Source organism: Lepus europaeus, chromosome 1 (genome assembly GCF_033115175.1).
Source record: "Lepus europaeus isolate LE1 chromosome 1, mLepTim1.pri, whole genome shotgun sequence".
Classification (NCBI taxonomy): Eukaryota; Metazoa; Chordata; class Mammalia; order Lagomorpha; family Leporidae; genus Lepus; species Lepus europaeus.
In genome coordinates, this window is record NC_084827.1 from 114,178,908 (window position 1) to 114,467,265 (window position 288,358).

Here is a 288,358-nt window from a genome sequence, read left to right on the forward strand (position 1 = left end):
ATTTTACTAATCAATTAATTTAAACATTTATGTTATTTATTTGAAAGATAGAGTTCCAGAGAGAGAGAGAATCTTCCATCTGCTGGTTCAGTCCTCAAATGGCCACAGGAACCAGGGCTGGGACAGGCCAAAGCCAGGAGCCAGGGGCTTCTTCTGGGTCTCCCACATGGGTGGCAGGGGCCCAAGTATTTGTTCCATCCCCTGCGGCTTTGCCAGGTGTGTTATCAAGGAGCTGGATTGCAAGCAGAGCAGCCAGGACTGGAACCAGCACTCATATGGGACATTGTCACTGCAGGCAGCAGCTTAACTCTCTCTGCCACAATGCTGGCCCCAATCTAATTATTTTTAATAATACCTTTTGTTCAACTCAACATACCTGAAATATTATCATTTTGATATATAATTATTATAAAATATATTAATGAGATATTTTATATTCTCTGATTCCTACTAGGACATCAAGATCTGATGTGCATCACATACTTGCAATGTATCTCTATTTAAGCTAGTCATAGTTCAAGTACTCCATAGCCACATGTTGTTGGCTACCTACCATATTGGACAAAGCAGTTTTAGATACTGTGTTAGGGCTGGAGATACAGAGATGAAAGACTATCCTTTACTGCTTGGAGTTGATGACCCAGTAAGAAACACAGACAGGCGAATCATTACAAAGCAAATCACAGTTAGTGCTATGCATAAGCTATGTGCATAGAACTTTTTCCAGTGGGGTTTAGGGACAGGATATAACAGCTACCACTTGAGTGAGTCCTGAACACGGCAGGATTCTGCCAAGAAAACAAGAGAAGAGAAGGCACAGTGCAAGCAACTGGGATCCCTCCCTTGACACCTGCCCTGGCTATGTCAGCTCTTCTCTGACTGCACACCTGATGGACATCCTGCCCACCAGGGGGACACTGGATCTTGGTTATTCTGATCTGGCTCTTGGCACCATGTTTTGGGAGAATAAGCTTTCAAAGGAAACTCAATTAGGAAATAAGGAAGAGATAATGGTGATGAAATGTGAGTACTTAAAATCATGGAAAAATGGAATTAAACGATGAGGGGTTTTCTGGTGTAAGTTTTCATAATATACTTGCATATTTTTTTCATAATACACATTTATATGATTTTTGAAGACTTTATCATATGCATGGAATTTTTTTTTATTTCCACCAAAACTCATCTTTTGATTCCATTTTCCATGAACTTTTTGAAGTATCCTCAAATGTATGTGGGGCGAATGCCAATAAACAGGCTTATGTTGAGACAATCTGGATCCATTTTCCTCAGCAATGTAACTCAGGCCATTGATTGGCTTAGTTGGCTCGGGTTCCTGGGCATGAAGCCCAGCCTTATTTCCTCATCTGTTTTCTCTGCTTTCCAATACGCATTGTCACTAGACAGGTATGAACACCCATTTTTCCTGTCCTTGGTGACACTTTTGTTGTTGTTTTTCATCTTTTGCTTCTTGTGAGCCCCATTTCTCTAGCGGTTGCAGCATGAATGTCCTTGGAGACTATCTCTCTCCTGTGAAAATCCTACTGCCTCCCACCAACTATGTGTGTCCTTCCCCTTTTCTTGCCTATAGGACAGCACAAGACGTTCTTGTTTCTGTCTGAGAGCCACTGCTCTCTGAAGGGAGGATGCAACTTAAGTGACCCAAGACCAAGAAATGGTCACATCTTTCCTGCCTCAATGTACCTACTCAATATACTTCATTAGATCATTTTGGAAGTCTCACCTGTTTCCTGAATCCTCTGAACTTCAATTTTCTAACATAAAAGTACTTCACACATATAAGAATAACAACAAAACAGAGCTGCCCACCTTTTAAGCCTAGAGCCTCCTGGAAGCTTCCTCTGAGCCTTTTTAGGAAGTAATCAGGTTCCTGAAGATCCCTTTGGGTAACTCCATAGTATTTAATAGCTGGTGAGGATTTTTAAGGATACACCAGCAGTAATGGGAGAGAAAAGGAGGATAACTATTCTTAGATGCTAGAAGAGAAGTATGCACTTAACTCACACAAACATTCTGGCGCCTCTCTGTATGAGCAGAATTCTGATTTCCAGGAGGTTGGAGAGCTGTGGCTGACTGTTTACATCCTTTGTCTGCAGCAGTCAGATGGTATACACTGTAGCCTTATTTTCCTTGTCTCCTTCTTAAATCAACCATAAATCATTTTCAATGCTGAGCTTTCCACAAAAATTCCCTGTGGTTTCTTTTAGTCTCTCACTCCAACTATCACATTGCGATTCCCAGTGGCAATAATGTCAGCATCTGTTCTCCATACCAGCACTATTTGCAAATACTCTGAGACCAAGTCCTTGATTACTACTCAAAAGTTCAAGTTCTGTTTTCTCAGAGCCAAAACACATACTGTATTATCCAGTTTAAATAGTTTCCAATCCTCAACTGGGCAGCGGGCTTCATCAGTTCCTCCCATTACTCATATTATATATTTTTGTATTGCTTTTTATCCCTTTCTTCCAATCCACTCACTGCATAGATGATTAACTTTGGTCATGAACATTGCTAACTTTGCCATTATGAGCAGTGCTTCACTCCCTCCCCAAAGATCTCTTCCATCCATGGTACTGTGGCCTCTAAGAGATTGTTTTACTCCCCAAAGCAATTTGTTGATGCCACCGTTTTGTTTTTCCTCCACGTGGTCTAAGTTAGATCTCAGTGTGCCAAGGTCCAGGCAACGATGAAGAATCAGATACTGTTAAAGAGAAATAGCTATGGATTATAATTTCTTTGTGTGTGTGTGTGTGTGTGGCTTTTGTTTGTTTGTTTTTTTTACAGGCAGAGTTAGACAGTGAGAGAGAGAAAGGTCCTCCTTTTCCATTGGTTCACCCCCAAAATAGCCACTATGGCTGGCACTGCGCCTATCTGAAGCTAGGAGCCAGGTGCTTCCTCCTGGTCTCCCATGGGGTGCAGGGCCCAAGCACCTATGCCATCCTCCACTGCACTCCCGGACCACAGCAGAGGGCTGGACTGGAAGAGGAACAACCGGGACAGAATCTGGTGCCCCAACCAGGACTAGAACCCAGGGTGCCGGCGCCGCAGGCGGAGGATTAGCCAAGTGAGCCGCGGTGCAGGCCTATGGCTTATAATTTCTTTCATCTCTCTGACTTAAAAACTGCAGGGTTTTGTTCATTTGTAATGTGCGCATGTGTACACAGTTTGGTATTGGTTTTGGTTGTGTAAGTGTGGGTATGAATGTGGTTTGCTTTTGCTTTAGCTGTGTTTATTTTTGTAAATGACTTGGTTCAGTAGTTCTTCAACATAATTGAGTGTGCTCTTCTGAGCACTGTCAGGCCATCAACATTTTTATGAGCTGCCCCTTTCTCGCAGACACTGTGTTTCTGGACTTGTTAGAGAATACATCCTCCTCTGCTTGCCTGTGTATGCCTGGACACACGGACAACACTAACATGGAAATGAAAACAGCAAGCTTGGTGGTGGTGGTGGTGGAGGTGGATCCAAAGGATCCATATTCATGTTTTACAAAAAGTTTTCTTTCTAAAGAAATTTTTATTAGAGATTTGTTCCTTTTAAACATTTTTAAATTATTTTCATTTTACTTGAGAGACAGGGACAGGCAGCGAGATCTTTTATCTACCAGATCCCCTTAACAGCCAGGGCTGGGCCAGCCTGAAACCAGGAGCAGGAAACTCAATCAGGGTCTCCCACATGGGTGGAAAGGACTCAAGCACTTGAGCCATCATTTGCTACCTTCCCAGTGTGCACATTAGCAGGAAGCTGGCTTCAGAAGCAGAGCTCGGAACTCAAACCCAGGCACTCTGATGTGGGATACGGGCATTCCAAGTGGCATCTTAACTGCTGCACCAAATGCCGGCCCCAAATTCTTACAAGTTAATCAAAGATATTTATGCATTGTACAAGAATAGAGGAAGCCATAAATTGAAATGAAAGTCACTGATAATCCTGTTACTACTTCTAGTGCTAACATTTTTTTTAGGTTCTCCGAATGTCAAAAACTGTCCTGTATGCTTTCCATTGAGAAATCCAACAACTCTATGAGGTAGGCACTGTAATTATCCTGTGGTAGGGAGGTTGAGTGACTCACTCATTGTTTCACAGCCAGATAAATGGAAAAGGGCACAACCAGACAATTCACATAAGATGAAATGCAATATCAAGTGGAAAAAAATGTTCAAGATTGCCAGTAATCAAAGAAATGTAAATTAAAACATCAAGTTTCCTTTCATACCACACCTCTGGGGAGGCTTGGTTAAACTGTCACTCTCAGACATAAAGGCAACAATGAAAATCAATCTAAGCTTTTAGGAAAGCCATTTGCTGATCCTCACAATGGTAAAGGGCTCCCTTTAACTAGATAATCCTACTCCTAGAAATGTTTTTTTTTTTTTTTTTTTTTTTTACCCTGACCCCGGGTTTTCACTTCGGTTCCGGGCTCCTGGGAGCCCGAGGCCTCCGGCCCCTCCCCGGGGTCGTCCACCTTAGTCACCGTGAAGTGCGGCATCCCGGCGGCGGGAAACGCAGTGCTCCGGAACCCCCTGCCTGCCTCGGGCTGCCCACAGAAATGTATTTTTTTTTTAAAAAAGATTTATTTGAAAGTCAGAGTTATAGAGACAGGGAGGGAGATATATCTATATCTATATCTATATATTTCTATATATATATATATATATAGATATATAGATATATGTATATATATAGTGAGATATCTTCCATCTACTGGTTTACTTCCCAAATGGCCACATCAATAGGGACTGGGCCAGGCTGAAGTCAGCAGCCAGGAGCTTTATCCATGTCTCCCAGTGGGTGCAGGGGCCCAAGAACTTGAAGCATCCTCCACTGCTTTCCAGAGCACATCAGCAGGGAGCTGGATCAGAAGTAGAGAAACTGGGACTCAAACCGTTGGCCATATGGGATGCCAGTGTTGCAGACGGCAGCTTAACATGTTGCACCACAGCTCCAGCCCCTAGCAATTTACCCTTAGAAAACAATTCAAAAGAAAGAGCCAAATTGTTTTAGAAAAACCTGGTATATGAGAACTGACCACCAAAGGCAGAAGGTACCATGACACTGAAGAAAGAGGCAGTCAGAAGCAGGCATTGTGGTGCAGCAGGTTAAGCCACTGCTGCGACAATGGCATCCCATATCTGAGTGCTGGTTTGAGTCCCAACTGCTCCGCTCCACTCCAGCTCCCTCGTAATGCACCTGGGAAGACAGTGAATAATGGCCCAAGTGCTAAGGCCCCTGCGACACATGTGGGAGACCAGGATGGAGTTCCTGGCTCTTGGCTTCAGTCTGGCCCAGACTTTGTGGCCAGTTTAGGAGTGAACAAGATGATGAAAGACCTCTTTCTTTCTCTCTGATTTTCTCTGTTGCTCTTTCAAATAAATAAACTAAATCTTATTTATTTATAAATCTTTTATGCTAGTAAACTGGAAGTCCTCAAAGAAATGGAAAAATTCCTGGATATATATAATATATATAATATTACATATAATATTATATAATGTTATAATTATATTATATGCACTTGATATATATAATATATATTTGATATATACTTTATATATCTTATATATCAATATATACTTGATATATAATTATATATAATATTATATATAACTATATAATATATTATATATAAAATATATATATTCTATCATGATTAAATCAATAAGATACAGAAGTGTAAATAGACCCACAACAAGCAATGAGATTGAAGCTATAATCAAATGTCTTCCATCAAGGAAAAGTCCAGGACCTGATGGCTTTACTACTGAATTCTGCAAAAACATTTAAAGAGGAACTAACTCCAATACTTTTCAAAGTATTCCAAAATCTTAAACAGAATGGAACTCTGCCAAACTCTTTTCTCTAAAGATTTGTTTATTTACTTGAAAACAAGAGTTATAGAGAGAGAGGGAAAGAACTGGTTCACTTCCCAAGTTGCCACAATGACCAGGGGCTGAGCCAGGCCAAAGCCAGGAGATTAATCCGGGTCACCCACATAAGCAGCAGGAGTACAGACACTTGGGCCATCTTCTGCTGCTTTTCCCAGGCCATTAGTAGGGAGCTGGATCAGAAGTAGAGTAGCAGAACACAAACTGGCACCCATTTGGGATGCTAGTATCGCAGGTAGTGGCTTTACCTGATACACCACAATTCCAGCTCCTGCCAAACACTTTTTATGAGGGCAGCATCACTGACATCAAAGCTAAATATATGGGACTGTATAAAATTCAGAAGCTTTTCTGCAAAGAAAGCAATCAATGGAGTAAAGAGACATCCAACAGAATGGGAAAAAATATTTGTGAGCTACCTATCCAACAAAAGACTAATGTTCCTAATGTATCAGCAATTTAAAAAACTCAGCAACAACAACAACAACAAAAACTCCACCAATCCTGTTAAGAAATGAGCAGAGGCCAGCGCTGTGGTGTAGCAGGTAAAGCCAACACCTGCAGTGCTGGCATCCCATATGGGTGCCAGTTTGAGTCCTGGCTGCTCCATTTCTGATCCAGCTCTCTGCTATGGCCTGGGAAAGCAGTAGAAGATAGGCCAAATGCCTGGGCCCCTGAACCCACGTGGGAGACCCGGAAGAAGCTCCTGGCTCCTAGCTTCGGATCGGTGCAGCTCTGGCCATTGCAGCCATCTGGGAAGTGAACCAACAGATAGAAGATCTCTCTTTTTGTGCCTCTGCCTCTCTGTAACTCTGCCTTTCAACTAAAATAAATAAATCTTAAAAAAAAAAAAAAAGAATTGGGCAAAGGACTTCAACAGATGTTCTCTAAGGAAGAAATACAAATGGTCAACAAATGATGAAAAAATGTTCAACATCACTAACAGTCAAGGAAATGCAAATCAAAACCACAATGAGGTATCACCTCACCTGTCAGAAGGACTGAAATCTAAAAGACAGAGAGTAACAAATGCTGACAAGGATGTGGAGAAAGGGGAACACTTAGAAACTCTTGGTGGGAATGTAAATCATTTCAGCCACTATAGAAAACAGCATGGAGATTTCTTGAAAAACTAGAAATAGACTTGCCATATTATCCAGCAATCCTACTTATGAGTATATACCAAAAACACATCAACACATTGTATCAAAGAGATACCTGCACCACCAAATTTACAGCCACACTGTTCATAATAGCCAAAATGTGGAATCAACCAAAGTGTCCATCATCAGATTAATGGATAAAGAAAACGTGGCAGATATATACAATGGAATATTATTCAGTTGTGAAAAGAATGAATTTCTACCATGTGCAGCAAAATGAATGTAACTGGAAGACATTTTGGGTGAAACAGACCAGAAAGAAAGACAAATATCCTGTGTTCTCTCTTTTACGTGGGAACTAAAATTAAAAATGGAAAAAAATTAGAAAACAAAGAAGGAAGTGCCTGTATCAGTATTGCTGCAAATACAGTTTTGTCAAAAATTTGTTTTACGGCCGGCGCTGCGGCTCACTAGGCTAATCCTCCGCCTTGCGGCGCCGTCACACCGGGTTCTAGTCCCGGTCGGGGCACCGATCCTGTCCCGGTTGCCCCTCTTCCAGGCCAGCTCTCTGCTGTGGCCAGGGAGTGCAGTGGAGGATGGCCCAAGTGCTTGGGCCCTGTACCCCATGGGAGACCAGGAGAAGCACCTGGCTCCTGCCTTCGGATCAGCACCGTGCGCTGGCCGCAGCGCGCCAGCCATTGGAGGGTGAACCAACGGCAAAAGGAAGACCTTTCTCTCTGTCTCTCTCTCTCTCTCACTGTCCACTCTGCCTGTCAAAAAAAAAAAAAAAGAAAAAGAAAAAAATTTGTTTTACACTTTTGTCAAATCAGTGGTTAAGAATGATATACTATTACAGTTTTAATGAACTAGATTACCTTGAAATTTGGTGTATGGGGCCAGCACCGTGGCACAGTAAGTTATTCCTCTGCCAGTGGAGCCGGCATCCCATATGGGCGCCAGTTCTATTCCCTGCTGCTCCACTTCCAATCCAGCTCTCTGCTATGGCTTGGGAAAGCAGTAGAACATGGCCCAAGTCCTTGGGCCACTGAACCCATGTGGGAGACCAGGAAGAAGCTCCTGGCTCCTGGCTTCGGATCGGTGTAGTTCAGGCCATTGTGGCCATTTGGGGAATGAACCAATGGAAGGAAGACCTTTCTCTCTGTCTCTCCCTCTCACTGTCTGTAACTCTACCTCTCAAATAAATAAATAAAATCTTTGAAAAAAAAATTTGGTGTATGTGGGTGAAATGGTCATGTTTCCATTCAGTTATTGTTTATAGTCCTATAGTCTATATTTATGCTAAACTAGTGTCTTTTTGCTTTTTACTTGCTGTGCTCTTTATTAAGTGGAGCATTAAGCCCTTGACTTTAATGCAAATTAAAAATGTTATCTCAGGGCTGCCGGCAGTGCTGGCATCCCATGTGGACGCTGGTTCCAGTCCTGGCTGTTTCACTTCCAATCCAGCTCTCTTCTATGGCCTGGGAAAGCAGTGGAAGATGGGCCAAGTACTTGGGCCCCTGCACCCACGCGGAAGACCAGGAAGAAGCTCCTGGCTCCTGGCTTCGGATCGGCACAGCTCTGCCCTTGCGGCCAACTGGGGAGTAAACCAGTGGACGGAAGAACCTCTTTCTCTCTGTATCTTATTCTCTCTGTGTGTAACTCTGGCTTTCAAATAAATAAATAAATCTTTAAAAAATGTTATCTCAAAAATGAAAGAAACAGAGAGATAATCACTTCAGTCTAAGAATTATATCTGTGAACTATATTGAATCTGTTAAGAACTAAAAACATAAAAATAATTTTATATTATTTTATTTATTTATATTATTTTATAATATAAATTAATTTTATACCTTTTTTTATTTTTTATTTTTTTATTTTTTTTATTTTTTTTTATTTTTTTTTTATTTTTGACAGGCAGAGTGGACAGTGAGAGAGAGAGAGAGACAGAGAGAAAGGTCTTCCTTTTGCCGTTGGTTCACCCTCCAATGGCCGCCGCGGTAGCGCGCTGCGGCCGGCGCACCGCGCTGATCCGATGGCAGGAGCCAGGGGCTTCTCCTGGTCTCCCATGGGGTGCAGGGCCCAAGCACTTGGGCCATCCTCCACTGCACTCCCAGGCCACAGCAGAGAGCTGGCCTGGAAGAGGGGCAACCGGGACAGGATCGGTGCCCTGACCGGGACTAGAACCCGGTGTGCCGGCGCCGCAAGGCGGAGGATTAGCCTAGTGAGCCGCGGCGCCGGCCAAATTAATTTTATACCTTTAAAAAGAAAGAGGCAAACAAATCCAGGATTACAGAGGGTTACTTATTGGGGACTTACGGATGGAAGCATAATTTTGGGTGGCTGCAAGACAGATGGATCCCCACACTGTGAGGCAAGAGAAAAAGGTGGCCGGAGGCTAACTAAGGTACACCTGGACTTATTCAAAGATTGTTAATGTGAGAACAATTAGAATTTAACAGACATCAAGAGAACATAATAGATTACTTTAACACATTGCTTTAACAGAGCATCAGAGTTTAATTCTATGTCAAAGAGAAGTTGAGCTTCCTGTGATCTTTTGCTGTGAGCTTTCCTTCCTTTACCTTCTTTCATATTGATGACCATGTTTCTGTGTTTCTGTGTGTAACACATCTTTAAGCATCTTTTGCAGGGCAGGACAAGTGGCAACAAATTCTTTCAATTTCTGTTTGCTATGAAAAGTCTTAATTTCACCTTCATTCACAAATGAGAGCTTTGCAGGATATAATATTCTGGGCTGGCAGTTTTTCTCTCTTAGTACCTGGGCTATGTCTCGCCATTCCCTTCTAGCGTGTAGGGTTTCTGATGAGAAGTCTGCTGTGAGTCTAATTGGAGATCCTCTGAGAGTAATCTGACGGTTGTCTCTTGCACATTTTAGAACCTTTTCTTTATGTTTCACTGTGGTGAGTTTGATTACAACATGTTGTGGTGAGGATCTCTTTTGGTCATGTTTACTAGGGGTTCTATGAGCTTCCTGTACTAGGATGTCTCTGTCCTTCTCCAGACCCGGGAAGTTCTCTGCAAGTATCTCACTAAAAAGGCCTTCTAATCCTTTCTCTCTCTCCATGCCTTCAGGAACTCCTAGAACCCGAATGTTGGGTTTTTTAATAGTATCCTGTAGATTCCCAACAATATTTTTTAGATTTCTAATTTCTTCTTCTTTTCTTTGGTTTGCCTGTTTCCTTTCCTGTTCTCTGTCTTCTAAGTCTGATATTCTCTCTTCTGCTTCGCCCATTCTGTTTTTAAGGCTCTCTAATCTAGGACTTGCTCCCTCATTTCTCTATTCTAAGCTCAACTTGTTCTTTCATTTCTCTATTCTCCTCAAGGTAGGAAACTAATTCTATTATGAAGGAATCTGTAGGACGCACAATTTAATCTTTAGACCTTATAAAAGAGATGGCTAACATTTTTCTGTAATAGCATAGCCAAAATAAGAGCTTAAATAATAATCTCATAGCTAGATTTACTTCGTCACCATCGAAGTAAACGGTAAGTAGAAAAAACCTCCCTTTCAGACCAAAGGGAAAGAAAGTTTTAAAGTGATAATATAATTTTCCTCATGGGCATTGTCTACCTTAGAAAAACTACTACAGAACATGACTGTGACTATAGACTTGTAGTTCAGGCCACCGAAGATTAGAGATGGGACTTGGGCACTCCCTTGACTTGCATCCTCTGGTCTGCCTTAACAAAAACCAGGAGGAAAAGGAAGCTAGGCATCAAAATCAATGGGTGGCAGGCCTATTAATGGCTGATCTGTACAGTGATCTGCCCTCAAGGAGACCCAACAGGCCAGTCTACTGCAGTGGCTTTCAATGTGGTAAGCCTGGGCTTCAGCAGAAGTCAGCTTGTGAAGAGCCCTGACAGCTCTGCCAAGAGTTGGATCACTGGAAATGGACCTGCCCTGGAGTCGAAGGATGCCCAGGTCAGAGCCACAGATCTTATTGGCTCTAAGCTGAAAAGCCCTTCACTCAGCCCAACTTCCTAAGTGACCACTGCAGCTGAGGGGACGGCCAAGTAGGGTCAGCAACATTGCAGGCAGAACTGTAGATTTCCTGTTAGAGATGCCACCTGCCTTTACCTGGCCAGCTCTCCTCCCAGCCCAGCCAAGTAATGAAAGTCAACAGAGTGCCTTCCCCTAGGAGATTCACACCTCCCTTAGGATGTACCCCGTGAAGAGATAGATAGGTCTGGGCCTCTTAACTTACAAGGCCTAAAGCCCAGCAGATTATTATCAAGCCCCTTCTATCAGGTTCTATTTGCCTCTCAATCAGAAAACTTAATTGTAGCTTAGACAGCACCTTTCTTAGCTCCTCTAATAATGACTCTGTCCTTTGTTCTAGACCATGTCTAGCACACTTGGGCCTCATTCCTTTGTAATCATAACCTCTACTCTACCACCAATGGCTCTATTCCCAACCTGTGTGTACTGATGGTCCTCTTCCCCACTTAATGCTGTATAATTGTCCAGACCTGGTTAATGCCACTCTTAGGAACATTGGTTACTATCCTCACCCTGTCTTTTATGACCTTGTCTAAATATGATCAGAGTCGGGGAACTTGGAAGGCTTCCATAGCATTGGCAACTCATGGCGAGAGCCTAGGGTGGTTACTGGCGCCATAAACTAGAGTGTCAATTTGTTGGGTCAACAACAGGAGTCACTGTGCACTTGCTCCTCATGTGGGATCTCTGTCCTTAATGTGGTGTTCATTGTGACTTAATGCTATAACTAGTACTCAAACAGTATGTTTCACTTTGTGTTTCTATGTGGGTGCAAACTGTTGAAATCTTTACTTAATATATACTAAATTGATCTTCTGTATATAAAGAGAATTGAAAATGAATCTTAATGTGAATGGAAGGGGAGAGGGAGCAGGAGAGGGGAGGGTTGGGGGTGGGAGGGAAGTTATGGGAGGGGGAAGCCATTGTAATCCATAAGCTGTACACTGGAAATTTATATTCATTAAATAAAAGTAAAAAAAAAAGTAAAAAAAAAAAAAAAAAGATTGTTAACATGAGAGACATCGTCCGCCTCAGGAGGTTATTCTGGTGACTTTGTTTATCCCATAGAGGTTGGAATTATTATTAGGGTCACAGAAAGGGCGAGATGGTAGTTATGATCAGGACAGATGTGATCATGCCAAGCTAGATCCCTAAGCACACGAATAAAAGTTTCCAGCATTCTGGGAGGCAGCCATTCAGTAATTGGGTTCCTACCACACATGTAGGAGACCTGGATGAAGTTCTAGGCTTCTGGTTTCAGCCTCGCCTGGCTCTAGCTGTTGTGGCCATTTGGGGAGTAAATCAGTGAATGGAAGATCTCTTTTACCCTCCATCTCAATCTAGCTGCGTGTATGTCTTTCTATGTCACTCTGCTTTTCAAGTAGATAAAAAAAAAAAGCAAACATTTCTTAAAAATTTGCTAAAGCATTCTTTGTTATCAAATATTGAAAATAATCCGAAGTTCCAAATATAAGGAATATTTAAATAAACTATGGTCCATCAATGAAATGGAATACAATGTAGCCATTTAAACTATTATTATGAGTGATAATGATAACATTAAAATGTTATATAAAGTCAGGGCCAGCATTGTGGCATAGCAGGGAAAGCCACTGCCTGCAATGCCAGCGTCCTATATGGGTGCTAGTTTGAGTCCTGGCTGCTCCACTTTTGATCCAGCTCCCGGCTAATGGTCTGGGGAAAGCAGCAGAGGATGGCTCAAGTGCTTGTGCCCCTGCACCTATGTGGGAGATCCAGAGGAAGCTCCAGGCTCCTGGCTTCAGCCTGGCACAGCCCTATTTGTAGCCATTTGGGAAGTAACCCAGTGGATGGAGGATTCATTTTCTCTCTCTCTCTCTCTCTCTCTCTCTCTTTCTGTAACTGCATTTCAAAAACATAAATAAATCTTTTTTTAAAAACTTTTATTTAACAAATATAAATTTCCAAAGTACAGCTTATGGATTACAGTGGCTTCCCTCCCCCACCCCCCCATAACTTCTCTCCCACTGGCAACCCTCCCATCTCCCGATCCCTCTCCCATTCCACTCACATCAAGATTCATTTTCTTTTTTTTTTTTTTTTTTTTTTGACGGGCAGAGTGGATAGTGAGAGAGAGAGACACAGAGAGAAAAGTCTTCCTTTTTGCCGTTGGTTCACCCTCCAATGGCCACTGCGGCCGGCGCATCGCGCTGATCTGAAGCCAGGAGCCAGGTGCTTCTCCTGGCCTCCCATGCGGGTGCAGGGCCCAAGCACTTGGGCCATCCTCCACTGCACTCCCTGGACATAGCAGAGAGCTGGCCTGGAAGAGGGGCAACCAAGATAGAATCCGGCGCCCCAACCGGGACTAGAACCCAGTGTGCTGGCGCCGCAAGGCGGAGGATTAGCCTGTTAAGCCATGGCGCCAGCCAAGATTCATTTTCAATTCTCTTTATATACAGAAGATCAATTTAGTATATATTAAGTAAAGATTTCAACAGTTTGCACCCACACAGAAACAAAGTGTAAAGTACTGTTTGAGTACTAGTTATAGCATTAATTCACATTGAACAACACATTAAGGACAGAGATCCTACATGAGAAGTAAGTGCACAGTGACTCCTGTTGTTAACAAATTGACACTCTTGTTTATGGCGTCAGTAATCACCCTAGGCTCTTGTCATGAGTTGCCAAGGCTATGGAAGCCTTTTGAGTTCACCGACTCCAATCTTATTTAGACAAGGTCATAGTCAAAGTGGAAGTTCTCTCCTCCCTTCAGAGAAAGGTACCTCCTTCTTTGATGGCCCATTCTTTCCACTGGGATCTCACTCACAGAGATCTTTCATTTAGGTATTTTGTTTGTTTGTTTGTTTGTTTGTTTTGCCAGAGTGTCTTGGCTTTCCATGCCTAAAATACTCTCATGGGCTCTTCAGCCAGATCTGAATGCCTTAAGGGCTGATTCTGAGGCCAGAGTGCTGTTTAGGACATCCGCCATTCTATGAGTCTGCTGTGTATCCCACTTCCCATGTTGGATGGTTCTTTCTTTTTTAATTCTATCAGTATTAGCAGACACTAGTCTTGTTTATGTGATCCCTTTGACTCTTAATCGTATCATTATGATCAATTGTGAACTGAAATTGATCACTTGGACTTCTCTGTTTCTGTGTGGGTGCATTATGATCAATTGTGAACTGAAATTGATCACTTGGACTTTTCTGTTTCTGTGTGGGTGCAAACTGTTGGCATTGGTACATGCCACCTTGATGGGATTGAATTGGAATCCCCTGGCACGTTTCTAACTCTACCATTTTTAAAAAGTATATAATGTCAAATGAGATAGACCAAATAAAAAGGTTACCTATTTTTTTATTGCAGCTATGTAACACTATGTATACATATGTTCAAGAAGCAGAATGGAACATAAAATGAAAACATCTGAAATGTCAGATGGTATAATGTTAAGTCCATTTTTTCAGATTTTTAATTATCTTTATTTTTGTTGATTTCCATATAATTCCAAAATCAGGAATTGGGAGAAAAATATAAGATCCTGTTCCTGCCTTTTGGTAATGCATTACTTAGCTGAGAATTCATAGAATCATTGACTTTAACAGCTGAGAAGTCTTTATCAGACTTGTAATGCAACTTCCTAATTTTACAGATTAAGTACTCTGAGGCAGAGAAAAATTGACTTGCTCAGTGACACATATTTAATTAGCATCCAGAACTTCCAACTCCAAAAATGACTTATGACCATTTAGGGTACATTTTTTGCAGAGAAATTAAATTATTAGAATCCTATCTTAAAATATATCACATCAATAAAAATGACTATTTTAGCCTAATTATACTTTTTGGTCTGCAATATCTCCTGCCTTCTTTCCCCACCTTAAGAAAGCTCTTTGTGAAAATACTCTTTGTTGGCTGGCGCCGTGCCTTAACAGGCTAATCCGCCGCCTTGCGGCGCCAGCACACTGGGTTCTAGTTCCGGTTGGGGCGCTGGATTCTATCCCGGTTGCCCCTCTTCCAGGCCAGCTCTCTGCTATGTCCAGGGAGTGCAGTGGAGGATGGCCCAAGTGCTTGGGCCCTGCACCCGCATGGGAGACCAGAAGAAGCACCTGGCTCCTGGCTTCGGATCAGCGAGATGTGCCGGCCGCGGTGGCCATTGGAGGGTGAACCAACGGCAAAAAGGAAGACCTTTCTCTCTGTCTCTTTCTCACTATCCACTCTGCCTGTCAAAAAAAAAAAAGAAAATATTCTTAGTGAAAATAAGAGCCCTAATTCTTGACTGTATGTACACATGATGTATATTTTGGCTCTTCAAAAACTGTCAAAATATTTATAAAGAAGATGAATATTTCAATAACAATGGGAAATCTGTTAGTCATTTTCTAGTGATGGAAACAGCAGGAATTCAATTAAGACTTGATAAATCAATTAAATTGAACTTCACTTTCAAATATTAAAAAATGTTTTCTAACACTGTCAGACTCAAAAATCTATTTAAATCTCTTAAAAACTAGTTTCTGGGACAGAAATGACGAATATGAGTGAACATATAAATGATTGCTCAGTCTTGCAGAGACAGTTTTTTTTTTTTTTTTTGACAGGCAGAGTGGACAGTGAGAGAGAGAGACAGAGAGAAAGGTCTTCCTTTACTGTTGGGTCACCCCTCAGTAGCCGCTGCGGCTGGCGCACCGCGCTGATCCGAAGGCAGGAGCCAGGTGCTTCTCCTGGTCTCCTATGCAGGCGCAGGGCCCAAGCACTTGGGCCATCCTCCACTGCACTCCCGGGCCACAGCAGAGAGATGGCCTGGAAGAGGGGCAACCGGGACAGAATCTGGCGCCCCAACCGGGACTAGAACCCAGGGTGCCAGCGCCGCAGGCGGAGGATTAGTCTATTGAGCCGCGGTGCTGGCCGCAGAGACAGTTTTATCTACTCACCTATGACCATTAAAAAGGGAAGAAGGCCTAGAGCAGGCATTTAGCCTGGCAGTTAAGACACTCCTGTCCCACACTGGAGTGCCTGGGTTCGAGTCTGCTCAGGCTCTTGACTCCAACTTTCTGCCAGTGCACATTTTGGGAGGCAGCGATGATGGCTCAAGTAGTTGAGTTCCTGCTCCCCATGTGGAAGACCTGGATTGCATCCCTGGCTCCTGGTTTTGGCCCAGGCCCAGCTCTGGATATTGCAGGCATTTGGGGAGTGATTGTTGGGATGGGAGCTCTCTCTCCCTCTTTGCCTCTCGAATAAGTAAAATTAAAGAATAATAAAAAGAAAAGTGTGTCCCCAGGAAAACTGAGACCTAGTTGGCAGGTGAGGCTCTCACTCTTAAACTCCCTTTAGATTATGGTAGATTATGGCTGGGTTCTCTGAAACAACAGCTAAAAATGAAAAAAAAAAAAAACACAAAAACAAACACAAACATGGGAAGACGCTAAAGAAACAACGGAGGTTGCAGATTGATGGGTGAGTCAGAGTTGTTCCATGGGGCTTGTCGGGGGCTGGGGAGGATATGAAGACCATAAGGCTAATTTGCAAGGAGCATATAAGAGCATGGTGTGCCAGTGTGGATTGCAGTCTGTAGCAGAGAGCACAGAGAGCCTCTGGGGGCGTCAACCAAAAACAGCACTACAGATGGCTGAGCCGGTCAGCAGGGAGCAGCACAGCTTGGGGCACTGGCACAGTGCATGAGCTTCTCACTGGGCTTGGTGGAAACCCCTGGACACCACCGAATAGAGGTTAAGAGAGCTGTTGAGATGCCACAGGAATAAAGGAAATAGAAAATAAAAGAAAAATAAAGAATAAGAGAGACTTGGGACCACTGCTGTGGCGGAGCGGGTAAAGCTGCTGCCTATAGTGCCAGCATCCATATGGGCACCAGTTCAAGTCTCAGCTGCTCCACTTCTGATCCAGCTCTCTGCTATAGCCTGGGAAAGCAGTAAAAAGATGGCCCAAGTGCTTGCGTCTTTGCACCCAAGTTGGAGACCTGGAAGAAGCTCCTGGCTCCTGGCTTCAGATAGGCTCAGCTCTGGCCGTTGCAGCCAATTGGAGAGTGAACCAGTGGATGGAAAACCTCTTTCTCTCTCTCTCTCTCTCTCTCTCTCTCTGCCTCTATGTAACTCTGCCTTTCAAATAAACAGATAAATCTTAAAAAAAAAAAAAAAAGAATAAGAGACTTGCAGGGGAGAAATCACTTCCACACACAACCTGTGCTTGCAGGTTAATCATCATCAGATTTCATAATCTGACTTTGCTTTTCACACCTCTAAACCAGGTGATAATCTGTGAATTCACCGTAATATTTTCCTTTAAGCCACAATTCATTGGTTCTCAACCCTGCCTAAACATCAAAATCTCCTAGAGAGTAAAAAACAAACACACACCAGTGCTTAGGTCTCCCAGTAGATGCATGAAATCAGAATGTGGCAGAAGAACCCAGGAATCAGGAGGTTTTCAACGCTGCCTGGGAACTGCTAATGTACAGCCACGGTAGAGATCCATTGTTCCAACAGGAGCAATTAGAAGCTTTCCAAACTAGCTTGAATTTTCACATGCATTTGGATCACAGGGGTGCAAATGTGTGTTGGGGGGGGCACCTTATTACAATGCAGGTGCTCAGTTGCTAGGTCTGAGCCAGGTCTGAGAGGTGGAATTGCTAACAGCTTCTCCAGTGACACTCATGCCAGCAGTCTGCAAACCACCCTTGAGAGTAGCTAGGATCCAGGAAAATTAAGGCAGATTGGTTAATTCCTGAATCGAGAAGGCAGAAATAAGCAACTAACAAAATACTAGAATTTTTAATAAAAAGGAGGGAAAAAAAAGCATTCGACCTCTTTTCAGATGACTACGATTTTTAACTTGGTTACTGCTGTGTTCTGAATGTTTGTGTCTACTCAGAATTCATATGCTATAATCCTAGCCCCAAAATGATAGTGTTAGGAGGAGGATCCTTTGGGAGGTGACCAGGTGATGGGGGCTAATGGGATGAGAGCACTTGAAAAAGGGCCCTGAGGAGGACTGGCCATCCCTTCTATTATGTGAGGATATGGCAAGAAGGTACTATCTGTGCCATCCTTAGATACCGAATCTGCATTTGTTGTGGACTTTCCAGCCTCTAGAATTCTAAGAATCAATCTGTTTATAAGCTGCACAGTTAATGGCATTAGCAACCCAGATGGACTATGACAGTCACCTAATCTAGATGTTCTTGAAAGTCAAGGACGTGCCAAAATTGGTAACATGAAAACTTCTCCATTGCCTCTTACCTCACAAGTTTGCCTGGAACTCCATCTGGATCTCCCACGTGGGTGGCAGGGACCCTACTACGCAGGGCATCTTCCGCTGCTTTCCCAGACACATCAGCAGGGAGTTAGATCAGAAGTGGAGCAGCTGAGACCCAAACCAGCACTCATATAAGATGCCAGCATTTCAGGTGGTGACTCAACCTGCAAGACAATAACGCCAACCCCTCTCATTAACTTTTTGAAGTACTCTCTTATTTAAATGTGATTCAATGTTTGCAAAATAATCCTGTGCCAAGGAAGAATTGATAGTTTTATTTTTAAATAAATCAAGATCTCATTATATTTTAAGCTCTTTGAAGCTTTATTTCTAGTGTCAAGCTTAAGATTTGGGAGATGGGACATAGAATTGGCATTTGATTTGAGATTCATCAATTTGATGTCTCAGGGAATATCAGCAAAAGGAAAAATACTGTGAGCTGGGCTATGTCAAAACTATAACTATGGAGCCAGCACTGTGGCACAGGTTAAGCCTTCAACACTAGCATGGTTTGAGTTCTGACTGCTTCTCTTCCAACCCAGCTCCCCATTAATGTGCCTGGGAAAGCAGAGGAAAATGGCCCAAGTGCTTGCGCCCTAGTCACTCATGTGCATGCGAGACCTGGATGGAGTTCTTAACTCCTGGCCTAAGGACTGGCCCGTGCAGCTGTTTAGGAGTGAACCAGGGGATGGAAGATTTCTCTCTCTCTCTCTCTCTCTGTAACTCTGCCTTTCAAACAAATAAAGCTTAAAAAAAAAAAAAAAAAAGGGTGCCGGCACTGTGACACAGCAGGTTAAAGCCCTGGCCTGAAGCACTGGCATCCCATATGGGCACCAGTTTGAGTCCCAGCTGCTCCTCTTCCGATCCAGCTCTCTGCTATGGAAAGCAGAAGACAGCCCAAGCCCTTGGGCCCCTGCACCCATATTGGAGACCCAGAAGAAGCTCCTGGCTCCTGACTTCGGATCGGCGCAGCTCCAGCCATTGTGGCCATCTGGGGAGTGAACCAGCAGATGGAAGACCTCTCTCTCTGTTTCTACTTCTTTCTATAACTCTGTCTTTCAAATAAATAAAATAAATATTAAAAAAAAAAAACTAAACTACATCAAAACCACATCTAAAGAACAGGGCCAAGTTTTAGTCATGTAAGTATTCACGATGTCAAACACAGTTTCTGGCACACAGTAGATGCTTAATAATATTGACCTCAATTGAACCGAAGTCAGGGAAATAGCAACAAACTTCTGGAGTAAGAAAACTCAACTTTTGGGGCTAGCTTTGTGACATAGTGGGTAAAGTGGCTGTCTGCAATGCCAGTACCCCACATGGATGCTGGTTCATGTCCAGCTGCTCCACTTCTGGTCCAACTCTTCCCTAATGGCCTGGGAAATTCAGTGGAAGATGACCCAAGTGTTGGGGCCTTTGCCACCCAGGTGGGAGATCTGGATCAAACTCCTGGTTCTTGACTTCATCCTGGCTCAGTCCTGACTGTTGAGGCCATCTGGGGAGTAAGCCAGCGGATACAAGATTGCTCTCTGCGTCTCTCCCTCTGTCTGTAACTCTGACTTTCAAATAAATAAATAAATCATTTTTTGTTAAAAAAAGAAAACTCAAATATTTACAGTCAGGAACAGTTTCTTCCGGCTAATTTAAATGATTTCTATAGCTGGAAGTCTCTAATTCTTTTCTCCTCAAAGAAATGGAGTCTTGATCATCATCCTGTGTAAAAGAAAAAAACCCATTAATAATTAATTAATTAATTACCACTGACGGAGCACCCATCCCCTCCAGGCTTCATGCAGTGTGGTTGGTCCTCGCAGCAGGCAGGCATTTTCATCTCCATTGAGCACGTGAGGATCCTGAGGCTCTGAGATGTTAAGTGTCTGGCTTCAGGTCCCACAGCCCACAACAGTGAAGCTAGGATTTATGTCCAAAGTGGCCCCATGTTTCCTCTCCGAGATTCCTTTTCACCTGTTTCCACCTGGGAGCTCTCCTTCTCGTCTCCTAGCATGCTTTCCTTTCAGGGCAAATAAGCACATTTTCCTTAGCCTCTCCTCATGGCCCTTATAAGCAAGCCATTAATAATCTTCTCTCTGTCTCTGGCCTTCCCCCACGTCCTCCATGCTCCCTGAGTCTGGCTTCAAGCCAGCATTTCAAATATCACAGCGAAACACACGACCCATACACGTTTCGACTTCAGGAAGAGCCGAGAGTGGCCTCTCCCTCCACTCTAAGTCCACCGAGACACGATGTTGCACCTTTTTTCCATTCTCACAAGCTGTCAGATTTTGATAAAGGAACAATCGCCATGAGGGGGCCTGGTGAGAGCCGGGACACGGTCAATCACGTGAAGAAAGAGGACACCAGGGAGAAGCGACTGGACACTGCGACCGAACATTTTCTAGAGCCCAGGGGCTGGCCCTGGGTGCACGGGTGAAGAGCAACAACAGAGTGGAGGCGACAAAGCGGGAGAGAGCAATGGCGGCGACTTTCCTCAACTGTGGGCCCCTGCTGGCCTGAGAACACTTCACCTCCCACGGGCGAGCGAGGACAGAAAGCGACACAAAAATGGCCGGCACCAGAGCACGCCCTTTGGTTTTGTATTTTCCAGTGGTTGGTCTCCACGGTGCCTTCCGGAAACCTTGACCGTGACAGACTGGACGTGAGGGAAGCAGAGCCCGAAGCAGCGCTTCTCTTCAGTCTGAGAAGCGCTGGGTGCAGTCAGCCGCTCCCAGGGGTCAGCGGGAGAGGGGGCGGGGCGTCGGTGCTGCCCTTCCGGTTGCTGGGATGGCACCGAGCAAAGCTTCCTGTCACAGGTCTCTGCCGCGGAGGGCGGCAACCTCTGCCCCGCCCATTCCGGCCTTCATGAAGACCAAGGCTCACAGACCACCAGCGCCGCCTCTGCTGTATGCGTACATGCTGAAGCCCCACCCACAGCGTAGCTCTGTAAGCACGCTGGTAAGCAATGCCGCAGGGCCAAAGTGGAGCCCAACACCCCACCTCCCACCTTCCTTGATACACGTGGGATGCTTCCCAGCGCTTGGGAAAGGTGTAGGCAAACCCTATTCCCCTTTGTTTGTTGCTACTTGGAGGAACGACAATGCAATCTGTGGAGTTGAGATCTCCCCATCCCTGGCACTCCAGGAGTGACTTATGTGACAAGTGGCTGTGGGAGATAAAGCAGCCCTTCCTCACTCTTCCTCCGGGAGGAAGGTTCTCTACAACACACCTAGAGCCAGGCCCCCGCGAGAGAGTCCAGTGGCTGTCTAGCTGCGGGTCCTAGTTCTGGAGGCAGGGTTGGGAGGGCAGTTGTTTCCACACACTCAAAGCCACTTTCCCCAGTATCAGCTGCATCAACAGTTCAGCTCATTTTACTCTTCATTTGTTGACACTGTAGTCTCTCTGGTTTAAAACATGGGCAGGGTATGTGGGGGAAAATATTTTTGAGGCCTCTCTCACACCTCATCAGAGGACACTGATTCTGTACTGTGTTCTTATCTGGTCTGCATTTTTCACCTGCCCTCTGCTCACTCTCTCCGAGGAGGATCATAGATCTTGCATCACTTGGTGACCCTATCATGCTGATATCTATCTGTGCCCTCTGGAAAGCAGGAGCAGGGCATTGTCCTTCACACTGGGAATGGAGACAATGGGCTGGCAGGCGTCTTCTTCCTCCTGCACCTCTTGGCACCTCACTGTTTCTCCCAACCGCTGGGCCCCATATCTGCAGGGTTACAATGAGATCAGCCGTCACGCCTGTGACACGTCATGTGGAAAACAAAGATCAAAGTCCAAGGGCTCTGGAATCAAAAGAATCAGGTAAAAGTGAACCTTTGCTCCTCTAACAAGTGTGAAGAACAAGATGTCTTACTAGCCACTTCTGTGGTAGTTCTGGAACTCAGGTAAGCAGGTTAAAAAAAAGTTCCTGGCCTCTGCAGCCTTCCCATTTTCCAGGCCCAGTCAGGTGCTTTCTCTGGCTCTTCCTCTGAGCTCAGGTAGGGGTATTTAACATACAGTCCAGTCCTATAAGATTCAGTTACAAGTCCCTCTTGCTACAATCTCCCCTGACAAGTGTCTTTGGGTCACTGGAGTGCTATCTGGCTAATCTGCCTATGAACACTGCATTCTGTTTCCAAGGCCACAGTACTGCTTGCTCTGCTGGTGGCCAGCCTTTCTTCAGGGTGCCTGCCTGTGCCTGCCTAAGCTTAGGGGAGTGATGAGCCCTGGGCCCCTAGCCATCATGCTGAGGTGATGCTTCCTCAACTGGACTGCATCTATGCCAATGGCTTTGTCTTTGTACTACTCTGAGTATGGTATTTTATTTGCCATATTATAAATGAAGTCCTTAAGAAAATCAGTATCCTCCCTTAAGTATTTAAGATCTTGGTCAGTATTTTCTACTTTCCTAACCAAACATCTACCCCCTGCCAAGGTTTATTTCATTTATTTAGAAAGCACAGATACAAAGAGAGAGGGAGACATAGAGAGATCTTCTTTTTTCTTTTTCAGGCTGTTGCTTTCCTTTAATTTTTTTTCGTTTTTTTAGAAAGCTTTTATTTAATAAATTACAAATCTCATAGGTACAGCTTTAGGAATATAGCATTTTCCCCCCCATACCAGCCCCCCACCTCCACACTCCCATCCCACCTCCTACTCCCTCTCCCATCCCATTCTTCATTAAGATTCATTTTTAATTATCTTTATATACAGAAGACCAACTCTATATTAAGTAAAGATCTCAACAGTTTGCACCCACACAGACACACAAAGTATAAAATACTGTTTGAAGACAAGTTTTACCATTAATTCTGAAAGTACAACTCATTAAGGACAGAGGTCCTACATGGAGAATAAGTACACAGTGACTCCTGTTGTTGATTTAACAATTAGCACTCTTATTTATGAGGCTCTTGCCATGAGCTGCCAAGGCCACGGAAGCCTTTTGAGTTCACAAACTCCATCAATATTTAGACAAGGCCATAAGTAAAGTGGAAGTTCTCTCCTTTCTTCAGAGAAAAGTACATCCTTCTTTGATGGCCTCTTCTTTCCACTGGGATCTCACTCACAGAGATCCTTCATGTAGATCATTTTTTGCCACAGTGTCTTGGCTTTTCATGTCTGAAATGCTTTCTTGGGCTTCTCAGCCAGATTAGAATGCTTTATGGCTGATTCTGAGGTCAGAGTGCTATTTAGGGTGTTTGTTATTCTGTGAGTCTGCTATGTGATATATCTACGGAAAATGGCCACAATGGCCAGGCCAAAGCCAGAAGCTTGGAACCCCATCCAAGTCTCCCATGCGTGTAGCAGGGGCCCAAGCACTTGGGCCATCTTCTACTATTTTCCCAGGCACATTAGTAAAGAGCTGGATTGGAAGTGGAGCCACTGGGAATCAAACCAGTGCCTCATAGCAGGAGGCAGTTTAACCTGCTATGCCACAACACCAGCCCTCCAAAACATCTTTTAATGTAAATGAAAATGCATTAGTATATAAAAGTATAGGCTCTGGGTTCACGAAGCTTTTCTCTTTGAAAATTTACTGATCTTATAATAAACTATGAATAAATTTGCCCAAGTAGGATGAAACAAGAGTAATCCATATTCACATATAAACATATGAGTGTACTTCAAACAGTTCGCAGAAAATGGAATTAAAAGATAAATCTATTTTGGTGCAAAAAATTCAAAATCCATGAATTGATTTTTCATAATATGCATTTCATAATAGGCATTTCCATGAACTTTTTGAAGACCCCCCTCTTAAATATAGTAGAGATACAGTTGCATAGAATAAAATTTAATGTAAATGTGCCAAAGAAGAGAGGAAGGCACAAATTGACAAGATGTATATGAAATAAGTAAGTGGTCCAAACCATGTTATAACCAAGGGTCCATTAACTCAGCAGTCTTGTGGACCTGGAAAGTGAGGCATCCCAAGCCAAATTCTTTTGGCCAAGCAATTGATATTGGAATTGGAGTAGGGATAAGCCCTGCATATATTATGTAGTATAGCATACAGCAGGTGAAAAGCAGTGAAGGAGAGATTTTTGATTCCTGAGACTTGACGTGGGCACATGATCACTTCTGCATGCACTTGGAGGTGAAACAATTCTATTAACATATCTTTTAACACATACTGCATGTTCTCACTTTATGTGGAAACCGAAAAGTTAACCTCATGGAAGTAGAGGATAGAAGGGAGGTTACCAGAGCCTGGCACAGATGGAGAGAGGACAGCTCACAGGTACAGGGCTGCAGCAGACCCTGTTCTATGGCTGACAGTGACTGATTATGTATTTCAAAATAGCTAGTAGAGGCGATTTTGAATGCTAACAATACAAATAAAAGATTAATGTTTGAGGTGATAGGCAGGCCAGTTACCCTGATCTGGTCATTAAATGCAGTAAACATGTATCAAAAGATCCAAGTGTATCCCATTAATATATATATAATTAATTATGTGTTGATTTAAAACGATACATATATATGAATATTTGAATTAAACAAAAAAGTCAAAGCTATTGACTATACATTTAAGCTTTGAGGAATGGAAAAATAACTTGAGGAGGAAAACATCAGCTTGCTTACCCAGGGAATGAGCATAACTCAGTTCTTGTTCCAGCATGGGGCTGCTGGCACCCAGCTCTTTTCACTCTGGGTAGAAAACAAATCCCCAAGTTGCTACTGAGCCAAACTTTAAAGGCCAGTCAGGAAATGAGCAGCACTCCCGAATGGGAAAGCCTGGATCGGTGGTTTTTTTCCTAAAGTAAACAAAAGATCTGCAAAAGTATTTCCTTGCACTATTTGGCAAGAGAAAGAAGCACCTGGAGAGTGAGTTAGGAAGAGAAAGCATACAAGAAATGGGAGCAAAACACGGGTGGTTATAATGAAGCTTTGTGTCTCTAATCTCCAGAGCCCACGTGTCCTGTTAGGAAACAAAGCTGCAAATGAAGACAGGCTGGGTGATTAGCAATACATTCATGGAAAGGATACATAGAATAAATACTTTTCTGGTTCCTGCATTTCATCTGTCATTTGGATTAAAAAAAAAAAACAATCTTGAAAGACATCTTCTAGAAAGTCTAAGTGGAACATCCATATTAAAATAAATGAGGGCTGTAAAGGAAGAGGTATGAGCAATGAGAAAACCAATTATCCTTAGAGGCAGAAATTTCTTTCCTGCTTCAGTGCAGTCTGTGATGCTGGCAATTTCAGCCATTCTCTTTCAGGTGATTTTCGGTGCGAGTTCCACATGCTGCTTAGGGGGAGGCTGTCTCAGCTCACCTGTGGGAGCAGGGGACAATTAGAGGTGTATGCAGAGCTATCACATTCTCCATGCCAGGCATTCTGTTCGGCAGGACAGCCTCAGGAGGAAGACAGGTTCCTCTTGGGAGGCAGGAGGGGAGAGAAATGAGGTGGCAATTGCATGGTGTTACTTGCACTAAGTACATAGCATTAAAAAAATAAATAAACGAACCCACTCGGGCGATGGACTCCACAGTGTCTCCATTAATTTGAGGCAGTCACACAGTTTCAGCACTTTTTCCCAGTGCAAAAGCCTTAAAGGCCTGATGGGCGACTGCCCTTCCTAGTGTTTTTGGAAACCACCAAAAATTGAGATAGAAAGATTAACTGAGGGAAAAATAATTGATGCATTTTCTGGAAGAACTAGGAAGTGTCACAAAAAGGAGCAAGGGGTTGAAAACATGGCCAAAGAATTTTTCTTAAGCATTAACAAAATGCACAACTTCCTTGCACCAAATCTTATCAGCCCAAGATGGAGATTTGAGGCTTGGGGCTTTTTAGGAGGCAATCAATGGCTCATTTTATTTGGTAGGCAACACTGGATAGAAACGTTTCTTCCTGGGGCCCAGGCTCTATACTTAGGGCCTACCTGCTGGAGAAGATCAAAGATAAAGATGCAGATCACTGGGATGCCAAGGACACAGCTACCTGGACACTATTTGAAGTCAATGTGCTCCTAAAGTGTTAATGTTTTTTCCTCTTTATGTGATGTTAACATTATTCATTCACTTGCCTCTAGCTGTTCCTTACTAAAGGATAAGTGGTTGTGAAACCACAGGCACTGTAGAATCCAAAGCTGTTGTTCTGAACCCGGGGCCGAGTAGCGAGGCCTTTTTTTTTTTTTTTTTTTAAGGTTTTTGTTGTTGTTGTTGTTGTTATTTATTCAAAAGAGTTAGAGAGAGGGAGAAACAGAGATCATCCACCTGCTGGTTCACTCCCCAAATGGCCACAACAACAGGGGCTGGGCTGGGCCAAAGCCAGGAGCCGGGAGCCAGGAGCCATCTCCCACATGGGTGCAGGGGCCCAGTGACTAGGGCCATCCTCCACTGCTTTCACAGGAGCATTAGCAGGGAGCTGGACTGGAAGTAGAGCAGCCAGCGCCCATATGGGATGCCAGCATTGCAGGCTGTAGCTTTATTCACCACGCCACAGCACCGACCCCTGTAGCAAGGCTTTGCAGCTTGCCCCTGATGAGCTCCTGGGGCAGCTGAGGGTGGGCTTTCTTGGGCCATCTTAACGTTTTCACGGGCTCTGCCCATCTCACACCAACCTGACTTGCCAGGCTTGGGGCCGACATACTCCAAGGCCCTTTGAACCGCTGCTCAGGGGAGCTGAGGTTTGTGGCCTCCTGGGCCCTTCCTGCAGGTGCACTTGCTTTTTCAGTATGGTGCTATTTTTCTTGCTCTCTGTAGGCACTCACACGCAGAACTATTATTACTTGCTTGTTACTGCATGCTGCTGATTCATACTCATAGGAAAAAGTAATTTTGTCTTCAACACCTCTTCCTTGTCATTTAAGGCATATGTTAATGAAAGACAGATTTTGGCATCTACTTTCCTCTGTAGCTTGGAGGCCACAATGTAGATTCATTATAAATGAAGATACAACTGTTATTTTACTTCTATTTATATTTATAACTGCACCAAAGTCATCTTGCAGGTAGCTTTGTGCTTCTGAAATCCCAAACCATATTCCAAGAAATGCTCAGCATTTCATGCTTGAATTGGCATTAATGTGGCATTAATGTACATACAATGTTTTAAATAAAGATGTTTTCACTCGTATTTTATTATCGACAATTCCTGATTTTATATTCAGATAGAGCTGAATCCCCGTGAAGACATTTTAAGGGCTTTTTTCCTCCTTGCAGTACAGAGTGCTGTCTTTTCTTTAAGTGAGGAGTATGCAAGTGATGAGTGCTCTGCTAGGAGGCATGCCAAGTGCAAGGCTGAAGCCTGGCGGGAGGAGGGGCGGGAGCAGAACTAACATATGCAGAATGCTGAAAAGAACTGATTGAAAGCTTTTTGCTTTGTCATTCCTCTCAGTTCCTTTCCTTCTCTTCCTTCCCAATTTGTAACTGTGGACAAGTACACCCTTCTTATTTTACAGAATGACTGGATATAGAATGAGCCATGACCTTGAAGGCCATCGGACCCAAACTCACACCCACTGCACTTCTCCACTGGATTCAGAAGCGCTCCTTCTTCTTCAGAGCCTTTCTGAGAGGATCAATAAAAACTGTGGCAGGGTGGGTGTTCAGCCTAGAGGATAAGACTTCTCTTAGGGTTGCCTGCTGGAGTGCCTGGCTTTGGTCCCAATTCCAGTTTCCTACTAATAATGTACGTTCTGGGAGGGAGCAGGTGATGGCTCAAGTAATTGGGTCCCTGTTCTCTTTGTGGGAGACCCAGATGGGGTTCTGGGCTCCTGGCTTTGGACTGGTCCAGCCCTGGTTGTTACAGGCATTTGGGGAAGTGAACCAACAGATGAGAGATAGTAGCTCTGCTTCTAAACACAGACACAGACACACAAAGGGAGGGGGGAGTAAAGGTGCCTCTGCCATTTACTGTGATATCCTGGGCAAGTACCTATCATCTTAGAGCCACCATTCTCTTCTGCTAAATGGTTATAAAAAATATAACTCACAGGAGTTTCATGATGAAATGAAGTAAGGTGTGGAGTGTGTACAAAACTTAGCACTCAGAGCTAAATTAAGAGTAGCTAAGTGGTTCAAAAGGAACCAGAACCCCATGCTTCCTGTGTGACCAGGAGGCAAGACTTTTTCCACGACACGATACTGTCCCACAATGTCTCATGAAAACATCAAAAAAGTACCTGTTGATACTGTGTGTGCTGCCTTGTCGGCTGCAAATGCCGTTATTAATAACAATACTTCACATACATTCAGTGCTCTAGAATTTATAATGCGCTTTCACAAGTGGGGAAAATACCCTCGCCACCATGTAGTCTACTGATGACTGGTAGAGGCAGAAGGAGCACAGAGGCTTTGAAAGAGGTCTATTAGCGATGCAGATGTGAAGTTATCTGCACTTGTGAGGAGCATAATAAACATCAAAACCAATTAGCAGTAACAATACATGATACATTCAGGCTCAGAACCAGGATGATCTGGAAAACCACAGGAACACAGCACAGGACTTTTAGGCCAAGAATGTGACTTTGCTGAAGCTTAACAATCCAGATGGTTCCGGGTGGCTTTAAGTTTTGCCCCAGGAGGGCCTCTATTTGCATCTGGGTGAATTTTCCCATACAAACCAGAGTACAGCAAAGATTTAGAATTGCATACTGGCGGAAGCTGAGATGTGTTCACATTTGGGAGACAAAGTATATGGAACTGAGACAAGCAAAGTAAGCAAGTCCTCAGAGCAATGTTAACTAGGTGTTTTGCTTGGACAAAATGTGTCAAACTGAATGCAAAGCTTTTAATACTAGAAACTGTTACCTTGACTTTTTCACAACCTCCTGAAACGGTTCTTCTTGTGTGTGTGTGTGTGTGAATTTTTACATTTGGACAGTGCTCAAAAGTGAGTTTTTACAAGTGGAGAAAAATAGAGGATGCATTTGAAATACATTTGTTTCTGTATTGTAAGAAGATGAAGGAAGATACCTTGTTCTATTAGAAAGAAAATGGTCCTTTTGAAATTCAGCTCCCTCAGAAGATGAATTTTTAAATATCCAGCTCTGCCTAACTGACTGCTCCTGGCTTTACCGATGTGATGGTGGAATTGCAATTATTTTCAACCAATACCCAGGCAGGTACAATTGCAACACTCCCAGATTTCCTAATATCTGTAGGAGAAATTCCGACTAGGCCTTTGCCTTTTCTTTTTCTCCCCCAAATCCACCTTTCTGTCTAACCTGGAGGAGGAGGTGGACTCAGGCAGGCCAGGGGGGAGCCAGGCCGGAGAGCAGCAGGCATGGGCAGGAAGGGCCCAGCTGTGCAGCCACGTGGACTAGGAGGCCGGTGCTGGCCCCAGCCCAGAGGAGCTCAGTGTGTGTCTTACAGTCCAAATTTGGTTGATGTATTTTTGAAACTTCTAAAGGTTAGCTCACATGCTGTAATACATTATAGAAAGACATGAAGCTGAATTTTACTGTGCCAGTCAAGAGGCTGGCTTGAGTCTGCTATTTAGAACTAAGAGAGACAGTACAATTTACATGTGTGAGAATGTGAGAATAATTTTACCTTCTGTTGTTTTTAAAAACCACCTTGGGCCATGATTTTTAAATCGAGACACAAGAAGATCTGCTGGGGTTCCCATAGCAACATTAACTTATCTAAACTGCCCTTGTTGTATGTAATACTTTCATTACTAGTTTGACTTTTAAATGTTTTAAATGTATACTTTAATTATGAAATACAAGTGAGTTAGGCATCTCAGGAAAATTCTAACATTTACATTGACTGACATACATGTGTCAACAGAAAACTTGCTACCTGTATTTCTGAGCACTGACACCAAGGCAAACATTGCACAAAAACCTTTACATGGTCTTCCTCTTCCTTGCCACTCACACTGTTTTGAAGACAACTTCTCAATCTCTCCAAATATTCTATTTATAACCAACGGTGGATAGGATAAAACAAACCAACCGACCAACCTCGGATGGCTCCGGTTCGGAGACTGGAGGTGAACACACCTGCTATTTTAGGCTGTCAGCTCCTTCCACATCTTTCCTCTGTTATTCCTCACAATTAATGTCCCATACAACCCAGACTTGTCTTCTTGCCATCTTCTGAAGTTCAAGGATGAACTTCTCCCAGAAGCCTGACTCTTCCCCATTCTTTTTCACGCTGTGTGCTTCTCTCTCTCTCTCTCTCTCTCTCTGTCTCTGGAACTATTATGACTAATGCTAATGCCACCATATTATGTGCTGCGACTACACGTTTCTCATCCCTTTTTTTTTTTTTTTTTTTGACAGGCAGAGTTACAGAGAGACAGAGAAAGGTATTCCTTTTCCGTTGGTTCACCTCCCCAAATGGCCGCTACGGCCAGCGCACTGTGGCTGGTGCGCTGCACCGATCCGAAGCCAGGAGCCAGGTGCTTCCTCCTGGTCTCCCATGGGGTGCAGGGCCCAAGCACTTGGGCCATCCTCCTCTGCACTCCCAGGCCACAGCAGAGAGCTGGACTGGAAGAGGAGCAACTGGGACAGAATTCGGCGCCCCAACCGGGTCTAGAACCCGGGGTGTCAGCACCGCAGGCGGAGGATTAGCCAAGTGAGCCGTGGAGCCGGCCTCTCATCCCTATCTTTTAAAAATAAAATAGTGGCTTAATTAGTTTTTTTTTTTCAATTTTATTTATTTATTTGGGAGGGAGGAGAGAGGAAGAGACAGGGAGAGAGGGAAAGAGAACTCTTCGATCCACTAGTTCACTTCCCAGATTCCAAATGCCTCCAACAGCCAAGACCGGGCAAGTCTTAAGGCAGGAGACAGAACTCAGTCCGGATCTCCCACATAGGTGACATGGGCTCAACAACTTGTGCCATCACCTGCTGCCTCCTGGGGTGTGAATGGGCAGGAAAACAGAATGCGGAGCAGGGCTGGGACTCAAACCCAGGCACTGAGATACGTGATGCAGGCATGTCAAGGACTATCGTAACGGCTGCGTCAAATGCACCCATTCCCCCTCTGTTTTTTTTTTTTTATTTTTAGTTTTTTTTTTATTTTTTTAATTTTTTTATTTTTTTTATTTTTGACAGGCAGAGTGGACAGTGAGAGAGAGACAGAGAGAAAGGTCTTCCTTTTGCCGTTGGTTCACCCTCCAATGGCCGCCGCGGTAGCGCGCTGCGGCCGGCGCACCGCGCTGATCCGATGGCAGGAGCCAGGTGCTTCTCCTGGTCTCCCATGGGGTGCAGAGCCCAAGCACTTGGGCCATCCTCCACTGCACTCCCTGGCCACAGCAGAGAGCTGGCCTGGAAGAGGGGCAACCGGGACAGGATCGGTGCCCCGACCGGGACTAGAACCCGGTGTGCCGGCGCCGCAAGGCGGAGGATTAGCCTGTTGAGCCACGGCGCCGGCCTCCCCCTCTTTTTTGATAAGCGTATTTTGACTTTCCTGTGAGAAACTTCCTTCCAGTCTATATGTAAATTCTGGTTGGCAGCAGCAATTAAGCTGCTCTGCCCCAGTCTGTCAAGAGATGAACCCACGGCCCAAGCTGGATGGATTACATTCTTCCAGGAACTTGAATTTTAAGTGACTTCAAAGGAAAAACAGTTGGAATTGAGTCATTCCATGGTGATCTTTTCAAGAGTCCAACCTTTTGTTCTAGATTTCTGTGGCTCATAATCAAAGTCCACTAGCTGGTATGGTTCCCTCTTTGAGTATTGTTAGGAAAAGAGGGGCAGAATAGAGAGGAGGCACTATAGTAATCTACAGCCAGACCAAATTTATTCAGAGAAAATAAATTCGTAGAGGTGGGTGACCAACTGCTGGCATGCACATTGATGGAACACCTGGCAGAAGGCCCCGACCCAACCCCAGGGGCTGGGCCTTTTTATATTTTAGGAGGGCTAGGGATGGAGGTGTGGGTAGGGGGCAGCAAGCAGAGGTGAATTCCTGGAATTGGTCTTTCAGGTGGCCTTGCGGGGCCTTGGGAACCTGGGAAAGAATGTGGGGGTGGGGTATGAAGGCAATATGGTGTCAGAACCAATTGAGATTCAAGGGTAAGGAATAATGTTTATTATTATCCAACGTTTATCTATCTTTTGGGCAATGAGTGAGAATGGCTGAGGCTTATGTCTTTGTTCCATCAAGTATTTGTTCATATGATCTTAGGTCACGATTTAGAGGTTTGAAATAAGCACATTTTGCTCTGCAGCTAGACCCTGTTTATGCTTGCTGAAGACATGGCTGGGTCTTTATTGACTGTGTTATCTCATATGACTCAGCACAATGTAAGTAGTCAGAAAATATTGCATAATGAAGGAAAGACCAATCTCAGAAACTCAGTTTTAAAGAGGTGTAATTTGCAAGCTGACGTGTATTCTTTTTGAATCAAAAGGGTGAATAAATTGTTTAACTGCTACAAGAGTTTGCATGGTTGGGTATGACAGTTGCCTTAAAAAGAGCGTAGAGCAACTTGTATGTCCAAGAATAGCCTGAAAGTATGTGAGCAAGGGCCACACTTCCCCAATTTTAGGAAAGAAAGAGAAACTAAAATTGTATTGCAGACATCAGTCTCTGAATTTAAGAGGAAAAAAAAAGCTTAGCAGAAAACAGACAACATACAACATGACAAAAAGCACTGCACCTTGATTTTGGGCTTGTTGAAGCTTTCCCTGGAAACAAGGCATGCTGTGTCCACTATCACCTGGTAATGGGAGAACGTTGACTGCTTTGGAAATGGTTTACTAAGCCCAATGGATAAAGTAGATGATTTTTCCTCTTTTTTAATTTTTATTTTTTTTATTTATTTATTTTGACAGGCAGAGTGGATAGTGAGAGAGAGAGACAGGGAGGAAGGTCTTCCTTTTTGCCGTTGGTTCACCCTCCAATGGCCACTGTGGACGGCGCATCTTGCTGATCCGAAGCCAGGAGCCAGGTGCTTCTCCTGGTCTCCCTTGCGGGTGCAGGGCCCAAGCACTTGGGCCATCCTCCACTGCCTTCCCGGGCCATAGCAGAGAGCTGGCCTGGAAGAGGGGCAACCAGGATAGAGTCCGGCGCCCCAACCGGGACTAGAACCCAGTGTGCCGGCGCCGCAAGGCGGAGGATTAGCCTGTTAAGCCACGGCGCCGGCCGATTTTTCCTCTTCTAAAAAAAGATAATTTTTTCAAAATTACTTGACTTATGTTATTAATTTATTAATGTTTATAAAATTCAATAAACAAACAATGGTCACATGCAGTACACCCAAGCAAGTGATGGCTTATCAAGTGTTGAAAACAAAGAAGATGATATATACTTTGAAATATGTGCTTGAGATGCACAAAAGGGCTCACCCATGATAAAATAGCAGGGCATACAAATTCTTTTCTTCTGATTATCTTTTGAGAAAGGAAATATTTGCAGGGGTATTGGAATAGTGTAGTACTCTGGTCTTGTACCTTAACATTGAACTCGGTTCAGTCAGGAGGAAGGAGTGAAAACATGACTTTAGAGATATTTTGAGTCCAGAGCAATGGTTTCTGGAATTTTCCTTGAACCCACACTCGGTGCATTTTCACTTGTTTTTTCCTATTAACTTGTAAGCGACGATCAACCAGATTTTGCTTTTCATCTAACCCAGCCTTGTAGAACATACTGTGGACTTCCCCTATGAGACAAGAACAGCAGTTAAAGATATGACATGTGACTGGGCGGGGAGGGGAGGTACGCAGATGGCATGGCTGACCATCTAAACTTCACGCACACCAAGAAAGATCATTTAGGACAACTTGCTGAAGGAAACCTGTGTAACCAAGCAGGTTTCTTGTACTTCACAAAAAACATACTGAGTGTGCACAAGCTAACACAGTGGGCACAGACATCGACACAAAACTATTGGTTACAGCTTTCAGGATTTTGAAAGGTGCCTCCTCCTGAGTTCATGTTGGTTCTACGACTCAACATGGCACATAATAAAGGTACACATGAAAGACCTGGGAAATCCTTGGAAGTAGGATTTATTTGATACTGTCAGAAATGTTTTCTTAAAATGAGAAACTGATAAGAGATAAGTCATTTTCTGGGGCTTACATCATAAAATTTCCTCTATTGGCTGTGGCCTATCAGGCACATTTTTCATCTCTGGGCTAACAATATCTCCAAAATGGAACAGTCTGTACATCCATGGGGGTATGGGTATGAAACAAGGGATTCCTTCAAGCAGTTTTAACTAGGAAAAGATGAAAAGACACAAAGGCCATTTTCAAGCTTTTATGTGGAACAGTGACAGGCACCAAAGTATGAAGACATTCAATGTTTAATCAACGATTGAAGCTTCATTCTTACAGCTTTTCAGCTTCTCCTTACAAATACTAACCAGAGATTTTATAGCTCATTATTTCCTCCTGAAGATTAGCATACCTTTTGTAAAGAAATATGCTCTGGTACCATCTCCTCGAACATAGAAATTTTCAGATAAACAATGCCCTAAAGAAAAATAGTGAAAAGAGAACTTAGCATTCCTCAGAATAAATAAACAAAACAATAAAAACCAAAATAATTTGACATGAAACATTAACAAGGCATTCATTAAAACACATGAAAATAATCCCAAACTGAATATACTGTTACCCTTTTTAAAACGAAGCTGGGTCTTGTCATATCTTCCATAGTCCCGAAATAATAGCATTCCCCCAGGTTTCAGTAACTTGGACAGTCGGTTGACAACACTTTGCATCCTTTGAAAACAAAGGAAGACACGCTGTTTGTGGAAACTTGTTTTCTATGTAGATTTAACATTCTTTGAGGCAAAATGAGAAAATCTCAGTAAAGACAAAGAAATATAAACCATACATGTAAGGGCCACAAAAATAAAGATATTTTGTAAAGCAGGAAAAAAGGACATCAACTTGCTCTGTGACCAGATTCAAAAGACCCAGATTATCAACAATCCACCCAAATGGCTACGGTGGCAACTGCACAGAGTTTGATCGGTGAGGTCAAAGCCGAAGTGCAGAACCACAGGTGTTTCCTGATACTCACAGCAAAGTACAGGAGTTTTGAAGTAGACAGTAAAGATGTGGTTTTCTCCCTGCAGTATTAAAAAAATATGCCAGAGCCATCTCAAATTGTACAAACCTAAACAGGGACTCCATCTTTCCTCCAAAATCAGTTCATTCTCCCTCTCTTTTTAGCTCAAAGGTACCCTCATTCATTTTATGAAAGAGCAATTGTTTTTCTCTTCTTCCCAATATCTTCTCCACATGGTCACCAAATTCTGTCTCTCTTTTTTAAAATGACATCTTTGATCTTTTTTTTCCCTCTCTTGTTTCCCATAGGTACTCCCTCAGTGCAAACCCCTATTTCCTCAGACCTGGAAACAGAATCACTTTCCAGCATGCCCCAAGATTCTCCCAGTTGACTCTCCTGCACATTACCAATGAGTTCTGCTGCTAACACTATGACTCGCTCAAAAAAATTCCAGATTTTAATCCACAGGATAACATTTTCTAAAAAATTATTTCTTTTCACTTTATTTGAAAGGCAGAGAGACAGACAGAGATGTTCCATCTGCTAATTCACTCTTAAATGCCCACAACAGCCAGGGCTGGGCCAGGCTGAAGCCAGGAGCCTGGAACTCCATCCCAGATTCCCACATGGGTGGCAGGGACCCAACCACTTGGATTGTCATTTGCCACCTTCCAGGGTATGTATTAGCAGGGAGCTGGAATTGGAGGCTGGATCCTGGACTTGAGCCAGATACTCCCATATAGGATATGGGAATCCCAAGTGGCATCTTACCCACTGTGCCAAATACCTGCTTCCACAGAATCAAATTTTAATTTCTTTTTTTTTTAAAGATTTATTTATTTATTTGTAAGTCAGAGTTACACAGAGAGAGGAGAGGCAGAGAGAGAGAGAGAGAGAGAGAGAGAGAGAGAGAGAAAGAGAGAGAGGCCTTCCATCTGATGGTTCACTTCCCAGATGGCCGCAACGGCCGGAGCTGTGCGATTCTGAAGCCAGGAGCCAGGAGCTTCCTCTGGATCTCCCACATGGGTGCAGGGACCCAAGGTCTTGGGCCATCTTCTACTGCTTTCCCAGGCCTTAGCAGAGAGCTGGATCAGAACTGGAGCAGCCGGGACTCGAACTAGTGCCCATATGGGATGCCAGCACTTCAGGCCAAGGCGTTAACCTGCTGCGCCACAGTGCTGGCCCCCAAATTTTAAATTTCTTAGTTGAGCTCTTACAAGCTCCTACTCACAACCCCCAATTTATCTTTCCAACATCTTTCCACTATTTCCCAATCTGAGACACCTCCTTTACCAAAATTGTATGCTTGGCTCTGAACAGCCTAAGCCTTTGCTCACAAAGAAATTTCCCCTCTAAGAATTCGCTTTTCTTTCCCTTCTGCTTATTTAAATTTTATTCACACTCCAAGTCACTGCTCAAAACTGGGAAGTCTTTGCTTTCTTGCCTTCACTATTCTACTTCTCTGGCTTCCCATCAAATATGACTCCTTATAACTGATCGTGATATAGTGTTTTTGTTTAAGTGTTCATGTCTATATGTGATTATTATGGGCTAGGGATGGCAAAGATTTAGGAATGTAGTATTGACATTGAATGACTGGCACTGGATGCCTACTGAGCTCTGTCAAGAAGGACTCGGGGAGCTTACACAGAAGGACAATCAGAATACAAAATCGACTACTAATTTCTGCCATGAGTAGAGAATGGTAAGTGACACTCTCTGGGCTAAGTCCTTGCTACCTCTGCTTTCTCCAAGCTACTTAAAGCTAATGAGGTTTTCTTATTTTAAAAATGAGGAGCTTGTATCAGATAATCTGTAAATTCCTTCCCATTAAAATACTGCTCAATGGAACAGTGGGGTGAAAACCAGATTATGTCATGCTGTGAAGGAAGTCAATAGTGAGAAAATGAAAGCAACTATGAAAACAAGAGAAAAATACAAGAGAGGGAGATGGTATGGTTAGGTGAAGAGCTCTTTTGAAAAACTGGAACATAAGTACAGGGAAGGAAAAAAGGAAAGTTTTTTTTTTTATTATTATTATTACAGGTTATTTTCATATTGTGCTTATACCCTGAGGCTTTAGCAATGAATGAAAGCCAATATCTAAACCTTAAAATACTCATTTTCAGGATAGATACTTTATGTACTAAGCAAAAATCTCCTTCTGTAATTATTAGTAAAACAAGAATGAAACTAAAATGTAGGAAAATAAAGAATCAGATTCTTCAAAATGTAGTCACGTCCTTCTGCAAACCCTTTCCTCCCAGCTCTCCTGTCGGGCTGAAGACAGAGGTGTGCAGGGGGTGCTGCTCCTCCTGTCCATCCCATCCTGGTTAGCAACATAACTGTAAGCCAGTTCCTGCAAACTGTGTCCTGGGGTCGGCTCAGGAGGGGATGAAGAGACAGGAAGGGAGAAAGTCCCTTTCTTTTCTCTGTCCTTTTTGGGTGGACTGCTGTCTTCACCTGTTTCTATACAGAGCAGAAGAAGGACAAGAAGAGATAATGAAGGAATATTTACAGTCTGACTGGCCTATGCTTAGGTTCATAGTCAATATCTTTTACTTTCTTTTATTTCTGTGAAAAAGAAGACGGCAATTCTTTTGTGGCCTCCTATAATTAATTCCTACTGAAGCAGGAACCCCCAGACTCAGCATCTAACTGAACTGCTTCCTGTTTATTTGTGCCTGGATTTTCCAGGCTGCGAAAAAGCTACTTTTCTAGAACTTTCCTGGAGTTGAATGCACTTAAATGCATTCTTTAAGTGACCTTAAAGACACTGCTTTGCCTTTCTACTTACTATCAGCTCCCTTCTATTCACTCACTTTATTTAAAAAAAAAAAAAAGATTTATTTATTTGAAAAGCAGAGTGACAGAGAAAAGGGAAAGACAGTGAGAGAAAGATATTCCATCTGCTGGTTTACTTTCCAAATGCTCTCAATAGCTGGGGCTGGGCCAGGTCAAGTCAGGAGCCAGGAACTCCATCTGGGTCTCCCACATGGGTGGATGAAACCCAAGAACTTGGGCCATCATCTCCTGCCTATCAGGATGCACATTAGCAGGAAACCAGATTGCAAGCAGAACTATACTTGATCCCAAGCACTCTGATATGGGATGTGGGCAACCCCAAGCAGCAGTTTAACCTGCTGTACCACAACACCTGCCCTAGATTTAAATAACTTCCAGGTTGGTAAAAAGTGGCTACTAATGTGACACATCTGAATTTATTTTATAATAAATAGAGTGAAATACTGTAGCATAAATCAGTCTTTCTAAGACATCTGCTTCCCCTTCTCTTTAACATTCAATCCAAATCATGAGAACATACATTATCTAAACTAATTTCAAATAGTCTTTTTGTGGTCTTATTTAGAATTTAAACATTTCCTGTTATGAATGTCAAATAGGAAATCTTGTTCTCTCTCCATCCACCCACTTACTCCATCCTTTTAACTATTCATATAAGGAAACAAAATACATTAGATGACATCTTTCTACTAGTACCTGAACAATGCCAATAGTCTAAATAGATCAGGAGAAAGAAATAGCTATAGAAACTGGGAGGAGAGAGCAGACATTTAGCTTAGTGATTAAAACACCCACATCCCACATGGGAGGTTCGATTCCTGCTTCTAGCTCCCCCGTCAAGCTTTCCATTAGGGCACACCCCAAAGACAGTGGTAATGGCTCAAGTACTTGGGTTCCTGCCACCCACATGGGAGACCTGGATTGTGTTCTCAGCTCCTGGCTTTAGCTCCAGCCCAGTCCCAGCCACTGCAGGCATTTGGGCAGTGAACCAGCAGGTGGGAGCTTTCTTTTTCTTTCTCTGCCTCTCAAGTAGATAACTTTTAAAAGAGAAAGAGAAACTGGAAAGAAAAAGTAGCTTCATGGGACTTGACATATCTAACCAGGTGCAAATGTATTTTTCTTTTGGATTTATTAAAAAATCTAATTTGTTCTTCCATGAGTTATCAAAGTGCTCATTCTGAATAGGAAGTTAAAGGACTGTGAAGGGTCCTAATGACTTCATAATTGCAAAGAGAGAAGCCCGTGTTAATTCAAATTTCTGTGGGAAAGAACTATACTCATCAAACAAAATATGGTTGAGGGGGCCGGTGCTGTGGTGTAGAGAGTAAAGCCTCGGCCTGCAGTGCCGGCATCCCATATGGGTGACGGTTCGAGTCCCGGCTGCTCCACTTCTGATCCAACCTTTTGCTATGGCCTGGGAAGGCAGTAGAAGATGGCCCAAGTCCTTGGGCCTCTGCACTCTCGTGGAAGACCCAGAAGAAGCTCCTGACTTCTGGCTTCAAGTGGGCACAGCTCCAGCCACTGAAGCCAATCAGCGGATGGAAGACTCTCTGTCTCTGTCTCTGTCTCTCTCTCTGTAACTCTGACTTTCATATAAATAAATAAATCTTAAAAAAAAATGTGGTTGAGGCCAAGTCTGTTTCTCCTACCAGGGGATTGTGAAAGCTCAAACTTACGGAGCCTTATGAAAGCTTTCCACACATGTGCTTTCATACACATAGGGGATCATCACCTTTTCTTTTTTTAAATAAAGATTTATTTATTTGAAAGACAGAATTAGAAAGAGAGGTAGAGACAGAGAAAGAGGTCTTCCATCCGCTGGTTCATTCCCCAGATGGCCGCAACGGCCAGAGTTGCGCTGATCTGAAGCCAGGAGCTTCTTCCTGGACTTGGAAGGACTTGGGCCTTCTTGTACTACTTTCTCAGGCCATGGCAGAGAGCTGGATTGGAAGAGGAGCCGCTGGGACTAGAACCGGTGCCCATATGGGATGCTGGTGCTTCAGGCCAGAGCTTTAACCCGCTGCACCACAGCGCTGGCCCTTTCGTCAGATTTTCAAGAAAGGTGATCATTAATGTTGTAGTATCTCTTTATGTTTCCTCTCTGGAACAAAGTTACTTTATAGTATTAAGTGCATATGCAAACTTAAAAAGTTATGTCATAAATATTTAAATGATGGAACTTGGCCAGTCTTAGATCATAAAGGTCCAAGGATAATCTGTCAAATCTCACTAATACTGGAGCCAGCATTATGGCACAGCAGGTTAAACTGCCGCCTGGAATGGCAACATTCCATATGAATGCTGGTTCAAGTCCTAGCTATCCTACTTCTGACTCAGCTCCTGCTAATGTGCCTGGGAAAGCAGTGGAAGATGGGCCAAGTACTTGGGCCCTGCCATGCACACGGAGACCTGGATGGAGTTCCAGGCTCCTGGTTTCAGCCTGGCCCAGCCTTTGCCCTTGCGCCCATTTAGGGAGTGAACCAGTGGATGGAAGATCTCTCTCTGTCACTCCCTCTGTTTCAGTAACTCTGTCTTTCAAATGACATAAAACCTTAAAAGAAAAAAATCTCAGTAACACCTAATTCCTTAGTGGGTTTCTTTAAAACAAATTTTTATTCTTAAAAATCAATATTAATTTATGTGTTTGAGAAGCACAGAGAGAAAGAGATTGAGAGAGATAAGAGACAGAGAGCTTCAATCTGCTGGTTCATTCCCCAAATGCCTGGGGTAGTTGAAACTGGGCCAGGGCAGCAGCTGGGAGCTGGGCACTCAATCTAGATCTCCTTATGTGAGTGACAGGAATCCAATTACTTGAGCCATCACCATGGCCTCCCAAGGTCTGCATGAGCAGGAAGGTGAAGTCAGGAGCCAGAGTTGGGTATCAAACCCAGGTTCTCAGGTGTGGGACATGGGCGTTCTAATCAGTGTCTTAACCACTAGGCTAAACATCTGCCTCCAAAACAAATGTTTAAGAGCTCATCAACAGACTTGTGTGAAGCCAATGGATCTTCAGCCCGCCTCTTCATGAACATTCCGGAAGATGCTACATCAAAGATGTTTGTTGCTGATCACCAAGTACAATTTCGCTCTTGGGAGTCTATTAGGCTGTTCTGAATTTGTAATCTCCTTGATGCACTGTCACTTTTAATAGGTATGTGTCTTGCCAGAAGATGCGCACTTCACTCTGACAGTGACAGAAAGCTCACTAATGAAGTAGTCTGACCAGTTTCTTTCTAAAGGTCTGAAGAAAGGAAGAGCTGCATTTAAAAGGCTGCATATTATACATAATGTAGTTCACTAAATAATAAATTCAGGAATTGTCATTTTCGCTTTGATAGGTCTGAAAACCACTCCTGAGAAAGGAGCTCTACATGCCGGCTGTGCCCCTTTGTCTTCATTTACCTGTCAGGATGAATAGAAGAGAGCACAAAGATGAGGAGAATGGCATCCAGGACCCCATCCGGGAAGGGGTAAGGTGAGCTCTCGTCACACACGTCGTGAACAAAGGCGCAGCACTGGGCAGCTCTGTAGGACGAGTGCGACTGTCACGACAAAGGCGTGAAGAGCAAAGTGAGGGGTGAGCACACTCCGGGGATTTCCTTTTTTTTTTTTTTTTTTTTCTTTCCCACCCTTCTTCCTCCTCCCTCTCACATTCCCACTCTTAATTTTTACCAAGATCGATTTTGAGCTTACTTACTGATCATATAGTTAACCCTACATTAAGTTCAATAAATAGTATGAAGGAAAAAAAAACCACTTTTCCTCAACAGAAGAGACAAGGGCTGTAAACAATCATCAAATCTCAAAATGTCCATTTTGCTCCAATGTCTTAAGTTTTAAGTACTCTATTAGTTACCAGGAAAACATATGATATGATATTTGTCTTTTGGGGACTGGATTATTTCTCTAAGTTTAGTGGTTTCCAGTTGCATCCATCTTGTTGCAAAACACAGATTTCTTTTTTTTTTTTTTTTTAACAGCTGAGTAGTACTCCATAGTACTAGTTGTTGGACATCTGGGTTGATTCCATATCTTAGCTATTATGAAATGTGCTGCAATGAACATGGGGGTACAGATAACTCATACACTGATTTCATTTCCTTTGGGTAAATTCCCAGGAATGGAATGGCTGGATCAAATGGTAGGTCTATATTTAGATTTCTGAGGTATCCCCCAGAATTAAGTCTAGTACTTGGACATGGCAACAAATAATAATAATCCCTCTCTAGACACAAATGTGGAGCAGGGCAGGCCTTAGAGTCAGTGGGAAACACAGTGAGAGACCCCGCCTGTGTCATTTAGAGACACCGGGATGGTCAACTCCTCCTTCACTTCCCACTGCTTTTCCTGGCCTTTTTTGGCTTAAAACACACATATCCCATACAGCATACACTCAAAGTTAGATAATGGCAGTGGTTGCACAACTCTGAAGATATACTACAAAACACTGAATTGAATACTTTTTTTTTTTCAACTTAAAATTTTTAAATTTATTCAAGAAGCAGACAGACACAGAGAGGAAGACAGACAGGCATGTAGATACAGTGCTCATCCACTGGTTTACTGCCCAGATGCTCACAATGACCAGGGCTGAGCCAGGCAGAAGCTGGTGCCAGGAACTCAATCCAGGTATCCACAGGTGACAAGAACCCATTCACCTGAGCCACTGCCACTGCCTCTCGGGATTTGCATGAACAGGAGGCTGCAGTCAGTAGCCAGAGGCAGGTATTAAATCCAGATACTCGGATATGGGATGTAGGCATCTGAGCCAGTGTCTTAACTACTAGGCCACGTGACCGACTGTGACACACTAAATGAGAGCAGGAGAGCAAGCATGTCCAAGTGAGCAGCCATCTACTGGTTCACTCCCCAAACACCCACAGCAGCCAGCGCAGGGAGGGGTGGGATTAGCTGAAGCCAGGAACTCTTATGTAGGTTTCTATGTGGGTGGGAGAAACCCAGTCACCTGAGCCAGCACCATGCCTCCCAACATCTTCGTGAGCAGGACCTGAGACAGGAGCTGGAGCCTGTATTGAACTCAGGCGCTCCAATAAGGGGTGCAGGCATTTTAACCAGGGTCTTAACCACTAGGCCAAATGGCCACTCCTGAATTGTAGTCTTCAAAATGGTGTACTTTAGAGTATGTGAACCATTTCCATAAAGCTGTTACTTTAAAAACTGCCTTAGAGTGACACACACAAAATTTGCCTACAGACACATCAGAAGGATATATATCAAAACATTCACAATAATCCACCCTAGATAGGGTAATTACAGGTTAATTAGTATCTTCCTCTTTAGCCTTGTTAGTGTTTCAGAAAAAAATATTACTTTTATGATCAGATATAAAGTTGTCACTTTTTCTAAAAAAAAGTTTTACTTAATTTATGTGTTTATACTATATAGTTTTGTTAGCAGAATTTCCTTTCCTTTTCCATTTCCTCTTCATTCTAAGGTAATGCTCACTTGCATTCAGGGATTCATCAATAAGTCTAAGTTCCCCACTGTTTTTCTTACAATGTAGGACATTGGCCTTCTCAGATTTTTTTTTTTAATTTCCACAGTTTTAATTTAATGATTTCCTCCTATGTGCAGACTATGTGAAAGGCTCCAGGGACACAGATATGAATAAAATCCCTTTGCAGGAGATAATTGAAAAAGTCAAGTATTTTTGTTTGTTTGTTTTGGTGGTAGTGGAGGTGGGTGCTTACCCATATGAAAACCTTGCCTAATTTTAAGAAGTTCTATTTGGAGCATGGCTATTCATGGACAGGTGTAAGCCTCTGAATTTTGTAGTCAGCCCTGCCTGGCCAGCTCTCTTTGCTGCACCAGTCCTTCAAGCTCTATCTTAAATTCAAAACAACTTCGATGGTTTTAGGGTGAGATCTTTGCCATCAGCTGATGGTATGATTTGTAGAAATCATAACATCTCAGTTAAAAATGGTCACAGATAACATTTGATCTGGAAACACTGTTCCAAAGAACCCTTTCAAAAGAAACTAGGGGCTGGCCCAGTGGTGTAGCGGGTAAAGCCACTGCCTTCTGTGCCAGCATCACATATGGGTGCTGGTTCAAGTCCCAGCTGCTCCACTTCTGATCCAGCTCTCTGCTATGGCCTGGGAAAGCAGTGGAAGATGGCCCAAGTTCTTGGGCCTCTGCACCTGCATGAGAGACCCGGAAGAAGCTCCTGGCTTCAGATCGGCACAGCTCTGGATGTTGCAGCCAATTGGAGAGTGAACCAGTGGATGGAAGACCTCTCTCTGTGTCTCTCCTTCCCTCTGACTTTCAAGTAAATAAATAAATCTTAAAAAAACAAAACAAAACAAACAAACAAAAAAACTAGACATGGGCACTCTGAAAGAGCGTGAGACATACCTTTATGAGCTCCACAGCTCCAGGAGCAAAGTCACAGCAGTAAAGAAAGGCCCCCGGAATATTCCTGTGAAATCAGAGGAAATGATTACATCTAGAATCTAGATCTGCCCACCTTGAGAAGAAAGGAAACTGTTAATAAGTGTTTCCTTAATAGGATTTTGGCCGATACTGGGCTCATTGTTCGTTCTTTGTGAATACTGTTTTCTATACTAGTGTGTGGGTGCCTTCCTGTTGCTTCTGAACTGGCACGTCCCAGGCACTCATTAATGACAGGGTAATTTTCCAACCACAGCCCAGTTTTAACGTTCTTCAGTACTTGGGCCAATCTGCCACTCCTCCCATCGTGGGCCAGCACCGCTCCAATCTCCTTTCTTCCCCTCTGCCTCCACTGGCAGATGGCGCAGCTCCTCTGAGCTCAGCCCCCTTCCACCTGCTTCGATTCTCCTGGAACCCCAATTCTCCCTGGCCTCTGAGTTCTGGTGCTTCACTCCTCTTCCTTCCAGTACAAGTCATTTGACTAGGCTCTGATGCCTTGATAAGGCAGAAACCACACAGATTTTTTTTTTTTAACAACATGTAAATAAAACTTCTAAAAAAGAATAAAACACTGACATATGAATTCTTGGTGTTCTTTTCAAGTTATTGTCAAACATTTATTGAGCATCATGCACTACCAAGCACTTGCGTACAAAGTAGTAAATGGAACTGTCTAATGCAATAGTAAGCAAATGGACTTCGGAACCAAATAAACTTGTGTTTGACTCCTGGATCACTAATTTTTACTTATTTATTTGAGAGGCAGAGAGTCAGACAGATGGACACACAAATGCCTGCAATGGCTGGGGCTGGGCAGGGCCACAGCCAGGAGCTAGAAGTCAATATAAGTCTCCCATGTAGGTGACAGGAACCCAACTACCTGAGCCTTCCAGGATCTGCATTAGTAGGAAGCTGACACTGGGAGCTAGAACTGGGGACTGAACCCTGGCCCTCCCCAGTAAGACATGGGCATGCTAGTCCTAACTGGTGTCTCAACCAAAGGGTCAAATGCCCGCTCCCTGACTAATTTACATTGGCTTTCTATTAAACACATTCTGTTTGGCCTGTTTGAAATTCAGTAATGATGGCTGGACTCTGCTTAATCAGGTACAGGCACACACCTTGAATTTTGTGGGCAGTACCCTTCCTGATCATCCTTTATATGCTGGTATCAAATAATCCTTGTACCATGTTACTTAGTATCATGGCTGAATCACAGAGGTCAGTATGTCATTAAACAGTAACTGTAAGTATGGTTCTGGCTCTTGTGGATTTTATAGTCCAGCTGAGGACATGATTGGTTTTACACAACTTCTATAGGGGTGTGGACAGGGCTGGCACTCTGAGGTGTAAGTCTTAAAAGCTCTGAAGAAGGAGGGTGACATTATGCTAAGTGAGGAAAGGGGCAACGGGATAAGCATTTACAGGTGGAAATCACACGCCAGGAATGAGAGCAGAGCTTTATATCCTGTGGCAGGATAAAGGACTTGAAGCACATATTTAGGCCTCCTAATTTGATTCAAGAGGCATTTCAAATAAGACAGTGTTACAGTTTGAACAGGGTATGGGTCCCCAAACTCAGGCAGATGTCTAAACCTCAAAGTCTTGTATTTATGGTCAATGGGATTAATGTTAATGATTGATAGATTAAGGGTGGAGACTTAAAAAAAGAAAGATTTATTTATCTGAAAGTCAGTTACAGAGAGACAGAGACAGAAAGTGATCTTTCATCTACTGGTTTCATTTCTCAAATGACTGCAATGGCTGGGGCTGGGCCAGGCCAAAGATAGGAGCCTGGAACTCCATCTGGGTCTCCCACGTGGGTGGCAGCAGTCCAAGCACTTAGGCCATCTTCCACTGCCTTTCCAGGCATATTAGCAGGGAGCTAGATGGAAAGTGGAGTAGCAGGGACTTGAACCGGCACCCATATGGGATGCCAGCACTGCAGGCAATGGCTTTAACCCACTGTGCCACACGCTGGCCTACATGGGTGGAGACTTCATCTAACTATGGTGTCTGGGAGGTGGGTTTAGTATGTGATCTTTAGGTCACTGGTGGTTTGCCCCTGGAAGCTAGTTCTTTGTGAGAGGGTTGGTTACATAAGCCAAGCATGCTTCCTGTCGTGCCAGGTTGTTGTGCCTTTGCCATCGTCCAGTCTCACCAGCCTCACCCGATGCCTGAACCACAGGGGCCAATCTTAGACTGTGAGTCTCCAAACTGTAAACTGAAATAAACTTTCTTCCTTCCTTAATGTAATGAAAGTGGATTAATAGAGGTGGACTTCTAAATAAATATGGGTTATAAACAAGTGTGTACTTAACAAAATCTCATCCAGATTCTAATGATACTTATTGGCTACTCATTGATGACTACTATGTTCATACAAAATTTATTCACTCTGTTGAATGAATGTAGGGGGTTGCATTCAGTTTAAGATCTGTCCAAGTAAGTTAAAGTGTGATGAACAGGACTTGGTTTTGAAAAGTTAACCAGTATTGAATCAAAGCTAAAGTTTGACTCCTTGGTCTTTTCTCACATGTCTCTTATAAAAACAGTATATTATTAAAGCATCTACCCCTGTTGTTTCTTATGTGGTTGAAATGTTCAGCTAACACTCAGATGCATATGTAGTGTAATGGCTAAGGATGAGAGCTCTGGAGTCAGACTGTCTATGCTTTGATTCCTGCCTCTCCCACTGAGTTGTGTGGCCTAGAGATGATTACTTAATCTCTCTGTAACTGTTTCCTCATCTTTTTTTTTTTTTTAAGATTTTATTTATTTGAGAGTAGAATTAAAGACAGAGAGAGGGGGAGACAGAGAGAAAGGTCTTCAATCTGCTGGTTCACTCCCCAAATGGCTGCAATGGCTGGAGATGAGCTGATCCAAAGCCAGGAGCCAGGAGCTTCTTCTGGGTCTCCCACGAGGGTGCAGGGGCCCAAGGACTTGGGCCATCCTCCACTGTTTTTCCAGGCCATCAGCAGGGAGCTAGATTGAAAGTGGAGCAGCTGGGACTCCAACTGGTACCCGTATGGGATGCCAGAACTGCAGGCTGGGGCTTTAACCCACTGCACTATAGCGCTGCCCCTCCCCGCCTTTAACTATTTATTTATTTCATTTGGAAGAGAGAGAGAGAGAGAGAGAGAGAGAGAGAATCTTCCATTTGCTGGTTCTCTCCCCAAATGGCCACAGTGCCCGGAGCTGGGCTGATCCGAAGCCAAGAGTCAGGAGCTTCTTCTGGGTCTCCAACATGGGTACAGGGGCCAAGGACCTGGGCCATCCTCCACTGCTTTCCCAGATGCATTAGCAGGGAGCTGGATTGGAAGTGGAGCAGCTGGGTCTTGAACCGGCACCCATAAGGGATGCTGGCACCACAGGTAGAAGTTTTACTCACTATGCCATGGTGCTGGCCCATTTCCTCATCTTTAAATCGGAGATGAATACAGTATTTAAGGTGGTTGTGAGGCCTGAATGGATTTATATAAGAAAAAGCTCTTGGAAAGGTGCCTGACTCAAAATAAGCACCCAATAGGTATTGGTAATTATTATTACTGTTATTTCTATTATTATTAAAGGAAATCTGTTTCCACCTTCTAGGAACTTAAAAAACTAGCATGGTGTTCTACAAAGTTCTATAAGCTCATTATGAAAAGTCTGCAGTCTACTTTGGGGCAGTAGTCTCTGAATGTCCACAACATTCAGAACAGTCTAGAGCTAGAGGAAAGCAGGTGCCCCTTGCCATGTGTCCTACCAGAGTGGCTGCGTGACCTCTGAGACTGAATTCCCACTGCATCAGCACCCCAAGCTGGAGTCTTATGACCACCCAATGACTTTCCAGAGCTGACTGACTGCCTTGGCTCTTGTCCCAGCTAACAGGTGTAAATATCACTACCACCACCACAACGCCAAGCATTCTCTTGGCAGGGGGTTTAAGAATTAAATGATCCTTGGAGAATGATATGACCTCTCAATTCCAGAGCTCTAATTATGGTAAAATATTCTGAAAATGTGAAACATTAATCCTTTACTCTCCAAAAGTAATAAAACATAATTTCATAGGTGGGGGTGGGGGAAGTCTAAGCCTCCTTTTGGAAGACTAATCACCAGCTGTCTTTTAAAGATGAATTCAGTATCTCAGGCTTTATATGATGATGTTGAAAACATGGGCAGTAGAAGCAGAAAGACAAAGTCAAGAAGAAAGAGTGAGGGAGGGAGGGGCTAAGAGCTTCCAATGACTAGCTGGAGAGAGAAGTAGAAAGGGAAAAATACAAACAACGAATTGGGGGCTCAGAGACACTAATCAGTCAGTATGTATTGATGCCTAACTATCTCCACTGCACAGTTAGGCAATCTGGAAAATCAAATTAAGATAAAGTACACTCTAAAGGAATATAAAAAGTGGTTGGATAGACAACGCATGAAGAAATAATGTGCTAAATAAGATCCAAGGATCAGTCACAGAGTGACACATAATCAACTGTCAATGTTGTATATTTATGCGTATTAGAAGTTCAGAGATTGCTGGGGTAAAGAAACCAGGCTATCAGGTTTTAGTTATCAGGGAACAGGAAACTGTTTGAGCCCAGAAAGTGGAAAAAGAAAAAACAAAGATAATAAATACAGAAAGAGAAAGACCATTCAGAACTGTAAATTCATAGCAGCATCTATGTCTGACTACCCTTAACTGGTCATTAGATGATATTAAGAAATTACTTAATATTCATTATGTTAGATTTATAAGAGTATTGGAGAATGTCCTGTTTTTTTTTTTTGTTTGTTTGTTTGCTTTTTGAGATACGTCCTGAATAATCAAAGATAAATTGTCATGATGTTGGCATTATGTTAATGATTGTTGAATTGAGGTGATGGGTGTAAGGAAATTTATTCTACATTGCTTTTCCAAAGGCTTTTACATTTTCATAAAGAAAAGTTGAAAAGATCACATCATTAAATTTAAAAATATGCATAGAGAAAAGACTGAAAGAAATTAAAACAAAAATTCTACCAGTGGTTACGTTATGATGATGGATGAACCCCACCTCTCTACTTTTTCCTCTGGTGAAAATGTTCTGCACTGTGCTTACACTGACTTCATAATGGAAAAATAATGTGAAAGCAATTGTGTAAGCTTTAAAAAATACATAAGAATATAACTTGGGGCCATTGTCAGGGTGCAGCTGCTTGGGACAGCTATATCCCCTGTTGGAGTGATGGTTCCTCTGCTTCCAACGCAACTTCCAGATAATATGACTTGGGAGGCAGCAGATAATGACTCAACTACTTGGGGCCCTCTACCCACATGTGAGGCCTGTAAGGAGTTCTGGGCTTCTGGGTTCAGCTTGGCCTAGTCCTGGCTGTTTGCAGGCATTTAGGGAAGGAACATCTTTCTCTCTTGCTTTACCTTACAAATAAAAATAAATAAAAAACATAAAAAAAGAATATAATGACATACTAGGCATAGCAAAGGGTTCTTTGGTAAGGTGTATCTGTTTCATCATGGAAATATTGGGACTTGCAGGTGAACCGGAAGGGTGCAGCAGAAGAGAGCCACTATCCCTTTGTCGACTTCTGCTTTGAGTCTTCAGGTTAGTTCTTCCTACCGCCAAATAATTTCAAGCCTAGACACAATCACTTGACATGTAAAGGCCTTGTACTGGGTGTTGTTCCAGGAGTGATGGTAAAACAAAATGAGGATTAAAGTCTAAGTTTTAGCTTCAGTTCTCTATGTGTAAAATGATATCCAAGTATCCAGGAAGAGCAAATAATCTCTGAAATTCAGCAATTTACAGTTGAGTGGAAGGATCAAATACCTTGTTCTTTTCTTATTTTCTCATTCACATAACAAGCTTACAACATTACTTCAAACCCATGATGGACAGCTCATGGCTGTGAAACACTATTTTTAGAGTAATTCCCAGTTCATGTGAAAACAGACACTAAGATTAAGACTCTTCTTTTGAAATTGCTTTAGTCATTGTTTACATGAGAAGTAAGAACACTACTGGCTGGCATATATCCATGATAACATTTTTCTAGAATTTCTTTACATCACATAAATATGTAAAATTCTGTAGGAGGAAATGCCAAGAACTTACCGCAAGGTGTTCAAAATTGGAAACACACTATTTCCAGCACCACAGCCAACCTAAAATCAAGAGAATAGACAAATATCATGAAAACAAGGTTAAATTTTCATCACCAAGGTCAAATTTCCTATTTAAAAAACAGGAATGAATTTATTGGATTTCTTGGTATGGTAAAATTTTCTAAACTCAAAACCAATAAGCCAAACCACAAGAATAACATTTAGAAATTTGACCATAGAAATATTTAGAATTTTTACACACACTCAAATAAACCAAAGTAAAAGGCAATCAACACACTGTGAACAAAAGGGCAGAAATCATTAAATAAAATCAGATAAAAAAGCAAAGGATGACTGGTGTTATGGTGTAATGGGTTAAAAACTGTGACTCTGGCATCCCATATGGGCACAGGTTCAAGTCTCAGTTGTTTCACTTCTGATCCAGCTCCCTGCTAATGTGCCCGGGAAAGCAGCAGAAGATGGCCCAAGTGCCTGGGCCCCTACATCCATGTGAGAGATCCGGATGAAACTCCAGGCTCCTGGCTTTGGCCTGGCCCAGCCCTGGCTGTTGTGGCTATTTTGGGAATGAATCAGCGGATGGAAAATCTCTCTCATTCTTTATTGCTCCCTTTCTTTCTCTGTAACTCTAATTTTCAAATAAATAAAATAAATCTTTTAAAAAAAGGAAATAGATGGAACACAAAGTAGAAATGGCTTCTAAACATTTGAAGAATGAAGTGACCCATTAATAATCAAAGAAATGCAAATTAAGACAAGGTACAATATTTGTCTAACAAGGTCAAAAACTCTAAAATAAGAATACTTTAACCAATGAAGATGTGATGAAACAGACACATTGTCATGGAATTAATATTATTGTATATTAGCATAATATTAGTAAAACTTCTTAAAAAAGATGAACTAGTAAATCTAACCTAAGACCAATAAAAGAAAAGTGTAGCTAAAGTTTATACCAAAAGACGCTTACTGAAGAAAACCTGAAAACAATTTAAGTGGCCAACAGTTGAAAACATGCAAGTAAAATTATAGAACTCCACAAAGCAAATTATTTGTAGCCTTCAAAGTGTTTACAGAGAATTTTTAAAGATAGGGAAAACTGCTCATGATATAATGTTAAATAGAAACAAGGCAAAACCCCAAAATACATGAACAGTATAATCAAAAGGAGAAAAAAGTCAGGAAAATGTTAACAGTGGTTAAATTCTTTGTAGGATTGTGGGTAATTTCATTTCTCTGATCTTTAGCAAGTTATTTGTAATCAACATATGAGAGTACTTCAAAAAGTATGTAAAACTGGAATTAAAAGATAAGTTTATTTTGGTACAAAAAATTGGGAATCCATGCAGTTTTTTTTTTCTTTTTAAAAAAATTATTTTATTTTTATTTTATTTTATTTATTATTTATTTGAAAGGCAAAGTTACACAGAGGCAGAGGCAGATATATATATATGTATATATATATACATATACATATATATATATATATATATATGAAGAGAGAGAGGTCGTCCATCCGCTGGTTCACTCCCCAACTGGCCACAATGGCTGGAGCTGCGCTGATCCAAAGCCAGGAGCTTCTTTCGGGTCTCCCACGTGGGTGCAGGGGCCCAAGAACTTGAGCCATCTTCTACTGCTTTCCCAGGCCATAGCAGAGAGCTGGATCGGAAGTGGAGCAACCAGGACTTGAACCGGCGCCCACATGGGATGCTGGTACTGCAGGCAGTGGCTTTACCCACTACACCACAGCGCTGGCCCTGTAGTTTTTCATAATATTTATTTTCCATAAGCATTTTGAAGACCCCTTATATGCTTAGATTTCAAAGCTTTTTGTACCCAAATTCACTGTTTAGTCCTGTATGTCTGTGAACATTCTGAAGTAACAAAGATAGGGTTTAGTTTCAAAAATAGAAAACCAGGCCGGCGCCGCGGCTCACTAGGCTAATCCTCCGCCTTGCGGCGCCGGCACACCGGGTTCTAGTCCCGGTCGGGGCACCGATCCTGTCCCGGTTGCCCCTCTTCCAGGCCAGCTCTCTGCTGTGGCCAGGGAGTGCAGTGGAGGATGGCCCAAGTGCTTGGGCCCTGCACCCCATGGGAGACCAGGAGAAGCACCTGGCTCCTGCCATCGGATCAGCGCGGTGCGCCGGCCGCAGCGCGCTACCGCGGCGGCCATTGGAGGGTGAACCAACGGCAAAAGGAAGACCTTTCTCTCTGTCTCTCTCTCACTGTCCACTCTGCCTGTCAAAAAAAAAAAAAAAAAAAAAAAAAAATAGAAAACCAGGGTCTGGTGCTGTGGCATAGCAGGTAGAGCCTGCAGTGCCAGCATCTCGTACAGGTACTGGTTCAGGTTCTAGTTGTTCCACTTCCAATCCAGCTCCCTGCTAATGCCCCAGGGAAAGCAGTGGAAGATGGCCCAGGTACTTAGGCCCCTGCACCCACATGGGGGACCTGGAGGAAGCTCCTGGCTCTGGCTTCAGATCAGCCCAGCTCCAGCCCTTTTGGCCATTTGGGGAGTGAAACAGTGGATGGAAAATCTCTATCTCTCTCTCTCTCTCCCCCTCTATAACTCTGCCTTTCAAATAAGTAAATAAATCTTAAAAAAAAAAAAAGAAAACCAAATTCTATGACAGATTATAGAAAATTATTTATTTCATATTTCCATTGCATTTAAAAAGATATAGAGAGTTAAATTAAGGCCAACACTTCACTGACTTAAAATTGCCCTCAATTTTGAAAAGAAAAGAATTAAAAAAAAAAAGCAATAAGAGCAAAATTATAACTATAAACTTATAACTTGACATTAAAGATGTGAGTTCCTTAAATATTAGTTTTGCACTCAAGAATACTGAGCACTTATTTAGATCTGATCATATTGCACCTAAGAACTGGACTTTTGATAAAATAATATGGAATGTACATTTTAAAATTGTCACTTCCTGTCTTTGTCCCCTGAGCACAGTACCTCCAGTATTCTGAAAGTGGCATTGCTACCAGGAAAAAATTCAGCTTTCAGACAGCTTTTTCTGTGTTCTTCAGAGTCTGGGTGGGAAAAATTAGACCCTACTTTGCTTTGACCATCTGATGAGCCAGAATTTTTCTTATAGTGAGTTCTTTCTTCGGACATAGTAGGATAGTGCATTTCTGAGGAACAATTTGCAGAATTAGTTTTCACGCAATCCCAAGATGATTCTTCCATCTTCTCTTTAAGTTTTTGATCAACTGGAAGAATTTCAGGAAATTCCCTCAACAGCCAATTACGGTCCTTGAAAAATTTATTCTTATGAATCTTGTAAAATGTGTTCCAATATTTACTAGCTTCACTCTCATATTTAACTGAAATAAAGAGAAAAGAGATTTATTTTACTATAAATTATATTTACTATTAACTACTACATCAATAATATACAAGGGGGAAATCTGTGGAAAAAAATGGAATTAAAAGACGGTTGGAAAAAAAAATTCATGCTTAATTTTTTTCATAATATGCATTTTCCATTAACTTTTTAAAAAAAACCCAGTACATTATTTATCATTTATAATAATTATGAGGGTACTTCAAAAACTTAATGGAAAATGGAACTAAAAGATAATGTGCATTTTTTGTGAATTTGTATATTTATTAGAACTTTAATATTCTCATAACTTTTTCTTATCTGATAAAAGGTTAAAACTACAAAGATTTATATAACTCTCTCAAAATGTGTTGAAGTGTGGGATAAGTTTCCTATCTCTATAAGTCTGCTTCTATCTTAATAGTTTGCGTGATAAATTGTCATGAGGAATATAATCATTATAAATTACTTCCTGTGGTCTAATATTGAAATGTTAACAATCATATTTTTCTAGATAACCTGTGTGTCTCTTTATTATCTTTGAGAAAGGCCACCTCGTTTTTTATGTGTCCATAAACGCAGTTTCAACATGACAAATGCGCAAATTGTTGATCAGCCAGGAAATTGTGGAATTGTAAGTGACACAACTTCAGAGCTAGAAGGACTCACTGAAATAATGCACTCTAACCTCCTTGTTTGCATTTGAAGAGCAGCCCTCAGAGGAGCCAACTCCATGTCCCCGACTCCTGGAATCTACAGTCTTCCCTACCTCCAGAGGTTATCTCTGCTCATTGATATCTCCCAACATAAAGAGTTAACGGGGCTCAACAGGCTAATCCTCTGCCTGCGGCGCCAGCACACCGGGTTCTAGTCCCAGTCGGGGCGCCGGATTCTGTCCCGGTTGCCCCTTTCCCAGGCCAGCTCTCTACTGTGGCCCGGGAATGCAGAGGAGGATGGCCCAAGTGCTTGGGCCCTGCACCCCTTGGGAGACCAGGATAAGCACCTGGCTCCTGGCTTCGGACTAGCGCGGTGCGCCAGCCGCGGCGGCCATTGGAGGGTGAACCAACGGCAAAAGAAGACCTTTCTCTCTGTCTCTCTCTCTCTCTCTCACTGTCCGCTCTGTCAAAAAAAAAAAAAAAAAAAAAAAAGAGTTAATGGAATTTTTAAAAACTTTATTTGAGAGGCAGAGAGACAGAGAAACACAGACAAAGAGCTCCCATCTGCCTGTTTACTCCCCACATGCCCACAATAGCTGTGGCTGGGCCAGGCAGAAGTCAGGAGCAGGGAACTCATTCCAGGTCACTGATGTGAGTGACAGGGACCGAAGTACTTGGGTTATCACTTGCTGCCCCCCAGGGTGTATGTTAGCTGGAAGCTGGATTGGACAGCAGAGCTGGGATCCAACCCAGGCACTCCCTTATGGGATGAGGGTGTCCCAAGTAGTGTCTTAACCACTAGACCAAATACCTGCTCCATTATAGGGAATTGCTGATACTTCCTTACAACAGATGTGAATTTTGTGATGATATCACTAGGTTCCAGGGTCAGGGCTGAGTCAACAGTTTCAGAATTTCAAGCAAATCTCAGCTTTCAGCCTCTTCCCATTTGTATCTTAAATTAGTAAAATAATTCACTCCCTTAAATTTCCTAAATACTATCATATCATAGGTCTAATTTCTGATGCCTAATCCATGGATGAAGTGTTACTTTCAACCAGTGTAGACACATGACATTTTAAAAGTGCTTTCAAAGAGTGCAAAAGCTTTCCATGGGTATAGAATCATTTCCAAGAGTTAGTGTTATGTGAAGAAGCAAGGCAGAGCACAATGTGCATATTATGCAACTACTCCTTAAAAAGAAGAAAAATACATATATGTTTATAGGAGGGGTTACAAAAGGTTCCTGGAAAAGTGGAATTGAAAGATAATGCACAATTCCCATGAGCTTTCTGAAGCTCCCTCATATACATACTACTTACTTACACTCATACAGGCACAACCCCCTTCTGGGAGCATAATCACACAATTAGTAACACCAGTTGCCTCTAAGAGAGGAATGGAGTCACTGGGGATCACAACTGAAGGAGAGTTTTCATTTGAGTTTTGCTCTATATGAATTTATGACCTCTTCTAAAAATAAACTAAAAATAAAGAAAGGACTCGTTTCTTTCACAATTTTAAAGAAGCCCCGGTTCCCAGAGAAGCAGCTGCATGTAGTCAGGCTCACCTTTATAACACAGCTCTGTCCCTTACACTTTTCCTTTTTTTCCTTCCATTTTTATCTCTGTGGCCTTGTACCACAGATCCCCACCCATTTGGCCATAAGACTTCCATGCCATCAGGACAGCTATAAAGACAGAAACTCCCTGTCTTAAGGTCTAAAAAATGAAAGTGGATCTCTGTAAGAAAAGAGTTATGTGATATTAAGTCTAAAACATGCTCACATCTGCACTAATTGAAGGAAGCCTATTTATGGTGAATCTAAAAATATGTATTTATCTTTTAAAATAGTGCTGTCTCTGTTTTAACAATTGGAGTGTACCTGGTGTACTCTGAAAGAGAGCAAAACAACATTCTGAAAATTTGGCTCAGGAGAAATCAGATTTCTACAGAATCTTCTCAAACTTTCTTGTTCCTGTACCTTAAAAACTCTCTTTGTAACTCAATCCATGTAGGTAAAAATTTTTCTTTTTCTTTTTTTTTTTTTTTTAAGATTTATTTATTTTACTTGAAAGTCACAGTTACACGGAGAGGAGAGGCAGAGAAAGAGAGAGAGGTCTTCCATCCATTGGTTCACTCCCCAGACGGCCGCAACTGCTGCAGCTGCGCTGATCTGCAGCCAGGAGCTTCTTCCGGGTCTCCCACGTGGGTGCAGGGGCCCAAGGACTTGAGCCATCTCCCACTGCTTTCCCAGGCCATAGCAGAGAGCTGGATCGAAAGTGGAGCAGCCGGGACTCTGCCCATTTGGGATGCTGGCACTGCAGGTGGTGACTTTACCCACTACGCTACAGCACTGGCCCCTAAAATTTTTTCTACCTAATAAAAAGCAGCCACATGGGACCAGCATTGTGGCACAGTGGGTTAAGCCACTGCCTGCAATGCTGGCATCACATAGGAGTGCCACACTTGGGTTTCAGCTGTCCTGCTTCCAATCTAGCTCCATGCTAATATGCCTGGGAAAGCAGCAGAAGATGGCTCAAGTGTTTGAGTCCCTGCAACCCATGTGGGAGAATCAAATGGAGTTCCTGGTTCTTGGCTTTGGCTTGACCCAGCCCCAGGCATTGCAGCCATTTGGGTCGTGAACTAACAGATGAAAGATCTCTCTCTCTCTCTCTCTCTCTCTCTCCCCCCTCTCCTTTTCACTCTCTGTAACTCTGTCTCTCAAGTAAACAAATATTTTTAAACATTTTTTAAGCAAATACCTAAGTAGACTTACTGTCAGTCAAATCTCTAATATTTGAGTTTTCAATAACCAATGACTTGTAAAATGAGCTTGGGCCTAATTACCACTAACTAGAATGTAATACTATTTCTTGATTAATTTGTGGGAATATTCTACAAATTAATCGATGTGTGTGTGAAGGGGATAAGCCAGGGGAGTGCAGGAGAGTAACCTGATAAAAAGTGTGCACAGCAGTTCTTTTATAATAGGAAAAAGTGAGAGATATCTCAATTGCTAACAACATAGGCATCAACAAGCAAATAGGGCAATCTTATTTGCAATTTAAAAATAAAGGATTATAATGTTAAGAGAAAAACATTCACACAGATATTATATACACCCTGGTAGCAATACTAAATTTTATTTTTAATAGATTTTAGTTTTTTAAAAAACAAACTTTATTTATTTAAGAAACCATGAGACAGAGATTAACAGAGAAGGAATGCTCCCATCCATTGGTTCATTCCCTAAATGACCATGATGGTTGAAGCCAGGAGCTGGGAACTCAATTGAGGTCTCCCACATGGATGGCAAAGGCTCAACCACAGGAGCCATCACTGTTACCTCCCACTCTGTACTAGCAGGAAGCTGGAATCAGGAGCAGAGCCAGGACTGGAACCCAGGTACTCTGATATGGGATGTGAGCATCCCAACTGCCATCTTAGTCACTAGTCCGAATGCCCATCCCATAAATTTTTATTTTCTGTTGATTCATAACAATCAGATGAAAACATAGAGCAACAATAACAATTTAATGATTATTCGGCAGTTCTTCCTTCTGTAAAGTTGCATCTATATCACATACAGAGTATTAGCTGTGGTTGGTGCTGTGGCATAGTAGGTTAAGCCTCCACCTGTTGTGCCTGTCTCCCAAATGGGTGCCGTTTGAGTCCTGGCTGCTCCACTTCCAACCTAGATCCTTGCTAATGGCCTGGGAAAGCAGTGGAGGATGGCCCAAGTCCTTGGGCCCCTGCACCCATGTGGGAGATTTGGAAGAAGCTCCTGGCTCCTGGCTTTGGATCAGCCCAGCTCTGGCTATCGCAGCCATTTGAGGAGTGAACCAGCAGCAGGAAGACTCCTGTCTCTGTAACTCTGCCTCACAAATATATAAATAAATATTTTTTCATAAAAAAAAAAGATTACTAGCTGGGCTTTTCATTCACTGTGCCTACACAATTTCTTTATTTGATGAACAGGTTGATTTATGGTATTCTCTAAAGTCCATTTGAGCTCTAAAAATTCTCTCTATATTCCTATTAAACCCTATACATTTATGGAGAACATTAAACAATATCAGTTCTAAAAACCACAAAATCTACAAAATACAAAAAATTGATTTAAACATGAGCCTAGACTACTATTTTAATTTTTATAATTTGTAAAGAAAATGAATCTGTGGTGACATGACTACAATCTGGCTCAGATACTAAACACATCAAGCATCTAAATTTAACCCTAGCCTATGCAATCTTTATAAAGAATTTGATTTCTATTAGAAGACAACAGTCAAGGCTTGCTAGTGTATGTTCTCTTAAGCTTCTTTTTCAGTATTTCCTACTCAAGATTTAGAAGAAAAAAGTCAAGCAATTACATAAATCATTATACCAATAACAGCAATAAAATAATAAGCATCACATATTTTGGATATTTATTATGAGCCAGGCACTACGGCAAATGCTTAATTTCTATTTTTCCCCCCACTTAGTCTTAACAATATCTCTCAGATAGACAATATTATTTCAATTTAAAGTTAAAGAAACTCAAGGTCAGAGGAAATAAAAAATTTCCCCAAGGCCAGTCAGCTTGAAAGTCTGTTTCAAGTCTATCAAATTCTATGGCTTTTTTTTTTTTTTTTGACTTATTTGTTTATTTGAAAGGCAGAGTTACAAAGAGACAAGGAGAGACAGAGAGAGAGGTCTTCAACCTGCTGGTTCACTCCTTAAATGACTGCAATAGCTGGAGCTGGGCCAGGCTGAAGCCAGGAACCAGGAGCTTCTGCTGGGTCTCCCACATGGATGGCAGGGGCAAAAGAACAAGGGCCAGCCATCTTCTGCTGCTTTTCCCAGGTGCATTAGCAGGGAGCTGGATTGGAAGTGGAACAGCCAGGACATAAATCTATACCCATATGGGATGCCTGTGTCACAGGCAGTAGCTTAACCTGCTACCCCTCAGTGCTAGCCCCTATGGCCTAACTCTTATCTATTACCCCACATTGCCTTCCTAACCTAAAGTCAAAATGAATCCCTTCCAAAAATATCTCTGAAAATAATCTCTGTTTTTCTGGTTCCTACTTTCCTTTCAATTACAAGGCATCAGGTTGAAATTAGAACCTCAGTGTGACTTAGAATAAGTTCTAAGTAAATTGTGAAAACAGTGCTGCCTATAGTTCACCTTCATTACAACAGATCAGAAATAAAGAATTATTAAACTTTATTCTTTGAGTTACATAAACTATAAACCAGGCAAGCTTATACGATGGAATCAATAGGAACAAAAAATGCTCTATGAGTCTAGACAGGTTTGGGGGACAGAAACAAAACCAAGAAGCAGCACCAACGGCTGGGAACTTGCTTGACTTTTACGGGTAGGCTTCCAGGGTTGGCATTTGGTGCAGCAGCTAAGTTACCACCTGCGATACCTGCATTCCATATCAGAGTGCCTGGTGCAGTCCCACTTCCCATCCAGCTTCCTGCTAATGTGCATCCTGGGAGGCAGCAGGTGATGGCTCAAGTACTTGGGTCCCGCTACCCACGTGGGAGAGCCAGATTGAGTTCCTAGTTCCTGGTTTAGGCCTGATCCATCCATGGCTGTTGTGGGCATTTGGGGGAATGAATCAGCAGATGGAAAATATCTCTCTGACTTTGTCTGTTAAAAAAAAAAAAAAACCACAAAAGTAAATAAAGAAAGATTTAAAAAATAAAGTTAGGCTCTCAGGAGTATCTTTAATGAATGCTGGCAGGCCCAGAACCAGAGTTCCCAGGAATTTGCGAGAGTTCCTGAGACCCCACAGAAGTTCAAACTCATCATAATGATGACTGTGCAACAACAAACACCATTGGCATCTGACCTAATTTCCTGAACCGAAAGCATATTTGTTATAACAGGCATATTGGAAGAGTGACTTCTCAGACCACAAGTGAGAAATGTAGTCTCAATCTGCTGTTAACCCACCACTGGTTTGGGTCAATAATGAGAAAAGAACATAGTGTGGAGAAATCGGCTCTGTCCTCCTCTTGACTGACCTAAACAGGTATATTAATGATCAATTTTCTTTCTTTTCTTTTTTTTTTTTAAAGATTCACTTATTTATTTATTTGAAAGAGTTACAGAGCGGCAGAGGCAGAGAGAGAGAGAGAGAGAGAGAGAAGTCTTCCATTGGCTGGTTCACTCCCCAAATGGCTGCAACAGCCAGAGCTGAGCCGACCCAAAGCCAGGAGCCAGGAGCTTCCTCCTTGTCTCCCATATGTGTGCAGGGGCCCAAGGAGTTGGGACATCCTCTGCTGCCTTCCCAGGTGCATTAGCAGATAACTGGATCAGAAGTGGAGTTGGCCAGGACTCGAACTGGCGCCCATATGGGATGTTGGCGCAGCAGGTGAAGGCTTAGGCCACAACTCCACAGCACTGGCCTCTCAAATTTTTTCTTGAAGGGACATTCTTGCTCTCAGGCTGCAGACACAGAGTTAATTGCTCTATGCTAGTGGCAGTAAAAAGGATGTCATGATTTGTTTAATCACAGCCAGATGAAGCAACTTCTCAATTATTCATTTATTAAATTCAACACTGTTGAGGGTAAGAAGGAATATGGTACACTAACCATACTGAAATAATTCAGAATTCACTCTGAATCACACTGAACATCAAACACAAAGAGTGAATTAAACCATTTGTGTATCTGACATACATGATATGATTAATATGAATTATGAAAATTTATTCTAAGTTGCCATGTAACAAAAGGCAATTTAAAGTTATTTTTGCACATCAATTACGCAAATACCTGAGCTCTCAGTTGAAAATTTCCACATGTCACTGATAAAGTTCTTTGTCTAATGAAAGAAAACTCATGAGTTATGAAATTAAAAGTGTATTTCTGAGAGCACTACATGAAATGTTACACAAACCGAAGCCAACATATAAACAAGAACCCTAAATTTATCAGCACAAAACTTATAGCTACCTTTATTTTCACATGGAGAATTCTCTCAGGGGCTGGTGTTGCAGTGTGGTGGGTTAAATCACTACTTGGGACACCTGGATCCTGTATCGGTTTGCTTGGCTAGAGTCCTGGCTACTTTGTGCTTCAAATTCAGCTTCCCGTTTATGTGTCTGGGAGGCAGTGGAAGATGGCCCAAGCACTTGGGTCCCTGTCACACTCATGGGAGATCTGGATGGAGCTCCTGGCTCCTAGCTTTGGCCTGGCCTTCCCTGGCTGTTGTGGACATTTGAGGAGTGAATCAGTAGATGAACATCTCTTTCCTGTCTCCCTGTCACTTCTGCCTTTCAAATAAAATAAATAAATCTTTAAAACAAACAACAAAAACCTCTCAAATGGTAAGGTATTCACAACATAAGGTATAGTGAAGCTCTTACTATTTTCCTTGACATAAAGAAGTCACCTTACATAGATATTTAAAGGATATTTTAAAGTAAAAATAGAAGCTTCTTTTGTTATTAAGTTTTAAAAACCCATTACATTTGCTAAATGGCCAGTTGAGATGTAACACACTGGAGATGTTTTTAGGAAATTATAAAATATAATCATGTTAAGTAAAAAACTGCCAAATGTATCTTTCTCATTTCTCTGAGTTAACTTGCTTTTAAAAGAAATATGAGCCATAATAAAATTGAAAAGAAGTTATGAAAAGGAAATGTGGAATTAAAAATCGTTAATCTGGGCAATCTATTTGAAAGAAATATTGCTAATGAGAGCCTGGATGTTATATATTTTAATCACAGAAATGAATGTCAACCTTCCTGCAGCAAGGACGACTATTTGTGATGGCAAACGTCCTTATTTTCAGATTGTTGAGGGTCTTTCCTGATGGTAGTTCTCAGCAATGGCTGAGGCAGTCGGTGAGAAATGGGAGCTAGGAGTGACAGGTGAATATGGCACACACAGAGACCAAAAGTAATGTTCCGGAGACTTGGCCAGCACGGGAGAACAACCGGTATTTCCTCCCTCTGGCATTACAATAAAGCGAGAAAAGGTCAATAAGCAGCATTCCTGCTGTTTAGTAATCTGCACGCAGCACACCTTGTGGGGTGAGAAAACAGGGGCTTTCCAAGACTTGGAGAAGATGGTAGCTAACAGTGGCACTGGCACAAAAGCCAGGCCAAGGATTCCTTCCGCTTCCTGCCAAGTTTGGGAGCAGAGCTTTTAAAGGACCTGTAATCACCTTGACCCACATTCATCAGAGACACTGAATATCATATCAGAAGCCCCACACAGGGTTTCTGCAGACTGGCCAATCCCGATCCTTAGCAGACACTGCACTGGGTGGCTGTCCCCGTAATGTCCTGTCACTCAACATAGGTCCCCAGAACAAAAGTTTCTTTCTTTGTTGCCTCCCCAGCAGCCTCAGCTTGTGCTTGGCATGACCTTCCTGTGCATGTGATCGTTTGGTCACCTCGTGATGCGTTCCCCTCCCTGCAGCGGTCCCTTGACCCATGTGAAGCCCACCACACTGGTTGGTGCTATGGGGGTGATGCCGAGGGGCCCAGCAGAGACTTCTACCTCTCTGAGCCAGTCTGAACTAGAATCCTTTGTTCTGTGTCTCCACAGCAGCCAGCACACTTGCTCGGAGAGAGACTGGACATCCTAATAAGCAAATCAAATGCTTCCACGCGGTATCATCAGCCCTCTTCCCCGCCTGCTTTTTCTGCCTCTATAGAGAAAGGCCAGTCACCACCTTTCTATTTCAGTCACACTACGGTTCTGTGGGAACTGTCATTTTCCTTTACTGCGGTTTCCAAGGCCCTAAAATAACCTTCTCATTAGCTTCACTCAAGTTCATTGTTAACATAAATAGGACAAAATAGGCAGCCGTGCACAGAGCACTTTACAGGAACATTATCAATGCTGCTCACCTACATTCTGAACTGAAATATTCAAAAGAGGGTACAAAAATTCCTTAGTTTTTGATATTATCAAAAATATGCTGTAGATAATTGTTAACTTCCCAGAAATGAATTTTAAACCGATTGATAACTGTTCTTTCAGTTTAGGCTTGACTGTCTCTGTCATATCCAGGTGGCCACTTGCAGAAGCTTGAGTGATGTGGAAAATATGCCCGTGCAGCTGCTGGCAAAGCTGCAGTTACACTTCCTCAGAAGCAGTGGGACAGAGCTCCTGCACAGGAACGCCATGCTGGCTGATCTGCAGGCCGGACTGCCACTGGTATGCACCCTCAACTCCAACCCCAACCGCTCCCTGGCCGTGGTCCACCCTGGGGCTGCATGGTTGGAGCTCATAAAAATAGAAAGGTTCCATTGTGGGTCAGGTGCTCCTCTTTCCGGTCCACCCTCCAGGACGCATCCATGCTCTAGATGAGCAGGGAGAACTAGCTGTAAGAAACTGAAAACAGCCGGTGCCGCGGCTCACTAGGCTAATCCTCTGCCTTGCGGCGCCGGCACACCGGGTTCTAGTCCCGGTCGGGGCGCCAGATTCTGTTCTGGTTGCCCCTCTTCCTGTCCAGCTCTCTGCTGTGGCCAGGGAGTGCAGTGGAGGATGGCCCAAGTGCTTGGGCCCTGCACCCCATGGGAGACCAGGAGAAGCACCTGGCTCCTGCCATCGGAGCGGCGCGGTGCGCCGGCCGAAGCGCACCTACCGCGGCGGCCATTGGAGGGTGAACCAACGGCAAAAGGAAGACCTTTCTCTCTGTCTCTCTCTCTCTCACTGTCCACTCTGCCTGTCAAAAAATAAAAAAATAAAAAATAAAAAATAAAAAATAAAAAGAAACTGAAAACAATCCAGAGGATAAGAAAGCTCAGCACCATCCCCTCTGCCCATTAAGGGCAGTGAATGATGGCTGTCTCATTAGCTCAGTTTCCCCAGCTACCTTTGCTTCAAACTTCAGTCTTAACTGTAGACTCAAGACCAACAGTTAACTATCTATCAGTGGGATTAGGGATTTCATTATGTGTGGGTTACACAGAGGGATGCAAACAGCTCTCCCCAGGAATTTCAGGACAGCTGATCAATTGATCTAGAAACAAATTCTATCTCAGAGGTTGGAAAACTTCCTCTGTAAAGGGCAAGGTAGTAAATGTTTAGTGTTTGTAGGCCTCATATAGTCTCTGTAGCAACTACTCAACTCTGTAGTTAGAGCTCAAAAGCACTCACAGACAATATGTCAACAAATCAGGGTTCCAATAAAACTTTATTTATTAAATCAGGCAGCAGGCTCAATTTGGTTCATAAGCTACAGTTTGCTGTCCCTTGCTCTACCTAATGGTGACAAGGATGTTGCTACAAAGTGACTGAGAAATGATAATCAAAATCAAATTGCTGAGGCAAAACTCATCTGCAGTATTAAAAGCCAGAACAGTGGTTGCTCCTGATGGGGTCAGAGGGAGTGGGGAGCAGTAATGTAATGGGGAAGGGGCATCAGGAAGCTTCTGGGTTCCTGTGATACTGTTTGTTGATGTAGGTACTGTTTAAATACGTGTATCCACTTTGTGAAAATTCATTTGTGAGTTATATAAGCTTTTGTGTCTATTTAGTACTTCAGTAAATTACTTTTTTAAAGGAAAAAAAATCAACATGGTCTAAAGGAGAAAGCATTTTAAGTAAAATAAATAGGAAAAATCCTAAATACAGGGCGTAGGAGTTGGACAAAGGGTTCCCAGCTCTGGTGAAAAAATGGCTCAAATTTCGTTTTAAAGTGTACACTTTTTAAATTATGGTTAAAAAATACACAATATAAAATTTAACATCTTAACCATGTTTAATTGTACAGTTCAGTAAAGTGACTTCACACTGTTGTGAAACAGATCTCCAGAGGGTTTTCATCTCGTCAACGATAACTTTGTATTCCGTTAACTCTCCCTGCCCCTCCCCCTTGCCCTTGACAACCACCATTGTACTTTTTGTTTCTAGGAATTTGACTACATTAGATATCTCCTAAGTAAAGTCATGGAGTATTTGTGACTAGCTTATTTCACTTAACAAAATGTCCTCAAAGTTCCTCTGGTTTTGCTTTTATGTTCCACTTTTTTTTTCTTATCTATTCATCCAATAATGGGTTTTTGGGTTGCTTCCATCTTTGGGTACAAATACCTCTTTGAAACCCTGTTTTCAATTCTCTTGAATATTAACCAGCGGTAGGGTTACTGGATCACTCAGTCATTCTACTTTTAACTTTTGACCTCCATTCTGTTTTTCATACTGGCTGTACCATTTGATAATCCCACCAAAGCACACAAGAATTTCAAGTTCTCCACATTTTCACCAACATTAACATTTTATGTATATATTTTTGATAGCAGCATAGGTCAATTCTTAAAACATAATTTATGGTGGTTGGCAAGGCCTTTCCTAAATTAAATTATAAATACAAAGGCTTCCAAACCTTATTGAAATTCTGTTTATCCTAAAAGACTAACAGCATTTTAATACAACTTTTACTTGCTTCACTCAAAGTTCCTAGCAAGTGAAAAAGCACAACAGCAAACTAAAAGCATCATAGCAAGAGAAAAATTTAAAGTTGTTTTCATGTCTAGTTTAAAATGAAACTCATATGTGTCTAGAGGGTCTTCAAAAAATTCATAGGAAAGGAGTATTATGCAAGAACCATGTATGGATTTAAAGTTATCTTTAAGTTCCATTTTCCATGAACTACCCTCACATCTCCCAGAAAGACTAGTAATACGATTACCAAAATACCAATTATGGGACAAATACATAATTTATTTCATTACCCGTTACATCGGAAGAAATGAGAAGGCTACCAGATGGAACAAGTGAATCAGCATGGGCAGAAGCTAGAACTCATATCTACTGACCCAAGGAAGAGGGAAAGCAAGCAGGCTGTGAAATGAACCACTGAAAGTTTAAACAGAAAAGCCTGGCTGCAGGGCTACCTTGTTCTTCTACCAGGACTCGCACTGCTGAGTTGTCCTCTACTCTTTTTCTGGCCGCTGCTTCTTCTTCTTTAGACCATTGCATGTGATCCCTATTTTTTAAAAAAATAAAAAACATTGTAGAACATGCTTTAAAATTGAACAAGGTAGAAAAAAGGTAAGGAGGGACTGCATCTTTCATTGTAGATTAGTCAAGCACAGATGATACACACTAATTCTGTGTCAAATGAATACCTGTTGTATCAGATGTTCCTGCTGATGGTGCTGGAGCTCCTACGCTTCTCCTGTTCAAATCCACTTGTGTTGCAAGCCTCGTAGCCACCTCTGGGAGATGGCTGCTGAAGAAACACCCTGACCACTGTGATGCATGATTATTTGAGTGCTGGTATGGTTTGCTGTTTTTCACTCTAAAACTAAATTTATTTGCATTTTTCTTAATTTATGAACAAAAATCCATCCTTAATTTATGAACAAAATCCTCTTTTTTTTTTTTTTTAATGAGAAAGAGAGAGAAAAATAAAGAGAGAGGGAGAGAGAATACTCCCATTTGCTGGTTCACTTCCTAAATGCCTACAACTACTGGGATTGGCTAGGTAAAAGCCAGATACTCAATCCAGGTCTCCCATATGGGTGACAGGAGCCCGATTATTTGAGCCATCATCATTATCTCCCAGGAGCCACGTTAGCAGGACACTGGAGTCAGGAGTTAACCTAGGTATTGAACCTAGGTACTTGAATATGAAATGCCAGTGTCTTAACCAACAGGCTAAATGCCCGCCCCTTGGCATTATTTGTTTAATGCTGTTTTCATAAGACTTGTATTCATTCTCTGCTGCCAGAGATGCAAGTTTTAAAGTATTCTGTTCTTACCCTACAATGTTAAAGTACTTTTATATTCATTTTTCTTATTAGCTACTTTACTTTCTAAAAATTTGATTTATTTACATTCTAGTGACAGACTACTTCATATATCATGTAAAAAAGACCACATTTTACAGATCTGGTACACTCTCTAAGTATTTTTAGGTTCACAACTTATTCTTCCTATTTGAGGAGATACTATTTTCCATTGCAAAAATATCTTTCTTGGAATAGAAGCAGCCTCTGTATACAGAAAAAAAAAAAAAAGATGATTTTGTTCAAACTATGCATTTCTTCTCTTTACCAGGTAAGACTATAAGCAAGTGGAGCAATTCCTTGAAATAAACCATTTTCCTAAAGAAACAAAAAAATCAGATACCCTACAATCAAGTTCCATAAACTATTGATAATTGTAAGAAAAACCCTTAGTATTAGTGTTATAATACACTTGTAGTTATTTGACTGATGAGACAGGGTAAATTATAAAAAATTCCTAGAGGTACATCATTTGGTGACTGACAAACATTTAGTGAGCTGTAAATATTGTAATTACTGTACTAACACTCATAATTACTGCCATTTATTATTTATTCTGTTAGGCATTGTGCTAATAAGCGTATTACACACATAATATGCCTTATTTAATTTTTAAAAGCCCTTTTTGAGAGGATTTTGCATATTTTGCATATGAGATAGAAATTTAGTAACTTCCTCAAGGTCACAGAAGCCAGGACATGGAAAAACCAGAATTCAAACTCAGGTTTGTGTCACTTCAAAGTCCATCTTAACCATTAGTCTGGTAATGTCTCCCAAGGCAGTGGAGGATACTGAGAGATGTAGGACTTAATCCTTGCCTATCATGGGTATGTTCTCCTAATGCTGGCAGCAACACGGAATGTCAATGATAACACGATGAAGCACACATGGTTAACGTCTGAGGCATAGGGATGAAGCCAATAATGGTGGCTGGGGCAAACAGGAAGGAATAAGAGAAAGGTGGGTTTGGGCTCAGGTTGGAGGGAACGCTGACAGGGCAATACTTGTGTCATCAAAAGCTGGCAATCCAGACACCATTTACGGGAAACAATGAAGAAAAATCCACTTTGATTGGTTCTCTTGTGTAACTTCAGAGAAAGTTGGAGCTAGGTGAGGGTTGGATTTCCAAGGGTCTTAACTGTGGGGCTGAGGATTCAAGTACTGTGCAGGACACAACGCTGGGGGTGAGACTCAAGCAAGATCAATTACGCTGCTGCAATGGCCAGGAGTAATGAGTCCCAGCACTAAAGTGGGGGCAATGGGAAGCACAGTGGAAGAGAGTGGTGGGGGAAATGCCAAAAAAGTTGTAGTTGTAGCCTGGGGAAAATGTTAGAGGAGGAGAAGTGTACGGGTCAGGATGTTCCAATGTCATCACACTAAGTAGAAAAGGGGGGATAACAATGACAGGAGGATGAGTTGTTTTAGGTGGAATGATGATAAACTTGGTACTATTTTAAACCATGTTTATACAATCAAACATGAGAGGGTACATTCCAGTGACTGGGCTATAAATACAATGAAAGGTGAGATACTGTTTTCTTTTTAAAAGGACTAAAACAGATATACTGAAGACTCCCAGAAATCAACTGAGAATGTAAAAATCAGAGTTTCAGGGGCTGCATTGTGGTATAGCATGTAAAGCCTCTGCCTGCGATGCTGGCATCCCACATGGGCACCATTTTGTGTCCCAGATGCTCCACTTCCAATCCAGCTCCCTGCTAATGGCCTCGGAAAAGCAGCAGAAGATGGCCTAACTGCTTGGGCCCTTGCACCCACGTGAAAGAGTCAACAGAAGCTCCTGGTTCCTGGCTTCAGCTTGGCCCAGCCCCAGCCATTGCAGTCATCTGGGGAACTCTCTCTCTCTGCCCTCACCACTCCCCCATAATTCTGACTTTCAAATAAATAAATCTTTCTTATTAAAAAAAAAAAATCAGAGTTTCAGCCAGATCCAAATGCCTTAAGGGCTGATTCTGAGGCCAGAGTGTTGTTTAGGATGTCTGCCATTCTATGAGTCTGCTGTGTATCCCACTTCCCATGTTGGATCTTTCTCTCCCTTTTTGATTCTATCAGTTAGTATTAGCAGACACTTGTCTTGTTTGTGTGATCCCTTTGATTCTTAGACCTATCAGAGCCATCGAATGTGAACTGAAATTGATCACTTGGACTAGTGAGATGGCATTGGTACATGCCACCTTGATGGGATTGTATTGGAATCCCCTGGCACATTTCTAACTCCATCATTTGGGGCAAGTCTGATTGTGCATGTCCCAAATTGTACATCTCCTCCCTCTCTTTTTCCACTCTTAAATTTAACAGGGATCACTTTTCAGTTAAAATTTAAACACCTAAGAATAATTGTGTGTTAATTACAGAGTTCAACCACTAGTACTAGAACAACAACAACAACAACAAATACTAAAAAGGATAAAGTATTACATTGTACATCTAGAGTCAGGACAAGAGCTGATCAGTTCATTGTAAGCCAAGATACCATGGAAAAGAAAAAAAAAAAAAAAAGAAGACCTAAATGAAAGATCTCTGCGAGTGAGATCCCAGTGGAAAGAACGGGACCATCAAAGAAGGAGGTGCCTTTCTCTGAAGGGAGGAGAGAACTTCCACTTTGACTATGACCCTATTGGAATAAGATCAAAGTCAGCGAACCCTAAAGGCTTCCATAGCCCTGGCAACTCATGACTAGAGCCTAGGGAGATTACTGACGCCATGAACAGGAGTGTCAAATTGTTAAGTCAGCAACAGAAGTCACTGTGTACTTACATCCCATGTGGGATCTGTCCTTAATGTGTTGTCTAATGTGCAGTGATGCTATAACTAGTACTGAAACAGTATTTTTACACTTTGTGTTTCTGCGTGGGTACAAACTGATGAGATCTTTACTAATTATATACTGAATCGATCTTCTGTATATAAAGATAATTGGAAATGAAAAAAAAAAACCTGGGTTAAATTGGAAATGGCATAGAAAATTAATTAATTTTAAAAAATATTATGTAGGATCTCTGTCTTTAATGTGCTGTACACTCTTATTTAATGCTATAACTAGTACTCTAACAGTATTTTTTTTCACTTTGTGTTGCTATATGGGGGCAAACTGTTGAAATCGTTACCTAATATATACTAAACTGATCTTCTGTATATAAAGAGAATTGAAAATGAATCATGATGTGATTGGAAGGGGAGAGGGAGCGGGAAAGGGGAGGGTTGTGGGTGGGAGGGAAGTTTTGGGAGGGGGAAGCCATTGTAACCCATAAGCTGTACTTTGGAAATTTATATTCATTAAATAAAAGTTTAATTATTAAAAAAAAATCAGAGTTTCACAGATGAAATTTTAGCCATCAATACCTAAATAAAATCTACTCATGTATAACCCGAATAATCCTTTTGTAGCTTTGTCACCTGCTGTAATGAATGAGATTAGATACATTTTTGTTTACCTTGTTTTATACAAACAATGACATAAAAATTTAAGCTAGTAACTCTATATTTTGTATATGTAAATATATTTTTAAAAACCATTATATGACAATTATGACATTAAGGGCAGTAAGTCATTTATTGAAAAAATAGTATTCCTAAGTCGGGGGAAGACCTACAACATGTAGGAAAGAAAACAGAACTACTCATTTCCTTGTAAAGAACTAAGTGTAAGATAATAACAGTATATGTGATCTGCAGCTTTAAGCATTTGTCTTAAACTGTTGGCTTTAATTTGCTATTTCTTAAGTATTTCATAGATTTAGCTATTTCTTAAATTGCTCTAACTTCTGGTACTCTTCTTTATGTTGCTTCATTTTCTTAACTGCTAAGTGAATATTATACCCTAAGCTCCTGCAGAACAGATTTTCCCACTGCATGGTTACAGAATCCCTACAGAAACCTATAAAATGTTTCTACTGTATTTATGGGGACTTCCTCCATACCTGCTGCTTTATAGCAGTTCTTTATTTTAGAAGAACCTGACTCACATACACCAAAACCGCTGCACCCGTGTGGGATACCTGGAAGAAGCTCCTGGCTTCTGGCTTCAGAGTGGTCCAGCTCCAGCCATGGGGCTATCTGGGGAGTGAACCAGCAGATGAAAGATCTCTCTGTCTCTCCCTCTCTCTCTCTGTAACTCTGACTTTCAAATGAATAAAAAAAATACTGAAAACTTTTCATGAGAATTTAAATTTGAGGAAAAAAACCTCAAAAATAAAATGTAGGCCTTTTGAAAAAGTCAAATTTTCACAGTAGAAAGTCATAATTTTGTAGTCACTCTCAGTCCTCTGGTCTCAGTTCATAATATTTTATAATATTATAATATATATTGTACATATATTATTTCTTTTAAAAATGTATTTATTTGTTTATTTGAAAGCCAGAGTTACAGAGAGGAGGAGAGAGACACAGAGAAAGAGAGATATTCCATCCACTGGTTCACTCTCCCAGATGGCCACAATGGTCAGGCTGGGCCAGGCCAAAGTCAGGAGCCCAGAATTCCATCCAGGTCTACCACATGGGTGGCAGGGGCCCAAGCACTACAGTCATCTTCTTCTGCCTTTCCAGGTGCATTAGCAGGGAGCTAGATGGGAAGAGGAGCAGCCAGGACTTGAACAGGTACTCATATGAGAAGCCCTCATCGCAGGAGGTAGCTTAATCCAATTTGCCACAACACTGGCTCCCCATATCCTACTATTTCTATAGCTGTAGTACAATTGAATGATGATTCCTTGTTTTAGCTTGGAGTTGATGGCAATATTAGTCCAAATAATTGAACATTTGATTAGGTTTGAAAAGTTAAAATACACACACCAATTGTTTAGCTTGGGATTAATGTTTTTGAGGATCCTATCTATACATGATTCTGTTGACTGTGATGCTGCTTCCTGTTACAATTTTTAATAGTCACATATAGACCAAAGCACCCAGTACAAACTACATGGATAGACTGCTTCCCTGTCTTTGTCATTTACTGTGTATATAAAAGTCTGACTGTGGAACACAATTTAAAGACAAAATTAACTAGCTGACCAAGGAATGAAAATATCAAATATTTACTCTTAGGTTAAAGGATAAAACAGTTTGTCAGTTTCAAACAAAAACTATTTCAATAATGCTTCATTCTATAACAAAGTCATATTTCTTACATACTTTACACATAAACATTATTCTATATAGCTATAAAATCTTCACCATAATTATGACTTAGAACTGCTCTCAGGATTTGTGATTTTAACCATTCCAAAGGACCTGCTAAAGGACTTACTCTCCTGCCAGACACTGCTATAAAACTGGGTAAAATGTATGAGGCAGCTGTTTTCAGGCACTGGACTATGCTACAGAGAGTGCAGGACAGTGACCCTGAGAAGAGAAATGCAGAAGCGCAGTCCCCATATTTCCTTGTCTCTGGGACACGTTCAAGACTGTGGTGCAGGGAGCCAGAACCCAGGCAGAGAGTGGCTGTCGCAGTGGCTGGCAGTTTCATGAGTGCAGGAGGCAGAGACCAGAGTTCAGAGTCACTGAGGTGCTGAGGGTTTGTACAAGAGAGAGCTGGACAGAGGGGTGAGTTCCTGAAGTCTGCCAGAGAACTTCTGCGTGGTTTTTTTTTTTTTTAAGATTTATTTTATTTATATGAAAGACAGAATTACAGAAAGAGGTAAAAAGAGAGAGAGAGAGGGAGACAGGGAGGGATGGAAGGATGGAAGGATGGAAGGATGGAGGAATGGAGGGATGGAGGGATGGAGGGAGAGGGAGAGAGAGAGAGAGAGGTCTTTTATCTGCTGGTTCATTCCCCAAATGGCCAAAATGGCTGGAGATGAGCAGATCTGAAGCCAGGAACCAGGGGCTTCTTCCAGGTCTCCCACGCGGGTGCAGGGGCCCAAGAACTTGGACTATTCTTTGCTGCTTTCTCAGGCACATTAGTAGGGAGCTGGATCAGAAGCTGAGCAGCTGGGACTCGAACTGGTGCCCATATGGGATGCCAGAGCTTCAGGCCAAGGCTTTAATCTGCTGCACCATAGAGCTGGCCCCTTCTCCTTTTATTTTTAAATATTTTATTTATTTATTTGAGAGGTAGAGCTATAGACAGTGAGAGGGAGAGACAGAGTGAAAGGTCTTCCATCCACTGGTTCACTCCCCGAATGGCTACAATGGCCAGAACTGGGCCAATCCAAAGCCAGGAGCCAGGAGCTTCTTCCAGGTCTCCCATGCGGGTGCAGGGTCCCAAGCACTTGGGCCATCTTCTATTGCTTTCCCAGGCCATAGCAGAGAGCTGGATGAGAAGAGGAGCAGCTGGGACTCAAATTAGTGCCCATATGGTCTGCCGGCACTGCAGGCAGAGGATTAGTCTACTGTACCACAGTATTGACCCCCCACCTTGGGTTTTTAGTGCTGCTGGTGGTCCACAGGGCAAGATTTTACAGGACCTAGTAGAGAGAGAGAATTCTAGAGATGGGGGTGCAGGAAAGGGAATTGAATGAAAAAAAAAAAAAAAAGAAATGCAATTGAATGGTGATAGTGCAGTGCCTAGAGACATTGCAGCTCTGGTTAAGTCAGAATGGAGCAATCTCTCTGAACACGTTGGGCATTCAGACCCTAGAAATGCCATGCCATTGGAATAAGAACCACTCTAGACTCAGGACAAATCAAAACAGACCCACCCTAGCAACACCTAAAATCAAACACGACCCAAGCAAGATATGGCTGTAATGTAAGAACTTGCCAGAAAAACTTCAACGACTTTAGAGGAACACAGCATAATCTAGACTCCACACAAGATTCATCCAAGATATCCAAGATATAATCAAAAACTCCTGGACACATGAATTGAGAGGAAAAACAGTCAGTAAGTATAGGCTTTGAGAAAATATTTGTGAATTAATATACAAGGTCTTGGGGCCAGCTCTGTGGCACAGCAGGTTAACGCCCTGGCCTGAAGTGCCGGCATCACATATGAGCGCTGGTTCAAGACCTGGCTGCTCCACTTCCAATCCAGCTCTCTGCTATGGCCTGGGAAAGCAGTAGAAGATGGCACAAGTCCTTGAGCCCCTGCACCTGCGTAGGAGACCTGGAAGGGGCTCCTGGCTCCTGATCGACACAGCTCTGGCCCTTGTGGTCAATTGGGGAGTGAACCATCGGATGGAAGACCTCCCTCTCTCTCTCTCTCTCTCTCTCTCTCTCTCTCTCTCTCTCTGCCTCTCCTCTCTCTGTGTAACTCTGACTTTCAAATAAATAAATCTTTAAAAATATATACAAGGTCTTTAAAACAGCTTTAAAAAAATACGTTCAGGGGGCTGGCGCCATGGTGCAGTGGGTTAATCTTCTGCCTTTGGTGCTGGCATCCCTATGGGCACCGGTTCTAGTCCCAGCTACTCCGCTCCTGATCCAGCTCTCTGCTGTGGCCTGAAGATGGCAGTGGCCCAAGTGGAAGATGGCCCAAGTCCTTGGCCCCTGTACCCGCATGGGAGACCTGGAAGAAGCTCCTGGCTCCTGGCTTCAGATCCGTGCAGCTCTGGCCATTGTGGCCATTTGGGGAGTGAACCAACAGAAGGAAGACCTTTCTCTCTGTCTCTCCCTCTCACTGTCTATAACTCTACCTCTCAAATAAATAAATAAAATCTTTAAAAAAATATGTTTAGGTATGGCTGTTTGGCCTAGTGATTAAGATGCCTGCATCCCATATCAAAGTGTCTGGCTTCAACAGCCACTTTCCAGTTTCTGACTCAGTTTCCCTGCTAATGCAGACCACAAGAAGCTGCAATGATGACTCAAGTAGATGGCAGGGTTCCTCCCACCCATGTAGGAGATCTGGAGTTTCTGGCTTTGGCCCAATCCAGCCCAGGCCATTTGGAGAGTGAACTAGCAGATGGGAGTGCTCTCATTCCCCCTCAAATAAACAAACAAACAATTTTTAAAGTGTTCAAAGATTTAAAGGAAAAGATGGGTAAAATGAATGAATATATAGAGGAAATCTCAGCAAAGAAATGGAAACTATATTTTAAAACAGGAAATTCTACACAATCTATATATAATATCTGAAATACAAAGTTTATTGAGTAGGCCTGACAGCTGATAGACACTGTAGAAGAGTTAGTAAATGGAAAGACAGATTTAGAAATTATTCAAGGAGAGGAGCCAAGATGGCGGTACAGCAACAAGACGTTCTGAGTCTTGGGGGGAAAACAGTTAATAAGGAATGGAGATACAGGCTGGCGATAGAGCCGCGAGAGTTTCAAGTGGAGAAACCTGGGAGTCCAGCAGACTGAGTAGGACCACACAAAAGAAGCAAAGAGTCACTGACACAGCAGAGGTGCAGTGGAGAAGCCAAATAGGGTGACTGACGCCATACCCTGCCCCTCCCTGGGTGGACCAGGTGAGACACAAGGTTGTGAGTCCATGGAGCTGAGGTTAGCAGCCAGCAGGAGAGCCGGGCAAACTGTTTGAAATTCGAAGAGGGAAGAATAGGGGAAAAGACGGAGAACTTGGATATACCCCTGCCCATCCATGTCTCCCCCTCTACCTAACCGGACCTATAGCCAGTTGGGAGAAGCCATATTGTCTGTTTACATCTCTAAATGTAAACACAGTGCTACTGTATTTGCCTTCTGTGCACATGCCCATTAATTGTGGGGCTACTTCACCACACACGCCCCACCCGGAAACAAGGATTGCAAGATTTCAGAGTAATTTCCCACCACCACTACACGAACTGTACAACAGGGAAAAGTTCTAAACATTGAAATCCTTAGCTTGTTTCATACACCAGAGCCCGGCCCAAGTAGGTGGGGCTTAGTGTACCAGAGCTCTCTTTTCTGGCCCTATCACCATCCGGAAGCGAGCAGGACTGACAGAGGTGGGACTACATATTTCCACTGGCAATGCACAAACACACAGCAGCTCACAGCAAAGGGAAATCTCACCATTAGCACCAAGACACATATTAAAGATAAAAGGAATCAGAAATGCTGAAAAACAAAGAGAAAATTATTAATAAGACTAAGGAAGATAGTATTAGCCCCAGAATGGAACATAACATCAGCTCTTCAATAATAGAAGCAGAAGAAGAAGGGATTAAAGATATGCCAGAATCAGTATTCAGAAAATTAATCGTCAGATTACTTAGAAGCAATCAGAAACACATTCATGACCTAAATGAAAAGTGTTCCCAAGAAATTGAGATAGTGAAGAGAAATCAAAATAAAATTCTAGATATGGTTATGGGGGGAAGAATCACTATAATCCAAAAGTTGTACTTTCGAAATTTATATTTATTAAATAAAAGTTTTCTATAAAAAAATTCTAGATATGAAGAATTCAATAGAGCAAATAAAAAATACAGTGGAGAATCTCAAAAACAGAATAAATGAGACAGAAGAATGAATATCCGAACTAGAAGACAAATTTCTGGAAATAACACAGACCAAACACAAGAAAAAGAAATCAGGAAATTGAAGAACACAGCTGGAGATCTCCAAGATTCTATCAAATGATGCAACATATGGATCCTAGGAATCCCAGAAGGCATTGAAACAGAGAAAGGATCAGAAGGCTTTCTTAATGAAATAATAGCAGAGAACTTTTCCCTTCTGGAGAAAGAAAGGGACATCCAAGTTCAGGAAGTACACAGAACTCCCAATAGACACAACCAGAAAAGATACTCACCTAGACACATAGTGGCAAAGCTCTTCTCAGTAACACATAAAGAAAAGATCCTAAAATGTGCCCAAGAGAAACACCAAATCACATTCAGTAGAAACCCAACTAAACTCACCCCAGACTTCTCATCACAAACCATAAAGGGAAGGAGAGAATGGCAAGACATACTCTAAGTTCCAAGAGAAAAAAACTGTCAACCCAGATTACTGTACCCTGTAAAGCTCTCATTTATGAATGAAGGAGAAACAAGGATCTTCCACAGCAAACAGAAATTGAAAGAATTTGCAAGAACACACCAAGCTCTAGGCAACATGCTCAAACATGTGCTACACACAAACACAGAAACAGGAACATCACTGGAAAAGTAGATAATTACCAAGCAAAAGAACAAATGAAATCCAAAGTACGTAAACAGAACTATTTACAGAAACATGACAGGGCAAAGTCGGTACTTAACAATAGTAACATTGAACATAAATGGTCTCAACTACCCAGTTAAAAGACACAGACTGGCTGAATGGATTAAAAAAGAAAACCCATCTATTTGCTGCCTACAAGAAAAACATCTTACCAACAAAGATGCACAGACTGAAAATGAAAGGATGGAAAAAGATAATCCATGCCAACAGAAACCAAAAAAGAGCTGGTTTGACCATCCTAATATCAGACAAAATAGACTTTAACATAAAAACCATCAAGAGAGACAAAGAATGGTACTATATAATGTTCAAAGGATCAATTCAACAGGAAGATGTGACCATTATAAATGCATATGCAACCAAACACAGGGCACCTGACTACTTAAAAGAAATGTTAAGGATTTAAAGGGAGATATAGATCCAAATACAATAGTGATGGGGGACTTCAATACCCCACTCCTCAGCAATGTTCAGATCAATGAAACAGAAAATCAGTAAGGAAATAAGAGTTAATCAAAACCATAGACCGAATAGACCTAGCAGATATCTACAGAACCTTCCACCCTACAGCTAAAGAGTACAAATATTTCTCTCTGTGCATGGAACTTTCTCTAGGATTGACCACATGGTAGGCCATAAAGCAAGTCTCAGCAAATTCAAAAAAATCAAAGTCATACCATGCATCTTCTCAGATCACAATGCAATGTAGCTGGAAATCAACAACTCAAGAATACCTACATCATATATAAACACATGGAGAACGAACAACATGCTACTGAATGAACAGTGGATCACAGAAGAAATCAAAAAAGAAATAAAAAAATTTCTGGAAACAAACAAAGATGACAATACAAGATACCAAAATTTGTGAGATACAGCAAAAGCAGTGTTAAGAGCAAAGTTTATAGCAATTGGTACCTGCATCAAGAAACTGGAAAGGCACCAAATAAATGAACTATTTATGTACCTCAAGGACCTAGGGGGAAAAAAAAAACCAAAACAAACAGCAAACTAAATCCAAAACTAGTAGAAGGAAAGAAATAATTAAAATTAGAGAAGAAATCAACAAAATTGAAACAAAAAATACAAAATATCAGTAAAACAAAGAGCTGGATTTTTGAAAAAATAAACAAAACTGACACATCATTGGCCCAACTAACCAAAAAAAAAAAAAAAAAAAAAAAAAAAAAAAAAGGAGAGAGAAGACCCAAATCAATACAATTAGAGATGAAAAAAGAAATGTAACAACAGACACCAAAGAAATAAAAAGAATCATCAGAAATTACTACAAAGAGCTGTTTGCCAACAAACTGGGAAACCTAGAAGAAATGGATAGATTCCTGGACACATACAACCTACCTAACCTGAGCCAGGAAGACACAGAAAACCTAAACAGACCCATAACCAAGTCAGAAATTGAATGAGTAATAAAGGCCCACCCAACAATGAAAAGCCCAGGACTAGATGGCTTCACTGCTGAATTCTACCAAACATTTAAGAAGAACTAACTCCAATTCTTCTCAAGCTATTTAAAATAATTGAAAGGGAGGGAATCCTCCCAAATTCCTTCTATGAAGCCAGCATCACCTTAATCCCTAAATCTGGAAAAGATGCAACAGAGAAAGAAAACTATAGACCGAATTCCCTGATGAACACAGATGCAAAAATCCGCAACAAAATCCTGGCCAATCAAATTCAACAACACATCAGGAAGATCATTCACCCAGACCAAGTGGGATTTATCCCTGGTATGCAGGGATGGTTCAACATTTGGAAATCCATCAATGTGATACATCACGTTAACAAATCGAAGAACAAAATCATATGATTATCACAATGAATGCAGAGAAAACATTTGATAAAATGTTTCATGATGAAAACTCTAAGCACATGTAGTCTAGAAGGAACATTCCTCAACATAATTAAGGCAATTTATGACAAACTCACGGCCAGCATCCTATTGAATGGGGAAAAATTGGAAGCATTCCCACTAGGTCTGAAACCAGTCAAGGATGCCCACTCTCTCCATTGGTATTCAAAATAGTACTGAAAGTTTAAGCCAGAGCCATCAGGCAAGTAAAATAAATCAAAGGGATTCAGATCAGTAAGGATGAAGTCAATCCTTATTTGCAGATGATATGATTATATATATAGGGGAAGCAAAAGACTTCACTAGGAGACTACTGGAACTCATAAAGTGTTTGGTAAAATAGCAGGATATAAAATCAACACACCAAAAACAATAGCTTTTGTATACACAGACAATGCCATGGCTGAGAAAGAACTTCTAAGATCAATCCCATTCACAGTATCTACAAAAAAAATACCTTGGAATAAATTTAACCAAAGAGGTCAAAGATATCTATGATGAGAATTATAAAACTCTAAAGAAAGAAATAGAAGAAGACATAAAAAAATGGAAAAAAAATTCCATGTTCATGGGTCGGAAGAATCAATATCATCAAAATGTCCATTCTTCCAAAAATAATTTACAGATTCAATGCCACACCAATCAAAATACCAAAGACGTTCTTCTCAGATCTAGAAAAAATTATGCTGAAATTCATTTGGAAACACAAAGGCCTCAGATAGCTAAAGCAATCTTATATAACAAAAACATAGCTAGAGGCATCACAATACCAGATTTCAAGAAATATTACAAGGCAGTTATAATCAAAACATTCTGGTACTGGTACAAAAACAGATGGATAGACCAATGGAACAGAATAGAAATGCCAGAAATCAATCCAACCAACTTATATTTGACCAAGGAGATAAAACCATTCCCTGGAGCAAGGACAGTCTCTTCAACAAATGATGCTAGGAAAACAGGATTTCCACATGCAGAACTATGAAGCAAGACCCCTACCTTACACCTTACACAAAAATCCATTCAAAATGGATTAAATACTTAAATCTACTACCAAATGCCATCAAATTACATGACAGAATTGAGGAAATTCTCAGAGTTTCTGGAAAAGACCCCAGAGGCACAAGCAATAAAAACTGAGATTAACAAGTGGGATTACATCAAATTGAGAAGCTTCGTACAGCAAAAGAAAAAAGAAACAGTCAAGAAAGTAAAGAGGCAACCAACAGAATGGGAGAAATTATTTGCAAACCATGCAACTGATAAAAGATTAATAACCAGAATTTATAAAGTGATAAAAAAATTAACAATAGCAAAGCAAAGTCAAGAAGTGGACAGGGGCCGGTGCCATGGCTCACTTGGCTAATCCTCTGCCTGCAGGGCTGGCATCCCATATGGGCGCCAGGTTCTAGTCCTGGCTGCTCTTTCTTCCAGTCCAGCTCTCTGTTGTGGCTCGGGAAGGCAGTGGTGCTTGGGCACCTGCATCCATGCGGGAAACCAGGAGGAAGCACCTGGCTCCTGGCTTTGGATCGGTGTAGCTCCAGCTGTAGCAGCCATTTTGGGGGTGAACCAATGGAAGGAAGAACTTTCTCTCTGTGTCTCTGTCTCACTGTCTAACTGCCTGTCCAAAAAAAAAAAAAAAAAAAGGAAGAAGAAGAAGTGGACAAAGGACTTAAGTAGACATTTCTCAAAAAAGGAAATCCAAATGGCCTACAGACACATGAAAAAATGCTCACGATCACTAACCATCAGGGAACTGCAAATCAAAACCATAATGAGGTTTCACCTCATCCCAGTTAGAATGACTTTCATACAGAAATCAATAAACAACAGATGCTGGCAAGGATGTGGTTAAAAAGTACCCTAATCTACTGTTGGTGGGAATGCAAACTGGTAAAGCCACTATGGAAGACAGTTGGAAATACCTCAGAAATCTGAATCTACCATATGACCCAGCCATCCCACTCCCTGGAATTTACCCAAAGGAAATGAAATCAGCAAATAAAAGAGTCATCTGCACCTCCATGTTTATTGCAGCTCAATTCACAATAGGTAAGACATGGAATCAACCTAAATGCCCACCAACAGAAGACTGGATAAAGAAACTATGGGATATGTACTCTATGGAATACTAGACAGCTGTTTAAAAAAAAATGAAATCCGTTCATTTACAGCTAAATGGATGAATCTAGACAATATCACACTTAATGAAATAAGCACCAAAGAGACAAATACCATATGTTCTCTCTGATCTGTGACAACTAACAGAGCACCTAAAAGGAAACCTGTAGAAGTGAAACTGACACTATGAGAAGCAATTACTTGAACAGCCTTTGTCTTGACTCTCGAGGAACAGTTTATTATTTCATTTTATTTATTTATCTTTATGCTTTTTTTCTCTACTTAATACCATTGGCTAAACTCCTTACTTAACATAGAATTACTCATATATGTATTAAATCAATTGAAAATAGATCCCAGTTAAAAATAAGCTGTACACATTCCCACAGCCTTATCCCTAAGGGTGAAGCTAAAAACTTGCCATGGGACTCCAAACCCCATTTAGCTGGGTGGCACTAATCCCATCTTATGTGATAAAATGATCATATTAAGTATGGAATTGATCATATAGATAGGACCATAAGTCACATAAATAAGACCAAGTGCCTGGTAATAACAATGGATAGAATTACAAAGGAGAGAAAGTTCCAACATGGGAAGCAGTCCACACAGCAGACTCATAGAATGACAAATGCCCTAAACAGCACTCTGACCTCAGAATCAGCCCCTACGGCATTCATATCTGACTGAAAATACCATGAGAGCATTTCAGGCATGGAAAGCCAAGACATAGTGGCAAAAATGGTTCTGTATGAACTGTCTTTGTGAGTGAGACCCTACTGGAAAGAAGGGACCATCAAAGAAGGATGTACTTTTCTCTGAAGGGAGGAGAACTTCCACTTTGCATACGGCCCTGTCCAAAAACCAATGGAGTTTGTGGACTCAAAACAGCTCACGTCAAGAGCCTAGGGTGATCACTGACATCATAAATAAGAGTGTCAGTTGTTAAATCAACCACAAGAGTCACTGTGCATTTGCTCCCCATGTTAGATCTCTGTCCTTAATGTGTTGTACTATGAGAATTAACAGTGAAACTTGTCTTCGAACTGTACTTTATACTTTGTGTGTCTGTGTGGGTGCAAATAGTTGAAATTTCTACTTAGTATAGAGTTGGTCTTTTGTGTATAAAGTCAATTAAAAATGAATCTTAATGGAAAATGGAATGGGAAAGGGAGTAGGAGGTGGGATGGGAGTGGGGGTGGAAGGGCAGGAATGGGAGGAAGAAACAGTATAACCCTAAAAGCTGTACTTAAGAAATTTGTATTCGTTAAATAAAAATCTTCAAAAAAAAAATAAATGAAATTATTCAAACTAAAGAGCAGAGAGAAAAAATACTGAAAAAGAGGATTAGTCTCAGTAGCATGTGGGATAGTACCAATTGGCCTAACAAATATAAATTGAAATCCCAGGAATAAACAGAGGAGAGAAAAAGAAGGGGCAAATAAAAAAATACTGAGGAAATGAAGGCTAAAAATTTTCTGAAGTTGATTAAAAAAAAGAAGCAACCAACAGATCCAGGAAGCACAGTAAATCTTAGGCAACATAAGAAAAAATTGATAAAAAACAAAGATGGAGAAGTGCTAAAAGTAGATATTATATATGGAAAAAAAAGATATGCAAACCATAGTGATACCAAATCACTGGAGAGCTACAAACAAAGCAATGGTATCCTGAAAGTGCTAGAGGAAAATCTGCCAACTTAGGATTCTATAAGCAGTGAAAAGACTTCAGCATTTTAAAATAAAGACATTTTCAAGTAAATACAATTTGAGATAATTTCTCACAGCAGAGCCTGCATTACAAGAAAAGTTAAAGCTCCATAGGTTAAAGGAAAAGGGTACAGGGCTGGCACTGTGGCATAAGTTAAGCCTCTGCCTGTGGTATCCCATATGGGCCCAGGTTCAAGTTCCAGCTGCTCCACTTCCAATCCAGCTCCCTGCTGATGGCCTGGGAAGGCAGTCGGAGAAGGCCTAAGTGCTTGGGCCCCTGCATCCACGTGGGAGACCCAGAAGAGGCTCCTGGTTTTGGATTGGCCGTTACAGACATTTGGGGAGTGAACCAGTGGATGGAAGACCTCTCTCTGTTTCTCCTTCTCTCTGTAACTCTGCCTCTTGGATAAATAAGTGAATCTTAAAAAAAAAAAAAAAAAAAAAAGGAAAAGGGTACTAGAGACTCAGATATATAGGGTAGAATAGAGATGCTGGAGAGATGACAAGCGGAATCACAAGTGAAGTTTTTAAAGTGTATGTTAAGTGGTACAATGTAATTCCAAGTAGATTATATTAACCTGAGTAAGCATATTGTAATTTCCAGAGCAGTGGTTCTCAAAGAAAGTGTGGTCTCATAACAATAATGGGTTTTGTCTCTTTCATTTTGTTGATATTTGCATTGATGACATAAAAACAATGATGGGTAAAACTGCAACTGCGTTAGCATAGCATACACACACAAGGCAGTGGATTAGCAGTCCTGTATTCTCCCATCCAAGTACTAACCAGGCCCGACCCTGCTTAGCTTCTGAGATCAGACGAGATCGGGCGCATTCAGGGTGGTATGGCCTTAGACAGTCCTTGTATTCTCTACCATGACCCAGGGAGTGATAAAGAATATACCAGTTTTTGTTTACAAAAAAAAAAATTGTTTTTCAATTTCAGTGGTTGAAGCAGTAACAACTATTAATTTTATAAAATACTAAACCTTGGGTACACATCTTTTTAATATTCTATGTGATACAATGGAAAGCATGTATAATGCACTTCTGTGGCATATCCAAGTGTGATGGGAAACACACTTGTACTATATGACTTGTGAACAGAAGGAGTCACTTTTCCTGTGTTAGAAATGGTGAGCTGAAACCAGCTGCCTTTCTTCATGGAATGCTATTTTCACTTGGAAGGGCAATTATAGACAAAACTATAGTTATTCTGTTACTTCAAGAAAAACAATTGACAGTAATTGTTGCTTCAGATAAATTCTGTGCTTTTAAGCAAAAAATGGGAGTTTTGAAACCTTGTGTCTACAACCATGAGTATGATAGTTTCTTAATACTTACAGATTTTCCTGATGAGGCTAGTGTTAATATTAATAAATGTGATTTTGGGGGGCAGGCATCTGGACTTTTGAGACATACCCACATCCTATATTGGAATGCTTGGGTTCAAGGAACAGCTCTGCTCTCTGGAGCACCATGGGAGGCAGCAGGTAATGGTGCCAGTACTTGGGTCACTACCACCTATGTAGGAGACTTAGTTTGAGCTCCTGTCTCCTGGCTTTGGCCTGGCCAAGCCTGGTCTGTAAAGGGCATTTGGGGAATGAATCAGTGGATGAGAAATTTCTCTCTTGTCTGTTTGCCTTTCAAATAAATAAAATAAGTAAATTTTAAAAATATGAAAATTGGTGATTTTATAATTTTTTATTTTTATTTTTTATTTTTTTTATTTTTTTGACAGGCAGAGTGGATAGTGAGAGAGAAACAGAGAGAAAGGTCTTCCTTTTTGCCGCTGGTTCACCCTCCAATGGCCGCTGCGGCCGGCGCATCGTGCTGATCCGAAGCCAGGAGCCAGGTGCTTCTCCTGGTCTCCCATGCGGGTGCAGGGCCCAAGCACTTGGGCCATCCTCCACTGCCTTCCTGGGCCATAGCAGAGAGCTGACCTGGAAGAGGGACAACCGGGATAGAATCCGGCGCTCCAACCGGGACTAGAACCCGGTGTGCTGGTGCCGCAAGGTGGAGGATTAGCCTATTAAGCCACGGCGCCGCCCTAAAAATATGAAAATTGGTGATTTTAAAATATTGTATAATGAAATGTGTCAACATTTGGAAGATCTATATTAAATAGGGAATCAATGTTTTCCAAATTATCGATGCATGATATTATAAAATGATACATAAAGGATAAAGGATCCTTCCAAAGTGCAAGGTATATCAATGGATTATAATAGAATACGGAAAATTCATTCATATAGTTTCATATTGCAATACAATATTACTACTATTGAGGTTTAGTGCAATATCAAGAAAAATATCCACAGTTATCTGAAAAGGCTATTAAAAACTTACAAGGACATATCTGTGTGAGGCCAAATTTTCTTTATATATAATTAAAACTAAATGATGTATAAAAATTGAATGCAGAATCAGATATGACAAACCAGTTTCCTCCATTAAGCCAGGCATTAAAGAGATTTGCAAACATTTAATATAATGCTATTATTTGTGCTACATTTGGGGGAACATATGTGTGTTCTCATTAAAATATATCATGTATATTAACACATAATGAACTTATTATTATCCAGAAATGAATTAATAAATGTAATGTCTCAGTTTTAACTTTTAGTATGGAAAATATCAACAGATATAATCCACCTAAGTAAGTTCTTTGGGGTCCTTAGCAATCTAACAGTGTAAAGAAGTCCTGAGACCAAAATGTTTAATTGTCACAGAATAACCCCTAAAATAATCATGCAAAGTTACATGGCTAAAAATCTAGGAAAAGAAATAAAATAGAAGACAAAAAAGTATTGTGTATTCAAAAAGAAAAAAGCAAGAAGAAAGGAACAGCAGAAAGAACAGATGAGACAAAAAAGTAAACAAGAGATAACCAAACTGTAATTTACATGTACTAGTACTGAGTATGGTCCTGAGTTTCTTTACTTCCTATTTCTCTCTTATATGTGTGTGATAATAGATTATTATTTTTTTTTTTTTTTGACAGGCAGAGTGGACAGTGAGAGAGAAACAGAGAGAAAGGTCTTCCTTTTTCCATTGGTTCATCCCCCAGTGGCCACTGAGGCTGGCGCGATGCGGCCGGCGCACAGCACTGATCCGAAGCCAGGAGCCTGGTGCTTCTCCTGGTCTCCCACGGGGGTGCAGGGCCCAAGGACTTGGGCCATCCTCCACTGTCTTCCTGGGCCATAGTGAAGAGCTGGCCTGAAAGAGGAGCAACCAGGACAGAATCTGGCCCCCCGACCAGGACCAGAACCTGGTGTGCCGGCGCCGCAAGGCGGAGGATTAGCCTAGTGAGCCGCAGCGCTGGCCGATAATAGATTTTTTTAAGATTTGTTTATTTATTTATTTGAAAGGCAAGAGTTACAGAGAGAGAGGCAGAGGTGGAGGGAGGGAAGGAGAGGGAGAGGGAGAGGGAGAGGGAGAGGGAGAGGGAGAGGGAGAGGGAGAGGGAGAGGGAGAGGGAGAGGGAGGGAGAGAGAAATACTGCAAAACACTAAAACACTGCAATGGGCTGATTCACTCCCAAAGCTTGCCTGGTCTGAGACTAGGCCAAGCCAAAGCTGGGAGCTAGGAACTCAATCCAGGTCTCCCATGTGGGTGGCAGGAAACTGAAGCTGAAAGCAAAGCCAGGACTTGAATCTATGATCAGAAAAGCACTTTACTGATTAAAAAAATTTTTTTTATTTGAAAGGCAGAGTTAAAGAGAGAGAGACAGAGACAGACAGATAGCAGAGAGAGATAGGTGCTAGTTTACCACTCTAATGGCTATACTGGTCAAGCCAAAGCCAGGAGGAGCCAGGATCCAGGAGCTTTTTTCTGGGTCTCTCGCATGGGTGTTGGGGCCCAAGTACTTTGGCCAGTCTCTGCTGCTTTCCCAGGTGCACTAGCAGGGAGCTGGATCAGAAGCGGAGCAGCAGGGACTCAAACTAGCACCCATACGGGATGCCAGCACTGCAGGCAGTGGCTTAACCTGCTACCTCACGGTACTGGCCCCTAAATTTTTAAAATTAACTAATAGTTAGTTTATTTATTTGAAAGTCAAAGAGAGAGAAACAAAATGTGAACATTTGAGGATTGAACCAGTGGATGGATAATCTTTCTCTGCCTTTCCTTTCTCTCTGTAGCTCTGCCTTTCCAATAAATAAATAAATCTTTTTAAAAAACCTATTATCATACATATAAGAGAAAGTAAACTTAATATTCTCTCTCTCTCTCTCTCTCTCCCTCTCTCTCTCTCTCTCTCTCTCTCTCTCACACACACACACACACACACAAAGAGAGAGAGAGAGAGAAGAGAATTTCCCATCTGCTGGGATTCACTCCCCAAATGTCCACAATAGCTAGAGCTGGTCTGGCCAAAGCCAAGAACTAGGAACTCAACCTGGTTTCCCATGTCAGTGGTAGGGAGCCAAATATCTGAGCCACTGCTGCCTCCAGGGTGAGCATTAGCAGAAGGCTGGAACTGGAAGCAGAGTCAGGACTTGAACCCAGACATTCCAATATGGTATGTAGGTGTCCCAAGAGACATTTTAACCATTTTGCCAAATGCCTGTTCCATGTTACTTTTGAAATTTCTATTTATTTTACTGTTGAATATTTTCCTATATCCTCACAGGTACTTCCTTGTGGATCAACTTCCTGTCTATCCCCACTACCCATTTATCCACAAAGCAAAAGGTTTTCATTCTTTTCTAACAACATAACAAGTATTCTATAGGTTAACCTCAATGTGTGTCTGTGGAAAATCGTTTAAATTTTTGTCTCTCGGTTTTTGTATTAGTAAAATAAGAATAATAGTTCTCAAAACAGTATACAAATTAGGATTAAGTACTCTGAAATTATAATTAGCCTATTTCATCAAATCTAAGATGCCATTATTTTCTGTACCAGCAAGAAAAAGAAAGAAACACTTGCAATTACAGTTTAAGATGTCATCAATTGTAAGAAGTGTCATGATTTCAAAGATGTTAATTGGTGAATGAATGTGAGCCTCAGAATGGATGAACTAGAGCTGTTACAGGCAGATCACCTAATAACTGAACTGACTTCAATTACATCTTCTTTTCTATGATTGATACTAATTTAAAGTTCTGACTCCTAACTGCCCACTTGTGTTTTTGGCTGTAATGAATATTTCAGTTGATTATTGTTATTAGTAAATCCATTTCTCACATAGGCATGAGATACTAACAAAAGATAGAACACAAAATCAGTGCCTTCCCACTTATGTACACAGTGGAATGGAGGTCACAGGTGCTCCCACATCCCTTATTAAACATTCGTTGGGAATCTATATCCAGCAGGCACTTGACTGTAACTGGGGACACGAAAATGATGAAGATTTTGTAAAACTCATAACTGCTGAGCAGCTGTAATCAGAATTAAAGAATACAGAATTTGTTATCAGGTAGATAGCAAGGTGGGAGTGGGTGAGTAAAGGGGGGCATTCTTTTTTAAAATTAAAAATCAAACAATACCAACGCATGTATAAAAATAGAAGGTTTCATCTCCACCCTATCTCTTATCCTTACTCCCATCCATGAGACAAACACCACTATCAGGATAATGTGGGCCTTTCCAGAATTTTCTCTCTATATATAAAGATAAAGCCATGTATACATGACTACATATAGCACAGGTACAAGAGCGCCTTAACAAAAATGACTGCTCTTTTCTTTAACAACATATCTTAGCCATGTGTTGATATCAGCATCCACAGATCTCTCATTTTTATTAATTGCTACATTATTTGGGAATGCATGGATATAAATACATTTTTAAAAATTTATTTATTTGAAAGGCAGAGTTACAGAGAGGGAGAGGGAGAGGGAGAGGGAGAGGGAGAATCTCCCATCTTCTGGTTCACTCCCTAAATAGCCACAATGAGCAGGGCTGGGCCAGACTAAAGCCAGGAGCCAGGAGTTTCATCTAGGTCTCCCACATGGGTGCAGGGGCCCAAGCACTTGGGCCATCTTCTGCTGCTTTCCCAGGCGCATTAATAGGGAGCTGGATCAGAAGTGGAACAGCTGGAACTTGAACCGGCACCCACATGGGATGTCAGCTTTACCAGTTGGACCACAGTGATGCCCCATATAACCACATTTTAAAAACAGCCTTATTATGATGTAACTGACATACAGCCAATTATAAATATTTAAAGTATACAATTTGATACATTTTAGTATATTTATATTAGACACTTGTGAAATCACCCCCTAAGTCAAGAAAGTAAATATATACCATATGTATCATCTTCTTTCAAAGTTTTTTTAAAAATTTTTAGATTATTTACTTATTTATTATTTATTTGAAAGGCAGAGAGACAGACAAAGAGACAGACAGAGGTCTCTCATACACTGGTTTACTCCCGAAATGACTGCAAATATCAGGCTGGACACGCCAAAGCCAGGAGCCTGGAATTCACTCCAAGTCTCTCATGTAGATGGTAGGGACCCAAGTACTTGAACCATCACTGCTGCCTCCCAAGGTGCGTTATTAGCAGGAAGCTAGAATGAGGAGCTGAGCTGGGATTTGAACCGAGGTGGGCTGAAATGGGATTCAGGTGTCCCAAGCAGCATCTTCACCACTAGACCAAACACCTGCCCCTCTATCACCTTCTAAAGTGTTCTTTTGCCCCCTTGAAGTCCCTCCTTCTCACTTCTCCCCCTTTCACTCATCGTCCACCCCCACCAATAACCACTGATCTGCCCTCTGTCTCTACAGTTTGCATTTTCCAGTTCAGCACAAGAAATTATACTGCATACAATAGTCTCCCCTTATACATGGAAGGGATGATCCAAGAACCTTCAGTGGGTTCCTAAAACCACACATGGTACTAAACCCTAGGTGTACTGTTTCTTCCTTTCTCACATACCTCTGGTAAGGTTTAATTTATAAATTATACACAGTAAGAGATTAACAACAACTAACAATGAGATAGAACAACTGAAATAATATATTGTAAGAAAACTTATTTAACTCATGAATTATTTATTTCTTGGATTTTCCATTTAATATTTTTGGACTGCAGTTGACCATGGGTTACTGAAATTACAGAGGGCACAACCGTGGCTCTTCTTTTTCTAGTCCCAGGCACTTCAGCAGCAGCAAGTATGGTGCAGACATGGCCAAGTCCAAGAACCACACCACATACAACCAGTCCTGAAAATGGCACAGAAATGGCATCAAGAAACTCTGATCACACAGATACAAATATCTTAAAGGGGTGGACCCCAAGTTCCTGCGGAACATGCATTTTTCCAAGAAGCATAACAAGAAGGACCTGAAGAAGCAGGCCAACAATGCCAAGGCTGTGAGTACACATGCAGAAGCTATCAAGGCTCTTGTCAAGACTAAGGAAGTTAAGCCCATAATCCCATGGGGTGTCAGCCAAAAGCTTGATCGACTTGATTACATCCCCCACCCCAAGCTTGGGAAGCATGCTAGTGCCCACATTGTTAGGGGTCTTAAGCTGTCCCAGCCAAAGACCAAGGCAAAGGCCAAGACCGAACCTCAAATCAAGGTCAAGGCCCAGGCTCAAGCTCAAATCAAGGGCAAGGGCAAGCCCAAGGCCAGGCCCCGGGCCCAGGCTGCACCTGCAGCCCCAGTTCTGGTTCAGGCTCCTCCCAAAGGTGCCCAGTCCCCCATGAAGGCTCCTTAGTAACAGGCTTTGCCTGTCAAATCAAGGGCAGAATAACTGGTGTGACCCCTGGGCTGCCGTCTGCATGGGAGTAGTGTCCTCCCGCACTGTTTATACAAATAAACCTGAGATGGGGAGAAAAAAAGAAAGAAGGCACAACAGTGAATAAAGGAGACTGTACTCTTTATTCCCAGCTCCTTTCACTCATAATTATTTTGAAATTCACTCAGGCTGTTGTGTATATCAATCGTAGGTATATGTTTAATATTGTAAGAAACTGACAAGCTGTATTCCAAAGTATTATATGATCTGATATTCTTGCTAGCACAGTGGGAAAGTTCTAGTTCTGGGCCAGTATTGTGGCGCAGTGAGTTACACTGCCACCTGCTACTCCGGCGTCTCAAATCAGAGTGCCACTTCAAGTTCCAGCTGCTCTTCTGATCCAGATCCCTGCTAACGTGCCTGGGAACATAGCAGAGGATGGCCCAAGTACTTGGGTCCCTGCCACCCATGTGGAAGACTGAGAAGAAGCTCGTGGCTCTTGGCTTTGGCCTGGAACAGGGTGTGAACCAGCGGATAGAAGATCTCTCTCTTTCCCTCCTTCTCTCCCTTTGCCTTTCAAATAAATAAATCCTTTTCTTAAAAAAGAAAATACTTTTATAGTTCCTCCATATCTTTGTAAATATTTTGAATTTTTTTGCTCTGTATTTTGAATATTTAGCTATTCTAATAAGTGTCAAGTGGTATTTCATTATGACTTTAATTTGCATTTCTCTAATAATTTAGGATGTTGAGCAACTTTCTGTGTGTTTATCATCTGTGTATCTTCTTTGGTGATGTGTCTGTTAAAACCCTTTGTTCATTTTTACCGGGTTATTTGTTTTCTCATTACTGCATTTTGAGAGCTTTTTCATATATTTTGATTATTAATCTTCTATCAGCAATAAAAGGGAACAAGCTACTGATACATGCAGCGACATGGATAAGTCTCAAAACAATTATGCTTGAGTGAAAGAGGCTAGACACAAAGAGAATACATATAGTATGATTGTCTTCCCATAAAATGTTGGAAAATGCAAATTAGTCCACAATGCAGTCTGTTCTTTCTCCATCCTTCCTTCTTTTCTGTTATTTTGCAGGTAAATTCTCCCTGACACCCCACCCTTCACCTTTTTCCTTCCCTGGAGGCTCCAGTTGAAGAAGAGGCATTGTACACTTTCTCCATGTTTCTGTAGTCTGGAGTACTCTGGAGTAGAGCTGGAAGGCACTGACAGACTGCCCTGGGGAGCAGGCGGCCCTTAGGTGGGGCTGGCTCTGCTCTTTGGTTTTGTTAAATGATGCTTTATTGAAATATTCTTCTTTGCTGTTCTCAACTAGCTGGACCTTCCACTACACCACTGGCGATGTCATCTGTGAAGGCGTGAGGGCGGCTCCAATTTGACGGGGTGGGTAGCGCTCAGGGAGCTCTACGTGACACAGCTGTCAGGCAATGTTAACAATCACATTGAAAGTGAAATTTCCCATGTGCTTAGTGTTTTTCTGTTTCTTTCCATCTGTGGTGGTTCCCTGAGGGCTTTGACGATCAGGGCAGAGGGAGAAGGTACCACTTCAACCTGGGCCAGCCTGTCCTGACAGGTCAGTTTCTCTATAATCTATAGATCTGTCCAGCCACCAGTTGCCTTGGTGATATCCTCATCAACTCTTTTGGAGACAGATCCAGGGGAAAATCGAGAAGCCAGGGCTTCCACCAGGGTGTACTTCAGGCATCTGATAACACTGGGTTGCACTTGCATGGCATACAGAGGCACTTTGTGTCAACTGAAACTTGGTGAAAGACAAATGAAGAAAAGTTGCACTTTGGCCTTCCCTGAGCTGAAAGTTGAAACACTGAGTCTGTCTTCGTTTTGAGATTTGTTAAGCCCTAGGCTAGGGTTTGCATGTCCCTTGCGTTTCAGATAGTTCTTTCGATTCAGCTTGGAACCCTGGACAATGGTGAGCCTCTGGTTTACCCAACTGCTGAGACCTCCACTGAGAACACTTATTTTTAATGGTCCTTTTGCAACCCCTGCCAGGGCGGCCTAATGCATATTAGTAATAAGTCTTACGATTTGGCAGCTGAGCTTCCCTCCCTGTACTGCTTCTGAGGGACAGAGGTTGGGTTAGGAGCCATTCTGAGGCACAACAGAAGCTGTAGTTCTTTCCTTGCTCACCAATCTTTTTCATGCTTATGGTTTTTGAGGGGTTGCTGTTGTTATAGTTTTACTTGCTTTTACAAATTCTTGTTCATTTTGTTGGAAGGAGAATCCTCTTTTCAGATCCATCCCATCTTCTTTTTTTAAAAAAAAAATATTTATTTATTTATTTGAGAGGAAGAGTTATAGACAGAGGGAGGGAGAGACACAGAGAGAGAGAGGAGTTCCATCCACTGGTTCACTCCCCAAATGGCTGCAACGGCTGGAGCTGAGCCGATCCGAAGCTAGGAGCCAGGAGCTTCTTCTGGGTCTCCGACATGGGTGTAGGGGCCCAAGCACTTGGGCCATCTTCCACCACTTTCCCAGGCTGTAAGGAAAGAGTCGGATCAAAAGAGGAGCAGCCAGGACATGAACCAGTGCCTATATGGCATGCTGGTGCTGTAGGCGGAGGCTTAACCTACTACACCACAGCACTGGCCCCCATCCTATCTTCTTTATCCAGAAGGTTCCAGCTTGCTTGTGAATCTAGAACTCCTTCATAGCAGTGATCACCTCCCAATCCTCACTTGAGTACTGCACAGAATCTAGCCAGTGATGGGCAAATATCAACATATAAAAATGCTGGGGATAAAAGACTCCATGTGCTATAATTCTAGATAATTCTCTTGTCACATTACCTATCCAATTTCTTTTTTTTTCCTTTTTTTTTTTTTAAGATTTATTTATTTATTTGAAAGTCAAAGTTACACAGAGAGGAGAGAGAGAGAGAGAGGCCTTCCATCTGCTGGTTCACTCCCCAATTGGTTGCAACAGCTAGAGCTGTGCCGATCCAAAGCCAAGAGCCAGGAGCTTCCTCCGGGTCTCCCACGTGGGTGCAGGGGCTGAAGGACTAGAGCCATCTTCTATTGCTTTCCCAGGCCATAACAGAGAGCTGGATTGGAAGTGGAGCAACCAGGACTCGAATCAGCGCCCATATGGGATGCTGGCACTGCAGGTGTCAGCTTTACCCACTACACCACAGCGCTGGCCCCGCCAGTTTCAAAATATGAAATCTCTATTCCAGTTGGACGGTCTACTTCATACACTTAAGAACATACTTTCTAGGGGCCGGTGCCTTGATGTACTAGGCTAATCCTCCGCCTGCGGCACCGGCATCCCATATGGGTGCTGGTTCTAGTCTCGGTTGCTCCTCTTCCAGTCCAGCTCTCTGCTGTGGCCTGGGAAAGCAGTGGAGGATGGCCTGGGTGCTTGGGCCCCTGCACCTGCATGGGAGACCAGGAAGAGGCACCTGGCTCCTGGTTTCAGATCAGCGCAGCGCCGGCCATAGCAGCCATTTGAGGGGTGAACCAACGGAAGGAAGACCTTTCTCTCTGTCTCTCTCTCACTCACTGTCTATAATTCTACCTGCCAAATAAATAAATGGAAAAAAATAAATGAATATACTTTCTGTATTTATTCCTAAATCAAGATCATTGTTTATGCTTCCATTTGTCTAAGACAAACAATCTTCACTATTCAAATACTCCTCATTCTTCAAAACTCAGGCTAAATCCTACCTGCTGTTCCCTCCTCGGCTTCTCATCGCAGGAACTTCTTATTCTGAATTCCTATGGTGTTCGCTGCCTTCACCACTTATTGTAACCTTGCATACTCTTCCATATTGTTAATTTATTCATGAGTATAGATCTCAATCTTCCATCTAATGATGATAATAAGAATGATGCCTTTTAGTGAGCACCTACTGCTATTGAGAGCCTTACTTGTGTCATCTTCTTTAATATTCACAAGAAACCCTTGAAGGAACTTGCTCAAGCTCACACAGTTGTAAAAGGATAAATATAGGATTTAAATTCAGACTTTTTGATTTTGAAGCTCACATTTAGCTACTATATTAACTTTTAGTCTAGTTGTAAACTTCTAGTAGATAGGAATTAGAGCTTATATTTCTCAATATGAACTTGCCTATTCAAAGATATTTATGGGATGCCCATTATATAGGAAATACAGCTATGAAACAGACATAAACTAAAGTCTTTACTGGAGAATCATACAGTCTAATAATGAAGACAAAACAGATATGTAAATAACTAAAGCATACATTAGAAAATGGTAATGATAAGATAGCAATTCTTATACAATATGTTGCTTTTCACCATGCATAAATATCTTATATCCTACATACATACTCATGTAATCCTCACAATACCCTATGAAGTCAATATTACTATTATCCAGTTTTACATAAGAGAAAGCTGAGCCACAGACAGATTAAGTAGCTTTCCAAGGTTAGCTCATTAAGTCTGTGCTTTCAGCATCCAGACCATACTGCTTCTCATGACAAATATCATCGTGGAGGTAGCCAAAGAAAATACTTATTGAGTAACTGTATTAAGGGACTGAGATTAAAGAAAGTGAGAATTCATGTACAGAACTTTGGACTTGAAGACGAACAGAACAAACCAGTTTTCAGTTTAACTTACAAGTATTCTAGGCAAAAAAAAAAAAAAAAAAAAAATCCCAGGCACCCCAACAAAAACAAGGTATGTGGGAGATGATGTGAAGCAACTACCTTCCTCGTCCTTTGGAGGAAATGAGTCTGTTACTCCAGCGGGCGTCTATCTTGGAAGAGAGTTCACTGCAGTATCCCACTGCAGGCTGAGTGCCCCCGTGGTAGGCATGCTGAGGAGGAGGACAGCTGTCTAGACTAGATCAGTTTTTCACAACTGCTAGGATATGCGAAGAGAGTGGGATAGGACAAGATGAGAAACTGTTGCTGTGCCGCTCTACGTCCACTCCGTTCAGATTCACTTTTGCCTTTTAAATATTGGGATTCTGGGGTGGCATTTGGCCTAGCAGTTGAGATGCTTGTTAGGACCTCAGCATCCCACACAATGTCTGAGTGTGAGTTCAATCCCAGGCTCTGGCTCCTGATTCCAACTTCCTGTTCACGCTGACCTTTGGAAGGCAGCAGTGATGGCTCAAGTGGTTGGGTTTCTGCCTCCCACTTGAGAAACCTGGATTGAGTTTCCAGCTCCTGGGGGTTCTCAGTTGCTATGAGCATTTGGCAAGTGAGCTAGAGGATAGGTGCTCTCTATCACTCTTTTTTTTTTTTTTTGACAGGCAGAGTAGATAGTGAGAGAGAGAGACAGAGAGAAAGGTCTTCCTTTTCGCCATCGGTTCACCCCCCAATGGCCACTGCGGCCGGCTCATCTTGCTGATCCGAAGCCAGGAGCCAGGTGCTTCTCCTGGTCTCCCATGCGGGTGCAGGGCCAAAGGACTTGTGCCATCCTCCACTGCCTTCCCGGGCCATAGCAGAGAGCTGGCCTGGAAGAGGGGCAACCGGGATAGAATCCGGCACCCCAGCCAGGACTAGAACCCGGTGTGGCGGCACCGCAAGGCGTAGGATTAGCCTGTTAAGCCACGGCGCCGGCCACTCTATCACTCTTTCTCTCTCTCTCTCTCAAATAAAGCCAAAGAAATTAATTAATAAAAATAAATAAATAAATATCGGGATTCCATGTAAAAATTTCATTTGAAAAAAAAGTTATGCTACCGAAGAAGAGTCTGAAAACCATTGAACTGGATCAAGGGTTCCCAGACCCAGCTGCTCAACAGGATTTACCCAAAGAACTCTTTCTAATTAAAAATCCCTGGAGGATACCTCATGCCCAGTGAAACAGTAACTCCTCAAGGCACTCTCATGCAGCCAGCCCAAAGCCAGCTCGCAGTGTCTGAGAAGCACTGGAGCAGATCACCCTTGCTTTCCTGGCAGACTGTGACAAAGTAGGCAAGAATCTCAGGCAGAAGAACAGTTGCAGCAAACAGAAAAAGAGAATGTCAACAACTAAATGAGTAGGGTCTAATAAAGAAAAAAACATTGGTAAATCGGGAGTAGGTCCAGGACCGGAAGTTTCTTTGGAGATTTAATTGCCTGGCAAAAGGCACATTTTATCTCACAGCTTATAATAATCATCTACATTTGTGACGGACTCAAAATAGTTTAATTCCACAGCTGTCCATAAAGTATAATATAAACCATGTATGAGCATATGACTTAAAAAATTTCTAATAGCCTCATTAAAAGAATTGAAAATAAAGACATGGAATTAATTTTATTAATACATTTTAACTCAACATATCCACAGTTTTGCTCAATTCAACATGCAATGCAATGTAAAAATTATTGAGATACTTGACTTTGTTTTGTACTAAGGCTGCAAAAACCTCCCAACATATTTGAATTCCAAGTAATCACATTTCAAGTGCTCAATAACCACATGTAGCTGGTGTCCACCTTCCTGCCCAGTGCAGGTCTAATTAGTAATAGATGAGGTATTTCTTTTTAAAACTGATATTTTGTTGCAATAAAAACAGAAAAAGGCCAAGAATCACTTTCCCAGCCTTAGAGATCTAGCTGCAGAGGCTCTTCTGATAGCCACTTTGCCTGCAGGCATCCCACCCAACTTTACATCTCTAGCCCTGACTGCTTTTCTCCCCCTTCTAGGTAGCAGTATCTGCGTTCTGCTCTCAAAGTCTACACAAAATGTCTAAAATGAAATTCACCATCTTTCTCCCAAAATCAAAAATAATTTGCCTCTTGACTTTCCAATTTCTATCAGTCACTTAAGGTCAAAACTCCAGAGTCAAGTTCTATTCATTCTTCCTTTCCAATCTCTTTCATACACTTGCCCTCTCCTGCCTCTAGATCTTCCAGGGTATGGGTACCAAATACATATACTGCATACACTGTCTGACGTCACTTCTCCCGGATGCCTCTATCATGCCTGCTCTTCAGCCATGACTTCAGAACCATGCACGGTCTGGCTCCCACCCCCATATCTGGCCTTTATCATTCCCACCTGAACTTTGACCAGTCTCCTAGGGGAGGTGTTTCTTTAGCTTGCTGTCTCCTAACCGGACCTTAAACTTTCTCATTTCTGTTTTATGACTTTCTACCCACCTAGAAAGCCTGCACTCTAGCCTTACCTATCCAAATCAAGATTCAACAAATATCTGAACAACAGACACTGTGCTAGGTCCTAGAGGCTGAATACGCAATACTTATCTCAGCCTCATCCACATTAAGAAATGTTCTTGCCTATGCCCTAGTGATTTTATATTACTGAGTTCTTCTTACAAGGCATGTGTAATTTATAACATGCACTGGGCCCTGCAAATTTGCTTTCTTTTAAAATTTCATTTATTTATTTTCATATTATTTGAAAGCCAGAGACACAGACAGATCCTTTCATCCACTGGTTCACTCCTCAACTATCTGTCATGGCCAGCGCTAGGCCAGGCTGAAGCCAAGAACCCAGAACTCAATCTGGTTTTCCTGTGTGGGGGCAAGGACCCAAGTACTTAAGCTCTCACCTGCAGCCTCTCAGGGTGTGCGTTAGCAAGAAGCTGGATTGGAAGCAGAGGAGCTTCAAACCAGGCACTCTACTATGGAATGCAGGCATCCCAAGTGGCATCTTAACTGCTGCACCAAACATGTCTCCCCCACCTCTCTACTGTTTTGTATTGCTACTTATCAACTCTTCCTATAAATACTTGTCTTCCCACACAGTGTGGATTTCCAGAAAGCATGAACACCACTGTGTTCTCCCTGGTGCTCAGAAACCAGGAGGTACTGCATACACATTTGCTGACAGACATGTATTCATAAACGAAGGGAGGAGAGCTCCACCTAGAAAAAGCTCCCCCAAGCCCGCATCCAGGAATACAATGGCAAATCAGGATCAGAGATAAGCAGAGAGGGCCTGCAAAAACCCCAAAGCTGCTAAAAACACTTGGGAAGTTCCACTCTTCCAATCCCATTTCCGAAGAAATGAAGAATCGGCAACACTTAAGTCAGCATTAGTTGTACTATAAGTTAGATTATCAGCTTTAAAAACTCTTTTCAGTACTAAATGAAAATAATACTACTGGTGATATTTAATAAACATACTTGTACATAATATCAGAGCTAAAAAGGAAACTCACCACATATTGTGTTCAAAAACTTTGGCTGGATCGGTTAAAATCCTTGACCCCAGAGGGGCTGTTGGGTGGGAACCACTTTGGCATCTGTGTGGCACTGTTCCTAGCTTCAGATAGAAGAGACGATTTCTCCAAATGACATTCATCCTAAACAATACCTGGAAAGTTACAATGATTAATTAGTCAACGTGGATTAAACAGTGTATTAGTTATCAAATGGTCAAAATTTGTTTCAAAAAGTTTAAAACCTGACAAAGGACACAAAAAATGAAAACATTTTAAAATGAAAGATGTGCACATGGCTTCTTTTCTGAAGTATTTCCAGGCCAACAGAAGAGAAAGGAACATTCAGGGTGGATGACATTGGCTGGCATTCTTTCTAAGCCACAGCCTTGACCAACTTTGCTGTGTGGATATTTGCTTATTTAATTTTTAGCACATGGTCAAAGCATGTAAGCCCAGAATGAGTTTCTTTTTTTCTTTTTTTCCTTTTTTTTTTTTTTGTAATTAAAGACAGTTTTTACAAAAGTAATCTTATTATTTTGTTTTCAGAATTCTAAGCAAACATATTTCTGGAGACTGTGACCACTATACCAAAAACTTATGTGTAACAGCAGAATAAAAAATTAAATCTATGAAATCTCATTCTTTATGATGAACTGAATAAGATAAGTAAGTCAAATACATACTATACCAGGATCCCAACAATTCTTAATTCTAGTATTCCTATGTATATATGGTTTTCTTTTCTTTCTCTTTTTCTTTTCTTTCTCTCTCTCTCTCTCTTCCTTCCTTCCTTCCTCTTTTTTTTTTTTTCTTCAAGATTTATTGGGGCCGGCACTGTGGCATAGCAGGTTAAACCTCTGCCTGCAGCAATGGCATCCCATATGGATGCCACGGTTCGAGTCCTAGCACCGCGGCTCAATAGGCTAATCCTCCGCCTGCAGCGCCGGCACACGGGGTTCTAGTCCCGGTCGGGGAGCCGTATTCTGTCCCGGTTGCCCCTCTTCCAGGCCAGCTCTCTGCTGTGGCCCGGGAGAGCAGTGGAGGATGGCCCAAGTTATTGGGCCCTGCACCCGCATGGGAGACCAGGAGAAGCACCTGGCTCCCGGCTTTGGATCAGCGCGGTGCGCCGGCTGCAGTGCGCCGGCTGCAGCGGCCATTGGAGGATGAACCAACGGTAAAGGAAGAACTTTCTGTCTCTCTCTCTCTGTCAAAAATAAAAAAAAAAAAAAAAGAAAAGAAAAAAGCTCCTGGCTCCTGGCTTCGGATCAGCCCAGCTCCAGCTATTGCAGTCATTTGGGGAGTGAACCAGTGAATGGAAGATCTCTCTTTCTATCTTTCCCTCTCTGTCTTAACGCTGTCTCTCAAATAAATAAATCTTATTAAAAAATGAAAAGGAAACAGCTGGAAAAATATTTATTTGAAAGTCACAGTTATAGACAGAGAGGGAAACACACAGAGAGGTATTCCATCTGCCTGGTTCACTCCCCAAATGGTCACAATGGCCAAGGCTAGGCTAGGCTGAAGCCAGGAGCTTCCTCTGTGTCTCCCACATGGCTGCAGGGCTCCAAACACTTGGGCCATCTTCTGTTGCTTTCCCTTGTGCATTAGCAGGGAGCTGGATTGGAAATGTAGCAGCAGGGACTCAAACCAGAGCCCATATGGGATGGTGGCACTGCAAGCAGGGGCTTTAACCCACTCTGATACAGTGCTGGCCCCTGTATATAGTTTTTTTATTTTATTTTAAAGAAAAGATTTATTTATTTATTTGAAAGTCAGAGTTACAGAGAGAGAAGTGGGGAGGGAGGGTGTCAATGGCAGGGGCTGGGCCAGGCCAAAGCCATGAGCCAGGAGCTTCATCCATATGTCCCATGTGGGTGGCAGGGGCCCAAGCACTTGTGACATCTTCTGCTGCTTTCTCAGGTGCATTAGCAGGGAGCTGGATCAAAGTAGAGCAGGTGGGGCCGGCGCCGCGGCTCACTAGGCTAATCCTCCGCCTTGCGGCGCCGGCACACCGGGTTCTAGTCCCGGTCGGGGCACCGATCCTGTCCCGGTTGCCCCTCTTCCAGGCCAGCTCTCTGCGTGGCCAGGGAGTGTAGTGGAGGATGGCCCAAGTCCTTGGGCCCTGCACCCCATGGGAGACCAGGAGAAGCACCTGGCTCCTGCCATCGGATCAGCGCGATGCGCAGGTCGCAGCGCACTACCGCGGCGGCCATTGGAGGGTGAACCAACGGCAAAAGGAAGACCTTTCTCTCTGTCTCTCTCTCTCACTGTCCACTCTGCCTGTCAAAAAAAAAAAAAAAAAGTAGAGCAGGTGGGATCTGAACCAGTGTTCATAGGGGATGCCAGTGTGCCAGGCAGTGACCTAACCTGCTCTGCCACAATGCCGGCCCATATATATATATGTTTTAAAGAATAGGCAGTAATAGGGTTGCACAATAGATTTCCCTATATAAAATGCAGGCCCTAATCCCAGCTCAAGAGAAGAATCACTAGCTGATTGGTCCAAATCCATCCCCATTTCTGGAAGAGTAATTTAAACCTATAAAGAGTATGACATCTTAATTATGTACTAGTAAATATGTCACTTTACATTCTTTATGGAAAGGTATTAAAAAGAAGCTCTACAGGGCTTACTTTTTCCAGTATGAATCCATTGTAATACTGCTTGGCATTTCAGTTGTTCTCGACAACGTTCAGCCTAATACCATAAGCTGTCAGGTAGAAAGGGATGCTAAAAGGTGTGTGTACATAATATGCATTAGGGACTATCAGAGGTGCTATTAGGCATAAAAACGCTATGTACTGTGTACCTTTACCACGTTACTGAAAATGAGCAGATTTTAAGACTGTCAACTCCAAAACGAACTGGAGAATGTGAAAAACATCTCATTGTGCTTTTGAACGTAAAATGCAAGATTTTCCTTTTGGAAATAAAAGGGGGTGGTGATGCTTAGTTGTACACACCCAAAACACTGCAATGGTTCCATCCCAATGTGACTAGCCGGGATGAGAAACGAAGCGTTCACTGGCTGGTGCAGATGCTCCTGCTTCTTGTTTGTTTTCTCTTCTCTACTAAATGCAAGCTCTTGGGTGGAGGCAAATGAAAGGAAGTGCTCCGCCTCCCCTTACCCTCACCCTGATGTGCCTTTGTTCCTCTGCCTGTCAGTGTTCCTCATACGATTCACAAAACCCTACCTGCAAAATTATTTTTAGAGCTCTTTCTGCATTGAATATTATTCATAAAATCTTCTATATGCTGAAGAGGAGAAACTGACTATACCTACAAATAAAGGCAATTCGTGTTCAAAAGTGTAAAATGATGTAAACGTTTCCCACCCAGGAAAGCCAAATCAAAGGGAAATTGCAATCCTTCGAATAATCATGTGACACTTACCTATATCTATCTATAGATAGAAAAGGAAGACAGAGAGGGGAAAAAGGCAGGGATTTTTCTCACTATAAATGACGGAGAACCTCTGCAGACAGAGACAAAAAGACATAACTAGACTGGATATTAGGCAATTCAGAAAAATGTCAGCAGCCTGTGCTGGCCTGAAGACGGCACACTGGGGGGCCAGGCCCTACACACACAGCAATCTCCTCGCATAGGCGGCAACTTCTCTGGCTACACAAACACCTTCATCTATTTCATTTATTTATTATCCGGAACAGTCATATGCAGCCTTGCACTGCTATTTATATTTTTTATTATATAAATATATAATGTTTATACACTAGACTATATCCATTATGTATAAATACATAGTAAATTTATATGACTGCCTTCTTAGCTGAATCGCAAGCTTCTAGAGGCAGTACTAAGATGCACATGAATTAATGGTTCCATTAATTACATAAAAATGACACTTATCTGACACAAATGGGAAGGGTCCTCCTAAGATCCTGAAGGTGAGGAAGAAGGAAGTGACGAACAGTGTGACAGTAGCCAGACAACTCTCCAGTTACAATAAAGACAATGCTTGACAAACATGTGCTTTTAAGATTTATTTATTTATTTGAAAGCCAGAGTTACAGACAGGCAGAGGTGGGGCGGGGGTGGGAGGGACTTCCATCCGCTGGCTCACTCCCCAAATGGCTGCAACTGCTGGAGCTGGGCCAACCTGAAGCCAGGATCCAGGAGCTCCTTCTTGGTCTCCCATGGAGGTACCGGGGCCCAGGACTTGGGCCATGTTCTACTGCTTTTCCCAGGCCACAGCAGAGAGCTGGATCAGAAGTGGAGCAGCCAGATCTTGACGCAGTACCCATATGGGATGCTGGCACTGCAGGCGGCATCTTTACCAGCTATACCACGTTGCCGGCCCCAAACATATGCTGTAGGTTATGATTACTCTGTCAGCACAGGGTTTATGCTACAATTCCACTTTGTGATGGAAAAAGAAGGCCAGGCCAGCCTCACATAGAATTTTGGTAGAGCAAGTGGGTTCCTGCCACCAGAGTGAACTACTCCCTTTTGTACTCTCTCTCAACTCTTTGGATATTCTCTGATTTGAACACAATTTTAACTAAGATATTCACATGATGAAACTGTGTGGAAAAGTGGCATTTTTAGCTTAATAATACAAAGAAGGATGGTTTTAAATATTTTACTTGGGGCCACTGTGGTGGCACAGATTAAGTCGTCCCTTGGAATGCCTGCATCCCATATGCGGGTACCTGGCATTGAGTCCCACCTTCAGTTCCAGTACAGTTTCCTGCTAATGCATCCTGGAAGTGGTAGATGATGGACCAAGTACTTGGATTCCCACCCAAGTGGGCAACCTGGATGGAGTTCTTGGTTCCTGGCTTTGGTCTGGCCCAGTCTTGGCTGTTGCAGCATTTGGGGAGTGAACCAGAATATGGATGATCTATTTATCTCCTTTTTGTTATTCTGCCTTTCAAATAAATAAATGAAAGTTTAAAAAAATTTCATTTGCCCCAAAGAAGGCAAGAAAAGGAGGACAATGGAATTAAAAACAGGATAAATAGAAAATAAATATCAAGATTTAAACCCAAGCACATAAATAATTAAATTACATATAAATGAATTCCAAAAAAATGCATAGGTTATCAACTTGGATAAAAAAGCAGGACTTAACAATATACTCATACTATCTTGAAGGACCCTTACGGGGGGAGGGACAAGAAACTAGGCCTGGGCAAATATCAGGGGCTTCTTAAGAGGTTAGATGTTCCCCAGAGTCTAGCGGGCAGGACATTCTCTGGGAAGGAAAAGTCAATCCCCTTCAGAGAATCTCTAGGCACCCCCAGAGCAGAACTGCCCCTCCCCTCCGGGAAACCTCTGGGCGCGCCCAGAGCAGAACCGCCCATTCCCTTTGGAGAGTCTCTAGGTGCGCACTTATGATGTCACTGCGACCAGCCAATCCTGGAACACCTCAGCACTCTCCCTCAGCACTCTCCCTCAGCATTCTCCGGTATGCTCATTGTCCCTCCGAACCAACCAATCCTGTAACACCTCTGTATTCTCCACCAGCACTCTCCACCAGCACTCTCCACCAGCATTCTCCCATATGCTAATGGTCCCTCTGAACTGACCAATCCTACGCAAGCGCATTAGGAATATGCTAATTCTTTGCCTATATAACCTGTGTGAAACTGCTGCGCAGGGCTCCTCACCGCCTGAGGTGGGGGCCCGTTTGCGCAAATGTTCAATAAAAACCTTGTGCTTTTTGCATCAACTGGTCTGGAGTCTGGATCTTTGGGCGTCCTCCCAAGCAAGTGGGCATCTCTGCAACTGAGAGGTCCAACAATCTAAAACAGAGTATTTTAAATATGCAGAAAAGGACATAAATAGATTAAAATGAAAAAATGATGTACCATGTAAACACTGCATGAGAATGCTATTGGAACTATATTAATAGACAAAGTACATGTCAAGAAAAAGACTCTTATAGTGATAAAGAGGAACATTTAATAATGATAAGAGCCAATTCATTAAGCAATCTTAAATATGCATGTACGTAACAACAAGACTTCAAAATAAATGAAGTAAAAATGAACAGAACATTCTGACAGGAAAAATTAACAAATTCACAGTAATACTTGGAGTTTTTAACAATACTCTCTCAGGACAAACAATCAAAAACATCAATAAGGATATTGAAAATTTGAACATCATCATCTTGACCTAAATGACACATAAAGAACATTATGCCTAACAACAGTAGAATACACATTCTTTTCAAGTGAATGTGGAACATTCACCAAGACAGACCATAAGGACTGGGCTATAAAGCAAATCCCAATAAATCCCAAAGTGCTGAAATCATAGAGTATGCTTCCTGAAATAATATCAAATGCTAATATTTTTGATGAACTGATTTATTAAATGTCCCTCCTTACATCTGGTAATAGACATTTTTTTGAAATCCACTCAAATATTAACATAGTTCCACCAGCAGTGTAATGCAATGCTGTGTATATCTTGTAAAAAAAATTAATCTTCTGTGGGTTCACATTTAAAGTGCTTCTCTTGGGGCAGGGGATTGATGTAGCAGTTGAAATGTCATTTGATGGATCTTAGTGGAGAATGGGACTGAGGATGGGAGAGAGAAGAGGAGGAAGGGTAGAAGTGTGGATGGGAGGGCAGGTATGGTGGCAAGAATCACTATATTCCTAAAGTTGTACTTATGAAATGCATGAAGTTTGTATTGTTAATAAAAGGTTTATTTGGGGAAAATATATTAAAGAAAATTAAAAAAAAATAAAGATATCATTTGAGGTACCTGTATCCCATATCAGAGAGCCTGGGTTTGAGTCTTAGCTCTGCTTCCAGTTCTGGCTTCCTACTAATGTGCACCCTGGGAGGCAGCAGGTGATGGATCAATGTGTAGGTTCCTGTAACCCACATAGGACTGAGTTTCAGGCTTCTGGCTTCTGCCTGGCCCTGGCTATTGTGAACATATGGGATGTGAACCAGTAAATGGGAGATCTCTTTTTTTTTTTCCTCTCTCTCTCTCTCTGCTTTTAAATAAAATGAAAGTAAATAAAAATTGAAACTGGAAAAAATTTTTAAATAATAAAATGCTTCTCTCTCAGGAAGCATGTTGTTGATGCTTACCGGTGTACCCAAACTTATAGTAAGATATCTAGAAAAATTCACAAATATTCAGAAATTAAGTAACAAAGTTCTAAATAATCTGGGTCAAAAACTAATTCTTAGGGGCTGCCATCGTGGCATAGCTTATTAAGCCACTGCCTACAAAGCAGGCATCCAATATGGGTGCTGGTTCAAGTCCTGGCTGCTCTATTTCCAATCCAGCTCCCTGCTAATGCATCTGGGAAAGCAGCAGAAGATGGCCCAAGTGTTTGGGCCCCTGCCACCCACATGGGAGATCTACATGGAGCTCCAGGCTCCTGGTTATTGTGGCCATTTGTGGAGATGACCAGTAGTGGAAGATCTGTCTCTCTTCTCTGTAACTCTGCCTTTTAAATAAATAAAATAAATCTCTGAAAAAAAAAATAACTAAATCCTAAGGGAAATCAGAAAACACATTAAGCATTTATAATGAAATCTTACAACTACAAAATTTGTGGGATGCAACAAAGCAATGTTTAGATAGGAATTTATAGTTCTGTATGCTATTAGAAAGGAGAAACTTCTCAAATCAATGAGGTCAGCTTTTATGTTAAAAAGTTAGAAAAACAAGAGTAAATTAAACCAAGTAAGTAGAAAGAATGAAATAATTCAAAAGTAAAAAGCTATAAAATAGAAAATGGACAAAACATGCAAAAGCAAAGTCAAAAGTTTTTTGTAAAAATTAATAAACAAACATTTGGCAAAGGTGAGCACAAACATTCATGCTTCAGAAAACACAAATTTCCCAGCAATAGGAAGAAAAGGAAAGATGCCACCACAGGCCTTACAGACACCGAGAAACTAAAAAAAGGATGTTATGGACAATCTTATTTCATTCATTAGGATAAATTTCTTGAAAAACAAAATTTACCAATAATAACTTAAAAAAACACAAGAGAAAACCTAAATAGCCCTAAATTTATTAAATAAGTTGTTTGTAATTAACATCAAAACAAATATCACATCCATTATGATGACTATTATTAAAAAACAAAACAAAGAAACCCCTCCCCCCCAAAAAAAAACACACACACAACACACACACACACACACAGAGAAAATAACAAGTGTTGGTAAGGATGTGCAGAAACTGTAACCCGTTACATGCCAGCTTCTGTGGAAAACACTAGGGCAAATCACCAAAAAATTATCATATAATCCATAAATTGGGTATAGAAGGAACATTCCTCAACATAATCAAGGCAATTTATGGCAAACCCATGGCCAGAGTCCTATTGAATGGGGAAAAGTTGGAAGCATTCCCACTGTGATCTGCAACCAGACAAAGATGCCCACTCTCACCATTTTTATTCGATATATTCCTGGAAGTTTTAGCCAGAGCCATTAGGAAAGAAAAAGAAATCAAAGGGAAGAGGGATGATCTGGGGGTGGGAGGGCGGGTATGAGGGGAAGAACCACTATAATCTAAAAGTTATACTTAGGAAATTTTTATTTATTAAATAAAAGCTTTCTGTAAAAAAAAAAAGATGACAGATAAACAAGTAAACAAGTGCAATATTTACATACAAAGGAATATTAATCAGCCTTAAAAGAGGAAGGACAGGCCGGTGCCATGGCTCACTGGGCTAATCCTCCGCCTTGTGGTGCCGGCACACTGGGTTCTAGTCCCGGTCAGGGCGCCAGATTCTGTCCCAGTTGCCCCTCTTCCAGGCCAGCTCTCTGCTGTGGCCAGGGAGAGCAGTGGAGGATGGCCCAAGTGCTTGGGCCCTGCACCCACATGGGAGACCAGGAGAAGCACCTGGCTCCCGGCTTCGGATCAGCGCGGTGCGCCGGCCACAGCACGCTGGCCGCGGCGGCCATTGGAGGATGAACCAACGGCAAAAGGAAGACCTTTCTCTCTGTCTCTCTCACTGTCCACCCTGCCTGTCAAAAAAAAAAAAAAAAAAAAAAAAAGAGGAAGGAAGGACATTTTGGCATGTATCTTAAAGTCATTGTACTAAGTAAAATCAGTCAGTCTCAGAAGGGCAAATATTGCATGATTCCTCTTACATGAAGTTCCTAAAGCAGTCAAATTCATAAAGACACAAAGTAGAGTGTTGGTTGCAGGGGTTGGCAGGAAGAGAGAATGGAGAGTTAGGTATTTAATGGATATGCAATTGAGAGTATGGAAATAGGGAGATGAAGATCAAAGTGCACAAAGTTGCAGATTTGTAGGATGAACAAGTCTGGAGATCTAACATACAACATAGTCTTTAATCAATAATATTGTATTGTCTTTGGGGTTTTGCTAAAAAGTAGACTTTAGGTGCTTTTAACACACACACACATACACACATACCCTTGTCACTATGTGATATGATGAATATATTAATTTGCTTGATTAAAATAACCATTTCCTTATGTATATGTGATATCAAAACAAATGATGGTGGAGCTAGTGTTGTGGCACAGTGGGTTAAATTGCCATTTATGATGCCAGTATCCCATATCAGAGTGCTTATTCATGTCCCAGCTGCTCTGTTTCCCATCCAGCTCCCTGCTAAAACGCCTGGGAAGGCACAGAAAATGGCCCAAATACTTGGGCCCCTGCTACACATGTGAGAGAACAGGATGGAGTTCCTGGCACCTGGCTTTGGCCTGACTCAGATCTGGCAGTTGCAGCTATTTGGGCAGTAAACCAGGGGATAGAAGATCGATCTCTCTCTGCCTCTTCCTCTGTAACTCTGCCTTTCAAATCAACAAGTAATCAAATAAACAAATAAATAAATCTTAAAAACAAATCTTGTACTCTATAAATACATGAAATGGGGCAAGGCAGGTGGCAGGGAGGGGGCGTGTGAGGTGCAGTGTCGTGGGGTGGGGTGGGGTGGGGTGGAGGGTATGACATAGATAAAAAAAGGAAATAGAAAAAATTGGTAGAATTTCAATTGTGAATGGTGGTCATGTTTGCATAACAAAGTAAAAGAATAAACATGGTAAATTTTAATTTATGTATATTTTACCACAACAAAAACCTTTCCGCAGAAAAACAGCAGGCCCAGATGTCTTCACTAGTGAATAGCAAACATTTAAGGAAGAAATGATACCAATCTTACAAAATCTTAAAACAGAAGACAGAACATTTCTAAACATGTTTACGAGGCCAGCATAACTGAAATCCACAGTATATTTGTGTGAAATAAAGGTCTGTGTAAAATGAAGGCCACGTGGTTCTACTGCAGTTTCCCACAGACTCTGTGCTTCCCAATAAGGTGGTTTTCAGGAGCGATATCCAAAGATCTGCAAAAGGGGGAAACCAGGGTAAAAGTTTCCTAGACATCCCTTGGTGTATTCCAGTTGCTAAGGCTGAAACAGTCACGTGCTGCATAACAACATCTTGGTTAAAGATGGACCACATCAACTAAGGTGGTCCCATTAAGATTATGAGGGGCTGGTGCTGTGGCATAGCGGTTAAAGCCACTGCCTTCATCACCAGCAGCCCATATGAATCCCAGCTGCTCTACTTCCGATCCAGCTCTCTGCTATGGCCTGGGAAAGCAGTAGAAGATGGCTCAAGTCTTTGGGCTCCAGCACCCGCGTGGGAGACCCAGAGGAAGCCCCTGGCTCCTGGCTTCAGATCAGCACAGCTCCGGCTGTTGTGGCCATCTGGAGAGTGAACCAGCGATGGAAGACCTCTCTCCCTCTCTCTGCTTCTGTCTCTCTCTAACTCTGCCTTTCAAATAAAATAAATGGTTTTTTTTTTTTTAAGATTATAATGGAGCTGAAAAATTCCTCATGCCAAGTATCTCTACTGTGCTTTTTCTATGTGTACATACAAATACCCTTGTGTGAAATTCTCTTTAGCATCATTATAGTAACATGCTGTACAGGTTTGTAGCTTAGGGGCAAGAGACTATACCATCTAGGTCTGCAGAAGGATACTCTATGATATTCACACAACAAAATCACCTAATGACATATTTCTCAGAACGCATCCCTGACATTAAATGACAGTTGACTGCATTTAGTTTGTGTTACTCTGGAGCGTAGAAATATTAAGAAAGCAACACAAATCTCTCTAAATTCTTGTGAGGTATTTGAATGCTTATGCACTGATGGAAATGGCTAAAAATATGGCCCTGTCCCTTTACTGAGGCCAAATGAATTCTGCTACATCAAATTGCAGTCCATACAGTCAGGTGGGGCTTCTTTTACCTACTTTGCCTGGAGGCTCTCCTTTCAGCTCACCAACCCTATACTGTTCTTCCTCTTGAACCCTGCAAAGGCCAAAATGAAACAGAATTGTACATGACTTTACAGCCAGGTCCTCTGAGATCTCAATACCAAGACTTGGTTATGAATAGTCAATTGGTTAAAGCAAGCACTAAGGAACTGACCCAGAAAAGGAAGCAAAGCTCATGCAAGTATCAGATTGACAAGGGTGTCATTATCAATAGCATTTATCATGCTACCAAGTATTCAGAGGTATGCCATGAACAATTGACAGTGTTCCTGCCAGCTCCACATGTAGATGCCTATTTTGGAATGCAAGAAAAAGAACAAATGTAAAATGACATGGGCTCATTATATAGTATGACAAGCCAAGAAGATGGTTTTAACACTTACAGTTTTCTGAGTCAACCACCACCACCACCACCACCACCACCATGACACTGAGCTTAGTAGCAAAAGCAAAGGCCTTGATATAGAAGGATAACTTGTCGGGAACAGATCCATGCCACAACTCCATATTTTGTCTTCTCCAAAAATGGAGCCCTTTTCACAATGATTCACATATTTGCCTGATCATACCAACAAACTATAATATATTCTACTGCAATAGGTAAAATGGATGCACATACATGAAAATATGCAAATAATGAATGCAATAATTACAAATTTTATTTTTCTGGACCAATAGTTTTAAGTACTTTATTTTAATAAAAAGGAGGATTTTGGTTAAAGCAGATACTCAACAATACTTCTTACAATTTGAAAAAACATTTTTGGAGGTAAAACATCAATTCCAAGTCCTCTTTTATGTAAATCTCAATTTAAAAAGTTTAGGGGCAGGCATTTGGAACATTGGTTAAGACACCACTCACACCACTCGGGATGTCTGCTTCCCATAGTGGAGTGCCTGGCTTGGGGTCCCAGCTCCCCATTAATGTACACCCTGGGAGGCAGATCAAGCAATCTGGCCCCTGCCACTTATGTGGGAGGTCAGCAAGGAGGTTCCAGCTCCTGCTTTGGTCTGCCCAGCCCTGGCTGTTGCGGGCATTTGTGAAGTGAACAAGTAGATGGAAGGTCTCCATTTATCTGTCTCTCTGCCTTTCAAATAAATAAAAATAAATTTTAAAAAATTTAAACTTTTACCACAGGTAAGGTTCTTTTCTAAGTACTTTACATGTACAGTCATCCCTCAGTATCTATGCGATTGGTTCTGGGAAACCTTGATTGACTTTGGAATATCAAAATCCACAGATATTTAAAACCTTCCAGTACCCTGTAAAAAATACTGGAACATTATATGCACACAACCTACACAAATCCTGTTATATACCTTCAGGGATAGGGAACATCTAGCTCGCGAGCAATATAAGGCCTGTGGAGTCATTTGGTCTGGCCCTGCCAAGGCAACTGCAGGCAGCACTCAAAATTCAATGAATCTATAGCATGTTAACTTTTAAGTTGATCATTTTTGTATGGCCCAAAAATAACATTATAAATATCCAAATGGCCCTTGGAAGAAAAAAGGTTCCCCACTTCTGCCTCTAAAACACTTACAAGACCTAATACAACACAAATGATATTTGAGTAATTGTTATATGGTGTTGTTTAGAGAATAATGACAAAAACAAGAGTCTATCTATGTCGGCACGCATGCCATTTTCCCCCAGCTATATTCTGTCAGCAGGTGGTTGAGTCATGGATCCAGAACTTGGGGGGGGGGGCACTGATTGTGCTATCTTATTTAATCTCTATTTCCATATCAAGAGGTATTATTTAGAGAAAAAAAAGAAAACACTGTGAAAGATGAAGTAAACTAACATGCTTAAGGTCACCCAACAGAAAACGAATGGAGCTGCCATGCAACTCCAAGCAGCCTATTTCTGAACAACTTTGTTATTCATATACATTCACTCATTTGCCTTTTTTTTTTTTTTAAAGATTTTATTTATTTATTTGAGAGGTAGAGTTACAGACAGTGAAAGGGAGAGGGAGAGGGAGAGACAGAGAAAGGTCTTCTATCTGCTGGTTTACTCCCCAGATGGCCGCAACTGCTGGAGCTGGGCCAATCCAAAGCCAGGAGCCAGGAGCTTCTTCCAGGTCTTCCACATAGGTACAGGGGCCCAAGCACCTGCTGGTGAGGGGGTGGTATGCCTGTTCTCTGGAACAGATTGATTGGAGAAGAAGAGCAGTCTTGAAATGTTCCTGTGTGATGGCTTGGGATATGGCAGTTATTCATTCCTGTAAGAACCTTGAGGGGCTAACACTGTGGCATAGTACGTTAAACTTCCGCCTGTGGTGCTGGCATCTCTTATGGGCACTGGTTGGTGTCCTGGCTGTTCCTCTTCTGATCCAGCTCTCTGCTTACGCCCTGGGAAAGCACTGGAAGATGACCCGAGTGCTTCCCGACCAGGAAGAAGCTCCTGGCTCCTGGCTTTGGATCATCTCAGCTCTGGTCATTGCAGCCATTCGGGGAGTGAACCAGCAGATGGAAGACCTCTGTCTCTGTTTCTCTCTCTCTCTGTAACTCTGCTTCTCAAATAAATCTTTTAAAAAAACCCAACCAAACAAAAAAGAACCTTTGAAATATGCTAATTATACATGGCAGGAATAAAAACACTATGATTACGGGGGGAAAAGGAGATCGTACAGACATTGCCCATGGTGGTAAAGACTGCCATCATGAGGTGGGGCTATTCTGGGAACAGATTTTGTTAGCGCACTTTTTTATGCATTCAATTCCTTTTCTTACCACATCTGACTTACTGGTATAAAAGCAGCACTCTTCACCTAAAAAGAGGGAAAGTCCTCCCTTTTCAGCAGTGAGGAGGTCTAATCCTGGGCAGTTTTGAAGGACCACTGCTGCTAAGGAGTCTACCTGGTCTTGGAGCTGAGCCAGTTGGTATGCTAGGTTATCTATGCTTCCTTTGAGTGAGCAAGATCTCTTCAACTGTGTTTGCCTTGTCTGCCGAGAATGCAATCTGGCTACTCCTGTCCCAATTCCTGCCAGCACACCCAGTGTGATTAACTAGATGGTAAATCCAAAATCCCTCTTGACGAGTCCAACTAGGGGGAAAGGGAATAAAGACTGGAGCAGAATATAGGACAAAGAGGGAAACAGAAAAGCAAGAGTACAAGTGGCTGTCCAGTTAGCGGTGAGACAAACATTCCTGGTTGCCACAGAAAAGTACATCCCTGGCCGGCGCCGCGGCTCACTAGGCTAATCCTCCGCCTTGCGGCGCCAGCACACCAGGTTCTAGTCCCGGTCGGGGCACTGATCCTGTCCCGCTTACCCCTCTTCCAGGCCAGCTCTCTGCTGTGGCCAGGGAGTACAGTGGAGGATGGCCCAAGTGCTTGGGCCCTGCACCCCATGGGAGACCAGGAGAAGCACCTGGCTCCTGCCATCGGATCAGCTCGGTGCGCCGGCCGCAGCGCACTACCGCGGCGGCCATTGGAGGGTGAACCAACGGCAAAAGGAAGACCTTTCTCTCTGTCTCTCTCTCTCTCACTGTCCACTCTGCCTGTCAAAAATAAAAAAATAAAAAAAAGAAAAAAAAAAGAAAAGTACATCCCTGTCTTCAATCCTATACATCCTATAAGATGGAAAGTTACAGGCTGTGAGTTTTGTGATGACTCATGTATATGGTGAGTAGACAGAGCAGCTGCAGTTATTGGGTGAAAGGTGTGTTTAAATGAACTACTGCTGGAAGCTGGGAGAGTTTTCGTTGATTACAGGTTGTTGGGCAACGAACACACTTCATGGCAATAGGAAAAGGGAGAGTGTGAGAAACAGAGGGATCTGGCCAATGAGTAGGGCCATGACAAAGGGACTTAGGATAGGTGTAAAAGGTGGTTTTCCCTGTTTCCCTGTGGATATACTGTGAACTCCACGGAGATCCAACTCCAGGGGTCTTCCAGGAAGGTTTTGATCAATAGTTATATTTCAGGGTGTGTCAGGGTCTGAAATCTTTTATCCACCCTGCTTCTGCTGTTCCCCAGTGGTGGTTGAGGGCAGGGAAGGCTTTGCCAGGCCTTGGGCAGGAAGGAGTGTGTAGAGATTCAACATGAAGGTGTTGGGGTGATGTTCAGAGAACAAACAAGAGGAAGCATTGATGATAGGTATGGTAGGGGTTTGGGTGGGGAGTTTTATTGGGACAGCTTTTACTAATTTTGGGTTATTTAGCAAAGAATTGCTGTAATGGACATATCTCTGTGTGGGATTTTAGAGTAGCCAAACTAATTGAGGCTCAGTTGTACTACAGGGTTTTTGTTTGTTTGTTTTGTTTTAATATTTATTTATTTACTTGAAAGTCAAAGTTCCACAGAAAGAGAAGAAGAGGCAGAGAGAGAGGGAGGTCTTCCATCCACTGGTTCACTCCCCAATTGGGCGCAATGGCCGGAGTTGCACCAATCGGAAGCCAGGAGCCAGGAGCCTCCTCCAGGTCTCCCATGCGGGTGCAGGGGCCCAAGAACTTGGGTCATCTTCTACTGCTTCCCCAGGCCACAGCAGAAAGCTGGATTGGAAGTGGAGCATCTGGGACTCAAACCAGTGCCCATTTTGGATGCTGGCACCGCAGGCAGCGGCTTTACCCACTACACCACAGTGCCGGCTCCTACAGGGTTTGACCAACTGATATTTCTATGCCATAAAGGCTAGGGGCCACCACAGGTTGTACATCTAGACTCTCTGGATTGTTAATGGTTATTGAGATTACATTTCATATGTTCACAGTTTGGGGGTGGGGGACCCCAGGAGAGGAGTTCTTTTTGTTTAAACTCTGTTATGGGTCCTGAGGGAGTTGCTGTCCATCTCCTATCTTTGGTGGTCCACCACACTTGATCCCAGCTACTGCAGGGTTCTGCACCAGTACATATATCAGAACTCACATTTTCCTAAGGTTTTGGACAAAGATATTTATCTTCAGAACTAAGAAGCCTAGGATTCTTTAAGTCTCGACATGGTATCTATCACTTCACATGCATCAAACCAGATGGCTTGATAGGCAGAAGTTTTGGTTATATTATTTATTAACTTTATGGTACAAATGTGTAATCCCAAATGATAAATCATATTACCTTGATAGTAATTTCTAATCTCACTGGATATGGTTAAAGGGCTCAATATAAAAAGCATATTCAGGGCCAGCGCTGTGGCATAGTGGGTAAAGCTGCCGCTTGCAGTGCCACCATCCCATATGGGCGCCAGTTTGAGACCCGGCTGCTCCACTTCCCATCCAGCTCTCTGCTATGGCCTGGGAAAGCAGTAGAAGATGGCCCAAGTCCTTGGGCCCCTGCACCCACGTGGGAGACCCAGAAGAAGCTCCTGGCTTCAGATCGGCACAGCTCTGGTTGTTTTTTTTTTTTCCTCTTTTTTTTTTTTTTTTTAATTTTTTGACAGGCAGAGTGGACAGTGAGAGAGAGAGAGAAAGGTCTTCCTTTTGCCGTTGGTTCACCCTCCAATGGTTTTGTGGCCATCTGGGGAGTGAACCAGTGGATGGAAGACCTCTCTCTCTCTTTCTCTCTCTCTCTCTGCCTCTCCTTCTCTCTCTGTTTTTACTCCGACTTTCAAATAAATAAATAAATCTTTTAAAAAAATGAGAGACACTAAAGTTTTTTTTTTTTTTAAAGCATATTTACCTAAGGAAGCAGCCAATAGCAGTAAAGCATCCTACTAAAAATAGAGGTAAAAGAGTGCTAAGAGAAATTTTTCACCATAGGTCCCGCTGGTAGGGGTGATTACTGGCAAGATGAAGGTTAAGACTATGACTACAGATGGTAATAAGGGGTGACAATGAGTTATAGTAAGAGAGGTAAACAAAAGGTAAAAAAGGATATGTGAGTGGGAAAGTCACAAAGGCTGCCCTGGAGCCACAGGTCTGAAACTAGGTTGAGGAGGTGGACTGATAGAGTTGAATACCACTGTATTTCCTGCAGAATTATCTGGAGGAATCTGTGGAATTCAGGAATTGTCAGGGGAATGAGAAAGCAGTTCTTTCAGTGTATGGGGAGCTGCGTCAGCCTCAGTCATAGGACTGGAGGGAGTAGAGGTGTCTAGGGGAAATGTTACTAATTTTAATGAAGTGAAATGTACCCAGGGAGAGTATCCTTTGAGTTTAGCAGTTGTAGGGGAGGCCAGTTATCACCTGATAGGGTCCATTCCATTTTGGATTTACGGCAGCCTCATTTTGTTTAAGATAGACCTGTCAGTGGGCTGAAATGTGGGAGTATAGTCTGAAGGTAGAGGGTACGGTTTGGGTAGATATATGTCTGCACAGGTCCATAAATGAGTGTGCATTTTGCCAAGAAGAGAGAAGCTAAGAGAAGGAACAGCTTCAAAGTTATGGAGGGGAGGAAAGTCTGGTGCAACAAGAAGTCTCCATATAGAGTTTCTAAAAGGCTGCGAATTAACCGTTTCCAGGGAAGAAATCTAATTCTTAATAGGGCCAAAGGAAAGTTTTACCCAGACTAGGTGGACCTGGACAAAGAGTTTTGTTAGAACTTGTTTTAAAATTCCATCCATCCATTCTAATTTTACTGAAGATGGGGTATGATAGGGAAAATGAAAATGCCATGAGGCACGGAGAGACACTGATACTAATTGAGTAATTTTGGAGATAAATTCTGGCCCATCATCCAACTGAATAGATGTGGAGAATCCAAATCTAGGAAAAATATCTCCTAATAGTATAGTACAAACAATAGGGTCTCTTTTGTTGGTGGTGGGAAAAACTTTCACCCAATCCAATAAGGCATCTACCATAACCAGAAGGTAACATATCCATTTAACTGCTGCCATATTGGTGAAATCAATTTGCCAGGCCTCTCTTAGGAGCGATCCATTAGCCTGGTGAGTAGGGAATGGGGGTGATCTGATATTGCAGTTGGGGTTAACAGTCTGACAGACATTACATGTCTCGGATATGCTATGCAGTTTACCATATAGTGGGGGTCAGATGTGTGATTTTCAGAAAATGAAGAAGGGATTTTGGGTTTGAATGATATAGAGAGTGAAGGTTTCTTAGAAAGGTAACTTGGATAGAAGAGGGGAGCATTATTTTATTATCTAGAAACCATAATAATTCCTCTATGGAGGGCCCTTGTTGTTGAAACTGAGAGATCTCTAAATCCGAATAGACAGGAGCTAGGCTGAAGAGAAACGATGGGACTGCTTCACCATTGACAGCCACTTTAGCTGTTAGGTTGGGTAGGTTGTTAGCCTCCAATAAACACTGCTTGTCTTTCTGATGTCCTTTATGATGGATGATGGCAGCTTTTATAGATAGTTGGGCAGTATCTAGGAGGGCCTTTATTAGTTTACCATTTTTTGGAGTCCCTCGGATGGTCAGAAAACCTCTTTCTTGCCATATCTGGGCATTGCAGTGGATGATGTTATAGGCATATTGGGAATCCATATAAATGTCAACAGTCTTTCTCTTTGCTAAAGTCAGGACTCAAGTCAAGGCCAATAGTTAAGCCTGAGGGAAGTTGTGCCCTGGGGTAGGGGTTGAGCCTTGATGACCCTTTGTGGGGGAAAAGAGAAGGTGTCATCATGGTAACCCTTGATTACTGCAAATCCACAGAAAATGGGGCCATTTTGAGGGTCCATGGTCAATAAACCTATCAGGGGCTAGAGGAATGTAAGTACCCATGAGAGAGTGAAATGTGGTTAGGGAGAATCAAGATAATCAGGGCAGGAATATGATTCATGGGAATCAGATAAGGTTGTAGGAGGAAAAGTAGCCAAGTTAAGAGAAGAGCAGTGATGGAAGATGACAGTGGGCTGGAGAAAAGTGGAATGGAGAATTTGAGTTTGAGATGGAGACATGAACTGAAGAGCCCAGTGGCTAGGAAGGTCCTGTAGTCTGTGGGAAGACCACATTTGCAGTGGTTGATGGAAGGTGAGTTTTTGTGTCTCAGGTATGAGGCGGGCAGCAGCGGGCAGGACTTTTAGGCACAGGGGCCAGCTCTTATAAACCCTGTTCAAATGTTTGCAGAAGTAGACCACAGGGGTGGTAGAGTCTCCTGCCATCTGGGATAGGAGACCAAGTGCCTGTTCCTTAGAGCTATGAATATGGAGAAGGAATGGATTGTGTGGGTTAGGAAGGCTCAGGGTGGGTGCTTGTAGAAAGGTCCTTTTTAGAGCTTGCAGTGGGAATTCCAAGGGGGTTTGTAAGGGTTTGTCTAGGACACCTTTGGTATTCTCATGAGAAGTTTGGCAATAAAGGAGACATTTGGAACTTAGATGCAAAAATAACCTACAAGTCCTAAGAAAGAGAAGAGGTCTCACTTTGTACATGAGAAAGGAAGGGAGCATATTGCCTATTTCTGAGCTGGAGGAATTGCATGAGTGTCTGCTGTTATGAGAAGCCCCAGGAAGGAAACAGAAGTAGAGATTAGTTGAGCCTTTACCAGCTAGAAAATTCAAAAGAGTTGTGGTATGTTGAATACAGGTGTCTTAGGAGGGGCTACAGATTAGAAGATCATCAATGTGGCCGGCGCCGCAGCTCACTAGGCTAATCCTCCGCCTGCGGCACCGGCACACCAGGTTCTGGTCCCGGTCGGGGCGCCGGATTCCGTCCCGGTTGCCCCTCTTCCAGGCCAGCACTCTGCTGTGGCCCGGGAGGGCAGTGGAGGATGGCCCAAGTCCTTGGGCCCTGCACCCGCGTGGGAGACCAAGAAAGGCACCTGGCTCCTAGCTTTGGATCAGCGCGGTGCACCGGCTGCAGCGCGCCAGCCGCGGCAGCCATTGGAGGGTGAACCGGCGGAAAAGGAAGACCTTTTCTCTCTGTCTCTCTCTCTCTCTCTCACTGTCCACTCTGCCTATCATAAAATAAAATAATAAATAAAAAAAGATCATCGATGTATTGAAGGGAGGTGGGTAAAAGGTTGATAGAAACTAAGTATGCTTGGAGAACCTGTTCAAAGAAAGGGGCTGTTCTGGAAACCTTGGGGTAAAACAGTCCAGTTAAGTTGTTGGGAAAGGTAGGAATCAGGATCAGACTGTGTAAAAGCAAAGAGTAGCTGGGAGAATGGGACAAGGGGAATGGTGAAGAAGGTATACTTTAGGTCCACAACAGAGAAAAAAGAAGTTGTGGTGGTTATTTGGGACAGAAGAGTAGAGGGGTTAGGAATGACTGGATAGATAAGGATGAATATAAGAGTTAATGCATCTGAGGTCTTGTACTAGGGGGAAGGAGCTGTCCAGTTTTCTAACGAGAAGTATAGGTATATTGTGAGGTAAGTGGGTAGGGACAAGGATTCGAGCCTGAAGGAAGTGGTTTATAATCAACTTTAAGCCTTTATGGCCCTCTGGATTTAAAGAATATTGAGGAATAACAATAGCTTGTGTGGAATCCTTTAGGGAGATGGGAATGGGAGTACAGTGGGTGGCAATTTTGGGGGGTATATATCCCATATTACAAGGTTCACTAAAGAAACAATGGAAGAGAGAGAAGGAACCTGGGATGGTGAGGCAAGTCCTTAATGTGGAGGACAAGTGTATAGGTTTTATCCCCAGCTGAAATGGGGACAGATGCTCCTAACAGGTGAAGGAGGTCTCTACCCAAAAGATGGGTGGGGCAATTGGGAAGAACAAGGAAGGAGTATAGGAGAGTAATATCTCCAAAGCAGCGATATAAAGGAGGAGTTTTGTTCAATGAGGCCCTTCATGCCAACAAAAGAGACAGAGAAAGGAAGGAGTGGGCCACAATATTCACTTAAAAGAGATAGTCTAGCCCCAGCATCCACCAAAAAAGAGATCTGCTTGCCAGACACTGTCCCTATCACCCTTGGGTGGACTTGATTGTGATGGAGCTATCGAATCTGGGCCTCCTCATTCTGTTAAGTTTAACAGAGATGAGACATCCTGTGCTCAAATTGGTGGAACATAGGGCCATCCCAGATGGTGAGGGTATTCCGCTCTGGAAGAAGTCCATCTTCCAGTGTCCCTACTGTCCTCAGTCAGGACATAGTTTAGTGGGGGCCTTGGGCTGAGGCAGGCCTTGGCCCAGTGCCCAGGATTGCTACATCAAAAACAGACTCCCTGAGGGCTGGGATGTGGCTTGCTGTTAGATTTGATAGGGATTTGGGGCAGTTTGTGAACTCCAGCTTTTGGAGTCTGCACCAGATGTCTGCAGCCAATTGGGATATAACCTGGAGATGTAAAAACAAATGTCTTAGGGCCAGCACTGTGGCACTGGGATCCCATGTGGGTGCCAGTTTGATTCCTGGCTGCTCCACTTCTGATCCAGCTCCCAGCTGATGGCCTGGAAAAGCTGTAAGAAGATGGCCCAAGTCCTTGGGCATCTGAACTGATATGGGAGACCCAGTAGAAGCTCCTGGCTCTTGGCTTTGGATCAGCTTAACTCTGGCCATTGTAGCCATTTGAGGAGTGAACCAGCAGATGGAAGATCTCTCTCTCTCTCTCTAACTCAGCCTATCAAATAAATGAATGAATCTTTTTTATTTATTTTATTTTATTTTTTTGACAGGCAGAGTGGACAGTGAGAGAGAGACAGAGAGAAAGGTCTTCCTTTGCCGTTGGTTCACCCTCCAATGGCCGCCGCGGTAGCGGGCTGCGGCCGGCTAGCGCACTGCGCTGATCCGATGGCAGGAGCCAGGTGCTTATCCTGGTCTCCCATTGGGTGCAGGGCCCAAGGACTTGGGCCATCCTCCACTGCACTCCCTGGCCACAGCAGAGAGCTGGCCTGGAAGAGAGGCAACTGGGACAGGATCGGTGCCCCGACCGGGACTAGAACCCGGTGTGCCGGCACCGCAAGGTGGAGGATTAGCGTAGTGAGCCGCGGCGCCAGCGCGTATCTTTTAAAAAAAAGTCTTTCTCTGGAATTGAGATCCATATTGGCATATCTTACAATTGCCTCTGTAAGGCGAGACATAAAGAGGGAGATTTTCTTTGGGCCCCTGAATGATATCCCAAAGTTTGTCATAGTTTACCTGCTTATGGCTATTTTTAGCTATAATAGACAACAGAGAGGAAATCATGTGATCTTGGGCCTGTATCCCTAGTTGGTTCAATCTGAGATAGGGCTAGACCTAGGGATGGCCAGAGTGGTGTCTGGGTGTCTATCTGGGCCTGGTGGTGAAACTCATCTGCATGATGTTTGGCACACGCCATATGTGCTCCAATTCATCCAGCGTTAAAGTGGATGAAAGAATGAAATGGAGGTCCTGTCGAGTTAAACTGTAGTACTGCCAGGCAAAGAAATCCTCTGTGATATTTGGAGGGGTTCTCTGAGAATGTGCCTAAGTGACCCTGAATTTTACTAAGGTCTGATAAAGAGAAAGTGACATTGCCCTTGACTGGACCTTCCACTCTGGCCACCTCCTCTCTGGGGGGAATCCAGCCAGGGTAGGCCTTGAGGGAAGGAGGTCAGTAATACACTGGGGGAAGGGTAGGTAGGTAGGGATGTGAGGGGGCGCAGGGGTGATATGGTGGAGGGTCATCAGCTGGGTCAGGATCACAAAGAGGGTGCAAGCAGAAAGGGAATAATGGGGTGGAGAGTCTGTTGGGGGGGTCCTCTTCCATGAGGAGAACATGAAATGAGGAACAAGAGCTGCAGAGGGAGGGGCAACCTCGGGGAGGAAAAAGACCTGAACATAAGGGACCTCTGAGCATTTGCTGTTTCTCTGTGTAAAGTTGTCAAGGTCATGACGAATTTGGAAACTGAAAGTTCCAAATCTGGCCACTGAGAATCATTATCCAATTTATACTGGGGCCAAGATACAGAACAGAAGAAAATTAATCATTTTGGTTTTACCTTCCCTTTCAGGTCCAAAGCCAACAGGTTTTTTAGGTGACAGGCCAGGGGCCAGTTGGGAGGAAATTGAGAAATTTTGGAACCCCCAGACAGGCAAAAGAAGGCTGGAGTTGGGCACTCAGCTCCACGGTATCCCCTGGGAGAAGAGTTAGCCATAACCCAAATCTTCTCACAGGAAGAGAAGAGGACCCCAACACCTGGCTAGGCATCTCCAATTCAAGAAGTGTGGGACAAGCTCCCCACCCCCCAAACCAGACCTTCTGAGAGATAGGGGAAACAGTCCATTCTGATCTGCCCCAGACACCTCTGGGGAGACAGAGGCCAACTTCCTACCAGTATGTGGGTTGGAAATCAAGTCCAATGCGGCAAGCAGCAGAGAGATCCAGCAAGAGGTTTCTGGCTAGAGTTTGTATGACAGCAGAAAGACAGGAAGGCAAGGGCAGATTTAATTGGTTTGGTTGGGGAAGAAGGGGAAGAACCAGAAAAAGGGAATGGAGGGTGAGAGATCCTGGATGGGAGTTTAGCCATGCAGGGTATAGTGCGACTAGGGTCTTCCCCAGGGAGCAGGGCACTGTCAGAGTTGGACGATCATGGTCAACTCGTGATCTTTAACCCCAGTTTGCTACAGAGAGGAAAGAAAATCGGGAGGAGGGAGTGAGTCATGGTTTTCGCCCAGAAGGTATCAGAGCTCCTGGCAAAGTGAACAGAGAACTCTCTCCCAATTGCCTTCAAGCTGTATGAGATTCGAGGCACCAAAGTGGGAGAAGGAACTGATCTCTCAAACTCCCTCCTCACATGGGTACCAACTGTTAGTGTACAGGGGACAAGACAAAGAGGAGACAGACCATGAACTCAATAGCCAGACAGGTTTATTCAGAGACAAACCTGAGAGGGACCCGCTACTGGTGAGGGTAGACAGAGCTGCTCCCACACAGAGTAGGAGATTATAAAGCCATGGCTGCTTTCAGTTTTGGGTGGGCAGGCAATTGGCCTGTTTGCATGGGCTTCTCAAACAGAGTGGATGTGGGCTAGCGGATGATTCGAGGTTGAGCTGGTTGAGGAAGAATGCAGAGAGCTGGGAAGTTTCTCAGCAGAATGGAGGTTGGAATCTGCCCTCAGTCGTGTAGGCAAGAAACCAGAAAGCAAAACTGAAGCTTCTGTTCTTGCTTTATCACTTTCTACTACTGAAATCTCCAGATACAGGCAAAGGGCTCCTCTTGTATGGCCTATACTATGTAACATCCTTTTTGAAACCAGGAGCCAGGAAATCCATCCAGGCATCTCACATGGGTGACAGGAACCAAGCACTTAGATCATCTTCCACTATTCTCCTAGACACAATAGCATACAGCTGAATCAGAAGTGGAGCAGCCAGGACTGAAACACGAGATCGTATGAGATGTCAGTGTTATAGGCAGCAGCTTAACCCATTGCTCTACAATGTCAGTGGCCCATTTAACTTTTTTTTTTTTTTAAGATTTACTTATTTATTATTTGAAAGGCAGAGTTACAGAGAGGCAGAGAGAGAGGGAGGGAGAAAGAGAGAGAGCATCTTCTATCTGCTGATCCACTTCCCAAATGGCTGCAATGGCTGGAGCTGTACTGATCTGAAGCTAGGAACCAGGAGCTTACTCCGGTCTCCCACATGGGTGCAGGGGCCCAAGGATTTGGGCCATCTTCTGCTTTCCCAGGCCATAACAGAGAACTGGATCAGAAGTGGAGCAGCTGGGACTTGAACTGGTGCCCATATGGGATGCCGGCACTGCAGGCAGAGGCTTTACCCACTACACCACGGTGCTGGACCCCCATGTAACATCTTAACAACCAGTGCTTTTCACTTGTCTTCTGCTTTTGCACATCTGGGAGCAGAGGCAAAGGGCTTCTTACTTCCCTTGCTTTTTAACCTTGATCCCAGGATTGACTCCTTAGAGTTCAATACTAGTACAGGAACTCTAAGGAGTTAGAGCAAACAGCGCTGCTATCTGTGAGAATCTACAATGATTAGCCTTGGAGCAATAAGCTGGCTGTGGGCAAAAAATATTTGTAAGATTTCCCAAGAATGATTCCCAGTTGTCCTAGCTCAGTGGAATCCCAGGGAAAGAAACTGCTATTAATCATATACCAAATGCCTGCCCACCATTTGAAAGTTAACTCTCCTGGGTCCTGCACATCCATTAAATGAATAAATTAGTGAGCCATTCATGTCTTGCTTTTGTAGCTGTTTAGCTTTTCCTCTCAGGTGGGAAGCTGGGACATAGGTAACTTTCAGAGGAGCAAACACCATCCAGACAAAGCTGCACTGAACAGCACCTGAGAGGCTAGCATTAATGAGAACAAATTAAAGTGCTATTGTTGTGCTGTTTTGGAGAGTGAAAGCCAACAGGTAAGAAACACTTAAGTATCAACTATACTGCCGTGAAACCTGAAGCTTCAATTAACCCTGGCAATTTCAGAGAACTCCGAGGGTGACCATCTGCGAGTAAACAGTTCAGGCAACTTACACATCTTGTTTTAATCTTTCTTTGGATGATTATAATTTCAGGGTATAAATAAGGTTATTAGCAAGAATGGAACAACAACAATAATTACAGTAAGTATTTGCAGAGCACTTTGATCAAGCTATGACGTCAGCCCCTCTGCAGCTTCAAAATGGGAATCTCGTGCCCCGGGTTTGCTCTCCAGGACCGCCCTGAAAGGAGGCTACAGAAGGCACTCACACAAAAGAGGCTGCTGGGACTCAGAAGTGATTTCTTTAAGGGATTTCGTGTAAGCCCATCATAAACCAAAATACCCAAGGGGTCTGCTATTCAAATCACCCTGGAAGTTGTCTTCAAACACATTATGCTGCCCCACAATGATATCAGATTTAACCCATCCAACTGGTATTTCACATCTGTCTGTGCTATAGCAACTTTTGGATGCATTAAGCAAATTGGGTGGCCTGAAAAGGGGAATTAAGTCGCATTCATATTTTATGTGTTCCATGTCCTCAATGGCAGGGATGAATGGAGCTCTGCCCTTAATAAGATCTCTCACTGTAGTTGCAGTAGAATGCAGGGGATGCTTGTACCTGTATCCAGCATGTCCTCAGTCATGTCTAAACTAATGAATCAATAAGGTCACCCTAGCTGGGAATGGAATAGTATAAAAAAATTCAGGTCACAAATACATGTTAGAGTCAATAATTTTGAATTACAACACCAGTCAATGAAAGTCCAAACAGGGCCAGCATTGTGGTGTACTGGGTTAAGTCACCAACTATAATCATATGAGTCCTGGTTAGAGCCCCAGCTGTTCCACTTGTGATTCAGCCCCTTGCTAATGTGCCTGAGAAACCAGCAGAAGATGGTCCAAGTGCATGGGCCCCTAATACCCACATGGGGTACCTAGATGAAATGTTGGGCTTCAGACTGACCCAGCCCCAGCTGTTGCAACAATGTGGGGAGTAAACCAAGGGATGGAAGATCTCTTTTTATTCTTTCTTTCTTTCTTTCTTTCTTTCTTTCTTTCTTTCTTTCTTTCTTTCGATAGGCAGAGTGGACAGTGAGAGAGAGAGACAGAGAGAAAGGTCTTCCTTTTGCCGTTGGTTCACCCTCCAATGGCCACCGTGACTGGTGCATTGTGGCTGGCGCACCGCGCTGATCCAATGGCAGGAGCCAGGTGCTTCTCCTGGTCTCCCATGGGGTGCAGGGCCCAAGCACTTGGGCCATCCTCCACTGCACTCCCGGGTCACAGCAGAGAGCTGGCCTGGAAGAGGGGCAAGCGGGACAGAATCCGGCGCCCTGACCGGGACTAGAACCCGGTGTGCTGGCGCTGCAAGGTGGAGGAAGATCTCTTTCTCTTTCTATCTCCCTCTCTCTAACTCAGTCCTCCAAATAAAGTTTAAAAAAAATTAAAGTCCAAATGAATGTGTCTCTATAATTTAAAAAGAAAAATGGAATTCAGGTACTAGAGGTTATATCACTGTGTGTAAATCCTATTTCAGAGAACTTAATTTATAACTTGAAAAAAAAATAAAGCAAGGCAAGCTACACAGTGGAATATCAGGTGAAATTTTGACTGTCAGGAGGAATACCACAATCAGAAAAGGGTACAGAGAAGGAAAAGCAAAATTCATGGGAAGGGTACAATTTCCACATGAGAAAAAACAAGTTGAAAGTTTCCAAGGGAGCAACATAGAATTCTACAGAATTGCGGATGATGTACAGAAGAGGCAATGTATGGTAGAAGTAAGTAGAAGGTGCTATTAGAGCACAGAGGAATGAATGATTAACCTACTTGTGGTAGCTCTGAGAGATCCTGGTGGAAGCCATTTCTGTGCTGGGTATAAAAGAATGGGTAGGAATGCTCCAAGGAGATAAGGGGGAAAGCCAGGGCATTTCAGGCAGAGGAATTAGCACAAATAAAGATGAAGATGGGATATTTAGAGAACCACAAAGTAATCTGGAAAAGGGTGCTGACTTGAGTAACTCCAGATATAAGTTGAGTCTGTAAGACTAAGAGCAATAAGGAATTATAAGAAGCACTGTACTCTAGTTTACGAAGGGTTAACTATTCTGAAACCACTACACAAGTCAATTGGGATTGAATAGTGAGTAGACAGACATGGGTGGTGGAAGCAGGTTTCTTGTTGTTAGAGTGGGTGGTTACAGACAAGTGAGGGGAGAAGACTAGAACAAGCCATATGGTAATGGGTTAGAACTGAAGTCATCAGCATGAGCTCCTATTTAGCTTAATATAAGATATAATACACAGAAGCATTTGCAGATATGTCTATATACATGGGTAGTATATGCACATGTGTTTCCTTACTCTGTCAGCTGAGAGTGCCTGGAAGCAACCGTTCCTCACTAGTAGCAATGAGCACACTCAATACTGTTCTCTAATGAAAAAGAACCAGGGCTCGTTGGGAAAATGGCTGATTCTAGAACCATGTAAGAAATATCCAGGATGAGCCTGGAGCACGGTATAGTGCTAGGTTTTAGAAAGTAAGGAAGTACTCAAAAACAACGCAAAACACAACACACAAAAAAAAAAAACAACGATAAGGGAATGTCAGAAGGACACAGCAGCCAACTGACAAGAGCATCCAATGGCCAAAGCTAGGTCATTAGGACATTTTCAGCAACGAACTAAAAAGTTTTACATTACAACTCAAAGTATAAAATAAATACCCACATGTCCATAATGATGTAATGACTGACTGAACAAGTAAATGGGAGAGAAGAGATAAAGCTTTTAGATGCTCTATCCACAAGGAGGTGGACTATGACACCTCATTGCTTACATGTGGGCTGCACACAGTGACTTCCTCCTGAAGAAGACAAGGTGGAAAGGGGAGAGGAAGGAAATCTGACAAACCCTTGCTCAGCCTGTGTCCAAAGTTAACATCAATAGCAATAGGTCATGTCAACAGTATGTACTCTTGACATGATGTGATAAGAATGGCACTTGACCTATGTTCTTCCTCTCCAAATCCCATAACCTCAGAAAAACAGCAGACAAATCTTTGTTGAGGGACATTCTGTAAAATATCTGTGATCAGTTCCCAAACCTGGCAAGGTCACTGAAAAACAAGGCAAGTCGGAGAAACTGTCATACTCAAGAGAAATCTAGAAGATATGACATACGTAGTCAGCTGGAGCTGCTGTAACAAAATATCATTCGTAAACATCAATATCAATAACAAAATATCGTAAACAACAAAAGCTTACTTTTGCTTAGTTCTGGAAGCTGAAAGCTCCTGATCTAGGTGCCAGCACATTTGGTTCCTCATGAGGACTTTCTTCCTAGCTTGTAGATGGCCACTTTCTCATTAATTCACAAGGCCTTTCCTCTATACATCTGCAGAGACATTTCTCTGATACCTTTTCCTCTTTTATAAGGACATCAATTCTGTTGAACTAGGGTCCCTCACTCAATCTTTATTACCTCCATAAAGGATCTGTCCCCAAATGAGTCACATCGGGAATGGGGCTTTAACATATAGATTTGTGAGGGATACAGTACAGTACACAGAATCATCTTGGAGCCACGAGTAGGCCTGCCCTCAGGATGGCATGGTACCACTTTAGGATGAAACCAAAAATAAGGAAGGAAAACTGGGAAGATAAAAATGTCAAGTCCCACTGTTTAAGTAATTGTATAAAATTTCATTTGAAGCCAGTCTCATCTCTCTTTTAAATTTTTCTTAAAAATATTTATTTATTTATTTGAAAGAGTTATAGAGAAAGAGAGAATTTTCCATCCACTCCCCAGATGGCTACAACAGCCAGTGCTGGACCAGGCCAAGGCCAGCAGCCAGAAGTTTCATCTGGATCTCCCACATGGGTGGCAGGGGCCCAAACACTTGGGCCATATTCCGCTGCTTTTCCCAGTCCATTAACAGAGAGCTGGATTGGAAGTGGAGCAGCCAGGACATGAACCAGTGACCTTATGAGATGCAGGCATCACAGGTGGCGGCTTTACCACTATGCCACAATACTGGCCGCCTTTTTTTTTTTTTTTTTTTTTTTTTTTTTTGACAGTCAGAATTAGACAGTGAGAGAGAGAGAGACAGAGAGAAAGGTCTTCCTTCCGTTGGTTCACCCCCCAGATGGCCTCTATGGCCAGAGTGCTGGCCAATCCGAAGCCAGGAGCCAGGTGCTTCCTCCTGGTCTCCCATGCGGGTGCAGGGCCCAAGGACTTGGGCCATCCTCCACTGCCTTCCCGGGGCCACAGCAGAGAGCTGGCCTGGAAGAAGAGCAACCGGGACAGAATCTGGTGCCCCAACCATGACTAGAACTCGGGGTGCCGGTGCCACAGGTGGAGGATTAGCCTAGTGAGCCATGGCGCCGGCCGCCGCTTTTCTTTTTTATCTATTTATTTGAGGGGCAAAAAGAGCAGCAGAGAGACAAAGACAGTCCCATCCACTGGTTCCCTCTCCAAATGCCTATAATGACCAAAGGGGCCAAAGCTGGGAGACAGGACCTTAATCCTGGTCTCCCACATGGGTGGCAGGAATCCAAGTACTTGAGCCATCACTGCTGCCTCCCTGGGTCTGCTACTGGCAGGAAGGTAGAATCAAGACCCAAAGCTAGGGATTGAATCCAGGCACTCCAGTGTGGCATGTGGCATCCCAACTAGCATCTTAACTGCTTGGCCAAATGCCCACCCCTTCAACCTCTATTTTTCAGTTACTGAGCCAATACATTCCTTAATTATTTAGGCTGGTCTGAGTTTCCAGTTATCTGCAACCAAAATTGATCTGATTGACAGAGCAGTTATGGATTCCTTCTGCTATTTAGTATTTGGAGGAGGGGCAAAATACATGATTTGATCTAAATTAGGCCTAGCATTATAGCACAGAAAGTAATGGTGATTTGGGATGGTGCAATGGAGGGAAAATGTAACTTATGACCATGAATTTTCCATGCTGACTGAAGAAAAAAAATAAAGAGGGGAAAGGAGGGTGGAAGGAATGCGGGGCAGCAGTGACAGAATTGATGTGGCTGAGGTCTGGGTTTAAGAAACAATAGGACAGGAAGACAGATAGGAGGTCAGTGAGTAGGGCTTCTGAGTTTATTTGTTCACACAGTAACAACGAGAAGGACACATTGCTTTGTGCTTACAGTGTGGCTGAAACCGCAAGCCACAAACACGATGACAGAGAAACACTTGGCACTGACACAAGCTACAGTTCACTCCCATCCACCACCTCGGTTTAATCTTCTGAGGGTCATCATAAGAGAACTCTATCCCTTGCTTTTCAGGAACAGTCCCCCACTTGGCACATCTCCTAAAACTAAGGTCCTGTGATCATTTTTTAAATTGTGTTTTGATTATGATAGTCATCTAAAAATAAAATCAATAGGAGCACACGTGTAACTGCTGCTTGGTTTTGGTGCCTGTGTTTGCATTTATGATCTTGTTGGCAGCCAGAGGCACAGATGTAAGATGGAAATGATGCACCTGAGTATACAGCACACTGTACAAATATTCTGCAGTATTCTGAAAGAGCAAAGAGGTGAGGGAATTGAAGACACATAGAACACAGTGGTGCAGATGGGCTGCGGTCAAAAGAACCTGTGTGCTGAGGTTAGCACCCTGTCTGAAATGAGGGCTGCAATTTAGTTTGGGTACAGCATTTAGCAGTCACACTGGAATGCTGTTGAGTTTATTGGTTTTGCAGTTATATTTCTAGTCTATTTTATAGTTCAATAAGAGCTCTAAGCATCAGGAGCTTATATCTAAGTTTGTGTTTATAAGCAATATAGTAGAAATACTTTTTAAAAACCACTTATTTATTTGATAGGCGGAGTGACAGAGAAGAGAGAGGGAGATCTTCCATCCACTGGTTCACTTCCCCAAGTGACAGCAACGGCCGGGGCTAGGCCAGACTGAAGCCAGGAGCCCTGAACAGGTTGTACAGGCCCAAGCACTTGGGTAGTCATCTGTCGCTTTCCTAGGTGTATTAGCAGGGAGCTGGATTAGAAATGGAACAGTCAGGATTCGGAACAGCACCCCATATGGGATGCCAGCAAGGTAAGCAGAAGCTTAACCAGCTTAACACTGGCCCAAAACATGTTAAATCAGGGGTCTGAGAACTTTTTCCCCTTTAAATGGAGGTTTATTTCTCAACACTGAGAAAAATATCAGAGGATCCTGTTCTGGGATGAGTGAGTGGCTTAGTAGTTAAGGTGCCACTTAGGACACCTGCATCCCATATCAGAGTGCTTGGGTTTGAGTCCCAGCTCTGCACCCAATTCTAGCTTCCTGCTTCTAATGCACACCCTGGGAGGAAGCAGGTGATGGACCAAGTACTCTGGTTTCTGCCACGCACATGGGAGACCCAATGGAGTTCCTGGCTCCTGGTTTCAGTCTGGACCAAATTAGGCTGTTGAGGCATTTACAGAGAGAAACAGAATCTGGAATGTGCTCGTGTGTTCTCCCTCTCTCTCTCTCTCGCTCTCGCTCTCTCTTTTTCTCTCTGCCTTTCAAATAGATAGAATATACAATTTTTTTAAAAAAAGATTTTATTCTAGCGCATTCTACCACCCAAAGGAAGGAAAAATGAGCTCATTCTCCTTGGAAAGCAACTACACATAGAGGTGAAAGATTTGGGCTAAGCTGAATCCAGACTCTGCCACTTAACTATTACTGACTGTTGTTTTAGTTTGACAGCCTCTGGCATGACATTTAACTTTGTTAATCTCAATTTCCTCAATAAAATGAGGTTATACGATTATGTCAAAATATAGGAAGCTTCCAGGTGATAGCATATGTAGCACAATGCTGGGTGCGTGGTAAGTGTTCAACAACCGTTTTATCCATGATACCTGTTGTTAGCTGGCTCTCCTTACAATCGCCACCGGGCTTTGTGAGAAGCACAGGAACAAGCCTTCCACTGAGACGCTTCCTACTTTAAACAGCTAAGTAGTTCCAACTTCCAAAGAAGGCAGGGGACAATTACCAGTGACAAGTGGGATGGTATGGCGGAAAGAGGGTTGAACTAAAAATAGCCCCCCATTCAAGTCTTGGCTCAACTACCAATTATTTATTCATTATTTTGGAGAAAGTCACTCTGCCTGAGCCTATAGGCTCACTTGTAAAACAGAGATAATTGAAGTTACACTGGGTATCACAAATGAAAAGCCAAGGACCGGCAATGAATTGCAGAAACATTTTTAAAGGGTTCCTCCTAAAACTTGAAAAGGAAAATAAAACCAATAACATTAATAATTAGGAATATCATCCTTAGGTCCCATTGTCTAAAAATCAGGTGTCAAAGTGGTCAATTAGGACAAGTCAAATTGAAAATGAGAATCAAGTTTTTCATTACTGCAATACCGCAAACAGGAAGGGAAAAGAAGTACCAGCTTCCCAATGTCCCACTTTTCCCCCCAGTGAATGGCAATGGGTGAGGATCAAGTACATACAGAACAGATGGGGAAATTGTCTCACTGTCCAGGAGCCCAGCCAGGGCATTCAGGGGAAAGCTCCAGCTTTCTCAAAGACTCCTGGGATGAGGAGAAGGGAGGAGAGAGGAAGGAGCCTGGAGTGGAATGGTAGTGACTCAAAGCAGAGAAGGTATCTCAGCAGACGCCCTAGGCTAGGAAGCAGTGGTGCGAATGGGTGAGTTAAGAGGCAGGACCTGAAGCAGGGCCTCCAGAAAACTGCACAGCACAGGCCAGAGATCACACTTAGGACTGCCACCTGGACCAAGCGGGACTCCTTGCCCATCAAAGGGAAGAACCACAATATAATCATTCTTTATGCAACACATCATAAACATTATCCCAAGAAACTATGTAAGCTTAAAATAAAAACCCTCACTAATTTTAAGAATAGTTTGGGGCCAGTGTAGTGGCATAGTGGGGAAGGAAATCCAGTATGGCACCAGTTCGAGTCTGTCTGCTCCACTTCCAATCCAGCTCCCTGCTAATGGCCTGGAAAGGCAGCGGAAAATGGCCTAAGTGCTTGAGTCCCTAAAACCTGTGTGGCAGAACTGGAAGAAGCTCTTGGTTCCTTGCTTCAGCCAACCCCAGCCCCAGCCATTGTGGCCATCTGAGGAGTGAAAACCTTTGGATGAAAGATCTCTCTCTCTCCCTCCCTCTATCTCTCCTTCTCTCTGGAACTCTTTCAAATAAATAAATTAATTAAAAAAAAAAGAATAGTTCAGAAAAGCCCACGAATAATAATGCAACAGCAAGCTGCGTAAGCATAATTCAGATATTAATTATATTCTTAATCTCCAAGGAAAGCATCATGCAGGGAAAGCTTAGCAACCTTGAACCTATGGAAGGTTTGATTCCCAAGATCATGTGTAAAATAGCTGTTCAGAGTTCAGAATCACATCTTCTATAGGAACATTTTACATAGTGATTAAGATACCAGGCTGGTCCACACATGCTTTTTAAATCCATAATGTGGAAGAAAAGAAATATGTTTGTTTATTTTAAATGGTTTTAGAAAACTGGCAAATTCCATTTTCCCAAATAGCTGAAACACTGCCAATCTGTACTGCCTGGGGCAACTTGAATCTTATTTAATACAAAAACAATCTGATTAAATGATGATTTCTTTTAAAACAACAACAACAACAAAACATAACACCTGTCAGCCATCTCCTTGCCACCTGACAACATAAAGTGTGTCTAGAAGGTAATGTTTAACTAAAAGCCAGACCTGTACCTCAAAGTAAGTATTGTCCCCTCAAATAAAGTCACTTTAAGAGATTCCTAGTTCCTCCAATAATAGCAAAACATTTCTGAAATTCCATTTCCAGATAATGTCCTCCACAGCAAGCTATTGTTCTTTTACATATCCTCAGTGGTGGCGAACTTAGCTTTAGGAAAATACCCTTTGTTTTCAGAGCAAGTTTCTCTCCTTGGCATAAATGTATAAACTCAACATAACCAGCTTAGAAGACTGTATTCATTAAGATAATAGCTTCTGGTATATTCTGTTTCCTTAAACAGTCTTAACCAGTCATAGCTCATAAATCAAGTTCACACAGTACATACTGTAATACCACAAATGATAGTATCCTGAGTGAACACGTTTTTTTTAAAAGAAACCAAAACTATCTGGAAATATGAGCTGAATGTTTTAAACTTTTTTTTTAATAGAAAATATATGGGGGGGGGGGGAGTATCCCTTGACAAGTACAACAAAAATAATATGAAATGGCTAGGAAAAAACTTAACCAGAAATGTACAGAACCACTAAGAAGAAAGCTACACAACTCTACAAAAGAACATGGAAGACAATTTTAATAAATAGGAAGATAATATGGGAACTCTTTGTACTACTTTACAATGTTTGTTCTGTAAATTTAAAACTATTCTGAAATAAAAGGTTAAAAAAATGCAATAGGAAGACAAGACATAGGTTTCTGGAGTTGAGGATTCATTATTGTATAAACGTAAATTCTCGCCAAAACCACCTATAAAATTAAAGTAATTCTAATCAAAATTCCAAAAATGTTTTTGGGAAACTTGAACAAATAATTTAAAAGTTCATCTGGAAGAATAAACATTTAGGAAGTGCCAGGAAAATACTAGAGGGGGAAAGAGTGATGCTGGTTGTGGGAGGGTGGCTGGGGAGAGTGTGCTTGCTCTTCCAGACGGTACAGCAAGCATGCCCTGGCCAGGCCAGACAAAGCAGATGGTACATAATAGAAAATGCAGAGTACAAATATACATTAGAATTCCATTCGTAAGAAAGTTTGAATCTTAAATCAGTGACCTAGAGCTGACATGTATAAATTACTGTATTTTTTTAAATGTGTTTTTTTTATTTAGGAAAAATACGTTATGTTCCTACCCCATATCTAACATCAAAAAATGAGGAAATTTATTGGGCAGGCATTGGGCACACAGGCTTCATTCCATATTAGAGTGCCTGGTTCAAATCTGGCTACTCAGTTTCGGATCCAGCTTCTTGCTAATGTTTCTTGGGAAGAGCAGATGATGGCTCAAGTCCCTGGGCCCCTGACACCCCTGTGGGAGACCTGGATGGAGTTCTAGGCTCCTGGTATTGGTCTGGCCCAGCTGTGTCTATTGCAGGCATTTGGGGAGTGAACCAAAAGATCTCTCCCTCTCTCTCTCTCTATTTCTCTGTCAGTCTGCCTTTTAAGTGCATGAAAATAAGTAAGCATTAAATTTTTTTCAATAAGGAAACTTTAAAAAATTCATGGAAAATGAAATTAAAAGGTAAGCTTATTTTGGTTATTTTCTTTTTTATTTGAGAGGCAGAGAGAGAGAAAGGGGGGGGGGAGAAGACATCTCGCATCTCTGGGTTCACTCCCTAAATTCCCACAACAACCAGGGTTGGGCCAGGCTGAGGTCAGGTCTTCTACAGAAGTGGCAGGGATCCAATTTCTTCAGCCATTACCACTGTCTCCTAAGGTCTGAATTTGTAGAAAGCTGGAGTCAGGAGCTAGAGCTGGGGATCAAACCCAGGTGCTCTGATAGGAAACATGAGCCTCTTAACCAGCATCTTAACTGCTGGCCTGTTGCCACCCCAAGGTAAGATTATTTTAGTACAAAAAAAATTCTGACAGCCATCCATATAAAAATTCCAGATAATTTAAACTTTTAAATGTAAAAAAAATTACATCTTAGTAATAGGACTAGAAAAAGAAGGGGTGATCATTTTACTCTCAGCTCAGATCAAATGAATATTTACTAAAAAGCAAGAAAGAAAAGACTCATTTAAACATCATACCAAAGCCAAAAACTATTACAAAAAAAAAAAAAAGAAAAGAAAAGAAATAAAAAAGACAAATAGATTGCTTAACAAAATGCAGACATTGTGGAGCAGCAGGTTAGGCTGGAGAGCCAAGTTTAAGCCCCAGATCCAGACTCCTGCTAATGCACATCCTGGGAGGCAGCAGTGATGGCTCAAGTACTTGGGTCCCTGCCACCCATATGGGAAACCAGAATGGAGTTCCAGGCTCCCTACTTCAGCCTGGCCCAGCGCCAGTCATGGCAAACATTTAGGGAGTGAACCAGAAGATAAAGATCTCCCTTCTCACTCTCTTGTCACTCTGTTTTAAATAAATAAAAAGAAAAAAAATTTAAATGTAAGGAAAAATACATTGGAAATGATACTGGTAGAAATAACTGCAAAATACTATAAAATATTAATATTAATAAGTAAGAAATGTTTAGGAAATAAGTAGACATGATCTCAGTAGAAAATGTGCTTATTGTCAGGAAACATTCACAAGAAATACAAATTGCCATGAGACACTTGAAAACATTCATCACACTAACAATAAATGTCTTTTTGGATTTATTCGCACTGCAAGTTAACAGAAGACACTCCTCAAACTGGCTTAAATAATAAGGAGGGGACCCCGTGCCATGGCGCACTAGGTTAATCCTCCAACTGTGGTACCAGCACCTCATGTGGCCGCCGGGTTCTAGTCCTGGTTGCTCCTCTTCCAGTCCAGCTCTTTGCTGTGGCCCAGGAGGGCAGTGGAGGGTGGCCCAGGTACTTGGGCCCCTGCACCCGCGTGGGAGACCAGGAAGAGGCACCTGGCTCCTGGCTTTGGATCAGCGTAGCTCCAGCTGTTGCGGCCATTTGGGGGCTGAACCATTGGATGGAAGACCTTTCTCTCCGTCTCTCTCTCTCTCTCTCACTGTCTATAACTCTACCTCTCAAATAAATAAATAAATAAACCTTAAAAAAAAATAATAAGGTGGTGGGGGGTTGGAGAAATTCCAGGTACGGTCTTGTGTTCAGTTCTATAAAATCATCAAAGATGCAGGTTCTTGCCATTTCTCCATCTTGTTCTTCACAGCATCCCCTTCATTCTAAGGTGGGGGTCCTTTTTGCTAGCTAAAAAAAAATGGTTGTAGTAGTTTCAGCCATCACACTGAAATTGGCAACATCCAAAAGAAGAAAAAGACCATCTTGTCATTACACTTCTTTGTAGGAATGAGGAGACTTTCAAAAGCTCCCCAGCAGACTTGCCCTCAGATTCGGCCACAAGATTCAGCCACAAATTGCTCCCAGACAAAACTCTGGTAGAGTTGAGTTGGGATGCTAACCTTATCACAGAGGTTCTCAGAATATGGTCCAAGGATCTCTGGGGGCTCCCAAGGTGCTTTGAACGGGGAGGGGGGGTCTTCCAAAGGTCAGGATGATTTTCATAAGAACATCAATAGGTGATGCATCTTCTTTTCCTCTCATGACATGCGCACTGATGGTACACAGACAGTGAGTCAAAGTGCCAGCAGCTCTCATTGAATCACACTGAATCACACTGAACCAAAGAGCTCTGTCTTGTCAGTGACACACTCACAGAATAAAAAGAAAAAGCCACTATCACTTAAGACACTTCCTTGATGAAGCAATAAAAATCGTTGTCATGGTGCACCATTTTTTATTTTGGTCTCTTAAAAAATAAACAAAGTAAGTCTGTCACGAAAACAACTGACACCATTTGTTGCATTTGATAAAATTTAAGCTTTTAAGCAAAATTAGAATTCTGGAAAACTTGTTTACTACTGTGAGCTTAACAGCTTTCTAGTGCTTAAACACCGTTCAGGTGACAATGGGGCATTTTTGATATCATATAATGAAACGTGTCAACATGTGGGAGTCCTGCACAAACCAGGGAGCCAGTTGTGTTTTCAAACACATATGTGAATGAAAGATAAATTTAGAGTGCGAGACAGACCACTGGATTTTAATGTAGCAGACAATGAAGAGTTCACTCATCAGCTTTCACATTTCTCATGGCAATTAACCTTTAAGAAACTGCCCCTAGGGGCTAGCACCATGATGTAGCTGTTAAGCCTCTGCTTGAAGCACCGGCATCCCATATGGGCACCTGTTCAAGTCCCAGCTGCTCCACTTCTGATCCAGCTCCCTGCTAACAGCCTGGGAAAGCAGTGGAAGATGGCCCAAGTGTCTGGGCCCCTACCATCTATGTGGGAGACACATATGAAGCTCCTGGTTCCTGGCTCTGAATGGGCCCAGCTCTGGCCCTAGTGGTCATTTGGAAAGTGAACCAGCAGGTGGAAGATCTCGCTCTCTCTCCCCCTCCACTCCCTCTGTAACTTTGCCTTTCAAAATAAATAAATCTTTTTTTTTTTTTTTAAGAAGGAGAAACTAACCTTATTGGGATTTGATAGAGTATCAAAGTACTCATTCTAAGAGACTATTAGGGCCAGCACCACAAGTCACTTGACTAATCCTCCGCCTGCAGCGCCGGCACCCTGGGTTCTAGTCCCGGTTGGGGCACCAGTTCTGTCCTGGTTGCTCCTCTTCCAGGCCAGCTCTCTGCTGTGGCCCGGGAGGGCAGTGGAGGATGGCCCAGGTGCTTGGGCCCTGCACCTGCATGGGAGACCAGGAGGAGGCGCCTGGCTCCTGGCTTCGGATCAGCGCAGTGCTCAGGCTGTAGCAGCCATTTGTGGGGGGGGGGGGGGGTGAACCATCAGAAAGAAGACCTTTCTCTCTGTCTCTCTCTCTCACTGTCTAACTCTGCCTGTCAAAAAAAAAAAAAAAAAAAAAGAGAGAGAGAGACTATTGAAGCACCTTTCCCCTTTCCAACTCCTTATCTATCTGTGGGAGATCAAACTCTTCAAAAATATCAAGTAGAACAGCATATCATAGTGCAGAAGCAGCTTTCAGAACCCACCAATGTCTCAGAACAGACATTAAGAGATTTGCAAAATTGTAAAACAATGCCACACTTTAAATTTTTCCTTTTGGAAAATATTTTCATAAAATATTATTCATGCTAACATTTTTAAATGTTTTAATAATTTTTTCCTTAGGTTTTGTTTCTTTTTTTCTTTTTTTTGACAGGCAGAGTGGGCAGTGAGAGAGAGAGAGACAGAGAGAAAGGTCTTCCTTTGCCGTTGGTTCACCCTCCAATGGCCACCGCCAAAGCCAGGAGCCAGGTGCTTCTCCTGGTTTCCCATGCAGGTGTGGGGCCCAATCACTTGGGCCATCCTCCACTGCACTCCCGGGCCACAGCAGAGAGCTGGCCTGGAAGAGGGGCAACCAGGACAGAATCCGGCATACCAACTGGGACTAGAACCCGGAGTGCCAGCGCCGCAGGCGGAGGATTAGCCTATTGAGCCGCAGCGCCGGCCAGGTTTTGTTTCTAATACAGTAAATATCTATAGCTGTGACCCACATAAAAAAAAAAAACCAAAAACCTCTTTTGGAGCCTCCACAATTTTGTAGCATCAAAGGAGTCCTGAGACCAAAAAGCAGATCACTGCCTAACATTAATTTTCTGGAGTCAAAGGAAAGTGGAAAGTTCACCATTAAAAAATGTAATAAAATATGAGGTAGGTGATGTGGTGCAACATTTGCACCCCACATCAGAGTGTGGGTTTAGTCTTATCTTTCTACTTCCATTACAGCTCCCTGCTTATGTTTCTGGGACAGCAGTGGAAGATGGCCCAAGTACCTGGGATCCACCCAGGAGACCCAGATGAATTCCTGACTACTGGTTCTGGCTGGCCCAGTGCCAGTTTTTGTGGCCATTTGGGAAGTGAACTAGCCGGTGGAAGATCTCTTTCTCTCTCTATCTCTCCCTCTCTGTCACTTGTTTTTCCAGTATATAGATCCCTAAAAAATGATAACATAATTTTCTCACTATCATTTTGGCAAATATAAGACACTGCCATCAGTGGTATGCAGGAACATGTAAGGGATGGAACATAACTGATCCACCTTTCCTGAGGTGGGTTTTGCAATACATATTATTATTATAAAAGAAAAAGCATGAAAAATTCTATTTCTAGACATATAACTCCGTAATAAAATCAGAACAATATATTAGGGATATGTCACAGACTGTTTCAATGTTCTACTGAAAAACAGCAAACAATTTAAAGATTCACCTTTAGAGGATTGGCTAAAGTAGTAACAAGTAGTAGTATGAAAAGTGATGCTGTTTAAAATGTTGCTAGAAATCCATATTAATTGATAGAGAAATATGCCCATGATTTATTGGGTAGAAAAAAAGTCAGATAGAAAATAACACCATAGTATGGTCTCATGTCTAAATATTTATATATACCAAGAAATATGCAAAGACAAAGAATTTACAGTTCTCTCTGATTGAGAGGGTGACATGAACCTTATATTTTCTTTTTAATATATCTCAAAATGTTTTTTTCTCTAAGTAAACTCAAATTACCTTTATAATCAAAAACCATAAAAATATTACACCCTAGGAGGCAGCAGATGATGGCCCAAGGGCTTGGGCTCTGCCATCCACACGTGAGACCTGGGTGGAGTTCCAGGCTCCTGGCTTCAACCTGGCTTCAACCTGGCTCAACCCTGGCTGTTGAGAGTATTTAATAAGCAAACCAGCAGACAGAAGAAGTGTGCTTGCATGTGCATATTTCTCTCTCTCTCTCTATCCCTTGCCTTTTAAACAAATAAATATTAAAAAAATTAAAGTATACAAATTCCATACAATCGTCATGGATGGAGGATCAATGCTAGGAAAGGAACAGGGGAAAAATGATACTGGCAGCAAGTGACAAGTAACACTAGAAAGGTTTCAAAACTTTCCTGGTGGTCACCCTTTCAAGTGGAGAAAATGTGCTATAGAATCAGTCAGAGCTTGGTTAATGGACCCAGACATAATCCTCAACTCAGAACCCAACTACTTTAGCTCCAATGACAACCATAGGAGAGTTACTTAAAAGGTTCCTGCTTTGTTCCACCAGGTAAGGCAGAGGATTGCAGATGCTGATTTTCTGAGGCAAAGAACCCTGACATAGAAAATATTAGAAAAGGAGAAAAGTAGCAGGAGGAGGTGGAAAACAAATAATCCATGCAGAATGCCAGACTCCAGGGTTGGAGCACCTTCCTGTCCACCAGCGAGGAGGCACCTGCTGTGCTGCCACCTGACATCACCGCTGCTCTCTCTCCATGTGGCAGCCGTGTTTCCGCGGCACCCGGATCTCTCCACTGCTAGTTCTTGCCAATCGGCAGACAGCAGACACGATGGCTCTGCCAGGTCCATGGGCCTCACTGCGGAAGCAGAAGCGAGCTCCTTAGAAAGCTAGTGCCCCCTCTGCTGGTCAGTGCCGCCCCAGGACGGGAGGGAGCAACTTCCCACAGCACTGGGGTTCACCTTCCAACTTGCCACTAATTGTAGCCCAGAATTGGGAGCCATTTCCTCAAACTGCTGCCCCAAAGAGACAATTCCAGCCTAGGAGAGTGCCTTCCTAACAGCATAAAAACAAATGTGCTGTTAGAAGATATTCCATCAAAAGCATTGGAGCTTCACCTAATTATTTTTTTAAAAGATTTTATTTATTTATTTATTTGATAGGCAGAGTTACAGTGTGTGTGTGTGTGTGAGAGAGAGAGAGAGAGGTCTTCCTTCCATTGGTTCACTCCCCAAATGGCTGCAACAGCCAAAGCTATGCCCATCCGAAGCCAGGAGCCAGGTGCTTCTTCCTGGTCTCCCATGTGGGTGCAGGGGCCCAAGCACTTGGGCCATCCTCCACTGCCTTCCTGGGCCACAGCAGAGAGCTGGCCTGGAAGAGGAGCAACCGGGACAGAATCCGGTGCCCATATGGGATGCTGGTGCCGCAGTCAGAGGACTAACGTACGCCGGCCCCCACCTTATTATTTATTTATTTATTTATTTTTGGACAGGCAGAGTGGACAGTGAGAGAGAGTGACAGAGAAAAAGGTCTTCCTTTGCCGTTGGTTCACCCTCCAATGGCCGCCACAGCTGGCACGCTGCGGCCAGCGCACCGCGCTGATCCAAAGCCAGGAGCCAGGTGCTTCTCCTGGTCTCCCATGGGGTGCAGGGCCCAAGCACTTGGGCCATCCTCCCCTGCACTCCCTGGCCACAGCAGAGAGCTGGCCTGGAAGAGGGGCAACCGGGACAGAATCCGGTGCCCCGACCGGGACTAGAACCCTGTGTGCCGGCGCCACAAGGCGGAGGATTAGCCTATTTAGCCGCGGCCAGTAATTATTAATAAAGGTGTCCAGATGACTTTCAAGTACCGTTAGGGTTGACTCTGGTAGAAAACCAGGGAAGCATTATAGCAGATAAACATTTGTATAGGATTTACGACATACAAAAAACTCTCCTATTTGTCTGTACACCCAACCCTCACAACATCCTGTAATGGAGGGAGGAACACAAGACAAGTACTTCTGTTCTCACCATTTTACCGATTCAGGAGCTGAGGCTCAAACAGGTAATATGAGTTACTTGGTCACAGAGTGACAAGAGCCCACTCTTCAAGCAGCTCTCCTGATTTCAAATTCCATCTTCTATTCAGTCCACTGTGAGCTGGTCTGCTTTTCAGGTAGTGAGGTAGAAGATCTAAACTGTATGTTTCTATGAAATAATCCCAGTGCTGTTTCAATTATCACTGAAATTTTAAATACTGCATCCTACGTCTGAGGGTAAGGTAGTGCTTTTTCCCAGTAGAATTATCAGTTTAACAGAAGTGGACATCTTAATAAAGAATCTATCACAAACCAAATAAACGTCAACATTTCTGAGTGTCACTTATCTATGCCCATAAAAAGTAGATCCTGGGGCTGGCTCTGTGGCATAGTGGATTAAGCCACTGCTGTAGCACTGGTTTGATTTCCAGCTATTCCAATTCCAATCCAGCTCCCTACTAATGCACCTAGGAAAGCAGTAGAGGATGGCCCAAATTCTTGGGCCCCTGTACCCACATGGGAGACCAGGAAGAAGCTCCTGGCTCCTGGCTTTGGCCTGGCCCAAACCCTGGCCATTGCAGCTACTTGGGGAGTGAACCATCAGATGGAAGACCTCTCTCTGTTTTTCCCCCTCTCTGGAACTCTGTCTTTCAAATTAAAAAAAAAAAAAAAAAAGTAGGTCCTATCACTCAGTCCATTTTACATATGAAACTGGGCTAGGAGTTCTTATGGTCAGGCCCTGCTTTCTCTGAATCATTATAATTTTTTTTAAGATCTATTTATTTGAGAGGAAATGTTACACAGAGAGAGTGAGAAAGAGAGATCTTTCATCCACTAGTTCTTTCCCCCAGATGGCTACAACAGCCGGAACTGGGCCAGGCAGAAGCCAGAAGCCAGGAACTCCATCCAGGTCTCCCACATAACTGGCAGGGGCCCAAGCACTTAGGCCATCTTCTATTCCTTTCCCTGATGCATCAGCAGGGAGCTGGATCAGGAATAGAGCAACCAAGACTCGAACTGGCACACATATGTCACACGCGGTCACTGAACCTGCTGCGCCGCAACAGCGGCCTCTGAATCTACAATCCCGATGATTTCCCCATTAAGAACAAAGCTCTATAGATACTGCTTTGTTGAGTGACTAGCAAAAAAAATGAGGTTGAAAGAAAAAAAGAGAGGCAGTGAAATTAAGCTATAATCACAGAGATCCCCCAAACTAAAGAGCAAAGTAATCACAATGAATGGGACCAAACAATTATAATAGCATTTGTTCTGTGATAGACTTGACGCTAAGTCCTGGACATAAATTAATTCATCTAGCTCTCCCAAGAATCCATGTAACAGATAAGGAAATTCAGGCACAGAGTAATTCCAGTTACTTAGGTATCCAGGTGAATTCGCACAGCTAGTTAACGGGGAGGCTGAGACATGACCCCAGGCTAGCTGATACCTGAGCTCATCCTCTTCACTACTCAGCTGTGCTGCCCCTATGCAGTGGTGTCTACCAAGTTCTTACCACATATGTAAAGCAAACGTTTAATTTCTGAAGTTTTAGACTTACAGAAAAGTTGCAGATAGTAGAGTTCCCACGTATCTGACAGGTTTCCCTACTATTAAAATCTTGTGTTTTTTTTTTTATAACAAACCAATAGTAACACATTATTATCAACTTAAACCCATATTTGATTCAAATTTTCTTGATTTTTATCCAATATCCTTCTTTCTCTGCCAAGATCTCACCTAAAACATCACAGGGCATTTGGTCAATGTGTTGCCTTGGGCTTCTCTTGCTTTTTCCAGGGTCTCAGCCTTCCCTGGTCTTTGAGGACCTTGGCTGTTTTGAGGAACACTGGTCAAGTATCTTGTAGATTGTCCTTCAATTAATACTTATCAAGGACTGGCATTTGGCCCAGAGGATTAAACTGCCATCTGCAACACTGGCATTCCATGAGTGCCGGTTTGAGTCCCGTCTACTTCATTCTAACCCTATTAATGGGCCTGGGAGAGCAGCGGAAGATGGCTCAAATGCTAGGGGCCCTGCCCCCACATGGGGAATCTGGATGGCCTTCCAGGTTCCTGGCTTCTGCCTGGCCCACTCCTAGACATTGAAAGCATTTGGGGCCTGAACCAACAGATGGAAGGCCTCTCTCTGTGTGTGTCTCTTCCTTTCTCTCTGTAACTCTGCCAGTCAAATAAATAAAATAAATCCTTTAAAAATCAGATCTTTTTCATGATTAGATTAAGGCTATGGGTTTATGGAGGAAAACCACAGAGTACTATTCTTTTAATTTTTATTTATTTATTTTACTTATTTGAAAGGTACAGAGAGACAGACAGAGAGATCCCCCAACTGCTAGTTCACTCCCCAACATCCTCACAGCCAAGACTGAGTCAGGCTGAAGTCAGGAGCCAGAACTTAAGCCAAGGTCTCCATGTGGGTAGCATAGACTCAACTACTTGAACTACTTAATGCTTCCCAGGGTGTGCACCAGCAGGAAACTGGAATCAGGAGTGGAGCTGGGCCTTGAACCCAATATGGGATGTGGGTGCTCCAAGTGGCATCTCAACCACTGTGCCAAGAACCCACCCCAGAGAATACTGCTTTTAATCACATCACATACCAAGGGTACCTGCTATCAACAGGACTTGTCACTGTTGATGCTAACCTAGTAGACATGGTGTTTGAGATGTTTCTCCACCCTACGGTTACTCCTCCCCCTCCCTTTTCCATACTGTACTCTTCCAAGGAGCCCACACAGAAGTAGGGAGTACCCCATCTCTGGGGGGGGGGGGGGCGGAATCTATATAAAATCGGTTTTTTTAATCAAATTTGTCTCTTCTCTATATTTTTGTTTCTTTTTTATTAATTTTCTCAAACATTTGTTTATATCAGTATGAACAATGACTATTTATTTTAAACTTAAGGTTATAATTTAATATGACTTATTGTTGAAATTCTTCTGGCTTTGGCTATGGCAGCTCTTTCAGTGGGCTCCTATAACCTTTGACATACACCCATCATTGTGTTTTCATTTTTCAAAATTTATTTATTTAATCATATTTGAAAAGGAGAAACAAGAAAGATCTCCCATCTGCTGGTTCACTCTCCAAAAGCCTGCAATAGCTGGGGCTAGGCCAGGTGGAAGCCAAGAGCCTGGAACTCAATCTAGGTTTCCCACGTAGGCGGCAGGAACCCAACTACTTGAGCCATCACCTGCTGCCTCCAAGGGTGTTTTCATGTTTGCTTTGAGCTTCAATCCTGAACTTTCCCACTTCACAGATGACTGATGGAACTCAGATAAAGCAGGTGGTTTGGTCAAGATCTCTGTAAGTGGTTATGCCGGGTCTAGAATCTGTGCCTTTTGGCTCTTAGAACAATGCTCTTTCTGTACACAATTCTCCATTCTTTTCAGCAGGGAGGGGGGATGGTTGTGTTGAGAGACAAGAAGAAGAAAAGGCAAAATGGTGGTAAGGGGCCATTTAAACCATATCTTATATAAATGAAAGCAATTAGATTAAAATATGAAAAAGTAGAATTCTAGTTCTGAAAATTGGCGTACTTAACAACCCCAAAACATTTCTGTTATACAACTTCGCATAAAGGCCAGATAAAACAAACTTTTAAAATCATCTTGTTAAGAGGCCGGTGCTGTGGTGTAGTGGGTAAAGCTACCACCTCAGTAAAGACATTTTCAAAATATGGGCACCTGTTCAAGTCCTGGCTGTTCCACTTCCAATTCAGCTCCCTGCTAATGGGCCCGGAAAAGCAGCAGAAGATGGCCCAAGTTGTTGGGCCTCTGTGTGTCTCCATGTAGCAGACCCAGAAAAAGCTCCTGGCTCCTGACTTCAGCCTGGCCCAGCCCTGGCCATTGCGCCATCTTGGGAATAAACCAGTGTATGGAAGTTCTGTGTGTGTTTATCTTTTTCTCTCTCTCTCTCTCTCCTTTGCCCCTGCATCTCCTTTTCTGTAACCCTTTCAAATAAATAAATCATTAAAAAATCAATCTTGTTAAATATATCACTGAGCCAGCAAGAAAGGAGAAATCCACAAACACCAAACGTCTGCAAAAGTCTAGAGCTAACGAGTGCCCAGCCAGCAGCTGCCCAAAGTCCAACTCACAAACAACAAAGGATGTCACAAAAATGCATCAGTTCTCACTTGTGTTAGAAGATATATTTATGGGGGCTGGCACTGTGGCACTGTAGGTTAATCCTCTGCTTATGGTGCCAGCATCCCATATGGGTCCCAGTTCAAGTCCCAGCTGTTCCACTTCCAACGCAGCTCTCTGCTATGGCCTGGGAAAGCAGTGGGAAATGGCCCAAATCACTGGGCCCTTGCAACTGCGTGGGAGGCCCAGAAGAAGCTCCTGGCTCCTGGCTTTGGGTTGGCACAGCTCCGGCCATTGCAGCCATTTGGGGAGTGAATGGAAGACCTTTTTCTCTCTCTCTCTCACTATATGTAACTCTACCTCTCAAATAAATAAACAAAATCTTAAAAAAAAAAAAAAAGAAGAAGAAGACATGTTATTTACCACTTTATGAGACTGAAGGAAAAGAAACCATAGTATCATCTCAGCAGACATACAGAAAGCATTGGATAAACTTCAACATCCATTCAAGATTAAAAATTAATTACATAAAACTTTTTAGAAAATGTTAATTGAAGAGACATTCATTAACTTGATAGAGGGTAGCTGCCCCAAACCTACAATGTCATCCTCAACGGTAAATAAAATATTAGAAGTGTTCCCATCTATAAGTTTGGTGAGGTTGCTAAATTAGACAATTGGATTTTAAAACACTAGCAAAAATATAGTTAGGAAAGTTAAAGCTTTTAGAAAAAAAATGACCTCAGGTTAATGGTTTCTTTTTTCTCCCCCATCCCACCCCAGGTTAATGGTTTCTTAAAAAAGAATCAAAAAAATCTAACAATAAAAGAGAATACTGATTAATTTTATCACATTTAAATTAACAGCCCCCCATAATTTTTTTTACAGTATCAAACAGGCCACAAATTGGGAGAAGATACTTGCCAAAGTTTCATGATAAGGGACTAGAACTGTAACATAGCAGGTTAAGTCTCCACCTGTGATGCTGGCATCCCATGAGTGCCAGTTCAAGACCCAGCTATTCCACTTCCAAGTCAGCTCCCTGCTAATGCACGTGGGAAAGCAGTGGAGGAGGGCCCAAGTACTTGGGCCCCTGCACGCATGTGGAAGACCTTAAAGAATCTCTGGGGTCCTGGCTTCAGCCTGGCCTAGTCCCAGCCATTGCAGACATTTGGGGAGTGAACCAGTGGATAGAAGATTCTCTCTCTGTCTACCCTTCTCACTCTGTAACTGTCTTACAATAAAAAAAAAAAAAAAAAGTGTATTGGGTAAAGCTGCCCCTGCAGTGCCAGCATCCCATATGGGCAAAGGGTGGAGTCTCAGCTGCTCCACTTCCGATCCAGCTCTCTGATATGGCCTGGTAAGGCAGTAGAAGATGGCCCAAGTCCTTGGGCCACTGAACCCAAGTGGGAGACAGGGAAGAAGCTCCTGGCTCCTGGCTTCGGATCAGTGCGGCCCCAGCTGTTGTGGCCAATTGGGGAGTGAACCATCGGATGGAAGACCTCTCGCTCTCGCTCTCTGCCTCTCCTTCTCTCTCTGTGTAACTCCGACTTTCAAATAAATAAATAACTCTTTAAAAAAAAAACTGTTATGCCTTCTTAGCAGAGTGGATATAGAGAACTACTTTGCTTAAGGGTCAAAGTTTTATATATATATATAAAAAAAGGCTCGGGGGACGGCACTGTGGCATAGTGGATAAAGCTGCTGCCTACAATTCTGGCATCCCATATGGACTCCGGTTCAAGTCCCAGAACTCCACTTCCAATCCAGCTCTCTGCTATGGCCTGGGAAAGCAGTGGAAGATGGCCCAAGTCCTTGGGCCTTTGCACCTGCATGGGAGACCAAAAGAAGCTCCTGGCTTTGGATCAGCCATTGCGGCCATCTGGGGAGTGAATCAGTGGATGGAAGACCCCTCTCTCTCTCTCTTTCTCTCTCTCTCTGCCTCTGCCTCTTTGTAACTCTGCCTTTCAAATAAATAAATAAATCTTTAAAAAAAAAGTATCATAATAAAAGATTGGTATCAGAAACATACATATTACTCTACAAATTAAAAACAATCCAATAGAAAATAGGCAAAGTCATGAATGGTTAGTAGCATTTAAAGCACTTAAAACAAGAACAGTTAGTAGCATTTAAAAAGATGTTGAGGGGCCAGCACTGTGGGATAGCAGGTGAGGGCGCCACACGCAGTGCCAGCATCCCATATGGATGCCGGTTCAAGTCCTGGCTGCTCTATTTCCAATCCAGCTCTCTGCTATGGCCTTGGAAGGCAGTAGAAAATGGCCCAGGCCGGCGCCGTGGCTCAATAGGCTAATCCTCTGCCTGTGGCACTGGCACACCGGGTTCTAGTCCTGGTCGGGGCGCCGGATTCTGTCCCGGTTGCCCCTCTTCCAGGCCAGCTCTCTGCTATGGCCCGGGAGGGCAGTGGAGGATGGCCCAAGTGCTTGGGCCCTGCACCCGCATGGGAGACCAGGAGAAGCACCTGGCTCCTGGCTTCAAATCAGCACAATGCACCGGCCGCAGCGCGCCAGCCATTGGAGGGTGAACCAACAGCAAACGAAGACCTTTCTCTCTGTCTCTCTCTCTCACTGTTCACTCTGCATGTCAAAAAAAAAAAAAAAGAAAGAAAAAGAAAAGAAAGAAAAGAAAATGGCCCAGGTCCTTGGGCCCCTGCACCCACTTGGGAGACCTGGAAGAAGCTCCTGCCTCCTCGCTTCAGATCGGCACAGCTCCAGCCGTTGTGGCCAACTAGGGAGTGAACCAGTGGATGGAAGACCTCTTTCTCTATCTCTGCCTCTCCTTCTCTCTCTGTAACTCTTTCAAGTAAATAAATAAATAAATAAAAAAGATGTTGAATGTATGGAAAATATGGGAAATGCACAATAAAATCACAATAAGATATAATTTTATATTCACTAGACTGGCAAAAATTTTAGTCTGACAATACAAGTGAAGGCAAGGATGAGAATAGGAAATCTTAAATATGGGACCATAAATTGCTACAATTATATAAAGCTAAAGATGTACCCGTCCTATAATACTTCAATGCCTACATACTGAGCCTAAATTAACTGATTGGCAGAATCATAAAACAATCTCCAGGACTCCCCCTCTTTTACCCTCCCACCCTTGTGTACCACCTGTATAGTCCTAGAATGTAGACAGGACCTGGGAAAACAATGGGCAATCACTACCTTGATTAAGTTTTTTATATCAGATCCCCATCTTGGCAGAAGTCAGAGACATTCTCCCATTGGCCTTGGAGAAGCAAATTGCCACGCTGTGGCAGGGAGCAGGGAGCAGCAAGCAGGCAACCTCCAGGAGCTGAATTCTGTCAATGACAAGGCGAAAGAGGACCACAGGCCTCAGATGGGTGTCTGTCCTATCAGGCTAATGATTTTCCATCACATTTGCATGATCCCACAGCTCTGGTTCTTATCTACATCTGGAATCTGATTTTTTTTTTTTTTTTTTGACAGGCAGAGTGGATAGTGAGAGAGAGAGAGACAGAGAAAGGTCTTCCTTTTTGCCGTTGGTTCACCCTCCAATGGCCGCTGCAGCCGGCGCATCGCGCTTGATCCAAAGCCAGGAGCCAGGTGCTTCTCCTGGTCTCCCATGCGGGTGCAGGGCCCAAAGACTTGGGCCATCCTCCACTGCCTTCCTGGGCCATAGCAGAGAGCTGGCCTGGAAGAGGGGCAACCGGGACAGAATCCGGCGCCCCGACCGGGACTAGAACCCGATGTGCCGGCGCCGCAAGGTGGAGGATTAGCCTGTTAAGCCACGGCGCCAGCCTGGAATCTGATTTTATTTCCCTCTTCCCACATGCCCTAGCCACAAACAGATCCTAACATTCTGTAGCATGGATGTCCATAATGACAGTGTATACCTTAAATAAAATCCAGGCATTGTTTCACCATCGCATCATGAGTAGTTGTGTGTTTCCCATTTGTTCTGGGATTTGAGGGAGACTTACTGTGGTTCTACCTTATTATGATTTCACTTGATTCTCTCCTTTTCCTCATCCTCAACATATGTTACATCAGAAGTCTTGTTAATTCTATTTCCCAAATATATCCCGACTCTGTTCACTTCCATCTCTCTTGCTACCACTCTAGTCTGAAATATTGTCATCTCTTACCTGGACCAACACAATAGCCAACTGTCTCTTTGCAATCATTCTTGCCCCTGTACAATACATTCTTCACACCAAAGCCATAATGACCTTATTATAGCAAAAATTAGATTGTGTCAATTCCCATTCAAAGGCTCCTATGGCTTTCTATCACAACAGAGGAAAATCCAAAAGCCCCTATCATAACTTACAAAGCCCAGCATGACATGGGCCCAACCTCCCACTGCAAGAGGATCTCCCTTCTGCACGTTAGGGAGTTGCACTGGTCTTCTGACAGTTTTAGGCAAAGTTAAGTTTATTTTAAGCCCTGGAGACCTTGTAGTAGGGCTTCCCTTTATCAGGGCCACTATTCTTAAAGATTTATTTATTTGAAAGGCAGAATTAAAGAGAGAGGGAGAGAGAGAGAGATGAAGAGACAGAGACAGAGATACAGAGATCGTCTATCCATTGGTTCACTTTCCACATAGCCACAACAGCCTGGCCAAAGCCAGGAGCCCGGAACTCCATCTGGGTCTCCCACATGGGTGGCAGGGGCCCAAGCAGCTGGCCATCTTCAGCTGCTTTCCCAAGAACACTGTTAGTGAGCTGGACCAGAAGTGGAGCAGCTGGGACTTGAAGTAGTGCCCATATGGGATGTCCACATTGCAGGCAATGGCTTAATCTGCTGTGCCACAACACTGGCCTCAGGACCCCCACTTTCCTGAGTACCTTACATCTTCACAGGTGAGCTCCTCCTTGTCTTTCAGGGAGTGGCTTCAAAGCCCCTCTTAACAGTGGCCTTCCTGGGCCACCCTGGCTAAAGCAGGCCTCCCAATCAGACTATCACCCTGTTTATTTTCTTCATGGCACTTATCCTCCGGAAAATCTTATTTTTCACCAATTTATTTATTATCCACCTCTTCGCACATGTAGGGACCTTGTCTATAGTGCTCACTGCTTTATAAAATTAATTCCAAGCATGCTTTGGATGAAAAATAATTACATGTTGAATGAATGTGGGTCTATGGCTTTAGTCAGAATTTTTTGTCTCCGAATAAAGGTTTAAATTTAATAACCTGAGGCCAGCACCGCAGCTCACTTGGCTAATGTATATATAATGTATATATACTTTATTGCCTTCTTTCTTACACCATGTTTGGTATGTACTCTCTTCTGTTCCCTGTATCTTTACTTAACATGTATCTAAATATTTTTAACAATCATTCATTTAGTAAAAGGAATATATAAGGATAATTCTCCTCTATAGTTAAAGATTATTTTAAGAATCATTTCACCGGTGCCACGGCTCACTAGGCTAATCCTCCACCTGTGGCGCCGGCACCCCAGATTCTAGTCCCGGTTGGGGCGCCAGTTCTGTCCCGGTTGCTCCTCTTTCAGTCCAGCTCTTTGCTGTGGCCCGGAAGGGCAGTGGAGGATGGCCCAAGTGCTTGGGCCCTGCACCCACATGGGAGACCAGGAGGAAGCACCTGACTCCTGGCTTCTGATCGGCGCAGCACGCCAGCTGCAGTCCACAGCCTTAGAGGCCATTTGGGGGGTGAACCAATGGAAAAGGAAGACCTTTCTCTCTGTCTCTGTCTCTCTCTAACTCTGCCTGTCCAAAAAAAAATTTAATAACCTGAGTGTTTTAGATATTTATTTGGTTATACTGTACTTGTTTAAAAAAAAGTATATGTACAAAAACAAATTTATTAACTTCTGAGTTCATATTTCCTCTCCCTTGTCTTTAAAATATGGCTAGGGTGGTTAAGTAGTCTGTAAACATAACATAGACAAAGAATGGGAAAAAAAAATAAGTGGGAGAACAAATGTTTGTTCTAAGCCCAAAACCAAGAGGAGTCATTTCCCAAATATAAACTGTATCTGTTCATGCCACTTTAACCTTCAACGAATGGTAAATACCTACTTTAAAGGCAGACCCTTGGGGATTTAAGTTGTTTGAAAGTTATCTTCCTATTAAAACTGTGGTTTCCCATTGAATTAAAGAAGGAGAGACAATCTGCATGGATGCTGAAAGTACTTGGCTTCCTATAACAGACTCTATGTAAACACACTGCTTTTATAGTCCATTCATTCATTCAATATACTTATGCATCAACCACATTTTGGGCAATGTACTAAGGAGGCAGAATGCAATTACTGCTCAGTTGGGAAGACAGACAAATGATGATTCTAATATTGTGCCACAATCATGTGCAGAACCACAGATAAGGCAAGCTACTGAACTGGGGGGTCAGGAAAAGGGTTCAAGTGGACCTGATACCTGGGATACATCTTGATAAAAATAGATGAGACAGGGCTGGCACTGTGGTAGAGTGGGTAAAGCCACTGCCTGCAGTGCTGGCATCCCATACAGGCACCAGTTTGAGTCCCAGCTGCTCTACTTCTGATCCAGCTCTCTGCTATGGCCTGGGAAAGCAGAATAAGATGGCCCAAGTCCTTGGGCCCCAGCACCCATGTGGGAGATCTGGAAGAAGCGCCTGGCTCCTGGCTTTGGATAGATGCAGCTCTGGCCATTGCAGCCATCTGAGGAGTGAACCAGTGGATGGAAGACCTTTCTCTCTGCCTCTCCTTCTCTCTCTAACTCTTTCAAATAAATAAATAAATCTTAAAAAAAAAAAAAAAAAAAAAAGATGAGAAGGGCAGGCACGTTTTGGAGCAGTAGTGTCCCCATATGCCACTTCAGAGTGCCTGTGTTCAAATCCTAGCTTCCTGCTTGGGCATACACTGGGAGGCAGCAGGCAAGTACTGGGGCCTCTGCCATCCACACGGGAGCTCTGGATTGAATACCAAGTGCCCAGCTTTGCCAGCCCAGGTCTGGGCTGTTGGGGGAATTTGGGGGAGTGAATGAGTGGATGGGAGCACTTACTCTCTTTCTCCCTTTCAAATAAAATAACCATTTTTAAAAATAGAGACAAGATGGATGCGAAGACAGCTCCAGAGAAAGAAAAGTGTAAAGACATATTGGCTCGAGAAAGTGGGTAAACATGTCAGAACCACAAGAGCAAAAAATGTGCAAGAGAAGAAAAGAGAGTGCCTTGGGGCCGGCGCTGTGGCATAGTGGGTAAAGACACCACCTTCAGTGTTGGAATCCCATATGGGTGCTGGTTCGAATTCTGGTTGCTCCACTTCTGATCCAGCTCTCTGCTATGGCCTAGGAAAGCAGTAAACGATGGCAAAAGTCCTTGGGCCCCTGCACCTGCGTGGGAGACCCAGAAGAAGCTCTTGGCTCCTGGCTTCAGAGAGGCCTAGCTCTAGCCATTGGGGCCATTTGGGGAGTGAACCAGTAGATGGAAGACCTCTTTCTCTCTCTGCCTCTCCTTATCTCTCTGTGTAACTTTGACTTTCAAATAAATAAATCTTTATAAAAAAATAAAAAACAAGAGAGTGCCCTGTACACCACTCTATACAGACTCCTAGGGCTGGTACCTATACTCTAAAGGCTATAAGACTATGTTAGCCAATCTTTTACTTCCAACTTGAGAAAAAGCTTGAGAAAAAGTTAACAAAGAGATACTCTGGGTAACCTGGATGACCAGCCACATTTTAACTGAGTACTGCCACAAGATGCTAGTTCATACATTTGTATTTAGGAGAGCACTGCTCAACCATTTGTCACAGGTGCAGGTTCATGAGACAGAATGGGGGACTACTATATGTAAATGACATTAATGATATTACTTGTCAAGTGAAGGCTGAATGACATCATGACACATTAACAAGGTAGGCTTTGTGGTGGTTTAAATGTAGTAGCCGGGCTGGTGCTGAGGCATAGTAGGTGAGGCTGCTACTTGCAGTGCCAGCATCCGATACGGGTGCTGGTTCACGTCCTGGTTGTTCCACTTCTGATCCAGCTCTCTGCTATGCCCTGGGAAAGCAGTGAAAGATGGCCCAAGTCCTTGGCCCCTGTACCCATGTGGGAGACCTGGAGGAGGCTCCAAGCTCCTGGCTTTGGATTGGTGCAGCTCCAGCCATTGGTGCCATTTGGGGAGTGAACCAGTAAATGGAAGACCTCTCTCTCTCTGCCTCTGCCTTTCTGTAACTCTGCCTTTCAATAAATACAAATAAATAAATAAATAAATAAATGCAGTTGTCAGGGCACTGAGTAATCTCCCCAAACAAGGCCAAATGGACAGGCCCTTTTGTGTGTCTAGGAGAACAGGAGACATTCACTGCCAGAGTTCTTTAGGTCCAGAAAACAACTTCATTGGTCACAGTGATTAAGTATTCACTTGAATTTATTGGTTTTATTGAATTTATTTATTTATTGAATTTATTTATTTTAGAGTTTTTGCTTGTAAATGCTGTAAATGTTTTGGTGTTACAGCTGTATAAAAGACACAAGGAGTTCAGACCTACAATTATATTTCACACACTGAAAATGCTTGTTTTTTTTTTCTGTGTGCAAATAGGAACAGGATGCTCTCCACCTCTTTTTATGAGGCAGCGAGTGAAATGTTTTAAATTAACAATGGAAGATCCTGCCTACCTCCTCAGTTGGCTTGAGAAATTCTGCTATGGGTGATTGGAAGCTACTGAAAGGCTGTAACAGGCAAATGACAGCTCTATGCTTTAGAACAATCACTCTGACAGCAGTGGGGAGGGCACTAAGTTTCCCAGATGAGATGGGTAAGAGTTAGCATCAAAAGGAGTTAGGCTGCTGGTGAGAAAGTGGGGCACACAGGAGAACTCTTCCTTGGGTGACTTGGAGGTGAGCTAAAGACCACAGGAAGACAGAGTGAGGGTGGCCAAGAGGAAGGAGAAGAGAGAAATGCCAAGTTCAGCTCAGCAATGGTTAGAATTTCATTTCTGCCCAAGGAAACCCAGATATCTTTTCTGGGTTCCCGCTTTCTCAGTGACAGCTGCATTCGTGAATTCCAGATGAACTATTATAGCAACCTCTAAAAATGTACAAAGCACTCCACCCTGAGCTGTAAATAGGTCATCACAAAATCAGCAAAAACCCAGGCTCCCAAGGAAACTCAATAAGGTAAAAAGGAGATAACACAAGTTTGTAGGAAACAAATTGTGGCTCAAGGCACTCACCAAGTGTTGTAGTTTCTGCTCTGACACTCAGAGGCAATCCCTCGCTCCCACTGAGCGCCTGTGGACAAGAGACGCCAAGTCCACGTGGTTCACACAGACACCGTCCTCAAGGGCTCACAGCAATGGGACACACCTGGCACATGGGTAGCGACATTTTAGGGTACCGGGAACTGGGAACACACCAGCAGAGCTAGTGCTTAACAAAGATCCCCTTCCCTTGGAGACGTCAACGCGGGACGTCTTAGGCAGTCCAGTAAGAATATAAGTATTTCATATTTTATTCCCCGTAAGGAAAGGAATCTGCAGCAATTATCCCCAGACCAGGCAGTCTCCCCACAGGCCACAGAAGAGCCGGCCTCTGGGAAGGAGTAACCCTATCCTAGTTTGCTGGGAGAGGCGGCATCTTCAGAGCCGTGTTTATGCACTCAAACGTTCAACAATCAGCCTCACCCACAGCGTGCAACGTGCGGCTGCAGAAAAGTCGTGGGGGCGTACCTTTAGCACCTGACCCCGTTTAGGGGAGAGGGGGGTCACAGTCGACACAGGGCCCTTCGGGGGACCTGGTCAGAGCCTCCCAGAGCGAAAGGCTGAGAGGCGTGAGGGTACCGGGGCGGTAAAGAACCGATCACTGAGTTCAGGAAGCGCGAAAGCAGCGGAGACCAGGAGGCGGCAGCACCAAGCCCCGGGATTCGCCCGGTCGCGAAGACTGCTGACCCGGAAAGGCCCGCCAGTCCCCCAGCGTCGCCGCGGCTAGACCGGAGGAGGCGGGGCAGAGGCGAAGCCACGAGGCGCCAAGGTTGGGACAGGTTAGAGGCAGGGCCTGGGCGCGTTGGGGGCGGGGCCGCGGCAATAACGCGGGCCCCGCAGCCTGATGGGAATTGTAGTTCTAGGAAGCCGCCAGATTGTTCTAGGAACTACATTTCCCAACGACAGAGCTGCTGCGGCAGGTTGCGCTGTGTAGGGGCGTCGTATAGTTCGTAGCCCGAGTGCTTCTGAGCAGATAGGCGCCCCCCGCCCCTTTTCTTCTCGTTCTTCTTTAGCGCTGGGGCGTCTCCGGCCTTGTGCCTCCTTGTCCATCTCCCCGTGCCCGCTTTTCTTGGACTCCACCAGGAAAGTTGGGGCCTCCAGGTTTGGAGGTAGCGACTCCTGCCTGTCACCGGTGTGAGGGGCGCGCCCCTCTTCCATCGGGCCAGCCCCATGGGCCCCACCCGGAAGCCTAACGTCTGCAGCCGGCTGAGTCGCCGGGCGCTGGGCTTCTTTTCGCGTGATGCAGGCGTGGTGCAGAGGACGAACCTGGGCATCCTGCGGGCGCTGGTGTGCCAGGTGACCGGCCGGGGGCCTGGCGGCGGGCAGCGGGGCGCCTGGCGGGCAGGCCTCTGGTTGGGGTGCAGCACTGAGCCCCCTTGTAAGAGGGTCACACGCGGAGGGGAAGGGAATGAGTGCCCTGAACATGGGGAATTAGTAACAGGAGTTAATAGGGCCTCCAGATGCGTTTAGTTTTAAGCTTCTTAATATCTTCTGCAAGCAAAAGTCAGTACCCATATTAAACCAAAACGTGAGGGCAAAGTGAGGATGAGCTGAAAATGATGTTTTTAGAGAGTTTACATGAAACTATTTTGAAAATTGTAATTTTAACTATCCCACACTAAAATCGCGTGCACATGAGCTTATGTGTACTCTCCTTGTGTTTTTCAGAAAAGTACTAAATTTAAGAATGTTTGGACAACTCATTCCAAGTCGCCTATAGCCTATGAGAGAGGAAGAATATATTTTGACAATTACCGGTGCTGTATCAGCAGGTAACTTTTCATTCATAACTTTTGCCGTAATTCACCTCACTGTTGATCATTTTCATAGAACCACATGCTTAAGGAAGTAGGAAAATGGGTCCAAAATAAGACTAGATGGTAAGTGCATGTAATTTTAAAATCTCATTAAATCTAAGTTTCAAGTTGCTTGTTTGTAGATGCCAGCTTGAAGCAAAGCTACTTTACCGTGCAGGCACAATGATAGATTGCTCAGGGTACTGCTTCATAGCCCACTTAAAAGATAGCAGAATCAACAATGCTGGTCACCAGATTACCAAATACGCTTTGGAGAAGAATGTCTGTATTTTGGTTGGAAGCACTTTTTTGTTTTTATGAGCAAGTTCTTCCATCAAGTGCAGAGTGTTTATAGATCCCGGATGTTCAACAGTAACCTTACCTGTCACTGTCCAGAGACAGCATGAAGGGAAAGCTGTGGCGAACCTCATGTACTGGTTACCTGCATTCAGGCACTCTCAGCATTTGCTACAGTGGCTTTCTCTGTCTCATTCATTCTCTTTTATCTCAGCATTTTAAAGATATTCAGAGCATTATCAGTTTGCATCTCTTTAAAAAAGGGGGCATTTTCTCTACGTTTCAAGTAACTTTTAGTGCATTCACAAACATACACAGCTATCACTGCAGTTACATTTTAAGTTTTTTAGTGTGGATCATAATCTTGAAAGCCATAATCCTAAATGTTGAAAATCTGAGGAGATAAAAATCCCTAACGTCTAAAATCATATGACTGTCAATTCTACTGATGAAAATCCTGAAAACTACAACTCCTATTACATAAAGAAAAGTTACGTAAGAGAGCCCAAAGTCTGTGGAAGAGATTAGTGTGTTTTTGTTGTACTCAGGATCTCTCCATAGGTAGTGCAGTTACTTTATTGTATAGTATTCCTCATCCATCTCTCTGTCTTTTGCAGTCTCCCTGAAATTAATTTTACATATCCATGTCCTATAATCACTGAATACCTTGGTGCAGTTTTTATTTTGAATAAACTTTTATCTGTTAATAAGAAAAGCGAAGAATTTTGTTTTACCTTTATTTATTCCTTCTCTAATACTCTTCCATTCGTTGTGCAGATTGGAGTTTCTCACATCATTTTTCTTCTCTCTGAAAAACTTCCTTTAATGTTCCTAAAAAGGCAGATCTGCAGCCAACACATTCCTCAATTTTTGTCTGATAAATTTTTCCTTTATTTTTGAAGGATGATTTCTCTGGACATAGAATTCTAATTTGTTGAGGTTTTCATTGTTGGTGGTTTCTCCTTTTAACACTAGGTGTTTCACGCCACTCTATACTTGTTTGCATGAGCCCTGAAGAGAAGTTCATTATAATTATTATCCTGGTTCCTCTATAGTTAAGGTGCTTTCATTTCCCTCTAGGTTCTTTCAAGATTTTCTCTTCTTAAAAAAAAAAAAAATCTTTTTAATTTATTTATTTGAAAGGTGGAAGGACAGAGATTTTCTGTCTTCTGTTTCACTCCCCAAATGGCCACAATAGCCAAGGCTGGACCAGGCCAAAGCCAGGAACTGGCTTCTTCCAGGTCTTTCACAAGGAACAGAGGCCCAAGCACTTGGACCACCTTCTGCCTTCCCAGGTGCAGTAGTAGGAAGTTGGAATGGAAGTGGAGCAGCTGGAACTTGAACTGGCAGTCCAGTATGGGTTACTGGAGTCAAAAGTGATGGCTTAACCCACTGTGCCACAGTGCTGACCCCTTTCTCTTCATATTTCATTTTCTGTTTTTTGAATATGATATGCCTAGGTGTAGATTTTCTGGTATTTATCCTAATAGGAGTTCTTTGAGCTTCCTGGATTTGTGGTTTGGTGTCTGTTAGTGCTTTTGGAAAATTCTTAGCCATTGTTTCAAATATTTTTTCCCTTTTTTGTTCTCCTGTTGTTCCAATACATGTACATTATGCCTTTTTTTAATTGTTCCATAGTTCTTGGATACTCTGTTCTGCATTTTCCTCATTTTTCTTTCCCATTGGGACAGTTCTGTTGTCCTGTCTTCAAGCTCATTCATTCTTTCTCAGCTGCATCCAGTTTACTGATAAACCCCTTAGAGTCAGTCTTCTTTTCTATTACAATGTTTTTGATTTTTAGCATTTGCTCTTGATGTTTTCTTAGAGTTTTTATCTCTGTTTTGTGTATCTCATTTTGTGTGTTGTTCACTTGTTCCATTATAACTATTAGTGTATTAATCATAGTTAAGTCCCTGATGTGATTATTACAAAAATCTCTCACATCTGAGTCTGATACAGAGGCTTTGTCTTTTCAAACTTCGTATTTTGCCTTTTAGCATGTTTATAATGTTTTTGCTGAAAGCTGTATCTGATATATTGGGTAAAAAGAATTGAGGTAAATAGGCCTTTAGAGTGGGATTTTATGTCTGTGTAGGGTAGGAGTCAGGCTGATTTTTGTTTGCTGTAGCTGTAGGTTAAAATTTCCAGACTGTCCTTTTGTAGCCGCATTACTGATCCCAAGGCTTCTGCTCCTACGGGGCGATGATTCTCTGTGTGTGCTTGTTTGTAGTTTGGGAGGCAACAGTTTTCCCTATGTCCTCAGTTCTCTGATGAATCTAAGAAGAACTGTTGATTTGCCATTTGTTCATCCTGATATTTTGTTCGGAGGACAGGATTGACAACTTCCAAGCTCTTTTCATGTTGGACCAGAAACCAGAAATTAGAGAGGCTCGTTAGCGTTTGAGATTTGTTCCGGGAGGGCACCTTCCAGCTGTCTTTCTAGTTCTTCTTACTGCCTCCAGTTTAGCTCATACCTACAGTGAATCTACCATTCCCCTCCCTTTTGCCTGTTGCCACAACCTCCACTGGTTTTGAGAGCTTGAACATCTCTGTACTTTGCAAATACAAAGTCACTTTTTCTGGAAGGAGACTAGGGGCTGTCTCCTCGGGCATCATCTTCAGTCCAAGACTCTGGAACTGATGGTAGGAGTCGGTGGCACCTCTGTGAGTGACTCCCCTCCTCTGAAAGCTAAGCATTTGGGATTGAGGGAATGTTTGCCTGAGATCTTCTCAGATTGCAACTCTCAACCTGAAAACCCTGTTTTATAAAGGAGAAGGCCAAATAGGACCATAGTATTCTTCAGCCATGCTGCACCTGAGGTAGAACCACCCCCACCCCCAGCCCCACCCCCACGAGTGGGTGCTGGGTAGAGGAAAGAAGCCTTCCTCTTCACTGGGCTCACCCAGGACTCAGACTCAGCAGTAGGCAGTCAGGAGCTGGGAGAGAAATGCTGCCCCCCTTTCTCTCCTGAGAAGATAGCTCTCCCAGTGGAAGCAGCAAGGAGAGGGAGCCCTGTGCTCTTGGCTGCCCCGGTCTAGCATGGAGTTTCCATCTTACTGAGTATAGGGAGGGAGGGAGCGCCCTGTGGTTTAGGTACTGCAGATTCTTCTCTAGTCCTATGAGCTCTAGTAGGTTTGCTTCAATACATGTTTTTCAATGTGCTCTGTGTCTCCAGGACCATTTGCAGGGCTTTGAATTGTTGTCTTTTACAATTTTTACCAGTTTTCCTGAAGAGTGTATCTGCTTTTAAGATATTTTCTTAAATGACTTGATCATCACACACGTATTATCATTACCACACCTAGTAAGACTAGCAGTGATTCTTCGGTATCATTTAATGCCCAGTTCATAACTCCCCCAATCTGGTGGTACCTGTTTTAGTTAAGATTTTTCAGAAATCTTGAGTAAGTGCCATTGATGAATGGTAAATATTAGAGGTCTATGTTTTTAAAGATTTATTTTATTTATTTGAAAGCAGAATTATAGAGAGGTAGAAACAGAGAGAGACAGAGAGAGGTCTTCCATTTGCTGAATTACTCCCCAAATGGCCTCAATGGCTGGAGCTGGGCCGATCCAAAGCCAGGAGCCAGGAGCTTCTTTCAGGTCTCCCATGTGGGTGCAGGGGCCCAACGACTTGATCATGTTCACTGCTTTCCCAGGCACATTACAGGGAGCTGGATCAGAAGTGGAGCAGCTGGGACTCGAATTCATACCCATATAAAATGCTGGTGCTGCAGGCCAGGATTTTAACTTGCTGTGCCACAGGGCCAGCCGCTAGAGTTTTTGTTTGTTTGTTTGTTTGTTTTTTAAGATTTATTTATCTATTTAAAAGGCAGAGTTGCAGAGTGGGTGGGGGGGGGAGTGAGGGGGAGGGGATGGTCCTCCATCCCCAAATGGCCTCAATGGCCAGAACTGGGCCGATCTGAAGCCAGGAGCCAGGAGCCTCTTCCAAGTCTCCCACGTAACATGCCACAGGTTAGAGTCACATGTGAAGTGGCTTTCATTCCTGTGAAATTTGATGTAGTTTAAACCTTTGAATCAGTGATTAAAATTGTCACTCTTACAACAGTAGTTTGATTTTGAAGTTTATCAGTTAAAGTGAAATGTCTGTGATCACATCTCAGTAGTAGAGAAAAACAAATTAAAACTAAGAGACTATTTTTCACATCAAAAATGTAATGTTCAGGGTAAGTAGCTAGCCAGCAGTTAACACACCACTTAAGATGCTTATGCTCCATTTTGGAGTAGCTGTGTTGAGTGGCTGGTTCTGGCTCCTGCCTCCAGTTTCCTGCTAATGGAGGCCCTGGGAGGCTCAGGTAATTGAGTTCCTGACTCCTGCTTGGGAGACCTGGACTGAGTTCTAGATTCTCAGCTTTATTCTGGCCCAGTCCCAGCCATTGTGGGCATCTGAGGAGTGAACCAGCAAATGGGAGCTCTCTGTGTGTGTCTCTGTCTCTGCCACTCAAAAAAAAAAAAAAGATACAGTATTCAACATTGGTGGAAGTATAAAAGTATAAACTTATTCAACTTTTCTGAAAGTTGTTAGAAAATTATAAAAAGTATTTGTTTTTATCTACTAATTTTATTCTAAAGACCCTTTTTATCTACTAATTTTCATTTAAATATCAGAATAATAGTTATGAATTTGATGGAATTCAGTAGAAGTATTCATAGTAAATATTCAGAGTTTTAAAAGATTCAATGTGATCCAATTTTGGAAAACATTGCCCACATCTATCTACGTTTATAAAGAAAAACCAGAAGGAAATAAACCATGATTTTAATAATGACTTTTCCATAGTTTTAAACCATTTTAATCATATTTGTCAGATTTTTTATAAAAATGTGCTATGAATAATGTAATCAGAAAAAGTTACTGTTAAGAGGAAAGCAAATAACAACTTATATTTTAATATTCTGAATCTCTGAATAAAAGTCTCAAATTTGAGCAAATGCTGATTTGGTTATCAGTAATAATAATAATATATTTTTCTTTTTTTCCCAGTGTTGCATCAGAGCCAAGAAAACTTTATGAAATGCCAAAATGTTCCAAATCAGAAAAAATTGAAGATGCTTTATTATGGGAATGCCCAGTGGTAAGATTTGTTTTTAGAGCATTTGTTTCTAAGGCATCTATAACCTAGAAGAGTTCATTATTATTAATATTTTCTATGAAGGAACATAATATAAATTTCATAGAGATTCATGAATCTTTAAAGCAATCAAGAAGAGAGTTTATCTTTTGATAATCTTTTTTTATGAAATAACTGGTCTTACAGAATTAATAATATGAATATGCTTTAAAAATTAGATTCAGAGACAGACATTGGGTACAGTGGTTAAGGTATCACCTGGAATGCCCATATCGCAAGTGGGAGTACCTGGGTTTGAGTCCCAGCTCTGCTTCCAATTCCAGCTTTGTGCTAATGGACACCCTGGGAAATAGCAGGTGATGGTTCAAGTAGTTAGGTCCCTGTTTCCCGTGCAGGAGACTCAGATTGAGTTCTGGGCTTCTGCCTTTGGCATGATCCAGCTGTTGCCAACATTTGGGGAATGAACCATCAGATGGAAGATCTCCCTCTGTCTCTGCTTTTCTAATAAAATGAAAATAACTAAATATCAATTCTAAATATAATTTTTTAATCTTGAAAACCAGAAAATGTTATAAACTGACTTGTTTTATAAGCAAGTTAAGCCAGTTTATAATTATACTTAATGTTTAAGAAATGGTTCTACTTAATATGCTGAAACAAAAAAATATTTATTAGGAACAACAGTTATTTCACATGACTCCTTGAAAAATTTTCTTTTTTTTTTTTTTTTTTTTTGAGAGCCAGACAGCACCCATCTGCTGGCTCATTTCCCAGGTTCCCACAATGACCAGGGCTGGTCCATGGCAGAAGCTGGGAACTGAGAACTCAGTGCAGGTCCCCCTTGTGACTGGCAGGGACACCAACCACATGAGCCATCATTTGCTGACTCCTAGAGTCTCTGTTGGAAGGAAGCTATAACTAGAGACAGAATGTGGGCATTGAAACCATGTACTCCAGTGTGGGATTTGGGAATCCCAACTGGTGATCTAGCTGCTCATAAAATCCACATAAAAGTGGATTCTTAGGAATTTCCTCTACAAAAATTACTAGGAAATAAGAAAAAAAGTGGCTGGCATTGCGGTACGGTGGGTTAAGCCACTGCCTGTAGCACCTACATCCTACGTGGGTACCAGTTCAAGTCCCAGCTGCTCCACTTCTGATCCAGCTTCCTGCTAATGGCCTGGGAAAGCAGTTGAGGACAGTCCAAGTGCTTGGTCCCCTGCACTCATGTGGGAGACTGGGAAGAAGCTCCTGCCTCCTGACTTTGGCTTGGCCTTGCAGCCATCTGGGGAGTGAACCAGCAGATGGAAGCTCACTCTCTCTCTCTCTGTGTCTCTCCCTCTCTCTTTGTGAACTCTGCCTTTCAAATAAGTAACATAAATTAAAATAAGAAAGAAAATAGTAAGAAAAAATAAAAAATGATAGGATGAGCTCATTCCATCAGAGCAGCATTGTCGTAATGTATGTTTTTCAGAACACTGTTCATGGGATGTTAACAAGTATATGAGGGTACTTCAAAGTTCATGGAAGAAATTGAAAAGGAAATTAAAAGAAGGTGTGTATTTTGGTGCAAAAAAGGACATTTGAAATCCACGCATATGAAGGGTTTTCATAAATATCATGGAAATGTGTATTATAAAAAATTATGATTTCAAAATTCTTTGCACTGAAATATATTTTGATTTCATTTTTCCTTGAACTTTTTGAAGTTTTTTGTGTAGGTGTCAGAAGAGTTGGGAGGAGTTTGGCTATAGAAAAGTAAGTTTTGGACATGCTAAGTCTAAAGCACTAAACAAGTTTATTTATAGAATTACTTCTCAGAGCCTTTAATACCAATACAACTTTGAATGATACTGAAATATGTCACTATTAGATCATTTTCTTAAACTCGTGATCACAGAGCTTTCCTTTTTAAAGAGTATGTCTAAATATTAGTTTCCTGTGGCATCAGTGTTCTAAGAAACACACTGGAAAATACTAGAACAAATTAATTAGGTATTTGAATCTGGTTGGCTGTTTGTTAGGAAAAAATAGAATTTACAATATGAGACCAAAAACAATGTTGAAAGGGTAAGAGGCTAAATTTACTGTTAAACTACTTTTTTTCTCAGGCTATTGTTTTTACATAAAACTATAGTTTTCTAGAATTGCTGGTTTCTTTTTCTGTGGATACTTATGCCCTGTTTACAGAAGACTTCTTTTTAAAATTTAGAAAACTTGAAATATATGTTTTCTTCCTTTACTCCCTAATAAAAGCTAAAAATTACTTGTGCCCTTAGCAATTTAAAGCCTTTGAATCTGTTTTCACTGGCATAGAGATGACATGTTTCTTAATAGAGAAAATTTTGAATATGCCAGTATAAAAGAACAAAAATTAGCAGTAATCATGCAAAAGTTTCTAGTAACCTAATTTCTGTTTTATTTCTCTTGAAACACGTTGTTCTCGTTTGAAGTAAAACAAGATTTTCTATTAAGAAAAACTGAGACACATATGTTGTTAATGTACTGATGTAAAACTACTTTTAGTTCCCTTTTTTGAGAACAGCATGTGAACTACAACTTAACATTTAGGAATATAATTCTGTTGTATATGCTGCTTCAAAATTATTTTTTAAAGATTTATTTATTTGAAAGAGTTACAGAGAGAGAGAGGGAGAAACAGAGATCTTCCATCCACTGGTTCACTCCCCAAATGGTCGTAACAGCCAGTACTGGGCCAGGCCAAAGCCAGGAGCCAGGAGCTTCATCTGGGTCTCTTAAGTGGGTGCAGGGGCCCAGACACTTGGACCATACTCCACTGCTTTCCTAGGCCATTAGCAGGAAGCTGGATCAGAAGTGGAGCTGCTGGGATTCAAACTGGCACTCATATAGGATGCTGGCATCACAGGCAAGCGACTTTACCTGTATGCCACAACACCAGTCCCCAAAATTATTTTTAACAGGCAAGATGTAAACAGTACACTTCTTTTAAAAGATTTATTTAGGCAAGAGGGCGCGGGGGCCCAGAGCTTCCGCAAGAGAAGCTTTAGCGGGCTCCCTCCTGCCCGCAAGTGTGTGCCTGAGGCCCCCAGAGGCCAGCCTCAGCCTCTAGGTAGGACTTGGGGCCCGTTTGGAGCGCCGGGCTGGCTCTTGCGTGCCCTGGGGCGGGCGAGAGGCAGACCAAGCCCAGCGTGGCCAGGCCTGCTAGCCTGACCGGGGGCCTCTCTCAAGCCGCGGCCTGCATTCTGCCCTGCAGGCCGCAGCTTGAAAAGAAAAAAAAAAAAAAAAAAAAAAAAAAAAAAAAAAAAAAAAAGATTTATTATATACATTTGAAAGGCAGAGTTACAGAGAGAGAAGGGAAGATGGAAAGAGACAGATCTTCCACCCGTTGCTTCACTTCCCAAATGGCTACAGCAACCAGGGCTGGGCCAGGCTGAAGCCAGGAGCTAGGAGTTTCATCTGTGTCTCCCACGTGGGTGCAGAGACCCAAGGACTAGGACCATCCTCTGCTGCTTTCCCAGGCACACTCACAAGTAGCTGGATCAGAAGTCAAGCAGCTGTGAGTTGAACTGGCCCCCATGTGCGATGCTGGCGTTTCAGGCTGTGGCTTTAACCCAGTGTGTCACAGCACTGGCCCCAAATAGTATGGCTTTTTGTGTTTTTTTGTGTGTGTGTGTGTTTTTTTTTTTTAATTTATTTTATTTGTCCAAAATACAGAGTTACAGAAAGAGAGAGAGAGAGAGAGTTCTTCTATCTGCTGATTCACTCCCCAAATGACTGCAATGGCCAGAGCTGAGCTGATCCAAAGCCAGGAGCCAGGAGCTTCTTCCGGCTTTCCCACATGAGTACAGAGGCCTAAGGACATGGGCCATTCTCTGCTTCTTTCCCAGGCACCTTAGCAGGAGCTGGATTGGAAATGGACCAGCCAGGACTCGAACTGGTGCCCATATGGGATACTGGTGCTGTAGGCCAGGACTTTAAGCACTGCACCACAGTGCTGGCCCCCAAACAGTACATTTTTAAGAACTTCAAAATCTCAGTGAAATGACACAGGACATGGTAGAATAAAATGTTTACATCATTGCTTATAAATTTAATATATGACTTTCAGTAGTTAGTAAGTTTCAAAAAAAAAAATCATCAAAAAAACAAAACAAAACTCCACCTTATTTCTTTCCCTAACGTTTGAAAGAGAAGACCGATCTTCAGGAGCTTATATAAAATAACTGTGTTTTCATTCTTTTCTATTCAGCCTAAGCAAACACCAGATTAATTCTTCTTCAAACTTCCCACTTATACTACAAATCAAAGTAGAGCCATTTGCTTCTCTTTTCTTGCTGTATTAGACTTCCACCTTGTGGTAACTCCTCAGGGACAGAAGGCCCCCAGCAGTTAGCTCTGCTTTTTCTGGAAGAATTCACTGGGGGAATAAGTCTTTTTTTTTTTTTTTTAATTTTATTTATTTGAAAGGTAGAGTTAGAGAGAAAAGGAGAGACAGAGAGAGAGGTCTTCCATCTGCTGGTTCAGTCCCCAAATGGCCTCTGGGCCTATCCAAAGCCAGGAGCCCATGCTGGGTCTCCCATGCTGGGTACAGGGGCCCAAGGACTTGGGCCATCTTTTACTGCTTTCCCAGGCCATAGCAGAGAGCTGGATAGGAAGTGGAGCAGCCAGGACTAGCACCAGCACCCATATGGGATGCCGCACTGCAGGCAGCGGCTTAACCTACTGCACCACAGCACTGGCCCCCAGAATAAGTCATTTTTAAAACCAGATCGATCTTTCGTCCTTTGACTTCCTTGATTCTGGATTCTAGCTTTTCATTTGAGTTTAGAGTAGGACTACAGTGGGTAATGGGATAATTTCCATTTTGCCATTTTGATTTCCATCTGAAGGAAAATAAGTCTGTAGTCAGAAAAGGGGGGGGGGACAATGTGAACATCTATTCTAGCAGATAACTCTAATTACTAATCTATTATAAAATTTACTTGACAGGCAGAAAGAGAGGGCTCCTATCTAGGGCTGATGTTGTGGTGCAGCAGGTTAAGCTCCTTGTGATACCAGCTTCTCAGAGCACCAATTCAAGTCCCTGCTGCTCTGCTTTTGATCCAGCTCCCTGCTAATGTGCCTGAAAAGAAAGCTGAAGATGGCCCAAATGGTTGGGCCCCTATCTGGGAGACCTGGATGGAGTTCCTGGCTCCTGGCTTCAGCCTGGTCCAGCCCTAGCCGTTGCAGCCATTTGGGGTGTGAACCAGTGGATGGAAGATCTTTCTTGTCTTTCCCTCTCTCTGTTACTCTGCCTTTTAAATAAATATATAAATAAATAAATCTTTAAATAGAAAGAGAGCCCTCCTACCTGCTGTTTCACTCTCCAAATGCCTGCAAGGTCTGGAGATAGGATGGGGCCAAAGGTAGAAGCCAGGAACACAATCCAGGTGTCCCACATGGGTGGCGATAACCCAGTACTTGAGCCATTACTGCTGCCTTCCAAGGTCTTCCTTGGCAGGATGCTTGAACTGGGAGCGAAAGCCACGAATCAAACCCAAATACTGTGATGCAGGACATGGACGTCTATTACAAGTTATTTAAGAGCTATTATTTTTGCTATCATTGTGTTACTATTGATTATATAACTACTTTTTTTTTTTGTCCAGGAAAGTTAAACAGTGAGAGAGAGAGAGAGAGACAGAGAGAAAGGCCTTTCTTTATGTTGGTTCACCCCCCAAATGGCCGCTAAGGCCAGCATGCTGCGCCAGTCCAAAGCCAGGAGCCAAGTGCCTCCTCTTGGTCTCCCATGCGGGTGCAGGGCCCAAGGACTTGGGCCATCCTCCACTGTACTCCCGGGCCACAGCAGAGAGCTAGACTGGAAGAGGAGCAAGCAGGACAGAACCTGGCGCCCCAACTGGGACTAGAACCCGGGGTGCCAGCGCCGCAGGCAGAGGATTAGCCAAGTGAGCCACAGCACCGGCCCGTTGTATAACTACTAATATTCTTACTATTATTGTTGGCTAAGATACATGGATATTTAATTATTAGTAATAATAAATTATTTCAGGCCCTCAATGCTTTATGTGGATATACAGTAAGTTAATGATGAAAATAATTACCCACAGTGTTACCTTTGTTTATTTGTATATTTGTCTATTTGTATATTTGATAACTTTGATGTTCCTATTTGTTCCAGTATTTAGCTGTTTTTGTTGGATACTAATTACTGCAAATTGTTCACAAGCAAGCAGTTTCATTTTTATACCTCATTTTTTTAGGGGGAAATACTTCCCAATCCATCAGATTATAAATCTTCACTCATAGCACTGACTGCTCATAATTGGCTACTTCGCATATCAGCAACGACAGGAAAAATCCTTGAGAAAATATATCTTGCATCTTACTGTAAATTCAGGTATTAACTGTGTGTTTATTAATTTATAGTGAGATTTTATTGTAAAATTTGTAAAAATTTGAGACTTGTGGCCAGTATATTTCAAGTCCCCTCATCCACAGTTTTTCAGTTCATACTCATATCTTAACTTCTTTTTTTTTTAAAAGATTTATTTATTTATTTATTTTAAAAGAGTTATAGAGAGGGAGCAGCCAGGACACAAACTGGCACCCATTATGTGATGTTACCATCACATGCAACAGCTTTACCTGCTTTGCCACAACTCCAGCCCCTAGATTTATCTTATAAACCTATTATCTTTTTTGTTCTTCATAATGATATTTGAAGATGTGAAGATAGAGACCCTCTATCATTTATCTTTGTACTCCTAATAACTTATACATAGTAATTGGAAGAAAACCTTTTTTAAAAATTCCCTTTTTTACCCTTTGACAAATAGTATTTTCTGTGTGGGTTTCACTTTATAGTAGGTTTTCCTGAAGACTTAGTCTGTTTCATTTAAAATACCTGCCATGTGCAATCCAAGAACCATTTTAACTATTAGTTTTGTGGGATAAAAAACTATGGAGTGAATATGCACATGCAAAGTGTGAAAGTAACATTTTCAATGCTTTTAGTGATTTCCATTTTAAAATAGAAATGTTTATTTTCTTTTCTAGGTTTTAAATACTATTAGATCAAAAATAGTTTTTATTCATTAAAACTCCAAAAGGATTAACACTCTCAGTGTGTGTTTTTATTTTAAATTGAGATACACTCATATAGGGATCTGGAAGGAATTCTTTTAACTCTGTTTTTAAAGTAGATTACTTTGCTTTTATAACTTAAATAACTAAGAAACTGTTTACTTATAAAATATCTACAGTATTTTTATTTTAAGTATATGGAAACTGACCCAGATAAATAAACTTCTTTTCATTCTTTTAAAAGATACTTGAGCTGGGACACTCCTCAAGAAGTCATTGCAGTCAAATCAGCTCAGAACAAAGCCTCAGCAGTGGCCCGGCAGGTAAACATGGATGCCAACATTTGATAAAATGAATAATTTGTTTCCATAGGCATTTGTCTGCAAATTTGTTTTGAAGAACTAATGATCTTTGATTTCTGAAGCATGCTATAAAAGTTGGTAGATAGATTTTTTTTTTTCCTTAAGCATGCTATTAAAATGGGTTTTTCCTGCTGTTTTCTTTAAAAAAAATGGTATTTATGAAGTTTTAAAAGTATGGTCTAGCAGTTTATATCAGGAAACTTAATTTCTGTTGATGACATACGGGGAAATAATATAATCAGCACTTATTGAGGACTTCTTAAAAATAGTCTCAGGGCCACCTGTGATGCTGGCATCTCATGTAGGTGGCAGGTCATGTTCTACTTCCAATCCAGCTCCCTTCTAATAACCTGGGAAAAGCAGCAGAGGATGGCCCAAGTGCTTGGGCCTCTGCCACCCACATGGGAGACCCCGTCCTAACTATTGCAGCCATCTGGGGAGTGAACCAGCAGATAGATCATCAATCAATCAATCTCTCTCTCTCTCTCTCTCTCTCTCTCTCTCTCTCTCTCTCCCCCTCCCTCCCTCTCCCCCTTCTTCCCCCTCTCCCCCTTTCTCCCTTTCCCTCACTCTCCCTCTCCCTTTCACCCTCCCTCTCCCTCCCTCCCCCACACAACTTTCAAATAAAGAAATAAATCTTTAAAAAAATAAAAATAGTCTCAACTTTCAGAGGTTTTCCTGTTTCTTCATATCCTAGGACATCTAGAAAAAACAAATACTAATTTTCTGTTTTTTGGCAGAATCTGTGTTATAGTCTTTTCTCACCTTTAATTTGAACTCCTTAAGCTTTATTTTAATCCTTGATTATAAAACAGCCACATATTATTCTTTACTGATTAGGAGACTGAGACCCAGAGAAGTTAACTAAGTCACTCCAGCCGTACCACTGTAGATGATAGAACCTAAATGCAAACTCAGGCTTCCTTCACTTAGGTACTACCTGATGCTGCTCCTTGAAATTTCTGTAACACTAATGAGCAAGTAAAGTTTATAAAGAATTCTAGGATGCCTTATAAAAACATGACTCTTTGCTGCGTTTTACCTTGCTTATATGAACACATCAACCTTTCCTTATCAACCCTGTGGTGTATTCTTATCACATTCAAGGCCAGGGAACTCTGCTTTTCATCTACCTTGTTTCCTCGTTCTGAAGCCACTGTCAGCTATTTGTTGGCTATTTCCACTTACTTTTTACTGTGGTTATCTATAAATATTTTTCTACTATTTTCCTGTTTCTTACCCAAACACCTTAACAAAGTGAATGCATACCTTTTATTGAAATCTACCTCCCTTTTTCCTGATGTTTTGAGTATGACAGTCTGAGAAAGAGATACTGTCTCCTTATTAATACTTTTTTCCTTACATTCTTTCTTACTATGAAAGTATTGCCTTCAGAAAACTGAAATCATATAATAAACTAACAGAATATTTTATAAGTGTCTAGTTTAATTCACCTTTTAAAGAATTTGAGTTGTTAAAAAGCAATAATTTAAGCATAACTCTGTACAGTATAATCTATTAAGATTTTTCTTTTACCATGATCTGATAATGCTAATAGAAGTCTTGAAGGTATTTCTACATCCTAAATTGTTTTCCCACATTTACACAAAAATTGTACTTTTCCTTTGGGTTTTAGGAGATTGGAGGGAGTCTCATTGGCATCTTGAAGATGTTTAATTTTAAAAAAAATTTTTTTTAGATTTACTTATTTCTTTTGGAATTCAGTTACAGAGAAATAGGGAGAAACAAAGATTTTTTTTCCATCTGCTGGTTCACTCTCCAGATGGTTTCAACAGCCAATGCTAGGCCAAACCAAAGCCAGGAGCCAGGAGCTTCATCTGGGTCTCCTATGTGGGTGATGGGCCCAGACACTTGGACCATCCTCAGCTGCTTTTTGCAGACCATAAGCAGGGAGCTTGATTGGAAGTGGAGCCGATGCGACCCTAATGGGCACCCACATGGGATGCTGGCATTTCAGGCAGCGGCTTTACCCACTATACCACAACCCTATCCCCTGATTTAATAAAAATGTATCCCTTTCAATGGGAGAGTATTTTGCACCTTAAACATTACAATCTATCCTTTTGTTTATTATTTGGGTTTTTTTTTCTAAATCTTTGTTATGACAGTTTTTTTTTCTTTAATGTTTATTTTTATCTACTTGAAAGGCAGAGCTACAGAGAGACAAGGAGAGAGATCTTCTATCTGCTGGTTCTTTCTACAAATGCCCACAACAGCCAGGGCCATGCTAGGTCAAAGTCAGGAGCCTGAAACTCCATCCAGGTCTCCCTTGTGAGTAGCAAGGGCTCCAGGCATTTGAGCCATCATGTGCTCCATGCCCTGGATGCATTAGGAGAAAGCTGGATCAGAAGAGAAGAGCTGGGACTCTAACTAGCACTCCCATATGGGATATGGGCATTGCAAACATCGGCTTAACCTGCTTTGCCACAATGCCTGCCCCAGTTATAGCAGTTTTGATTGATGGTGTTGATGATGCAGCATTTAGGATTCTGTTGAGCAGAGTCTAACTGGGATGGTGCAGGTATCTTTGCCTACCTACCACAAATTAAAAAGTTTCTTTGAAGCTTTTACTGGAGAACTACAAGAGAATATATTTCCTAGTGAAAAAAAAAAAACTAACTGGACCTTGTTCTTCAAACTAAGTGAGTTATTATCATCAAGCAGAGAAATCATTCAAGCTTTCCTTGTTGATTTTTTTTCTGATTTCATAGAGATGTATCAGTGCAACATCACTTTTAAATTACATGACCATGATTATGTGTGTTTCGATTATATTCTTTATTATTAGAACTCCAGTTTACAATAAAAATGTCGGGTATTTTGTTGCTAAGAAAGGTTTACTGAAAGAAGGCATTGCTGCTGGTTAAGCCACTGTGCATCCCATATCAGGGTACCTGAGTCCCAGCTAGTCTGCTTCCAGTCCAGACTAACAAACCTAAGAAGCAGCAAATGATGGCTCAAGTATCTGAGTTCCTGCTGCTCACATAGGAGACCTGGATGTTGCTCTGGGCTCCTGTCTTTAACCTGGCCCAGCCACCGCAATTGCAGCCATGTAGGGATTGAATCAGAGGGTGGAGGAGGATGAAAGAGGGTAGAAGATATCTGTGTGTGTGTGTGTGTGTGTTTCTCTCTCTTTCTGTCACTCTGCTTTTCCAATAGATTTTTTTTAAGTGTTTATTGTTAGTTTTTGTACATTTCTGTGTACATACATAGATGTGCATGTGTGTCTGAAGGGCTGCTGGTTTAGTGGACATACCTTAATATGGTTGTCTTCTTGTTTTAAGTAACTGTATAATGTAAATAGATGGATGTTTACATGAACTCCATGCTAGGACAGATGGATGTTTTCAACTCATGAAAACAGAGGGTTTCTGAAGTACTTTTGAGAGCTGCCTATAATTTTAGTCTTTCCTTCTAGGCAGGCATTCAGCAGCCTGTTTTGTTATACCTTGCGGTGTTCCGAGTTCTGCCATTTTCACTTGTAGGGATTCTGGAGATCAATAAAAAGGTAAGAACTCATTTCTTACTTAATTGTAATATTTGTTGACAAGAAGATAAAATGTTATCATTTAATTACTGGATGCTTTGATTGGAAGCATTCTCCTAACTATAAAAAACTCACTCACCTGATTGTTTCTTAGCAAAACACATAAGAACATTTGAATTGGGAAGATTGCCTAATTATCCCTTCATCCTTCTTTATGTTTTTGTGCCTTTCATGTGGATAATGTTGGAAACTATGGTCATTAACAAACTGCTGTTTTACAAAGTTATAAAATGAATGAGATATTTTCCAAAGGCAATATTCCCAAGCTTGTTAAAATGATCATTAAGCTACAACAAAATGTCCCAATTTAATTGCAAGGTATGGATCTAAAACTTGCTTTATATATAAATAAAGCTTATAATTAAATAAGTAAATTTTCCAACTCATTCACTTTCGGATTTTATTGTTGCCATTGTTCTTGGTTTGTGGACTGACTAAATGAAGGAAAAGAAGGGACAGAGTTCATTTGAATAAAAGAAGCAGTCTTCTGCTTTTTTTTTTTTTTTTTTTTTTTTTTTAAATCCCAGTGCCCTCTCCAGTCTTCTGCTTTTAAAAATTACTTACTTGGGGGCCGACACTGTGGTGTAGCAAGTAAAGCTGCCGCCTGCAGTGCTGGCATCCTCTATGGGCACCAGTTCATGTCCCAGCTGCTGCACTTCCAATCCAACTCTCTGCTATGGCCTGGGAAAGCAGTAAAAGATGGCCCAAGTCTTTGGGCCCTTGTACCCATGTAGGAGACCTGGAAGAAGCTCCTGGCTACTGGCTTCGGATTGGCACAGCTCCATACGTTGCAGCCATTTGGGGAGTGAACCAGTGGATGGAAGACCTCTCTCCCTCTGCCTTTGCCTCTCCCTCTCTGTAACTCTTCCTTTCAAATAAATAAATCAATCTTAAAAAAAAAAAAAAAAAAAACTGAAACATGAATGTTGACAAATGAGATTTTTTTTAAAAATTAGCTGGATAGTTATTTATTGTGCTGCTTTACTTTTTTTTTTTTTTTTTTTTTTTTTGGACAGGCAGAGTTAGATAGTGAGAGAGGGAGAGACAGAGAGAAAAGTCTTCCTTCCGTTGGTTCACCCCTCAAATGGCAGCTACGGCCGGCACGCTGCGCTGATCCGAAGCCAGGAACCAGGTGCTTCCTCCTGGTCTCCCATGCGGGTGCAGGGCCCCAGCAATTGGACCATCCTCCATTGCACTCCCGGGCCACAGCAGAGAGCTGGACTGGAAGAGAAGCATGCAGGACAGAATCCGGCACCCCAACCGGGTCTAGAACCCGGGGTACCAGTGCCGCAGGCAGAGGATTAGCCTAGTGAGCCACAGCGCTGGCCAACTCTACTATTTTTTTAAAAAATTTATTCATTCCTTTGAAAGTCAGCGTTACACAGAGAGAGGAGAAGCAGAGAGAGAAAGAGGTCCTTCATTCGATGGTTCACTCCCCAACTGGCCACAACGGCCAGAGCTGTGCCAATCTGAAGCCAGGTGCCCCTTCCAGGTCTCCCACATGGGTGCAGGGGCCCAAGGACTTGGGCCATCCTCCACTGCCTTCCCAGGCCACAGCAGAGAGCTGGATCAGAAGTGGAGCAGCCAGATCTTGAACTGGTGCCCATAAAGGATGCTGGTGCTTCAGGCCAGGGCGTTAACCCGCTGCACCACAGCGCTGGCCCCCCTGCTAGTTTTTAAGCACCTAAAGGACTGTATGGACACAATTTTTTTTTAAGTTACAGTTTAAAACTTTCATTGTTTATTTGAAAGGCTAAAAGAGATCTCCCTTCTACTGGTTCACTCCCCACATACCTGTAGCAGCCAAGGTTGGGTCAGACTAAAGCCAGAAGCTGGGAACTCAGCCTGGATGTTCCATGTGGGTGACAGGGACGTAGCTACTTGAGCCATTAACTGCTGCCTTTCAGGGTGCACATTAGCAGAGCCATTCTCAAACACAAGCACTTTAAAATGGGATGCAAACATCCCAAGCAGCGTTTTTGTGGTGTCTTAATCATTGCACCAAATACCCACTCCAAGGACAAGATCATGAGGTCCCATTAATAGGCATGTTCATTGGCAAACAAAATGACTATACTTCAAGTTTTTATGTTATGTAAGCATAATATGCCACACTGCATAAAAACTAAAGAGTATTATCACTGGGGTAGGTGTTGTGGTACAAGTTAAGCTGCCACTTGGGACACTCGCATCCCATATCACAGTGTGGGTTCTAGTCCCAGCTATTCTGGTTCCTATATAGCTTCCTTCTAATGTGCCTGGGAAGGCAGCAGATGATGACCTAAATACTCAGGTTCCTGCTGTCTGTGTGGGAAACCAGATGGAGTTCTGGGCTCCTGGCTTCAACCTGGCCCAGCCCTAGCTGTTGTTGGTGCTGGGGAGTAAACCAGCAGATGGAAAATTTCTGTTTCTCTCTGTCTTTTAAATAAATATTTTAATAAATCTTTTTTTAAAGTATTCTTATATTTTGTGATAGGCATTTTGAATACATTGTTATATAATATATTCAATTAAGAAACAGCTACCCAAACCCTAAAGATAGAAAATGGAGGAGCCAGGATTTGAACTTGGAGTGACTCCAAAGTATATGCTACTTTATTATAACACTCATGTTTGAATTACACAGTCTTCTTCAAAATGGAGAACCAGGATCAATGAATTAAAAAGTCCTAAGCTAGTCAACATCAAAGCAAATGTAATTATAATAATCCTGAGAAGACAAAAAAGCACACAGCTCATAATTTTATGATTGGTCTCTTTGTGCTTATGAATTAAATAATTGAGTATGCTTATCACAGTGTATAACAGGACTGAGCATTTTGCAAAGTCGTAAGTTGCTTCTATTTATTCTTATATATCCAAGAGACTCATTTAAGGGATTAAGTTTTGATAGTGGTTACTTGAGATTGAAGCACATCTTTCACTTACCATCTGTCATTAATACTACCCAGAGACCAAGCTCAGAATGTACTTTTAAGTTATTTATTGATGTGGTAAATCTTCGCTAAATAATCTGTCTTGAGTAGAAACAGATTTTTATTTCATATTTAGTTGTTCTTTCACTGCTATGAATATGTGCCTATATTGTCTTTTGTTAAATGTTCAAATAGGCACAGAATCAAGTTCTTTATCTGAGCTATAAGGAGAATCATGACAGGCTCCTATGTATAGAACAGAAAGGGAACACGCAGTGAGCCAAAGCCTTTTTCAGGGTCTGCTGGGCTGAGAGTCTCTGTCCATGTTTAGTCTAACTTGCTTGACTTTTCTATGACTAAAAAGATTGTGTTGAAGATTTTAAAAATTAGGTAGTGGTACAGTTATGGAGTTGGCTGTTTCTCTTATAATGACTTTCCAAGATTTAACCTTTTCACCTCTAATAAGCTAAATACTTATGTCTTTGCAAAGAACATTTTAGCATAAAGAATGGGTCTCTGGCAGGATATACAGGTAAATTATTCATTTAGAATTACATAGCCTCGATGTATGCCAATGTCCATGAGGAATGGAATTTGTTATTAATAAGTATTGACAAAGCTATGAAGCAAAAGAATGCTGGTGCATCATTTGGTGTGGGAGGGCTGTTACGCTTCCATTTGCTGCAGTCGAACAACCAGTAGCTTGCTGTTTGCCACTAGTAACACCCTGGCTTTGCTTTGCTGAGTTTTATTAAATTTTACTGCTAGGAAAGCAGTGTTGTAGTGGTGACCTGAATATTAAGCAAGAGCACAAACCACTGTAAACACTCAGAGGATTGGCCTTTTTCTGATCTTTTCTCAGGAGATATCTGCCTTTTCCCTCAGATTTTCGGGAGTGTTACAGATGCTACTTTGTCTCATGGGATACTGATTGTGATGTACAGCTCGGGATTGGTCAGACTGTATAGCTTCCAAGCCATCACTGAACAGGTAAAGATAACTGAAATTTGCCATATTATAATTAGTATGAGGTCTAGACTGAGGTATGTTGTTTTTTTTTTTAAGTGAGATGCTTTTAGAGTAAGGTACTTGTATTGATTTCAACTCTAAAACTGTAGAAATACAGAAAGACAAAGAACCTTTAAAAGATGGGTGGGGAAGGTAAACAGAAAGACCCTGGAATAACGACTATTTTCTCTGTCATATACATGTGAATTTTATTGTTTCCTCTGCAGACAGCAAATAAATAGGTGCTAAAGCCACCATTTTTGTTTTGTTTTGTTTTTAGTTCATGCAACAGAAACTTGACTTAGGGTGTGCATGCAGATGGGGTGGGACTGCTGGAACTGTAGGAGAGGCTCCTTTTGGCATTCCTTGTAATATTAAAATAACAGGTATGGCTACTATATAGTATTTTTCACATTAAAATATAAGTGATCATTATAAGTAGTTATTAACTGTAATCATACATATGTGTTTTTCATTTAGTTATAAACTTGATTTATTTTACTCCTATGCAGCATATTCCTTGCTATTGAGTGAGTGTTGACTAAAATCTGTATTATTCATGGAACCAAATGACTGGGTCTTGCTTGGCCAGAGACTTTGGGCTAAATCACTTTCCCTTTCTGTCCTTGATTTTCTTGTTTGTGAAGTGATAAGTTGCAGCAAATGATACCATAGTCATACCCTCATAACTGAACATTTTACAGTTCTGTGAATCTTACCCATCTCTAAGAGAGGTGTTTTCCAAGGAAAATATTATTACCATGTCAACTGAAGTTAAAACCTAGACACAGAGAAAACTTGTCTGTAACACACAAAAAAGGAAACTGTACACAATTCTCTTTAAAAAGAAAATTACATACAATTCTGTCAAAAGGTTCTATATGTAACTATTGATTTCAGCAGTGTATTAAAAGAAATTCAGCCACTACTCAAATTGAGCTATACTTAAATTAAGCATTACCTTCCAGAGTTTCACCTAAAAATATGAGGTTTATGGGTTGGAAGTAGAAGGAAATGTCCTCAACATGATAGTAATGACTCTTAATGAACTAAAAATTGAGACAAATATATATTACAGTAATAAAACATATTTCTCTTTTAATTTACTCGGGATTTTTGTATCTATTTACAAACAGTAAACTACCGATGGATTCCTAAGGAGCCTCATATTTCAGGTGAAATTCCAAAGGTATTTCTAATACAGCAGAGTAAAACAGGATTTTTTTTTATCATTATTTAACATTGTATCATCAACAGATCAAGAATTTGAAATGGGTGCCGGCACTGTGGCATGGTGGGTTAAACTGCCACCTGCAACACCAGCATCCCATACAGATGCTGGTTCAATTTCTGACTGCTCCACTTTTGATCCAGCTCCCTGCTAATGAACTTGATAAAGCAGTGGAAAATGGCCCGAGTACTTGGGTTCCTGTACCCACGTGGGGAAAAAGACACTCCTGGCTTCAGCCTGGACCAGCCCTGGCCACGACAGCCATTTGGGTAGTGAACGAGGACGGAATATCTCTCTCTCTCTCTGTCTCTCCCTCTCTGAAACTCTGCCTTTCAAATAAAATAAATAATTTTTTTTAAAAGACAATGAAATGAAATGAAAGTTGTAATTGTTAGTTTAAAAAAAGTTCTTTTATTAGTAAATTGTAATTTATAAAAATTACTGAAAAGGTTCAAAATAGCCAATTGAATTATGCATGTCAATATTTTTTAAATTATCCAGTATTTAGATACCTTGGACAAACTAAATTAGGAAGTTTTATGAAAATTCAGAAGTACATCCTAACCCTAGCAATACCTCCTGTATTCAAAACAAATATACTAGCAGAAATCTATTAAGAATTTTTAAATTATAGTGCCTAGAGGTACTAAAATGGGTTAATTTGAAAAGTTTCCCAAAATAGTAGCCCTTATGCTTGCTGAAATACAGAGACTAAGTGTGTAAAACAAAGAACAAAGTGAAAAGGACAGAACACATAGAGCCTAAAAGATTACACTGTGGTTTTTGTCTGTTTGTAGAAGAAATACTGGGCAGTGCTGGATTTGAGATCAGAATCTTAGTCCACTACTAGTAAAGGTGAAATTCCTCTGCTAGTTAGTATTATAATGGGCAAAATTACTTAACCAATCTGAGACTTACATAGTTTAACTTTAAAAGAATAATGCTTGAAATCTATGAAATTGTTAATCATAATAAAACATTCCCATGATTTTTGGACATTTGGTTAAGAAAAGTAGCATGTTATTGTAGAAGCTTTGAGTGTTTATTTCACACTGTAGAGACAAATTCTGTTCATTTCTTGAAGTTTGTTTTATAGTGTTGCTAAGGTTTATACAAAATGATATTTATTTTAACTTGAGATAATTTTTCTTAGTGCAAAGACAGTAAATTTTCATGATAGAAAAATGGGGAAATAAAGATGAGCAAGAAAAAATTTAAAATACTCATGTCTTTTTCATTGAATTGTTATCACTTTGTTGTTTTTTACTTCCTAGGTTTATAATATGTATGTATATTTCTATATGTTTAAAACTACCAAAGAATCTTATCAGGAATGTTATTTTATAACTTGCTTTTTTTTTTTTTTGACAGGCAAAGTTAGACAGTGAGAGAGAGAGAGAGAGAGAAAGGTCTTCCTTCCGTTGGTTCACCCCCTCAAATGGCCATTACGGCTGGCACACTGCACCAATCCGAAGCCAGGAGCTAGGTGCTTCCTCCTGGTCTCCCATGCGGGTGCAGGGCCCCAGCACTTGGGCCATCCTCCACTGCCCTCCCGGGCCACAGCAGAGAGCTGGACTGGAAGAGGAGCAACGGGACAGAACCGGCACCCCAGGCCAGCTCTGTGGCTTAACAGGCTAATCCTCCGCCTTGCGGCGCCGGCACACCTGGTTCTAGTCCCGGTTGAGGCGCCAGATTCTATCCCGGTTGCCCCTCTTTCAGGCCAGCTCTCTGCTTTGGCCCGGGAAGGCAGTGGAGGATGGCCCAAGTCCTTGCACCCTGCACCCGCATGGGAGACCAGGAGAAGCACCTGGCTCCTGGCTTCGGATCAGCGCGATGCACCAGCCACAGCGGCCATTGGAGGGTGAACCAACGGCAAAAAGGAAGACCTTTCTCTCTGTTTCTCTCTCTCACTATCCACTCTGCCTGTCAAAAAAAAAAAAAAAAGAACCGGCACCCCAACCGGGACTAGAACCCGGGGTAGTGGCGCCGCAGGCGGAGGATTAGCCAAGTGAGCTACTGCGTTGGCCATAACTTGCTTTTTTAAAAAATTCATCTATTGAGGTATAATTCACATGTAACTAAATGCACCCATTTTAGCTCTATGGTTTGAGTTTTATGAAACCACCTATTGCGATTTGGAATCTTTTCATCTTCCCTAAAAGTTGCCTGTTCCCAGACAGTTCTCTCCTTTCATTATAGATTAAATTGATATTTTCTAGAGTTTCATATAAATGGAATCATGTGGTATATATGTTTTTGTCTGGCTTCTTTGTTTCATGTTGCATGTATCTGTAGCCTAACCTTAATTTGTTTTTTATTTGTTTTTATTTTTTATTTTGTTTTATTTTATATTTTTTTATTTGTTTATATTTGTTTCATTTCATTTGAGACACAGATCTTCCATCTGCTGGTATACTCCCCAAAAGCCTGCAACAGTCAGGATCCGGCCCAGGCCGAAGCCAGGAGCTTGGAACTCAATCGAGTCTCCCACGTAGAGGGCAGGGACCCAGCTACTTGAGCCATCACTGATGCCTCCCAGGTGCACCTTAGCAGGAAGATGGAATCAGAGCTGGGACTCAAGCCAGGCTTTCTGATACAGGATGCGGGTATCCTGCCCATAATTTCCATGTAAACTATTTGATAGATAAGCTTGTGAAAACAATAAAGTTGGAGTTCTTGTTCTCTTTATATCAAAATAAATAATAGGTGGAACAACTGTTGTAAAGTTCTAGAAGAGGCAGGCATTTAACTACTATCTAAGACAGCTTCATCGCGTATCACAGTACAAGCGTGGCTCTGGCTCCTGACTCCATCTTCCTGCTGATGCAGACCCTGGAAGGAGACAGTGATGGCCCACGTGATTGGCTTCCTACCATCCAGTGGGAGACCTGGATTGACTCATCAACTCTAGGCTTCACTCTGGCCCATTTCCAGCCATCGTGGGGATTTGAGGAAGTGAATCAGTGGATGGAATCTCTCTCTTTCTCTGTCTACCTTTCAAGTAAATAAATTAATTAAAAGTTGTAGAAGAAAACAGGAAGATCTAAGAATGACATAAAATTCAAAGCCACAAAAAAAGATTGATAAATTGGATTACGTTAAAATTCTGATTGGCAAATAACAAATATAAACACAACATAAAGCAACTCGAAACTGAAACAAGAAACAGGGACTGCTATCATACAGAGCATGCTAGAAGGGAGCAGCTTCCTCACATGGAGAGTCTCCTGCAGATCAAGAAGAGTGACAACACAGTTTAAAAATGAACAAAGAATCTTGCTCAAAAGAAGGAGAAATAAATAGCTTTTGATGAGTGGAGTACAAAGCTCAAGGTCACTGAAAAGAGAAATGAAAATTTAAATCATGATAGATAACATCTTTTCAGATTTTCAAATATCAGAAGTTTAGAAATTTTGATATAATATGGCAAATATGGTTTATTGTTGGGGTCCTTTAAGGAGGAAAGTTGTCAATACGTATGAAAAATTGTAATGCATATAACCTTTGAGCCCAGCAATTCTACTTCTAGGAATTCATCCCAGATCATTCACAGGTGTAGAAAATGATAAATGTACCATTTTAACATTATTTCTAATAGCAAAATATCAGTTATTGGGAATTGGTACGACTAGTAGGCTATCATTACATGACTGTATCATGAATTATTAACTTAAAAAGAAATGGGAGGGCTGGCGCTGTGATGGTAGCAGGTAAAGCCCCTGTACTTGTGTGTGATACCTGGAAGAAGCTCCAGGCTCCTGGCTTCAGATCGGCCCAGTTCCGGCCATTGTGGGGCCATCTGGGGAGTGAACCAGTGGATGAAGACCTCTCTCTTTCTGCCTCTGCCTCTCTGTAGCTCCACCTTCCAAATATAACACTTTAAAAAAAAAAAAAAAAAGGAGGAATTTTTTTTTGCACTGGTATAGAAAAATTCCCAAGGTGTATTATTATTAAGTGGGAGAAAATGTGGGTGCAAACTGTCTATAAATGGCCTCATTTGTGTTTTTATGCTCATATAGTTATATGTATGTACTCATAGGCATTTGGATTTGCTTGTAATATATAGCAAGACATTAAGAAGCCTGATAGGTGATCGTCATCTTTGAGGAGATACAGGTGAAAGGAAGGTTTAGTTTTTATTATACAGTTCTGATACTTTTTTTCAAAAAAAATTTTTATTTATTTTAAAAGCAGAGTTACAGAGAGAGCAAGATCTTCCATCCTCTGGTTCACTCCCCAGATAGCCACAATGGCCAGAGCTAGGCTGATCAGAAGCCAGAAGCTTCTGCCAGGTCTCCCATGTGGATGCAGGGATCCAAGGACTTGGGCCATCTTCTGCTGCTTTTCCAGACCATAGTTGAGAGCTGGATCAGAAATAGCACAGCTGGGACTTCAAACCAGCACCCATATGGGATGCCAGCACTGCAGGCGGCGACTTTACCTGCTATGCCACAGTGCCAGGCCCCCTGATGCTTTTTAAGTGTTAATGCTTATAGTACCTATGCCAAAAAGTGGTTCTTATGTGTACGCATGAGCATATCCTTGAGGTGTTAAGAACTTGACTGACGTGTCATTTTATGAATTATAATTTATTTAACCAATTCCCTACTTTAGACATTTAAGCTGTTTCTAATTTTCTGTGATTATAAATAGTATAGACATATTTGTAACCATTAATGATCCTTGCCTGAATCAGTTATGTTACTGTGAGTTGCAGAATGGCAGTTTTAAAAGTTCTATCATTTCTTCATCTCCTTAAAGCTGGCATTTTTTTTCTATAAATAAAAAATTTTAATAGATCAAATGGGAATGAACTGCAAGTCTTCCAAAATGTCAAGGTAGATGCTTATTCCTTTCGTTTAATTAGTATTCAGAACACGGGCTTGGTCTACTAGTCACTTCCAATAGAGACAAACTATATAAAAACAATAGACATTAATATTTGTCTAGTGTTATTACATAGTTATAGTCATGAATGGTGCTCAAGTTATCCCATATTTTGCCAACAAGAACTCCATTTTGACATAGTCTCAAGTCTTGAAGAATTTCCTTGCTCTCTGGAGCATTGACATGTCCTAAGTTTACCTTTTGCTTTGCTTGCTAGAGCTGACAAGGACCCACTTCAGAAGAGAACATCATTTGAGCCGATCAGTTTCCTGGGGTTGCTGTGATACTGCATACCGGGTAGCTTTAAATAACATCAATTTCCAAGCCCAAAATCAAGGTGTTGGCAGAGCCCGCTTCTTTCTGAAGGGTCTAGGAAAGAATTCTTGCTTGCCTCTCTGGTGTCTCGTAGTTGCTGGCAGTCCTTGGCGTGTGGCAGAATAACTGCATTTCTGCCTATCTCATCTCATGGCCTTCCTCCCTCTGTGTCTTCACGGCTCTCTCTCTCTCTCTACTTATGATACCAGTCATTGAATTTCGGCCCCACTCTTATCCAGTGTGACCTTAACTTGATTATACATATTTACAGAGGCCTTATTAACAAAGTCATTCACACACACTGGGAGTCAGGACTTTAACATTTCTTTGGGGAGACACAATTCAACACACCACAGAGACCAAATCTAGTTAATTCATTGTGATTGGATGTCCTTAATCTTAACCCTTTCAGTAAACAGAACTGGAAAAACATGAGAGCAATTCATTTTTTCATTTTAATATTTGCAACTTTAACCATTCTTTCTTGATTTTATGCTTCATCCCAGATTTCTTCATTGCTTATCCTACAATTTATATCTAATAGTCTTAAAATGGTGCTATTAGTGTTACTGCCAAAAGTAAAGTATGGGGTGAAGATTAAGGTTTCTCTGCTGTTCCTTTTCTTCTTAGTATACACTTGGTATACACAGAGAATAATGTGTTCAGAACTAATTTGAAATCATTTTTCTATAGGATTAGGTTATCAATTTGATATAATTAGGTTGACTTGTTTCCATTTCTTTTCAATCTTTAGGTTTGCTGTTTCCCATTTGATTTTATTCTTGGAGTTGTAAAATGTGAATGTAATTGAAAGGTCAAAACTATATAAAAAGATACACCCTGAGAAATTTTGTTTCTAAGCCTAGCCCTTCCATCCTGCTACTTCCCACCACTCATCTCACATCTGCCCCCCCTCATTTTCAGTTTCTGGTTTATCCTTCTGTTATTTCTTTTTGTAAAAATAAGCATGTATGTATACTTTATTGCCTTCTTTCTTACACCATGTTTGGTATGTACTCTCTTCTGTTCCCTGTATCTTTACTTAACATGTATCTACATATTTTTAACAATCATTTGTTTAGTAAAAGGAATATATAAGGATAATTCTATGCTATATTTAAAGATTATTTTAAGAATCATTTCTGGCTGGCGCCGCGGCTCACTAGGCTAATCCTCCGCCTTGCGGCGCCGGCACACCGGGTTCTAGTCCCGGTCGGGGCACCGATCCTGTCCCGGTTGCCCCTCTTCCAGGCCAGCTCTCTGCTGTGGCCAGGGAGTACAGTGGAGGATGGCCCAAGTCCTTGGGCCCTGCACCCCATGGGAGACCAGGAGAAGCACCTGGCTCCTGCCATCGGATCAGCGCGGTGCGCCGGCCGCAGCGCGCTACCGCGGCGGCCATTGGAGGGTGAACCAACGGCAAAAGGAAGACCTTTTTCTCTGTCTCTCACTGTCCACTCTGCCTGTCAAAAAAAAAAAAAAAAAAAAAAGAATCATTTCTTACTATGACCCTAAAACAATACAACAGTCTTTTTTTTTTTTTTTTTTTTTTGACAGGCAGAGTAGATAGTGAGAGAGAGAGAGAGACAGAGAGAAAGGTCTTCCTTTTTGCCGTTGGTTCACCCTCCAATGGCCGCTGCGGCCGGTGCATCGCGCTGATCCGAAGCCGGGAGCCAGGTGCTTCTCCTGGTCTCCCATGCGGGTGCAGGGCCCAAGCACTTGGGCCATCCTCCACTGCCTTCCCAGGCCATAGCAGAGAGCTGGCCTGTAAGAGGGGCAACCGGGACAGAATCCGGTGCCCCAACCGGGACTAGAACCCGGTGTGCCAGCGCCGCAAGGCGGAGGATTAGCCTGTTAAGCCACGGCACCAGCCAACATTTACTTTGTGTTGAACTCTCTTTTGAAGTATTATTGTTTGAACTTTTAGATTCAAAGTATTCTGAATAATTGTAGTATTTTCTTTTTTGTTTCCTAATTTTTTATGTTTTAAAAAATTTTTGATTAGCATGTAATACCCATTTTTATGAAATATGGTGAAATATTTCAGAACATGTATAAGTGTCAGATGAACAAATCAGGCAATTAGCCTTTTGTTTTTCAAGATTTATTTTATTTATTTGAAAGTCAGAGTTTCTTAGAGAGAGGTTGAAATATAGAGAAAGGTCTTCCACCTGCTTGTTCACTCCCCAGATGACTACAACCACCAAGGCTGGGCCAGGCCAAAGCCAGGATCCAGAAGTTTCATCTAGGTCTCCCACATAGGTACAGGGATTCAAGGACTTATGCTGCTTTCCCAGGTGTATTAGCAGGGAGCTGGATCAAAAGTGGAGCAGCCAGGACGTGAACCAGTGCCCATATGGGATGCTGGCATCACAGGTGACAGCATAACTCGTTAAGCCAAAATGCTGGCCTCGGAATTTTCTTTATGTTTAGAGCCTTCTAGACCCTGTGTTCCAATTCTTTATGTAGTATATAATATACTGTTGTGAATTCCAGTGATATCACTATGCTGTGGAACTCCAGAACTTATTACTTCCATCTGACTATGTTTTGGTGCCTGTTATGCAGCCTCCTTTTATATCCTTTCCCACTCTTCCCATCGTTTAGTAATTGCTATTCTAAGTTCTTACCAACTTTTAATTTCTACATATGCCATAGAACATGGGGCATTTGTCTTTCTGTGTCTGGCTTTTTTCACATTTTGCTGCAAATGTCAGAATTTCAGTTTTTTTAACAGTTGGGTAATACTCTGTTCTGTGTATATGGACCACATTTTCTTTAAGCATTTATCCATTAATCAACATATAGGTGTATTACGTATCTTGCCTATTGTGACTAATGCTGCAGTGAACTTGGGAGTGCAGGTATTCCTTTCATATGCTGATTTCATTTCCTTTGTATAGATACCAGAAAAGGGATAGAAGTGGAACATTGTAGATGTAATTTTAGTTTTTTGAGGAACTTCCATGTTGTTCTCCATAATGGCTTTACTAATTTGCATTCCACGCACAGTGTATAAGGGTGTCCATTTCTCCACATCATCACCAGCACTTGATTTTTTTTTTCTTTTTTGGTAGCATGTCTCTAGGACTTCTTTCTGTGTTCTTCTTTCTTTGGGGTTAGTCTGAATAGCAGATCTGGGCCTACCCCTTGGAGACTGCAAGAGTAAACCAAAGAACTCCCTGGGATGAAGATTTGAGAAGAGCTTCTTAAGAAGAGAAGGTTTTTTTTTTTTGTTTGTTTGTTTGTTTGAAAGAGTTAAGAGAGAGGGAGAGACAGAGAGGTCTTCCATCTGCTGGTTCACTCCCCAGACCGCGATGACCAGGACTGGGCCAGGCTGAAGCCAGGAGCCAGGAACTTCATCTGGGTCTCACACATGGGTAGCAGGGGCTCAGACACTTAGACTATCTTCTGCTGCTTTTCCCAGGCCACCAGCAGGGAGCTGGAATGGAAGTGGAGCAACCGGGACACAAACCAGGGGATACACCATTGCAGGCAGCGGCTTTACCCGCCACATCACAACATCAGCCCACAGCATTTGATGTTTTTTATTTTTTTGATAATAGCCATTCTTACTGGAATGTGATATCTCATTGTGGTTTTACTTTGCATTTCCTTGATGACTAGTAATATTCAATATTTTTTCATATATTTATTGGCCATTTGTATTTCTTCTTTTCAGAGTATCTATTCAGATCCTTTGCCCATGTTTTCATTGGATTTTTTGTTGTTGAATTTGAGTTCTTTTTTTTTTTTAAGATTTTATTTATTTATTTGAGAGAGAGAGAATTTGCTTAGTGGTAGAGACAGAGAGAAAGGTCTTTGATCTGCTGGTTCACTCCCCAAATGTGGCAATGGCTGGAGCTGAGCCAATCCAAAGCCAGGATCCAGGAGCTTCTTCCAGGTTTCCCACATGGGTGCAAGGACCCAAGCACTTGGGCCGTCTTCTACTGCTTTCCCAGGCCATTGAGAAAGCTGGATTGGAAGAGGAGCAAAAAAGGGGGGTGGGGGGGAGGAGCAGCTGGGACACAAACCAGCGCCTATATGGGATGCCAATGCCGCAGGCAGAGGCTTAGCCCACTACACCACAGCGCTGGCCCCTGAATTTCAGTTCTATATATAGTGGATATGAATCCTTTGATGAATTGTATGCAAATATTCTTCCCTCGTTCTACTGATTGTTTCTTCATTCTGTTGATTGTGTCTTTGCTGTGCAGAAGCTTCTTGGTTTGATATAATTCTATTTGTCTAGTTTTGCTTTTGTTGCCTGTGCAACAAGGAAGTGTTTTCCCTTTGTTTTCTTCTAATTGTTTCATAGTTTGAGGTCTTATATTTAGATCTTTGATCCATTTTGAGTTGATTTTTGTAAATGGTGGGGGTAAGGGATACAGTTGCAGTCTTCTGCATATGGATATCCTGTTTTTCCAGCACCATTTATTGAGAGACTTTCCTTTTTCCATTGTATATTTTCGGCAACTTTGTCATCCATCAGTTGATAGTAGATATGTGGATTTGTTTCTGGGATGTGCATTCAGTTCCATTGGTCTTTTGAGTTTGTTTTTATACCCATACCATGCTGGTTTTTTTTTTTTTTTTAATGCCCTTTTTTCCCAAGTAGCCAGCATGAGTTACTGGCTGTCTCTTAACCACACTCTCTGACAATCCTGTAAATATCTTTTTGTAGTACCAAAAAGATGATCTAGACCTATCCTAAAACTTTTTCACCACTAGGCATGGATTCAGCCACTCTCTGAAAACATTTAGGCATTTTGAATTGAGAATAGCATTAGGGATTAGGAAGGTTAGTATGACCCCTCAGAATTATGGTGTGCAGACTTGCTGCTACTCCTGAACCATTTTTAGCAACTGTTGGGAAAAGTACTTCTTTTTAAATACATCTTTTTCCACTGACTATTTTTTCTATTTTGAATTCCTATTTTATATTCTCTAGACCATACCTAATTATATTTTAACCCTAACTTCAAACTCATTTTTTTTCTCTTCTTATAATTCTTACCTTCTTCATCCACTCATTTGGTAGCCACTGTATGAATATTGTCATGTCTGATATTTGTATTTCCTTTATAATTTTCTGTTTGGGTGTTCCTGTTTTTCTTACTACTGTTACATTTTCATAATAGGTTAAAAATCATTTTAAATATATATTTATACCTATGATCTCCTTTTTCCTTAAGACTGTAGTTTCTGAACTGCTTTTTGTTATTTCTTTTCTCATGTGTATTCTAAGTAGTGAATTGTACTTTTGAAGAGGCCCAGTAAAGCACACAGGGCTGTGTCTAACATATGGTTCTTACGTGAATGATCTCTCTCACACAGGCTCCTTTCCTAATAGCCATAAACGTAAATTTATCTCAAGTTAGAGGAATAAATATAGGAATCATAGATTACCTGCCTACCCTGATAGACCCTGTAGTTTCCCAAGGACTGCCCAGAAGGGGTTTTGATCTTCTAAAGCTGCAATAATACCTTCCATTTATCCATCTGTTATGCTATAATTAAAATTGTGATTAAAGAATAAGACTAAAAAGCATCAAAAGAAATTTCTTTTATGGTGTAGTCCAAAAGAGAATAACTGGATATGTCTGAACCACCATAAAGTTAACTTGTCTGATGATAATACAAGTTGAATGGGCTCCCTATAATAAAGCTTCCAGGCCCATTCTTAAGTGGTTACATTCATTATGACTAATATCACTGCTCAACTGGGAATCTTAAGCAAGGCAGATCTTGTAAAGTTTACTAAATATACATGTTAGTTTAGGATGGAAGATCTTAAACTTGAAGTTGTTAAACCTAATTTCCTTGTAGAATTGTTATGAGAGTTGGACATAGTATCTGTCTCAGAGTTTGTACAGAGCAGATGCTCAGTAAATGGAAGCTGCTTTTATTAAATATACTTTTGTCATTTTTGTCATCATAAGCACCTTCAGCCTACCATTTATCTCTGCTCACTTGCAGGCCATAAATTCTTACCTTGCAAACATGTCTTAAAAGTTGACTCATAGCCCAATATTTGTTTCCTGTTAGCTTTCTCTTTTCTTAGCAATAGATCTCTTTCCTAATTGTATTACATTTCCTCGAACATAGTCATTTTTTGTTGATGGAAATTCATAAATGATGCATGCAAAGAAAGGCTGAATAGTTCATGAATAGTCTGAGGCCATCAGAACTGAGAAACTAATAAATTCCTTTTGCCATTTTACAGACTCACCACCACTGCTCTTTGAAGTGTCATCCCTGGAGAATGCTTTTCAGATTGGAGGCCATCCTTGGCACTACATCATCACACCTAACAAGAAGAAACAGAAAGGAGTTTTCCATATTTGTGCTCTAAAAGACAAATCATTGGTAAATCATGAGTGATCAGACTTTTTACTAATAAATTTGTATCAAAAATTTGTATCAATGGCCGGCGCTGTGGCTCAATAGGCTAATCCTCTGCCTGCGGCGCTGGTACACCTGGTTCTAGTCCCGGTCAGGGCGCCAATTCTGTCCCGGTTGCCCCTCTTCCAGGCCAGCTCTCTGCTGTGGCCCGGGAAGGCAGTGGAGGATGGCCCAAGTCCTTGGGCCCTGCACCCGCATGGGAGATCAGGAGAAGCACCTGGCTCCTGGCTTCAGATCAGCGCGATGCGCTGGCCGCAGCAGCCATTGGAGGGTGAACCAACGGCAAAAGGAAGACCTTCCTCTCTGTCTCTCTCTCTCTCATTGTCCACTCTGCCTGTCAGACAAGAAAAAAAAATTTGTATCAGAATTACTAATTCTTTACCTAGTGACTCTACATGCCTAAGATTTACTTTATTATTCATTTGACTTAATTAAGAATTTAAAGTACATGGAACAGGCACTGTGGCATAGTAGACTAAACTTCCACCTGTAGCACCAGAATCCCATATGGGTGCCAGTTCGTTTCCCTGCTGCTCCTCTTCCAATCCAGCTCTCTGCTTATGGTCTGGGAGAAGCAGTGGAAGATGGCCCAAGTGCTTGGGCCCTGTACCCATGTGGGAGACCCAGAAGAACCTCAGCTGTAGCTATTGCAGCCATTTGGGAGATGAACCAGCAGATGGAAGACCTTTCTCTATCTCTCCCTCTCTATCTCTGTCTGTAATTCTACCTCTCAAATCAATAAATAAAATCTTTTTTAAAAAATGACAGAAGAGTACAGAGACTATAACAGACATTCAAATCTATCACCCAGAATTTAAAATCATGGACTTTGAAAACTCTCAAGGCACTAACATTTTTTTATTTTATTTTTTTCTTGGCCAGTCTCCTAACAAGCATTCCCACAAAAAACATCTCTCAAGCTCCTTGGTGGGAGTAGTTGATGGACTATGATGGACTATGTTCAGGCTGCCTCTGAAATTGGTGGTAGAGTGTCTTGTCTATTTGTATGTGATTGTTGCTATTTGCCTTATGGAGCAGAACCAATCGGATTCTAGACACACTGAAGCTTTTCGTTTTCCAGAAAAATTATTCAGGCTTCAATTTGTCATCTAATAAACATCTGAGAGCCTGTTGTGTGCCAGATATGGTTGGGAGCCCTCCCCTCAAGTTGCTGACTTACTAAAGAAAATAGACGTAAAGAAGATGCAATGTATTAAATACAGTGGTTGAGATAAGAGCAAAAACGAGTCCAAGAAGAGGGTTCCATTTTCTTTGTATTGCTCATTCATTTTAATTTATTTATGGAATTTCTTGATATATTAGATGAACTTATTTTTTTTTGAGGTAGCTTTAGCTTATTTGACAGCCATCTATATCAGGCCCTTTCCCAATCAGTCATTGTTGGCTCCAGTGGCTTTTGAATCACAGATCACTTTTCACCATATTGAAAGTTAGCATAGTCTTGAGTCCATGTATGTATTTTCCTTGATGTCATGACCACTGGGGACAGTGTAGTAATGTCTTCTGGTTTTCTTTTGTTGTGGCATTGTTCCTTCTGTTTTCTCATTTATGTACCAAAAGTGGCAACTCCCATTCGGCCCAGCCCAGTTACAGAGAACTTGTTCAGTACTATTTCATCCAACCATGACAAGTCTTCGATTGGTTGTTTATCTCCCAGCCAGAACATCTTTCAGCCATCAGGATCTGTCAGCTATCTCCCTTCCTCCCTTTCTTTTTTTTTTTTTTTTTTTTTTTTTTTTTTTTTTTTTAATATTTATTTGGCAGAGTTACAGAGAAGCAGAGATGGAGAAAGAAGTCTTCCACCCACTGGTTCACTCACCAAGTGGCTGCAATGGCCAGAGCTGAGCCGAGCCAGGAGCTTATTCCCTGCCTCCCACGTGGGTACAGGGGCCCAAGGACTTGGGCCATCTTGTACTGCTTTCCCAGGTCATAATGAAGAGCTGGATTGGAAGTGGAACAGCTGAGACTCGAACCGGTGCCCATATGGGACGCTGGCACTTCAGGCAGCAGCTTCATCAGCTAAGCCACAGACCGGCCCCCTACATTTCTTTTTTCACTTAACCTGGGCATCTAGTCGGACTCTGCAACCTGCACAGGGCACATTCTGGACATTTAGCGTGTGTTCTTCTCACATAAAAACTGTTATTTATTATTTCTTATATAGCTGGGTAGATAGAAATAATAGCCTTCAACGTCTATATCAAACTTGCTTATCATGTCCTCCCTTTCTATAATAATTGATTATAACAGTCGAATCTGTTTCAACATAATTCATACATAATCATCTAATCCAGGGGAAGTGTTTAATCTGTTGGATTTTTTTTAAAAGAATTTATTTATTCAAGAGGCAGTGTTACAGATAGAGGGGGAGACAAAGAGAACGGTCTTCCATCAACTGGTTCACTCCCCAAATGGCCATAGCGACCAAAGCTGAGCCAATCTGAAGCCAGGAGCCAGGAGCAGCTTCTTGGTCTCCCACATGGGTGCAGGGGCCCAAGGACCTGGGCCATCCTTTGCTGCTTTCCCAGGCCACAAGCAGAGAGCTGGATTAGAAGAGGAGCAGCTGAGACATGAGCCAGCGCTGTGGGTAGAGACCCAGCCTAGTATGCCACAGTGCTAGCCTCCTGTTAGCGGTTTTATTGCAGTGTCATTGCCTCAAAATTTGTGTGTATATGTGTGTGTGTGTGTATACGTATGTGTGTGATTTTTAAATAGTATAATAAAGAGAATAGCTTATTTATGAATGTGTTTTATATTAAACAAAGGAGCATCTGGAGCTATTATAATCAAAGACACATTAATTTTAATGGTTTATGACTAAGATGTTTAATGACATTAATTTTCTTATAGTAAAATGTAATAACACCACCATTCCTATTAGAAATAATTGGGATACTTGTAAAAATGCATAAAAAATTGAAGCCCATATACCAGTTTGATGCATAAAATGTATTAAATTCCAACATTATAAAATTATAGCATATGAAGTATTCATGATAAGTGACAGTGCTGTTTTGTAGTATGTAAAACAGCTGCCTGCAACACCGACATCTCACATGGGCAGACTTGAGTCCCAGCTACTCGAGTTCTAAACTATTCATGATACAGACCCAGCTTGCCTCTCCAGTCTCATGGCTGGACACCATACTTCTCAAGTTAATTTTGGTTTCTACTCACATTTATGTACATAGGTGCTATATGGATTAACACTTCTGTGCTTTTGATTTTGCTATGTCATTATTTTCTGCTTATTCTTTAAGGCTCAATTTAAGCTTTTCATCTTCTGCTCACCTGGATTGGTTGCTTGATAATATTCTTCACGGGCTCAATTACTTTGTTTTCTACACTGCCTTAGTATATATATTCTTTTTATGTTTTGCCTCCCCTCTAAACCGTATGTTTCTTGATAGCAAGAAATACATTTAATTCGTGTCCAATACAAATACCTAATGTGATACCTAGAACATAGTAGCCTTGAGAGTCTATGCTGACAAAATTAATCAACTCTGATATTTCAAAACTTTTATGATACTTAATAGGAAAGATGTAAGTATCATTTCATTTTACACTGAAGAAATCAAATGACTTGAATAAAGCCTGTGAAGTTAATGTATTCATGCTGATATTAGTTCCCAGTGTTTCTGTGCATTAGGTAGAACATTTGTGTGCACATGTGATTACATAAAGGTTTTTTTCTTTAATATCTAAATATACTACAGTGAAATAAATCTCTCTTCTTCCCTTAAATGTTAAGCAGCATTAGAACATTTCTTCAGACATGAGAATTTAATATTTGACTTAGCCAAGAAGATTATATGACCTGAGGCTTCAGATTTGGTTGTGTGTTTAGGTGTGTGTTAACCAACATACACATGGTTGGTTAACACGTTAGAGGTGAAAGCAAGAAGCTGTAGGGTGCTACACAAACATAATCACGACAGGGTTACATACCAGAAAATCCATGGACTTTGGAGTCAGAGCTACTGTTTGGTAGGCTTAGTAGGTTCAAAATATTGGACAAATGATTTATTCTCTTAGTATGTCAGTTTTCTCATCCATAAAATAGAGTTGATACCTGATTTGAGTGTTAAGACCAAATGAAATAATGACCATAACACATCTAATGCAGCCTCTGACACAAAGTACTTGAGCTGTGATAACTTACATTGTTATAATTTGGCAGGTATGACATAAGATACAGAGTAAATCTATGAAATTTCTCAATTCAAACGTTCCAGATTTCTCAATTCTGAGTGTCCTGATTGAACCCACCTGTATATCCCAATTCAACTGGTTAATAGTTTCTCTTCCATGAGCCTTTGACTTACTGATATATCACCAGTGATCTGTTTTAAAAAGTATTTGATTTTTCTCATAATCCTTGTCTTCAATATTTTTTTCAACTACAGGCCAAAAATGGAATCCAAGAAATGGAATGTTGTTCTCTAGAATCTGACTGGATCTATTTCCATCCTGATGCTTCTGGTAGAATAATACATGTTGGCCCAAATCAAGTCAAGTGAGTAATTTCATTATCACTTTAAAGTTAAAAGTAGCTCAGGGTAGCATTTATTGGCATCTTTATTTTGCATATCTAACTGTTGGGCCAATATAGAAATAATCAGCTTGTTGTAAAATACTTCCTTAGAAACTGACATCTAAAACACTGAACATTATTCTTTTAGCTCATCATTTTTGTAAATATTTTAGGGGTAGGTGCTTATTAGTTAAGATGCCACTTGGGGTACCTCCTTCCCATGTCAGAGTGCTTATATTCAAGTACTGGCTTCATTCCTGATTCCAGCTTTCTGCTAGTGCATACCTGGGAAGCAATGACAATGGCTCAAGTAGTTGGTTCCCTGCCACTCACATGAGAGACCCAAATTGAGATCTTGGCCCTCGGCTTTGGCCTGCCCAGCCCCTGCTGTTACAGGCATTTGAGGAGTGAACCCATGGATGGATGATCTTGCTCTCTGCCTTTTAAATAAATTTTTAAAAAATTAAAAATTAAATAAATTACATTTCAGTAGGTTTTTTTGATGGATGATATGTGAAGGAATTAAAGATTGGCATTTCTTCATCAGGTCCTAATTAATTATCTAAAATTAATAAGAAACAAGATGAGGCCAGTGTTGTGGCCCAGCAGGTCCCAGATCAGAGTGCCCTGGCCCAGCCTCAGTGATTGTGAGCATTAGTGGAGTGAACCAGCAGATAGAAGATATTTCTCTGTCTCTCTCTCTCTGTCACTCTGCCTTTAAATAAATAAATCTTGGGGCCAGTGCTGTGGCATAGCGGGTAAAGCCACCGCCTGCAGTGCCAGCATCCTATATGGGCACCAGTTCAAGTCCCGGCTGCTCCACTTCTGATCCAGTTCTCTCCTGTGGTCTGGGAAGGCAGTAGAAGATGGCTTGAGTCCTTGGGCCACTGCACCTGCGTTGGAAGAAGCTCCTGGCTCAGCTCAGCCCCAGCCGTTGCAACCATCTGGGGAGTGAACCAGCAGATGGAAGATTCTCTCTCTCTCTCTTTTTCTCTCTTTCTCTTTCTCTCTCTCTCTCTCTCTCTCTCTCTCTCTCTCTCTCTCTTCTGTCTCTGCCTCTCTGTAACTCTGCCTTTTGGATAAATGAATAAATCTTTAAAAAACAAACAAATATTTTAAAAAGAAAAAGATGATTTGTCTTTGTTCTGAAAGTCAGGAAGGTAGTGAATAGGTGACTGTTTTATTTTGTTCAAGATGCGCATGTCTACAAGTTGACTTCTCCATCCTTGAAATGCTCTTCATTTGTTTTCCCTGACTTTGTGTTTGAATATTTTCCTCCCTCGTGTGCCTTTTTCAGAAAACTTTCACGTACTCCCTCCACCCAGACTTCAGTTGCATGTTCTTAGGACTTAGGCCTTCTCTTCTCACTCCTCATTTTCTTTCTGCATGATTCTGTTTATTCCCTTGGCTCCGGGGATTATTTGTATACCAAAACTCCAGAATTTATACACTAGCCCAGACCTCTCATCTAAGCTCATTCCAGAAATCCAGAATCATTCTTTTTTATTTTTTTTTTATTTTATTTGTTAATAGGTAGCGATTCAGAGATCACTCATCTGCTAGTTTATTCCTCAGATGCCCACAAAAACCAGGGTTGGGCAGGGCCAAAGCCAGTACCTGGGAACTCAGTCTGGATCTCCCATCTCGCATGTGGGTGACTGAGACCCAACTAGTTGAGCCGTTTCCCAGGGTGCACATTAACAGGAAACTGTACTCAAGAGTTAGAGACAGGCCGTGAAACCAGGCGCTCTGGTATGGGACGCAAAAGTGTCCCAAGCAGGGTCTTAACTGCCATGTCAAATGCCTGCCCTGGAATCACTCTTGCTGCCTTACCAACTTATCTTTCATCTGTATACGTACTTTGAAACACTCACATGCTTTCTCTTTCTTTCTTGTACACATATACATATCATATATCCTGTCAACCCAGTTTGATTTACTACTACATATTTCTTAAATCTGGCTGTTTTCACCCTTGGCTACTGTCATTGATCAGATCACTGTCCTCTATTCCCCAAACATACATACATACATATATATATATATACACACACACACACACACACATATATATATATATATAAGATTTATTTATTCAAAAGAGTTAAAGAGTAAGGAGCGAGAGAGAGAGGTCTTCCATCTGCTGGTTCACTCCCCAAATGGCCCTAACTGCCAGGGCTGAGCCAGACCAAAGCCAGGAGCCAGGATCTCAGGATCTTCTTCTGGGTCTCCACCTCAGTGCAGGGACCCAAGGACTTGGATCATCTTCCGCTGCTTTCCCAGGCCATAATCAAGAGAGCTGGATCAGAAATGGAACAATCAGGTCTCGAACTGGCGCCCATATCGGAATGTTAGCAATTCAAACTGTGGCTTAACATGCTACTCCATGGTGCCAGCCCCTGCCTACTGATGTTAAAGCCTACTTCCAAGGTTCTTACAGTCTGTTCTCCCTGCAACTAGAATGATTTTTTTTTTTTAATGCAAACGTCTAAGCAAGTGAATTCTACTGTCTTAGCCTTTTTATCTCTTGTGAATACTCTTAGGATAAAGGCCAACATAACATGGACCTTCTTCCCACTGTGGTCTGTTTCCCTTCCTATTGTTCTAATTCCTATTCCGAGTTTATGGCCCAGCTCAAATGTCACTCTGCCACAGAAACCTCCCCTGATACACCTTGATGGAGTTACTCATTGCACCCATTGTGTAATCTTCCTTTGTAGCACTTAAAACAATTTTAATTAATTCTTCATAATGATGGGTAAGGATTTAGTTTTGCTGACTCCTGTAACCACAGCACTGAGCACAGTGCTTGGCAGAGTAGATGTTTGTAAGTATTTGTTAAATAAGAAGGGCCATATCTGCCTTCTTTATTTTTTTTAACATTTTATTGAAATACAGTATACATACCAAGAGGTACATGTAACTGTACAAATAAATGAGTTTTTGGTTTTCTGATCATGCTCATAACACCCAAAATTAAGAACAAAACATTACTAGTACTCTGAGTCCTTACTATTCTTTATGCTTCATGATAATCAGTCCAACTCTCTGAATCTGTTATGAGGAGTATAAAAAGATTAAACGAGGGGCCAGCACTGTGGCTCAGGGGGTTAACACCCTGGCCTGAAGCGCCAGCATCCCATCTGGGTACCAGTTCAAATCCCAGCTGTTCCACTTCTGATCCAGCTCTCTGCTATGACCTGGGAAAGCAGTAGGAGATGGCTCAAGTCCTTGGGCCCTTGCACCCACGTGAGAGAACCATAAGAGGTTCCTGGCTCCTGACTTCGGATTGGCTCAGCTCCAGCTATTGCAGCCATTTGGGGAGTGAACCAGCAGATGGAAGACCTCTCTCTCTGTATTTCTCTTTTACCTCTCTGTAACTCTTTCAAATAAATAAAATAAATCTTTAAGAAATTGAATGAAATAAGATTATTAGCTTTATAAAAACTTTTTTTTTTTTTTTTTTTTTGACAGGCAGAGTGGACAGTGAGAGAGAGAGAGACAGAGAGAAAGGTCTTCCTTTTTGCCGCTGGTTCACCCTCCAATGGCCGCCGCGGTAGCGCGCTGCGGCCGGCGCACCGCGCTGATCCGATGGCAGGAGCCAGGTGCTTCTGGTCTCCCCTGGGGTGCAGGGCCCAAGGACTTGGGCCATCCTCCACTGCACTCCCTGGCCACAGCAGAGAGCTGGCCTGGAAGAGGGGCAACCGGGACAGGATCGGTGCCCCGACCGGGACTAGAACCCGGTGTGCCGGCGCCGCAAGGCGGAGGATTAGCCTGTTGAGCCACGGCGCCGGCTATAAAAACTTTTTTAAAAAGATGTATGCATGTATTTGAAGTGCAGAGGGAAAGAGAACTTCCATCCACTGGTTCACTCCCCAGATAGCCACAACAGCAAAGGCAGGAGCCAGGAACTCCATCAGTGGCAAAGACCCAAACAGACCGTCTGCATTAGTGGAAAGCTGGATGGAAAATTAAGCAACCAGGACTCAAATCGGTGCTCCAGTGTGGGATGCCAGCATCACAGGCAGCAGCTTAACCCACTGCACTACAACCCTGGCCTCGGTAAGCCATTTTAAACTGGTTTGGCTTCAGTAAACTTTACTTTTATTGTTTGTTACTTTTTTTTTTTTTTGACAGGCAGAGTGGATAGTGAGAGAGAGAGAGACAGAGAGAAAGGTCTTCCTTTTTGCCTTTGGTTCACGCTGATCCGAAGGCAGGAGCCAGGTGCTTCTCCTGGTCTCCCATGCAGGTGCAGGGCCCAAGGACCTGGGCCATCCTCCACTGCCTTCCCGGGCCATAGCAGAGAGCTGGCTTGGAAGACTAGAACCCGGTGTGCCGGCACCACAAGGTGGAGGATTAGCCTGTTGAGCCACGGCGCCGACCTACTTTTATTGTTTGTTACCACTGCCTTTTTAAAATGCTTGTTACCAACCATATTAGTTTAAGAAAATAAGTGTGTGTCCCTTTGTTAACTTTTTTTTTTTTTTGGACAGGCAGAGTGGATAGTGAGAGAGAGAAAGGTCTTCCTTTTTGCCTTTGGTTCACCCTCCAATGGCCGCTGCAGCCAGCGCATCGTGCTAGTTCATGTCCCAGTTGCTCCTCTTCCAAGCCAGCTCTCTGCTGGTGGCCTGGGAGGCAGTGGTGGTATTTGGGCACCTGCACCCACATGGGAGACCCAGAGGAATCTCCTAGCTTCAGATCTGTCCAGCTCTGACTGTTGTGGCCATTTGGCAAGTGAACCGGTGGATGGAGAGGACCTCTTTCCCTGTCTCTCCCTCTCTAACTCTGGCTCTCAAATAAATGAATAAATCTTTAAAAAAAGACTGGTTAAGATGCTCCTGTCGTATATTGGAGTGCTAGGTTCTGTATGTGGGTGCAGCTCCTGACTCCGGCTTTCTGCCAGCACAGGCCCCAGGCCGCAGTGGTGATAACTCGGGTAATTAGGTAGAAACCTGGATTAATTTCCTGGCTCCTAGATCTGACCCCAGCCCAGCCCCAGGCATTTGGGAAATGAACCAGCTAAGAGCTCACTCTCTCTCTCTTGCTCTCACTCTTAATAAATATAATTTTTAAATGAATACTAATAATTATCTGATTTCTTAGCCTTTGCTAACTGAAAGGCCTCCAGCCGTCCCTGGCCACAGTAGCTACTTCTGCCTGCTGTTCTCTTTGCCAGCATTTGAAACTGAGCTTTGAGAACATTGTGCTTTTGAAGCTTGTTCATGGTAAGAACAGATTTGTGTGGGTGATCCGTAAATTATTTTATTTTCTCTTGCTTACTGAGCTTAATCCGTGAGGATATTTATTCTCAGAAAACCTAAATCCTGAGGAAAAAAATATTGTCATTTGCAGGGTTAGTTCTTTATTTGAGAAGCAGAGAGACAGTAATAGAGCTCACATCTGTGGGTTCACTCTCTGACTGCCTGCAACTGCTGGGGTTAGACTGGGGCAAGAGCCAGGAGCTGGGAACTCAATTCAAGAGTCCCATGAAGGAAGCAGAAACCCAGCTAACTCAGTGTTGCTACTATAATTACATTACCTGAGCAATCATTGTCACCTCCCAGGGCCTGCATTAGCCCAAAGCTGGAGCCAGTTATCAAACCCATGCACTCTGATATTGGGTATCTTAACCACCAGGCTAGATGACCACCCTGGTTGTAGTTTTTAAATATTACTCTGTTTTGGAGCCAGCATTGTGTTACATTGAGTTAAGCCACAGCTTGCCACACTGGCATCCTCTATCAGAGTGCCAGCTAGTGAGTTCAAGTTCTGGCTGTTCCGCTTCCTATCAGCTTCCTGCTTATGTGCCTGGGAAGGCAGCAGATGATGGCCCAAGTACCTGAGCCCCTGTCACCTCTGTGGGAGACCCGGATAGAGTTCCTGGATCCTGGCTTTGGCCTGGCCCAGACCTGGTGGTTGGAGTGAACCAGCAGATGGAAGATCTCTCTTTGTGTCTGCCTCTCTTTCTGTTGCTCTGCCCTTCAAATATTTATAAATAAATGTTACTCCTTTGTGAAAACTCCATTCTGTCCTATAGTTAGCTCTCAGTATTGTTCAGAAGTAGAAATGCAGATAGCTACTGTAAAGCCATTATTAAAGCAGAAACATTAAAATAGAACTGTTGCAGGATGGCAGAGGTGAGGTTCTTCAGAGTAATTTTCATTAAGCCAATTTGGAAGATGATTTAAGTATGAGCAAACAGTTTTATTACCTAGTTTAGGAGAACTTGGCACTGGGCCTACATTTTTCTGTTTAACAAAATCTCTGAATTTAAAGACGTTTCTGAACATTGACCAATAATTGAGAACTAACTCAGTGTTATTACTGCCGTTTCTTGTGGATTTCATTGCAGTAGTTCAATTTTGGCACTTTGATGTTGTTTCGAGGTCTTCAGTTCTTAGAATTCTTTTTCCCTTTTCAGAGTTTTAAAGCTAAATGAAATAGAAAATGATTCTCAGCATCAGGTGTCTGAAGATTTTGTCATACTTGCCAATAGAGAGAACAAAGTAAGTAAGGAATACTTTAAAATCTTTTGTATGTTATTTTATTTCTGTATGAGGATATCACATGCAAATGTGTTTGCCTTTGAGTGTGGCTGAAAACAATAGCACAGCACTATAAGAGTGTTGTTCATTTTGCCTACAGGGTAACCAGTCTTAGCTCATGTGATTATGGGATCTGAAGAGAGTCGATTGTATTAAGTTTTTCTTTTGCTTATTTCTGTTCCCTTTCTGTGTTTCTGAGATTTTATTAGGGAATTATCAATTCTGGGGGTATAATTAATTGTGCAGACTTGGGCTTCATTGAAGTATATAGAAGTGTTTGAAAATGCCATACTTGGGAGTTATGTTGTGGTACAGTGGGTTAAGCACTGCTTGCAATACCAGCATCTCATATGAGTGCCAGTTTGAGTCCCAGATGCTCCACTTCTGATTCACTTCTCTGCTAATGTGCTTGAGAACACAGAAGATGGCCTGCCACCCATGTGAGAAATCCAGATGAAGCTCCTAGCTTTGTCCTGTCCCTGCCTCAGCCACTGTGGCCATTTGAGGAGTGAATGAGTGGATGGAAGATCTCTCTGTGTGTCTCTCCCTCTCTCTGTAATTCTGCCTTTTGAATTAATAGATAAATCTTTAAAAAATAAAAATTTTAAAAATGCGATACTTTTAACTCCATGAAACTTTTGCTTCAGTTTATAAATGAAGAAAATGTTGGAAAGGAAAATTTCTAAAAGCAGATTCACTTATCATTTGCTGTCATTTACAAAGCAGATGTCAGAAAGGGCAAATGAGGCAATGAGTCTATTATCTTATACCTAATTTATTTTTATCTGTTCTGGTATTTTACCCATTGAAAATTTTACTATAGTGAAAGTGTTTTTCACTAACTTCAGTACCAGAAATTTCTTAGTTGAGGAAAGAATTGTAGATACGAGAAGGGTTGTTTAATTTTACCAAATTTGTCAATAAAATTTTGTTTTTGCGTATCATAGAGCTTCTCACGTCTTTGTATTTCTCTCTACATGATAGAATGAAAACTTATTCACTGTTACGGCATCTGGACGGGTGGTAAAGAAAAATTTTACCCTTCTGGATGATGACCCAGAACAAGAGGTACTACTTTATCCGGAGATTACAAACCAAACCAGTGTGCACTTGCCCTGTGGCTCTCAAATTAATGTTTCCCAGGCTATGAGGTCGTAGTCAGGGGTGAGGGATTCCTTGTAGGCTAAATGGGTGGGATTATTATTATTAATAATAACAATCCATTAATAATAATAATAATAATGTGCTATTTAAACCAGTATAACCCATTTTTCTCTCAGTGTTTTACAGTTATTTGTAAGATTTTACAGAAAGGTTAAAAGGGCCAAAATAATTTGAAGATGCAATTAATTTACTAGTTTTTTATCTTGATGTGTGCATTTTCAGGGCCATTCTCTTGTTAGAATTCTATTGACTGATAATTTTATAACTTTTGCCTTATTTTTTACTATTAAATATGATCTGCTTGTGAATATTCTTGGGCTAGAGGAGGAAAGTATGAGGATATGGTCAGTCAGTTCAGCCTTGTCTTCACATTGGCATTGCCAGTCACTGAGCTAATACATTTTTATCCCTTTCCTTTAAAGAGTGTTGGAAATACTTATGAAGTCAAGTGACAATGACCATGCTTCAAAGATGCAGCCATTGCATAAACACTAAATCCATTTAAACCATGTAACTATATTATTTGTGTGACTACTTCTAGGTAGAAACATTCCAGTAAGTTTCTAAGGACAGTTCTAAAAAATCTTTTTAGATAGGTTAGAAGTGGCCTACTATGTGACTGCTTATAAAAACAACAAAAAAAAATATTCTTTTGGGCCATAGAGACCTACTGAAAACAAAGCAGAAAACTCCCTCCCCTATGTATAAAACTGTCTTCAAGAAAGATATACTAAAATTGCCCAAACATGTCATGAATAATTAAAGTGAGAGGTGGTAGCAAAAAGAGAGATGTTATATCATGAGATTAGCAAACAAACTCTTTTAGCTTGCAAAGGAAAAGTTCAAAGGGGTTCTGACTGAAAGCCTTAAAATCACTGACACCTAGGCAAGAAATCACCTTTTGAAGTTTGACCCCGATAAGTTTAAGGCAAAAAAGTAAAAAAGGGAACTACTAGTAACAAATCTATGTAAATTTCTGTCATAAGATGGTGAAGACAGAAAATACAAATGGATTAAAGGGTAGTTTGGCCAAACATAAGTAAAGGATTTGTGTGAAGCAAGAAGAGAAACTCAGTATGTCTGTTTTTAAGGTCAGTGCCAGGCACTCAGCAGAGATGTGCCTCCTATTGTTCATCCCTGGGTGTGTCTGGACACTAGGATCTGCTTTTCCTGTGACACTGTTGGAATCCTAGGTTTTCCGCCTTTGGTGTTTTTCTTGCTTTGCCACTGCTAACCCGAGTTTGTTCTGTGGGTTGGATTTCAGTTCCTAATATTTTCCGTCAAGTATAAACAGCATTTTGTTTTCTTTAGGGGACCAAAAACCTTTGTTTTAAAAACCAAAAGGATGACAAATAAAGTCATTAATAGTATATGAAGGGCTATCAATTCTTACTGAATATTTTTTTCTGGTTTGAGACTTTCAAGCTCAGTAAGCAGCCTTCAGGTTTCAGAACTGAGTTTCATATATTTAGTCCTGACTGGGAACTGAAGAATACGCCATAGACAGCAGTTGACTACTTATTTTGGATATGGAGAAGTCCTGGTATGCTGTCATTGTAGAGAATTTCAGTTACATTTTGGCTGAGATCTACATAGACTTGATGGTGTTGTCAAAATTTATAGGACACAGCTTAGCTCTTGAAAAATCTAGGAATGACAATTTTAGCAGGAGATAACTAGAGACACATTTCCACTTTTTCTTCTACCCATTCATTCTCCCAAATTTGTGTCAGTAATAGAATGGCTAAACTATTCCTGTAGGGTTAAACCTAACTGAATAACTGGATTTTGCTTTTCTTTGCCGTTGTCTTATGTATCTGTCCCCAAGACTTTCAAGATTGTGGATTATGAAGATGAATTGGATTTGCTTTCTGTGGTAGCTGTTACTCAGATAGATGCTGAAGGAAAAGCTCACCTGGATTTTCACTGTAATGAATATGGAACTTTACTTAAAAGTATTCCACTAGTAGAGTCATGGGATGTGGTAAGTAGAATCCACAGAATACGGAGTTGCAAGAGTTTTCTTTATAGGTACTATTTATTGGAGCATTGTGCTCATGTCAGTCAAGGCTCATCTGTGCCAATGACCACATGAGAGTGGCTATTGTCCTATATACAGGACAAAATGAGTGTTTCTTAGCCTTCTTCCTGTTGGCACTAAGGGATGCCTTCTACCAGTGGCCTTAAAGATAAAAGTTTGTGTTTTCTTGAGCCATGGTATTTCTCTTTACCCTAGTCTTTGATTTTTCTCCCAATTATAAGCTTAGGAACATTAAAAAGGAAATGTAATGTCATGAACTCTGGCAACTATTTAATAGAGACCATATCTAAGTATGGGGGAGAAGGGGAACGCTGAGAATCTAATATATTAATACATTCCTTTGAAAAAAAATAGTATGTCGGGCTTCCAGGCACTCTTGGAAACATGCATCTGCTCTTCTGACTATTACAGAATATTCAGTTATAAGAAACAGTAGATGTTATCTTACTCAGACCTTGTTTGATCAGTGGGGAACCTGAAAGTAAGTTTAGCAGCTTACACACAGTCACATAAGTTAGGTAATAGCAGAGTTGACAGTAGAAGCTGGATGTTCAGACTCCTGAGTCCTAAGTTTTTTTCATTCTCTACATTTTGTACAATGCTCCTTTCATTAGTAATCTGCATTCCTGCAAATAATGAAAAATAAACCCATTTCTAACAGCTGTGTTCCCTCTAGGTATATTTTTGTGTATCCCTGTCTTAGGTGCTGCAACATTCTAGAGACACACGGTGAATAGGTTATATGAAAAGGAAATTTCCTATGACTGTGTTTTTCTTACAGACATATAGCCATGAAGTCTACTTTGACAGAGACTTGGTGCTGCACATTGAACAGAAACCCAACAGAGTCTTCAGCTGCTATGTATACCAGATGGTATGTGACACGGAGGAAGAAGAAGAAACCATAATCAGAAGTTGTTAAAAGGAGGGAGAGAGTTGTAACTTATCAGACTTCTAGCCAAACACCCCAACAGTTGCATGGAGTATTCCATTTTATTATCTACATGGCACATTCTCCAGTATTTTCTGGGAAAGGTCTTGTATTGAATTCAGATGATTAAACTCAGTGAGAACTTCATTTTATGAAAAGTTGTGGTTTTTTTGGACTGTTATTCCAAGAAGACTAGCTTTATGGAGGATTTAGGTAGCTGATAATACAAAAAAGCATTAGAGAGAAAAAAACTGAAACCCTGTTGTTGAGGGGAGGGTCATTGATGGGGAGGTATTGAAGGGATAGTATGGAATTTTGATTGGCAAGGCTTGGAAAGACAAAAATAAAGATACAAGAGATACAGAAAGGAATTCTTTATTATTTGTACCAAACTTTGCTTAAGGATGAGAAATGAGATGTATAATGTGTCATAAACTTTTTTAAATCTTACATATGTGTATTTGTTTTATATTTGTATATAGTATTGTGAGTTACTTCCAGTTCCCAAATTATCTTTTCCTCCATAGTTTTATTCTCTTGGTTTGGTGTTTTTATTGAACATTTGTGTTTCTTTTATATTGTAAAAGATTCCAAGAAAACCTTTGGTGAAATTTTTTCTGATACATAGCCTGTTTAGCTCTTGGCATATGTAAGGATATTGTTCTCACATCACCATTCTGTTTGTTTAGTGGGTCTTCCGATTTTGTTTAGGCAATATTTTTGTACCTATGCAATAAGATAAAGGTACACCAGCCTGAACCAACTCTGTTCTCTGTAGAAGAGTAGATAAAAGTTCCAGAAAAAGTTCTTCCTACCTTGGGAACTGCCTCGTTAGCCAGAGAAAGGTTTTGACTCTCTTAATTAGGACATGAGTATTTTTCTTCTTTGTTAGAACATATTTAAATGTGATCTTTGAAATCTAATAGTCATTCTTCAGTATGTTAGAAGTAACCTAAGAATAAGGAGAAAACAGTTTTTGCGCTCCCTGTTGAAATCCAGTTTCTTACAACCCATACATTAAGCATATTTCTCTGATTCAGCCTCAGAAGAATAACTAGTTTTAAAAGAAAGGAAGGAAACACCAGTAAAACTCATTGCTAATTCAAGTTTAGGGTTAAAGTGTGGAATTTTAGTGTGGGTGATTTATATTAAAATCCTACAATTTTTGCTTTGCTTGCTCCCATATTAACACTGATGTGAATTCTGCCCTTGAAATTTTACAAATAAACAAACAGGGCTAAACAGAAAGAGGTGTTAGCTATTCCAGCATTCAAGGAATTAGTAGCAGAGTTTGTAAACTTTAAGGAAATAAGGGCAATAAACCTAAAATTGTTTTTTCATGCAGTAAGCAAGATCACAGATTGAGTATCCCTTATCCTAAGTGTTTGAGACCAGAAGTGTTTCAGATTTTGGATTCCTCAGGGTTTTAGAATATTTGCTTGTACATTATAAGATACATTGAGGATGGGACCCACATCTAAACACAAGATTAATTTGTTACATATATGTCTTACACAAATAGCCTACAGGTATTTTATAGAATATGTTTAGTGTGTCTGTCTTTTGACTGCAGCTTATCATGAGGTCAGGTATGGAGTTTTCCACTTGTAGCATCATGTCCACACTCAGAAAGTTTCAAATTTTCAAGGATTTCAGATTTTCAGGCTAGTGATACTCATCTATATTAATGTTTTAGAATAAAAGAAAATATATGTGGGCTAAAAGTAGATCTTTCTGAATCTGATCCTATTCAGAAATAGCAAATAACCATCTGGGAAAGTAGAAGTGATTGCCTTGTGAGCAAGACAATAAGATTATCTTCATATGTTTAATTATAATTTTATATCTATTAATTGGAAAGTCTGTTCTCATTTTATGCATATTCAATAGTACTGTTTAGTGTCTGAAGCTTTCAGAGCATTTAGAGACATGATTGTGATTACAAAGCAGGTGAATAGTTACAGTGTGCTAAATATTGCTCCAGACTTTCAATTAGACACTAGCTCTGTGTCAACACCCAGTAAATTTACAGCTTGAAAAACAAGTCTCATAAAAGGAGCAAAATACCAGAGGAAAGGGAAAAAAACAGTGTTGTGTGGGTTTCAAAGCAGATACAGTGCTGTGCAGAAGCAGAATGTTCTCCGCTTCCAAGGCTGTTTCAGAGTAGGATGTCTTTAGGCTTCAGTCCCATCAGAGGCTTTTTGCTTTTGCTTTTGTTTCTTTTTAAAGAGGTGGTTATTGAGTTTCTCCTCCCTCTTCAGGTTATTGCCTTCTTTTGATTAGATGATGGAAAGGAACTCATCTAATCAGGAAGACATTGAGAAATATCTGAGATTCCTGGCTGATTTTTTGGTAGGGGTGGGGAGTAAGATATTTCTAGTCTAGATATGAACTGGCCACTGAGAAACACCTAAACTGCAGACCTGGCAATGTATCTGGTATGAAATATACCTGATGTGACAGACAGTAGGGAGTTGTGGGCAGTGCCACAAACATGAGTGTTACGCCGCCAGCTAACAATGTCAACTGCTACCTTTGAACCAATTTGAACTATGCTTCCCAAAAAGGTATTGGGGTAGCCGCTGGTTAGGTTTGGTCCAGGTTCTTGTCTCCATATGAGAAAGAATTCAAGGTAAAGGTGAGGTAAAGGTGAGCAGGGAAGCAAGTTTTATTTAAAGCAAAAGCACGCACTCAGAAATGCGTGTGGGCAACTGGAGAGAATGAGCTGCAATCACCGGGATTCCTTCTCTGGCCTCTGCAGAGAGGGTGGTGCCTGAAGTGGGGCTTCATTGAATAGTCAAAGAGGCAGAGTTTGGGGCCAGACTGGAGTACCACTCATTTCCTTGCCCTTTTGTAGGAAATCTTGGAAGTGTCACGTTGTGAGGTGCCTGATGGGAGTGGGAGTGTTGGCCATGGTAATTTTATTAACATTTTAAAGGTATCATGGGGACACAGCCATATTAGTTGTTTCTAACAAGCTGTGTTTCCAAGTTCAACATCCTGGAACTTGTGTTCTTCCCTACACAGAACGGGAGAGAGTTTGGGCAGTACACAGAATGTAGGTTTAGACATTGCACTGAAAGGGGGGCCAGCACGTAGAAGGGGGTGGTGTGACCAGCGTGGGCCAGCCAAAGTTAGCAAACTTCAGCTCCTCCCCACTATTGCTACCTCCCTGCTTATGCAGTACGGGCTTTCCAGTTCCACAGTGTCATGCAGCTGCTTATTCTGCCACCTGTCAGACATGAGACTCTGCCATTCTCTTGGAGGTAGAGTTGTGTGTGGTTTAATATCCTCCTGCCACATCTTCCACTCTAGCTATGTGCCCACCTACGTAGCAGGTGCTAATAACAGGTACAACACATTTCTGAGTGTTTAATACAAGAGCAGGTGAAGCAGAGTAGCTTCTGTCAGTGAGTACAGACATTAAGCTGAGAAGAGGTTCGTGTCTGCGTTTCACTCCTTGATCTAGGTTTCTGTAATCTCCCGGTATCAGTGCAGCAAGCTTTCAGTTCTTGACTTGATACATGTCTCAAAATTCTGGGAGAAAACAAAACAAATCCTATCGCAGTTACTATTTGAACTATTTGGTGGGATAATGTTGTTCTATTTAAAACGGATTAAGGACTCCACATTCTTTCACCAATGTCTTCTACACACTTTAAAAAAATAATAAAATATATTTATTGAGTAGTTTCTATCTACCAGTCATTGTGATACAGTAAAATTGGTTGTCTCATTTACTATTCAAAGTAACCCCTTGAGGCATGAACTGCCATTATCTCTTCTGTTTGTGCAAATGAGCAAAGTAGGGCTTAATGGAAATTATGTTTCCCAAAATCCCTCAAAGAATGCAGAGATGGAAAACACATCTGTATTTGTTCAACAAATTTATTCCAAAGTTCTCAAAAGGTGATGGATGTCATTTTATCCCATAAATAGGGTACTGACAATTACAGTTTTGTAAAGTACTTAATAAGTGTTTCTTATTCTTAAGTTTTTATTTAACTCCACTCGGGTTTCCAACATGGGTGGCAGGGACTCAGGGAGTTGGGCTGTCACTTGCTGCCTCCCACATTAGCAGGAAGCTGGACTGGAAGCAGAGTACGGACTTACACCTTCGCACTTTCAACACAGAATGTAAGTATCTCTAGCAGTGTCTTACACAACTCTTCCAAGCACCTGGCCCAGTAAGTATTGTTTTTTTACATGAGTGAATCTGCACATATTTTGGGAAAGGTTCAGGTAAGATAGAATTCAGTCATATAACTTGACAGAAAAAAAATGGTTCTTCATGCAATAGATAAAAATCATTAAGAAGTGATACTCTCAGTGCTGGCATTCTGGCGCAGCAGTTTAAGCCAAGGCTGCCAATTCAGGTCCAGTTGGCTCCTCTTCTGATCCATGTCTCTGCTAATGCTCCTGGGAAAGCAGCACAAGATGGCCCCTGCCACCCATGCGGGAGATCCAGATGGGGTTTCTGGCTCCTGGCTTTGGCCTGGCCCAGCCCTTGTTGGTACAGCCATTTGCAGATTGAATTAGTGGATGGAATATCTCTTTCTTTCTTTCCCTCTCTATCTCTCTACCTTTTAAGTTAAAAAAAATTTTTTTTTAAAGAAAAAACACTCCTGGAATGGGCCTTTGGCCTAGCAATTGAGACCACAGTTGGGATCCTGTATCTCATACTGGAGTGCCTAGGTAAGAGTTCTGGCTAAACCTCCAGTTTGGTGATGGCTCATGTAGTTGGATCCTTGCCACCTACATGGGAGACCTGGATTAAGTTCCCAGCTCCTACTGCAGGCATGTGGGGAGTAAACAGCATTGGGAGCTTTCTCTCTTTCTCCCTGTCTCTGACTTGAAAAGGTTGGGGTGCATATGTCTAGCCTAGCAGTTAAGATGCTGCTTAGGATGCCTGCATCTCACATTGGGATATGTGGGTTTGAGTCACGACTCCACTCCAATTCCAGCTTCCTGCTGATGCAGACCCTGGGAGACCTGGATTGAGTCCCCCAGCTCCTGGCTTCAGCTTGTCCCAGTCACTGTAGGCATTTGTGGAGTAAACCAGCCGATGGAAGCACTCTTGCCTCTTGGATAAATTAAATAAATAAATATTTTTAATCATTGTTTCTGGTGATAATAAATACAGCAGTATTAGTAATAACTTTTTTTAAAAAATCATTTACTTGAGAGGAAGAGAGAGAAAGAGAGTCTTCATCTGCTAGTTCACTCCCCAGATGGCCACAATGGCTAGAGCTGTGCCGATCCGAAGCCAGGAGCCAGGCAATTCCTCTGGATCTGGGTGCAGGGGCCCAAGGACCTGGGCCATCCATTGCTGCTTTCCCAGGCCATAACAAAGAGCTGGATCAGAAGTGGAGCAGCCAAGACTCAAACCAGCGACCAAATGGGATGCTGGCACTGCAGGTGGCAGCTTTAGCTGCTACACCACAGCACTAACCCCAGTAATAACTCTTAATGTAACTCATCTTCCTTCTCAATTTTTGTGATTTTTGCTCTTTTTTACCATGAATATCATCCACCTTTTAGGATCCTAGGGATATTTTAGGGGCTAATTTCTGGTTCCTGTGTTGCTATATAGAATCTCTAACTTACAACAAGAATAATTTATTTCAGATAAAGGAATGCAAGTAAAAGATAAGACTAACTGCCTGGCTGCTCCACTTCCGACCCAGCTCTCTGTTATGGCCTGGGATAGCAGTGGAAGATAGCCCAAGTCCTGGCTCCTGGTTTTGGATTGGCGCAGCTCCAGCCATTGAGGCCATCTAGGGAGTGAACCAGCGGATGGAAAACCTCTCTGTCTCACCGGCACTGCGGCTCACTAGGCTAATCCTCCGCCTTGCGGCGCCGGCACACCAGGTTCTAGTCCCGGTTGGAGTGCCGGATTCTATCCTGGGTGCCCCTCTTACAGGCCAGCTCTCTGCTATGGCCCGGGAAGGCAGTGGAGGATGGCCCAAGTGCTTGGGCCCTGCACCCCATGGGAGACCAGGAGAAGCACCTGGCTCCTGGCTTCAGATCAGCGCGGCTCCTGGCTTCAGATCAGCGCGGTGCACTGGCCGCGGCGGCCATTGGAGGGTGAACCAACAGCAAAAGGAAGACCTTTCTCTCTCTCTCTCTCTCACTGTCCACTCTGCCTGTCAAAAAAAAAAAAAAAAAAAAAAAAAGAAAGAAAGAAAAAGAAAAAAGAAAAAGAAAAAAAACAACTCTCTGTCTCTACCTCTCTAACTCTTTCAAATAAATAAAATAAATCTTAAAAAAAAGATAAGACTAACTGAAAGCTTTTTCCTTCATTTTATTATGAAAAACTTCAAACATACAGTAGAATTGAGATAATTTTACAGTGAATTCCCCAAAAATGATCCCATGGGTTTTGCATTTTACTCTGTTTTATTACTTACCTGTTATTTCTTGATGCATTTCAAAATAAATTGCTTCCCCCTAATACTTCAACATGCATATCATTGCTTAATATTTATTTTTTTAAAGATTGATTTATTTATTTGAAAGTCAGAGTTACAAAGAGAAAGAAAGAGAAGCAGAGATAGAGGTCTTCTAGCTGCTGGTTCACTCTCCAATTGGCTGCAACGGCTGGAGCTGTACAGGTCTGAAGCCGGGAGCCAGGAGCTTCTTCTGGGTCTCCCACACAGGTGCAGGGGCCCAAGGACTTGGGCCATCTTCTACTGTTTTGCCAGGCCATAGCAGAGAGCTGGATCAGAAGTGGAGCAGCCAGGACTCGTACCAGTGCCCATATGGGATGCTGGCACTGCAGGCGGCGACTTTACCCACTACCCCACGGCGTTGGCCCTTATTTAGTTTCTAAGTTTCTATTTAATATTTCCATGTAATGAGATATACAAATCTTAAATATGAGTTTGTTGAGTTTTTACAAATGTGTGCCTTTGTGTAGCCCAAATCCCTTTCAGAATTCAGAACATTTGTGATCCCAGAGCGTTTCCTAAGACCCCTTCCCAGAACCATCCCTACCCCACCCCTCAGGTATAACTATGATTCTGTTCCTTTTGTATCACAGATTAAATCTACCTTTTCTAAAATTTAATATAACTGAAGCCATATAAAGTATAATACTTCTTTCCCTCAGCATAATGGTTTTAGAGTTTTTCATGTTATTGCATATATCAGTGACTTTTTTTTTTTTTTTTGGCCAGGGGGAGTTAGACAGTGAGAGAGAGAGAGAGAGAGAGTTATAGAGAGACAGAGAGAAAGGTCTTCCTTCCGTTGGTTCACCCCCCAAATGGCTGCCACAGGCAGTGCGCTGCGCCAATCCGAAGCCAGGAGGGAGGTGCTTCCTCCTGGTCTCCCATGCGGGTGCAGGGCCCAAGGATCTGGGCCATCCTCCGCTGCCTTCCCGGGCCACAGCAGAGAGCTGGCCTGGAAGAAGAGCAACCGGCACAGAATCCGGCGCCCCAACTGGGACTAGAACATGGGGTGCCAGCGCCGCAAGGCGGAGTATTAGCCTAGTGAGCCACGGTGCCAGCCGACTTCTTTTTACTACTGAATATTCCTTTATATGAATATGTCACAGTTTGTTTTTCCTTCTTGTTGATGGACACCTGGATGATTACTGCCTTTTGAAAAAAACCCATTATGAATAAAGCTGCTAAGGACATTCTTGTACAAATATTTTTTGTAAATGTTTATCTCTGTTTCTGTTAGGTAACTTCCTAGGGATGGAATTTCTGAGTCCTTGGGCTGGTATACATTTAGTCTAGGAAGAGACAGCCAGACCTTTTCTCCAAATAATTGTACTGTTTTACATGTCTGAAACAATACAGGAGACTTCAGTCGGTCCACATTTTCTCCAGTGTTTGTCACTGGTAACAGTTACCGCAGGTGAGTGATCATTTCTAGGCTATACTCAAGATACTTTCTCCTTGCCTCAACAGCAAGGTTTAGCCTTGTCAGATCAAGCTCTACAGAACACCCCACTCCTACCCCCAGAAACACTCAAAACATCCTTTGTGATAACAGATAAGATAGCAAAACTCAGCTGGAGTTGCTCTTTCTTAAACATGGAATACGTTGCTCACCAAGGAATCTGATTCCTTTCGCGAAGACAGATGTTAGAGAACAAACCTGGGTTCCTAGGGCACACATTTGGCTTCTCCACGTGGCTGCTGGAGCTGCTCAAAGTGACACTTGAGGAGAGGCTACATAAATTGGTGTAATAAAAGCAGGAAATTACTTTTTTTTTCTTTAAAACTTGTAAATTCATGTTACTTTTGAATCAGGCAACCTTTTTTCTCTAATATAAAAGCATATCTGGGTCAGCTTTGTGGAATAGCAGGTTTGCCTCCACCTGCAATGCCAGCATCCCATGTAGGCGCTGGTTCGAGACTAAGCTACTCCACTTCTGATCCAGCTCCCTGCTAATGCACCTGGGAAAGCAGCAGAAGATGGCCCAAGTCCTTGGGCTCCTGTACCCACGTGGGAGACCTGGAAGAGGCTCCTGGCTTCAGGCTGGCCCAGCCCCAGCCATTGTGGCCATTTAGGGAGATGGAAGAGCTGTCTCTCCTCTCTATGTAACTCTGCCTTTCAAATGAACAAACATAAATAATAAACATAATAAGCTTATTTTTCCAACCACCTATAATGTTCTAGCCCATATATTTTGTGATACCAAATAATATGTTCGAAACTTAAGAGTTGCTCAAAATTTTAGAAGCTTTTATTTTTCTTTTACTATTTTTTAATTTTCACTTCAAGTGTCCTAATGTTTGTTTCAAAGTTTGCATGTCCAGTCCGGTTCCAGAGGTATAGAGGATGGGAGGAATCCCAGCCTCCCATGTAAGCACACTACAAATAATAATGCACAGGACACTAGGACCTCAGAATCCCATGAGATTAGCAGACAATAACAATGAAAGGATCCAGATGAGCAAAAATCTTGAAGATTTGTCTGATGCTGACCTTGAACTAGTGTCATTCTTGACTAGAGGCAACACTGAATTTGCATTTCATAAGAATTTTTGAGGAGCCTGCCCCATGATATAGTTGGCTAAACCTCCACCTGTGGCAATGGCATCCCATATGGGCACCAGTTCATGTCCCAACTGCTCCTCTTCTGATCCAGCTCTCTGCTATGGCCTGGGAAAGCAGTGAAAGATGGCCCAAGCGCTTGGGCCCCTGCATCCACATGGGAGTCCTGGAAGAAGCTCCTAGTTCTTGGCTTCGGATCCGCCCAGCTCCAGCTGTTTGCTCCCATTTGGGGAGTGAACCAGCAAATGGAAGACCTCTCTCTCTGTCTCTCCCTCTCTCTGTAACTCTGCCTCTCAAATAAATAAAATCTTTTAAAAAAAATTTTGTAGTAAACTATTCCAAGTTAGAACAGGCAACTTTGCAAAAGGGATAAATAAACCCAATAAAAGATGTCAGCAAAGGAAATCAAATTATTGTTTGAAAGTATGAGAGACCTTTAAATTTTCTTGGCAGATTTGTTTAGGTATAATTGGCATACAACAAACCAGATATACTTAAAGTACAATTTGATCTCTGCCTCCTACCCATCCCCCCCTTTCCAAGGCTACCTCTGATCTGTTTCTGGCTATTTTACATTTTCTAGAATTTTATATAAATAGACTCATACAGTAAGTACTCTTTTTTAAATACAGTTACTTTGAGACTGATGTGTATTGCATGTATTGATAGTTCATTCATTTTTCTTGTGTAGTAATATTCCGTTGTATGGGTCCACCACAGCTTGTTGTTTATACTGTCACCATTTGCAGTGGTTTCATTGTATCAAAATTCATGTTGGGGACTATCTCAATCCACCCATGCTGTAAGGCAGGATCTGTAAGAGGTCATGAGGTCTCTGCTCTCACGGATGGATTAATGCTGTTGTCTCTGGAGTGGGTTCCTAATAAAAGGATGGATTTGGCCCCTTTCCTTTCTCTTTCCCTGCTTCTCTTTCTCCATCATGCACACCCTTGCTCTCTTACCATGTGATGCCTTCCACCACGTTATCACAGCAAGAAGTACCTCACCAGATGTGGCTCCTCAGTCTTGGGCTTCCAAGTCTCCAGAACCATGGTCCAAATAAGCATCTATTGATGTTTACCTAGCATGTGATATTTTGTTACAGCAACATGAAATGGACTAAGATGCATTTTGGTGGACATTTGGGTTATTTCTAGTTTGGGCTACTACAAATGGAACTAAACATTTTGTATTCAGTTCTTTGTGTGGATATATGCTTTATTTCTGTTGAGTAAATATTAAGGAGGGAATGGCTTGGTCATATGTTAGTTAACTTAAGCTTCTAAACTGTTCTAAAATGATTGTATCATTTTACATTCCCATCACCAGTATATGAGAGTTGCCATTGTTCCTTGTCTTTGTCAGCACTTGGTATTGCCTTTCTAATTTTAGACATTCTAACAGTGTGTACTGTTATCTCAATGTGTTTTTTTTTTTTAAGATTTATTTTTATTTATTTGAAAGAGAGAGGTAGAGAGAGAGAGAGGCCCTCCATCCATTGACTCATTCCCCAAATGAGCGCAATGGCCAGAGCTGAGCCGGTCCAAAGTTGGGAACCAGGAGCTTCCTCTGGGTCTCACACATGGGTGCAGGAGCCCAAGGACCTGAGCCATCCTTCACTGCTTTCCCAAGCCATAGCAGAGAGCTGGATCAGAAGTAGAGCAGCCAGGACCAAAACCAGCATCCATATGGGATGCTGGCACTTCAGGCCTGGGCTTTAACCTGCTGGGACACAGTGCCAGCCTCAATGTGTTTTAATTTATACTTCTCTAATGTGTTTGTCACATGTGTATCTTTTTGGTAACAGAATCCTTTGTACTCTTTTTAAAGATTCAGCTTGGTTTCTTTGAGTTCTTTACATTCTGAATGCAAGTCTTCTACCAGATAGAGATCTGCAGATACTTCCTCCCAGTCTCTGGCTTGTCTTTCATTCTCCTAACAGTGACTTGAAGAGAAGAAGCTCTGACTTTTGATGGAGTTCAGTATGTTATCTTTTTATGGATTGCACTTCTTATTGCTTGCCTAATGCAGTAGTACTCAACTGAAGATGATTTTGCAGCTAAGGGGACATCTGGCAATGTTTGGGGACATTTTTGGTTGTCTAATCACTATGTGATTGGTATCCAGTGAATAGAGACCAAGGCTGCTGCTAATCAAACAGCCTAACGTGCCCAGGATAGTCCCGCACAACAAAGAAACACCAGCCCGAAATGCCACTGGTGCCAAGGTTGAGATTTTCTGGCTTGATACAGGATTATAAAGACTTTCTCCTGTGTTTCTTCTCAGAAAAAGCTTTTAAATTTTTAAAAGATTTATGTACGGCTGTGAAAGTCAGAATTAAAGAAAGGGAAAGATGGGGGTGAGGGGTGGGGTTGGTTTCCATATGCTGGTTCTCTCCCCAGATGGCCACGTTGGCTGGGGCTGGGCCAGGCTGAAGCCAAAAGCCAGGAGCTTTTGGCACATGGGTGCCAGGGGCCCAAACACTTGGGCCATCTTTCGCTGCTTTCCCAGGCCATTAGCAGGGAGCTAAATCAGAAGTGGAGCAGCCAGGACAGAAACTGGCACCCATATGGGATACTGGCCTTGCAGGCAGCTACTACCCACTACACCACAGCGCTAGCCCCTCAGAAATTCTGTAGTTTCATGTTTTCAATTTGGATCTATAATTTTAATTTTTTATATGGTGCAAGCTATGGATATTATCAGTGTGTCAAAGATAGCATTCAGTCTTTCACCATCAAGTATGATATGACCTGCAGTTTTTTATGGATGCCTTTTATCAGATTGGGGAAATTCCCTTCTCCCTTGTTTTCTTAGTTTTTATTAGATATAGATGTTGGAGTTTGTAAAATGCTTTGCATCTTTTGAGAGGATCATATGGTTTTTCTAGTTCGGTGTGTTAATATAAGTCACCTTAATTTTTAAAATATTAAACCAACCTTAAATTCTTAGCATAAATCCACCAGAGACCTCTAGATTTCTAACCATATTTAAAGCAAGACAAATTCTGCAGCTACACTTTTTCTACCTTACATCATTTCCACAATAGTGAATTATAAAATTCACTGTCTCATTTGCACCGTGGTATGTATACATTAATAGTTTCAAGTTCATTAATTTAGATGGCTTTCTGCCATTACAAATAATTTTAAGGTTTTTTTATTCCCTTTGCCAGTATTTCATTCTCATACAAACAACATCTATCATGTTAGTTATAAAATTTTATTGCAAACAGCTACATTTTTTCATGGATTAAAACACTTTCCCAATGTTGCCTTATATTCTGAACTACATTTTCACTTCAAAAAAGAAACAGTGACTTCCTTTAAGCAAACCAAGAGGATGGGGGCTGGCGATGAACAGTGACTCTCTCCTCCCCTCCACCCCCAAATACAGCACATTGTTTGGCCAGTATTTCAGAGAGCTGACCAGAACTGGGCTTCCTGGTGGGAGCTGGGTCAGCAGTCTACTCTTAATTCCTGCAGGAAGTGGCAGGTGGTCCTGGCATACGCAGAAAGGTGAACTGATCAGACGAACTCTGGAGTAGACATCACCAAAACGTTCACATTGGCCTGAGCAGTTGGCACCTGCATCTAGAAGCCCAGCTTCTGTTTTGCCCATATGTCCCCAGACCTCTTCCCCATCTTTCTAGTTGCCTCTTCAGGCTGGGGTAGTTAGAGTGGAGTGTGTGTGCCTGCCCACCTGCTCCCAGCAAGAAGCCCTGTGCTCCCTGCTCCTTTCCTGTGTTCCTAGTTCTTGAGTTCCTGAGAGTTGACTAACTTCAACAACTTTTTTTTTCAAATCTAGTGGATTTCCCTCCCGTTCCTGTCTTTCATTTTGTGTATCCACCCCCTTTCTCAGCACTACTTTTATCACTCATGACCCCTCCTCTCACTGGGTAAGGCAGGTAAAATTGCATGAGCCAGGGCCATAAGGCAAGAGTCGCATACTCCAATTATTATCTTCCAAGGACTTACAATCTTGGAGAAGCCCTGGGATTGTTGCCAGCCTCTCCCTATCTTATCTTAATCCTGAAGTCCCATAGCCTAAGCAGAATGACATGTAAGGTAGAAAGGCCAGTTAGTAGTTAATACCTGCTGTGGCCCCATGCCTACCTTGAACTTAGTTCAATATACTCTGAAATTGGGTCACTATACAAGTGTAATGAAACTTACAGATAACCAAAATCATAAAGATACAATCAATGAAGGTATTTGCAGGACATACTACATGGTCAGAGTCTATGCATCTGTAAGTCAATTTCTTAGAAGTTATATCAGAAAATTATTTACCAATAAATCCTATGCCACTTCTTCTATCAGTAAGATCTATGGCTCAGTTAGGTATTTCAAGCATCTACTCAAGCGACAATCATTTCTGGATCCTATTCTGAATACTTTTTTCTTTTCTTTTAAAAACAAGCTCCAGAAGCACAGATTTTCAGGCTTTTGTAAGAGCAACAAGACTGGCTAAAGCATGTTGAAGAATTACAGTTCACAAGCCATTCTAACACTTAATTTTCCTGTTTGTAACCTGTCTCCATTTTATATAAAGAGCAAAGCTGGGAAGAGTTAAAGGATGTCCCAGTTGCAATCCCTAGCTCATCTAACACCCGCTTGGTTAACACCATAGCTGCTCAGACCGACAGTCTAGCTGGACATGACAGGTCCTTGAGGCCACTGCCACACCTAGCAGCATCTCAGATGTCTCGCTCCCAGCATTTGTTTTGGTCGATTCTACCAGCGGCACTGCTGATCTGGTGATTTCCTGTTTCAGTGTCTGCTGGAAAATCTTGAGCACCGCCGCCGCTTTGGCTGGAGCTGCAGGGATCATATGATACATTACGCAACCGCAGACACTCTGGAGAGTGAAGACGTTAATAATCATCATGCCTGGACAAACAGGCATAAACTAAGCTGCTCACTGGCAAAGAGGGACGTATGGTCACCCTGGCTGCGGCTAACAGAGGTAGCCAGGAAACTTGAAGCCTGCCCATTCCCAGATTGTAATTTATTGTCCATCTCATGTGCCAGACTTCCCAGGATGGAGAAGGCTATGGACAAACTTCACTGAAACAATTTTCCATTTTCAGCTATGAACTGCTGACAGTCCTTGGCACCAAAGGCAGTCCCATGCTATTCCAGGACCATATTTCTCCAGCAGTGGATCTAAATCACCCTCAGATTAACCTAACCATTAATGTCTGGGGCTTTAGGTCAGTCCCAGTTCTGACACCAAGCTGTTGTCAAACAAGAAAGTGGTATAACTGACAGAAAAACACTGACAGCATGAGAGAAAGTTTGTGTAATAGAAAAGTGTAGGAGGGCTGGCGCTGTGGTGTAGTGGGTATAGCCAGTGCCTGCGACACTAGTATCCCATATGGGTGCCAGTTCGTGTCCTGCTTGCTCCACTTCCAATCCAGCTCCCTGCTGGTGGCCTGAGAAAAGCTGCAGAAGATGTCCCAAGTGTTTAGGCCCCTGCCACCCTTGTGGGAGACCCAGATGAAGCTCCTGGTTTCAGCTTGGCCCGCCTCTGACTGTTGTGGCCATTTGTGGAGTGAACCAGTGAATGGAAGATTGCTCTCTGTCTCTCCCTCTCTTTGTAACTCTGACTTTCAAATAAAGAAATCTGTAAGTAAGCAAATAAGCAAGCAAGCTGGCCAAGGTTGAGTGAAACCAACTGCTTAGTTTCATGAACAACACCCTGCAATACCTCAGGACAGTATTGCAGGGTGGGGTGGGGAGAAATGAGAAAGAATGTAGCCCTCAGCTCTTATCTGCCACTCCTCCAAAGTTCATCCCTAGAACAGAGCTCTCCCAAGTGTCCAGATTGCACAAAGCCAAATCCACCCTGACATCAATGGGCAGGGAGGGAGGGGATGCCCAGGGCAGCGTGAGGTGCTGTTAGGCAGGCTATCTCAGCGTGAACTTTGCAGAGCCCACACACAGCAGTCTTGGTAACAGTGACCAGAACAAGAGAGGTGTGGGACCAAGAGCCGCTGAATTAAGGCAGTCTGTCTGATAAAAGGGGCAGTGGGGCAAATGTGGAAGAATTGCCTGTTTATATTTCTTCATTTGTGTCTCTGAGTTTTGGTATGCTTTTAAAATACTGTTCTGGGGATTATAAGCAGTGTGTATAGTCTGTGTGCCAAAAAGATCCATCAGCAAACATAAAACCTAAAGAAAAGTCTTCAGGCTGGTTCTGTGGTACAGTGAGTCAGGCCACCACCGGGCAATTCTGGCATCCCATATCAGAGCGCTGGTTTGAGTCCCGGCTGCTTCTCTTTCCATTCAGCTTCCTGCTAATGTCCCTGGGAAGGCAGCAGATGATGGCCCAAGTACTTGAATCCCTGCCACCCATATGAGACACCTGGATGGAGTTCTTGGCTCCTCAGACTAGCCCAACTCTGGGTGTAGTGTGCATTTGGAGAGTGAACCAAAAGATGGAAAGTCAGTCTTTCTCTTTCTCTCTCTCTCTCTCTCTCTCCCTCTCACTCGCTCTCACTCTCTCCCTTTCTGCCCTCCCTCTCTCTCTCTCTTACTCTGCCTCTCAAATAAATAAATATATATGTATCTTTTTTTTCTAAAAGGCTTTAACCTTATATCAAAGATAATTAAATGAAAGTGCTCATTTATGGTTTTTTGTTTTGTTTTTTTTTTTTTTTGTTTTTGTTTTTTTGTTTTTTTTGACAGGCAGAGTGGATAGTGAGAGAGAGAGACAGAGAGAAAGGTCTTCCTTTTCGCCATCGGTTCACCCTCCAATGGCCACTGCGGCCGGCGCATCGTGCTGATCCGATGGCAGGAGCCAGGTGCTTCTCCTGGTCTCCCATGCGGGTGCAGGGCCCAAGCACTTGGGCCATCCTCCACTGCCTTCCCAGGCCATAGCAGAGAGCTGGCCTGGAAGAGGGGCAACCGGGATAGAATCCGGCGCCCCAACCGGGACTAGAACCCGGTGTGCCAGCGCCACAAGGCGGAGGATTAGCCTATTAAGCCACGGCGCCAGCCTCATTTATGTATTTTTAAAAGATTTATTCATTTATTTGAAAGTCAGAATTACACAGAGAGAGGACAGGCAGAGAGAGAGAGGTCTTCCATCCGATGGTTCACTTCCCAAATGGCTGCAATGGCTGGATCTGTGCCTATCCAAAGCCAGGAGGCAGGAGCCTCCTCTGGGTCTCCTACATGGGTGCAGGGGCCCAAGGACTTGGGCCATCTTCAGCTTTCCCAGGCCACAGCAGAGAGCTGGATTAGAAGTGGAACATCTGGGACTCGAACTGTCGCCCATATGGGATGCTGGCACCCCAGACCAGGGCATTAACCTGTTGTGCCACAGCGCCGGCCCCTCATTTATATTCTTAAGTTGGCAGAAAATATTTACAATTTGTTTATATCCAAATATAATCATTTTCTGTTCAACTTCTTAAATTAGTTGACCAGCCTTCCTTAATGATGTCAGATCATAGGGCTCCTTTATTCTTTCTAAAAGACTTAAGTTTTACTGGTTTTTTAATAACAGGCATATTGAACTATAACGCCCTTGCCACAGAATTCACCATTACAAGATGTACAATTCAGTGGTTTTGAGTATATTTACAAATGTGTGCAAACACCACCACTAAGTCCAGAACATTTTCATCACACCATAAAGAAACTGTGCACATTAGCACAGTCACTCCCGTCTCTTCCCTCTCTTCCAGTCCCTGGAAACCACTTACCTCCTCTCTGTCTGGGTCTGCCTGTTCCGGACATTTCATATAAATGAAATCACACACAATGTAGCCTTTTGTGCCTGAATTCTTTCACTGAGCATGTTTTCAAAATTTCTTCCAGTATCAGAACTTCATTCCTTTTTATAGCCAAGTAATATTCCATTGTGTAAACGTGCCACATCTTGTTTACCCCTCCATCTGCTCGTGGACACTGGGTAGTTTCCATCATCTAGCTCCTTGTGTACACGTTTTACATGTTTTGTGCAGACATATATTTTCAGTTCTTCTGGGTAAGCACTTAGGAGTGGAGTTACTGGGTCATGTGATAACTAATTTTTTTTTTTAAAAAAGGAATGTTGGCAATGTGTCCGTGCTATGATAAATACCCGTTACCCATTGTGAACTTAATAGACTACACAGAAATGTCTAAGAAGGCTTTTGAGTCCTCTCAGAGTAATGACTACTCCAACACATACTTACACACAGCCTCTGTGACTGCTTAATGATGTGATCACTGAACTTATTAAGTGCTTTATCTGCAAAGAACAGCATTGTTCATTGTGCTTTTAATGCCCTAGGAATCAGACAAAATGCATTTTAATCACTACTGGTACGTGCTGGAGGAAGTCTATGTTAGGAGGGAGGTACAGGTGGAAAGTAAGATTTCCATGTCAATGAATAGTGAAATTATTTCTAGACTGATGAAACCAAATTATTTTCCTTTTTTTTTTTTTTTTTTTTTTTTGACAGGCAGAGTTAGACAGTGAGAGAGAGAGACAGAGAGAAAGGTCTTCCTTTTTCCATTGGTTCACTCCCCAAGTGGCCGCTACAGCCAGTGTGTTGTACCCAACACGATGTGCCGATCCAAAGCCAGGAGCCAGGTGCTTCTTCCTGGTCTCCCATGCGAGTACAGGGTCCAAGCACTTGGGCCATCCTCCACTGCACTCCTAGGCCACAGCAGAGAGCTGGCCTGGAAGAGGGGCAACTGGGACAGAACCAGCACCCCAACCGCGACTAGAACACAGGGTGCCAGTGCTGCACGCGGAGGATTAGCCTAGTGAGCCGTGGCGCCGGCCAAAGTCAAATTATTTTTATATCTGCTGATGCTAACCTAAAATACTTATGAGTGAGAAATCCTATCTGTAGGTGGGTTCAGCAGAGTCACTGAAGTCATTCTAATACACAATATTATTTGAGTATGGCACTACCCCTAGTGTATTTTAATGTCTTGGACATGTATTCATCACTGAGGTTTTAAAGTATGTATTGATGATCTGGGGAGAATGAGTAGATTTCTCAGAAGGAAGAGAAATTGGAAAAGAATTTTTTTTTTTTTTTTTTTTGGACAGGCAGAGTGGACTGTGAGAGAGAGAGAGAGAGAGACAGAGAGAAAGGTCTTCCTTTTTGCCGTTGTTTCACCTCCAATGGCCACCGCGGCCGGCGTGCTGCAGCCAGTGCATCGCGCTGATCCGAAGCCAGGAGCCAGGTGCTTCCTCCTGGTCTCCCATGCGGGTGCAGGGCCCAAGCACTTGGGCCATCCTCCACTGCACTCCCAGGCCACAGCAGAGAGCTGGCCTGGAAGAGGGGCAACCAGGACAGAATCCGGCGCCCCGACTGGGACTAGAACCCAGTGTGCGGGCGCCACAGGTGGAAGATTAGCCTATTGAGCCGCGGCGCCAGCCTAGAACAGAATTCTTTATAACAAGAATGCCCAGATTCCTGAAGGGCTGTGAAGGAACCACTGCAGAACAGGGAGACATCCTTAGTACAGCAGACACCCAAGGTGCTGGAGGCAGCTGGAGAGGATGCATCTGGAAACGACTCCTCAGGGTGTGACTGAGGACAGGAAACCTGGGATCTCGCTCAGTAGTGTTCTGTGGCCTCATGGTGCAAGCGATTTCTAACAGTGCCTTTCCTTAGGTTGGGCCATCTTCTACTGCTTTCCCAGGCCATAGCAGAGAGCTGGATCAGAAGTGGAGCAGCAGGGACTAGAACCGGCGCGCATATGGGATGCTGGCACCGCAGGCCAGGGCTTTAACCCGCTACTCCACAGCGCTGGCCCCGTCTGGAACTTATTTTTATTTACAATATGAGATAGAGGATAACTCCCTCCCAACTTCATAAAAAATTCCAGTTCACCATCCTAAGGTGCCACCTGTGCAGTGACACTTGTCTTTTAAATCAGGTGTCCGTACATGGATGCTCTACTCTGTTCTGGTGGTCTCTGTCAGTGTTTCTGCCAGTAACACCCTGTCTCAATTCCTGTGTATTTATAACATGTCAATATATGGTAGCTTGTGTTCTTGCATCTTCTTCTCAAGAGTGCCATGACTATTCTGTATCCTAACGTAAACATTTCAGAATTCTACAATTCCACAAAAATGTACTCAATGCAGTCTTGACTGGGGTTGCACTGACTTCATTGACAAACTTCAGGAGAAATGGTAGCTTCATTATTTTAAGTTTTCCAATATGTCAGCATAGTACATCTGCCATTTATTAGGTCATTTTCAATTTCTTTGAAAATATTTCTAGGCTTTATGTATAGAGAAATTAGGTTTACTTTTTTATTTATTTGAGAGAAAGGGAGAGAGATAGATAGAGAGATAGAGAGAGAGAAAGAGAGAGAGAGAGAGAGAATTACTCCAAATGCTTGCGACAGCTAGGGCTGGGCCAGGGCCAAAGCCAGGAGCTGGGCTCACAATCCAGTCTCCGCTTGGGTGGAATCTTCAGTATCCCCAGTAACTTCGGTTATCACCACCATATCCCAGGGTCTGTATTAACAAGAATCTGAGTGGAGCTGGAGCTGAGAAGCAGGGCTCAGCCCTCCAAGATGGGATGAAAGCATCTTAACCACCAGGCTAAACATCCGTTTCCTTCAGATTTATTACTTGGTAGTGGATATACTTTGATACTGTTATAAAGGGAGTCTCTAAAATTTCATAATGATTTGATGCTCAAGTCAGAATGCAAAAAATTCAATTGCATTATTTCTGTCCTTAATTCTGTTATTTCTTTTTCTTTCCTTATTTCATTGCCTAGAGCAGCCAGTATGTACCTGACTTGAGTAAACAGTTTCTACATTTACCATTAAGTACAATTTTTCCTAGTTTTTTTGACAATAGATACCCTTTGACAAATTAAAGAAGTTATATTCTATCCCTAATATGCAAAAGTTTTTTTCATGATTATATCTAGAATTTTATCAATTTTTACAACCAATAAGAAAATCATGATTCTTCCATAAGTGTAGTGGATTTCATTAGTTCACTTGTGTGCATTAAAATGATCACATTTCAAAAATAGACCCAATTTTGTTATAATGTATTTTATATTTTGTTGGATTCAGTTTGCTACAACTTTGTTTAATAAAGACCTTAACTTATAAGCAGGATATATTAATTTGCAGTAGTCCAGTGTTTTTGTACAACTAGAAAATAGAATTATAACTTAAAATGATATCTGTAAAGATATTAGAGAGTTGTGGAAAGAGGTAAACTAAAATTCTAGAACAGTAAGGACTCCTTCTAGTTGAGCTAATGGCTGTCTTGGTTTTCTTCCACAGTGGGTTCTCCCCAGAGACTCAACTAGAAGAGAAGGCAGCAGGATTTCTGACAGTCTCAGGGCTGTTGAGACCTGTGAGAAACCAGGAGAGCCCCATGCAAGGCTGGTTTTCCCTTTACCTGAGTCTCAGGTGCTCTGTGAGTCTTGGAGCTTGGCCAGAGAAGCCAATTGAAATCTCTAGGGGGAAGGAGGCTTTCACAGATTCATTCATTTCTTCCACAGGTATACATACATGATCTATTGGTTTGCCAGGGTTGCCATAGGCTGGGGCCAGCACTGTGGTGTGGTGGATAAAGCCGCCACCTATGAGGGCGCCAATTCCTGTCCCAGCTGCTGCACTTCTAATCCAGCTCCCTGCTAATGGCCTGGGGAAGCAGCAGATGACGGTTCAAGTGCTTGGGCCCCTGCACCCACGTGAAAAACTTAACTGAAGCTCCTGACTCCTGGCTTTGGCCTGGCCAAGCCCTGGCCATTGTAGCCATTTGGGGAACGAACAGGCAGATGGAAGATCTCTGTCTCTCCTTCTTGCTCTTAACTCTGCCTTTCAAATAAGTAAATAAATCTTTGAAATACCAGAGACTGAGTAGCTTAAAAGACAGGAATTTAGAAATATCCAGGTAGCAGTGGGTTTTCTCCTCCCCCACCCCACTCCCAGGCTCCTTCCCTTGACTTGTAGATGGATGTCTTTTCCCTGTGTGTGTCCTACTCCCTCTTATAAGGACACCAGTCATATTGGATTGGGGCATACCCTAATGCACCCATTTTTTTAAAGATTTATTTATTTATGTGAAAGGCAGAGTTACAGAGAGGCAGAGACAGAGAGAGAGAGAGGTCTTGCATCTGCTGGCTCACTTCCCAAATGGCCGCAATGGCTGGAGCTGCGCCAATCCGAAGCCAGGAGCCAGGTGCTTCTTCTGGGTCTCCCATGCGGGTGCAGGAGCCCAAGGACTTGGGCCATCTCTACTGCTTTTCCAGGCAATAGCAGAGAGATGGGTTGGAAGTGAAGCATCCGGAACTTGAACTGGGGCCCATATAGGATGCCAGCGCCGCAAGCAGAGCCTCAGCCCACTATGCCACAGTGCCTGCCCCTAATGCACCCATTTTAACTTAATAGCTCTGTAAAGACCTTGTCTCCAAATATAAGCATGTTGTGAGGCCATCTTCTGCTTTCCCAGGCCATAAGCAGAGAGCTAGATCAGAGAGGAACAGCCTGGACAGGAACCAATGGCCATATGGGATGCCAGCACCGCAGGCAGAGGGTTAGCCTTCTACGCCACAGTGCTGGCCCCATAAGTATTTTTAAAGATTTTAAAGATTTGTTTTTACTTATTTTTAAAGACAGAGTTACAGAGGTAGGGGGAGAGAGAGAGAGAGAGAGAGAATGAATCTTCCATCCATTGACTCCCCCCCCCCCCCCATGGCTGTAAAGGCTAGCACTGGGCCAGACCAAAGCCAGGAGTTTCATCCGGGTCTCCCACGTTGGTGACAGGGACCCAAACACTTTGACCATCTTCCACAGATTTTCCCAGGCCATCATCAGGTAGCTGGATCTGAACTGGAGCCACTGGGACTCAACCGGCACCCACACAGGATGCTGGTGTCATAGGTGGTGGCTTTACCCACTATGCCATAGCGCCAGCCCCCAAAAGACATTTTTTATGTGCCTATTAGCCACTTTTATCTTTTTTGGTGAAGTGTCTGTTCAAATATCTGGGCCACTTTAAGCAAATAGGTGGTCAGCAGAAGATGATCCAAGTGTTTGGGCCCCTGCCACCCACATCGAGACCTGGAAGAAGCTCCTGGCTGCTGGCTGTTGCAGCTATCTGGAGACTGAACCAGTGGATGGGAAATCTCTCTCTCTCTCTCTCTGTGTGTGTGTGTGTGTGTGTGTCTCCCTCTCTGTAACTCTGTTAGAGAATGAGACTTCCAACTTCCCAGTCCAGACCTTTGAAGCTCGAGCCACAAAAGAGCGAATTACAAATGGGTGATATTGAGAAAGACAAGATTTTTGTTCAGAAATGTGCCCAGTGCCACAGTGTGGAAGAGGGAGGCAAGCACAAGACTGGACCAAATTTCCATGGTCTGTTTGGGCAGAAGATAGGTCAGGCCGTTGGGTTCTCTTACACAGACGCCAACAAGAACAAAGGCGTTCCCTGGGGAGAGGACACTCTGATGGAGTCTTTGCAGAATCCCGAGAATCCCTGGAAACAAGAAGCAGAATGAGAGAGCAGACTTGATAGCTTATGTCAAAAAAGCTATGAATGACTAATAGTTGGCACTGCCTTATTTATTATAAAACAGGAGTGTCTCGTGACTTTTTTTATGTGCACCATAACTTAATTCTCAGAGACCAGAATTCAGATCATGAATGGCTGACAGAATGTTTTTATTTGACAGTCCTGATTTAAGTAAGATTGCTTGTGTGGTTAAATAAATAGGATTGGGTTTATTAAAATATTGGCAAAAATTTCAGTTCAGTGAATCCCCTCACTGTTTTTCCCTTTTAAGGACGTGACTGGACTCAACCAATAACGTTCAACTTTTCACAAAGATTGTGAATGCCCTTTCCATGCTGCCAACATGGTGAATGTTCCGAAAACCCACCAGACCTTCTGTAAGAAGTGTGGCAAGGGCCAGCGCCGTGGCTCAACAGGCTAATCCTCCGCCTTGCAGCACCGGCACACTGGGTTCTAGTCCCGGTCGAGGCACTGGATTCTGTCCCGGTTGTCCCTCTTTCAGGCCAGCTCTCTGCTGTGGCCCGGGAGGGCAGTGGAGGATGGCCCAAGTGCTTGGGCCCTGCACCCCATGGGAGACCAGGAGGAAGCACCTGGCTCCTGCCTTCAGAACAGCGTGGTGTGTCGGGCAGCGCACCAGCCGCGGTGGCCATTGGAGGGTGAACCAACGGCAAAAAGGAAGACCTTTCTCTGTCTCTCTCTCACTGTCCACTCTGCCTGTCAAAAAATAAATAAATAAATAAAAAATAAAAAAGAGAAGTGTGGCAAGCACCAGCCCCACAAAGTGACACAGTATAAGAAAGGCAAAGACTCTATGCCCAGAGGAAGCTGTGTTATGCTGGGAAGCAGGGTGGGGTATATTCCTAGGAGTGGGATTGATGAGTCACATGGTAGTTCTGTGTGTAACTTTTGGATAAACTTCTACATCAGCTGCCCCATTTTCCTCTCCTATAAACAATGTATGAGAACTTCTATTTCTCCAAATCCTTACCAACACATTATTTTCCTTTTCAAAAAAAATTATAGCTGTCTTTATGGGTAGGAAGTGGTATCTCATTGTATATTTGATTTACATTTTCCAAATGACGATGTTGATTGTCTTATCATGTACTTGTTTGTGTATCTTTAAGAAATATCTATTCAAGTCCTTTCCTCATTTTTAAATTGAATTTTTTTTCTTTTTGTTGTTGAGTAGTAATGGCTTTTGCAGGCATTTCGGGAGAGGATCAGTGGGTGAAAGATCTGCGCGTGTGTGTTTCTCTACCTTTCAAGTAAAGTGAAAAATAAAAATTTTTTAAATTTTTAAATTATTTATTTGAAAGGCAAAGTTACAAAGAGAGAAAGAGAGCGGGCGCTTCCATCTGCTGGTTCACTACCCAAATGGCTGGGGCTGGGCTGATCTGAAGCCAGGAGCCAGGAGCCAGGAGCTTCTTCTGAGTCTCCCCTATGGGTGCAGAGGCCCATGTAATTAGGCCATCTTTCACTGTTTTCCTAGCAAAAGTGGAGCAGCTAGGTCTTGAACCAGTGCCCATATGGAATGCTGGCACTGCAGGTGGTGGCTTTGCTCTCTATGCCACAACACCAGTCCCTGAAAATTTTTTTTTTTTTTTGACAGGCAGAGTGGACAGCGAGAGAGAGAGAGACAGAGAGAAAGATCTTCCTTTTTGCCGTTGGTTCACCCTCCATGGCCGCTGCGGCCAGCTCATCGCGCTGATCCGAAGGCAGGAGCCAGGTGCTTCTCCTGGTCTCCCATGCGGGTGCAGGGCCCAAGCACTTGGGCCATCCTCCACTGCCTTCCCGGGCCACAGCAGAGAGCTGGCCTGGAAGAGGGGCAACCAGGACAGAATCCGGCGCCCCGACCGGGACTAGAACCTGGTGTGCCGGCGCCACAGGCGGAAGATTAGCCTAGTGAGCCGTGGCGCCGGCTCTAAAATTTTTTAAATCAAGAAAAGCAACAAAATTACTATGATAGAAATCAATATAATTGTTACATGTTAGGGAATAGCTAGAATACCACCAGAAAGGTATACATGTGTAGTTTCTAGGGTACCATAACATTCTGTTTCTTGACCTGGGGATTACATTATGTGTTTATTTGTTCTGTCACAAGTCACGGTTTAGTCCTTCATAGAACTATACTGTTTTTGCATCGTTTATCAAAACACTTTCTTTCCATTAACAAGACTTTTAATTTTCAGGCATAATAGGTTTAAGAGTTTTAAAATTAATGTTTCCTTTCTTCTTGTGTCAATTTTGGAGAAAGGGTCCCACTAGAAATCTGTGCCTTTTCTTTCTTTTAATTTATTTATGCCTCTTTGTCTTCAATAAGGCGATCGAATGGCTCTACAGAGGCAGAGATGCAGATCTTTGTGAAGACCTTTAGTGGAAAGCCCATCACCCTTGAGGCCAGGCCCAGCAACACCATGGAGAACATCAAAACCGAAATCCAAGACAAGGAGGGCATCCCGCCTAACCAGCCGTGTCTGGTATTTGCAGGCAAACAACTAGAGAACAGCTGCACTCTGTTGGACTACAGCATCCAGAGATTATCCATCTGGGGCCAGTGCCATGACATCGCAGATAAAGCCACTGCCTGCAGTGCCAGTATCCCTTATGGGTGCTTCCGGTCTCCCATGTGGGTACAGGGGCCCAATTATTTGAGCCATCCTCCACTGCTTTCCCAGGTGCATTAACAGGGAGCCAGATCTGAAGTGGAGCAGGGAGGTCTCGAACCAGTGCCCATATGGGATGCGGGTACCACAGACAGTGGATTTACCTGCTATAGCACAGCGCCAGCCCCCAGAATTTATTACTGTCATTAGTATTTTTAAAGGGCTATCTTCTGTCTATGTTGATTTTCTCCATTGTATTTGTTTTTATTGCGTAAATGTCTGCTTTTATCTTTATCTTTCTTCTACTTTCTTTGGGTTTCATGTCTGCCCTTTTCCCTGATTATGTAAGATAGATATCATTAGTTTTCCAATCTTCCTTCTTGCCTAATATATGCACTTTATATCCTATAAATTTCCCTGTCAGCATGGATTTTGTTGCATCTCACATACTGTGACAGATTGTGTGAGTTTTTTCAATATTAATCATTTTAAAATATTTCCTAGTACCCTTAATTATTTCTTCTTTGAACACTGGTGTATTTAGGACATATTTCTTAATTTACAAATATGTGTTAATTTTCTAATTATAATTTGGCTATTTCCATCTTAATTTCACTGTGGGCAGAGAACATACTGTATATAATTTAATTTCTTTTAAATTTGTTGACACTTTACAGTTCAGCATTTACTCAAATTTGTTTAATTTTCCATGTGTACATGAAAAGTTCTACTTTCCCCCTGAATTTCCTGTTCACTCCTAATCTTCTCTTGTGGTTCGTCTCTTGACAAGTAACCACATAATCCATCCCTCAAATCAAAAAATAGAACATTATCAGTACCCAGGAAACCATACACATATGCCCTTCTGATCACAATTCATCCCTCCCTCAAGATGCAACCGTTGTCCTGATGTCTACTATGTGAACGTGCCTGCTGTTCTTGACAAATTTACTACCTGTGTATGCAAAGCCTAGCAAAACAGTTTAGTTTTTCCTTTTTTGAACTTTATGTAAATAGAATTATATTGTTTTGCATCCTGCTGTTTTACTGAACACTATGTACATAAGATTCATTTATGTTGTTATAGCTCCATCTTACTCCTTTTTATTGCATTTGAGTTTTTTTGTTGTTGTGGTGTAATATTCAACTGAATCATCATTTGTTTATCCATTCTACTGTTGGTGGACGTGGTTGTTTCCAGCTGTCCACTTACTAACACTGCTCCTTGGATGTTCCTGTATATATATCCAGATGCACAAATGCTTGCCTTTCTTTGGGGCCTACTACTGGAGGGGTTCCAAAACACTCCTGGAAAATGCACACTACCTTGCATTTTCAGTTTTCCACAAACTTCTTAAGCCCCCCCCCCCCTTGTGTGTGTTCAATTCCATTGGAAGCCATACATACCAATCTGTAGTCCCACCAGCAGTGTCTGAGAGTGTCTGTGGCTCCATTGTCTGTTACACTTACAGCTTTTTCCCATCCGTGAGGTATGTTTCCTATTTTGGTTTTAATTTACATGTCCCTGTTGCTAAAGGTAGAGCTCCTCTTGTCTGTTTATCAGTCACTTGAGTGTCACCTTTTGTGATACTTGTTGAAGTCTCTTACCCACTGTTCTATCTGACTGTCCCATTAGTTTGAGATATTAATGCTTATTAGGCTTTCTTGCTTATATATATTGCAAATATCTTCTCCCATATTTTGCCTTTTTATTGTAATAATACCTACTAATGGGGTCTTTTAAGGAACAGAAGTTCTAATTTTAGTGAGGTTGAATTTATAGGTCTTCTATTCATGGTTCTTATGGCTTGCATCCTCTTATGCACATTCCTTACTGTTCTGGAGCCTGTGAGACACTCACTGTCCTGCATTCTTTTCTAAGGACATTATACTTTTGCCTTTCTTACCTAGGTCTCAATCTACCTGGAATTGGTTTTTGTGTTCCTCTATTTCTTAAAAATTGTGCTTATTGCTTATGCAGATTCTCACTGACGATCTCTTGCCTTGTCTTCTAGGAGCTTGATGATATTTGATTATAATCCCATTGCTTGGTCTGAGTATGTCAGAGTTCTTTTGCCCCAAACTGCACGAGTTCTTCTGCTGGGAAGATTTGTTTCTGTTTCTGCTCACAGCCAGAGATGCCAGCATTCCAAGCCCACTTTGGAGTCTTGGCTCAGTGTATCCTTGCCAACCATTATCAGCCAAAGCCTCACTGCCTGATAGCTGTTCTACCACCACCAGAAATTCCCTCACAGTGACTCTGGGTTTGTTTTCTTTATTGGAGGGGGAAAGTCTTTGAGATGTCCCCTACCTATTAACAAGACTTCAAGGAAATGAGTACATTCCAAGGTCTAATGGTTCCTTAGAAGCAGGTGCCTCCACACACCTGCTTCTAAGCAACAATACCAGGTTTGGAAGCTCCTACTAAAATACCAGGGCATTTCACAAAGTTTGTGGAAAATGAAATTCAAAAATAAGCTTATTTGGTTGTCAAAAAAGATTTGAAGTCCATCTGTAATTTTTTCATAATATGCATTTTCTGTGAACTTTTTGAGCACCCTTCATATTTTACATATTGTTCCAGTCATTACAGAGAATGCTATTTCATTCTTATATAAGGCTGCACAGTAACCTAGTATATGGAATTTCCTTAATCAACCCTCCAGTGATAAACCTTTAGATTCTAGCAAACAATATTTTTGTGTCTTTTCATATCTGTGTGAGTATATTTGTATTATAAATTCCTAGAAATAGAATTACTACCTCAGGCGTTGAGGTTGTATCAATTCATCGTTTTATATTGTTTATAAGTACTGAAATATACATGGATTATTTGATTTATGCCTTGTGATAAAGTATAGATTCAGTGTTACAATTTGGATATTTTACTGAGCTCATTAGAAAAGAGATGTTGGCTGGCGCCGCGGCTCAATAGGCTAATCCTCCACCTGTGGCGCCAGCACACCGGGTTCTAGTCCCGGTTGGGGCGCCGGTCCTGTCTCGGTTGCTCCTCTTCCTGTCCAGCTCTCTGCTGTGGCCCAGGAGTGCAGTGGAGGATGGCCCAAGTGCTTGGGCCCTGCACCCACATGGGAGACCAGGAGAAGCACCTGGCTCCTGGCTTCTGGACTGGGTCAGGCTGGAGCCAGGAGCCAGAAAATCTATACAGATCTCCTGGGTGGGTGGAAAGAGCCATCACTTGCTGCCTCCCTGGGCGTGCATTAGCAGGAAGCTGCATCCGAAGTAGAGACAGGACTTGAATCTAGACTCTCAAATATCTTAAGCTGCAGCTTAACCTACTATACCACAACCCTCACCACCACCACCACAAATGCTGTTCCTAACATAGGAAAGTATCTTGTTTTCCTTTCCCTACCAAAAACCAAGCTTTACAAAGATTTATTACTGTTGAACTTTCAGTCCAGTCAATGAACTTGTGAGTCATTTGAAAGTGATTTAAATAAGCTTGCAAGTCAAGTCTGAAGTCTTAAATTAGATTAGACATAATAGAGTTGCAGGTACAAAACTGAAAATAGTCAACAGATTCTGTTATCTTATTTTCTTTGTACTTAAAAGTTGATAGCACTTTATTATGGTATTTTTATGGTAGAAAATTAGTTCAAATGCTTAAGCGTTCACAAACTTAAATATATCTAAACCTTAAGAATATGATCAGTGATCATTAACTTAATCCATTATAAATTGAACTAAACTCCATTTCTTGCTTTAAAGTTACAGTGGGGAAGTCCTTTAGAAGAAAATGAGGGAAAGGATTTTCATATCTTCAACTTTTCTCATTTAAAGTGCTATGGTATCTAATGCACAGTATGTTCAAAGTAAAACAAGTTCATGCTTATATTACTTTAATGTCTTCAGGAACCTGATAACATGTATGTGTGACAAGCAGAATAATTTTTTGAAGGTTTATTTTATTTATTGGAAAACGGAGTGACAGAGAAAGAGATCTTCCATCTACCGGTTCACTCCACAAAAGGACACAACAGCTGCATGTGGGTCTCTCATGTGGGGACAAAACACTTGGGCCATCCTCTGCTGCTTCCACAGGTGCATTAGCAGGGAGCTGGATTGGAAATGAAACAGCTGGGACTCTAACCTGCACTCCAGTATGGGCTGCCAGTGCCGTAATTGGCGACTTGACCTGCTGCACCTCAGTGCCAATCCCACAGAATAGCTTTTATGCATTCTGTGCTTGAATATTAAAGAAAGCCTTCACGATAGCACAGGAGGAGAGCCAGAACATTACTAGGACCTTGTTGTAGCGTTTTAGATGTAAATCTTCATCTTGACACATCTCAAATGCAAATTTATTACCTAAGAGATGAGAAGGAGGCTTTAGGAATTTCTAGAAGCAGGGTTGCCATAGTTTGGAACACAATGGGACCTGGACTTGGTCTGGTTGGTCACAGTGATCTGGGTTGCTCTGGTTCCTATAGTTGCTGATACTCAGGGTTAATCTGTCCTCTAGGTAAAGAAAGACTCTGAGGGGGTCAGGCTCTGCTGATAATGGCCATTGGTATGTGGGGTTTTGGGCTGTTGACTTCAGCCTGGCCCAGCCTAGCCATTGTGATTATTTGGGGAGTGAATCAATGGATGGAAGATCTCTCTCTCTCTCTCTCTCTCTGCCTTTCAAATAAATAAATAAGTTGGTTGTGCTTTTTTTAAAATTTTTTTTTCAATTTACTTTGCCTAGACCTATCAGAAATCACGATGGAAGCCATAGCTCTACAAATGTGTTTTTGAAATAATAAGACAAAAGTTGATGTTACTCCTTGATCCATGCACTGAAGAATAGACATTATGTTAGCAGGCATGGGAACATTAATCTCATGTGGATTTCCAACAGGGCTCATGGGTGACCAAGTACATTGCCAACAGTCTTGTCTGAGATTAGAGGACTCTTGTCTCTCAATGCTATTTTATCATGCTTTTCATCCCTCTTTTTCCTTATCATTCTTACCTCCTCTCCTTTTTTTTTCTTTTGCTTTATCAAACTGATGGTTATTTGGCAAAAGAAAGAAAGAGAGAAAGAGAGAATGAGAAAGAAGGAAAGAAAGAGAGAGAGAGGAAGGAAGAAACTCTTAGAATTCATTTCACAGTCTTACTGTTCAGAGTGGCAACACAGACAACATATTTAGAAATACAACAGAGTGATTGTATCTGTAAAGGACCCATGAGCCTAGAATCTAGTAAGTTACTTCTTCTGGTTTATCAGGCTGAAAGGAGTGGCCAGGCTGAGGCGGGGTCATGCAGCCACAGAATTCTGGTCTGAAGCAATGGTGTGTGCAAAGCAAAGGCCAGAAGATAAGAGAGGGCATGACATTCAGGGTGATGGGAGCGGAGATTGCTGAGGGAGAGTGGAGAGCCCTGAGGCTGGGAGGATGACAAGGGCTCAATCAGCCAGGTCCTGAATGCCACCATGAGATGTTTCTTCTTTAAACCTGGTACCCCTGGAAAACTTCATCAGGGGAATGCGCTCAGGCTTGCATTGTTGGATTATGTGTGGGAAATACATTGACTGGGAGAGGAGGGCAAGATTAGGAGCAATAAAACCAAGTGGAAGGCTGTTTGCTAATCAGAGCTTTGAGATAAGGGTTGCTAGAACCAGGGCAGCAGTGGTAAAGGTGGAAAAAAATAAATGGTTTTTTGTTGTTGTTGTTGTTGTTGACAGGCAGAGTGGATAGTGAGAAAGAGAGAGACAGAGAGAAAGGTCTTCCTTTTTGCCTTTGGTTCACCCTCCAATGGCCGCTGCAGCCGGCTCATCTCGCTGATCCGAAGGCAGGAGCCAGGTGCTTCTCCTGGTCTCCCATGCAGGTGCAGGGCCCAAGCACTTGGGCCATCCTACCTTCCCGGGCCATAGCAGAGAGCTGGACAGGAAGAGGGGTAACCAGGACAGAATCCGGCGCCCCAACCAGGACTAGAAACCGGTGTGCCGGCGCTGCAAGGTGGAGGATTAGCCTGTTAAGCCACAGCGCCGGCCAAAAATAAATGGTTTTTAAAGAGGGTAGAATGGCTCATGAATGCATCTGGAGGCTAACAAAAAGAAAGAATCTCTAAAAGAGGAATGGGTATCACTTTCCCCTGTTATTTCTGAAGAACACGGAACACAAGGAACTTGGAATTTGAGGTGCTGTGAAAAAGAGTAACATGTACATGTGCAAAAGACTAACAACAAAGGGAGACTGAGAGAAGAAATACGCTTAATAGAGAATTCTCTTTCCTGTTTTCTGGTTCTAGCTGTGGAGGCCTGAGGAAAAGCAACTTGAGAATCTGAAGGAGAAGATGTTAGAACAGAGATTCTGGGATTGGCGCTGGGCGCAGCGGGTTAAAGCACTGGCCTAAAGCACCGGCATCCCATATGGGCACTGGTTCTAGTCCCAGCTGCTCCTCTTCCGATCCAGCTCTCTGCTTGGCCTGGGAAAGCAGTAGAAGATGGCTCAAATCCTTGGGCTCCTGCACTCATGTGGGAGACCCAGAAGAAGCTCCTGGCTCCTGGCTTCAGATTGGCACAACTCTGGCCTTTGCGGCCATTTGGGGAGTGAACCAGCAGATGGAAGACCTCTCTCTCTCTGTTTCTCCCTCTCACTGTCTGTAACTTTACCTCTTGATAAAAATAAATAAAAATTTTTAAAAAAGAATTTATTAGGAATGATGAATTACACAAAATAAGGACAAGTCAAAGGAGAGAAATGAACAATCACAAAAGAAGAAACAAATTATCAGTTAATACATAAAAAAGATCATTCTCAAAGAAATGCAGATTGTAACAAGACATCATGTTACATTCATCAAATGGGCAAACATTTTAATTTTTTAATTTAAAAATTTTTTGGGGCAAACATTTTAAAAACAGAACAATAACACTTTATTGGCAATGGTGCGAGGAGTCAGAATCATAATTCTGGTAAAACTGGTATAACCTTTTGTGAGACAATCTAGCAATTTTTAAAGAAGTTTTAACCTAGTTGCTTCACTTTTAGGAATGTGCCCTTAAAAAAAAACCCAGAAACATGTAACATTTTTATGTATAAAGATATTCATGAAGGCAATTTTAAAGTAGTGAAACAAACACAATGTCTATACACACAAATAGAGAATTTGTTAAATACATAACGCAGTAGCCAAACTACTTCCTTGCTGTGGGACCTTGGGCAGGTTGCCTACTTTCCTTGTGGCTTGGTTCTCTCATCTGTGAGATAGGATTGTTGCAAGAATTAAATTACTGAATACATGGAAAAGCCACAGAACTATGCCTGACACATACTGAGTGATCCATGAGGATGAGTGATTTTCCTGCTTAGTGTTTACCATCGACTGTTTACCATCGACAGTCAACCCTTAGCCTGAGAGATCTGTGATCACTTCATGTTGGTGGAGTGGGAGGGAAGGTTACATCTCCACCTGGGACCTTAGCAGGGATTGTCAGTGTGAGTGTTGGGGGGTTCTCGTACAAAAAGCAGTGGCAGACAGAGGAGAGCCAGGGAGGAAGACAGTTGTAGAGAGGAGAGCCAACAGGCTGCCCATGGCCGACAGGGCTGTCTGACACCTTCGCCAGGCCCCTCTACCGTGCTTGCAGAACCCACCTACCACAGCACCAGCAAATGAAGATGAAGCAAGAGAGAGGGAGACTCGTTATTCTTGAGGAAGTCTGAGTCAGGACAACTCAGCATTTAACAGCTCTGGGTTGAGAAGATACAAGACTTTCTGCTGTGGTTCTCCAAGAGCCACATCAAGTCCTTTAAGTGTTGTTTTTATATTCCTATCGTGGTAGGATGGTCACTGTGCTTTGTGAGATACGAGTTTTATTCGGTTGACAGCCTCAACCGTTCAAGGTGTGGGTTCAAAGGCAAGAGTGAAGCGTGGAAGCCATTTGTGCTGAAGGCTCTAAAACGTTTCTGTGCTGCCGCCGCTTCTGGCAAGCCAGTGAGGTCTGCGAACCTCCCCGAGAATTGGTTTAAAATGCATCAAGAAAAAAAAAAAAATCACAAAATAAACCAATCACACGGAAAAAGAGTCATTAAAATTAAAATTGTGATAATAACATGTCACTTCACTATTGACACGGTAATAAGATCAGTAGCTGGTCTGATAACTATTACTTTGAAGCAGGGTTGAACATAAATGTAAATGGCAGGAACTGCAGCAACCCCTTTTTAAACATTTTTAAAATTCATGTAAGGGAAACAAACTCCATTTTTTCATATATACTGTTTTAAGAGCATAATGATACTTTCCATCCTACCCTCCTTCCTCTTTGCTTTCTTATTTTTCTTTTAATTTTTACAATGACATACTTTCAACTTACTTTATAATCACAAGCTTAACCCTCGACAAATAAAGAATGCAACAAGTTGTAATAGAAAACCACTATTCCTCAGGGGTATAGACAAGGGCTATAAACAAGAATCACATCTCAAAATGTAAGTTTCACTCCTATACATTACTCTCTTTTGTATGCTGTATATTAATTACTACAAATCAGGGAAAACATGAAATTTGTCTTTTTGGGACTAGCTTATTTCGTGAAGCATATGGTCTCTAGCTGCATCCATTTTGTTGGGAAAGACAGGATTTCATTCTTTTTTACAACTTAGTATTCCATCGTGTATATATCACAGTTTCTTTACCCAGTTATCACTTGATGGACTGCAACAATTCTAATGCAGCATGAAAGAATCGGTAGTTTCAGTTGGTGACCAAATCACGGTTATTGCAAGTACTGCTGAGGATTTTTGTTTGATTAATAAACATATTACTAAACTCAGTCAGCAGTTAATGAAAATCCTGTGCAACTTCCCCCCCATTCAGTTCTGTCCATCCACATTCACCAGGTTTAGAACCCAATCTAGGCCAAAGCTGTCCCATCACAGATTAGCAACCTACAGCCCAGCTTCTGCCCCCGTGAATTTGTCTGGTTATACAGCAAGCTACTAGTGGCAGATTACCTTATTCCAGACTGCATCCTGTTGGTGGCAATCGCCAGGATCTAGGCGTGGAGGCAACATACAAATGACAGAAGTGCAGCTATATTGTTTTGGAACCAAAGTAAAATATGGGTTCATACAATTTGATTTTTCTCTCTCTTTTTAAAAAACATTTATTTGTTTGATTTGAAAGTCAGAGTTACATAGAGAGAGAAGGAGAGGCAGAGAGAGAGAGAGAGAGGGCTTCACTCCCCGGTTGGCCACAATTGTCAGAGCTGTGCTAATCTGAAGTCAGGAGCCTGGAGCTTCTTCCGGGTCTCCCACATGGGTGCAGGAACCCAAGGACTTGGGCCATCTTCCACTGCTTTCCCAGGCCATAGCAGAGAGCTGGATCAGAAGTGGAACCTCCAGGACTCCAAACCAGCACCCATATGGAATGCCAGCACTGCAGGCGGTGGCCTTACCCACTATGCCACAGTGCTAGCCCCTTGATTTTTCTCTTTAAAAGATCTTCGAGGGGTCAGCATTGTGGCATACTGGGTTAAGCTGCTGCCTGTGACACTGGCATCCTACATGGGCACCGTTTTGGGTCCTGGCTGCTCCACTTCTGATCCAGCTCCCTGCTAATGTGCCTGGGAAAGCAGCAGAGGATGGCCCAAGGGCTTGGGCCCCTGTACCCATGTGGGAGACCTGGAAGAAGCTCCTGGCTCCTGGCTTTGGCCTGACTGAAGCCTGGCTGTTGTGGCCATTTGGGGAGTGAACCAGCAGATGGAAGATTTTTCTCTTTTTAACTCTTTCAAATAAAATAAATGTTTTCTTAAAAAAAAAAAAGAGAGCTTTATTTGGTAATAAATTGTAATCAAAGGGCTAGCATTGTGCCACAGCAGGTCAAGGTGCTACTTGTGATACTGGCATCCCATGTCAGAGTGCTGGTTCAAGTGTGGATGCTCTGCTTCTAGTCCAGCTCCCTGCTAATGTGCCTGGGAAGGCAGCAGAAGATGGCCCAAGTGCTTGGGCCCCTGCATTCACCACACAGGAGACCTGGGTGGAGATCCTGGCTCCTGGCTTCAGTCTGGCCCAGCCCAGGTTGTTATGGCTATTTGGGGAATGAACAGTAGATGGAAAAGTGCCCCCCCCCCCGTTTTCAAATAAATAAATAAATGAATTTTTAAAAACATTTTTTAAAGATTTATTTATTTATTTGAAAGGCAGAGTTACAGAGAAAGGAGAGAGAGAGAGAGAGTGAGAGAGAGAATCTTCCATATGCTAGTTCACTCCCCAAATGGCTACAACAACTGTGGTTGGTGGTTGGGCTAGACTGAAGCCAGGAGCTTCATCTGGGTCTCTGATGTGCATGCAGGGGCCCAGGAAATTGTGCCATCTTCTGCTGTTTTCTCAAGCGCATTGCCAGGGAGTTGGGTCAGAAGTGGAACAACCAGGATAGGACAGGTACCCATATGGGATGCCGACACTCCAGGTGGTGGCTCAACCTGTCAGCCACAGTGCCAACCCCGTGGATGTCTTTTCTAAAAACAGAAATTAGAATCAAGTCTTTCAAATATCCAGTGAGGTCTGTCTCACCTGTCTGCAGGTAAAATTGACTTCACCAAGCATTTGACATCTTGGGGGAGCCTGGCTGATCTACAGAGTTCCTTTCTGGACATGCACCACTCCTTCCTACTTCAGTGGGCCTGGGAACTGTGAGTCAAAATTCTGGAAACACGTATCTGAGGCACTGCCTGAGAATGCCCTTTAAAAAAATGCATCAGTAACAAAGAAGATTGTAATTAAAACACTCATTCCTGTTATGACAAAGTCAAACAAGCAAGCATCCAATAAAAGTTCTCCAAGGGTGATGTTTTTGACTGTTCACTAATAATAGTGTAACCCAGCTCTTTGTACACCATAATGTCCCACCCAAACAGCCCAAGGTACTTATATAATTTGGTTTATTTGAAAGAAAGCTTGGTTGTAAGAAAAATGTTCCAGGGCATTCCATCTCTTGCCAATTCTCTGACCTTAGCTTAGGCTCTGGAATCTTAACTTTTCTAGTCAATCGTCAGTGTGTAATGTGTTTTAAATGCCTTATCTCTGCCTGCAATCTTGTAGCTGTATTAACTGTGTCTCCCCATTTTCTATATTCTTCATCTCTGGCAGTTGAGGCCTTGTAGACCCTGGAAAGTGTCCCTCCTAGGGTTAACCATTTCCCAGAGAGAACAATTTACCTGCCAGTAGATCTTTGAGATGCCTTGCCTGAGAAAAGCCTATTCCTCCCACTGACAAGGGTTTGACTGTGTTCTTTTCCAAACACTAATCCTTGCTTTATTTCACCAAGGAGCCTTTGACCACATCCTGGGCTTGGCTCACATCATGAGTCATGGTGTCAGCTGCAAGCTGCTTTGTCGTGGTCATCTGGGATGTCTTTCTGACCCCCAAATCTCTTGTCTAGTTGAAGGGAGGAGAGGAGAGTTTGTGATCTCATCTTGGCCCTCCTGCCTTTGATTTTTCTCTCACTTTATACGTGGTCCATTCATGATATGTTCTAAGAAGGCATGGACAATTAATTGGGGTGAGGCTAGGGAAACAGTAGGATTGGACTAGAGCATTTTTCCATTTGTATCTGTCAGGATCTTATAATAAACATGTGCTTCTTGCAAAGGATTTAACTGGAGAAATTTTAATAAATGGACTATTTACAGAGATACAGACGGACTCAAGAGCACCCAAGAAGGAGTGGTGTAGACAAGCAAGAAGCAACAGCAGGAAAACAATATTACCCTTACGCCTGTGAAAGCAGGTGGGGATGGTGTTGCCAGACCCCTGTGAGAGCTGGAGCTGTGGAAGAGGGGACACTTGGAAGCCAAGTGGCAAAGATCGATGTGACCAGCGTGAAAACTATGACCTATGCAATAAGTAGGTCAACCTGCCTTCTGCTGTCCTGTGGGCACTGCCCATCAACCAAACCTAGCGGGAAGCTGAAGGATCAGGCAGGCCACAGACTTCAGCCTCCAGGGCAGGCAAGGGGAAGGGAGGAGAGGCACACACTATCTAACATATTGTCAATATTTGAAAGTTTAAAAAGCGTGATCCGCTTCTCCCACCAAGCAAGCCACTGTGTACAGCTTACTCGCACCTTGCGTTAGAACAGTGGACATGTGTGCCAGAAGCAATGCGGTACTCGTCGTAGGGGGTTGGCAGGTCCATGGCCTACAGGTTCCTCATCTCACCGTGGACAGGGTTTGTATTTCTCTCCCATGCCTTCACAACTGACCTTATTACTCTGCATTCTACATTTCTGTCAGGGACAATAAAAATCTGTGTCAATGTGTGTATGTTTCTAGAATCCCAAGTTTTTAGAAAGGCCATCTTGTTTGATGCTGCCTTCCACCTGCCATATGCATCAGCAGCCACGTGGCACTGCTGACAAGCTAGCCAGTCTGATTATGCACTTTGATGACAAACTGCTTACTGTCTCCCGAGATAAACTGCACTACCTAACAGCCCTGGTTTTTTTTTTTTAGTTGTGAACACTAAGTCATGACAATATTTATTTACTTATTTTTTTAATGATTTATTTACTTATTTGAAAGAGTTACAGAGAAAGAGAGGCAGAGAGAGAAAGAGAGATCTTCCATCTGCTGGTTCACTCCCCAAATGGCTGTAACAGCTAGAGCTGGGCTAGGCCAAATGCTCGGCGCCGTCCTCGTCCAGCAAGAGACAGAGACCGAACACTTTGCACGGGGTTCCTTTATTGCTCGGCAAGCAGGAGATCCAGCTTCGATCTCTTCTGGGCAGGAACTTCCCTTACACCCGCGTAGCAAGGGTTTATATGCACAATACACGTCACAAATCAGGTGATAGGCTAGAAGCGCGGGGATAGGACAATCTCGTGGCAAGGCGGGAAGGAGCGAGCAAGAGCGGGAACTCCCTGAGATGAGGAAGAACCCGGAAGCAGGGAGTCGGCGCCATCTTAGGGGCACGGTTCCTCCGGTCTGGTTCCCTACATCTCCCTCCTTTTGTTTTTGCACAAATCACATCCCCGACGGCCCTGGCTCATGAGGGCCGGGAGAATATTTACTAGGCAGAGAGTAGAGGTGCATACCCAGCGTGCTTGTGATCCGTTAGTTACGGAACTTCAAGGGCCTGGCCACAACCCCTGATGTCTCCGTTAGGGATCAGTTTTTATTCCCTTTTGCTGGGGCAGGCTGGGAATTGAACCTGCATGCATATGCATATGCTCTCCCAGGACCCCCGGAACCCCCGGGTGGACTCCTGCTGCAGTACCTTTGGTCTCGCATACCCAGTTTTCGCTCCCCGTCAGGGATGGGTGATACAGCCCAATGAATGAGAGGGGGAACAAGACAACTCGAGGAAGGTGTGTGCCTGATGGAGGCATTGTCCATATGTGAGGCGTGAGTAGGGATGGGGGGACGAGGGTTTTAATCGCTTTGTTAGCTGTTGGTGGCGGAGCTGGTCCTGTGGGCCTCCGCCATCAGAGATATGCACGGGTGCCGTAGTGCGCCAGCACGCCCACTGTCCAGGCGTACCAACACAGGGGGCTGAGAGGTAGGGGGATGAATGGACTACCTGTGGCAAATGGTCAGGACTAGAGGACCTGCGAGTACTTTGTAACTGGGTGGCATAGTACGACTGACCGCCAGAAGTGCATTGGAAGTATGAGGAATCGCAAGAGCTGTGCATGGATTCTTGAAAGGTCGAGCAAGGACAGGAGTGGTTTTTGCTATGGGGATCAGAAACGCGGGGTTTGGGCACACATATGTAGCCGCGTGGTAGGCCGGGGATCCCCTGGAGGGGCAGATATGCAGTTTTGTCCCCACAATCAGCTGTGGCGATGTGAGTACGCTGCAGTACGGTGTTGCTGGTCCCCCCCTTGCAGTCGCAAGGGTTGCCTACGTTCTGCAGTAAAGCAGTGGGGTTGGAGTTAAAGCCCGCATAAGAGCCAGGGAGCAAAGCCGCTGCCAGTATGAAGAAGCGGAAGGGGTGCATCTCACGTCTCGTTGTTTTGTTGCAATTTGTCGTCCTGTGAGAGCGTGGTAATCTCGGTTATCTCGGGGGAGATGTCGTCCGTAGGTGATAGAGGTGTATCTTGTGGCGGCGGGGCTGTTTTTCTGACCAATCTTTCCGGTATCCAGAGAGGTTTTCTTCCAGATTCCTGTGGGAAGACACAGACCGCGCCTCGGTTCCAGCATAATACCGGATCCGGGCCGTACCACTTTCCCGTGAGGACATCTTTCCAACGGACATAGCCTCGTGAAGATGGCTCCTTTAACATGTGTCTCTCAGCGGGGGACATAGAATGATCTGTCAAATTCAAAAAGTTTATAGTAAACAGTGCAAGGGAGAGGCGCATTCGAGGGGTTTTGCCCGTGGCAATTCCCTCCTTTTGTTTTAAGAGAAAAGCCTTGAGGGTTCGATGAGCCCTTTCAATTATGGCCTGTCCCTGAGGGTTATAAGGGATTCCAGTTTTATGTTGTACCTGCATACGGGTGCAGAAATCTTGGAATGATTTACTTGTGTATGCAGGACCATTATCTGTTTTTAAAGTTTTTGGTTTGCCCCAGGCTGCCCATGCAGCAAGGCAGTGATTAATGACATGGGTGGTACGCTCACCCGTCTCCAGAGAAGCAAAAATTACTTGGGAACAGGTGTCAACTGACACATGAACATACTTTAAGGTCCCAAACTCGGATATGTGGGTGACATCCATCTGCCAGATATGTCCTGGTAGTAATCCTCGGGGATTAACCCCCACCGAAGGCACAGGGGTTAAAGTAGGGCATGCGGCACAATGGCGAACAATATCGCGAGCGGCAGCACGAGAAAGACCGAATTTGGCGGCAAGGGTTTTTGCGTTTACATGGAACTCTGAATGAAACTGGATAGCCTGCTCTTCTGGGGAAGAAAATTGGAGTATCCAAATGGGGCGTGTGGCTTGATCAGCTATAGCATTGCCTGTGGTCATGGGTCCAGGTAAGGAAGAATGAGCTCTAATATGAGTAATAAAGAAAGGAGCAGACCGATTCCAAATAGATTTTTGCAGGGTGAGGAAAACTGTCGCTACGGAGGATGAAGAATTGACTAGTCCTGCGGCCTCAAGGATAGACACAGAATTAACCACATAGCGTGAATCAGACACAATATTGACAGGTCCGGGGAAATCAGAGAAGACTTGGTTAACTATAAGAAGTTCAGTTACCTGGGGGGAGTTAGTAGCGAATTGGAATGTTTTTGGCACAGATCCTGAAACAACATATGCACCGACTCCTGTTTTAGAACCGTCGGTATACACTACTGGGGCTCCCTGTAAGGGCTTTTGGGATGTGGACTTTGGAAAAATAACTGGGTGAGACTGAACAAAGGTTAGCAAAGGATCAGAGGGTGTTCTGTTTGTAATAGTTGCGGAAGTGGAGCAGACTAAAACCGCCCAAGCATCAGTACAAGCGATTAGCACACGTACCTGTTCCATGGAATAGGGGACAACAATGGTGGATGGTTCGCGTCCAAAATGTTGGATAGCCCTCTGAATGGCTAGGAGAGTTATCTCCGCCACTGCCACGGGATAGTAACTAATAGATCTAGTAGATGACATTGAGGGATGGATCCAGAGGAGAGGCCCATCCTGCCATAGGACCGCGGTGGGCTGTTTAAGGGTGTCGAGGACCCAAAGAGTAAGGTCTCCCGCAGGGTCCCAACGTTTTAGGGCAGCTTTACTAAGGGCATCGTTGACAATTGACAGTGCTTGTTTGGCCTCAGAGGTGAAGGTTCGGGGGGAAGCAAGATCCGGGTCTCCTTTAAGTATATTAAAGAGGGGCTGCAATGCAGCATTAGGAATGTTAAGGTAGGGCCTAATCCAATTGATATCCCCTAAAAGTTTTTGTAAGTCATTTAGAGTGGAGATAGCATTGATTTTTATTTGAATTTTTTGAGGTCTAATTTGAGTAGGGGCGACTATAGCCCCAAGATAAGAAACTACAGACGACAATTGCACCTTATTAGGTGCAATATGCAGCCCTGCCCCTTCCAGCACTTGTTGGAGTGTACTGTATAAGGCCAGGAGCCTCTCTGCTGTGGGGGCTGCACACAGTAGGTCGTCCATATAATGTAGGCACCTGCAGTCGGAATATCGGTCTCTAAGAGGTTTTAGTACTTGGGCTACATAGACTTGACACATGGTGGGGCTATTAGTCATACCCTGAGGCAAGACTGTCCACTCCCAACGCTTGTCCGGTTGTTCCTGGTTCTGGGTGGGGACAGTAAAAGCAAAACGTGGGGTATCCTTTTTGTCCAATGGAATGGAAAAGAAACAATCCTTAAGATCTATTACAATAACAGGCCATTGGTTGGGAAGTGCCGAAAGCAGAGGAAGACCACGTTGCACAGGGCCCATAGGCTGCATCTGTGCGTTGACTGCCCTAAGATCATGTAAGAGTCTCCATTGACCTAATTTTTTGCGGATGGCAAAAATAGGCGTATTCCATGGAGAGGTGGATGGGATCAAATGACCAGCGTTGACCTGCTCCAAGACCAGAGTGTTGACTGCCTCCAGTTTCTCCTGAGATAGGGGCCACTGTGGAACCCAGACGGGTACGTCCGTTAGCCACGAGATGGGTAAAGGCTCCACTGGTTTAGGAGGCGAAACAGTGACCCCTAGGAAAAACCCAGGCCAACTTTACTTGGTCTTTGTTTTGGTTCAATGGGGGAAGGGTGGCCCTGGAGCTGGACACCGAGTCCCTTGCCTGGGACGTAACCCATATTTTGTAGCATAGATCGTACTGCAGGGGAAGTGGTGACCAAAGCAACATCCATTTCGGCCAGGACGTCTCTCCCCCAAAGGGAAATGGGTAGAGGAAAAATGAATGGAGAAAACTGTCCTCTATGACCCTCGCTATCCTGCCATGACAACAAGGCTGCACTGATTTTTGGGAAATGAGCAAAACCAAGTCCTTGCAAGGTTTGTTCCGCCACATTTGTAGGCCATGTACTAGGCCAGTCCTTTGTTGCTATAATGGATTTGTCGGCTCCTGTGTCTAAAAGTCCCTTAATGTCCTTGCCGTTAATCTGCAACACTAAAGTGGGACGTTCATTTAAAAGCATATGTAAGCCGGTAAAATTAATGCCAGAGGACCCAAAGTTACCAGCGCCGCGAACGTGGTTTTTAGCTGGGATTAAAGAGTGAAGACTGGGCAGTAATAACATTTGTGCGATACGGTCTCCAGGATTGATTACTAAAGGTCCCTGAGGGGCCTGAACCATGATCTTTACTTTACCAGTGAAATCAGAGTCAACTACCCCGGGGATCACAGCTAGCCCTCGGAGGGCGGCGGAGGACCGACCCAACACTAATCCAACCGAATCCGGGGGCAGAGGACCGGAGCAGTCGCTCTCCACTAATTGTACCCCCATCTCCGGAGTTAAGAGGAGAGGGGAGGTGGCGCGGAGGTCCAGGCCTGCGGACCCGTGAGTGGCACGGGCTGAGGGTGCACTGGGTGTAGCGCAGACACGGGAGGTGGAACCTGAGAGTAGATTTGATTTTGGGGGCTCCTCGCTGGGTTGGGGAGCCCCCTCTGGCCGTTTTTTGGCCCCTGGGCGCTACCTGTAAGTGGGTTGCCATCGATATCGAAAGCAGAACGGCATACCTCTGCCCTATGAGGGCCCTTGCGGCAACGGCGACAAGGCTCTATGCCTGAAGGCTGTGCCGTGGAATACCCATGGCTGAGATTGGGGCAATCGCGTTTTCTGTGACCCGGTTGATGACATTGGAAGCAAAGTCCTGAAGATATGGGGGGTCGGGTCGATTTAGATTTTGGACTGTTTTCTTTGACTTTTGCCAGCATCGCAGCTAGGCCCGCATTAGTAAGTGGCCCACCGGTATCTCTGCAGTATTTTAACCAGGAGTCCAGAGATTTATGTCTATATTGTCGAAGAATGTTTTTGCACTCTTTATTAGCCTGCTCAAAAATAATTTGTTTGACCAGTGGCTGAACGTCAACCTCGGAAGGGAAAATACGCGACGCAGCCTCAAGTATGCGAGCGACAAAATCAGCGAAGGGTTCGGCCGTGCCCTGAACGATCTTGGTGAGGTGGCTAGCTGAGTCACTTGGATTGGACGCCTGCCTCCACGCACGTTGGGCACAGTTGGAAATTTGCCTGTATACTTGTCTAGGGAATTGGGTCTGGTCAGCCTGATAAGGTCCACGCCCTAAAAGCATATCAGCATTCCACGTAGGGTGGCCGTCCTCAGCATTTTCATCTGCCTGGTCATGACAGCACTCTGTATTCATAGATTGCCACAAAAGAAAGCCGCCTGGACTTAAACAGGCCCGAGCCAATTGGGTCCAGTCGCTAGGTGTTAAAATGGACTGGCCGACTGATTCAAGGAGTGACAATGCGAATGGGGCTGTGGGTCCATAGTCATGGACCGCAGCCTTAAGTTGTTTTAATACTGTCATGTCCAATGGTTCGTGCCGGGCCTCTCGCGTGCCCAAAGCCAAAACAGGGTAAGCCTGAGCGGGGGCAGCGGGAGCGCCAGTTCGCAACTGTTTCCAGGCTTGTTGATGAAACTGTCTGCCTGAAAAAGGTGGCACATTTGGGACGTTTAATGGCCATGGCGGCACGGGTGTTAGATGGGGCTGAGGCACGCCTACATGACCGCCAGTAGGAGGCGCTGCGTCTTTAATCTGATGGGCGGGCACGACATCGATAGGAGGAGCCGTAGGCACTAGAGGGCGTAAACAGGCATCTTTTAACTTTTGCCGCAGCTGCGCATACGTAGGAGGCGGGGATTTAGAATCGCCGTCCCCTTCCCCCTCAGACTCAGAGGAGGCGGAGCCACATTCGGAGCCTGAGGCCAGTGAGGAAGTCTGGCATCCCGTGTCCTTAAATTGTATGAGGTCCCGGGCGCCGTCCGAGCTCTGAGAACGAACTTCCTCGAGAGCCTCGCGAACCGCCGTAAGAGTCGGGCGGTCCGCTCCCACCGACCTCTCCTCTTGGAGGCACGCCCGCAGTAGTTCCCATAAGGGGAGAACAATGGGGTCGATATCGGGTTCCTGGGGATCGTTAACTGTGCGCCGGAGATCCTTTCCTAATTTCTCCCAAGACTCAAGAGTTATTTGGCCCTCGTGGGTGAGCCACGGCGCAAAGAAATCAACACTTCCAAGGAACCTGACAAGTGTGGTCTTAGAAACCTTAATCCCTTTGCTACGCAATAATGCTTTTAACGGATTAAGCAACATTGAATGGCTAGATGAATTTCCCATTTTCAGTTTAAAGCGGGAAGACACGTCCGCTATCTTATTTTCAGTTTAAAGCGGGGAAACAAGTCTGCTATTCTTTCAGTTTAAAGCGGGGAAACACGTCCGCTATCTTAGGGTGCGTCCACCCTCCAACCACGAGATATACCTCACTCGCGGGGCCCAGACGGTAAGACTGACCTCGCTTACCTTCTACTTACCGGGCAACGTAGAGGAAGCTCCCCGTACGGGCCACCAGCTGCTCGGCGCCGTCCTCGTCCAGCAAGAGACAGAGACCGAACACTTTGCACGGGGTTCCTTTATTGCTCGGCAAGCAGGAGATCCAGCTTCGATCTCTTCTGGGCAGGAACTTCCCTTACACCCGCGTAGCAAGGGTTTATATGCACAATACACGTCACAAATCAGGTGATAGGCTAGAAGCGCGGGGATAGGACAATCTCGTGGCAAGGCGGGAAGGAGCGAGCAAGAGCGGGAACTCCCTGAGATGAGGAAGAACCCCGGAAGCAGGGAGTCGGCGCCATCTTAGGGGCACGGTTCCTCCGGTCTGGTTCCCTACAGCCAAAGCCAGGAGCCAAGAGCTTTACCGAGGTCTTCCACATGGGTGCAGTGGCCCAAGGACTTGGACTGTCCTCCACTGCTTTCCCAGGTGCATTAGCAGGAAGCTAGATAAGAAGTGGAGCAGCCAAGACTCAAACCAGCACCCATTTGGAATGTGGCACTGCAAACGGTGGCTTTTACCCACTATACCACAGTACCAGCCCAACAGTATTTATTTAAAATATTCCTTTTCTAAGTGACCAGCGGATTAGTCAGCTTTTCATTACTATGATGAACTACCTAGGACAAGCTACTTATGAAGAAAGGAGGTTTGTTTTGTTTCACAGTTTTGGAGGTTCACAGTTGCAGATTGGGCAACCCCATTGGCCAGGCCTCTGGTGATGAATTCTTGCTGGCAAGATCCTGAGGTGGCACAGAACATCTCATGGCAAGAGGGAGTGTGAGTGTGTGTGTGTGTGTGTGTGTGAGAGTATGTGAAGCCACCAGGACTCACTCATGGAGGCTGCACTCTATCAGCCTAACACAGTGTAATCACTTCCAATGGCCTTGCCACTACACACCACAACTAGATTCCATTTCCAGTCTCACCACCATTAACACAAGAGTTTGGGGGCCAAGCCTTTAACACATGGGTCTTTGGGGGTCACCCAAACTAACATTCACACCACAGCAACATGTTTCTATCACAGATCAGTCCTTAAATTCTGAGGTCGAAACTCTCTCTGTTTAGCTTATAATAAGGCCATTCAGCATCATTCAGCCAGGTTTTCGTTCTCTGGAGAATTTTGTTAAACAGGGTCTCGGGATCCCAGAGACCCTCATTTGCTGCTGCTGTGAAGCAAAATGAACTCATGAAGGGAGTGAGGTGATGAGTCCCGGGGTCCAGACATACACTGGATACCAGAACTGCACACTTCAGGGAGAAGACTAGGGATACAACGGCACTGCTATAAGGTGACTTGGTAAAGGTCACCAAGGGAGATAAACAGTATCGAATTCAACAGAGCTGTTTGCAGCATTCAGGAACAAGAAGTGTCAGAGTAACCAACAGAGCCTAGGAAGGTTTCCATGTATCCCTACAGAGCTCCTCTGACCCTTCTGCAATGGGCGCTCTGCCTGGGGAGCTGACCTACATATACTACATCCGCTGCCCTCTGGCTTCTGGTTAGGTTCTGGTTAGCCATGGGGCCACAGCGCCCAGGAGATCAGAGGCTATGGTGGGACATGTATCTGTTTTCCCAGCGTTTCTTCCTGCCCTGCAGGCTGGCTGCAGGCCTCCACTCCACCCCTCTGGTGGACTGCCCTCTGCACACACATCTCCCTCTGGATTACAGCAACCAACGCTTCTTCAGGTGAGGGCACTGTTCAACTGCTGTGGTTTCCTACACCTGCCCACAACTCTGTGTGTGTGTGTGTCTCTTTTTTTTAAATAAAGATTTATTTATTTATTTATTTGAAAGAGTTACACAGAGAGAGGAGAGGGAGAGAGAGAGACAGAGAGAGACAGAGAGAGACAGAGAGAGACAGGTCTTCCACCCAGTGGTTCACTCCCCAATTGGTCGCAATGGCTGCGCTGCTCTGATCCGAAGCCAGGAGCCAAGAGCTTCTTCCAGGTCTCCCACGTGGGTGCAGGGGCCCAAGGACTTGGGCTATCTTCTACTGCTATCCTAGGCCATAGCAGAGCTGGATCGGAAGTGGAGCAGCTGGGTCTCTAACCGGTGCCCATATGGGATGCCATCACTTCAGGCCAGGGCGTTAACCTGCTGTGCCAAAGCGCTGGCCCCACAACTGTGTCTCTTAGTTGTCCTGTTCATCTTTCAACTTCCCAGTTAGAGAATGTGCCATCTGTTTCCTGCCTGGACCCTCTTTGACACACTCAGTCCCAGGAACCAACAAATGTTAAGTAACTGTGATACACCAAGGTGGAATAAAGTGATAAAGTGGAGAGTTAACGCCTGCAGGGGGGCAGTCTGGAGAGTGGAGAGGGCCAGACAAGCAGATCATTATGTTACATTCTGATAGGTGATGCAGAGAGGTCTTGGGTGGGAAGGTAGGGGTGTAAAATAGGAACATGGCAAACGTCCTAGTTTCCTGTCTGAAGAGGGGTCAGCAAATATAGAGGAAAGGAAGTGAGCAGGGAGTGGGCAGCAGCTGGGGGGGAAAGGTGTGCAGGCAAGGACTTGCAGAGCGTCAGGTCAGGTCCTGAGAAAGGACTGCGTGGAGGGCTGGGCTGGGGGAAGGGATCTTTGCCTTCCATTTGCTTACTCTCCTGCTTTGGGGGGTAGGGAGGATAATGGCACAGGTGAAGTCTGCAGTCTCCTATCCCTCCATTCTGCCCCACTACCCCGGCTGGACACCTGTACTGCTTTGGTCTAAAATCTCTATGGAAAATCACCCAGATATACTTGGGCACATTCTAAGGTCTCCGAATGCATTCTGGAAGCCCCGGTAAGGAGGACAGGCTCCTGGTCCAGAGCACAGGGTGACGGGCACGCTGGGAAGAAGGCAGAGACCCAGGTTCACTTCATCAAGGCGAGGCTGGGAGTCCGACTGGTCGGGGTGCGTTGGCGTTTCTGTGGCCATTTCTGTGGCACTCTCCACGCGAGGCCAGGGGCCAGGAGGTGCCAGTCTGCCCTCTCTCCCCAGCAAACTGCGAGCCTGGCCAAGCCCAGACCGCCCCGCAGCCTCCTCCTGCAGGGACCCTGGCACCAGAACACTACACACGCACGACCCCACCCGAGGGATCCCGGTATCTGACGGCCCAAAGCGCGTGCCCCTGCCCCCGCCGCGCTTTGGGCAGGGATCCAGCAAGAGGGCGTAAGGTCCACGGCGCCCTCCCGACACTACCCGCTGAGGGCGACGCGAGCCCTGGGCCAGGCGGCACGCGGGTGAGGGGCGGTGCCGCGCCATCCCGGGGGTGGGGCGCGCGGGTGGGCACGGGCCAGGGGCGCGCACCCTCCGAGAGGCCCGCGCGGCGGCCCCGGCTGAGAAAGCCCCTCCCCGGGGGCGGGGACAGCCGCGAGAGTCGCCGCCCGGGGCCCGCCGCCGGGACCAAAAGGCAGCGGCGGCGCGGAGCATGGGGCTGTGATGGCCATGGAGGGCTACAGGGGCTTCCTGGGGCTGCTGGTGTCGGCGCTGCTCGTCGGCTTCCTGTCGGTGATCTTCACCCTCATCTGGGTCCTGCACTACCGCGAGGGGCTCGGCTGGGACGGAGGCGCGCTCGAGTTTAACTGGCACCCGGTGCTCTTGGTCACTGGCTTCATCTTCATCCAGGGCATCGGTACTGGGCACCTCCTGGGGCGGGGGGGGGGGGGGCGGCGGGGCCGGGGGTGTGTGGGGTGCTTTTAGCTCTGGGGCCCACGGCCGGGCGCTCCGCACTTCGGGAGCGGTTCGGGTGTCCGCGACCGCACGAAGGGAGCGGCGGGGAGCGCCCCGAGGGCCCCTGTAAGGCGCGGCCTGGCACTGAACTTGCTTGCGGGCTGCAAATTTTGAGGCGGCGGCAGCGGGCGGAAATGGAGGAGCTAGAATTTGCCTCGAGGGCGACCTCCGCAGCCGCGGGGAAGGGTCTGGTCAGCCGAACGGCGCGCTCCGTCGAGCCGGGGGGCGCTGCCCTGCCCGGCCACGGGACAGTCTGGAGCCGGGCTTGTTGATGTGGCGGCCGCCTGGCGAAAGCTCCCCCTGCGGGGGCTCCCTGTTGGGCGCTGGTCCCGAATGCGGGGTGGGAGCCGCCCGGAGCAGGCCGTCCCGGGCTGGCCTGCCTTCCCGGGAATGCGGTTGGCGCGGGCCAGGGGCGTCGGTGTGGATCGCGGTGGTGTCTTGCCCAGGGTCCCGAGGGTTTTCTTTGCTGTTTGGCCTCTAGCTGGTGGCGCAGGCAGCATTTGCGTGCGGCCACTTTCCAGAGAGCGAAGTCCAGGCTGTGATCTTGAGAAAGTATCGAGGAAACGGGGTCGTGCGTGGAAAATCGTCAAGCGTGTGGGAGCGCCGCCCACCCTGCCTTGTCCGCACCAGTATTTAACGCTCCACGAACAGCAACAGAAGCGCTGTCCTCCTTCCTAAAGGAAAGCGGTGGGTTTTGTTTTTCCCGTTGCACACTTGGCCCCAGCCGTAGGCAAGTGTGGCCCGTGTGCTCCCACTCCGGGAGGCGCTGGGGGAGGCTGCCGGGGCTTAGGCCAGCCCAGGCTGTCCTGGTGTGAGCTTGGCATCAGGCCTCTAAGTGATCCCATTGCACAATTCCCGACTGTTTTGCCCCAGCACAAGAATGAGAAAAACACGCTCAAGTTCCATAGTCACTGGCATCAGAAGCACTTTTGGGCGGTGCGCAGCCCTGGGGTTGGTCCAGAGCTGGCCACCACCTGTTGTCTCACAGAAGGAGGAGCCGTCTCTCCTTTAACTTCTCCGAGCAGCTCCTAATACCCACACATTTTTCAGAGGTTTTGAAGTGTACTCTCGTGGAGTAAGGGAAGCACAGGTGATACCACTGTTGCCTGACTCATCAAAGAGGACTTAAGTCACAAAACACGTGGTGCTCCCTGAGTGCTTTCTGGGTCACCACTAAGTGCATTCTCTTTAGGTGTCTGTGGGGCGCTGGGGCAGAGTAACCTATCAGTAACCTATCTGTGGAAGTAGCCAGTTCTCAGTGGCCTTAATTTTCAAGGTTCATTTCTCTGCTTTTTTGGCAATAGGCTTGTTTCCTTTAAAATCTTGTTAGGGAAGCAAAAAGCGTCACCTAAAATGTGCTTTGAAACCTCTTCTTTCATGTGAGAGGCTATTACACAGTTCTCCTTGAAGGCCTTCTCCTTTCTCAATTTTGGACTTGTCTTAATGTGCTTAGCCTTTGGGACAAATTGTGTAAATGGATATTTGGGAATTTTTATCCTCTTAAGCAACCCTTGTTTTCTTTACCTTTTGTGCTAATGTTCCAGCATTTGTTAGGTCAACATTAACCCCTCTGTTTACTGTTCAGGTTGAGGATTTGTGGAGCACTCTTATCACTCACATCATCATACATTTAGTTGAGAGTGACATGAGATGTTGGTATTTGTAGACATAGGCGTAGGGCTCCCGTATCTGGGCCTCACACACTCTTCACCCAAGCCGTAGGAAGGCTTCAGTGGTACTTTCCTACATACTGAAAAGATGACATTGCCCCAAGAGCCAAACTACATGGGAATCTGAAAAGAAGGTTGTTTCCCAATTTACTGTGGGGTCCCATCCCATAAACCCACCGTGAATTCAAAATTCCAAGTATGGTTTCCATTGAATGCACTCCATTGTAAGGGTGAAAAATTGTAAGTGGAACCGTTGCTGAGTAGGTGCTAGGTGGAGGTGATGGGCTGTGAGGGAGACACACGTTACAGATCAGCTACGACAGAACAGCACTTCTACTGTGTGCAGCTACTTCCAGGAGGATCACGTTAGGCGGTGAGATTTCACAGGTCCAATACTGAACTCACGTGATGTGGAGTTCTTCTCTCCAGTAGTGCACAAATATTTGGAGGTGAGGAAAGGAAAGCTAAAGTTTAGTTATCACTCTAAGCAAAGAATGTTTTGTAAATGCAATGTATCCACAGTGAACAGTGTTTGAAACTGTGAGGATAAGTATGATTCTTCTGAAATGTGCTGAAGAAAACAAGGCTACCACAGAAGTTATATAATCTCCCTGTCTCTCTGTCTCTGTCTGTCTCCCTGTCTCTCTCCCTCTCCCTCTCGTCTTCTCTCTCTTTCTCTCTCTCTCTCTCCCTCTGCCTTCCTCCCGACCTTCCCTCCCTACCTCCCTCTCCACGTACAGCCATGCTCCAAGTGCATTTTGGAAAATGGATGTATTGTAAAATACAGTGTAACACACTACAGGAAATCTAACACTAAAATACAATGTTAAACTAGTGGGAAATCTAGCTAACAGACTCTACCATGAATGAGGAAGAGTTTAGTAGAGGCTTTGTGCTTCTCTAAAAGGAGCATTCCTCATGAAATAAGTATACTGCCAGGAAATCAGAGAAACACACCTTGAAAAGGAGGCCGCCAAAAAGACTGAAACAAATCAATGCTTTCAGAGTGGCAGCTGACCTTTAAAAAGGCTTAGCAAGGTGGAATGTGTTCTTTAGTAAAAGGTAGAGAATTCAAGTGTCTACATTTAGCCAAAAAGAAGTCTTGGCAATTCTATACTCCTTACTTTCCCACGTGTAGGACTCCGTTATTGTAAAAACTGAAGGAAGAGAAATCAGATAGTTTAATGATCTCAGTTTGGTTTCATGAGACAATATAACTACATTTGAGCAACATTTAAAAGATGGACAGAAAGAAATTAAGAGCAGTTCTTAAAAGGCAGTGGCAATGAGGGGCCGGTGTTGTGGTATAGCCGCTAAAGCTGCTGCCTGTGGTGCTGGCATCCTATATGGGTGCCAGTTTGGGTTCTGGCTGCTCCATTTCGGATCCAGCTCCCTGCTAATGCACCTGGGAAACCAGTGAAGATGGCTCAAGTGCATAGGCCCCTGCCATGCACGTGGGGGACCTGGATGAAGTGGCTTGTCCCAGCCCTCCAGCCCTCACTGTTGCGGCCATCTGGGGAGTGAACCAACAAATGGAAGATCTCTGTCTGGCCTTCTCTCTCTCTGTAACTCTGCCCTTCAAATAAATAAGTAAATCTTTTTAAAAGAAAGGCAATGGAAATATCCTACTAGTGTATCTGAATGTGACCAGATTCCAATATCACTTACATATATTTCAAAAGGCTCTTGGGGTGAAAGCTGGCAAAGAGTGAGAGAAAGTATCCCAAATACCTACTCTCAAATAAAAGCCCTTCACTCTTGGGAAAATGAGAGCTTTTATCAAAGCATAAAAAAGACAACTCAGAGCAGCTCAGAATCCATTTATAAATACAAGCAAATATCTTAATAATGTGACTAATAAACATGATTTATAAATGATGATTTTGCTCAATGCCATATCCCCGGCCTTTAGAAATACTGTGGGAACTGGGGCGTGGCAGGCCTGCAAAGAGCAGCTGCGTGAATGAGTGCTTATTTCTGCACCATCATTGCATTGCTGGTAACAAGATGCACTTTTCCAGCCCCTCACTGGTGACAGTGATGATAGAATCTGAAGTCCAGGTGCCTTGCCTTTTCCGTGTTAGACACGCTGGCCTGGGCAGCCTCAGGGAGAACTGATGTGGTGTCCCACAGGAAATGCACCCTCATCCCAAGGCCTCTGACTGCTCAGAACGTCAGAGCATCAAGTGCCAGCTGAGCCCTTCCTGCCCGCCTGAGGACAGCACTTCACCAGTTCTCCCGTAATGATGCTTCCCAACATGCCGTGATTTCTGTCATCTTAAAAAGAACACCATAGTCTTGACCCTGAACCCCTCCAGCCACTGCCTCAATTTGCTGCTAGCCTTACCACACAGCTTTCTGAAACCCATGTCTTTACCTGTGGTACCCAATTCCTTTTTCCTGCTGTTTTTTTCTCAACCCTCTGCAACCATTGCTTCATCCCATTGCTCCACGGGGTTGCTCTTAGTGTAGTAACCAATGGCCTCTGTGCTGCTACTGCCAGGGCTTGGTTCTTAGTCTTCATCTCACAGGACTGGGGGGCAGTACTGATGAAACTGTCTCCTCCCTCTCTCTTGGGATACTTCGTTTACTTGGAGTGTTCTCCGGGACCCTTGGCCGCTTCCCTGGCTGCTATGCAAGGCTGTCTTTGTCTGTCTTTTCCTGCAAAATAGAAGCCTTCTGAGGAGAAGGATTGTGTCTGTTTTCTTCGCTGCTGTATCCATAGCCTTACCTACCATGCATACGCACTTGGTGAATATTTATTAAATTGATGAAAGTTTGACTAATTCTTTTTTTTTGGCAGGCAGAGTGGACAGTGAGAGAGAGAGAGAGAGACAGAGAGAAAGGTCTTCCTTTTGTCATTGGTTCACCCTCCAATGGCCGCTGCGGCCGGTGCATCGCGCTGATCCGAAGCCAGGAGCCAGGTTCTTTTCCTGGTCTCCCATGTGGGTGCAGGGCCCAAGGACTTGGGCCATCCTCCACTGCCTTCCCAGGCCATGGCAGAGAGCTGGCGTGGAAGAGGGACAACCGGGATAGAATCCGACACCCCAAGCGGGACTAGAACCCGGTGTGCTGGCGCTGCAGGTGGAGGATTAGCCTATTGAGCCGCTGCACCGGCCAGTTTGGCTAATTCTTTAGATCAGGGGCCACACCTACCAAGATCAGGTGCACAAAATAATTAAGTGAAGTCGATTTGGCGTGTAGCACCAGCAGAGTCAGCTGTACATTGGGACACAGATGACCAGGTCTGCACTGGGCACCGTTTACTGAGATGGACGCAAGTCGGAATCAGAGCCTGCAGCAGGGTGGCGTCAGGTGCTCTTCCTCAGTGCGCTCCCTGCAGCAGCAGTCGGTGCCCAGGGCCCTCAGTAAACTCCCCTGTCCCCGGCAGAGCTCAGGCACCAGCACATGAGATCCACAATAGTGGGCTCAGAGCTTCAAGTCCCCAACCCCAGGGGAACCATTATTTTTGAGACACTCTATAGACCCAGATTCCATGACGCCCTCCCTGCTGGAGGCAGGTGATGGATTCAATAGTGCCCCCTTCCCCAAATATATTCAAGTCAATCCTGGATATTTCCTTATTTGGAAATAGCATCTTTGCAGATACCATCATCCAGGGGCTGGTGTCCTTAGAAAGAAGGAGTTTGAAACACAGACACACGGCAGGGGGGCCGAAGTGGAGTCAGAGGCGGAGATCTGGGCAATGTGTCTCTCAGGCAGGGCTCCCCACGGTTGCCTGCAGCCACCAGACACTGAGAACCCCCAGAAAGAACCAGTCCTGCCAGCTGCTTGGTTTTCAAGCTCTGATCACCACAGCTATGAGGGAATACATTTGTGTTTGGTTAAGCGAGTAGGTTTGTGGCAGCTTGTTATGGTAGCCTGAGGAAGCAATTAACTGCACAGCAATTAACACAGGCTCTCACTGCACCCCGGGGGGGAGGGGGGGGGCGGCAGAGCGTTGGCCTCCTGCTCAGGTACTTCCAGATTTTCCATGGTTACTCCCAGTCCAGATACAGTTTACTGATCAGGGATAGTTTTTATTATAAGCAGTGTTGCCAAACAACACTGGTAACAAGTTATTGTATCTGTTTATAAACACAGTTAGCCAATGGTCAGAGCCTCATGCAACAGGAGATAGGTATGTACCTTGTTTTAGAAGTGGACTCAATCCGAAACTTAGACTTAGCTCCAGGGGATTGTGTCTATATGGGGATGCTTCAATTTGCTGCTCTTCTCATTTTTTCTAAGAGAATCCAGATTTTACAAAACTGGTTCAGGGGCAGGTGTTTGGCACTGTAGGTAAGTCATCCCAGGTCAGAATGCCTGGTTCGAGTCCTGTCTCCACTTCCAGCCCAGCTCCCTGCCAATGTGCACTCCGGAAGGCAGTAGGTATTAGCCCATGTACTTGGGTTTCTGCCTGCCATGAGGGAGACCTGGATTGCATTCCGGGCTCCTGATTTTGGGCTGGCCTTGCTCCGGCTATTGTAGACATTTGGGGAATGAACTAGCAGATGGAAGATTTCTCTCTCTATCTCTCTGCCTTTCAAATAAAACAAAAACAAAAGAATTTTTAAACCATTTTAAAATTTTTAAGCCATTTTAAAAAATGGTTTAAGTAAAACTAAATAAACAGTGCCCCCCCTCCACCACCAACTGGCAACATTGTGCTTATCAAACAAAACAACATCTGGGGACCAGATTCCAGCCCTTACCTTCCAGGTTACATGATTCTTCTAGGGTTTTCTGCCAGTTTCGTGAAGTTTAAAATGTTTTTTTCTTTTAAAGAAAGACCAACTTTTTTGATTCATGTAATAACTGTTTTAAAAGGTGAATGGGCCTTGAAATGACTGTTGAGGCTTGAGCTGTAGTTTCCTAAGTTAGTTCTACTTTTATCCATGCAATTATTTTGTATTTTATCCTGTTCATTTAACTAGTGTGTTTCTTAAGCACTTCCTTTATGGCCAAATATTGTGTGAAACAAATGAGTGAGAGGAAGCCTTTATACATGCTGTTCCCATTTGAGTTGGTTAAGGACGAGTTATGGTTTTCTTCTAGAAATGCAGGTTATGCTCACCCCTAAATAGTTAGAGCTGGCAGGGGCCTCAAGTTCAACTCCTCATTTGGGAAATCAAATGCCTGACCAGGGTGGGGACAAGCAGGCAGTGTCAGAGCCAGTACTGTTTCCAATCTGTCATCATGTTGATATGAGGCCCAAGAAAATATGGCTGATCTAACAACACAGAAATCTCTGGACACTTGTCCGTGTCTGGCCAGTCAGTTGAATTTTTCTCTTTCCTTGCACGCATTTGTACAAGTAGCTGCCTTTGTGAGGATTTCAGTCATTTCCGAGAGTTGTTTGCAATGCCAAGGAGCTAACAGGAATCTTCCAGATCGCTTCCTTTGTGCTGACTCTTCAGAGGTCCTGGGTTATGTGCCGGTCAAGCTGTGAGTCTGTTTTGAATGCATGGGTGTGTTCCACAGTTCTGCTTCTCTTTGACAGCCACGCAGAGAGCTAAAAGAGGGTTTTCTGCTTTTTCATTTAAACTTGAATTCCTTTGGGTAGGAGCTGGCAAACTTTTGGGTGCATGAGGAAATGAGTTCTAAAGATTGATAATCCTGATAATTCTGTCAAGGAGGGCAAAACCCTACTTACTCTGAGTGTAACGGGCACGCTATGCTTAAGCAGAATTTCTAAGTATTTTTAAATTCCCATGTACTTCAAACTCAATAACTTGTTCTTATTTCTGAATTCACTTAAAGCTCTTAAGTGGGTGCAAGTGCAGAATACTTTTTATGGTTTTGAAAGCAGCTTCTGGGCTTTCGTTAGCAAGTGCTTGGGTCAGCAGTACAATTTGTCTAGAGTTTTTGATTTGTGCATTTAAAAAGAGGCTCTGGGGCCAGTGCTGTGGCTTAGTAGGCTAAGCCTCCGACTACAGTGCTGGCATCCCCTATGAGTACTGGTTTGTGTCCTGGCTGCTCTTCTGATCCAGCTCTCTGCTTATGGCTTGAGAAAGCAGTGGAAGATGGCCTAAGTGCTTGGACCCCTGCACCCGAGTGGGAGACCCAGAAGAAGCTCCTGGCTCCTGGCTTTAGCCTGGCCCAGCCCCAGTCGTTGTGGCCATTTGGGGAGTGAACTAGCGGATGGAAGATCTTTCTCTCTGTCTCTCCTCTCTCTGTCTGTAACTCCTCCTCTCAAATAAATATATAAAATCTTTAAAAAGAAAAAAAAAGAAGCTCTGTCACAACCCAAAATGGTTAGAGTCTGAGGTGATAAATACGCTAAATAGCTTGATTTAGGCATTTCACAGTGTATTTTCTAACAAAAAATCATGTTATACATGTAAACAGTTACCATTTTTGTCACTGTGCCTTAACTTTTAAAAGTAAATTTGAAGAAAACGGAAAGCAGTTCTACTAGGAATACTGAATGAATTCCTGTGCTTTACTAAGATTTATTTATTTTCCCATATTTACTGAATTCCTGCTACATGCCAGCCTCCATGCTGACGGCTGGGATGTGACAGTGAACATGATAGACATGTTCCCACTCTTGTGAATCACAAGATTTAAACATGAGAACTAGAATAAAAATACTGTCCTTGTTTGGGGACATTCTGCTTTCTCTAAGTGTTCCTCTCCATGCACTTTGTCACATTCTGAATTTGTATTGCCAGCTATAAAGAAAACTTGAGTATATAGAGAGTTTTTAAATGCAATGTGTGTGGATAGCTGGTGTCAAACCGGAGATCACATCTTACGAAATATGTTATTTTCTAAAAAAAAAAATTCTTAATTTCCTGAGATTTGATTGTGCAACTAGGAACTAACAAGTTTTCGGATCATTACATTCAAATTCAGTTTACTGTCTTTTCAATGTCATTGTCCAAAGAGTAGCTATAGCAGGTGTTAATTCTTCCTCCCTCCCTTCTTTCTTTCATTTTAAGGTTATCGCATTAGCATCTTCTACCATGGATAATTTTTCCTTCTGAAGGCTTTTTAAAAAATATTTATTTATTTATTTAAAAGGCAGGGAGAGACGGAGAGAGAGCGCTGGTTCACTCACCCAAATGACAACAATGACCTGGCAGCCAGGGCTGGACCAAGCCAAAGCTAGGAGCCAGGAGTCAGGAGCGAGAAACTTCATCCAGGTCTCCCACATGGGTGGCAAGAGCCCAAGCATTTGGGCCGTCTTCTGTTGCTTTCCAGGTGTATCAGCAGCAAGTGGGATCAGGACTCAGACTGGTGTTCTAGTATGGGAGGCTATGTCACAAGCAGCCACTTAACTTCCTGTGCCACTACGCCACCTCCCACCCCCTTTTAAAGGATTTCAAGCGCATTGCTTACAAATATAAGTGCACTTCAGAGTTTGTAGGAAAATGGAAATAAAAGCTAAGGCTTTTTTGTTTTGTTTTTGGTAAAAAAAAAAAATGTATGTTTGGCTCCAAAACAAACTTCTTGTTTACTTCCCTTTCCAAGAACTTGAGAGGTGCCCTCACATGTGCTTGTGGGTCTTGCTAAGCAGAGCCTCTAACAACACAGTGTTTTCAGTCCCAGGTGGCTATTTTGTAACATTTCCCCCTGGATAGCCAAGGGCTCTTCTTCCTTCTCGCTGAGCTTCAGGAATGGGGTCTAGGTAAGTGCCAAGACAAGGAAGCAAGAACCGTTTGAACTCCACTCTGCAGGCAGTTTTTGTAACTGGCGAGAGTCGCTTCTTGTTTGGGAAATGTAGTTTGATTTGTTGAGCTTGCCCGTTTCTATTGGAAGTCCACCATATTTCGGTTATTTGTACGTTTTTGAAAGCACGTAAACGGCTTCTCCAACTTCAGTGTTTGGCAGTGATCCCTTGTTTATCGAGAGCATTTGGAAGCATGTTCAGCTGTGCAGCAGGGCCTCCATGTAGTCAGTCCAAATGCTGCAGATTCCCTGAGCTAAGGTCCTGTGTCCCACTTGTGGTCGCCACAGGCCACCTGTTGAGGAGTTTAGAGTAACAGGCCGTTGGTTTGCAAGCTTACAAAAATATTGTCTTAACTTTAAAACTATAATAAACTCTTTCAGCCACACAAAAAATAATAGATCACCCTGTACCCACCCTCCAGATTTAGCCCATGTTAAGAGTTAGGGCAACATAAAAATGTATAAGCTGGAGGCAGATGTTTGGCACAGCAGTTAAGATGTTGCTCAGGATGCCCACATGCTACATACAAGGGCTTGGGTTTGAGCCCCAGCTCTGCTTCCAATTCCAGCTTGCTGCTGATGCACACCCTGGAGGCAGCAGGTGATTCCAGCTTCCTGCTAATGCACACTCTGGGAACCAGCAAGTGATGGCTCAAATACGTGGGACCCTGACCCCAATCTGGGAAACAGATTGAGTTCTTAGCTCCTGTTGCAGGCATTTGGAGAGTGAACCAATCAATGGATGACAGTCTGTCTCCAAATAATAATAATAATAATTCCTTAAAAAGGATTCATAAGCTAAGACCTAGTGCTGGTGGGAATGAAGGATGCTAGAGTTAGGCTCCCTAGCCTGAAAAGAAGCGGAAGATCCAGAAAAACTCTAACTAGGCACAGAGACGCCAACATCACAGTTGTGTGAATCCCCCTGAGTCAGGAGCAAGCACCTCTCCTGCTTCAGAAAATCCCAAGGGTTTCCTTTTACAGTAATAGGGCAACGGGTGTTTTGTTGATGACCCCAAATCATCAATGAAAGATTAAGTCTGTTCCACTTGTGTACTGCTACAGAAGCAAGGCTAGTGTGCAGCTGATTGGAAACCATTTGGGTGAATGTAAGAGGTTTAACATCAGGTTTGACAAAGGATAGATTTTAGCTGTATGGAAGCTTTGACCCTTCCCTGTGTTGTTGCTGGTAGTATTGGGAAGAGTAAAAAGTCTTCGCTGGATGTACATTTGGCTTTGAACTTTTGGCAACATGTTTCTAAAAGTAAGCTTAATGAAGACTAATAAGCAGAAAAGTCTCCAAATTATAAGCCATGTGTTTGCCTAACAGAAACACATCTGGGTTGTCAGATCAAGAAATAAAATTCCAGGAGACCCAGAAGAGACTCAGGTCAGCTCAGGTGTTGCGGCCATTTGGGGAATAAACCTTCAGATGGAAGATTCTCTCTCTCTCTCTCTCTCTCTCTCTGTATCTCTCTCCCTCTCTCGCACTTTCTCTGCCTCGGCCTCTCTGTACCTCCGCCCTTCTGTAACTCTGCCTTTCAAGTAAACAAATATTTCTTCAAAAACAAACAAACAAAAAGAAATAACATTCCAAGTGCCCCAGAGTCCCCTGGTAACCATGCTCACTCTGTTCCGTCACAATCACTACTCCTGACTTAACCTCAGAGATTAGTTTTGATTCTGGAATTTTTTCATGTTCAATTTGGAGGAGGAAAAGCTGTTATGAATTAGTCTTCATAATTTGCTCTTCCAGCAAACACATCCTGCACAGTTCCTTTTCATGTGTAGATGTTCAAGTTCACTCAGCTAAGATCCCTTCCTCCCAGCAGGACTTGCTGCTGATGACAACAATAACAATAATATTAATTTAAAACAACTTCTGTGTCTCAGCTTCCTCCTTTGTGCAATGGTAATAGTGTACCTTCCTCACAGAGTTGAGATGAGAAGACGGAAATATAAAGCAATTAGCATGGTGCCTACTACATAGCAAGATCTCAGTGTGTGTGTTTAATAAATTGGGATAACCCGGGAGAGGTCCTTATATATTGCACGTTTCTTAAAGTTTATTTATTTACTTATCTATTTGAAAGGCAGAGCAACAGAAAAAGAACACAGAGATTTTCCATCTGCTGGTTCACTCCTTAGATGCCCACAATGGCCAGGCCAAAGCCAGGAGCCAAGAACTCCATCCAGGTCTCCCACATGGGCAGAATGGGCCCAAGCGCTTGAACTGTCCTCCTCTGCTTTTCCCAGGCCATCAGCAGGCAACTGGATTGGAAGTGAAGCAGCGTGAACACAAATGACCTCCTGAATGGGATGCCGGTGTCACAGCAGTGGCTTTACCCACTGTGCCACAATGCCGGCCTCTGTGCTATTTCTTACATCTGAATGTGAGCCTACGGTTATCTGAAAATCAGTTACAACAACTTGGATGGCGCTCCATACTTTGAGAGTGGGCTGTCTTAGGCTTTGCAGATACATAGGAGAAACATCACAACACATCAACACCCTCAGAGAAGATGAGATGGGAGTGAGTGAGGCCCTTGGCTTTGAGGCATTGCATTAAGTGGTTTGAAAAGGTTCTTTGATGGGGCTGGCGCTGTGGCGCAGCGGGTTACAGCCCTGGCCTGCAGTGCTGGCATCCCATATGGGCACCAGTTCTAGTTCCGGCTGCTCCTCTTCCGATCCAGCTCTCTGCTATGGCCTGGGATAGCAGTAGAAGATGACCCACATCCTTGGGCCCCTGCACCCACATGGGAGACCTGGAAGAAGCTCCTGGCTCCTGGCTTCAGGATCACCACAGCTCCAGCTGTTGCGGCCATCTGGGGAGTGAACCAGCAGATGGAAAACCTCTCTCTCTGTCTCTACCTCTCTCTGTAACTCTGCCTTTCAAATAAATAAAAATAAATCTTAAAAAAAAAGGTTCTTTGAGGTGGCATGTCGCCTGGCAGGATGAGCCGCTGCCTGTGACGCTGGCACCCCAGTCCTGCCAGTCCTGCCTGCTCCGCTTCTAATCCAGCCCCCTGCTAACGCGCCTGAGAAGGCAGTGGATTCCCGTTCAAGTACTTGAGACCCTTCCACCATGTGGGAGACCAGGATGGAGTTTCCAGGTCCTGGCTTTAGCTCGGCCCAGCCACGGCTGTTGGGGCCATTTGAGGAGCGAACCAGAGGATAGATCTCAATTTCTCTCTCTCTCTCTTTCTCTCTCTCTGTCACTCTACCTTTCAAGCAAATACATTTTTTTTAAAAAAGATATTTGAGTATAGAAATGATAATCCAGAAAGTCTCCATGTCCTCAAGGAAGTATAATCAGTCAGCATCTTCAAGATGTCCACATACGCGGTAAAATCATTGAGCAGCTCCTTCGGGCTGGGAGTAAGTGGAAGGAATGGTGCCCTAGTGGGAGGCTGGCAAAGGTTGCAGGAAGAAGGCTGGCGTCTTGTGCAGACAGCTTCAAAAAGGCTGTCTTTGTAGTCTGAAAAAGGGCTAGATAATCCCATACATTTTTACAATTCTAAGAAGTTTATGTATTCTGATGATAAATGCCTCTGATGGCTTCTTTTTTTTTTTCCTTGCTGTAATTAAGAAGTGTACAAGACACGCTGCTCATAATCTGGAATCCATCTTCCAAGAAGCTTTTTGTTTTGTTTACTTATTTACTTGAAAGGTAGAGGGACAGAGAGAAATTTTCCATCTGCTATTTCACTGGGCCAGGCCAAGGCCAGGAGCCAGGAACTCCATCCGGAACTCCTACATGGGTGGCAGGTGCTCAAGCACTTGAGCTATCACCTGCTGCCTCCCAGGAGGCGTTAGCAGGAAGCTGCATCCCAAGCACAGTAGCCAAGACTGAAACCAGGTATTCTAGTATGGGATATGGGCATCCCATGCAGCGTCTCAACCCACTGCAGCACAATGTCTGACCCCCAAGATGTATTCCTTAAATGTTTTTGCTCTGCCACACATTTCCAGAAAGTTCGTTTTTCCCTGACAAGGACAAGAAGGAGGGGAGCAGCAAGAAATTGTCTTCAGAATAAAAATTAATTGCCTGCTGATTAAGGTGGTCTTGTAAATATATTCCTTAAAGTTGGACTCCTTTGTAAAATGTTTTTTATTGAAATCTAATCTTCGTGTAGAAAAGTCTGCATATACCTAATGAAACACATGTCAGGAAGCACCTGTGTCACCAGTAGGGAAGTTGAGCTGCAGTATTAGGAGCCTGTGAAATCCCCTGAGTGTGTGGTTTGTTTTTTTTTTTTTTTTTTTTTTTTTTTTTTTTTTTTTTTTTGACAGGCAGAGTTAGACAGTGAGAGAGAGAGAGACAGAGAGAAAGGTCTTCCTTTTTCCATTGGTTCACCTCCTAAGTGACCACTACCACCGGCCGCAGCGCTGCACCGATCCGAAGCCAGGAGCCAGGTGCTTCCTCCTGGTCTCCCATGGGGTGCAGGGCCCAAGGACTTGGGCCATCCTCCACTGCACTCCTGGGCCACAGCAGAGAGCTGGACAGGAAGAGGGTCAACCAGGACAGAATCCGGTGCCCCAACCGGGACTAGAACCTGGTGTGCCGGTGCCACAAGGCGGAGGATTAGCCTAGTGAGCCGTGGCGCCGGCCCCACTGTGTGTTCTGTTGCAGGTGCTATACCCCTTCCTCACCAGGGCAGCTGCCCTCCAGACTTTCCTAATTACACGGATGAGCCTTGCCTGTGTTTGTGTTCTGTGCACTTGTTAATGTCTGGCTTCTTGGGATGGATAGTATGGGCTGATGTGTATCAGCAGGTGTAGTTCCAGTGGTAGATCATTCATTCTCTTTATTGTGTATTATTCCATGGTGTGAATATATCACAGTTTATTCTATTGATGGCATTAATTTGGGGGAATTTCCAGCTTTTGGCTACTGTAACTGGTGTACTAAAACTCTGGTATGCAGCTAGACTTTTGAGCATATGTCTTTTTGGGCACAGACCCAGGAGTGAGATGGCTACAAAGGGGGAGCTGCTGAGAGGCAAGGTAATATGGGTAAGGGATAGAAGCAGAGACCAAAGGAGAGCGTTTCACAAGAGAAGGAGTGGAGTCTTCCCACTGTTCGTTTTCTGCTGGTTTTTCAAAAATACGTGTTCTCCGCTGTCCTCTGTCCTCAGCCATCATTGTGTACCGCCTGCCATGGACCTGGAAATGCAGCAAGCTCCTGATGAAATCCATCCACGCAGGGCTCAACACCATCGCTGCCATCCTCGCCATCATCGCCCTGGTGGCCGTGTTTGATTACCACAATGTCAGGAACATCCCCAATATGTACAGTCTGCACAGCTGGGTGGGACTGACAGCTGTCATCCTCTACTTCCTGCAGGTCAGTGACTCAGTGTTCCTCTAAACAAGGGATAAAGGGTAAAACGATTCAGAGAATGTCCACGTTTTCTACACCTTCTTCACTTTTGTTTCTATGTAACGCCTTGTCCCAAGGGTACTGGATGTACAGAATGTATAGTCCATTAGCTTTTTTAAAAAATTTTGTTTGAAAGGCAGAGTTATATAGATAGAGGAAGAGACACAGAGAGAGAATCTTCCAACTGCTCACTCACTCCCCAGATAGCCACAAAGCCAGGGCTGGGCCAGGCTGAAGCCAGGAGCCAGAAGCTTCATCTGGGTCTCACATGGGTAGCAGGAGCCCGAGCACTTGGGCCATCTTCTACTGCTTTCCAAGGTGCATCAGCAGGGAGCTTGGATTGGAAGTGGAGCATCTGGGGCTCAAACCGGCACCCACATGGGATGTCAGTGTCACAGGCAGGGCCTTTACCCACTGTGCCATAGTGCCAGCTCCTGTCTGTGAGCTTTAATGTGAGCTTTGAAGTGTTGACAATACGTACGTAGGGAAATTGCCATCCCCTGACATCCTAGACTGATGTTACTTGGGCTTCAAGTTCCATGCACTGAATGAACTCACTGAGGCAAGAGTTGCAGATTTCTCTCACATTCTCTGCCACTTGCTTTTTCTAGGTTTACTTTTATGGGTAAAGAAATTATAACTTTCTGTTAGGTTTTAGAGACACTGGGATTATTTTATTTTCCTCCTGTCTCCCCTTCCTTATTTATTTATTTGAAAGGCAGAGTTACAGAGAGGCAGAGGCAGAGAGAGAGGTCTTCTATCCGATGTTTCACTCTCCAAATGGCTGCAGAGGCTGGAGCTAAGCTGATCTGAAGCCAGGAGTCAGGAGCTTCTTCTAGGTTGACCATGCGGGTACAGGGCCCCAAGGACTTGGGTCATCTTCCACTGCTTTCCCAGGCCATAAGCAGAGAGCTTAATTGGAAGAGGAGCAGCCAGGACTAGAACTGGTGCCCACATGGGATACCACGCCTCTGGCAGGGGCTTAGCCTGCTATGCCACAGTGCCAGCCCCTGAAAGCTGTTTTTAAGTAGTTCCCATTGCCTCCCCATAGAAGTGACAGAACAGGTTCCCCAGGTGTGCTCAGGGAAATATTCAGTGAGAGAACACTGCCTTTGGACATGGAAGGAAACAGAAACGGTTCTGTGCTTGATTGCAGCTCCTTCCTTCTTGTGATTTACAAAGATTGCTGATGCCATATCCTCAGATGCGAAAACACAAGAGCCACAGAAGCGTGCTTCAACCGAGCTGCTTTCCTGCCAGGTTTCTTAGGTTAAACGTAAAAGGGGAAGCATTTTCCTGTCTGAGGCGAGATGAATGCTCTCCAGCTGGTGGTTTCTGGGGCTTCGCTTGTGGGTGGAGAACCGGAAGCCTTGACTCGCTGGAAGTCACTGGCAGCCGTGGGTCGGTCATGGCCACCCTGCTGTGCTTCTGCCCAGTCCAGAAATGCACGTACCACGGAGCAGGAGGAGGCAGGGAGAGGTGCTCAGACAGACCGCTCACCTCAGCACTGCCAGGGTTCAGGGGAGCTGCTTTGTGCAAAATCAGGATGTGGCTGCCAAAAGAAGCCGGTGTCTGGGCTGTTTTGGAAAAACAAGGATGGAAGCAAACAATAAACAGTACAACCACAACAAGCCGGAAGGTCCTCACCCGTGGTTGCGTGTAGACTATAATGCATCCCAGGCCAAGAATTCTGTTCCGGTTGTGAGACATAGCCCATGGGGCATTTGCAAAAATAACAACTAAGTCACAACATCACTTTGAGCCTCCTTAGTGTATACACACAATTATATGAGGGCACTTTAAAGGATTTGTGGAAAATGGAATTAAAGGGTAAGTTTATCTTAGTGCAAACATATTGAAATCCACTATGAAAAAATTATACATGGATATCAAAATCTTTTTTTGTAACAAAATCAACTTCTTTTTAAATTCTGTTTTCCCATAAACTTTTCGAATACATTGTCAACTTACAATTTAAGTAACAAGAAGCCTGGGAGTTCAACCTAAAGAATATATTCAATTATGATATGTATATAAAAGTTGTGAGTCAAGGCTGGTATTGTGGGGTTTTTTTAAGATTTATTTATTTATTTATTTATTTATTTATTTATTTGAAAGAGTTACACAGAGAGAGAAGGAGAGGCAGAGAGAGAGAGAGAGAGAGAGGTCTTCCATCCACTTGTTCACTCCTCAATTGGCTACAACGGCCGAAGCTGTGCCAATCTGAAGCCAGGAGCCAGGAGCCTTTTCCGGGTCTCCCATGCGGGCACAGGGGCCCAAGGACCTGGACCATCTTCCACTGCTTTCCCAGGCCATAACAGAGACCTGGAACGGAAGTGGAACAGATGGGACTCAAACCAGCGCCCATATGGGATGCTGGCACTGCAGGCTGAGGCCTTACCCACTATGCCACAGTGCAGGCCACCGCCTGTAATGCCAGCATCCAATATAGATGCCACTGGTCCAAGCCCCAGCTGTTCCACTTCTGATCCAGCTCCCTATTAATGCACTTGGGAAAGCAGCATAGGATGGCCAAAGTCATTGGGGCCCTGTACATATGAAGGAGACACAGAAGAAACTGCTGGCTCATGGGCCCAGGCCTACCCAGCCCTGGCTATTGCTGGCCATTTTGGGAATGACCCAGCAGATGGAAGACCTCTGTCTCTCCCTCTCTCTCTCTCTCTCTAACTCTGCCTTTCTAATAAATAACTCTTAAAAAGTTCTGAGTCAGGGTTGGTGCTGTAACACAGTAGGTTAATCCTCCACCTGTGGTACCAGCATCCCCTATGAGTGCCGGTTCCAGTCCTGGCTGTTCCACTTCTGATCCAGCTCTCTGCTATGACCTGGGAAAGCAGTAGAAGATGGCCCAAGTCCTTGGGCCCCTGCACCTACGTGGGAGACCCGGAAGAAGCTCCTGGCTCCTAGCTTTGGATTGGTGCAGCTCCAGCTGTTGCAGCCATTTGGGGAGTGAACCAGTGATGGAAGAACTTTCTCCCTGTCTCTCCCTCTCACTGTCTGCAACTCTGCCTCTCAAATAAATAAATAAATAAATATTTTTTTTAAAAGTTCTTAATGAATTCATTCATTAAGAATCAAAGTTCTTAAAAAAATTCTTAATGAATTAATTCCCATGATTTCACATACAACCTAACTTAGAACAATTGCTCCCACATCTCTGCTACCCCAACTGGACCCATGTGGGAGAACTAGAAGAAGCTCCTGGCTCCTGGCTTCAGATCTGCCCAGCTCCGGCCGTTGTGGCCATCTGGGGAGTGAACCAGTGGATGGAAGACCTCTCTCTCTCCCTCTCTCTGTCTGTAACTCTGCCTCTCAAATAGATAAATAAAAAAAAATTTGTCTTTGATATTTAAGTGCTTACTTCGTGTGGAATCACCCTTAGTCTATGTTGACATATTGTGACCCAACTTCCTTTGTTTCCTGTGGATAAACTATAAGCACTGTTTATTGGCTTGTCCTTACCCTTATCTTTATCCGCAATGCCGGTTCTGTCGTGCACCTTTTCCTGTGTCCCAGCTGGTGCAGTGCAAAAGTACAGTAGAGAGCATTAATAAGTGGATATAGGTAAGAAGTATGGAATTCAAATGGAGTTAAGAATCCATCTGGTTCTTACTTTAGAGTGAATGCTGGCAGGTGTTTGGCACAGAGGGTTAAGCTGCTGCTCGGGACGCTTGCATCCCACACCAGAGTGCTTGTCTGAGTTCAGTCTCATCTGCTCCCAATCCAGCTTCCTGCTGCTGCACCTGGGAGGCAGCAAATGATGGCTGCCAGATACCCACACGGGAGACCAGGATGGAGTTCTAGGCTCCTGGCTTCGGCCCGTTCTGGGCATGTGAGAAGTGAGCTAGCACATGGAAGAGCCTGTCACTCTGTCTTTCAAGTAAAATCAGTAAATCAACATTTTTAAAATAAGTAAATGAAGTGCGTACTTCATTTCCCTCCTCTCTGTGAACAAGTTTTGTTTTACTATTTAAATCATAAATGGATGTCGAATTTTATGGAATGTCTTTTCTGTGTTGATATGCAAATATTTTCTTCTTTATTCTATTAGTCAATTTTCTCAATAGATTCTAATTTTAAAGTTGGGTGAATTGAAAAGATTTTTAATTGCCTCAAGATTCTCTTTTGCTGTATGAAACATCCAGATTCTTATCTCTCATTTCCTTGTGCTAACTGGGCTTTCCAGAAATACCATTTCACAACTTTCTGGCTCTTTGTACTAGGAGGAATTTTGGCTTCCAGCTTCTTCCTTGCTCAGATCCAGGGACCAGGTTGGGGTTAAGAACGCAGGATTTGCAGTCAGGGAGATCTCACTTTGAATCAGCTTGGTGCATTTTGATAGCTGGTAACCTCGGACAAGTTGCCCAACTTCTCTGGATTTAGTTTGTTCACCTGTAAATTAAAGCTTGGGATCATTCATAACATCATAAGCCTCAAAGCCAAACAAGGCTCCTCCCAGGGCACAGCACAGTGGGATGATATAGTTAGCTGTTGTTAGAAGTCTGACGCTTGTTGGTGGGCTACTTTATGATCTGCAGGTGTCATTTTACATTTCCAGCATAAGTTATAGGTGCCTTCGTGGTTGACAACATGCATTTTATGCCAGTGAAACTTCACTCATGGCTTCATTTATTCAACAGAGAATTGAGTACCTGTTGTGTGCCAGATAGCTTGCCAGGCTGTGGGGGAAGCATTGTTCCCAAGACAAACATGGATTCAAAGAGATGTGTTTCCTGCCCGTGTGAAGTCTACAGGGGAGGACGAGTAACAGAGTATTTGTTAGACAGGGTGGTTATGGAGTGTTCTGGGAGAACTCCCACATGGGAAAAGGGATAAAGGAAGTCCCACTGAGACCTGAAGTCACAAGGCAGGTGTTTAAAGGACAGAGACTTCTGGGTGGATGCCATAGCGTGTGGGGAAATGTTTGCTTTATCTGAGGCATGGAAAGGAGGCCATGCTATCCAGAGTGCGGTTTGGAGGATGAATTGGAGGGTGCACAGGTATAAGCACAGGTGGTTCCAGAGGTTCAGGTAAGAAATGGTGGTGACTTAGAGGAGTAGCAGTAGCGGTTATGCAAGGTAATAGACAAAGATATTTCAGAGGAAGAATTAGTAAGATTTGGGAAGTAAATGATATGAAGAATGAGCAGGCTTTAGCAAGTGGGTGATTGAGAAAGGGAACATGGGGTGGGGGCAGAGGAGTGGGCTCGAGGTGCGTCACATGCTACTGAGAAGCAAAGCAAAGAAGAACTGAGAACTGTCCACTGGGGTGAGTGACCTGGAAGTCACTGCCGACCTGGAGGGCGGTGGACTGAAGAGGGAGTGTGCAGTGGGGAGTCCACTCCGTCAGGAGGGTTGGTTGGGAGGAGAGTGAGAGGGTGGTAACTGGACAGGGACAGGAGCCAAGGCAGGTATTTGGGGACCTTTTTGTGGTTTTACTTCTGCTTTTCATTGTGAGAAGCATGGGCATGTGAAAATGCTGACAGAGTGGCGCCAGGAAAGAAGAGGTGGTGACTACTACGGGGGAGTGGCACTCATCTGTCCCCTGTCTTCAGGAAGTGCGTTGGGGGGACGCCGACTCCGTTGTGATTGAAGACAGGAAGGAATCTTTGGCTTGGGGTGACTTTTTGGTCTGGAGGCAGGAAATTGAGGCTCTTCTCTGAAGCGGGGAGTAAGGCCATCTGCCAGTACTGGGGAGGCACAGCAGGGAGTCAGGAATTTGAGGCAGGGGAGGATGGAGACCAGTGGTAAACCAGGCAGTAGAACATTTGTTGAGCGGCGTGGACTGCTCATGACCAGCAGCGTCCCAGCCATGAGTGCAGTGATTGAGATTTGTTCCGGCAGCACCAGCAGGCCAGGGAGTCACGGAGATGGCTGAGCTAGGGTTCGGGTGTTGCCAGGTGGACGAGAGGAGAAGACAGTGTAGCAAGGAGATGTAGGGTATGAGCGGGAGGCTTAGATGCCAGTTTAAGCATCTATTATTCCCTTTATTAAAAAGCTTTGGAGGGGCTGGCACTGTGGCATAGCAGGTAAAGCTGCTGCCTGCGGCGCCGGCATCTCATATGGGCGCTGTTTTGAGTACCGACTGCTCCACTTCCGGTCCAGCTCTCTGCTATGGCCTGGGAGAGCAGCAGCAGATGGCCCAAGTCCTTGGGCCCCTGCACCTGCGTGGCAGATCCTGAGGAATCTCCTGGCTCCTCTCTTCAGATCAGCGCAGCTCCAGCCGTTGCGGCCATTTGGGGAGTGAAACAGCCGATGGAGGATCTCTCTCGCTCTCTCTCTCTGCCTCTCCTCTCTGTGTAATTCTGACTTTCAAGTAAATAAATAAGTATTTTTTTAAAAAAGCTTTGGACATATTCTGTAATATAAAAAGTGATTTTTTTTAAGCAGGCAGAGTTAGACAGTGAGAGAAAGAGACAGAGAGAAAGGTCTTCCTTTGCCGTTGGTTCACTCCCTACATGGCCACTATGGCCGGCGCACTGCGCCAATCCAAAGCCAGGAGCCAGGTGATTCTCCTGGTCTCCCATGCGGGTGCAGGGCCCAATCACTTGGGCCATCCTCTACTGCACTCCCGGGCCACAGCAGAGAGCTGGCCTGGAAGAGGAGCAACTGGGACAGAATCCGGCGCCCCAACCGGGACTAGAACCCAGGGTGCCGGTGCCGCAGGCGGAGGATTAACCAAGTGAGCCACGGCGCCAACCTATACAAAGTGATTTTTTAAAAAAAGATTTACTTATTTATTAGAAAGAGCTACAGAGAGAGAGGGGGAGAGACAAAGAGATCTTCCATCTACTAGTTCACTCCCCAAATGGCCACAAAGGCCAGGGCTGGGCTAGGCCAAAGCCAGGAGCCAGATGCTTCTTGTGAGTCTCCCGTGTGGGTGCAGAAGCCCAAGGACTTGGGCCGTCTTCTGCTGCTTTCCCTGGTCATCAGCAGGGAGCTGGATGAGAAGTGGAGCAGCTGGGACATGAACCAGCACCCATATAGGATGCTGACATTGCATACAGTGGCTTTATCTGCTACACCATAAGGCCAGCCTCTAATTTGTTTTGTTTTTGATTTTTTTACCCCAAGAAGAAGATGGGCATTTTATTTTTGCTTATAAAGAATACAGTTTAGGAATGACTTTGGACATTTTTCAAAGTATGATCCTGAAGTGGGTGTTTAGTCTTGTGGTTAAGATGCCCATGTCCCATATCGCAATACCCGGGTTCAATTCCTGGCTTTGGCTCCTGACTCTACCTTCCAGGTGCAGACCCTGGGAGGCAGCAGTAATGGCTGAAGTAATTAAGTTCCTTCCACCCACGTGGAAGACCTGCATTGCGTTTACCATCCCATCTTCAGCCCCAGCCCAGCCCTCGCTGTTGCACACATTTGAGGAGTGAACCAATGGATGGGAACTCTGTCTCTGTCTCTCAAGTAAATAATAAATGAAGTTTTAAAAAATTAAATATGGTTCCTGGAACAGCAGCATTAGCAGCACCAGGGAAAATAGAAGTATAGGTTCTCAGACCCCACACCAGACCTACTGGATCAGAAACTGGGGTGACACCCAGCAGGTGCTGTAACAAGTGTTCCAGGTGATTCAGGTGCACGCTAATGTTTGAGACATTTGACCTAAGAGACAAGGCTATAAATGGCCAGAAGGTTGGACCTTACGACAATAGTAATGAAAATAAATGCTCGTCCTTGGAACATAGTGAACTTGTCTGTTTTGTGTTGCATTCCCAGCACTCAGAACAACTCCTGGCATGCACAGAGATTTCAGAGTGAGTGTTGAATGTAGGAGTGTAGGCGTGTGTAGAAAAGGAAGATGAAGGAGTGCTAGGAGCAGCTTCATTTACTTCTTTTTTTTTTTTTTTAAAGATTTTTATTTATTTATTTGAGAGGTAGAGTTATAGACAGTGAGAGGGAGAGAGAGAAAGGTCTTCCTTCCATTGGTTCACCCCCTAAATGGCCGCTACAGCCAGAGCTACGCCGATCTGAGGCCAGGAGCCAGGTGCTTCCTCCTGGTCTTCCATGCAGGTGCAGGGGCCCAAGCACTTGGGCCATCCTCCACTGCTTTCCTGGGGCACAGCGGAGAGCTGGACTGGAAGAGGAGCAGCCAGGACTAGAACTGGCACCTATATGGGATGCCGGCACCACAAGCAGAGGATTAACCTAGTGTGCCATGGCGCCGGCCCCCATTTACTTATAATCTGTAATTCACTGGATTGTTCACCAAATCTACCCCTTACCTCCTTGACTCCTGTGAAAATAGTGAACTGCAGCAACTAGCCAGGAAGATGTTCCCTGGTCTCATTAATGGCTTTTGCAATGAAAGCATTTGCTAGGTTTCTAAGTTTACATACACTGAAGTTTTTCAATTTTATTGTATTTACTCGAGAGGCTGACACAGACAGGCAGAGGGAGATGGGCAGAGAGATCCTCTATCCGCTGGTTCATTCCTCAGATGACTGTAATGGCCAGGGCTGGGCCAGGCTGAAGCCAGGGGCTAGGAACTCAAGCCAGGTCTCCCCTGTGAATGGTCAGAATCTTAACTATTTGAACCCTCACCTGCTGCCTCCTCAGCTATGCATTAGCAGGAAGCTGGAATCAGAAGCAGAGCTGGGACTTGACAGCAGACACCCTGAAATGGATGCAGGCACCTGCACTGGTGTGTTAGCTCTGTGTCACAGGCTCACCCTTTCCTCTGTCTAAACTCATCCGTTTCGTAAGGTGAGACAAACTGGCGTGCTAAAATACATTTGTATCTTTAAAGTAGTAATACTCAACTGCAAAAAGCCCAGGTATTCACGACAGAATTTTTAAAAAAGCTTTATTTATGTGAAAGGCAGAGAGACAAAGACAGAGATCCACAGAGAACTTCCGTCTGCTGGCTCCCTCTTCAGATGTTACCAACAGCTGAAGCTGGGCCAGACCAAAGCCAGGAAGCTGGAACTCAATCCAAGACGTGCATGTGGGTGACAGGAACCGCAGGTCCTTGCGCCATCCTTGCTTCCTCCCAGGGCATGCATAGCAGGAAGCCAGAATCTGGAGCAGAGCCAGGACTCAAAGCCAGGCAACCATGACATTGATGCAGGTGTCCCAAGCAGCATCTTAACCGCTGTGCCACTCACCCAGATGTTTAATTTTTTTTATAAAGATTTATTTGATGTATTCGAAAGGCAGAGATACAGAGAGAGAAGGAGAGAGAGAAAGAGAGAGAGAGAGAAATCTTTGATATGCGGGTTCATTCCCCAGATGGCTGCAATGGCCAGGGCTGGGGCAGGCCAAAGCCAGGATCCAGGTCTCCCATCTGGGTAGAGGGGCCCAAGCACTTGGGCCATCCTCAACTGCTTTCCTAGGCACATTAGCAGGGAGCTGGATTGGAACTGGAGCAGCCGGGACTTGATGCCAGCATCGCAGGTGGTGGCTTTACCTGCTACACCACAACAGAGGCCCCAGATATTTAATTTTAAATGTTATTAGGTTTGGGGCTTGTGCTGTGGCACAGCAGGTTAAGCCACTGTGTGGTGCTGGCATCCCATATGGGTGCAAATTCGATTCCTGGCTGCTCTACTACTGACCCAGCTCCCTGCTAGTGCACCTGGGGAAGTAGCAGAGGATGGCCCAAGGGCTTGGGCCCCTGCACCCACATGGGAGATTTGGATGACGCTCCTGGCTTCTGGCTTTAGCCTGGCCCAGCCTCAGCCATTGTAGCCATTTGGTGAATGAACCAGCAAATGGAAGATCTCTGTCTCGGTCTCTTCTCTCCTCTCCCTCTCTCCCTATATATATCTTGGACTTTTAAATAAATAAATAAATCTTAAACAAAGGTTTGAATGTTATTAGTGTTATACTTTCATCTTTTTTTTTTTTTTTTTGACAGAGTGGACAGTGAGAGAGAGAGAGAGAGAGACAGAGAGAAAGGTCTTCCTTTTTGCCGTTGGTTCACCCTCCAATGGCCACTGCGGCCGGCGCGCTGCGGCCGGCGCATCGCGCTGATCCAAAGCCAGGAGGCAGGTGCTTCTCCTGGTCTCCCATAGGGTGCAGGGCCCAAGCACTTGGGCCATCCTCCACTGCACTCCCTGGCCACAGCAGAGAGCTGGCCTGGAAGAGGGGCAACCGGGACAGAATCCGGTGCCCCAACCGGGACTAGAACCTGGTGTGCCGGCGCCGCAAGGCAGAGAATTAGCCTATTGAGCTGCAGCACCAGCCTCCGTACTTTCATCTTTTTTTTTTTTTTTTTTTTACAGGCAGAGTGGATAGTGAGAGAGAGAGACAGAGAGAAAGGTCTTCCTTTTTGCCGTTGGTTCACCCTCCAATGGCCGCTGCGGCCAGCGCATCTCACTGATCCGAAGCCAGGAGCCAGGTGCTTCTCCCGGTCTCCCATGCGGGTGCAGGGCCCAAGCACTTGGGCCATCCTCCACTGCCTTCCCGGGCCATAGCAGAGAGCTGGCCTGGAAGAGGGGCAACCGGGATAGAATCCGGTGCCCCAACCGGGACTAGAACCCGGTGTGCTGGCGCCGCAAGGCGGAGGATTAGCCTGTTAAGCCACGGCGCCGGCCTCCGTACTTTCATCTTTAAGCATAACTTTTTGTGAGATTTTATTTGCCTTAGCTCTCCGGAGCACTTCCACTATAGTGAAGAACAGCTTCCTGTAGCCAATAGTTCCTGAAGACTAGAGCACTTACTATGTCTTTGTAGCCCACTGGTGATGGAGGATTCCGTGGCCTTCTCTTTGGGGGATTTTCCAGACTGCAGCTAGCCCATATCTCTAGGATAATTTGAGGGAATCAAAAGCAGTGGTCTTCAAACTTCAACATATGTAAGAATCACGTGGGCGTCCTGTTAGAATACAGACTCCTAGGCCCTGCTCTAGAAATTCTGATTTCGTAGGTCTGGAGGTAGCCCGGGGAATTGCTTTAAATACTTGAAGTGTCTCTGCTATGTCTTCTATGAACCACACCTTAGCAATGACTGACTTAGATAAAGAGGCTCATAATTTTTAGTTCACTAGGTTAAAAATTGTCATCTTCGGGGCGCCGGATTCTATCCCGGTTGCCCCTCTTCCCAAGTCCTTGGGCCCTGCACCCGCATGGGAGACCGGGAGAAGCGCCTGGCTCCTGGCTTCGGATCAGCATGATGTGCTGGCCGCGGCGGCCATTGGAGGGTGAACCAACAGCAAAAAGGAAGACCTTTCTCTCTGTCTCTCACTGTCCACTCTGCCTGTCAAAAAAAAAAAAAAAATGTCATCTTCACTTGAAATAAGTCTAAGATAGTTAGAAAGGGATGGCATTGTGGTGCAGCGGGCTAAGCTGTCGCCTGTGACACCAGCATCCCATATGAGCTCTGGTTCAAGTCTCAACTGCTCTTCTTCTGATCCAGCTCCCTGCTAATGCATCTGGGAAAGCAGCAGAATATGGCCCAGGTGCTTGGGTTCCTGCCACCCTAATGGAAGACCTGGTTGGAGTTCCAGGCACCTGACTTCAGCATGGTCCAACTCCAGCCACTGTGGCCATCTAGAGAGTGAACCAGCAAAGGGAAGGTCTTTGTCTCTCTGTCCCTCCATCTCTCTCTATAACTCTTTCAAAAAAACGAATCTTTAAAATAATAAAAAGGAAATAATTATTTTTATAAGTTTTTATAAATTATAAATGTATTATTTTATCATTTGAAGCACTTTTCATAATTTTTTAAAGATTTATTTATTATTTGAAAGGCAAAGTTACAGAGAGGCAGAGGCAGAGAGAGAGTGAACCATCGACTGGTTCACTCCCCAAATGGCCATAATGGCCAGAGCTTGGCCGATCTGAAGCCAGGAGCCAGAGCATCCTCCGGGTCTCCCATGCGGATGCAGGGGCCCATGGACTTGGGCCTTCTTCTACTGCTTTCCCAGGCCATAGCAGAGAGCTGGATTGGAAATGGAGCAGCTGGGACTCGAACTGGTGCCCATATGAGATGCCACCACCGCAGGCGTGGCTTTATCCACTATGCCACAGTGCCAGCCCCTGAAGCACTTTTTAAAAAAGATTTATTTATTTGAGAAGCAAAGAGAGAGAGATTGAGAGATTTTCCATCCCCAAATGACCGTAATGACTTGGGCTGGGCCAGGCTGAAGCCAGGAGCCAGGAGCTCCATCTGGGTTTCCCATGTGAGTGGCCAGGACCCGAGTACTTGGACCATCATCTGTTGCCTCCCAGGAGCATTAGCAAGAATCTAGATCTTACTGGAGCAGCTGGGCCTGGAATCAGTGCTCCCAGTGTAACCCACTGTACTACAACACCAATACCCCTTCCTGCCCCAAACCATTTCTAATATATGCAGGTATGTGTGGTATTGAGCAAACAATAAAATGTGTAAATCAGCCTATCAAAGTGCACTAACATTTTTTAAATCATTTATTTGTGAGGCCGAGAGAGTTCCCATTTGTTGGTCATTCCCCAAATGCCTGTAATAGCCTTGGCTGGGCTAGGGCCTAGGACCACAATCTAGGACTAGATTGATTTATTTATTTGAAAGGCAGAGTTACAGAGAGAGAGGTCTTCCATCTGCTGGCTCACTCCACAATTGGCTGCAATGGCTGGAGCTAAGCCAATCTGAAGCCAGGAGCTTCTTCTGAGTCTCCCATGTTGGTGCAGGGGCCCAAAGACTTAGGCCTTCTTCTACTGCTTTCTCAGGGCATAGCAAAGAGCTGGATCAGAAGTGGAGCAGCCGGGACTTGAACTGGCATCCATCTGGAATGCCAGCACTGAAAACAGCGGTTTTACCTGGCACAGTACTGTCCCCAATAGACGTGTTTTGGTTTGAGAATATTTTCAAAAAATGCAATATATATTTTAAACCAATACATAGAAAAGGTCCCATCTTAAAAGCTGTATAGTATATATATGAATTATACCTTTTGCATATAATATGGTTATAAAGGCCTAGCACTGTTCTGGAAGGATACATGAGAAGATGACTCTCCTAGCTGTCACCTGTGGGTACTGTAACCGGGGCGGGGACCCTCACTTCACTTTATGCCTCTTGGCTCCCAGTGAGAGGTTTTCTTATTTTGCATATGCTGATTTTATATAATAATCATTTAAAATTAACTTTGGCACTTTTTGGTGTTTAGCTTGTCCTAGGTTTTTTGATCTTTCTGCTTCCCTGGGCGCCACTTTCTCTGCGAGCACTTGTCATGCCCGTCCACGTGTATTCTGGACTCCTCCTCTTTGCAACAGTGATTGCAACATCACTGATGGGACTGACCGAGAAGCTCTTTTTTGTCCTGTAAGTTGTATAGTCTTCCTAACTGTAATACTTAAGCTATAAAATATTATATACTTGTTCAATGGGAAAATTCAATATAAATGTTTAAATAGTAAAAGTTTTAAATATTTATGTTGGAATAACTTTTGGCATCATGCGTATAATATGATATTATTAAAAGCTTAGAAGGACCAAAAAATCCAGCAAATGCACTTCTCTTAAGAAACAGCTTCTTTAAAAATTTTGTGTTTATTTATTTGAGAGAGAAAGAGAGAGGCAGAGATAAGAAAGTTGTCATTCATTGTTTCCCTTTGCAAATGCCTGCAATGGCCAGGGCATTGAGGCTTCATGGCGAAACTGACAGCTGGAAACTCCACCCATGTCTCTCACGCAGAGAGCCCAGCTACGAGAGTTATCACCACTGCCTCTCAGAGTCTGCATCTGTAGGAACCTGGAGTCCGGAGCCAGAGCTGGCACTGGACCCAGGCACCTTGATGTGAGATGCAGGTATCTGAACTGCTAGGCCAAACACCCGCCCCCAAAACAACTGTTAAAGCTATAAATTCTCTCTGATGTGCATGTTTTTATGTTAATAAAATTACAGTGTACCTATGTTTTTGTTTTATCTGTCTTTCCATTTGTAAGTAATACGAGCATTTTTCCGGATGCCGTATTGCTTTCATAACTAATGATGTTTAATAATTTCCAAATACGCTACTGAGTTACAGCATAACTGAGATTTCTCCTGAACATCAATCTCTAACGGACCAGTGTGCCTTGTGAGCAGATGCATTCAAGCCTGTTGTGCATGTTGCTGTGTCTCCCATGTGTAATTAAGCGCGGAGATCTGTTTTTCTCCTAGGACAAACCCTGCCTACAGCACATTCCCACCGGAAGGCGTTTTCGCAAACACCCTGGGCCTTCTGATTCTGCTCTTCGGGGCCCTCATTCTATGGATCGCCACCAGACCGCAGTGGAAACGTCCTAAAGAGCCGAGTTCTACCCTTCTCCAGACGAATGGGGGCGCTGCCGAGGGGACGGAAGGCTCCGTGGCGGTAAACCCTGGCAACAACCTGGACAAATCCGATTCAGAGCTTAACAGTGAGGCGAGGAAAAGAAACTTCGCCCTCGATGAGGCTGGGCAGCGATCCACCATGTAAGGCGGCGTGGAAGCGTAGCTGTGTAACTTCCGCTTTAAAAACTAGCGCTAAAGCTTAGCTTTTCCTGTTTAGACATAAGTTGATTGAGCTGCATAGTGTCTATTTATTTTAATTGTCCAAGAGGATTTCTTGAAAGCGATTGCGTTGATCAAGGCCTGCGAATTTACGTGATTTAGAAAGGTTGTGATGTATAGATAGTAGCTGATAGCCAGCTGTGGTTGTGTAACCTCTTTCTTCTTGTGGACCAAAGCATTAGCGCAGCGCCTTGCACAGAGCGGAGCTCAGAACGCAGCAGTCAGCTGATTAATTTGATAAGCTGGCAGCATCCCCTGCCTCTTGTCATGTGATTGTTTTGAGTTAATTCTGGGAGCCCAGTGATTTCCGAAGTAGGCAGAACCAGCCCTAAAGGTTTAAAATCGGGCGTGACTGTCTGGGACAGGATTTAGACCATTATGTAACAGAGACATCATGACTAAAGTATGGGAGAAATTGAGAACAACTAGTTCCCTTCTGCCCGTGGTGGCCATCTGCTCCCTCCCTGGCTGGTTTGGGTGCAGATTGGCCCTGGGCACCGGGGTTTGTATCAGGGTATTTGGGGGCAGTTGCTGGGTGATGGGTAGCTGAAGAGATCTTGTCTGATGGACTTGGAAGATTCCCCAAAACTCAGCTGCCGAGCCCAAGACCTCCTGGGACTATTGTCCTTTATGATACAGATTTTAATGTTGTAGGATGACAATATGCCTGGATCCTCAGGCAGCACCAACTGCCCCACCAGTCTCTAAAGAGCGTTTCCCTTAAGGATCTGGGTTGGAGCTGAGCACTTCCCAAGTGTTAGCTTGTTCAGTACCCAGACTGACAACCAGGTATTACTTTACAGGTAAACTCAGAGAGGTGAGGGAGTGGCCTCCAGGTCACACAGCTCGTAAATGGAGGAACTGAGATCAGATCCTGGATCGGGCTCCTCAGTGCGTGATCCTAACCACTTGCCTGCTCTTTTCCTGTTCTGTACTAATTGGTACCTCCTTCCCAGGCCTGCACAAAACAAACCTCAGGTGCTGGAGTGGAGTGGAGTTGGTAAGAGAGGGCTCTTGGTTGCTGGCTCTCTTCCAAGGATAAGAGCCCTCTGGGAACCGAGGAAAAGACTCCTCCCCCTCAACCCTACCCCCACTACCTCACCCCCACCCCCATAGCTGGAAATATGTCATGGGGCTCCTGCCATGGCTAGTAAACCATCGCCCCCTGGGTGCCCCTTTGATTGTTAAGTTGTGTCCAGATTGGTGAAAGATTTGGGTGAGAACATCTGTCCATTTCAAATGAACTGAATGCAGTTTCAGGATCTTAGCCACTGGAGCACTTAGTGTGGAGCTAGGAAACACCTGTCTCTTGGTCTGCCCTGCCCCAGGACAGCTGCCAGGGTCCTTGCTGATCTTGGTGGCATTGTAGGGGACGCTTTGAGCTCTGACTTCTCAGTGGTGAGTGGGGACTTGTGTCTGGGCGCCAGACTTGCAGTAAAACCCAGAGGAGTGCCTGTGCTGAAATGATGCTTTTCACTTCTTGACTGAGTTTTGGCTTCCCTGCAGTTCTAAACAGAACCGTGTTAATGCATAGGAAAACTGTACAGTTGACACCACAGTCACTTACTGCTATTGGTGCTTGTGGATTTCGTTTTTTTAAGATAACTGATGGCTGCTTCCAGAGGTACATGTGAGCTGCACTCCATCACACGTCTCAGACATCATGGGCAACCAGTCAGGAGCCCCCTGCTGCAACACATGTTCTTCTTATTTAGTTTTATTCTATTTCAAGAATAACTAGTAGCAGCAGGCGGACCCCCAGGGACCCACCCAACACCTGCCATGAAGTAACAAAGTTAACTTCCTCACAGGTAGAGCAGGACAGGCTCCTGGTGTTAGAATAGAAGGAGTAGTAAGTACATGGCCACCCGCAATTGTATTTTGATAAGTGGTGTTTTATTACATAAAGGTGAACCACAAAATATCAGGGTTTGTTGGGAGGCTACAAACCAGGCCCCAAGAGTTGAGGCTGCCATCCCTTCTCATATAGGCCAAGAAAGAGGTTATCAGTGCAGTTAATTGCAGATTTAGCACTAGAATAGCTCCATTGCGAATTATTTGAGTCCCTCTCATCTCAGCCCTTTATTTTATCTCTCCTGTGGGCTAATGTGAGGGTAATCTTACAGATATTATAGGAACTTCTTGTCTTTCTTTTTCAGCCTTTTTGAAAACAATGCATAGTAAAATATATCCAGAAACCCTTTCTGTTTGAGACTGTTAATGGGCTTTTAATTCTAATGATAATTGCACTATTATCTTTCAAAAGCCCATATTTCCTATGTAAAACATCTCTCCCAAAAATATCTCATTAAAAAGCCTGCAAAGAATAGAGGAGAAGAAAGCAGTAGGTATCAATTCCAAAACAGTGATTGAAACCGCCTAAAATAATTACAGCTTCTCTCATCTGCAGAGATAATCTGGCATGGCTCACCCCATAATCTAATTTCAGAAAAGAAAGCTTTATTTTAATATTCATCCAGATCAACACGAGAAACCCAAATGAATATTCTTGTTTGACTTAATGTCACCCACAGCAGGCAGCTTCCTGTGCTGTCTGTGTGGAGGCCGCCCTCCCATGCACTTTGCTTCCTGTGTGGATTCACTCTAAACCGTGCTGTCTGGAAACAGCACCTCGGACTTCACAATGAGATGACAAAGAAGGCAGTTGCGCTTTTTAAGGAATGCTGACAAGTGGTTTCAGTTTTCTTTTTTCCCTGCTGAGTTGGAAACTCCAGGGCAATACTGATTGATCGTATTGCCAAATGTTAAGCCCAAACCAAGAAGTACAGCCTTATGCTAACTTTATGGCCATAGGGTTGAAATTTTATCTTGGTAGTTCCTTTTTTTTTTTTTTGGATAACTCCAACAGAAAACTGTAACTGCTATGTCTTGTAGCTATACACAGGAAAGTATATGAAAAAAGGAGAATTATTATTCCCTATCGCCTACAAAGTAGCTGAAAACTTTAAGTGGAAAAGAAGAGTCTGTCTTTAAGTTTGTCTTTTTATCTCAGCACATTAATGGAAAGATATTAAATATCTTGAATATTTTATAATTTTATAGAAAAATGCACATCTATTTTTCCTTGACTTGTTTTTATATAGTAATAAAAGTTATTTTGCAAGCCTGCTTTGTGTTTTCAGTTTGTCCAGGTTAAAAGGTGTAGGCACTGTTCTGAAAGTTTCTTAATCATGGCTTTTTGGGATTTTGTGGGTTTTTTAAAATTAATTAATTAATTAATTAATTTATTTGAAAGAGCAACAGGGAAAGAGAGAGAGTGAGAGATTATTCTTCTGTCAACTGATTTATTCCTCAAATGCCCACAGGAGCCAGAGCTGGGCCAGGCTAAAACTAGGAGCCAGGAATTCAATCTGTGTCTCCCACATGGGTGGCAGGGACCCAAGCACTTGGGCCATCATCTGCTGCCTCCCAGGTGCATTAGCAGGGAGCTGGATTGGAACTAGAGGAGCTGGGATCAATACCAGTCCCACCACAGTATCATGTGGGCGTTGCAAGCAGTGGCTTAACTCGCTGCACAACACCTGCCTCAACATGGTTCTAAGTTTCTTTATTGAAAATACTGTCAGGTTTCTACAGAAAGCATCCTCTAAGTAGCATACTTTTTATATTGCTATCAGAGGACTTTTTATTTTATTTTATTTATTTATTTATTTAACAGGCAGAGTGGACAGTGAGAGAGAGAGACAGAAAGAAAGGTCTTCCTTTACCCTTGGTTCACCCTCCAATGGCCCCCGCGGCCGGTGCGCTGCGGCCGGCGCACCGCGCTGATCCGAAGCCAGGAGCCAGGTGCTTGCTCCTGGTCTCCCATGCAGGTGCAGGGCCCAAGCACTTGGGCCATCCTCCACTGCACCCCCGGGCCACAGCAGAGAGCTGGCCTGGAAGAGAGGCAACCGGGACAGAATCCGGCACCCCGACCGGGACTAGAACCCGGTGTGCCGGCTCCACAAGGCGGAGGATTAGCCTATTGAGCCACGGTGCCAGCCAGGACTTTTTATTTTTAAGATTCATTTATTTATTTGAAAGGCAGAGTTAGAGGGGGAGAGAAAGGGATAGAGAGATGTCTTCCATCTGCTAGTTCACTCCCCAAGTGGCTGCAATGGCTGGAGCTGGGCCAGGCTGAAGCCAGGAGCCAGAAGCTTCTTCCTGGTCTCCTATGCGGATGCAGGGGCCCAAGCACTTGGGCCATCTTCTACTGCTTTCCCAGGCCATAGCAGAGAGCTGGATTGGAAGCGAAGCAGCCGGGACTCGAACCAGCACCCACATGGGATGCCATCACCGCAGGCATTGGCTTTACCCACTATGCCACAGCGCCGGCCCCAGTGGACTGCTTCAAAACTGTTGTGGATAGCCAGCGCCATGGCTCACTAGGCTAATCCTCCACCTGCGGCGCTGGTACTCCAGGTTCTAGTCCCGGTTGGGGCACCGGTTCTTTCCTGGTTGCTCCTCTTCCAGTCCAGCTCTCTGCTGTGGCCCAGGAAGGCAGTGAAGGATGGCTCAAGTACTTGGGCCCTGCACCCGCATGGGAGACCAGGAGGAAGCACCTGACTCCTGGTTTCAGATCGACACTGTGTGCCGGCCGTAGCGGCCATTTGGAGGGTGAACCAACAGAAGGAAGACCTTTCTCTCTGTCTCTGTCTCTCTCTCACTGTCTAACTGCCTGCCCCCAAAAAACCACCAAAAACAAAAAATACTGTCATGGTACTTCCTTCCATTCAGGATCCACACTGCAAGCACACTGTGGTGTGGAAGGCAACCCCAGCCGGATTTAGGGTGGAGAAATCTAGAGGAAGTGCCTATTGCTTAGGCCGGGTTTTGACACAGTGGTTACGACCCACATTAGGATGCCCATGTCCCATGTCAAGTACTTGGGTTTGAGTCCCAGCTCAGCCTCCTCATTCCAGCTGCCTGCTAATGCACACCCTGGGAGGCAGCAGGTGATGGCTCAAGTAGTTGAGTTCCTGACACCCAGGATGGAAAACTGGATGGTGTTCCCAGGTCTGGCCCTCGTGGGCATATGGAGAGTGGACCAGTAGATAGGATCTGTCTATCTCTCTCTCTGCCTTGTAAATAATAATATAAAATAAATAAAACAAAGGAGCGTTTTGGTTTTTTTAAAAAATCCCTGGGCCCCTGCACCAGCATGGGAGACCTGGAAGAAGCTCCTGGCTCCTGGCTTCAGATCGGCGCAGCTCCGGCTGTTGTGGCCATCTGGGGAGTGAACCAGTGGATGGAAGGCCTCTCTGTCTCTCTCTCTCTCTCTCCCTCCCTCCTTGTTTGTAACTCTGCCTTTCAAATAAATCTTTAAAAAAAAGTTTGGGGGGAATATTTTTAAAGTGTATGTGTACACATACACCCAGTGCACAGGGGGCAATGCATGGGGGGAGCTGGGAGTGCAGAGATGCAGAGGCGACACTGGTCTGCAGCAACAGCTTCTACTGCCAGCCCTGGGGCACGCACCCTTGTGCTCAAGCACTGCAATGACAAAGTGAGTACTGAAGTTATAATTGTATTAAATTAATTCTAATAATCTGGATATTTTATTTTATTTTTGACTGCTTGGATAACTTTAGCCCTTAACCAAGCATAACTTTAGCCCTTAACCAAGCACGTGTGGTTTTTTTTGTTTTTGTTCTTGGGTACAGCTGTAAAATATTGGGATTTAGAAAATGTATTATTCTTGCAGCCTTGATATTCAAGGTGGATTGTAAAATATAAATTTTGAGGGCTGGCACTGTGGCGTAGCAGTGCAGTAGTA

General features: G+C 43.2%; 4 protein-coding genes and 2 pseudogenes across 6 annotated transcripts; 5 read left to right on the forward strand and 1 right to left on the reverse strand.

Annotated features, from left to right (window-relative positions):
* Positions 1 to 33,021: 33,021 nt before the first annotated feature.
* On the reverse strand, positions 33,022 to 155,631 carry METTL8 (methyltransferase 8, tRNA N3-cytidine). Its single transcript, XM_062200370.1, has 11 exons — positions 155,382 to 155,631; positions 154,887 to 155,019; positions 98,898 to 99,052; positions 66,395 to 66,486; positions 53,503 to 53,873; positions 50,533 to 50,582; positions 44,405 to 44,468; positions 41,432 to 41,571; positions 34,826 to 34,932; positions 34,616 to 34,681; positions 33,022 to 33,863 (listed from the first exon to the last, which is right to left on the reverse strand). Exons 3-11 carry the CDS (start codon positions 99,038 to 99,040, stop codon positions 33,673 to 33,675), a joined length of 1,224 nt encoding a protein of 407 aa, XP_062056354.1. The 5' UTR covers positions 99,041 to 99,052; positions 154,887 to 155,019; positions 155,382 to 155,631; the 3' UTR covers positions 33,022 to 33,672.
* On the forward strand, positions 90,205 to 90,741 carry LOC133766728 (large ribosomal subunit protein eL29-like; annotated as a pseudogene).
* A 191-nt stretch (positions 155,632 to 155,822) lies between the features above and the next one.
* DCAF17 (DDB1 and CUL4 associated factor 17) lies at positions 155,823 to 205,542 on the forward strand. 2 transcript variants are annotated; one of them, XM_062200385.1, is made up of 14 exons: positions 155,823 to 156,209; positions 156,582 to 156,685; positions 162,013 to 162,103; positions 168,343 to 168,479; positions 169,410 to 169,488; positions 172,967 to 173,056; positions 176,896 to 177,000; positions 177,299 to 177,404; positions 189,675 to 189,817; positions 194,284 to 194,393; positions 200,833 to 200,917; positions 201,941 to 202,024; positions 203,949 to 204,104; positions 204,943 to 205,542. In XM_062200385.1, exons 1-14 carry the CDS (start codon positions 156,084 to 156,086, stop codon positions 205,081 to 205,083), a joined length of 1,557 nt encoding a protein of 518 aa, XP_062056369.1. In that variant the 5' UTR covers positions 155,823 to 156,083; the 3' UTR covers positions 205,084 to 205,542. The 2 variants fall into 2 exon arrangements, 1 of the variants encoding a protein (XP_062056369.1); XR_009866746.1 differs by lacking the exons at positions 203,949 to 204,104; positions 204,943 to 205,542 and adding an exon at positions 198,253 to 198,473 and having other exon boundaries at positions 201,941 to 201,953.
* A 21,811-nt stretch (positions 205,543 to 227,353) lies between these two features.
* On the forward strand, positions 227,354 to 227,642 carry LOC133766740 (cytochrome c-like; annotated as a pseudogene).
* Positions 227,643 to 229,964: 2,322 nt separating this feature from the next.
* On the forward strand, positions 229,965 to 239,247 carry LOC133763108 (uncharacterized). Its single transcript, XM_062196353.1, has 4 exons — positions 229,965 to 230,093; positions 236,472 to 236,518; positions 238,052 to 238,157; positions 239,158 to 239,247. The coding sequence occupies exons 1-4, from the start codon at positions 229,965 to 229,967 to the stop codon at positions 239,245 to 239,247; spliced, it is 372 nt and encodes a 123-aa protein (XP_062052337.1).
* A 13,788-nt stretch (positions 239,248 to 253,035) lies between these two features.
* On the forward strand, positions 253,036 to 285,695 carry LOC133757254 (plasma membrane ascorbate-dependent reductase CYBRD1). 2 transcript variants are annotated; one of them, XM_062187794.1, is made up of 4 exons: positions 253,038 to 253,267; positions 267,851 to 268,059; positions 281,215 to 281,369; positions 282,211 to 285,695. In XM_062187794.1, the coding sequence occupies exons 1-4, from the start codon at positions 253,075 to 253,077 to the stop codon at positions 282,506 to 282,508; spliced, it is 855 nt and encodes a 284-aa protein (XP_062043778.1). In that variant the 5' UTR covers positions 253,038 to 253,074; the 3' UTR covers positions 282,509 to 285,695. The 2 variants fall into 2 exon arrangements, with proteins under 2 accessions (XP_062043779.1, XP_062043778.1); XM_062187795.1 differs by lacking the exon at positions 267,851 to 268,059 and having other exon boundaries at positions 253,036 to 253,267; positions 282,211 to 282,428.
* Positions 285,696 to 288,358: the final 2,663 nt, after the last annotated feature.

Excerpts from the sequence above, each read along its gene's own strand:
- METTL8 (XM_062200370.1), bottom strand. The coding sequence starts at position 99,040 with ATGAATGTCATTTGGAGAAATCGTCTCTTCTATCTGAAGCTAGGAACA. Across the intron at positions 50,583-53,502 it reads CCACTTTCAGAATACTGGAG|GTTGGCTGTGGTGCTGGAAA; the intron begins GTACTGTGCTCA and ends TCTTGATTTTAG. Across the intron at positions 44,469-50,532 it reads CCAATTTTGAACACCTTGCG|GAATATTCCGGGGGCCTTTC; the intron begins GTAAGTTCTTGG and ends CTGATTTCACAG.
- DCAF17 (XM_062200385.1), top strand. The coding sequence starts at position 156,084 with ATGGGCCCCACCCGGAAGCCTAACGTCTGCAGCCGGCTGAGTCGCCGG. Across the intron at positions 156,686-162,012 it reads TACCGGTGCTGTATCAGCAG|TGTTGCATCAGAGCCAAGAA; the intron begins GTAACTTTTCAT and ends TTTTTTTCCCAG. Across the intron at positions 189,818-194,283 it reads CTCTAAAAGACAAATCATTG|GCCAAAAATGGAATCCAAGA; the intron begins GTAAATCATGAG and ends TTTCAACTACAG.
- LOC133763108 (XM_062196353.1), top strand. The coding sequence starts at position 229,965 with ATGCAGATCTTTGTGAAGACCTTTAGTGGAAAGCCCATCACCCTTGAG. Across the intron at positions 230,094-236,471 it reads CGCCTAACCAGCCGTGTCTG|CTGTGGAGGCCTGAGGAAAA; the intron begins GTATTTGCAGGC and ends TTCTGGTTCTAG. Across the intron at positions 238,158-239,157 it reads CCGCCGCTTCTGGCAAGCCA|CAAGCTACTAGTGGCAGATT; the intron begins GTGAGGTCTGCG and ends CTGGTTATACAG.
- LOC133757254 (XM_062187794.1), top strand. The coding sequence starts at position 253,075 with ATGGCCATGGAGGGCTACAGGGGCTTCCTGGGGCTGCTGGTGTCGGCG. Across the intron at positions 253,268-267,850 it reads CATCTTCATCCAGGGCATCG|CCATCATTGTGTACCGCCTG; the intron begins GTACTGGGCACC and ends CTCTGTCCTCAG. Across the intron at positions 268,060-281,214 it reads TCATCCTCTACTTCCTGCAG|CTTGTCCTAGGTTTTTTGAT; the intron begins GTCAGTGACTCA and ends TTTGGTGTTTAG.